This window comes from Bubalus kerabau, chromosome 13 (assembly GCF_029407905.1).
Source record: "Bubalus kerabau isolate K-KA32 ecotype Philippines breed swamp buffalo chromosome 13, PCC_UOA_SB_1v2, whole genome shotgun sequence".
NCBI classification, from domain to species: Eukaryota; Metazoa; Chordata; class Mammalia; order Artiodactyla; family Bovidae; genus Bubalus; species Bubalus kerabau.
In genome coordinates, this window is record NC_073636.1 from 78,207,400 (window position 1) to 78,488,899 (window position 281,500).

The following is a 281,500-nucleotide window of genomic DNA, read 5'->3' on the forward strand; positions in this document are numbered from 1 at the left end:
GCTTTGACTATACAGACCTCTGTATACTCTGTCTAGGTTTGTCATAGCTTTTCTTCCAAGGAGCAAGTGTCTTTTAATTTCATGACTGCAGTCACTGTCCGCAGTGATTTTGGAGCCCAAGAAAATTAAGTCTGTCACTGTTTTCATTGTTTCCCCATCTATTTGCCATGAAGGGATGGGGCCGGATGACATGATCATAGTTTTTTGAATGTTGAGTTTTAAGCCAGCTTTTTCACTATCCTCTTTCACTTTCATCAAGAGGCTCTTTAATTCCATTTTGCTTTCTGCATTAGGGTGGTGTCATCTGTGTATCTGAAGTTATTGATGTTTCTCTCAGCAATCTTGATTCCAGCTTGTACTTTATCCAGCCCGGCATTTCACGTGATATACTCTGCATAGAAGTTAAATAAGCAGGGTGACAGCAGACAGCCTTGATGTAGTCCTTTCCCAATTTGGAACCAGTCCATTGTTCCATGTCCAGTTCTAACTGTTGCTTCTTGACCTGCATACAGGTTTCGTAGGAGGCAGATAAGGTGGTCTGGTACTCCTACACTTTAAGAATTTTCCAGTTTGTTGTGATCCACACAGTCAAAGGTTTTCGTATAGTCAGTGAAACAGAAGTAGAATTTTTTTCTGAAATTCTCTAGCTTTCTCTATGATCCAACAGATGTTGGCAATTTGATCTTTGGTTCCTCTGCCTTTTCTAAATCCAGCTTGTACATCTGAAAGTTCTTGGTTCACATACTATTGAAGCCTAGCTTGAAGGATTTTGAGCATTATCTTACTAGCATATGAAATGAGTGCAATTGTGTGGTAGTTTGAACATTCTTTGGCATTGCCCTTCTTTGGGCTTGGAATGAAAACTGACCTTTTCCAGTTCTGTGGCCCCTGCTGAGTTTTCCAAACTTGCTGGCATATCAAGGGAAGCACTTTAACACCATCATCTTTTAGGATTTGAAATAGCTCAGTTGGAATTCCAACACCTCCATTAGCTTTGTTTGTAGTGATGCTGCCTAAGGCCCACTTGCACTCTGAGATGTCTGGCTCTAGGTGAGTGATCACATCATTGTGGTTACTTGGATCATTAAGATCTTTTTTTGTATAGTTCTGTGTATTCTTGCCATCTCTTCTGTTTTTTTTTCTTTTAAATTAATTTCTTAATTTTAATGGAGGCTAATTACTTTACAATATTGTGGTGGTTTTTGCCATACATCGACATGAATCAGCCACGGGTGTACATGTGTTCCCCCATCCTGAACCCTCCTCCCCATCCCTCTGGGTCACCTCTTCTTAATATCTTTTGCTTCTGTTGCTGCTGCTGCTAAGTCACTTCAGTCATGTCTGACTCTGTGCAACCCCATAGATGGCAGCCCACTAGGCTCCTCTGTCCTTGGGATTCTCCAGGCAAGAATACTGGAGTGGGTTGCCATTTCCTTCTCCAATGCATGAAAGTGAAAAGTGAAAGTGAAATCAGTTAGTCGTGCCTGACTCTTAGTGACCCCATGGACTGCAGCCTACCAGGCTCCTCCGTCCATGGGATTTTCCAGGCAAGAGTACTGGAGTGGTCTGCCATTGCCTTCTCCTTGCTTCTGTTAGGTCCATACAATTTCTGTCTTTAGTGGGCCCATCTTTGTTATTTATTAGATCAATTAATAATAAGATGTTATTATTATTTTCTGTTATATGCAGAACATATCATGCGAAATGCCAGGCTGGATGAAGTGCAAGCTGGAATCAACATTGCCGGGAGAAATATCAAGAACCTCAGGTATGCAGATGACACTACCCTTATGACAGAAAGTGAAAAAGAGAGTGAAAGATGGTGACTGCAGCCATGAAGTTAAAAGACACTTGCTCCTTGGAAGAAAAGCTATGACCAAGCTAGACAGTATATTAAAAAGTGGAGACATTACTTTGCCAACAAAGGTCTGTCTAGTCAAAGTTATGGTTTTTCCAGTAGTCAGGTATGGATGTGAGAGTTGGACTATAAAGAAAGCTGAGCTCCAGAGAATTGATGCTTTTGAACTGTGGTGTTGGAGAAGACTCTTGAGAGTCCCTTGGACTGCAAGGAGATCCAACCTGTTCATCCTAAGGGTAATCAGTCCTGAATGTTCATTGGAATGACTGATACTGAAGCTGAAGCTCCAATACTTTGGCCACCTGGTGTGAAGAACTGACTCATTTGAAAAGACCTTGATTCTGGGAAAGATTGAAGGTGGGAGGAGAAGGGGATGATGGAGGATGAGATGGTTGGATGGCATCACCAACTCAATGGATGTGAGTTTGAGCAAGCTCTGGGAGTTGGTGATGGACAGGGAAGTCTCACTTGCTGCAGTCCATGGGGTTGCAAAGAGTCGGACACAACTGAGTGACTGAACTGAACTGAACTGATAATAAGAAAATTGAAGTTTTATTTTGTCTTTGCTTATTTCTTCTTTGATGATTGTTCCTTATGTAAACAGATATCTTTCTTTTTTTCTTTTTTTGGGCACCCTCGGGTTTGCAGGATCTCAGTTTCCCCAATGGAAACAGGTATCTTTCTTTCTTTTTCTTTTCTTTTTTGTCCACCCTGAGTTTTTCAGGATCTCAGCTCCCCTACCAGGGATTGAACTTGATCCATGGCAATGAAAGCTGCAATCTTACCCACTTGGCCACCAGGGAACTCCCACATCGCTATGAAGTTCTGAGTTTATAACTTCTATCTTTTTCCATCTCTCTAAATAACTTTTAGAAAACATTTCATGCAAGGCAGGGCTACAGGCAACAAATTCCTTCAGTTTTTGTTTGAGAAAAAAATCACAGTTTCTCACCTTCTGAAGAATAATTTTGCATGGTCCAGAATTCTAGGCTGGTAGTGTTTGTTTTTTTTTCAATACTTTAAATTTTGCATTCCATTCTCTTCTTGCTGGTCAGGTGTAATCCTTCTCTTTGTTCCTCCAGAGATGAGGTGATTTTTTCCTTAGGCTTCTTTTAGGATTTTTTTTTTTTTTTTGCATGTTGCTAAATTCAGTTTAACAGGCATTCTTAGGCAGAAAAGGGGTGAAGGAATACATGGAATTTAAGGAATTTGTCTTGGAGTTGGGGGGTAGTGGTGCCAGTTCCTCCAGCCGGGTTCAGAAGTTTTCCTGTTAATGATCATGGGGAGTAAAATGTCCCCAGTGCACGTGGGATACAGTGGAGGCTTGGGGCATTTGGGTTCATCGGGATAATAAGCAGAGCCTAATGCCATGCCTAGCATTTGCATCTAAACCAACATCATCCTGCAAAATAGCCGCCACCTTGGCAGGCACAGGTGAGATCTGAGACCTGAGAAAGGTACTTGCCCAAGGTCCCTTGGGAGGCGGGCCTCACCCTGCTAAGTCAACTCCATTGGCAGAGGTTGATATGCCCCAGGGCAGGGAAACTCCTACCGCACACACTTCCTGGTGAATATAGAGCCTGGCAGGGGTTCAGCCTCTGCAGACTTTACTCCCTACCATGGACACCGGCGTTCATCTGCACCCACCACAGCCCAGGACATCCTTCTGAGGGTCCAGAGGTGAAAGGCCCAGTTCAAGAAGAGAACCATGCCAATCCCACCCCTTCCTCAGTGAGAGAGCAGCTGCTAGAGTCCTGCGTGGGTGTAGGCTTTTGTTTGTTTGCATTTATCCTACTTTGTGATCACTGAGCTTCCTGGATCTGTGGTTTGATGTCTGACATTAATTTTGCAGAAATTTTCAATGTATTTTTTTCTAATATGTCTTTTGTCCCGTTCTCTTTTTCTTCTCTTTCTGGTGCTCCCATTACACACATGTCAAACCTTTTGTAGTCACCCTACCATCCTTGAATTTTGTTGTTCCTTGTCCTGTCCAACTCTTTGTCATCCCATGGACTGCAGCATGCCGGACTTCCCTTTCCCTTCACTATCTCCCGGAGTTTGCTCAAACTCAAGTCCATTGAGTCGGTCCTCGTATATTCTCTTCTTCTTTTCAGTCTTTGCTCTCTTTGCTTTTCTGCTGTTGAGTTTCTGTTCTGCTGGAGGGAAGGAATTTACATTCAACTGGAAGGAGTAAACAGTAAAATAAATAAATAAAATATAGTATGTCAGAAGATGGTAATCGACTATGGAGAATAATAAAGCAGAGAAGGGGATGGACTGGGAGATGCATGCTTGTGAGGGAGGTGGTGTGGGGTATTGCTGCTATAAATAGGAAGTGAGCCACATGACTTGCCTGGAGAAGATGTTCCTGGTGGGGGAGGGGGGCGGGGAGCCAGAGCAAAGGCCCTAGGGTGGAAGTGTGCTTGATGTCTTGGAAAGTTGGCTGGGGCCTAATGTTTGTGAGGGGGTGATGAAGGAGGTAGAAATAAGAAAGGAGATCGGAGGGTGGAAGGATCTGGGAGGGGGGCTAAAAAGAGCTGCATCACTAGGTGAGCCCGTGGTGGGCATGTTTGTGGAACAGCCAGGAGACCAGTGACGATGGAGCAGGACACCATCAGGGAAGAGCAGACAGAGACAAAATGAGAGCGGCAGGCAGGGACTGGGGGATGTATGGCCTTGTAGTCTATGCCAAGGACTTTGGATTCTATTCAAAACTTGATGGGGAGCCTTTGGAAGGTTTTGACAGCGAAGTGATGTGATCGAACTGACAGTTTGACAGGATCCCTCTGGCCACTGTGTTGAGAAGAGCCTGAAAGGGACCAAGGGCAGAACCAGGGAGCCTGATCTGGAGGTTGCTGCAATTGTTAGGCCACAGACAGTGATGAGGTGGCCCGGAGCTATAGCAGCGGAGGGGTGAGAAGTGCAGATTCCTGATCTATTTTGAAGGCAGAGCCCACAGGAACCACTCTGCTGACAGGCCGTTCATTTCAGCACTGTTTGTTACAGCAAAAGTTTGGAAGCAACCTCAGTGCTCAGCTCTGGGAGACTCACAATTTCTGTGCACATAGAACAGGACACAGGCTTGCAAAAGAATGAGGAAGCTCTTTGCATTCTTGTACAGAGTGATTTTCAAGATACTTTAAATGAAAAAAGCAAAGTGCAAATGTTGCTTTTGGGGGGGTGCTTTAAACAAAACAAAACACACACACACCCGTACATACACACACTTGGACATGTGTGTTTGTCAAGAATGTCAGTGGAAAGATACATAAGGACCTGGTAGCAGTAAGTGCCTCTGGGGACAGGGGCCTGGGGTCTAGAGGAGTGAGGGAAATTTCACTTTTCACCGTACCTTTTGGACTTTGAACTTGGTACCTCCTCCAGGGGTGCTCAACTGAAGGGATTTTGTCCCTCAGGAGACATCTGGCCATGTCTAGAGACATTTTTGGCTGTCACAGCTGAGGAGAGGGTGTCCTTGGAATCCAGTGGGTGGAGGCCAGGGACGCTGCTAAGTATCCCGTGGTGTGCAGGGCAGCCCCCACCTCAAAGAATGATCCAGCCCTGGACGTCAGTAGCGCGGAGGCCGGGAAACCCTGACCTATGGAAAAAACAAACATTCTTTTTTTTTAAAGATAGTCTTTTATTCTGAGGTTGTATTTTTGGAGGGAGACATGAAATCTTTCGTTTCACTAGGAAATAGCGATAGTACATGGTCGTTACTTTTCAACATCTTTACTTGACAAAATAGAGTGCTGGCAAGGCCTTTGTACTTTCCCAAACTGAACAGGCAATTCTATTGGCCTATGAAATTCTGCAGTTGAAAACTACTCTTTCCAGTAAATGAAACTTAGTGGCTTTAAAATATGTTCACCAATTCTTCTATATATCTCTGTTTATGAGGTGCAATTCCTCTTTTCTTTTTTTGCAATTCCTCTTGAGTATGAGCTAATGAATAGAACTTGGTAGAAGTGATGCTGTCTGATTTCTGCGACTAGGTCACAAAAGGCCTTGTACTGCCTCCTTGCTTTCTCTTTCTTGGATCACTCACTCTGGGGGAAGCCAGCTGTCCATACTGTCAGAACGTTCAAGAAGTCCTGTGGAGTGGTCCATGTGGTGAGGAAACGAGATCTCCTCCCAACAGCCAGTAGGGACCCGAGGCCTCCTGAACTATGTCGGAATCGGATCTTTCAGCCTCAGTCAAGCCTTCAGATGAATGCAGCTGATGTCTTGTTTGAACCTCATAATATATACTGCCCCCACCTCAGCAAGAACGATCCAGCTAAAGACTCTCTTGAATTCCTAACCCACAAAAATGTTTGGGAGTGAGAATAATAAACATCTGGGTGAGATAATAAATGTTTGGGTGAGATAATAAACTTGGGGGTAATTTGTTACACAGCAGTAGATAACTAATATAGAAATCATCAAGCCCTGTCAGTCAAGGTGGAGATCACAGAAGGGCAACGTATGAGCAGGGGCGGCCTGCCCACGCTTTTCATTTGGCTACTACAGGATCAAAGGAAAAAAATAGGATTTAGTTGTTAACACTAAAAAGGTGATATCTTTCCCATAAAAATCAAGATTTCTCACTTCTCTGAAAAAGTCTGAAGATCTGGCATTGCTGAGCCTGCATCTCTATTTGGTGACAACCAGCTGCAGATGAATAGAGTACACCCTTTTATTTATTTTAAAAAATTATTTATTTATTTATTTTTGCTGCACTGGATAACATGTGGGATCTTAGTTTCCCTGACCAGGGATTGAACTCGAGTCCCCTGCATTAGAAGCACAGAAAGTTTGAACCACTGGACCTCCAGGGAAGTCCCAAGTTCACCCTTTTAGACAGGAAATGTGATCTTAAGTTTGCTACACTCACCACCACTCCCTTATGTCTCTTACCTGGGTTGCTTTCGTCATTTATGTTACCTGCTTGACTCCTAACGGCATTTGAGGTTGTAACTTGTACTAGGAGAATTTTTATGAAGTATCAAGATCAGGAATACCCAGGCATGGTTGACATGAGGGTCAAATGACCAGAACAGGAATTCCATGGACACAGCATGGGTTGGGTTACCACTGCTTGTATATTGGGATGACAAGTCAGCTAGATTCTCATGCTTCTTCTCTTTCGGATGAAGAATAACAGTAAGCTCTGCTCCTCTAGGTCCCTAGGCTCTCCAGTTCAGCCTCCCTTACAGATCTTCACATCCTCACCTCCCTGTGCCCTCCAGAAAATAAACCACCACGCCTGTTTTCTCCATACCTTTTTATTGAATTCTGCAGACTCATTAAGGGACCATTTGCTTAGAAATTCTTAAACATTTGGACGTATTTTACAAGACAGGACAGCAGCTGGAGGTCACAATTTCATCTCATCACATGCATAAAAAGACACTGGGTTTTTTGTTGTTTGGTTTCCTTGTGTGTGTGTGTGTGTGTGTGATGTTTGTTTTTCACCTTTACAGGAAGGACTAGAGACGGCAACTGACCAGAGATGAACAGAACCCATGAACGTGACTCCAAGAAAAGAGTGGCTAAGGACATTGGTCGTTTATGGCTAATGTGATTGGCTTGGCCCCTGTTATGGGTGGGGCGATCAGAATGGCTTTGCTGGCAGAAAAGCCTCAATGTCACCCCCGTGGTTCCTGGGAGAGACAGAGGGTCATAGCTGGCGGGATCAGGGAGCATGCTACTATGGGGGGCACTGGGCTCAGAAAAAAAGGAAGACCCTTGGCTCTGAAAGCTGGAGGACAGGCTGGCCTTGCTTTCCAGCTCAACTGCCATGGCTCAGGGAATGCAGTCCAGTTTTCAGATATCAGCTCCCACATTCCTGCCCCCAGCAAGTCCCAGCCCAGGGGAAACCGTGACCTCGGACCCTTGGCTTAGCCTACTGGAAAACAACCTTGTGCTATGGGCTAGGGTGAGCTAAAGTAGGGTCTGAGGGTGAAAATGCAGGGCAGGAGAGCCAAAAAGAGACTGGGGCTGCCCCCATGGGCCCCTGGAAGTGTAGCTCCGAGAAGACCCTCAGGGCAGAAAATTTGACTGTCATCTTGGCCCCCACTTGAGTCAAAGAACAGATGGCAATGCTGGGGCTTACAGGCTTCAATGGGAGGGCCTCCCGTTTCTTCCTCCTTTCCAGAATGAGCTCCTCTCTCCCCTCACCCATTCACTCATCCATTCATTCACTCGGAAGTCAATCATTTTCACATTTACTCACTCACTGAAAAAAACAAAAACAAAACCAAAACCTACAGGTTGGGTGCCAAAGTCATATGTTAGGGGCTAACCCTGAGTTCCTTGACCTTGGATTGAAGCCAGGACAGGCCTGGAGAGCAAAGGGGCCAAACAGCCTGACCTCTGCTGATCTTCCTCATCCCCACTCCCCAGGCACTCGGAGCTCAGATGTCAAGCTCATCGGAGAGAGACTCCCAAAGTCCTAGTGAAGACGAGAGGGCCTGAGCCACACTGAGAAGTGCAAATCCTGTGGGCGTCTTCTCCCGTGCTTCTTTCCTTGTTTTCCAAGCCTTGATGAGCTTAGGGAGGCAGGAAGTGTGTGGCGATCCATGCAGGACTCCGGAGGACATCCCAATGGGACAGAATTGGGAGTTTTCTTCATTTTCCAAAATGGTCATGTCATGGCAGCCAGCCACTTGTGCTGTTTCTGCAGGACAGGGCCTCAAGGGGGGTCTTGGAAACCAGGCTTTTGTTTAATTTTGGCTTGGGAGGAAGGCAGTTGCTCAGACTATCCAGGCAAACCTCTCCCTCATCCTGTGATGAAGCGACCTGAGACTTCCTGGATGTGGGGTCACCCTGAGGACAAAGTCCCCACTCCTCCAGGCCCACCATCCACAATTAGGAGGAAATTCAAAACCTCTTTTGTCAAATGCTGTCCTTGGATGTGGACGTTCCGCCTGCAGGCCGCCATAGCAGAAGCCTCGTTTTGTAGTAAAACTAGATTGCAGCTGTCTCTCTCTTTTGGCCCTTCTGGACTTCCTTCATTGGGTGGGGACTTTCAAGGGTCTGGAATGGGATTTCTTGTTTTATTTGTTGAAAAGAAAAGCCCTTTGGGGATGATGCTGTTTGCCGTTGCCTGGCCAGTCGGTTCCTTAGGCAGCTGGCGAGTGGGTAAAAGATAACTGTGTCTCTTGTACAGAAAGCCTGAGGCCTGCGAGGGCACAGGATCTGGGCAGAAGGCTGAAGCACCGTGAGCAGGCCAGCCAGAGAAGGGGGGGTTCACTCCGTGGCTGGCCTGTGCGAGGGGAGCAGGAGCCTCATCCCAACACAGTGTGGTCCCTGTCAGGGCACTGGGGACGGACAGGTGACCAGTGGCGTCACTACAATCGTCCAAGATGGGGAGCAGAGAGGATTGGGGTGTCCCGCTGCCCCTTCCCTCCCTGATACCCCCTCAGAAAGCTCCACACTCTAGAATCTGAGCTTCTGCTAACTGCGCCCTCTGCCTTTGCCCCCGTGGCTTAAGCCTGTGCTCAGATGTTCAGACCACACACACACATGCACACACAGGCATACACTGGAAGGGGGTGGGGAGGAGGTGGTAGAGAGAGACGTTCCCTGGATATTCAGTCCAGTATGCAGTTGGTATGCAGTACTAGGTGCCCTCAGCAACATCCATTTCATACATCAAGTAGCCTCTTTTTAAATACCTGTGGTGTCAGAGATCTCATGACCTGACATGGCACCAAGTTCCATGGGGAGGCAGCCCCGTCTAGGTGAAGGACTTTCTTAATCTGAGCTGAAATTGACTGCCAGGTCCCTTTCGTACAGGAGAAACTTGCAGAGACTGGCATGCAGCCATCCTGTGGTTAGGTGGTCCCTTCTTCAGGTGAACGGCCCCACTCCATCCCATCCCCATCCAGCCTTTAGATATTTCCAGGATCCCCTCAAGAAGGAATGGAGAGTTAAGAGTTAGCAGTGAAGAAGAGGGGCTACTCGACGAACAGACTCCCTTCCACATCTATTTCTTCAAGTTGGCATTTGGGGGAGTTCAGGAGAAATTCCAGGTTCAGACAATATCGGGGCAGTGGATGGAAACCCCAGCGACACAACATTTCCTAGATGAACCACCCACAGACACCCACAGGCAAGGGTGTTGCTTTTCTGACCATCGAGCCTAGCAACCTGCTGGGAGACAGTTTTGTTGTTGTTCTTGTGCAAAAGTTTTGTTTTTTAAAAATCTTGTCTATTTTATTTGGCTTTGTTTCAAACCAGATTACTGGGAATTGGGGAGGTGGGAAAACTCTGATTAGAGCCTTAGCCCAGAACGTAGCTCAAATGGTAAAGAATCAGGGTTCGATCCCTGGGTTGGGAAGATCCTCTGGAGGAGGGAATGGCAATCCACTCCAGTAATCTTGCCTGGAGAATCTCATGGACAGAGTAGCCTGGCAGGCTACAGTTCTTTGGGTTGCAAAGAGTTGGACACATCTGAGCGACAAACATACACACCAGAATGGTACGTTCGTTGTTCTGTTGATTTCCCCTTGGGGTTGATGACTTGGTGGGTGATGGTTCACTGCCATCTAGGGGGTCCTGACTTGGCTCAGATCTCTGACCTGGGCAGAGGCCAGAGCCCTGCCCAGCAAGGCAGGTGGGATATGACAATCTACAGATGCCCGCTGGAGATGATCTGGGCTTTCTTCCTCTTCCTGCACGAACTGACGGATGGAGAATCATCTTCTGGTGAAGATGCTGCTTCACGAGATGTTGCCGGCCCACCCAAGGCCTGGAAACCGCCTGGTGGAATGAATTATCGGTACAGTCCAGACACTTTCTGATAGGTGGAAACTGGAAAAACACCACCATCCTTGCCACGAATCTCTGGCTCTGTGGAGCCAGGCAGCTGGAGAGGGAAGGGGAGATGAGATGGCAGATTCTGGGGACAGTCCCTTCTCAGGATTTGGCTGCGAGCTCGTCTGGCCGAGGGTGGTGGTGAGGCTGTTGGACACGGGTTGAAATGCAGAACTGATTAAAAGTGGATGAGATCTGAGGTCCAGGATCTTCTCTGGGTTTTGAGAACCTGAAAGTGCTCTGATCTTCAGATCCAATCGGTCACAGGCAGCAGGGTGCCGGACCCGGCAACAGGCCAGCTAGGAGGGGTTTTGGTGTCCTCTGAATCTCAGAAATGCCAGAGGGAGGCTTTCTTGCATGAGATTTTAGATTCCAAGATCTCTGGGAAGAAGAAAACTCAGTCCCTTTAGAACCGCAGAAGGGTGTGGGGGATGAGCTAAACCTGCCCACATCCCATCCTGATTTTGAGGGCCATCTGTAGCCCTGCTCCCCTTGATCTCACTCTTGTATCTGTGCTCTGGATTCTTGAGAACAATAAACAAGAACAGAGCGAATGAGGAAAGTAACAGGTCAACAGATTCTAGGCCTTGTGTTAGAAAATGCATGCATGAGGCCGTCAGAACCCCAAAGTCTTTCCTCACCTCCAGAAAATCAGAATAAAAAAGAAGAAAAAAACAGTCCAAGGAACAATGGGAGGAAATGAAAGAGACCAGAAGACATCAGCTGCGATAATGACTAACAATAGAAATCCTAAGATGTTACTGTGTATTACAAAAGAAGAAAGTAGACTCAATGGCCCAATTATAAATTTGCTAAAAATACATATATATATTATATATATATTTTATTTGAACAGAAAAATAGACTACTCTGAGATGCGCAGACATCCTATGACATAGTCACGCATCAGATATTTCTAGAGCCAGAAAAATGGCAACAGAAAACGCAGAGGTAACTCTTATTTCTGGATGTAGCCAGCGCTGGTTTGGGTCGCCCGGGGTTGAGTAAAAGTATTTGGATGCTGTCATATAAGCAATGGGAGGTGAGGAAATTTCAGCTCAGGGCTGGAGGTTCTCCACAGTCCTGCTGGGGGAGTCACGGGAGGACTCTTTCATCTCCTGCCAACTTCATGGTGGTAGAAAAAGTCCTTTCTCAAAGGATCATGTGCTAGAGGCTTTTCGCCTCCCTCGCAGAGGATTCAAAGTTACTTGACTGGAGGCTGAGGCTTGGGGTCATGTTACTTGAGACTAGTCAGTTGGCAGAGAAATGAGGAAAGGAGAGAGGGAGAGAGAGAGATCGAGCTTTAGTAACCCTTGTCTGGTAAATTTTAAATTCCCCCCGTGCCCATGGACTACACACTCCAGCCAAGACTTGGAGCAAGACAGAAATATACAATAGTTACAAATATCAACAATACATTACAGTTTTACAGAAGAGAAAACCGTTCTGTTTTTTTTTTTTTTTTTTTTTCTCGTTAGAAACGTGGATCTTATCAGGAGAAAGGGCAAGGATGAGGCTTACAGATACTAAGACACCGCGGAGGAGAGGTTGGGTAATCAGTCTGAAAAAGTCTGTGTCACCAGCAATTCTCAGGGGTGAGCCAGGTGGGTTGAAAGGAAATGGCCTCCTCAGGATTTTGCTGTTTCACCATCATCATCTTCTTCCTTCTCGATCCCCGATGCCTTGAGAGAAAGGGGCTTCGTGGGAATGAATGTTCTTTCCTCTTTTTTCTCTCCCCATTGAGTGTGCTTAAGATAAAACTCCTAAAGAAGGCACTGAGAAATCTACTGCACGGAAGTCCTATTGTTTCCTTTACCCCAAGATAAAAAGGTGAGTAAACGGACTCCTCCAGAGCTTGCCCACCTCTCTCTGCTGGTCGGCGACGGCGCCCCGGGTGATCAGAGTGCATAGCTACCTGGTCCCTTGTTTTCGTTGTCCCGTGAAGCCTGTGTCTTGACACACACGCTCAGCTGTGTCCAGACCTGGTCCCTAGCCCTTTTTGATAATGGTGGAAGTTTGCTGGGGTTCTTGACGAGTTTTACTGAATGTGCCAAAGGGACCAGGCATCCATCCACCTCCAGCCCCTAGATTCATTTCTTTGGGATGAAATAACATTTCTTGTTTTTGTTTTTTTTCCTCCCACTTTCATTGGTTCAGGAATGGGTGGGACCACCAGGTTAAAGCAGTATTTGCCTCCAAACCATTGTTTTTCTCTCCTCTACCAACACCGGTCTATCAAGGTTAGCTTCTCAGTGGAGACTTTTAGGTAGATTTCCCAGTGCACGTACACAGTACATGTACAAGTAGGGTGTACACATCTTAAAAAATCTGGGCATGTTTCTTTTTGGCAGATAGGGGCCTGGGGAAACTTACAATATTCTATTTTGAATCGGCACAGGGTAAAAACTATATTCCTACAATAACATCCACACGTAAAAGGAAAACCCAAAACAAAATGCAATACTTTCTAAGCATAGTATATGCTGAGTTTCAGTTATTCTGTTTCTATAAGAACTCTATAGGACTCTGGCTATTAAGCCTGAACAGGTAGGTTCTTCATGATACTTCTGAATTCATCCTTCAAAAGTGACTCAATAAAATGCTACTTTAAATTCAGACAAAATACATGAGGAAGGAAAGGGATAGGTCCTGCATGACCACGCAAGGCAGATAGGGCCTTTGGTTACAAGGAGAGTTGCACCAATTGGTTATTAGTTTAAAAAAAAAAAGAAAAAAGAAATCATTTCTAATCTGTACACTTCTCGACTGCTTCAACCAGCAAATGAAATGCCTCGATTTGAAGAAGGGGTGATAAGTTCCTTCTCACTATATATGGCTATATTTAAACATGTTCACTTTTCTGATATGTAAAATAGACTATATTATTATTATTAATTTTTACAGATAGCATCAGCTCTAAAAATATCTGAATCGGAAATCACAACTATTTACTTTTATCAAAAAGCATTTGTTTGTTTTCCCTGAATTTTCACGTTTGTGCTGATGGCAGATGTGAATGGTGACAGAAACAAAGAGACACGAGAGATGGCCCTGGGAAGACGGTCTTGCAGCCACTCCTCCACCGACCCCCAGCTTGTACTGTGTGCTCAGCAAAGCACCTGGGGGGCCCTGCACTTCCTCTTTCCGGTGAGCCACCAGCCCAGGATAACCTCGTACTCCCTGCCCCTTAAATCCCTTAGGATTTGACGGAAGAGTACTCTGGTACTTCCGGAGTCCAGACACTGTGTTAACGCAGCAAAAAACAGGACTGCACCCTCTTGGAGGGATCTACAGCCCTTGGAGATGCTGAGAAGCAGTACGAACCAGGTGCATATGCAGCGGAGGACACAACGTTTTTAAGGGCAGTGGAATGACCCCGTGTCATCATACCTGTGACAGTTGGCCCAATCTCATGCCACTGTGCAGAGGGCAGGCAGAACAATTCTGTGATGCTTGTGTACGACAGGTGGATTGTGCCATTGTACTAACAGGCAGACCAACAACAGATTCTATGAAGGACAGGCAAACCACGTTTTGTTCCATCAGGAAGACGAATGCCTGGCACTATATTGAGGATCGGCAGAACTACGCTATTGTACTTGGGACACCATCCGTCAACATTGTGTTAGAACGACATTGCCCCATTGTACTGAAGACAAGTAGATCAATAACGTGTCATTTTCACTAACAGATGGGCCAACAGCATGGCATCATGCTAACCAGTGGCTCCACCCAGTGTTCCTGAACTGGGGAATGGCCAGCACCACCATGCTGTTGAACTAAAATCAGGCAGGTCAACGCCAGGTCATCAAACTAAGACAGGAAGACCAACACCGAGAGAGAGCGACCAGAACTGCTCACAATGCACACAAATACTTATTGCTTTTGTCTGTACTCGCTGCATTGATGGCTGCAGAAAGGAGAGCTGAGCTGTTAGTACAGACAGTGACACTGAAAACACACCCACCCCTGGTGGACAAGAAAGAGAACAGAGTAAAACACCCAATGCCCAAACATCTACATCATTCTTCTGAGATGCTCGTGTTTCCTATACACATGACTTAAGCACAGGACCCCATGCAAGGGCCAAGTACCCTTTCTGATGCAAGAGGGTTAAGGGGAAGCTTGAGGGGGGCAGGGAAGGAGCCCACAGACTTTGACAGCAATACCAGCACAGTATCACCCACCGTGGCCAGACACACGCCTGGAGCAAAAACTCAGCTGTAGTCCCAGTGAAGTGGCCCACGGGAAATCATGCTCGTTTTAAAGTGCGAGATGTTGACACTGTCCCTGGTAAAACCTATTTTTTTTGAAAAACATAAAGTGCTTTTTATTTTAACTTTTTTCTTAAAACTTAAATACCAGAGGAAACAAAAAAGGAATTCTATTATAATAAGTCCTTTCCCTGCCTCAGCAGGAAGGATTCAAAAGTCTGAAGTGGGCATTTCAATTGGGGATTTTTTTTTTCCTTTTGTTTTTTTCAGGTTAAAAAAAACAAACAGATTTTATTCTGTTCTTCAGTAACATACAGTCGCTTTGAATAAGCTATTCTTTTGCATATTTGACACTTGCATATCTTTTGAGTCTACCTTAGCGATGTACAGAAAGCATTTTCCTTCTCCACCCTAAAGCAGTGCTCAGAGTTCATACTGTTGCCTGAGCACCCGCCTTCTGAACCCTTTCCAGATTGCCAGGGGGCAATTAGAATTGAGTACAGGTGGTGCAACTCACCCTGATGATATCTCAAAATAAAATCTCAGGTACTATGGAATACTGAAGTCAATGAAGACATTTGAGGAAGGGTTTTGCGCTGGGATCCTGGCTTATGGTGCAGGTTTCCCCAGGACATGAGCATCCCCGGTAGCCTTCTAACGGTGGGATCCATCCAGCAGGTGATGGACAGAAGTTCCTAGAGGTGGCCAGGCAACACGCAAAACCAAAATGGTCAACCCACTCTTTGAACACCGGCCACCTGTTCCAGCATCCTTCTTCAGCAGAAGCCAGGAGGGATGAAGATGTTGCCCTCGGAGGCTGTGGTGGAGAGCCATGAGAAAAGAATGAGGAGTAGGTGGCCTCGGTGGTGTCTGGAACGTGGTAGTGGTGGCTGCGAGCTCTGTTCTTGTCATCTTCCAAAGAGGGCAGTAGAGTTGTTACAAGGAGGCGCCATACCCCACGGCTTGGCCGGCTTTTCTTCTGATGGACCCGTTAACAGCTCTCAAGGTTTTACGGGAGCTTCTTCTGGAGTCTCTCTTATTTCTGGGGGCTTTGCACAGCCTTTCTGTTTCAGAGTTCATGCAGAAAACCTCCGCGGCAGGTAAGCTGAACAGCACCCCTCTTTGGACCCTGCCAGAAGTCTCTCCTCCATGTCGGGGTGGTTCAGATGCTCTGGTCCCGTGAGCTTCCGTGGGCTCCGCCTCCTGGCAACACGCGGACGTCTGGGGAGATGTGGTTCTCAAGTTTGCACTTTTCTGGACCACTGGGAGCTTTTCCAGTCAATGCTTCTGTAGAGTAAATACAGTTCTGCCTTAAGAACTTAGGGGAGGTGGGTAAGGGGGAGCTTTCAAAGTGGTTCTTCTCGGACCTTGTCCCGACACTGAACTTGGGACTAGTGTTCCCATGGAGGCTCTTAGGAGGGCTGGAGTCCACACTGTAGAGGACTTGCCCTTCGTCATCTGTGTCCGCATCAATGTACTGGTGGATACCTGCTTCGAAGTTGAATGCTATTGCTGTGTGTTTCTCGGGTGACCGGGGGGGTGTCCGAGCACTCGCTGTGGTGTAGATGGAGGACTCTGGACTCAGCACAGGCCTGTCCAAGAGGCTGGCACACTCCAGTCCTGCCACAGCTGCCGCAGCACCCCCCCGGTTCCTAAGAGGGTCATGGTACATCCCCAGAATGGGGACTAATGGACTGGGATCGCCCTCCATGAAGTTGACTTTAAGAGCTCGAAGCTTCAAGGGGTTGGTGGTCTTCATGGAACTCTTGGGGCTCTCGATGAAGAAAGTGGAGTGATGGCTGGCATCAGGGGCGGAGTTGGCCTCCACAAACCTACCACCAGTGGCACCCAGAGCTCCCCGCCAGCCAACCTCTGGGGCCATGCCACCTCCAGTTTTGCTGGGAAGCGATGCCAAAGGGCTGTGGGAGAATCTGGTGGCTTCAGGGAAGTCTGTGGCACAGCTAATGAAGCTATCGATGCTTGACATGCTTCGCATGTCAATGACCCCTTCTGTACGAGTAGGCAGAGGGGCCACGGGGCTGGGGATACTCTCCATTTCAAGTTCTTCCTTTGGTTTGCTCTGGGTGGCTGACTCCTTAGTATTAAGAATGGGTTGAGATTGGGTCTTGGCCATCTTGTTGTACATGTCTTCCAACTGCTGGACGTTCAGGTGCTGAGGACTAGAAGATGATCTGGCTTTCTCAGGGGATCCCTGCTCCTTGGTTTCAAAGGATTTGCTTGAGCTGGTTTCAGACAGTGTCCTCTTGGTCCATTTCCATTTGCTGGGAGACAAGTGATTATCTTGCACTTTTTCTTTCTGACCCACATTCTCTCCATTTTTCTCAACCACAATGTCCATCATCTCAATGCTCCGGGGGAATGCATCCTTCATATTCATGGATACGATGCTGCCGTTCCTCTTGGCTCTCTCCAGAGCCTCTCTCCGCTTGATGGCTTTCTCCTGCCTCTTTTGCTCTTTGTAAAACTCGGAGAAGTTATTGACAATGATGGGGATGGGAAGAGCAATCACCAAGACCCCTGCGATGCAGCAGAGACCCCCCACAATTTTCCCCAGGAGAGTCTTGGGGTAGATGTCTCCATACCCAACAGTCGTCATGGTGATGGTGGCCCACCAGAAAGAGGCCGGGATGCTTTTGAACTTGGTGTCATCCTCATCCTTCTCGGCAAAGAAGACAAGGCTGGAGAAGATCATGATGCCCATGGCGAGGAAGAGGATGAGCAAGCCCAGCTCATTGTAGCTCCTCCGCAGGGTGAAGCCCAAGGACTGGAGGCCAGTGGAGTGACGTGCCAACTTAAGGATGCGGAGAATACGCATGATCCGAAAGATCTGGACCACGCGGCGGACGTTCTGGAACTGCAGCACGCTCTTGTTGGATTCAGTGAGGAAGATGGTGACATAATACGGCAGAATGGCCAGTAAGTCAATGGCGTTGAGCGGGCCCTTGAAGAACTTCCACTTTTTGGGGGAGGAGAGGAACCTCAATAGGTACTCCATGGTGAACCATGCGATGCACACGGCCTCCACATGGGCCAGCTGGGGGTTGTCTGTGGTCTGGCCGAACTCATCAAGGCTCTGCAGCTCAGGCAGGGTGTTGAGAGACAGGGCAATGGTGGAGAGGACGATGAACATGATGGAAATTATGGCAAGGATCTGTGAGGAGAAGAGAGTGGGATTTAGTTAACAACCACCAATGGGATGGTTATCCTAATACTCTGGGTCTGCAGGACATTCCTCAACTCTCAAGAGCATTTTCATATCTCATCAATTAGCTAATGGCTGGATGTTTGAGATAAAAGATTATTTATTCAAATTCATTTATCACATAGACTTGGAAGTAAAGTGAAGTGAATTGAAGTCACTCTGTGTCCGACTCTGCGACCCCATGGACTGTAGCCCACCAGCCTCCTCCGTCCATGGGATTCTCTAGGCAAGAACACTGGAGTGGGTTGCCATTTCCTTCTCCAGGGAATCTTCCTGACCCAGGGATTGAACCCAGGTCTCCCGCATTGCAGGCAGACGCTTTAGCCTCTGAGCCACCAGGGAAGCCCTAGACTTGGAAACTGATAACCAGATAATTGAAATGGTTTAAAGCTAATCATCAAGCCCAAGGGTCTGTCAAATTTGTCTATAAAAGGCGAGATAGTAAATATTTAAGACCTTGAAGCCCATGAATTCTTGGTTGCCACCACTTAACTCTGCAGCTGTAGCATAAAAATGAATGAACATAGCTGTTTCAATAAAACTTTATTTATAAAAACTGGCAGTGGATTGAATTTGACCTGCAAGTCATAGTTTGTTGTCTTGTGATCTAGACCAGTGGTTCATAACTATTATGGACTGGGGTACCGCTTTCCTGACATGATGCTAATGATAATGCTGCTGTTGCTGCTAAGTCGCTTCAGCTGCGTCCGACTCTATGCGACCCCTTAGACGGCAGCCCACCAGGCTCCCCCGTCCCTGGGATTCTCTAGGCAGGAACACTGGAGTGGGTTGCCATTTCTTTCTCCAATGCATGCAAGTGAAAAGTGAAAGTGAAGTCGCTCAGTCGTGTCCAACTCTTAGTGACCCCACGGACTGCAGCCCACCAGGCTCCTCCATCCATGGGATTTTCCAGGCAAGAGTACTGGAGTGGGGTGCCATTGCCTTCTCCGACTAATGATAAGTTACCCTTTATCAAGTGTTCATTGTATGCTAGGCACTGTGCTAGTCACTTTCCATAAAGCTCATTTCATTCTCTTTTTAAAAAAATATTTATTTAGTTGGCTGTTCCAGGCCTTTGTTGGGGCATGTGGGACCTAGTTCCCTGACTAGGGATCAAACCTGGATCCCCTGCTTTGGGACCACCAGGAAAGTCCCCTTATTTCACTCTTACAACAATCCCATTATCGTATTGTACCTCCAGAGAAGAGATGAGGAAACCTAGGCTTCCAAAGCTAGTCAGCTGCAGAGCCAGGATATTTACCTGGGTTTGTCTGCCTCCAGTACATGAGCTCTTAAGGTTATGTTAGAAATGAGATAAAAACTACAGACCTTTTTGCTAAACACTCAAGATTTTGCAGATGATTTTCAGGGAGGCATAGATATCCTGGTCTCATGTTAGTAATTCCAGAGTATGACTATGAATTTTTGAGGCTAAGGATCACAGTTTAACTACTTTTGAGTTCCCTGAATCAAGAAGAGGATCTGGGGGCTTCCCTGGTGGCTCAGTGGTAGAGAGCCTGCCTGCCCGTAGTGAGGACATGGGTTTGATCCTTGGTCCAGGAGGATCCCACATGGCATACAGAAGCTGGGCTGGAGCGCTCTGCAGTCCAGGAACCCCAATTTATGAGCCCACTCGCTGCAACTGTTGAGGCTCGAGAGCTCTGGAGCCCATGCTCAGCAATAAGAGAAGCCTCTGCAATGAGAAGCCTGCATACCACAATGAGAGAGCAGCCTCTGCCCTCCGCAACCAGAGAAAAGTCTGCACAACAACCAAGACCCGGCACAGCCAAAAATAAAATGAATAAATACATTTTTAAAAAAGAGAAAAGGGTCTACTCCAGATATTTGGGCTCACTGGATGTTTATAGAAATTAATAGAACCTAGGCTAGACTACAGCTTAGGCAGAAATGCAAGCAGATGTAATACATTGCTCTGGGGTCTTTTTTTTTCAAAAATACAAATCTAATCACATCACTCTCCTGCTTAATAAATTTCCAGGCCTCTTCAGGAGAAAATCGAAACTCCTAAACTTATCTATCAGCCCTCCTCACTCCTCCCCAAAACTGTCCTCTTCTCATAGGCTTGCCCCTCTTTTTCTTCTGCCTCTGCTGAAGAGCTGGGGGTGGGGGTGAGGGCTCTATGCCTGTATTATTTGATCCTGACTACTGCTGAATGACTCAGGGGTGGACAGAAAATCCAGGCTGGGCCGAACCAGTCCACCATGGGAGATTTGAGTTCAAGGATCCAGAGGAGGGTAGGTTACTGGGATGGTGAGCCTCTGAATTAAATGGTCGAGTACCACCTAGGCCTGAACCAGCTTCATGATAAGCCCAAGCCTCAAGCAACTTTTCCCCAAGTTGTAGGGGATCAGAAAAGACATAAAAAAAAAATCGGAGAAAGCTGAACCTTTGAGAGAAGCCAGGGATTAAAGGGAAGAGGCAGAGAAAAAGGGGCAGAGAGGACACAGAGGATTTGAAAAAGGGTGGAGAGGGCTGCAGTTAAGAGCTTGGGCTCTGCTGTCAGGCTGTTTTGGGTTCAAGTCTCAGAGCTTCCACTTTCTTACCTTGAGCCAGGCATTTAACCTCTCTAAGCCTCAGTTTCTTCATCTGCAAAATGGGATGATAATAACAGTATCTACCTCAGAGAGCTGCTGTGAAATTAAATGGGTTAGCACACACAGAGCACTCAGGACAGCTTCCAGCAGCACCTAGTGAATGTCTAATAAATGCCACCTGTCATTACAGGGGAAATAGCTCAGCACACACCACCCTATCAGCCCAGACCACCCAGCATTCGAGCCGCTGGCTAGTCTTCGTTTCTCACCCTTGACCTGAAACTGCCTGCCGCATCCTGAAAGCAAACACCAGTGCTGTTTGGGTGAGCATGAGTGGGTTCAGGCCCCTGCAATGAATCTGCGATCAGGACGCATGGTTGGCCAGTCCCTCTGGGTTGAACTCTGACTCCTCTCTTTGGTCTCTCCTACCACAGGTACCCAGGCTCCACACTTCCCTTATCACACGCTATTGTTGGTCATTTCTGCAGGTTTGTGCCTCTTCCTCTCTGTCCAGTGAATTCCAATCCGTCTTTTAAAATCCAGCCCACATGGCCTCTCCCTACAGGGGTCATCCCTGGAGGGGCCAACCACTCCATCCACAGGGCTCCCTCATCATTTTGCCAAGCCTTGGGGGCACTTAGCACACACAGCCTATGACAGGTGTGTGTGTGTGTGTGTGCGCACATCACCGCCCAGAAACTGTGAGCTTTGGAGGGGACAGGGATGGGTTCTGAGAGTCATCTCTATACCCCCAGCAACTAGGACAGCTGGTTCCCATGGTATTTCTTGGCTGGGGCTCAAGTGCTTGGAGCACCCATGGAAAGGTCAGGATCAGAGTCAGTTTTCGATTTGGCTACTGCTTGTTAACCATCTTCGACGACTGAGGCATGTTGCAAGGCACTGGGGGTACCACAGGTAGCAGGAGGGCTCTAGTGTCTTTCTAGGCCAGCTCGGAAGATGAAAGGGAGTGTCGCGCCACGCAGAACTTCCACAGCCTGTTATTCCACCACCTTCTTGGTTTTGGTTTTTGTTTTTTTTTGCTCTAGCTGCCTGGAGGAGGCCATGGCAGCCCATTCCAGTGTTCTTGCCTGGAGAATCTCATGGACAGAGGAACCTGGCCGGCTACAGTCCATAGTGTTGCTCAGAGCTGGACACAACTGAAGCGACTTAACATGCATGTATAGCTGTCTGGCATGTTCCATATCGTAAAAAGAAAACTTTTGTGTTTTAATTTCTTGATTAGCACTCACTGAAAAAGTAAAATTATATATGCATAATTGAATCACTTTGCTGTACACTGGAATGACAACATTGTAAATCAGCTATATTTCAAAAAAAATAAATTTAAAAAAAAGTAAAATTCTATAGTAACCTTCTTTTTTTTTTTTTACAGTAACCTTCTAAAGTGACATATCTGACACATACAAAAGTAGACCTAATTTATGTACATTTATGAACGGTATTCAAACCAACACCTGTGAACCCACCACCCAAAAAACAGGGCACGGAGCAATAACACTGCAGTTCCGGTGTGTCCTTCTCCATGCCTGAGACAATCAGAATTTTTATCCTCGTCCCTTTTCTGTAGAGTTTTTAATACAAATGTATGTATCCCTGAACAAATTATTATTTTTTCATTAATTTTTTATGGAGTATAGCTGCCTTACAATGTTGGGTTAGTTTTTACTGTACTTCAAAATGAGTCAGTCACACAAAAACATATATTCCCTCCGTTTTGGACTTCCTTCCCATTCAGGTCACCGCAGAGCATTAAGTAGAGCTCCCTGTGCTATACGCTTGCTCGCTTAGTCGCTCAGTCGTGTCTGACTCGTTGCAGCACTTTGAACCAGGCTCCGGTCCGTGGTATTTTTCAGGCAAGAATACTGGTGTGGGACCCAGGGATCGAACCCGTATCCCTTACATCTCCTGCACTGGCAGGCGGGTTCTTTACCACTAGGGCTACCTGGGAAGCCACCACTGCTTCTGCTACACTTTCCCTAAGAATAAAAAACAATAAACACTACTTACGTGGTTTTATTTTAGCCTTGTCCTAAGACATAATCTTTGCAAAACTGCTGATTTTGCATAGCTAAGGATATATGTATTAAATATTCATTAAATAGGTGATCATTGGAATAAGCATGTGGAACTCTCACATTGAGGTTAACAATGTGGACCTGGGGGAATCCCTTGGCAGTCCCCTGATTAGGTGTCCTCAGGCCTGGGGCCTGGGTTCAATCCCTGGTCGGGGAACTAAGATTCTGCAAGCCAGGCAGTGTGGTCAAAATAACACAAAAAATGTGTGGGCCCTGGAGTTGGAATTCAGCTTTGCCATTTTTTGGTCAAGAGGCCTTGGACACTGCAACTTTTCTTGCTTCAGTTTCCTTTTTTGTAAAATGAGGGTCTTCCAGTGGTTCTTAACTGGGTATGCCCCAGCCCCATCCTGGGAAACATTTGGCAAATTCTGCAGAAATTTTTGGTTGTCACGACTTGGAGGAGGAGTGTTACTGGCAGCTGGTGGGTGGAAACAAGCATGCTGTTAAATATCCTATAATGCACAGAACAGCCCCCGCCACGGAGAACGATCAGGTCCCAGATGTTAATAGTCCCAAGGTTGAGAAACTCTGGGATATACAGCAGTCAGCTTCTCAGAAGCCGGAGAATGAGGGAAAAGACTTGTCAACCCAGAGCTGGGCATGGAGGGTCTGACCTTCCAGGGCGGCCTGCCGGGGACCTTGGGCTGAGTCCTCCTTCCACGTGGAGGCACTGCTGTCTCTGACTCTGGGCCCCAAGGCCGAGGGCGGCTGCAGGGGACGGAGCAGATTCCTGGAGAGTCTGCCACTTTAAGAACTGGGAGGTCTGGTTTCCCCCAGAGGCTGGCAAGGGAAGCCTGCTCCAGTTTCTAACCCCCAGACAACTCCAGGGGGGGCCCACATAATTGATGTTGGCTGACAGTTGCATGAATTATGCACCCACCTATTGTACAGTCCTTGGCGCTGTTATTCTAGGGCGGCTCCCCCTACTTTGTACCTAAGAATGTGCTCGCCCCTCCCCTCCTCTCAGCCTGAGATGCTTAGGGCAGAGGCTCACCCCACCCTGGAGAGGGGCTGAGGCTTGGGTTGGGAGGGTCAGAGCGCGCCCCACCTCCTGCCTTGGTACACGCATGCATCAAATATCCTGAGTGCTAAACAGTGTGACCCACCCTCCTCGCCCTGCCCACGAGACTGCTTTCTCTTCCAGACCCGCTGAAACCCTTCGGGTCAGGGTTAGACTTCCCGACTGGGGAGCTTTTCAATGTAAGTTAAACCCTCTGCGCCTCGGTTTCTTCGTCTGTAAGAATGGGAGGGTGGCCACTGCAAGGTGGCAAAGAGAATTCAATGGATTCATTAGGCCTTTCGCTCAACTTTTATTGCTTTCATAATTTCACAGCATCTTATTTATACGCTGGTTGGACTTGGCTTCGAGCACTAGTGTTATTCCCCACTGGCTGTGTGGCCTTGGACAAGTCACTCCCCTTCTCTGAGACTCCATTTCTTTATCTCTAAAGTGGAGAAGAAAGTAATTAAGCACCTACCACAAGCTCTGGGAGTTGGCGATGGACAGGGAAGCCTGGAGAGTTGCAGTCTATGGGGTCGCAAAGTCAGACATGACTGAGCAACTAAACTGAACTGAACCACAAAACAGTCATTTAATATATATTTTATGTTATTAAATTATTATTTGGGTAATTTATTGTCCCCCCTTCCCCCAGCTTCTGGACTGGGGGCTTCTGGAAGTCCAGGACTAGGTATGTGGACCCCAGTGCCTGGCGAAGGCAGCAAGCATCCTCTAAACAGTCTTAAACCCAGATGAACAGCGTTTTTTGTTGTTGTTGTTGTTATTGTTGTTTGTTTTTATTTTTTTAAGCTGTTTTTTTTTTCCCCTCCGTTCTCAGTCGTTCTTTTTGCTTTTAATTTTTTTTTCAAGCTGTGTGATTCTGTTTTATTTTTTGGATGTACCACATGGCATGTAGGATCTTAGTTCCCTGACCAGGGATCAAACCTGTGCCCCCGTATTGGAAGCGTGGAGTCTAAACCACTGGACCAGCAGGAAAGTTCCCCGATGAACAGTGCTGGTCTGATCTCTGGGATGGGCCCCAGGGACTGGGGAGTGGCCCGTGCCCAGTCCTCCTGACCCAGCTCAAACTCCTGACCAGGCCTCTGCATCTCCAGCCTTGCTTTCTTGGGATCTGAGCCCAATCAGGTTTGGGCAGAACTCCAGGAACCCAGGGAGCAGAGAGGCAGGAACCAGGACCAGAATTTGCAGACTGTCCCCAAATTCCCTCCCTGCGAAGAGATTCTGAATCCTGCAGCCCACCTGTCTGCACCAAATGTGGAAGGGAGCTTTGGTCCTCTGAGAGAAGAGATTAGCAGGTCGGAGCGCCCAGGGAGGGACTCAGAGGTGTTGGACCCAGGTCTTTGGCATCCTAAAAAGAATATCTTTTTGCCTCTGGTGGTTGATCACAGGACGACTACCTTTGGCTCCAGCAATAAACAGACTGCTTATTGTTTGCTTTGAACACTCCCCTGGTCTTCCATGAATATGGACAAAGCACAGAACGTCTGTGCAGAAAGGGGCCCAGGCTCCTCTCTGGGAAGATGAGGGGACTCAAGCAGAGAGGGGAGGGGACTAGCTGACTGTCACACAGCTCACTGGGGTCAAGTCTGTACAGTGACGCTGTACAGACAGGGCTGAGGGCTGTACCGAGCGTTCAGGTCCTGCAGGCTGTTTTCATATACCTCCACCTTCACGGCAGCATTATTTGTAAGAACGAAAAAAGGAAATCAATCCAAATGTCCATCAGCTGATGGATAAACAAACCATGGTCTATCTATACAATGGAGTATTATTCAGCCATAAAAAGGAACGGAATACTGATACATGATAAAATATGGATGAGTCTTGAGAACATTATGCTGAGTAGAAGAAGCCAGACACAAAAGGCCACATAGTGTATGATTCCATGTATATGAAGTGCCCAGAAAAAGTGCCTCTATGGAGATAGAAGGCAGGTGAGCTGTTGCCGGGGTAGGGACAAGGGGTAACAGTCAATGGGCATGAAGGATCTCATTGGGATGATGAAAACATTCTGAAATCGATTGAGGATGGTGGTTGTACAACTTGGCAAATTTACTGAAAAGTCATCGAATTGCTCTCTGGAAATGGGTGAATTCTGTGCTATGTAAAATAAGCCTCAAATAAGTTAAATAAAAGGCTGCTTTCCATAAAGAGTGTCCCATTGCTTCTAATCCTCACAATCACATTGATGGGTTACAGGAGAGAAGCAGAAATCTGAGCTAGCCACAGCCTTGCTGTAAAACCTGCAACGGCTCCCTGTCAAGTTCTGATCTCTTGGCATTTATTAGGCATGTATTTACCGAGCACTTACTAAGTGCTATGCTCTTTGCTGGAGATGTAGCGTGGATAAGAAAGACAATTTCCCTGGCCTTAAAGAACTGGTAGGTAAAGGCAGGCCAAAAAACCCATAAACCAATAAAGGAGCAAAATGACGTCAGATAGTATTATGCGCTGCATGTTACTGAGAAACGCAAACCGAGAAGCAGAGACGCACTAGTGGAGCCCACATGAGGTTGGGTGTCAGGGCAGGCCTTTCATGGGAGATGTCCTGGTTCTGAGACTTGAAGGTGAGGAATGTGTCATTCAAAAATCTGAACATTCCAGGTAGGAGCACAGCATGTGCAAAGGCCCTGGGGTGGGAATGAACCTGGCATATCAGGCAACAGAAAGAAGCTCAGTGTGGGTGGGGCTGCATGAGCTAGGTAGAGGGTGGGAGCAGATGAGGTTGGAGAGTCAGGAGGCGCAACAAGGAGATCTGGATTTTGTCTCAAGACCACCTTCCTTCTCTCTCCAGACCATTCTCTCCATTTCCCATTGCATATCCCATAATGAATCCCGGCAAAACCTTGTACACTTCTCAAGGCTCGAGCCGCTCTGCCATGGTTGCTCACGCCTCCAGATACTTGCCTGTGCCTGGAGTGCCCTTTCTCGCCCACCTCTTTTTAAAAAATATTTAATTAGTTACATTTATTTATTTACTTGGCTGCTTCATGTCTTGGTTATGTCATGTGGGCTTAGTTGCTCCGAGGCATATGGGATCTTAGTTCCCCGACTAGGCATTGAACCTGTATCCACTGCATTGGAAGATGAATTCTTAACCACTGGACCAACAGGGAAGTCCCTCTCCTCTACTTCTCCTGGCTGATTCCTACTGCCCATTGAAACTCCAGTGAACCTTCTCTGACCCCAATGTGTAGGTTGAGAATATCCGCCCTCGGGATTCTCACAGCCCCTGAATTTCTCCTTTCACAGCATTGATCTTGCTGTGCTGGAATTTTCCCCTTTGTGTCCTGCAATAGAATGTCAGCTGCAGGAGGGCCCAGGCTTGTCTGGTACTGTTGTATTTCCAGTTCCTGAAATGGTGCCTGGCACAGAGCAGGTGCTCCCTAAATAGTTAAGGAAATGAACAAGCAAATGAATGAAAAGGAGACTCAGAGAATGCAGTGACTTTTCCAGGGCCACACAACTTGCAAAGATTAGATCTGGGACTCCCAGCTCGGGTCTGTGTTTCTCTCCAAGACATTTTCAAGGACGTAGGAGGTAGCGGTTTCCGGACCATCGAGCCTTGCTCTCCTATTATGGTGTTTCCGCTTCCCCAGCTTTAAAGGGGGATTACAGATGGGGAGTTTTAATCAGAAGGGTCACTGGTGCAGATCCGATTAAGGGGATTGGGAGCAGGCTGATGGTTTTGACTGTCTTCTCTAGAGGTAGGGGCCTCTGGTGGGGGTCTGGTGAGAAAAGGGAGTCAGGAGCCTGCAGGAGGCGCTCATGGGCACAAGAGATAGGAATGTAGGGATGGCAGAGGGTGAGAGCCTGAGGCTGAGCCAGGCAACAGAGGGCTTCACCGTGAGAAGGCAACCAAGTCACAAAGGCGTAAATAGGGTGCAGTGGCATTGCTGGGGGGTGTCCCAGGCATCATAAACCAGAGGCCTTGGGGCTGAGAAATTTGTTTTTACTTATTTGCCCAAGTGTCCAAATTCGGAGGGTTCACATAAATCTCTAGATGTTCAGATTGCCCTTGGAACATCAGATGCTGAGCCTGCACATTCAGCCTGCCTTCCCTATGGCAGCCACTTGCTGGCGCTAAGGAGCAACTGCCCCTTTAGACAGGGCATGTGCTCCCCAGGTCCACAGGCCCCTTCACCCGTTTCGTTATCTTATCAGGTCTCTGTAGGTGTTGGGTTTGCCATCCTGGACTCATTGAAGACAGCGACACTTAACTGACCTGCTACCATATACAAAGAACTTTCCAGACAAGACCTGCATCTAATTGCACAAACCAGGGACTTAGGGGTCACATTTGCCACATCCAACTCTATCCTTTGCCTCCATATCCAAACCATCGTCGAGTGTTCATTCGGGCTCACAAACATCTTAGATCTGTTCCATTCTCTCCACCTGCTAAGCCATGACCTTGTCCCAAGTCACCATCACCTCCCATTGGACCCCTGCAAACAGACCTCTTTCTGGTGTCCCCAAAGCCACTCTGGCCCATTGTGGCAAAGACTACTAGATGTCCCCAGTAGCTATCCTTCCCTTCATTCACTGTAAGAGTTTTAGCGGGACAAACGGCTACCCAGAATGAAGACTACATCTCCCAGCTTCCCCTGTGGTTAGATATGGCCATGTGACTAAGCTTGTCCTGTGGAATGTGAGCAAAAATGATGCTTGCCCTCTCTCCTCCTCCTTCTTGCTGGAGGGGAGGCAGATGCGATGGGCAGAGCAGGAGCAGCTGTCTCGGATCTGAGATGGAAGCTAATTCCAGCCATAGAACGGCCCTTTACTGGAAAAGTTTGCCAACTCCTCCTAACAGCCATCTTATTGAAGCCACTGTGCTTTTGGGTCTCATAGTTACAGTCGCTTAGCCTATACCCTGCCTAACTCTCCAGCCTCGGCTTGTTCCATGTTCCCCTTTGGTTTCTCATCTCAGACACATTACCCTTTCTTTGGTCTCTTGTAGTCTCCATGATCCTTCTTACTATAAGGACTTGGCCCTTGCTGTTCCTTCTGCCTGGAATGTTTTTCCCTCCTCTCTGCCTGGTTAACTCCACATCCTCTTTCTTAGCTCAGGCACCACCTTCTCAGGGAAGCCATCCCAGACCAGGTCAAATCCCTCATCACAGGCTCTAACAGTCCCACGTCCTTCTCCTCACGACGCTGTCCAAGTGGCAATCTTACAATAACGTCTCCTCTGTAGAATGTAAGCAACCGGGGGACAGGGCTTGTGTCTGATTTTTCTCAAACTTGAATCCTCCGAGTATACCGTAGGTGCTTCATGTGTTATGGAATAAAGGATTTCATTTTCATCCCCCAAACAACCTGCAGGGTGTGCTATGTCCCCTCTCTCCATTTCATAGTTGGGAAAACTGAGGCTTGGAAAGACAATACCCAAAGAGACAGGAAAGGGGCAGAGGCAGGTTAAACATCTACTAGACTTTGAAGCGTCCCCCCTTTTCTTTAGAAACCAAGGGCCATTCCTACCATCTTATCCTACCATCCTGGGGTCTGGGTGATGTTTTTAATATATGCCCTCACTTGAACCATCTCCCCTAGAGGACCTCTCTCTTCCCAACAAGCTCCGGGTTGGGTCTTCCTAACAGGTCAGCTCAGTTCCCACGAGCTTTGCCAAAGCAGGAATTCTAGAAGCTGGTGATGTTACAACGTCCTGCCCGTCCGAGGACAATGCCTCAGATGGGGGAGGCAACTTGACTCTGATCTTGGTAGGAGGAGGAGGTGTTGGGTAAAAATGTGGGGCAACGTCCTTCCTGCCTGAGTGATCGCCAAGTCCTGATATCTGCTGAGGGAGGAGGAGCTGAAGAAGTCTTAACAGTGATGAATGGCATCAGTCCATCTCTGCTGCAGAGAGCAGCGTTTGGAATAAAAAACAAGGCACGTACGAGATGTTAAACCAGGACAGTGTCCACAGGCTCTGCTGAGCCCCAAACCTGTCCCCTTGCCTGCTGAGTCTGGCAGGATGGGGGTGGGAAGGATCGTGTCTGAGAGCTTGGCCGAGGTGGCTGGGTTGCTAGAAGAAACTAAACGTGTTAGTCTGGAAGCTGAGATTTTGGGTACTACTCTGGCTAATGTCAGAATGATGGTCCCTAGTGGTCATTCTTGACAATAGCCAGATTTGCTGGTTAATGGCCAATATATTTTTTCTTTTACTGTTTTTTTTTTTTTTTTTTTTGGCTGTGCTGCATGGCTTGTGGCATCTCATCTTCCTGACCAGGAATTGAATCTGGACCCTGAGCAGCGAAAGCACAGAGTCTTAACCACTAGACCACCAGGGAGTTCCTCTAATACACATTTAGAAAGAGGCCTTTGGGCGGCTTGACAATAGTTCTTTTTCATGTAGCATTTAGGTATTTCTAGAGATTCATATTGAAGTAAAATGGATGTGTGGATAGTTGAGAGGCCTGCTTTTTAATTCTGGCTGGGCATTCTTAGGGCTTCTCGGGTGATGGTAGTGCTAAAGAACCCGCCTGCCAATGCAGGATACTTAAGAGACGCAAGTTCAATTCCTGGGTCGGGAAGATCCCCTGGAGAAGGAAATGGCAACCCACTGCAGTATTCTTGCCTGGAGAATCCCATGGACAGAGGAGCCTGGTGGGCTACGGTCCACAGGGTTGCAAAGAGTCGGACACGACTGAAGCAACTTAGCACAGGCATTCTCAAGCCAAGTGTCTTCACATCTCTGATGTTTCTCACACAATATCCACTGAGGATCTGTTGCTGCAGGAACGGAGGTCTCATGTTGAGAGGATGGGGCTACTGGATTCTCAGGTCACCACTCAGAAGAGAGCTGTGCAGGATTGTTACTGGTTCCTTGGTGGAAATGGCATGAGTCAGGAATAAACTTTGACGTAGAGTCATGAGAGTGTGTGTGTGTACGTACTGCAGCATAATCTCAGGTATCCGAATCCGCCTGGTGGAGCTGGAGTCCAGATTCCTTACTCTGTGTTCTCTGTGCTTAGTCACTCAGTCATGCCCGACTCTGGTGACCCTTTGGCCTGCAGCCCGCCAGGCTCCTCTGCCCATGGGATTCTCCAGGCCAGAATACTGGAGTGGGTTGGCCTGCCCTCCTCCAGGGGATCGTCCCCACCCAGGGACTGAATCCTCTTCTCTTACGTCTACCTGCATTGGCAGGTGGGTTCTTTACCATCAGCACCACCTGGGAAGTCCCCTATACTCTGGTGTTAACCACACTATTCCTTGAAGACAAAGAAAAGAGTGAAAATGAAAGTCACTCAGTCATGTCTGCCTCTTTGCCACCCCATGGACTATACAGTCCGTGGAATTCTCCAGGCAAGAATACTGGAGTGGGTAGCCTTTCCCTTCTCCAGGGGATCTTCCCAACCCAGAGATCGAACCCAGAGATCGAACCCAGGTCTCCCGCATTGCAGCTGAGCCACAAGGGAAGACCACAGACAAAGATAAATGGCTTACAAAGATCCTCGCAAAGAAACAACTGCTTGGAGATAGTATTAATAATGCAAGCCCAGGTGAACAGCAAGACAAGAGCTAAACTGATGCTTCTCCTCCAGCTGTCAGTCTTTCAATAGTAATGTGAGGTTAAAAACAATGATGATCTTGCCAGATTGTCATTATGGGGGAGACTCTGTAATATGGATTTTCATCCACTTTCTTTAACAGTGAGCCTGCCTTCATTCATTCGTCACATATAAGCAGAAAGTGGGATAAGTGAATTTAAAAACAATGAATGAGCGAACTAGTACAGTGAGATGGAGGTACTAGAATGCACTGGTTAAGAACTAGACCTGCATTTCAATCCCAGCTTCTTGATTTTTCCAGCTGTGAGATCTTGGACAAGTTATTTAACCTTACCGAGCCTCTCAATTTCTTCATCTCTGCAATGGGGATAAGCAGTTCCTACTTGACTGAAGATTCACCGAGATAATGGCTGGCACACAGTAAGGGCTCAGTGAAAGTTAGTGGCTCATTAAAAAAAAAAAAAGAAACTGAGAGGAAGACTTCAGCTCAAGACTTCTTTTTTCTTTTTTTGCCATGCCATGTATGTGTAGGATCTTAGTTTCCCAACTCAAGGACTGAACTTGGGGTCCCTGCAGTGGAAGCATAGAGTCTTAACCACTGGACCACCAGGGAAATCCCAACATAAGATTATTCTAAGGTGGGACTGTTACAATTAGCTATTGCTGCTATTCATTGGAGGGAGGCCAAAGAGTTTGTATTCCTCACACGGCTGTGAAAATTTACACAAGGAACTTCTCTCTGAGGCTCAGTTTCCCCATCTGTAAAAGGGGAATAATAATATCAACATGGTGAGGTTTTTATTAAGATTGACCTCATTCATTTGTTCAATGATGCCAGGTACCATTTTAACCTCTAGGGATACAGCAGTGGACAAACTGGGCAAAAATCCCAGCTTGTGTAGAGCTGACCACCTTGTAGAGGGAAGGGACATGCAGTGAACAGTAGCAAGCCAAGAGGATTATTTTGGCTGGTGACAGTTGCTAGGGAAAAGTGGAGCAGGTTATTGGGAAAGAAGATGCCCATGAGGTGAGTTTACTGCCGCTGCAGGGGTCAGGGAGGGCTTCTGTGGGGAGGTGACACTGGATAGGAGAGTTGAATGATAAGGAGGAGCTGCCATGTGACCATCAGCAGGAAAAGCATTCCAGGCAGAGGGGACAGCATGTGCAAAGGCCCTGAGGTGGGAACGTGTTGGCCAGTGCGGTTGAAGCAGGGTGAGTAAAAGGGAGAGGGAGAGGAGACGAGGTGCGAGAGGTCATGAGGGCGGATGTGAAAGGATTTCCGGGCCTCACACACTAAGGGCAGGACAGATCGTATTAGTATTTAGTATTTGTAGCAGCAGTTTCACTCTGATTCGCTTCTTCTGGCCCCACCAAGGATCCACTTTGGAAAGGAGTCCCTCAGACCTCAGATATTCAGCCACGGATCCTGTCAGGTCAATTTGGCTAGAATCCCCCCTTTTAAAAAACATCTATTTTTATTTATCTTTTAATTTATTTGGCTGTGCTGTGTCTTAGTTGCAGCTCGAGGGATCTTTTTTTTTTTTTTTTTAGTTGCAGTTTGTGGGACCTAGTTCCCTGACCAGGGATTGAACTCAGTCCCCCTGCACTGGGAGTGTGGGGTCCTAGCCTCTGGACCACGAGGGAAGTCCGCAGAGTCCCCCTTTTCTGCTGGTATTTCCTCTTAGTGATCTTCCGTCCACTGACCCCACCCTGCTCCTTGGCTTTAAATCCCACTCTCTCTGGCCGTGCTCCGAGCTGACGCCCGTCTCTCTCCTACCGTAAAACCCCATCCGTTACAGTGGTCCCCACGCTGGTCTCAGGGGTCCTGAATAAAGTCGGCCTTCCCATCTTAACAAGCCTCATTGATTTTTTTCTTTGACGCCTTCCTTCTCTGGATCCCAGCAGCCTCTCATTTTCCTGTCATAACGGGGTCAGCGGACCCCTCGGCACCTTCTCCTTTGCTGCCCCTGGGCCTGGAGTGCCCTTTCCCTCCTCCCTCTCCCTCACACAGTTTTGCTTCCTGACTTCTTTCAGGACTCAGCAGAAATGTCACCTCCTCAAAAAAGCGTTTTCAACTTTCCCCAGACTGAATTAAATGCCCTTCTGATGTGTGGCTCAACTCTTACTGTCCCCGTCATAGCAGCCTTTTTAAGGTAGAGGCTAGGCCCGTCCTTCCCCTTCTTACAGCTGCCCCCCACAGCACCCCCCAGCGGCTTCCTATTGCGTTCAAAATAAGGTCCCGTCTCTTACGGGGCTTACAAGACCCTGCTGATCTGATCCACGTTGGCCTCTCAGATTTCTTCTCCTCTGCTTTCTCCCACACAGTCCCTCTCTTCTATCATACTGGCATCCAACTGCCCCTTAACATACCAGGATCATTCCTGCCTCAGGACCTTTGCACTTCCTATTTGCTCTCCCTTGAATGCCCTCGCTCCAGATTTCTCTGTGGCTGGCTCCTTCTTATTCCTCACATTTCCTCCTCAGAGAGGGTGTGCTGACAACCTGATCCAGAGTAAGCTCCTCCCTACTCACTCAGTCTCGCCACACACTCTTTCACTTTGTTGGGGATGAGCCACAATCTGCAGTCATCTTGTTTATTCATTTGCCCACCCACCCAGATGAGCACTGTGAGGACAGCAACTGTGTCTGTCTCGCAAGGCTGGATCTCTATTGCCCATCACAGAGCTCGATAAGGAGTTGACGCTCAGAAATATTGGTGCAACAAATGAACGAATGAATGGATAGATGAGTGGATGGTTGTTGGATGGATGAATGAGTGGGTGGGTTCAGAAACTGTGGCCCCAGCTAGACCACCCAAATGCAGCAAGTTTATTGAGTCATCACCCTGCGTGAGGCATTATGGGGAAACACAAGCTGGAATTAGCAGCCGAACATCTAATAACAATGATACAATAATAACAGCTAGTATTTATTGATTACTCATGCTAGGTAGAGTGCCAACTGCTTTCCATCAGCAGTTCCATCTTATTAACTCTTTAAGTCAACACGAAGATGAAGACACTCTCATTCTGATTTTGCAGTTGGGAAAAACCAAGGCACAGAGAGGGAAGCCTTCCTTACCAGGACTCATCTGGACTTAAGGACTTGAGATGGATTCCAGCAGGTAGAGATGGAAGGAGGACGTGATTCAGGGGGAGGTTACCGCAGGTACAAAGGTTTGGAGGTAGGGATTGAGAGTCAGTCCAGTCTGGCTGGGGCAGGTGTGTACAGAGAGGGAAGGCTGGAAGCCACCACCTATTGAATACCTACTGTATACCATTCACTCACTCTAGGCTTTTACTCACAACCATCCCAGGAGGTAAGTTTTATCACTTCCACTTTTCAGAGGACCAATCTGAAGCTTGGAGCAGCTAAAAAACGTGTCCAAAGTCACACAGGAGAATTAGGATTGAACTTGAACCCAGCCTTGCCTAACTCTAGGGTGGCATGCTGAGTCAGGGGGATAGTCAGAGGTTCAGGAGAGAGAAGACAAAGGCAGGTTGTTAACCGAGCAGGTACTAAGAGCCAGGCCCAACATATTATCTCTTCTAATTCTCACAAGTACCTAGGAGGTAGATATTTTTGTCTTTTTTTTTTTTTTTTTTTTTTCTGCACTGCACAGACAGCCTGTGGGATCTTAGTTCCCCACCCAGGGATTGAATCCAGGCCCTTGGCGCTGAGTCCTGACTACTGCACCTTCGGGGAAGTCCCATGTAGTTTTTGATGTTTAAGACTTCAGTGTTTTGGGAGGAAATCAACCCTCCTCCACTCTTATGGTTGAGTGAAGGTGATTGTAGTCCTCAGTCCCAGGGAGGGTGAGAACGAGATCCAAGTTTACCAGCTGTTGTTGTTCAGTTGCTCAGCCACGTCCGACTCTTTGTGACCCTGTGGACTGCAGCACGCCAGGATTCCCTGTCCTTCACCATCTCTCAGAGCTCTCAGGCAAAACTCATGTCCAATTGAGGTGGTGATGCCATCCAACCATCTCATCCTCTATCATCCCCTTCTTCTCCTGCCTCCAATCTTTCCCAGCATCGGGGTCTTTTTCAATGAGTCGGCTCTTCCAATGAGTGGCCAAAGTATTGGAGCTTCAGTTTCAGCATCAGTCCTTCCAATGAATATTCAGGGTTGATTTCCTTTAGGATTGACTGATTTGATCTCTTTGCTTGTCCCAGGGACTCTCAAGAGTCTTCTCCAAGACCACAGTTCATCTATTCCCCTGGACACAATGATTGGTTTAGCAGTGTGGGCCTGACTCAAACTGGCTAATCAAGTTTCGTTCTGGGATTGCTTCTGAAATTATTGGGAAATAATTTCATCAGAGACTGCTGAGTTGACAGGATATCCACCTATAGGGGCCAGAGAGTAATTTTTGGCCCTCTGGAAAGAATCTGCCCAAGAATACAGCCAGTGTAGAGGGACTCCATGCTAAGAGACAAAGGCAGGTTTCTGATGACACTAGCTGAGCAGCTGGATACAGCCATTCCTGAAATCATTCCCTGGACTTTGAAATAATATGAACCCATCAGTGCCCTTTTTTGATTTGGGTTTCTGATTCTTTCAAATAAAAAGTGACCTGGCTAACAAAATTTTCTCTTCATTTAACATGCAAGAAAATTAAGATTCATGGAGGCAAAGTGACTCGCCCAGGAACACACAGCCAGAAAGTGACTGAGTCACACTGAGATACAACACAGAAGCTGCCTGGCATCCGATAAGTCCTCAGTAAATGCCAGTTCCCTTCCCCCACAAACCACAGGGTGGCGGATGGAGGACTGGAAGAGATACACCATGTGGAGCTCCAAGCTGCTGTTCAGGTTCCAGATTCCATCTGGAAACCTCCAAACTGTGTTGGGGTCTGGTAGGAGTGGGAACCAAGACTTAGGAGTTGGCAAATAAAATGAACTAGCTGCCAGGATGTCAGTGTTTAAACAAAACTCCTGAGATTTCCAGTCCCTTCAAAAAATGCCATCTGAGGGTCCTGGCTGCAACCCAAGGTTTCCAGGGAAGAGCCCAGGGTCCTAGCACTTAGAAACTTACACTTACTAGCTGTGTACACAGGTTAACGGTTTCAGCATGGCCAAGGATTCTGTGGCCATTTGAACTTTTCAGAGCTGCTTTTCTTTGGAGCTGGACAGATAATAAAGGGTTTAATCTGCAGGCTCTGACACTGGGCAGAAGTTGGGCTGTAATCCTGGCTCTTGCCAGCCGGGTGACCTCTGGGACACTACTTAACCTCTCTGAGCCTTAGTTTCCTGTTGTATGAAGGGGAGAGGAATGGAAGAAGAAATCAGGCAAATCAGGCAAAACCTTTTAGTTCAGAGTTTAGAATCTCTTTAGCATTGGGGCCACATGAGGCCATGTAGAGGCTGAGCCCTGGCATGGACAATCACACCTCTCTCTGAACCTCAGTTTTCTCATCTGTAATGTGGGGTTCAGGATAGTCTCCACCACATGGGTGTTTGGGAGGCAGGGATGAAACCACGGGGGAAGCATGCACACCCCAGACTGCCACTTGGTACCGGTGAAGGGTGAATGGCCATGCCAAGTACGAACTCAGACCACCCTCCAAATGGAGGACTCTGCCTGCCTACGGACGGGTAATTTGAGCCTACACAGTAATTATCTGCCAACATTTATTTCCCTATGAACCCAGATTTCCAACTTCTCAAAAAAAAAAAAAATGACGCTCTGGCTCCTCTGGGCCTATGTTCTTCTGTGAACCCCAGGCTGGGGCTGAGCGCCAGCTCATCCAAGCCTGAGCTTTTAAAGTCTTACAGGCAGCCCACGCAAGTTGTTTATGAGGCCTGCTTGGCCTCTGCAGGGATCTCGGTCTATGAGCCTAGGAATAAATCATTAGAAGTGTGGCCAGCGATGAGGGAAAGGATCAAACAGTGCCAAAGAAGCAGTCACGGGCCCCTTAAGGACGCTGGGCCTGCAGCTGGGCCCATGGGATACTCTGGATAAGGGGTGTGGGGCTGGAACCCTCGCCCGCTCTAGCCCCCACCACTCTGTGCTACGGTCTGCGCTTCCTGGTCGTGCTGTCTTCCTTTGTTGTTCAATCGCTCAGGCGTGTCCGACTCTTTGCGACCCCATGGACTGCAGCACGCCAGGCTTCCCTGTCCTTCACTATCTCCCGGAGTTTGCTCAAACTCATGTCCATTGAGTCGATGATGCCATCCAACCATCTCATCCTCTGTTGCCCTCTTCTCCCCCTGCCCTTAGACCCATCTTTGCATTTTCTTCCATTTCCAGACCTCCCTGAAGCCCTCCCCCTCCACCATTCTCCACTCCTCATCCTGCCAATAGAACAAAGTAACGGGATTTTAAAAAATAGGGAGGGGAGGAGTGACTACTTTAGTGTGAGAGGCCAGGGAGGGCCTCTCTGAGGGGCTGACGTTTGGGGGCAGATCTGAGGGATGCAAAGGAGCCGGGCATGGGAAGACGTGCGGACAAGGTGTCCCAGGGAGAGAGAACAGGAAGTGCAAAGGCCCTGAGGCAGGGAACAGATTCTAAGAGGAAGAGAAAGGCGAGCTATGCACCCAGAGCTGGGAGGAAGGCAAGGGGTGTCGGAGATGAGGTCCTAGAGAGAAGTGAAGAAAGCCTTGAAGACTTGATAGGATGTTTAGATTCTGAGAACCACATAAGCCACAGAGGGCTTCTCAGCAGGCTAGTGGCACGGCGTCATGCAGGTTTTTAAGACCCTCCAGCTGCATTCGGTAAACGGTCTGTGGGGAGACTGACATGGAAGCAAGAATCTAAGTGACAGGACCCGGCAGGCGTCCGGGCGAGAGACGGCTGTGGCTGTTGAGAATCCAGAAAACAGATTCAAGGCATATTTTGAAGGTGAAACGAACCAAATTGCTGATGGCTCAGACACGTGAGGTGAGGGAAAGAAGAGTCAAGGAGGAATCTGGGTTCTGTCCTGAGCAACCAGCAGGCCGGTGGCAGCCACTTCTGAGAAGGCGAGAACAGGGAGGAACACGCCGGTGAGGCCAGAGGAGGACTGGGGGCTGTGAAGACTGGTTGCGGGGCCTGCAGGGGAGCCTGCAGGCAATGGGGAGCCATGGAGGGTTTTTGAGCAACAGCAGAATGGTCACTCAGTCATTCAGCCAATGCTTATGGGACAATGATTCACATTCGGGCTTCTGTGGCGGCTCAGACGGTAAAGAATCGCCTGCAATGCAGGAGACTTGGGTCCGATCCCTGGGTCGGGAAGATCCCTTGCAGGAAGGAGTGGGCAGCCCACTCCAGGATTCTTGCCTGGAGAATTCCATGGGCAGAGGGGCACATTTAACTCTCTTCTAGACAACGATGCTCCTCCCAACCAACAAAGGATTTTGGGGCACAAATCACCTTCCTGAGACCAGAGCGAGGATAAGGGGGGGGGTCTCACCCGCTGACCCATGGCTTCCCTTCCCCTCCTCCATCCCCTGCTTTAGGAGCTGAAGTGCATTTAAAAACAATCTTCATTTCCTCACTGACTGTCTGTCCTGCCTTCTAAAAGCTCCAAGAATATAGCAACCACCTTTATCACTTCTGTGTCCCCAGTGCCGAGACCTGTGCCAGGCACACAGTAGGTGTTACATGACTATTTATTGAGGAACCACATTTTTTTTTAAAGCCACCTTTTGCTTTTTTAATTCATTTTTTGGCTGCATGGCACGTAGGATCTTAGTTCCCTGACCAGAGATTGAACCCGTGCCCCCTGGAATGGAAGCAAGAATTCTTAACCATGGGATCACCAGGGAAGTTCCCCACCCAGTCTGCAATCTTGAAGGACCAAATGAGAAACTATCAAGTGCTGGGTTCAGAAATGGCAATGAAGATGCTCGGAAAATACAGGCATGCTATCTGCCAGCCCCGGCCCAGTGTCTGCTGGGTCTTGAGGCTTCCCCAGGACAGGATGGGCCTGAAGGGTGGGGACACAGAGGTAGCCTGTGACCCACCCTCCTGGGCCCCTGTCTCGGTCCTGGACAGGACAGGTAGGCGTGGTGTCTGCACTAATCCCTGCTAAGCAGCCGGACATGTAAGGATGTGTAATCCGAGCATCCTAGCCTTCCGGCTTTAGCCTGACCTTGGCTGGGCTGACCCAAGTCAAGGTGGACACCCTGGCCCCACGAGGCCCCCCAGAGCTGCGACCCTGCACACAGCCAGGGACAGAGACTAAAGGGAACACTTCTCTGAAGGCAGAGGGTGACAGGCTCATCCAGGCACCACCCCCCCCACCCCACTACCTCTCCACCCCGGCCATTGTGGGGAGTGCGGCTCCGCACCGCTCCCCCATGCCCGCATCTCTATCCCAGAGTCCTCCCTGATGTGGGAAATACTGTACAAAGACACCGTGTCAGGGCAAAAAAGAGGAATCCATTCATTCATCTGGCAAATGTTTTTTTTAGATTTTTTCTTTCTTTTTTTGATGTGACCCATTTTTAAAGTCTTTATCGAATTTGTTACAATATTGTTTCTGTTTTATGGTTTGATTTTTTTGGCTGAGAGGCATGGGGGGAATCTTAGCTCCCCTACCAGGGATTGAATCCACACACTCTGCATTGGAAGGCGAAGTCTCAACCACTGGACCACCAGGGAATTCCCGTCAGCAAACATTTATGGAGCCAAAGCTATGTGCCCGGCCCTGTTTGAGATTCTCAGGACACAGCAGTGACCAACACAGACTTTGTCTTCAAGTCTCTGACAGTTGGGTGTGGGGAACAGATATTAAATGGGAAAATATAAATTAACAAGGTCACTTCAGATACTACAAAGAAAATGGGTTAATGGAATAGAGAGTGACTGGGTGTGGGGAGGGTATTGTTAGCTGTGGTAGTCAGGGAGGGCTTCCTGAAGGAGGTGACATCTGAACTGAGACCTGAAGGAGAAGGATACAGCTGTAGGAAGATCCAGGGGACGAGTGTCCAGTCAGAGAGAAGAGATTTTAACCCCCATAAGTTATATAAATTGGCAACATTACTTCTATTTATTCAGTACTTACTATGTGCCAGGCCCTGCTCTAAGCAATAAGTTGTTTAACACTCAAAATGATCCATTCTTGTCATCTAATTTTATGGATGAGAAAATTGAGCCACAGAGAAGTTACTTTGCCCAAGGTCACACAGCTAGCATATAGCAGAGCCAGGATGTGAACCCAGCTCTGCTCTGTCATCCAACTTAAGAGTTATTCCCTATCCCCAGAGCACAGGGAGGATAAAAATTAATTGCTGAGCACCTACCAAGCACCAGGCCCTCTGACCTCTGTCACCTGCCTGGCGCTGCCTCTGAAGGCCACCCACTGGTTTCCTGCCATGTACATCTCTTTTCTCCTTCCCTGTTGTCACCTATCCACCTCCAGTTCTAGGAGCGGCCATACGACCTGGGCTGGTCCAGTCAGCATATTCCAACCCTCCTAGACACAGTGATTGGCTGCATGATGGACATGTGATACAAAATGGCCAATGAGAGCAAGCCCTGGGACTTTGGATAGCATCCTGGGACTGGAGAGGAGCAGTTTTCTTTCGAAGGGGAATGTCTAGCTGGGAGATGGGAGGTCAGGAAACCCAGAGAGCTTGCCTGAGAATGAAGCTCACCCATGGGAAGGCAGAGACCAAAGATGGAGAGAGACTAAGTTGCAGTGACAAGTCCTTACAATATGGTTCGAGGGCCTGTTTATCTGGGCTAGAAGCCAGAGCTACTTCTGGACTTTCCAGTTGCTTGAGCCAATAAATCATCCCTCCCCTTCTTTTCGAGCATAAGCCAGTTTGAATTGGATTTCTGTCACTTGCAACTGAACTCAGAATATTTTTTTCCTCCTAGAACGTCCTCCCTTCTCTTTTCCCCAGCTACTGATAGTTTTGTCCTTCCTATCACCAAGAAAATAACCATCACTGCCATCATCAATAAAATCACTACTTTCATTAATACTTCTGTTACCACTGCCAGTAATAACACCATCATCACCACCACCAACATAATCACTTCTGGGGCCATTGTTGCTCCTATGATAGATGCTAATGTTACTACTATTGCCTCTATTAATGTCACGCTTTCCATCTGTAAACCTCTACCTAGTTTACAAAGCATTTTCCTTCTAAAAATATTTATTTATTCATTTATATGGCTGCACCGGATCTCAGTTGCAGTTCAGGATCTTCGACCTTCCTCGCAGCATGTGAACTTTTAGTTGCTGCATGTGGGATCTAGTTCCCCAACCAGGGATTGAACCCAGACCCCCTGCATTGGGGAACTTGGAGTCTTAGCCACTGGCCCACCAGGGAAATCCCAGGCAGGTGCAAGGGCACTGAGGTTTGCAAAGGTGATGGAGTCTGCCTCCTGCCATAGGACAGGCTACTAGGCTTCCATTCATTCATTCCCTCACCTACTCATTCATTTATGGAAGAAACGCCATTGACTGCGTTCTGTGTGAGGATGGGCTTCACTAGATGCTGGGGTGCAGCGGTGAGCACAGACGTGGTTCCTGCCCTCACCAAGCTGCCAGTCAGGGAGACATTTCAGAAAGCTTCCTCGCAGCCCACACAAGAAGCCTGGCCAGGATCTTCTGCTCCTACTCAGGGTTCTGAGACTGCAGTGGAGGAGCCTGGTTTGCAGGCTGACTTGATGGACTGCTGGGGATTGTAGCTATTACCTGAGCTGTCTTAGCCAACAGACCCAGCCTCTGAATATTTCTCCCCAACTGGACAGTGAATTCCTTGTGTTGGGGGGAGGCGGTTCTGGAATACGGAAGCGAGGTGGGGAAGGAGCCTGACCTTACTTCTCTGTCTGCACAGTGCCTAGAATGGGGCTAGGCACACAGTGGGGGCACAATAAATGTTTATTAGTGGATTGTTTTTCAGAGGCAGACCTAAGCCTCCTTTCTTCCACCCTTTCATCTATCCACTCCGTTTTCTATCCATTCATTCACCTACCATCTAATTCATCTCATTACACATCTAATTCCTTCCTTTCACCCATTCTCTATTCTTACGTTCATCCAGCCAGCCAGCCACTTACCAGTTTACATTTATGTGTCCACTCATCCATCCATCCATCCAACTGGATATGGTCCATCTTCCTCCGTCTCACTGCCCTACTGTCTACCTGTTCATTCATCCACCCAGTTTTCCACCTGTCAGTTCCTCTACTTTCCTTTTCTCTCTTCCTTATCTTCCCTCCCTCCCTTCATTCTTTCCTCCTTCCACTCATTCTGCATTTTAAAATTCATCCATCTTCTATCCACTTATGCAGCATCCAATATCCTTTAGTCTTCTACCATCCATCCATCCATCCATCCCTTCCTCTCTCTCATTTCCTATATTCATCTTTGTCTCCATCTTTCTTTTCATCAATTATTCACGCATCCCTCAAGCATGTCAGGCCCTGTGGCAGCTGCCATGGATAAGGTACTCACCACTCCATTCCCTCCTCAGAGAGATCACAGTTGAGCCGGACCAGTGGTTGCTCAGGACCAGGTTCCCTACAGTCTGTCTCCTGAGCCCTCAGCCCTCCAAGGGACCCCAGCTCTCATTTAACCCTTTTTTTCTTTTTTTTTTGTCTTGCCTGTGTTTGGAATCTTCCCTAGAGTTCCAGCCCAAAGCCCAGGCAGCGATTATAAACACAGCTCCTTTCTCCGGCTGTTCCTAGAGCTGTTAAGCCCTGCCTTCAGAGAATACAGCCCTGGATGAGGCAAAATTGCCACACAGCTCCATGCACCTGTGTGGAAAAACAGTACAATGCTGCTTAAGCACCTACTGTGTACTGGGATGACGATGAGTGTAATGAAGAAGATGACCTCAAATTTCAGAGCCTGAAGGCCCCTCCTTGGTTCAATGCTTCCCTTTTACTCATTCTAGGGTAAGAGTCTAGGATCAGCCCAAAGAGAGGAGTGACTGACCAAGGTCTTCAGGCCAGTCTGCGGCAGGGCAGGACTAGATTAGGGGTCTCCTGACCTGGTGCTCCATCCCCTATCTGATTGGTCCCAGCCTCTGCCCACTTTCCTTGGGCAATTTAGGAGGATTCCAGAGTCCAGGTTTTTGTTCTCGCTATGCCTCTTCTCAGCCTCCATCCCTAGAATGTTAACATTTTCCTGGCTCTTAGCAATTTGCGATGAGCTTGCAAGATTGAACAAATAAAACCTGATTCTCTCAGCCACTTTTGAGGCACTCCGAATTCCTCCAGGGCTTCTTATCTTCCCTGACAACCCAGACCCACTCCCTTGCTTCCTTTTGGAACCCGTCCTTCCAGTTTCCTAAGGAGTGCTCCGTCCCTCCCCCTCCCTCACAGCCAGCCAGGGGTTGCAAACAGGGTGGCCTACGAGACCCAGGCAGGAAGTGCAAACAGCTCCAGCCGGCTGGATGCAAAATTCCCGGAGCAGGAAGGGGTGCTCAGGCCCCTCTCACCAGCTCCTGGAGGGAAAAGAGGTGGTCCAAAGGTGGCCTCATTTTCTGACTTCTTAAGAGAAGCAAACAAACAAACAAGTCTAGTTTTTCCCCATGAAATCTTCCAAATTGTTAATGCTGGCAGCTAATTAAAACATGTAAATACAGTTCAATTTAAACAATACACATTAGCAGGCTAGATCTGCTTCTTCCTTCACAACTTCATCTGGTAGCTGGTTCCCTCCTCCCCCACAAACTGCCACAAGAGAGCTTTGCTCCAAGAAGAGCTTACTGCTTTGAATACAAATGACATAATCATAACAGCAGCAACTACCACAAATTGGAGAGTCAAACACTCAAATCACCCCTATGAGATACTGGTGTCATTTTGCCAATGAAGGAGGAAAAAAAAAAAAACAACGAGAGGCTCAGAGAGGGTAAGGAACTTGCCCAAGGTCACACAGCTAAATGACAACATGGATTTGAGCCCAGGTCTGTGTGACTCCAAGACGGTGACCTAGCCTGGTGGTGGTGGCACGGTCCTCTGGGAGGCACTGGGAAAACTGCGGGTGGGCAGGCATTTCTGATCGTCACATGTGGGGTTGGTATTCAGTGGGTGGGAGCTCAGGATGGGAGAAGCCCCATGATGCACAGTCTTGCATCAAAGTCTCATCCCACCCCCAATGCCAATGCCAGTTTCTCTCTTCCCCCACGCTGGCAGCTATTATTGTGTGCCAGCTGTATGCCAGAGATTGAGATCCAGCCACACAATGAGGTAGGTCCTATTAGTAACACCACTTTATAGGTGGGAAAACTGCAGCTTGGAGGCGAGTGGGTGGTAACTTGACAAAGGTTATATGAAGTGGCACCAGGGCCAAGACTAGAGTGAACAAATTTAAGGGTGCAAAACTGAAGTCTCCCAAAACTCAGAAATCAAGATACATAATATTTTAGGGCACTGTTTTAGAAAATCATACTTAATGCAAAAAAAAAATGCATGATGAACAAAATATCTATATCTTATATAAAGACAGGATTTGCCATGTTGAGCCATCTTGGAGTCTGAAAGAAAAGAAAAAATCAATAATATCGATTCTGGACTTTTGTACCTTGCCGGCCTCACCTGAGCCCCACCTCTGAGCTGCCGAGTCAGGGTTCGAACCCAAGGCCATATTAATGGTACCCTGTCTGTCTATCACTAGCCTCAGTAAGATGGGGAGTGGAGAGGCCAGTCTTCTACCAGCAACTCTCTGGGGCTTGATTGCAACTGGTTAAATTATAGGCCCCAGAAAGCCGAGATTTGTAAGCCGAAGACAGACAGGCCTTTAATTAGAGCCAGGCGGGTGGGTGGCTGGCTAATACTAAGTTCCGTAATAAGAGCTGTATTTTTGAATTTGCTGGCTTGATTACACACATTCTGGAGGCCTCACTGGAAACCTGTTCATAGAAAATAGGGTAAACAGCTATTTCTACCCTGGGAGAAGGAAAAGGACTTTGCAGCAGGGCGACCGTAACAAGGGTGGGCTCTGAGAACAGTGGATCCGGGATGAACTCCGGCTTTGCAGCGGACCTTCTGTGTGACCCTGGGCAAGTCACAGCCCTCTCTGAACTTCTGTTTCCTCATCAGCAACACGGGGATGAGAAAGGTCTATCCTGGAGGTGGTGAGGATGAGTAGAAACAACACACAGTAGGTCTGCATGCCTCATGGGTTTGGTTCCAAGGATAATTATATAAGATGAATCATGAATCATCATCCTTTACTCTTAAAAGATCCCTAGCTTTCAATAGGGAGGACTTAAAATCTGGAAATTCTAAAGGCAAGAAGTGAAGTACTTTATTCTGGATAAGATCTCCCTCTTGGAGACCAGGAGTTGCATGTCTAATTGTGGGGGGGTGGGGGGCGGGGGCTTGTTAGGGAAAGGTGAAAGGATGAAGGAGGAAATAAAAGAAATTTTCTTTTTCTGTCTCTTCCTTCTCAAGGAAGAGAAACCCAGTTATGCATTAGCTGCTTGGGTAAGAAAGTCTGTTGGAGTTAAGTCTTTGGCTCATAAGGACTTCCCTGGTGGTCCAGTGGCTATGACCACACTCCCAATTCAGGGGGTCCGGGCTCGATCCCTGATGAGCTAGCTAGATCCCACTTGCCGCAACTAAAGATACTGCGTACTTCAATGAAGACTGAAGATCTCACATACCACAACTAAGACCCAGCACAGCCAAAAAAATAAATCAACAAAATTATTTTTTTTAAAAAAGGCTTTAGCTCATAGAAGCACTCACTATGGTTCTGGTTCTAAAAAACAACGGCAGGGGTTCCAGACCTCATGAGCTGCCATTTCTGGTTGTGAGTGCACAGGGGAGCTGGTTATTGTCCACAGGGCTGGTCTGGAGCAGCTGAGAATTCACAGTGGAGTCAGCCAGGGGCTGCTGACTTCTTGGGAACAAGGCTGGTTCAGATCGGTCAGGAGGAAATTTCTGCTGATGTTGTCTCCTTTACTTACAAGGCTAATTGCCAAGGATGTGCACAAATTGGGGAGAAAAAAAAAAAAAAGCTACTGTCGGAGGCATGCCAGGCCCCTGATAATGTAAATAAAGCGTAAACAAGCCATTAGGTTGAGAATAGAAGGACCAACAGATAACAGAGTGGCCTTCTGTTTGGACACTGGCTATAAGCTGGAGGCTGGCTCCAGTGATTCTGCCCAGAAGGCCTGGAAAAGTGTGGGGCTGTCCTGAGGATAGTTGGGGGGGCACTTGGGCACCCAGGGGGCAGAGGCTGGTACGCTGGGCGACCTGAACCGCACAAAACAGGGCTGCTTACGATTTCTCGAACCTAGGCTCTGACTCCATTTTACATCTAAACACATCAAAATCTCCCGCCAGTGCCAAGATTCAACATATCCCGAATTTTCCAGAAATGCAACCATTGACTGAAACAGCTGTAGAACCGTACTTTCATCTGTTCAGAACTTTACTGAGAGTTACTCACGACATTGGAAAAACCACATGACCGATGGCAGCGCCACTCGTGGTACGTGGGCTGCCAACACACCTGTGGCTCTGTTTCTCCCTCTGTCGCACTTGCAGCGCGTCTATGTATAGGGTACGCACCCGACGCTTCATCGTGTTTTCTGGAGTCTATGTATAGGGTACGCACCCGACGCTTCATCGTGTTTTCTGGAGTCTATGTATAGGGTATGCACCCGACGCTTCATCGTGTTTTCTGGAGTCACTGTCGTGACCAGGCATTTGTATATTGAAATACATACAAGTTTAATATAAATTATTTTCCTTGTAATTCTTTCTGCTAAAGTTAGGGCATTACGTGTATTGATTTGGCTGGGGGATGAGTTATGTACACAGGCAAAGTCTAGTATCTGCTTCTTTTTTTTCTTTTGACTGTGCAGCATGTGGGATCTTAGTTCCCCAACCAAAGATCAAACCCTTGGGAGTGCCCCCTGCAGTGGAAATGCGGAGTCTTAACCACTGGACTGCTAGGGAAAAGGGAAAAGTGAAGTCGCTCAGTCGTGTTCGACTCTTTTTGACCCCAGGGACTGTAGCCTGCCAGGCTCCTCAGTCCAGGGGATTTTCCAGGCAAGAATACTGCAATGGGTTACCATTTCCTTCTCCAGGGGATCTTCCCGACCAAGTCAAGTATATTATCTATGACTTTCATTTAGTGGTGAGGAGTTCACAGAATATTTGTCATATAAAAGGGGCTTGGATTGGTTAGGGAGTGGAGAACCATTACCCTGAGTGATGCGTGTGTTTATACATCTTCCCTTCTCAGGACTGCCTTCCATGACCCTCTCCTGCCTCCCTGATGAGGGCACGTCTCTCTGCTCATGCTTTCAGGGCCAGGCTGAGGAGGGGGCATACACTACCACCTCGAGAGTGAACATCTTAAATTTTACGCCCTGGGCACCTCACTCTCTCCCTGGCCCCGCCAACGTGAGTTTGAATGTTTGCAGGATGAGGTGCAATGCCCATCTCCACCAGTCTGCTAGGAGCTCTGTGCAGTGGAGCCCAGTCTGCCGTGTTCATTGTGTCCATCGCCAAACCTGCAACTCCTAGCGCTGTGGTGCCTGATGCGCGGGGGCCGCCGGTTGAATGAATGAAGGGCTGGTATGCTGCATATGCTGCTGCTAAGTCGCTTCAGTCGTGTCCTACTCCGTGCGACCCCATAGACAGCCGCCCACCAGGCTCTCCCGTCCCTGGGATTCTCCAGGCAAGAACATTGGAGTGGGTTGCCATTTCCTTCTCCAATGCGTGAAAGTGAAAAGTGAAAGTGAAGTCGCTCAGTCATGTCCGACTCTTAGCGACCCCATGGACTGCAGCCCACCAGGCTCCTCCGTCCATGGGATTTTCCAGGCAAGAGTACTGGAGTGGGTTGCCATTGCCTTCTCTGATACTGCATATACACCTAAATAAAAATGCATACATTTTAACTAAAGGTGATCAACTCTGGACCAGACACCAGGTCTGCAAGAGCAAGGAAGACCCAACCCTCCTTCCTGTTTAGTAGCAGAGGACAGACACACAACTTATTGCAAAGCAGAGTGAGAGGGTCCAGGGGAGAGGGGGAGAGCCCACTGCCTGGGAGAATCTGAGTCCACCAGGGAGCCGGAGGAAAGACTTCCTACAGGAGGCACCACTTGAGGCTTGGGAGAGAACATTTGCCAGGCTCCCCATCCCATCCAGTCTAACCCATTTTATGGCTGGGGAAACCGAGTCTGGTTCTGGGTCCAACTCTGCCACATGTGACCTCAGCAAGTCTTTCCCCATCTTTGGGCCTTACCCTCCCCATATGTACAATGAATGACCTTCAGAGTCAGCCTAATTTTGTGACTGGGAATAAAACTGGGAGCATGGCCTGCCTCTCCTGCTCACTCTTTGACTTCTCTGGTTCAAACCTTGAGGCAGAGGTCTTCCCTGGTGGTCCAGTGGCTAAGACTCTGTACTTTCAATTCAGAGGGCGCAGGTTCGATCCCTGGTCAGGGAACTAGATCCCACATGCCGAAATTAAGACAGCGCAGCCAAATAAATATTTCACCTCTCTATGCCTTTCTGGTGGAAACTGAGCCCTAAATTTGCATGTGAAACAGAAACAAAGCTGCCTGTCTCCTGGCTTTGAGTTAGATTGCAGAGGAGCTTTCTGACAGTGGCGTGTTAGGGGAGTATACAGAAGTGGCATGGATGATGGGGTTGAGCGGCAGGCAACATGGGGGCCGAGAAAAGGGGCTTTAGAGAGAGGGCTGAGTTCCAGTGTTTGGGTTTCACCCTGGACCCAGGACAAATTCCTTTCCCTCTCCAAATCTGTTTCTCCATCTGTGAAATGGGTGCAGGGACCCTTCGTCACTCGTTGAGTGGTGGGATCTGACGGGAGTGTGCCTGTGGAGGGCTGGTCCAGGGCTTGTTCAGTGAAGGGAGCTGGGGTGGCTCCCGGGTTTGTGGAGGCAGTGAGATGACTGGAGAATTCCAGAAGGCAACAGCATGTCTTCCTCTCCAAGGGGTAAGAGGAAGGAAAAGGCCCTTTCAGCTGCCTTGTTTTCTCTTTCAGGAATTCTCCCCAACTTTTTTTTTTTTTCTTTTAGTATTTATCTGGCCTCACTGGGTCTCAGTTGCGGCATGAAGGATCCAGTTCCCCGATAGGGGATGGAACGTGGGCCCCCGGCATTGGGAGCGTGGAGTCTTAGCCACTGGACCACCAGGGAGGGCCCTCTCCACCCACTTTCATGCCACAGAGCTCTCATCTGAAACCTTAGCCGGCCGCTCCCTGGGTGCTGAGTACTTCACCAGGACAAGAGCCTAGAAGTTTGGCTCAGCCCTTCTCTGGGGCATGTTTCACATTTTTCGTTCATTTGGTCACCAGGTACTGGATAATATCTGAGTTCTAGGCACTGTGCTGGGCTCTGAGGAGCACAGCCGTGAAGGAAGCAGGAAGTCATTTCTCAGGAGAGAGGTGTGTGTGTACTCAGTCGCTCAGTCGTGTCTGACTCTGCGAACCCACGGACCATAGCCCGCCAGGCTCCTCTGTCCATGGGATTCTTCTGGCAAGAGTACTGGAGTGGGTTGCCATTTTTAATCCTCCAGGGGAACTTCCTGACCCAGGGATCGAACCCGCCTCTCCTGCATTGGCAGTCAGATTCTTCACCACTGAGCCACCTGGGAAGCCCCAGGAGAGAGGAGGAGCCAATAAACAGATAAATAACAGCAGGGATGTGGTTGTGGGGAGAGATGCCTATGAGGGAGAAGGCAGCTGGTCAGGAAAGGTCCCTCGGAGCTGGCTGTTAAGCTGAAGTCTGAGGATGAGCAAGATAGAGAAAGCAGAAAGTACAAAGGCCCTGAGACAGGAACAAGGTATGTTTCAGGACCAGAGAGGAGGCCAGGGTGGAAGAAGCAAGGAAAGGAAGGTCAGAGATGATGACGGAAAGGCAGATCACACGGGGTTTTGGAGGCTGGAGTGAGGAGCTTCCAGTTTCTTCTTAAAATCCCAGAGGAAAGGAAGATCTTCCCGGGTAGGAGAGCTGCCTGTCTCCCCGGAGTTCCAGAGCTCGTGGAGACCAGCCTCAACACTGCCTCCTCGACTCCGCACGGGCAGGCTGCCCTGCCTAGGCCACCCCTTGCTTTCCCCTTACCTGTCCAACTCTTCCTCAGCTCACCCTTCCTTGGGAAGATCCCCACCCTCTGCCAGCTGCAGCCCATGGGGACCTCCTCCTGCCAACCACCCCTCTGATGCTGGAATCCTCTGGGGACTCTTGCTGGCGAAGCATCCTGGGTCCCCCCACAGAGGCTGATTCAGGAGGTCTGCGGTAGGGCTCAGGGATCGCCTTTGTTTTTTTTTTTTTTAAAGGATTTATTGGGCTGTATCATGTCTCAGTTGCAGCAGGTGGGATCAAACCCAGGCCCTCTGCCTTGAGAGTGCAGTCTTGGCCATTGGCTGCTGCTGCTGCTGCTGCTAAATTGCTTCAGTCGTGTCCGACTCTGTGCGACCCCATAGACGGAAGACCACCAGGCTCTCCCGTCCCTGGGATCCTCCAGGCAAGAACACTGGAGTGGGTTGCCATTTCCTTCTCCAATGCATGAAGGTGAGAAGTGAAAGGGAAGTCGCTCAGTCGTGTCCGACTCTTAGCGACCCCATGGACTACAGCCTACCAGCCTCCTGCGTCCATAGGATTTTCCAGGCAAGAGTACTGGAGTGGGGTGCCATTGCCTTCTCCGCATAAAATGGACATAGTCACACCTAATTCCACGTGCTGAGATGAGATTTGCCCACATAATGTTCCTAGCCCAGGGCGCAGCCCACAATTGGTACTTAATAAACCCAGTCTGGCCCCTGCGCCATAGCAGCTTCCCAAGGGCCTCACTGAGTTAACACCATCTGAGGTTTGTTGTGTACCAGGCAACGCTCTGTAGACGAGGCTTCGGCAAACTTTCTCTGTAAAGGGCCAGACATCGTGGGTCACACGGTCTGTCGCAACCGCTGCACTCTGCACTTGGTACAAGTTAAAGTGTTAGTCACTCAGTCGTGTCCGACTCTGTGACCCCATGGGCTGTAGCCCACCAGGCTCCTCTGTCCATGGGATTTCCCAGGCAAGAATGCTGGAGTAGGTTGCCATTTCCTTCTCCAGGAGATCTTTCCAACCCAGGGACCAAACCCAGGTAGGTCTCCTGCATTGCAGGCAGATTCTTTACCATCTGAACCACCAGGGAAGCAGCATCTTTTGCATGAAGGCAGCCAGAAACAAACAGAAACAAATGAGCTGTGTTCCAATAAAATTTTATGGGACAGTAAAATTTGAATTTCACATAATTTTCATATTCTCTGAATTGAGATTTCTTCTTTGATATTTTTCAGTGAGTGAAACATGTAAGAACCACTTGTAGCTTGCAGGCCATACAAAAACAGTTGGTGGGCTAGACTTGGCTAGTAGGCCCTGGCTTGCTGACCCTGCTCTGGACATTTTGTGTGTATCCATTCCTGGGATAGTTATGAAATAGGATGTTATTAACAGCTGAATTTTCAGATCGGAAATACAAGCTCAGAGAGGCTAAGATCCTTGTGCCAGGTCCACCTGACCTCAGTTGTGAGAGGTGGTGGTGAGATTTGGATTCAGGCACAGCTGGGTTCAGAGCCCTCTCTCGACCACTGCACCTGCCCGCTTTGTGGGGGCCCCATACACCTCAGATGTATATATCACATTTCAAGAACCAGTGACCTCTCCTTACTGAGAAAGAGAAGAAACATATTTGATATTGCATAAGCCACATCTATTTGGGTCTCTACCACAGCAGCCAAATCTGTATTGTCCCTAAGTAATTCTTAGAATAGTTGGGGGGCTGCTGAGTAAGGTGGTTGATAATGGCCTTTCTAAGAGGAAATGTTTGAGCTAAGATCTGACTGTGAGAAGGAGCCTGGGGCAGATGGCCCCAAGCAGAGACCAGTAAGTACAAAGGCCATGGGGTCAGAAAACCTTTCAGAGTTGAGATGACGCTTGCATGCTCCATCCTGTTTGACTCTTTGCCACCCCATGGACTGTAGCCCGCAAGGCTCTTCTGTCTATGGGATTTTCCAGGCAAGAATTCTGGAGTGGGTTGCCATTTCCTACTCCAGGGGATCTTTCCAACCCAGATATCGAACCCGTGTCCCCAGCATTGGCAGGCAGATTCTTTACCTCTGTGCCACCTTGAAATTACTGTAGCTTCTGATTCACATCCCACCAGCAGGCTGTGCTATGATGGTCCACAAGGGTCTCACTCCTGTGGTAAGTGGTTTGATTTCTCATCTGAGAAATAAGAATAGTACTCTCTTCATAGGGCTTTGTGAGGATTGATTAATGCACATAAGGTTCTTAGGATGGTGCCTGATCCATAATGGGTGCTGAATAAATGGTGGATCTGTTTCCAGTTTTCTTTGAAAGGAGTTGGCCTCTGAACTGCTTGATCCTTGGGGAGCATCCTTGATCAATGATCCTTGATCATTGGGGAGCATCACCAATGACTTAATGTGCAAGAACAGCTTTCTCATGTGGAAATTGTCTATCTCTCACACCTTTCTTGTCTTTTTCTACTCCATCCACCTCACCCATCCTTCCTTCCTTCCGTCTACCCATCTATGTACTTACCCACCATCCATCCATCCATCCATCATTTAGCCACTTGTTCATCTATAATTCATCTACCCACCCATCCACAAATCCACCCACCCATCTACTAGGTATCCATCCATCTATCTTCCTACGTATCCATCTATCTATCCAGCCAGCCAGCCAGCATGTATGGAGGGCTTGTGCCAGATTCTGGGGATGCAAAAACTAAATACACTCAATCTATGCCCTTGAGGAGCCCAGGGTCCCTTAGGCACAGAAGTACCTAAGCTGCTCTGTAAAACATGACAGAGTATAGTTTGAATTTCTGCCACCCCTGCCGCTTCCCTCACATGACCTCAAGATCGTGACTTTACCTCCTTCAACCCTAACTTGCTCATCAGTAAAACAGAAGCAGTCATCTCTGTCTCCAAAGATTAGATGAGACCAGAAAGATAAATTACTTTTTACAGAGCCTGGCACTTAATAGGCATTTAAAATATGGTACCTATTATTCTAAGTAGAAAGCCAGGAAGGTTTCTTGGCGGCTTCTGGGCTTGACATAAAAGGGTGGAGAGAATATGTGAGAGTTGAGAGGGGAAGTGGGGCGGAGGGACTTCCCCGGAGGCCCAGGAGTTAAGACTCCACCTTCCAATGCACTGGTTCCATCCCTGGCGGGGGAACCAAGGTCCCACATGCTGTGGGGTGTGGCCAAAAATTAAAAAAGAAAAAAAAAAGAATAAAAGGAGGGGAAAAGGGATTTTAGGCAGAGGGAACAACAAGAGCACAGACAGGGGGATCCAGGGCTCACAGGCGGGCCAGTGGAACAGCTATGTTCTGGTTTCCCTCCCTCAGTGTTCTTGGGGCCGCAGGGTCCTGAGAACTGAGAACACCAGAGAGGGGAGGGTGGGTGCGGGACAGGCTCTGAGGGGCAAAGCCCTGCAGTCCAGGTGACCCACATAGCCACCGGCAGACAGAACTGGGTCACGGGAATTAATCTCTGCCGCAAGGCGGGCTCCCCTCCACACGCCATCTGGGCGGGCGGGGCTGGACTGGGTGGGAGGTCATTGGCTTTGACACTTGGATGTCCCACTGGTGTCTCCAACTTCACGAGGCCAAGCCAAGCCCCCACTTGCTCTGTACTGGCTCTTCCCTGTTGCGGCAGAGGGCACTCCCGTCTTCCCAGAGCCTCAGGCCACCAACCTGGGAGCCCTCCCTGATTGCTCTCTCCACCTTCAAAATGGACCTAGAGTCTGACCGCTTGTCCCCATGTCCTCCACCACCACCCTGCTCCAGGTTCCTGAGTCCTGCAAGGACAATGGCAGTGGTCCCCTTATTGGTGTCCCCCCTCATCCCTGCAACCCATTCTCCACTCAGAAGCATCTTTTAAAAACGCGATGATTCTGTGACTGCCCTGCTCAAAAGCCCCTAGGGTGACCTGGCACACTGGGAACAAAAGCCAATCAAAGGCCTCAAGGCCCTGCCTGATCTGGCTTTGACTGCCTCTCCTATCTTACCCACCTCTTCCTCACCCTGGCCTCTTGGCCCTCCAGCCTCAGGGCCTTGGCACTTGTGGTCCACTATCCTGAGGTCTCCCTGGGTCTCTTTCCTCCTCCCTCTTCAGGTTTCAGCTCAGATGTCACCTCCACAGAGAAGCTTCCTGACCATCTTGGTAAAGCAGCCCGCCCCCTACCCTCACTTGTTATCCCTAGACCCTCTTCCAGGGCTTTGAAAGCACTCGGTCATTTCTTTCTTGGCTTGTCTCATGCACTAGAATGAGGGGCAGGGACTGGGTCTGCCTTGGTCCCCTATGTGTCCCCCGCTCCCTGTACACAGGAGGTGCTCAATAAATGTTTGTTGGATGAATAAGTACACGAGGCCTTCCCCACTGGGGAAGTTGAGGAGATTTTTCAGAATCAGAATTGCAGGCTCATAGGAGCGTTTCTAAGACATCTGAGTGGTGAGTTTCCTAAAGGGCCTCTGAGCCACCATGCCCATTATACGGGTGTGGAATCTGAGGGCCAGAGAGGGGAAGGAACTGGCCCTCAGGCGCACAACCCTGCTGGGGGGGAATTAAGCCTGGGACCCAGGTTTTCCGCCTCTCAGCTGAGGGCCTGTTTTCCGTTGTGACCTCATAGTGGTCCCCTCCTCTCAGCCCTCCCCTCCCCTCCCCTCCCCTCTTACCCCCACCCCTGCCTTTCCACAGCCTGCAGACCCTGCCAGACTGGCCGCCCCTCCTCACAGCCCTGCACAAGCCAACGCATCTTCCTTTGCTCCACTTGGGAATTTCCCCTAGACTTGCTGGCTTTTGGAAAGTCTATAAAGCAGCAGAAAAACTACAGCCTTCTCCCCTCTGACCTGGGGGTGGGGTACTAGAGAGGCAAGATCACTGGGTTGGGGGTTTGCACTGCCTCTGGGGTCACAGCCAAGGGTAGCCCCAGCCCCAGAAGCCCCTGCCCAGACAGACCGAGTCCTGCCAGGCGGGAGTTCTCATTAGCAGTCAGAGGATTACCCCTCCACCTCCTGCAGACCTGGGGCTTCCCAGGTGGCGCTGGTGGTAAAGAACCCACCTGCCAATGCAGGAGACTTTAGAGACACAGGTTTGATCCCTGGAGGAGGGTATGGCAATCCACTCCAGTATTCTTGCCTGGAAAATCCCACGGACATAGGAGCCCGGTAGGCTACAGTCCATGGGGTCGCAAAGAGTCGGACATGACTGAAATGACTTAGCACGCATGCATGCCTGCAGACCTAGATGGGGGAGGGTAGGCAGTACTCAGGCCTGGTCAGGCCAGGGTTTGCAGCTCTGCTTGGTTCACTGGCATGGGACAGCCTCTTCTTTCTCTGAGACTCAGTTTTCCTGTGTGTAAGATGGGGTGAAACTGCTGATACTGTAGAGAAGTCAACAGGAAGTCTTTTCTTGCTACCCACAAGAAAACATCAGCCACCACAGTTTGAGAGTCTACTGTATGAACTTTGTCGAGTATTTTAATGGTACTTTCAAGACTTTAAGAAGGGCCGCCTGAGGAAGAGAGACATTTACAAAACAAACCAGAGAGCATTCCCATTCTGAAATAAAGGCTCCTCACACAACATGGATTCTTAGTGAGACATATTCTGGCATTTTTGTTTGTTTGTTTGTTGCTGATGTTCTTGGGTTTTCAATGGTGGTTGTGACCCACTAAATTGATTTTATGACCCTCAGGTTGAAAAGTACTGTGTTAACTCACTTAAACCTCTCAAAACCCTATGAAAGAAGAATTATTAATACCTCATTTTATAGCCCAGGAAGGAGCTTGCCCGAGGAAGTGATGGGGCTTTGAGGCCAAGCCAGACCTCAATCCCTAGCCGCCACGCCCAGCTGCCCCTTTAAGAGCAGGGCCCCTTCCCCAGACTGCGATGGAAACCTTCCCACAATGCCCGGCGGCTTCCCGTCCTGGCCCCAGGCAGCTCCTCTTTTGGTTTCCCTAAGCAAGATGTCAGGCTAGTAAAACAGATCCCAGAGTTTAATTAAAATAATGAGCTCTGCCAAAGGAAGGGCGCCAGGGCCAGCCAGCGTGGGGAAGATGAATTAGAGTTCTGTTCAGGGAAGCGGCGGGAGGGAGGGAGAGATGGAGCCGGCGGGAGAGGGGAAGGTGAGTGAGTACGAGAGAGACACGATGGTAGGAGAGAAGAGGCAAGGAGGAAACAGGGAAGGAAGGAGTGGGAGAGACAGCGAATAAAAAGAGGGGGGAGGGGGACAGAGGAGCGGGACAGACGGACAGACAGACCCGAGTAGGCAGTCATGGTTTGAGTCGGCGCTGCCCACTCTCTTGCCTCCTCTAACCCCTCCTCCCGGAGAACCCCAAGATCAGAATTGTCTTCGGGATCTGAACGCCTCACCCCTCTGCTTTCGAGCTTCCTATGGCTCCCCGGTACCTTGGGAATGAACCCAGACCCCGGAGCTGTGGCTCTCAAGGCCCTGCAGGGTCTGGCTCCTGCCCCCCTCCCCCTCTAGTCCGCATGTCCCTCCTCACTGCCTCACTGCCCCACAGCCCGTGGCCCCCTCCCCTTTCCCCACTGGGCTGCCCCCAGGGTCCACTCACGGCCTCTGCTCTCTCCCCATCCCTCCTGCCCCAGATAACTCTGGACTTCTCCTCCAAGGTCTCTTTAAATATCACTTGGGTTCACAAGGCTGAATCGGACTGGCAACACTCCCTTCCTGAGCTCAAGGTTCAGAACAGGAGCCCGATGACACACGAGCAATGAATGAAAGGAGATGAGATTTAAGGCCCTGGGTGGAAAAGCAATGCCCGATCTGAGCACTCTCCAAGCCAGACCCTGCTCAGAATACTTTATGTGCATTTACTGCATCTCGATCCAGCCCTGAAAGGTGGGGGCCAGTACTGCCTTCACCCCTATGAGCAGTGAAACCAGGCTGCTCACAGCTTGTCTGGGCAGAGTGGGGCTGTGAAACCACCAGGCTTCCAGGTGGCCCCGAACGGTGAGGAGATGGAGCAAGCTGGGCAGGTGGGTGGAGACCGGAAGAGGGAGGAAATGGATCAGTGGTGGCCTGGGAAGGTGAGCTGCTCAGAGAGAGATGGGTTGGCCATGCAAAGATGGACGAGAGTGTTTTAGGGGGGCTGAAGCAGTGGGATATTCTGAGCTCTGCCCACTTCAGCACCCATGAGTTCCCATTTGAAAAATCTGTGAGACTTCCCTGGTGGTTAACTTCCCTGGTCTGGTGGTTAAGACTCTGTACTTCCAATGCAAGGGGCATGGGTTTGATTCCTGGTACAGAACCAAGATCCCACATGCCATGCAACACAGCCAAAAAATAAAAATAAATAAAATAACAATAAAAATAATGAACAAAAGTGCTTGCCCCGTGCCTGTGTGGGCACTGGGAGAGGCCAGAACCCAGCTGATTGAAGACCTGGAGGGTTCCTTCCTCTCTGTGGATGACCTTGGGGAAAGCTCTAGGGGACCCAAGGGGGGCGGCCACCAATCTTCCCAGAGGTCAGGGGAGGGCCATGCCTATCTCTTGGAATATGATGTCTTGAGTTGTCACTGAATGAATGTCAGTGAATGGCTTCATTCATTCATTCATTAGCTCCCTCCTGCCTCACCTCACCATGGCTCGATTACCCGCTGAAGTCCTCTCTAACCTCTCTCCCTCACAGGTTCCACTCCACCCACAATGGCCATCTTGCCATTTCCGAATAAATTGAGCTCATTTCTGCCCTAGGGCCTTTGGATTGCGGTCCCCTCTGCCTGGAATGTTCTCTGTCCGTTTTGTGATGCTGTACTTAATCAAGCTTCACCTTCCAGAAAGGGGTTGAAGGTATGTAAAAAAGGAGCCATTCCTCCCAGACCTCATAATCTAAGGGTCTTCAACAAGTTTTCATGATATAAGCATAAAGTTACTCACTGCATTGTTGTTTATTAGATTAGAAAGATCTGAAACAACCTCAGTGTCCATCAACAATGCAAGTTAAATCAACAATGAGTCAGCCATACAATGGAATACTATGCAGCTGTAAAGGAGGGGCAGGATGGCCCAATATGCATAAATAGAGAATAATCCCTGAGGAATAATGTTAGCAAACAGAGCAAGATGAGAACAATGTGTGTAGCCAGCCCCCATTTCAATAAAGCACAGAAAAAGGATCTATGCACTCATGAATTAGGATGAACTTGTATGTGGTTAAATTGTTTCTGGAAGGAATCAGAAGAAATTAGTAATTGTGGCTGCCTCTGGGGAGGAGGGCTGGGGACAGGGGTGGAAGAAGGACTTTTCACTGTATGCCTTTTTTAACACTAACTTTCACATCAAGAAAATATATCACCTATTTAAAATACTGACATCCCAATATTTTTAGAATTTTGACCTTAACTGTAAATGGGTTACATACCCAAACAGGGACACAAGTGATGATGATGAGATAAGACCGCTTTCGCCAGACCTCACCACTCTTGCATCCCATTACTGGCTCAGGCTACAAGAACAGCATGAATTTAAAATATGAATATATAAGCACATAAAACAAATCCTGTGGTTTTCTTGTGAACCTCACACATACACTGTTGTAATTTTGTGGAGGTAGGTCAAAAGCATGAATTTGTTCAATTTAATATTTTAAATGTTATGCAAATTTTGGGAGGTCTTCATTTTGGGGGTTTAAGAAAATAAATTCATATTCCAGGAATCTCAAAAAATAGAAGTCTTCTAGTCTTCAATACTTTGGCTACCTGGGGCAAAAAGCTGACTCACTGGAAAAGATCCTGATGCTGGGAAGGATTGAAGGCAGGAGGAGAAGGGGACGACAGAGGATGAGATGGTTGGATGGCATCACTGACTCGATGGACATGAGTTTGAGTAAGCTCTAGGAGTTGGTGATGGACGGGGAAGCCTGGTGTGCTGCAGTCCATGGGGTTGCAAAGAGTCAGACACGACTGAGCAACTGAACTGAATTGAGGTTTCTCTTGGCCTGAAGGACCCAGTTCTTAGGGAGAGACCAGGGAAGCTCAGAGAAGAGGAACAGTGAGCCCACGATCCACATTTAGCCATTCCCGGGGGACAGTGACAAAGTCACCAGGATGCAGCGGCGGGGCCTGGCTCCCCTCTGGGAACCTTGGGTGAGAGGGGGCAGGAGGGAATACCAGGCTGGAAGGCTGGTCTGCCTGTGAACTGAGGGGATCATTGGTTTTTTTTTTAAGCTGACTTTCCGGAAACTGAGCTAGAAGCTCCACTCAGTTCTGTCCGACCCCACACGCAGCCCAGGCTGTTCAGCCACAGCATCGAAGTAAGAGATGTATGTTTTCACTTATAAATCTAAGAAAATGAAATAAATGAATCAATATTGGACTAGCGGCTAGCCAGTGGTGAGAGAGGCAAGATAGAGTAGCAGATTAAGAGAGATAAATTACTAGGTATAAAATAAATAAGATACAAAGATTTAATATGCAGCACAGGGTAGCTCAGATGGTAAAGAATCTGCCTGCAATGCAGGAGACCACAGTTCAATTTCTGGGTCAGGAAGATCCCCTGGAGAAGGGAATGGCAATCCACTCTGGTATTCTTGCCTGGAGAATCCCATGGATAGAGGAGCCTGACGGGCTACAGTTCGTGGGGTCGCAAAGAGTCGGAGACGACTGAGCGACTAACCCACACACACCACACATCACAGGGAATAGAGACAATCTTTTCTGGTAACTTTAAATGGAGTATCATCTGCGAGAATATAGAACCACGAGGTTGTACACCTGAAACTAATGTTGCAAATAAACTATGCTTCAATAAGAAAAGTGAGATGTGTTCATTTAGCATAGCTGTAGCCTGACTTGAACCAAGGTCAAAGTTCCCCAGCAGCCCACAGGACAGCAGAAATGACCAAATATCACTACTGATAACATGGTTGAGTTTAACCCCTTTGTAAATGTGGCCCTTTAGTGTCCTCGGAACTCGTGCCCAGCCTGCATCTGACTTCTCACAGCCACCCCAGGAGGAAGTAGGGTTGGTTTCAAAATTCCCACTTCACAGATAGGCAAGCTGAGATTCAGCATGGGGAAGGAGACTTGTCTAAGGTCACATAGTGGGGGGTGTCACCCATGGTAAGGCTCTTTAGTCCAGAACTCTTTCTGAGACACCACCTGGGAGAAGCCAGGATGGCCCTTGGGCCAGTGCCTGGGTCCCCAGGGCATGGGTGGACAAGGCCGCCATCTCCCCAAGTGGGCAGAGCCCAGCTGACCTGGTCTAGACTGTGCTGCTGAGCCTGCTGATGGGAGCAGGTGGAGGCCCCAGTGACAGGGAATCTCAGAAGAGCTAATGCATCGGCCAGACCTGTCACATCTACCTTCAAGAGATTTTGGGGGAATTTCCCTGGAGGTCTAGTGGTTAAGATTCCGGGCTTCCACAGAAGGGGGCGTGGGTTCGATCCCTGGTCGGGGAACTAAGATCCCGTGTCTCACAGTGTGGACCAAAAAAAAAAGAGGTATCTGGAATGTACCCGCTTCTCCCCCTCCCCTCACTGACGCCCCTGGGCCAGGCCACTATCCTCCTCTGCTTCGTCTGTTGCAGTTGCCTCCTCACTATCTTCCTGCTTCTGTCCTTGTGCCTATGACAAATAGATTCATTTTCCACATTCATCTGAGGGTCCCAGAACTTAAGCTGGCTCATTGCTGTCTTCTTGGCTCAAAACCCTACCGTCTCCCAATGCACTCAGAGCAAAGGCCGACGTCCTTACGAGGCCCGCAAGGCCCTGCATGGTGGGCCCTTCTTCCCTCTCTGGCCTGCCTCTCTCCGCTCCTCCCCTTGCTCACTCTGCTCCACCATACTGGCCTTCTTGCTGCTCCTGGAACACACCAGACACTTCCAGCCTCAGGGCCTTTGCACTAGCCATTCCCTCTGCCTAGAACACTCCACCCCCCACACAACACTCATCTCTTTTCTTCACTTATTTCGCATCTCTGCTTAAATGTCACATCCCCAGAAGGGCTTACCCTGACCTCCTTCAAATGCCACCAACTTTCCATCAAAATCTGTGCTCTTCCTTATTACATCTGTGGATTTATTGTTGTTTAGTTGCTAAGTCATGGCCAACTCTTTTGTGGCCCTATGGACTGTAGCCCACTGGGTTCCTCTGTTCATGGGATTTTCCAGGCAAGAACACTGGAGTGGGTTGCCATTTCCTCCTCCAGAGAATCTTCCTGACCCAGAGATCAAACCTGTGTCTTCTGCATTGACGGGTGGATTCTTTACCACTGAGCCACCAGGGAAGTGTGTCTGTGGACAGATATTATATATTCCATGGTGTCCTGTTGTTTTTTTGTTCCTCTGTCCTTTCTAGGCTGTAAGCTTCATGAGCTCTGGGGCCTTGGCTCTTTTCCTTCATCACTGTAGGCTCAGAGCCTAGCAAGGGGCTGGTGTACAGTAGACACTACAGAGAGATTTGTTGGAGAACAAACAAGTGAATCCAGACTCCTTAGTACTCCAACTGGACTAAGAAGCTCTGAAATGCCCCGTGGATTTTTCCTTCCAAGAAATGCAGATCTGACTTCCCACTGGGGTTGGGCAGTTTTTCTGCTGGCCACCTGCCCACGTCACTGCGGTAACAATACCTGTTTTGTGTGTTTGATTGCAGGCAAAGCATGCTCTGTTTAGCCAAGGTAGTCAAGAAACACAATGAGAACTTTTTGGGCTCAAGGTAATATTTGTATAGTGACATACTGCTCCAAATGCATGGTTACCAAGGAACTAGGAAATGTTCCTTTGTAAACAGCAAATGAAATCTTTTTTAATAAAATATTATTTATTTCTTTAGTTGGCTGTGCTGGGTCTTAGTTGTGACACTCGGGATCTTCCATCTTCATTGTGGCACGTGGACTCTAGTTCCCCAACCAGGGAATGAACCCGGGGCCCCCTGCTTTGGAAGGTGGAGTCTTAACCACTAGACCCCCAGCGAGGTCCCAGCAAATGAGATCTTACGCAAAACTGGCTTTCTTTGGAATTGGCTCCCCATTCCAAAAGACCATTATTAGGCAGAAAATGATCATTCATCATAAGGATAGTTACTATTAACTGAGCAGCTATTATGGGGCAAATCACTGTATGGAGTATAATAGGTACACAGTCTACTTCATTCTCGCAATATCCAGGAATGGTATTTCTGCCTACCAGAAAAGGAAACGGAGACTCAGAGAAGTGAAGTCACTTGCCCGATGACCCACAGCCACTGAGAGCGGAAGACAGCATCCAAAACCTGGTCTTGTCCCCTCCTATCCAAAAAGAGATCCTCTAAGCACACTGGTATTAGCAATTTGCTGCGCAGACAGCCATGCAGGTAAGGACAGGCCTGCTGCCCAGGGTCTGAAGAAAAAGGGTTCTAGAAAATCCAGATGACAAGGGTGTCCAGTCATGTGGTACCCTGAGTTCATGGTGTGGGGGGGTTATGCTTCACTGCTGGTGTGTTCCCGGAAGAAGCTGGAGAGCTCTAGCTATTTTCCCTAAAAGCTCTGATGAAAGGTGTGTCTAGAGAGGTTTCTTTGGATTCCATTAAAGCAGGGGCTTAGGGACCTGGCGAGGCACCTGTGTGTTGCCAGACCAACTCATTAGTGGGTCTCCCCATTCTTTTTTTTTTTCTTTTTAAAGATTTTTTTGCTCTGGACCATTTTTAAAGTCTTTACTGAAGTTGTTACAACATCGTTTCTGTTTTATGTTTTGGTTTTTTTGCCAGGAAGCATGTGGGACTTTAGCTCCCTGACCAGGGATGGGACCCATATGCTCTGTGTTGGAAGGCTTAACCACTGGACTGCCAGGAAATTCCCTGGGTTTCCCCACTTGTGAGAGGATGTTGTGGGCCAAGACTGAGCAAGAAGGCCTGGATTTCCAAAGGCAGGACACTGACCTGGGGGCATAGAACTGGACGGGTGGGGTCCTGCTTTACGTTTGGCCCATGGGACAAAATGAAATTTGGCTGAAACCAACTTTGGCCAGGGGCTTTCCAGGTGGCTCAGTGGTAAATAATTCACCTGCTAATGCAGGAGACGCAGGTTTGATCTTTGAGTTGGAAAAATCCCCTGGAGAAGGAAATGGCAACCCACTCCAGTACTCTTGCCTGGAAAATCCCATGGACAGAGGAGCCTGGGGGCTACATTCCAAGGGGTCACAAAGAGGCAGACACGACTGAGCGACTGAGCACGTATGCCAGGTTGGCCAACACGAGGCAGTCCGGGGGGTCTTGTTCTGGGTTTGATTGTCCCATCACGTCTTCCTCCAAAACCTCCTGACCTACTGACGTGCCATGAACTTGCTAGCCACGTGAGTCTTAAAACTTCACTTTCAGGGCCTTCCCTGGTGATCCAGTGGCAGGGGGTGCGGGTTTAATTCCTGGTCTGGGAACTAAGATCCCACACGCTGCACAGCACGGCCAGAAGAGAACACTGCCATCACGATCTTAGCCTCTCATTTGTCATGAGGTGCGGTTGATGTTCCTTCCTCCGGAATTTGGGCTCTGCAATCACTTGTTCAATAGAGTATGGCTGAAATGATGTGCTGGCAGTTTCAGGACCCGAGCCGTGAGAAACGACCATCTATCACTTCCTGTTTCTTGGTGTGATTACGCTTGGAGCCCAGTTACCATGCTGTGAGGAGATGCTCCATGGAGAGGAACTGACAGCCAGGAACGACTCCTAGGCTGGGCTGCGTGAGGGAGCCCCAGCTGAGGTGTCGCAGTGGGCATCACGTGCCCTGTAGAAATGAACTAGCCCCACCCATCCCTGTACCCATTGCAGATTCATGAACAAATCAATGATTTTGTTTCAAGCCACTAAGTCTTGGGGGTGGCTTGTTACGCAAAAAAGATAACCAGAACACCTTCCCAACACACTCCCCAACTTGGAAGGCATTTCCTACATCTTGCAGGAACCCCAAATCCAGATGTAGGATGTGAATAACAACAGAGAAGCCTGGCTATTTGAGGAAAGGAGGAAGTGAAGTAGCTCAGTTGTGTCCGCTTCTTTGTGACCCCAAGGACTGTAGCCCGCCAGGCTCCTCCGTCCATGGGATTCTCCAGACAAGAACACTGGAGTGTGTTGCCATTTCCTTCTCCAGGGGATCTCCCCGACCCAGGGATCGAACCCGAGTCTCCCACATTGCAGGCAGACTCTTTACTGTCTGAGCCACCAGGGAATCCTGATTTCTGGTTATTTGAAGGAAGGTCAATAAATCAGGCCAGAAAACTTCACCTGCTGACGTTTCCCCTGTCTGTCTCTCCAGTTCATCAACTAGAATAGCTAAGAACAGTCGTGGACTCTTCCTTTTTTGAGACAGAATCCTTTATTAACCAAACACACCCCCAGAGCCTTCATAGTCAAGGGTGAAGGTGGCAGAGGTGGAGAATAGATGTTTTCCTTTAATTCCGTATTGCACATATTTTTCATGGAACATGGAATTATCTGGGAGTTCTTGTCCTATTTGAAATGTCTAAGGAGATAAGACCATCATATAGGAAAGCACCAGAAATCTCTCCTGCTCTTCTCTTTGGACGATTGTGTGGGACTGCCGTGGAGATGGAGCTGGGAAGAGGTAGGGGAATTTGGCCTGTAAAATCTTCATGAATGCCTCTTTCTCCAGGGCTTGGACTGGCTCCATGGAAGTGGGTTTGCTTGCTTTTCATGGAAGTAGATGTGCCATGTGATTTTAAAAGTCTCTAAAACTCCATCGGCCAAACTGCTCCTCTCTTATTTTCAGCTCGCCAGGACTCCCCAAAGGGCCAAGATGACAGGATAAGGCCTAAGGAGTGCCAATAGCAGGATCCCAGCTGTGACAGTCAGTGCCCGTGCCGAAAATGACAGCATCCCAAGAGCTCTCATCAGGAACCTAGGGAAGGTTATTGGATACAAAGTGTGGACTAGACAAAGAATGAAATACTACTCAGCTGTAAAAAAGGAATGAAGTGCTGATGCATGCAATGCCGCAAACCTCCAAAATACTATGCTCAATGGAAGGAGCCAGACGCCAAAGGCCACGTACTGTGTGAGTCTGTTTCTATGAAATGTCCAAAAGAGGCAGATCCAGAGAGACAGAAAGCAGATGTGTGGTTTCCTGGGCCTGTGGGTGGAATGGGGAGTGAATGCAAGTAGGCGGGAAGTTTTTTCTTGGGGAAATGTTCTGAAATCGGATCATAGCACAGCTCCGTAAATTTACTAAAAACTATTGCATTGTACTCTTTAAAATGAAGGAATGTTATGGTATATACATTATTTCTCCAAAAAAGCCATTAAAAAAAAAGAACCCAGAGAAGTCAGAGGGAGGAGCCGGGGCGTGGACTAGGGGTTGTTAAAGCTCTGAGGAGCCCAGGAGATAAGTGGGCATGTCCTGGTGAGAAAGGATAGAAGCCGGGATTTTCTTCGTCGCCTAGCTGGGAAACCACAGAGCAGAAGGCCTCTGACTTCCTACTAGTTAAAGAGAGATTATATTATGAAGGGAGTTCCCTGGTGGTTCAGAGGTAAAGAATCCGTCTGCCAATTCAGGAAATGCGGATTTGATCCCTGGGTCAGAAAGATCCGCTGGAGAAGGAAATGGCAACTCCTTGCAGTCCAGGCAAGTATTCTTGCCTGGAAAATCTCATGGACAGAAGAGCCTGCTGGGCTACAGTCCATGGGGTCACAAAAGAGTCAGACATGACCTAGTGACTAAACAACAACAAAAGCTGAGTCATATGATAACCGCTGACGTTATTAAGTGCTTATTCTTCGCCAGGTGGCCGTGTGAAGCAGTTTACGTGTATGAACTCCTTTGCTCTCCCAACAGCCCTACAGACTGATGCAGGAGACAATTCTCCACGGGTCACTCCATGTCTGCCTGTCTTCCGAGCAAGAGACAATGAGAGCCTTGTTCTGGACTCTCTTCTCAAGGATGTCTAGCCAGCAGCCTTGGAAGATAGAAATAGTGCACCGAGAGTTGTTTCCCTATCAGTATAATAAAGATGAGGTCTCCTACCAGGGCAAAGGCTGAGCCGCTTTGCCAGCAGCTTTCTTATAAAATTGGGGTTTTCCTAAGCCCAGGGATCCTCAGCTGTGACAAGTCCAGGTGGAGCAGCAGCCATCTGGGGCACCTTGCAGGGCTCCCACGGAACCTGGGGGCAAAGAGGGCTGATGGGAACATGAAGTTCATGCCGCCTGCTGGGCTGTAATAGTCCTTTGTCTCTGACACAGCCAGCTCATGTCTCCTGCCAGTATCCACTCAACTGTGGCAGGCTCACTTGTTAGCTTGCAAGCCAAGTGAAAGCTCAGACCCTCCACAGTTCTCAACCATCGGCGTTCACATCACCCCCATTTTACAGATAAGGACTTTGAGACCCAGAGAAGGAAAGCTTGTCCAAGGTCACCCGGCTAGCAAATGAACGGAGTTGCCCAGACAGACTGGGAAGGGCAGGATATCTGGGCAGGGGATTGGTGAAGGTACCGCCTGGGAGTGACAGGAGCTGAAGGCTCTGAAGATGCTCAGGAGGTCATGCCTCTCAGTCTCCCAACCCCACACACCCCCAGATGCTGCCTGTCCCCACATCCGGCTGCCGGGGCTGAGCCGCCAATTTGGGACGGCCGTGATATATTTAACGGTGAGTCACGCTCTCCCCCAGCAATCAGCAGTGGCAGGCTCGGGGAGGATGCAGGGAGCATCTCTGGGAATCCATGCCCGAGGGTCGCCATGGCAACCCCACCAGGCTCGCTTGCCAGCAGCTAGGATGCCAGTGCCTGAGTCAAGGCAGAAAATAGTCTCATAGGCCGAGTGCGGCCAAGGACAGGAGTGGGTCTGCCACATGCTATCACCAGTGGGTTCACCAGGGGTGGCTGCAGGAGTCCTGAGGACTTGGTGATCAGAAGTCTCATGGGCACGCTGGGGAGCTCAGAGTCCCCTACTGGAGGCCTGGTGTCCCTGGCATGCTGGGATGAGGGTACTAGTCGGGCACTCTGGTGAGCCCCGTCTCTTTCTGCCTGGTTCCTCTTCATTTGTCTGTCTTTCTCATACATACCCACCCTCATGAAGACCCCTCTCCATCTGAGGCTTCTAATCAAGCACCATTAAAACAGCTCCAGACTGATGGCAACCTGGCACTGTTAACCACAGACCAACGTCTTCCAGCATAATTCTGAAGACTTCAGACCCTAAGACAAAGCAGCCACACCCACACTCCCACAGCAAATATGAATATTCCGGTGAGCAGTTTGGAGCCCATTCATTCATTCATTCATTCATCAATTCGTTGTCTTCATTGTTGATTCTGAATTAAATTCAGGCTCCCACGGGCCCTGTATGGATATGGACCTGGTTATCACTCCTCATCCCCTTCCCCTCTCCTGTCTTATTCCACTCCAGCCCACAGCCTTGCTGCTATGCCTCAGACACACCAGGCTCTTTCCTGTCTCAGGGCCTCTGCGTTTGCAGTTCTGACTTCCTGGAAAGTTCTTCGTCCAGATTAACCACAACCTGATTCCCTCACTCCCTTTAGGTCTTTGCACAAATCTCATCTCCTCAGAGAGATACTGTCAAGACCACCCTAGGAGAGAGCACCCAACCCAGCCTCAAGGATAAGGCCAAATATGTCTGTATCACTTGTAACAGGGGTCCCCAACCTCTGGAATTGAATGCCTGATGATCGGAGGTGGAGCTTATGTAATAATAACAGAAATAAAGTACATAATAAATGTAACGCACTTGAATCATCCCCAAACCATCTCCCCATTCCCCTGGTCTGTGGAAAAATTGTGTCTCACAAAAGCGGCCCCTGGTGCCTAAAAGGTTGGAGACTGTTGACATATAACACTGTGACTTAGCTTCTTTTGTTTGTAACAAGGAAAGGGAAATTGACAATTCGTGGCCTGTAAATTGAATCTGGCCCATAGATACATTTTGTTTGGTCTAAACAGTGTTTACAAAACATTAAATTAGTTGCTAACATTCATAAAATTGAGATTTCATTTTATATCCCCAATTTTCACCTTCTCTTGCAAAACTGGAGGATCAAGCTATATGTTCCTGCATCTCAGCAACTGGGGAGGTCTGAGAAGCATCCACTCCTTTAGACTGAGCTTGAGAATTTCTGTCTGCTGGGCACCCCACTTGGTCACCTTCATTCATTTACCTGACCACATGCAGTCTCTGGGGAATTTTATACTCTCAAGCCAGGTCTCCAGGCTGAGGTCACTAAGCTTGGTTTGGGAGGGAGGGAGTGGGGCATAGACATTTCTTTGCTTTGATTAGATAGAATTGAGTTGATGGACTAATCTAGGGGTTCCAGGTGGGTAAGCAAAGGCATGAAAGTGTAGGGCAAGTTCTAGGACTGCCAAGAAGTAGCCTGGAGTGGGAAGAGGCCAGCTAAGTCACTTGGGACCAGAACCTGGAGGGCCTTGAATGCCTTGTTAAGTCCTTCAGCTTCTCCTGAGGGTAGTGGGGAGCCACAGAAGATTGCAAAGCAAGGGACACGGTCAGAGCCAGCAGGGGTGTGGGGAAGCAGGAGTGAGAATCACCCTTGGTATCAAGTCTGGCTCAGGGTTCTCTTGGGGCCAAACCCCAGTCTGGAGAGCATACAGGGGTGATAAGGTTGGTGTCTTCCATCAGCCCCTCCTGGCTCCTTCCTCTCACTGTCTTATAATAATAGTGTTTTCAGTACAGACGTTCTGGGTCCCCTGCCGTGGCTCACTCAGCCACCCTTCCAGAGAGAAAACAAAAAGCAGTGTTTTTCCACATCTATTTTAGACTGCTGCCTACATCCTTGTTCTTCGTGAGGAACACACATCCCAGAGGGCCCCTTTCTCAGTTGTGGCCAGCAGGCAGGTCTGGACCACCAGGCTGGTTCCAACAGGAAAGAGCCAGCAGATGTAACAGAATCATGCCTGTTAGGCTGGGAGCTGCCTGGGGATGGTGGCGTCACTGAGTCCCAGAGATGTGGAAGACAGGGGGAAGGAAGTTTGTTCTAGTCCACACGCCTTTCCTGGATGGACCATCTTAAACTATTCTGAATGTCTAGGAAGAGCCCCCTGTCCTTGTTTCCTAAAGATGATCCCTGCAGTTTGGGAGTTTGTGTCCATACAGTATGGTTCATTTGTGCCCAGTATGGTTCATTTACTGATGGACTGCACCTGGATGTATCCAGCACACCCATTTAACAGGTAGTAAAACTGAGGCCTGAAAAGGAAGCATGGTTTGCTCAAGATTATAGAGTGGCTGGCCACAATCTGAAAAGACCAGAATGTAAAATCTCAGAGGGCATGCATTTTATTTGCCTTGGTCACAGGTCCATATCCATCACATAACATAGTATCTGGCAAATAACAGGCTCTTGATAAATATCTGCTGAATGAATAAATAACATCTCTACTGGTGTGCTGCAGTCCATGGGGTCACAAAGAGTTGGACACAGCATAGCAGCTGCACAGTAACACACAGCTGTTTTTAGCTTTTACAAATACTTCTTTCACACGTGTCCTCATTTTGACTGTCATAATTATCTTTCAGGCTAGGAATGGCATCTTTCCTTATTTTGCAAGGAAGGAAATGCAGGTTAGAGAGGTTTAGTCACCTGCCCGGGATCACACAACCTTGAAGAAGCAGACCTGAATCCCAAATGTCTTCCTGTGGGATCTCTTTAGAATATTCAAGTAGAGGAAGAGACCTTGGCAACATCCAACCACGAGGTAAAAGCCTTGGCCCGCAAGAGCAGCTCCGGCCTGATTTCTACTCCACAGTCTGGGGGGAGAGAGACCCAGAGAGCAGTTCCTCAAACTGTTCAACAGACGTGCCATACGAGCCAGCAGTTCCACTCCTGGGTGTAGCTCCAAGAGAACAGAAAACCTCTCTCCACACGAAAACATGTACACGCATGTTCATAGCAGCCTTAGTCATAAAAGCCAGAAAGTAGAAAAAACCCAAATGCTGACAAACTGACGAAGGATGCACCACGTGTGGCAAATACACACAATGGGATATCATTCACCATAAAAACGAATGAAGCGCTGCTGCCCGCTACAGCACAGATGAGCCTTGAACACACCACGCTAAGTGAAAGAAGCCAGACGCAAAAGGCCACCTGCTGTATGATCCGTTTACAGGAAATGTCCAGAAGAGGCAAATCTAAATGGACAGAGAGCAGCTTACTGGTTGCCAGGGGCCGAGGGAACCCAGGAATGGAGCGTGACTGCTCATGGGTATGGGGTTTCTTTGGGGGATGATGTAAATGTTCTAGAATTAGACTATGGTGATGGCTGCACAAACTCTGCAAATACACTAAAAACTACTGAGTCATACCTTTTAAAAAATACATAGGTTCAGAGGGTTTTATTTTATTTATGTATTTTTTGGCCGCACTTTGAGGCATGCAGGATCTTAGTTCCCTGACCAGGCATTGAACCAACGCCCCTTGAAGTAGAAGCTCACATTTTAACCACTGGACTGCCAGGGAAACCCCTGAGTTACACCTTTTAAATGGGTGAATTTTATGCCGTGAATTCCATCCCAACCAAACCATTTTTTAAAAAATACCGAGAAGCATTTCCATGACAACAGAGTTTTAGTTAGAAAGGGAAACACACAAATAAGAAAATATCCCCAGTTCAGGCAGCCCCGTGCTGTCTTCCTGGATGTCTCAAGAAGGCTTTCAAGACAGAATTCCAATCCCAAGCCCCAACGATTCACCTGTGGGCTTGTTCCCTGATGCCTTGCTGAAGCCATCCACCTTTCTTAGTTCAAGAGAACCTTGCCACCCCGATTACCCTGGCAAAGAGATGGAGGCTCAGAGAAAGGAAGTGACTTACCCAAGGTCACACAGGGTGTGATGCTTTCAGCTACAGCACAATACAAGCAACCAGCCAGGTGACCTGGGGCCACTTGCTGGGGAACGCCAGTCAAGTTCCTCGTTCTCTGTGGGCCTTGGTTTCCCCATCTGAACCACAAAATCCCAGCTCAATGCCCCCTTCACTATCCAGGCGGGTGATTCAGCCCGAACACTCCTCACTGCCTCTGATAGAATGATTCTCCACATTTCATCAGATTTCACTTGAACAAAGACAAACAGCTTTTCTCAGACCTCCACCCACCCAGGGATTCTAGGCTAAATCTGTGCTGTTTTTCTCGACTCTGTGCTTCCACTACCTGGCAGGCTGCTCTGCACTGTGGCCTCTGTAGCCACTTCTCAAATAACCCTGAAGTCTAGGTTCAAGGAAGACACGGTTGTTGTCAGGTGAAGCATTTGCATAATGTGATTTCACAGGCGCGCTTTCTTCAGAGCTGAATGAGATGCTTTTCAGGGGCCCTCCCTTTACTTTTGAAGTTCTAGGTTCAGCTTTGGGGTTTGCAGACCTAAGAAGACTTCCCCACCAAAGTGTTCAGGCACAGCTTCAAACACACACCTTTTCATATCTCTATCCATATGCCCACCCATTTTCCCATTCATTCATTATTTCAACAAAAATATATCGAGGGTCTCCTACGTGTCAGGCACTGTGTTAGTCACTGCGTATGGTGGGAAGAAAAGATAAAACAGGTTCTTTGTCCTCATGGAGCTCACAGACTAGTAGAGGAAGATGAGTCTTAACAGATGCACAAAATATTAACACAAACTAGGATGAATGCCACCAGAGGAAAGTTCAGAATAATAAGGGCAGCCTAATTTCTATCAGGGAGCAGAGGAGATCTCTGTGAGGAAGTTGACATGTGAGATAAGGTCTGAAGCATGATTAACAGTGAGAAATGCTCTTGGTTCACGAAGTAGAAAATTCTGACTAAGAAAGGGTCAAGCAAACAGGAGATTTATAGCTTCACATAACAAAATGTCCCAAGACAGACTTATCCCATCACTGAGGCTCACAACAATATTATCAGAGATCCAAGTTCTCTACCATCTGCTCTACCAACGTCAGAGGAACAAAATGTCCCAAGACAGACTTACCCCATCACTGAGGCTCACAACAATATTATCAGAGATCCAAGTTCTCTACCATCTGCTCTACCAACCTCAGAGGATTGGCTCTTTTCCCAGGCTCACTCACCTCATGGACCCAAAGTGGCTGCCATCATCTGACCATCATGTGAAGACACGGCCACAACCAAGAACACGAAAAAAGTCCTTCTCATCCGCCTATCATTTTCTGAAATAGATGACAACCCTTCCAGAAGTGTCCCAGCAGATCTGATGGGTGGCATCACATATCCACATCTAAGCCATCACTGGCAAAAGGAATGGGGCCACCATAATGGTCTCAAACCAGCAGTTTTTACCCAAAGGTGATTTTTTTCCCCCTCCACAGGACATTTTTGGTGCAATAATTGTGTGTGTGTGTGTGTGTATGTGTGTGTGTGTGTGTGTGTGCATATCAGGGGTGCTACTGGCATCTAGTAGGTAGAGGTATGTGGTACTATTAAACATACTATAGTATACAGGACAGCCCCCACTCCAGAATTATCCAGATGTCAACAGTGCGGAAGTTGAAAAATCAGAGGCAAATACTGACTCATGGGGGTGGCAGGTGGAAGAAGGGTGGGGAAATTGGTTAGGGAAGGTTTCCTGGAGGCTATAAGAGCTCAGCTGAGTCTAAAAAGGCAGGACACTGTCCAAACCAATGCAGGTAATGAGTCAAGCCTAGCATTTCGCCAGTGTCTGAGCAGAAATGCAGATGACCCTTCCACTTTTCCTGCCTCTACCAGCAGGAGGTGAGCTCATGTGGGCAGGGATCTTGCCTATCCTCCTCAGGGTTTCATCCCCATTCCCCGTTCAGCGACGACGGTCACAGAGGCTGTTCGACAGGTCACTGGTAATGAAGACGTGAATGGACGGAGGCAGCAGTCTCTTGACTGTGAAATCTCTGGAAATTTCTGGGCATCACACAGAGTGGACATCATGTCACACAGAATAAATGAGCATAGGAGGGGCAGTCAGTGAGCAGTAGTCAGACCCTCCGGAATGATCCAGTCCCATCATGGGACAGATGGATGGGCAGACCCTGGGAGGGCGGAGAGTTCAAACGCACTCAGCAAGCTGGGGGCAGCTGCAGGCCACGCGCCCCTCTATGAGCCCAGGATCAACACGAACAGGGACGGACTCGCCTGGTGGAGCAGTGGCTAGGAATCTGCCTTCCAGTGTCTCCTTACAAAGCGGTTTTCCGGATTCGCTGACCTCGCGACCCCAAAAGCGCGCCAAGCAGGGCTGCCGTTTTGGAGGACGCTTCTCCGCTCTGGTCGCGGAACGACTGCTGAACCGGCCAGACAAAAATGGCTGGCCCACGCACGTGTTTTGTTTGGCCCATGCTGTTCTTAAAAATTTTACCATGTGCCGTCTTTGCCAACAATAAAAGTAATTGGGAGAGTGAGCCTATAAACCCAGCTTCTCATTTAGATAATCGGGAGGTTTGGCAGTACTTTGTGCCCATTTTCTGGCACGGTTGCCATTTCCCGGAGCTGGACTGTGGCCTCAGTCCGGATACCAGCGCTCCATCCCAGCCCAGGGGCCTTCTGGCACCTCACTCGCCTGCAGCTCCAGAAAGGCGTTCTGAGATGAGAGTCCAGCCCCAGCAGAGGGGGCCCAAACGGGAGTGGGCGAGGCCCTCCGGAGACCCCCAGGCAGGCCACTCCCCCCCTCCCTCAGAAGGAAGCGCCTTAGTGACCATGGCAACAGGCTGCCAGTCGCAACATATCTTCCATTCGAAAAGGAGAAATGACAAAGGACACCTCTCAGCGCAGGCAACATCAGCTCCCAGTACCCCCAAAACCTAAGAGCCAGAAGGAGTGTGATCTGTCCTCTCCAGTCTGAGCCCCCAAACACCCCCATTTGTCCAACCAATCCAGAGATGGGGTGTTGGGAGGGGTTGATTTAGATTCCACCTTATATAAAAAGACCAGAAAGTGTTCCATTAGAGATAGAGGAAGGCGTGGGTGTCTGAGACAGGGCTCTGTTTCTGGGCAAATGTACACATTCCCTGCTGTCTCCCTCCCTCTCCCCTTCCCCTGGGCAGAAGCACTGCCTCTCCTGGCAGCTCAGCGCAGCCATCTTCCGCTCAGCCGTGACCTAAGCCCTTCGTCAGTATCCTGGAGCCCCCAGTGCATCCGGCGTGTTTCTAGACTGCTTACAGGATCAGAAGGAAATGAGGGAATGGAATGAGAGAATCATCCAGAAATAAGAAAATGCCTCACGCGATAGTTCCCTTTGAAACTAAGAAGCTGAAACCCAGAACACTGGAAAACGGCAGCCGTATTGAGAAAAGAAGCAAAGAGAAGAGTGCCAGATAGCACCCAAGTCCCCTCCTGGGACTGAAAACCATAAATATTAATGGCCATAACCATCTGGTATTAGTCATAATGCCTGATAAATTAAGGTCATTTTACCGGGAGTAAAGAGCCGTGTTGATGGCAGCAAAAGGTAACAGTGTTGCTGGCTGCATGACTGGTGTGGCCCGCCAAGGTGATGGCATAAAGCAGAAGACCCAGGTCCAGTCTGGAAAGCGGGGTAGTGGCTTCTAGAACCGGTGGGGTGGGGGTCCTGGGACAGGGCTGATCTAGATGTAGCTTCAGACAGGTGCAGGCTGGGAAGATAATGCTTCCAGAGATGGGACTTCCCTGGTGGTCTAGTGTTTAAGACCCTGCCCTTGCACTGCGGGGAACGTGGGTTTGATCCCCAGTCAGGGAATGAAGATTCCCACATCTAATGCAGTGTGATAATATAAATAAATAAATTAAAAAAAAAAGAGAGCTTCCAGAGGAGGTGAGTCCAGGTGGTCAGGGAGAGGGGAGTATCAGGGGAGGCGAGTCCCAGGGTGCAAATGCTTGGGCAGAGAGCGAAAATCCTGGCTGCGGCCAATCCTGTTTCCTTGCAGTCTTGATGTTTCTTCTTCCTCTACCTTCTCCCTGCTCCTCTCTTCTCTTTTTTCTCTGCCTTTACACCTGCCAGGGCCAACTTCACTATGAAATGCCTGAGGGACAGAGTGTGGGGCTCACGTGGATTCTAGGGACCTCTCCCCAGTGTTCTCACTTCTTTATAATTAGAAGGAAGACCACAAATTTTTAATTTTTTTGATTGTGCTGCATGGCTTGAGGGATCTTAGGTCACTGACCAGGGATCAGACCTCGGCCCTTGGCAGTGAAAAACGAGGAGTCCTAACTGCCGAACCACCAGGAAAATCCCCGAAACACAACGGACTTTTAGACTGCAGAAGATGTTTTCATATGTAATCTTACTCTGTTCACCTTTGTATCAATGCAGCCATCAAATGTAACATTTAGTAGTTTTTGGGGAGCGAGGCCAAAGTTCTCAGGGCCTGTGAAAAGGGTAACATGGTCCTGCTTTCTGCCACCCTCCGCTGTTCCATCTCCCTCCCCTGCTCCCACGAGCCAGGGGATCTTAAGCAATCAGCATTGCCTTACGGAGTCTCAGCTTCAACCTGTGTAAAACGGACTGATAATAATAATAATGATGCTGCTGCTGCTGCTGCTAAGTCGCTTCAGTCGTGTCTGACTCTGTGCGACCCCATAGACGGCAGCCCACCAGGCTCCCCCATCCCTGGGATTCTCCAGGCAAGAACACTGGAGTGGGTTGCCATTTCCTTCTCCAATGCATAAAAGTGAAAAGTGAAAGTGAAGTCGCTCAGTCATGTCCGACTCCCAGCGACCCCATGGACTGCAGCCCACCAGGCTCCTCCATCCATGGGATTTTCCAGGCAAGAGTACTGGAGTGGGGTGCCGTTGCCTTCTCCAATAATGATGATAGTTTGGTGAAATAGTTTGGTGAAATAACATTAGAGAAAGCTCTGGGCACAAAGTGGTGCTGACCAGTGGTATTTCCCTTCCCTTCCAGGAGGTTCTGGGGTCCTGGGAGTGAGAGGTGTGATTTACAGAAAAATCTCAGGGGACAAAGTCCCTGGTAATCAGCAACCCCGGCCTATCTTTTTTTGTTGCGGTTGTTTAGTTGCTAAGTCATATCCAACTCTTTGCAGTCCCCACCTCCTCCCTGTTAGAGCATGGCGCAGCCCTCTCTCTCCCTGTTTCCTGGGCTCTCTGGTTCTTCTAAAAGACAAACACTTGACCCTCCGAGGAAACTCACAAGGCGCTTGATGAGAGAGATCAAATAATGTCTCCAGATCCCAACAGAAAGCAAGCATCTATTTGGCTGGCTCTGGCAAGGGAAGGGGGGCCTTCTAAGCTCAGCTCCATGTCAGCCAGGGCTGGATGCCTGATATACAGAACCCAGTGCCAAGTGAAAATGCAGGGCCCCTTGTTCAGAAATTATTATGATTTTCCAGACAGTGACAGCAGAGCATAAACAAAGTGTGGGGCCCTTCCGAGCGTGGAGCCCAGCGCTACTGCAGGACTTGGGAGCTCGAGACAGTGCCTGTGGTCGGTTTGGAGCTGCCGGCCTGAGGGTGGGGGTGGCAGTGGGAGGGGGAGGTGTCCGCAGTGATGCTAACTCTGGTTCTCCATCCCCACTCCACTTATGCCTAGCTGCAGGCCTGGCACATCGTAGGTAACCTGCAAGCTTCTTTAAAAAAATTTATTTTTATGTGGACCACATTTAAAAAAAATCTGTATTAAATTTTTTACAGTATTGCTTCTGTTTTATTTTATTTTTTTAGTCATGAGGCAAGTAAAATTTTAGCTCCCCTGACCAAGGATCAAACCTGCAACCCTCACATTGGAAGGGGAGGTCTTAACCACTGGACCACCGGGGAAGTGCCCTTGTAAGTTCTTCCTGACTCACAGCTCACTCACTTATCCTCTTAGCACTGGGCCTACAATGTCAGATGAGACCCCTCCTGGGGGTCTGTGCCCTGGACCCTCCCCTTCCTCCCTCTGCCCCCAGATCCCTAGCTCCAAGTTATGCCAACCAGAAGCACCCCAACCCCTGCCCATCACACACAGTATAGGCCAGGAGTAAAAATAAAATGAAAAAGCAATTGAAATAATAAAAGCCAGATTTGTTAAGCATTTACAAGGTGTCAGTCTAAGCACTGGGTCTATCTCACCCTGTTTTTTTTAAAGCTTCATTTGAATATATTAAAAAAAAATACATGTATGTATTTGGCTGCTTTGGGTCTTAGTTGCAGCACTCAGAATCTTCCTCGCGTCATGTGGGGTCTTTTTGTTGCAGAGCATGGACTCTCTAGCTGTGGTGCTTGGGCTCCAGAGCTCGAGGGCTCAGTAGTTGCGTCGTGGCACGTGATATCTAAGTTCCCCGACCCGGGATCGAACCCGCATCCCCTGCACTGCTAGGTGGATTCTTAACCACTGGACCACCAGGGAAGTCACGATCTCAGCCTATGTTAATTCTCACACAGACTTTCTGAAGTGAGATCTCCAGTTGGCAGAGGAGGAACCTGAGGCCCAGAGAGGTCAGATTCCTTGGCCAAGGCCACGCAGTTGGGAAGTGGAGGACCTGGGCTCCAGTGAAGGCTGATGCTGGGCCCCAACAGGGCTGGGAAAAGAGGGTCACATTGTGTCCTCCCAGCCTCTGGGCAGAAGAGCTACAAACCCCCATGAGATGCCTTCTCCTGGGAGTGGAGAAGAGAGCGAGTGTGACAGAAGAGGAGTGTGTGGCCCCCAAGAGAGCCCTGGGCTACAGGTCCTGAGAGCCAGGCTCAAATCTGGGTTCTTGCTAGAGGTCTCCCTGCGAGGTCACTCACCCTGATCTGCACCTCCCCTCAAGCCTGCTGACCTCACCTCCTGCTCCCTCCCTTTCCTCCCACACCTGCACACTGGCCTCCCTACCAGTCCTAGAAACTACTAAATGCATTTCCACCCCAGGACATTTGCACTTGATGCTTTCACTTCTGGAGCGCCCTCATGCTGCAATTCACATGGCTCCTTAGTTTTCTGATTTAAAGTCAATGTCCATGAAGCGCGTGTGTGTGTGTGTGTGTGTGTGTGTGTGTGTGTGTGTGTGTGTATGTGGCGGGGGTGGGGGAGCAGGATCTGTTTTCTCTGTGACAGAGAGGCTTCTCTGATTGCCTCACTTGGAAATATATATAAACTGCTTTGAACGGCACCTGACCCTTGGTAAACACCACAGAAGTGTCTAGTACTATTGCTATTTAGCCGCTAAGTCTTGTCCAACTCTTTTGGACCCCATGGACTGTAGCCCACCAGGCTCCTCTGTCCATAGGATTTCCCAGGCAAGAATACTGGAGTGGGTTGCCGTTTTCTTCTCCAGGGGATCTTTCCGACTCAGGGATCGAACCTACATCTCCTGCATTGGCAGGCAGATTCTTTACCAATTAGCCATCTGGGAAGTCACATCTAGTACTATTATTATCATCTAAATCAGCAGCCTCTCTACTTGTCACTCAACTTCCCTTTTCTCTACTCTTCCCTTTTCTCTACTCTTCTTCACTGCACTTATCCCTTCCTGAGATCACCTTCCATGTTTGTCCACATGTGCACTATGTAACTCTCCCACTACAGGAAGAGCTCCGTGGGCTGAGTCTTGGCCATGCTGGAACCTCCCCACTGACTGAGTTGGCATAGGGCTCAGATGGTGTCCCAGGGCCCAGAAGTCAGAGCCTCACTTTTTTTTTCAGGAGGTAGCAGCAGCTCCCACAAAGGCTGAGGAGCAAATGGAAGGAGGGGAGACCCAGACATAGTTCTGCAATACTGGGGAGGAGACTGAGTGATGCTTCCTAGAGATTAGCCCTCAAAGCTAGCCACTCCTGCCAGTCAGAGTGGAGGAATGCCCTGGAGAGTGGCCAGCCTCAGACAGATCCTGGCTGGCGATGGTGTGTGTGTGTGTGTGTGTTGCAGGGGTGGGGCACCTCTTAGCATCAGACTTCAGCCCTGTCCTAATCTGGAGAGCAATTGAGTTGGCTGAGCCATGTAGATTTTGTCATTCAATTCACTCTCTCAAGTAATGTTCATGATTAGCCATCAGGGAAAGGCAAATCAAAAACACTGGGAAGGGACTTCCCTGGTGGTCCCATGGCTAAGACTCCATGCTCCCAATGCAGGGGGCCTGGGTTCAGGCCCTGGTCAGGGAACTAGATCTCACATGTTGCAGTTAAGAGTTTGTATGTTGCAACTAAGACCCAGTGCAGTCAAATAAATTTTAAAAAATTAAAAAAAAAACCAATGGGAAATTCCACTTCATACCCATTAGGATGGCTAGAATTAAAAAAAAAAACAAAACAGTAAGAAGTGTAGATCAAGATGTTGTGATCACTGACCTAGAGCCAGACATCCTGGAATGTGAAGTCAAGTGGGTCTTAGAAAGTATCACTACAAACAAAGCTAGTGGAGGTGATGGAATTCCAGTTGAGCTATTTCAAATCCTGAAAGACGATGCTGTAAAAGTGCTGCACTCAATATGCCAGCAAATTTGGAAAACTCAGCAGTGGCCACAGGACTGGAAAAGGTCAGTGTTCATTCCAATCCCAAAGAAAGACAGTGCAAAGAATGCTCAAAGTACCACACAATTGCACTCATCTCACACACTAGTAAAGTAATGCTCAAAATTCTCCAAGCCAGGCTTCAGCAATACGTGAACTGTGAACTTCCAGATGTTCAAGCTGGTTTTAGAAAAGGCAGAGGAACCAGAGATCAAATTGCCAACATCCGCTGAATCATCGAAAAAGGAAGAGAGTTCCAGAAAAACATCTATTTCTGCTTTATTGACTATGCCAAAGCCTTTGACTGTGTGGATCACAATAAACTGTGGAAAATTCTGAAAGAGATGGGAATACCAGAGCACCTGACCTGCCTCTTGAGAAACCTATATGTAGATCAGGAAGCAACAGTTAGAACTGGACATGGAACAACAGACTGGTTCCAAATAGGAAAAGGAGTACGTCAAGGCTGTATATTGTCACCCTGCTTATTTAACTTAAATGCAGAGTACATCATGAGAAACACTGGGCTGGAGGAAGCACAAGCTGGAATCAAGTTTGCCGGGAAAAACATCAATAACCTCAGATATGCAGATGACACCACCCTTATGGCAGAAAGTGAAGAGGAACCAAAAAGCTCTTGATGAAAGTGAAAGAGGAGAGTGAAAAAGTTCGCTTAAAGCTCAACATTCAGAAAACGAAGATCATGGCATCCGGTCTTATCACTTCATGGCAAATAGATGGGGAAACAGTGGACACATTGGTTGACTTTATTTTTCTGGGCTCCAAAATCACAGCAGATGGTGATTGCAGCCATGAAATTAAAAGACATGTGCTCCTTGGAAGGAAAGTTATGACCAACCTAAACAGCATATTCAAAAGCAGAGACATTACTTTGCCCACAAAGGTCCGTCTAGTCAAGGCTATGGTTTTTCCTGTGGTCATGTATGGATGTGAGAGTTGGACTATAAAGAAAGCTGAGCGCCGAAGAATTGATGCTTTTGAACTGTGGTGTTGGAGAAGACTCTTGAGAGTCCCTTGGACTGCAAGGAGATCCAACCAGTCCATTCTAAAGGAGATCAGTCCTGGGTATTCATTGGAGGGACTGATGTTGAAGCTGAAACTCCAATACTTTGGCCACCTGATGTGAAGAGCTGACTCATTTGAAAAGACCCTGATGCTGGGAAAGATTGAGGGCAGGAGAAGAAAGGGACAACAGAGGATGAGACAGTTGGATGGCATCACCAACTCAATGGACATGGGTTTGGGTAACTCTGGGAGTTGGTGATGGACAGGGAGGCCTGGCGTGCTGCGGTTCATGGGGTCGCAAAGAGTTGGACACGACTTAGTGACTGAACTGAACTGAACTGAACAAGTGTAGAGGAAGTGGAACTCTCAAATATTGCTGGTGGGAATGCAGGAAGGCACAGCCACTTTGGGAAGCAGTCTGGCAGCTCCTCAGAAGGTTAAACATAGAGTTACCAAATGATCCGGCAATCCACTCCTGAGCATATAGCCAAGAGAAGTGACAACCTATGTCCACGTAAGAACTTGTTTACTAAAGTTCACAGCAGCATTATTTATCATAGCCAAAGGAAGAAACAACCTGAACATCCATCAGCTGTTGAAGGATAAGCAAAGTGCAGCATCCTCCATACAATGGAATGTTACTCAGCCATAGAAACGAGTGAACTACTGATACATGTTACGTGGAAGAACTTTGAGAACATTATGCACTTGAAAGAAGCCAGACACAGAAGGCTGCATACTGCATGACCCCACTTAGGTGAAATGTGCAGAAGAGGCAAACCACAGAGACAGAAACAGATCAGTGTTTGCCTAGGACTGGAAAGGGGGTGGGGAAATGGAAGAGTGATTGCTAGTGGGTGCGGGTTTTCTTTCTGGGATGACAAAAATGCTTCAGGGACTTCTCTGCTGTTCCAGTGGTTAAGACTCCATGCTCCCACTGCAGGGGGTTTGGGTTCGATCCCGGTCAGGGAACTAAGATCCCACATGCTGTGCGGTGCGGCCAAAAAAATAAAATGATAGAGCATTTGTGTGAGCGAGGTTCTCCTCTTATCAAACAAAACTATTTTTAAAATGCTTTAAAATTGATTATGGTAATGGTTGCACCGCTCTGTATATACTGAAAATGATTGAATTGTACATTTTAAATGGGTAAATGATACATCTCAATATCTCAACAGAACTGTTATATATATGTGGATGTGTATGCAGATAGATAGATATATTTATGAGCTGAGTGAGTAAAACAAAATGCCTGGCCTCTCAGGAAGTAACAAGAAGGAGACAAGGGAACAAATAAAAGTGTCATTTGACTTGTGGAGAGAAGAAAAATAAAGCAGGAAGGGAAGACAGGGATAGGTGGCAGGGACAAGGCACTCAGGAAGGCCACTCTGAGGAGGTGACATTTGAACCTGAGTGAAGAGATGGAGGGAGTCACTGATATCTGGTGGGACAGCACCTGGAGAAACAGCAAGTGCAAAGGCACTGAGGCAGGAGCAATAATCCAGTGGGGCTGGGGACTTCCCTGGTGGTCCAGTGGCTAAGACTCCACACTCCCAATGCAGGAGGTCTGGGTTCAGTTCCTGGTCACAGAACTAGATCCCACATGCCGCAGCTAAAGATCACATGCAGCTCCCCCCTCCCCCCCAAAAAAGTTTTAAAAAAAATCCAGTGGGGCTGGAATGTAAGGAGCCAGGGGGAGGGTAGCAGGAGGCGACACCAGAGAATTGATGGGGGCTGGATCACGGAGGGGTTGGTAGGCTGTGCTGAGAACGGTAGCCTTATTCTGAGTGAGGTGGGAGCCATGAGGCAGTTGAGAACAGAGCGGGGATGGGTTCTGACTCAGGTGTTCGTGGACGCCCTTTGGCTGGGGATGGAGAGTGGACTTGGGGGTGGAAGTCGGCAGGAGGGAAGCTGGGAAACCAGGGAGGAGGCTACCATGATGGGCCAGGTGAGAGATGATGGGGGCCTGGCCTGGAGGCTGAAAGAGGAGGTGTGGGAAGTGCTCAGGGGCTGGCGTGGAGTGCACCATCCCATCCTTGGACTTGCCTGCACCTCCCTACAGCCCTGGCATTTGCAGGGACTTTTAGAGAGGGGGCTTCCTACCTAATGATCAGTCTGAACTCCTTGCACTGTCCAAGGTCAACACCCAATCCACAGACCCTACCCAGAACCCTGAAAACTCCTATGAAAGCGTAGACTGAGGATCCTTGCTGCATCTCTCTCCTGTGACCAGGTGTCCTGGCCCCACCTGGGCCCTGGCTCAGCCTCTACTACCAATTTCCATGAGAAACCCAACTCCATCCGGCACTGTCATTCTGGCAGACTTAACTGCAGACTCAGTTTCTTTTTTCTTTTTTCTTTTTTTTGCCGCACCACATGGCATGCAGGAGCCCAGTTTCCCACCAGGGATGGAACATGCGCCACTTGCATTCAAAACTCAGAGTCTTAATCACTGGACTGCCTGGGGAAGTGCCCAGACTTAGTTTCTTCATCTATAAAATGGTAATAATAATAGACCCCTTGAATGACTATTGTCTGGGTTAAGTGAACAAATGTATGTAAGAGCACTTGGAACAGTGCCTGGCACATGGTTGGCACTTAAGAAAAGCTATGAAAAGCCTAGACAGTGTATTAAAAAGCAGAGACATCACTTTGCCAACAAAGGTCCATATAGTCAAAGTTGTGGTTTTTCCAGTAGTCATGTATGGATGTGAGAGTTGGACCATGAAGAAGGCTGAGCACTGAAGAACTGATGCTTTCAAATTATGATGCTGGAGAAGATTCTTGGACAGAAAGAGATCAAACCAGTCAATCCTAAAGGAAACCTATCCTGAATATACATTGGAAGGACTGATGCTGAAGCTGAAACTCCAATACTTTGGCCACCTGATGCAAAGAACCTACTCATTGGAAAAGACCCTGATGCTGGGAAAGGTTGAGGGCAGGAGGAGAAGGGGGCAACAGAGGATGAGATGGTTGGATGGCATCACCAACTTAATGGACTTGAGTTTGAGCAAACTCTGGGAGATAGTGAAGGACAGGGAAGCCTGGTGTGCTGCAGTCCATGGAGTTGCAAAGAGTTGGACACGACTGAGCGACTGAACAACAATGGCCTATTCCCACCAGCAATTCTTCTGTTTATCTCACGAAGCATAATTTCACTCCCTTCCTGGGAAGCATTGGCTGCACCCCCACTGCCTCCAGAAGCTCACTTATTTAAAGAGGTCTCGGCAACAGCACTGGGCTCCTGGGAGGAATTCTCTGCCAGCCGCTCAAAGAATGTGTTTTTCTGTATCTTGTTCAAGGAAATGGGAGCACAGAAAGATGAAGATACCTGCCCTAGATCGTGAAGATACCTGCCTTAGATGTGGCAGACCTGGCAATCTATTCCACATCTGATGCTAAAACAAGTGCTTAAATAGAAAGTCAGTTTTACTAACAGCCTATTATATTCCAGGCATTTTGTAGACATTGCCTTTTTTCTAAATTACATTTTTACATAAATAATATTTTTTGAGAAGGTAATACATGTATATCATTTGAAAATCAAAACTGTACAAGATGATATACATACAGCTAAAGGGGGGAATCTCCCTCTGTCCCCATTCCTTGTGGTTCAGCTCCCCTCCCTGGAACCAAGCACTGTCCCCAGTTTCTTATGGATCCTTCCAGTGATGAGCTATGAGTGGTGGACCCCTACTCAATATCCATCCTCCAGCTTACTAACAGAATCCCAACAAGGACCAGCCCTCAGTTCTGTGCAGTGAAATGTAGGCAAAAGTCTCTGGGCAAGGCATCCCTTTCTACTTCCCCGCAAAGACAAAGCACCTAGAAAAGAAGACTTGTCTTTTTATTTTCCTTTTGCTCTTTGTCCCTCATTTTCCTTCCTGCCTGGAATGTGGACTCGATGCCTGGAGGCAGCGCAGCCATTTTGAAACCACAAGGATCAAAGCCACACACTCTAAATGGGGAAGAAGGAAGATGCTTGAATCCTTGGGAATTTGGGCTGGCACTGGTCTACCCAACTCTGGACTTCTGTTGTGTTTGTTCACTCATTGTTTGTTGAATGTTCTGTTCCTTGCAGCTGCATGCCTTCCTGACTAATGTACTATTCATACATAGCATTTATATTTTCCCTGGTGGCTCAGACGGTAAAGCGTCTGCCTACAATGCGGGAGACCTGGGTTCAACCCCTGGGTTGGCAAGATCTCCTGGACAAGGAAATGGCAACCCACTTGAGTATTCTTGCCTGGAAAATCCCATGGATGGAGGAACCTGGTAGGCTATAGTCCATGGGGTCACAAAGAGTCAGACACGACTGAGCAACTTCACTTCACTTCATATTTTTCTTTCCCCACAAAAAGGTAGCACCCTTTATACCTACTTTTCAGGATCTTACTTATTCACTTAATGATATGTCTTGGAGGTTGTTACAGATCAGTACACACAAAGTCTCAAAATTAATTAAATTATTGTGTCAAAGACTTTGTGTTCATGTCCCATAAATCCTTCAACCAGTCCCGTCTTAGGCCACATTTCTCAACCTTGCAAAGATTATCCAAGTACATATATTTCCCACATGTGAGGCAATGGCACCCCCCTCCAGTACTCTTGCCTGGAAAATCTCATGGACAGAGGAGCCTGGTAGACTTCAGTCTATGGGGCCGCTAAGCGTTGGATACGACTGAGCAACTTCACTTTCACTTTTCACTTTCATGCATTGGAGAAGGAAATGGCAACCTACTCCAGTGTTCTTGCCTGGAGAATCCCAGGGACAGGGGAGCCTGGTGGGTGGCTGTCTATGGGGTCGCACAGAGTTGGACACGACTGAAGTGACTTAGCAGCAGCAGCAGAGGGCATAGCTGTGTACATGTGTGTGTTCCGCGTGTGTGTTCAATCATTCAGTTATGTCTGACTCTTTGCAACCCCATGGACTATAGCCTGCTGGGCTGCTCTGTTCATGGGATTCTCCAGGCAAGAATATTGGAGCGGGTTGCCATGCCCTCCAGGAGATCCAGGAGTAGAAATGGCAGATGTCATTTATCTTTTAATTTAAATATTTCTTTTTATTTACTTATTTGGCTGAGCTGGGTCTTAGTGGCGGCACTCAGGGTCTTTGTTTTGGCATACAGAATCTAGTTCCCTGGCCGGAGATGGAACCTGGGCCCCATGCATTGGGAGCGTGGAGTCTTAACCACTGGACCACCAGGGAAGTCCCCAGATGCCTTTTAAGTGTTCCCAAATGTCAGATCATCCTGCAAAGAAATTTGGCCAATTTGCGTTCCACCAGCAACGTGCTAGAGCCCCCAGGCATTGTCTTAACCCTTTCAATGACAAAAAATGCTAATGCCCATTTTACTGAGGCTCAGAGAATTGTACGTGGCCTACTCAAGGTCATGGCAGGTAACTGGTAGAACTGGGATTTGAACCAAGGTCTGTCTGAGGTCAAAGCTGTGCCTGTGAACACTTATATGACGTTGCTTTCCAGGCAGGCTGGACTCCAGGGCCTCTCATCAAAGAGGGAAAAATGACTATAACCTGGATATCGGTCTGTGCCTGAGAAGGGCCTTTGGGTGGAGCTCCTCAGATCTGTGGAGAAGGCAATGGCACCCCACTCCAGTACTCTTGCCTGGAAAATCCCATGGATGGAGGAGCCTGGCAGGCTGCAGTCCATGGGGTCGCTACGAGTCGGACATGACTGAGCGACTTCACTTTCACTTTTCACTTTCATGCATTGGAGAAGGAAATGGCAACCCACTCCAGTGTTGCTGCCTGGAGAATTCCAGGGACGGGGTGCCTGGTGGGCTGCTGTCTCTGGGGTCGCACAGAGTGGGACATGACTGAAGCGACTTAGCAGCAGCAGCAGCAGCAGCTCAGATCTGCCACTGCCTTGCTGTATGAGCAAGTCCTACCCACTTCTCTGGGCCTCAGTTTCCCCATCTGTAAAATTAATAGCTTGGGATTGTTGGTCTCTAAGACCTTTCCATGCTCAGCTTCTGGAAAATCCTCGCCATCTGAGGGTCCCCTGGGAGCTGCTTTTTCAGCCCCCAAAATGGAAACGGTCTTCTGAGCATTTTTTTCTCCATTCCTGACCCATCAGAGGTCAGTAGCATCCAGGGGCTTCTATTTCTATCTGTGGACTATGGTCACACTCCCTGAGGGAGGCTGGGCTGCGGAGCAGGGAACGGCCTGGCTGCCCTGTTTTCACTACAGAGCACATCTTCCTCCAGCTCACTCTGACACCTAGATTCTCAGGGCAAGGATTCCAGTTATGGTCTCATATACTGAGAGCTTACCATAGGTAAGCTCTTGCCAAAGTGCTCTACAAACCTAATACATATAAGTTTGGAAGAAAGGGCATCTTCTTTCATTTGCTCCTTTATTTATTTATTATTTGGCCATGCCCTGTCTTAGTCGCGGCCCATGGAATCTTCAGTGTGGGCACGCAGGGTCTTTAGCTGTGGCGTGTGGGAATCTAGTTCCCTGACCAGGGATCAAACCCAGGCCCCTGCATTGGGTGCTCGGACTCTTAGCCACCAGACCATCAGGGAAGTCCCGAGAGTCCCTATTCTTATCCCCATTTTACAGATAAGGAAACAGGCACAGAGAGGTTAAACAGCTTGCCTAAGATCTCTCAGCTGATAAACTTCCTTCGGTTCCAGGAAGTCTGGGCCAGAGTCCACGCCGTTCACACAGGGTTTCTCCACCAAGGCACCATGGGGCTGGATCTTTCTTGTCTAGAGGGTCGTGCACTGGAGGATGTTTAGCACCATCCCTGTCCTCTACCCACTAGATGCCAATAGCACCCATCGTCCTGGGTGGGATAACCAAAAATGTTCCATACATTGCCAAGTGTCCCCTGGGTGGCAAAACACCCCTGGCTGAGAACTGTTGCCTGAACCACAGCTCTGGAGGAATGGATCCCAGGTCCATCTAGCCTCTTACTCTCCTGAGTCCGCGTTAGGTTCTTGGGAAGCATTGCAAAGTCTGGGAGACCCTTGCTGAAGGTCCATACCCTGTGAAGGAGATAAAAGTGTTGCAGGGCAGCTTTCTCTGAGTTGGTGATGGAAAAACTCAGTGGTGGGCCTCAGTGTGGTGGTGGAGTGGGTCTGGAGGTGTGCTGGGTGAGCTAGGGCAAGTGACAACCCCTCTGAGATGTTGTCTTAGTCAGAATCAGAGACAACCACTTGCAGAGTCAGTGTGTGGTTTCACAAAAATGGAAACCAGGACTTCCCTGGTGGTCCAGCGGTTAAGAATCTGCCAGCCAATGCAGGGGTCACAGGTTTGATTCCTGGCCTGGGAAGAGTCCACATGGCCCGGGGCGACTAAGCCTGTGATTCACAACTATTAAAGCTCGATAGCCCTAGAGTCCATGTTCTGCAATAAGAGAGGCTACCTCAATGAGAAGCCTGCACACCGCAACTAGAGAGCAGCCCCTGCTTGTCTTAACTAGAGAAAGCCCTCATGCAGCAATAAAGATTCAGCTCAGTCAAAAATAATTACATTAAATTAAAAGAAATATGAAAAAACAGAAACTACCTCAATGGAGGGTCTACTTAAATAAATTACGGTTCATCCATGGCCTGGATGATTATGTAGCCGTTAAAAACAAATGAGGTAAATGTGTTTTTGCTGATGTGGAAAGAGCTCTAAGGTTTATTAATTTATTAGGAGTTAAAAAACAAGGTACAGAGCAGGATGTATGACATAATTCCATTGGTATTAGAAAAAAATTGAATTTTCAGCATACCCTTATTGAAAACGCGCTCCTTGCCAGGCTCTGTTCTAAGCAGTGGGAATATAGCAGTGGACAAAACAGACAAAAATCCTTATTTCTGCAGTGCTTGTGAAATGTTAGAGTATGAAAATAACAAACACATGAAAAAGATTTTTAAAAGAAGTACAAAAAAATTTTTTTTTTCCTGAACCTGGAGATGTGGGGGTGAGATTGCTATCTTTCCATTTATACCCTTTGGTATCATTTGAATTCGTCTTCACTGGGTAGGTGCATTCATTTTAATGATCAGGTTTTAAAAGATTGGATCAAAAAATCAGAGGCAAAGCACAGCGCCTGGATGCCTTCATTATGATCACATATTCAGTAACTGTTTCTTGAGCACCTACTGTGTGCAGCTGCTACGCTGGGTGCTAAGAGTACAGCATTAAGCAGGAAAGATGAGAAACCAGCCCTCGAGGGGTAGATACTATGGTTGGGAGCACAGATCCACTACCAGCATTATTCGTGATACAACGATGGTGTCCAGGAGATTACAGGGGCATCGGAACTTAACAGAGAGAGGGCTTACGGATCTGGGGAGTTGGCCAGGGGTCAGGAGCCTAGGCTCAAGCCCTCTCTCCCCTGATAGGACTTCCCTCCTAGGCTGTTCACAGGGTGTGGCCCCGTGTGGCTTTGGAACTAATACAATTATAACCCAGAACTTACAACCTACCAGGCACTTTGTGGGCAGGAGGAGAAGGGGGCGACAGAGGATGAGATGGTTGGATGGCATCACAGACTCAATGGACATGAGTCTGAGCAAACTCTGGGAGATAGGGGAGGACAGGGAAGCCGGCATACTGCAGTTCATGGGGTCACAAAGAGTCGGACACAACTTAGTGACTGACAACAACAAGGCACTCTGTTAGCATTTTACACATATTAATTTACTTAGTCCTTACTTCAACCCTATGAAGTAAATGGACTTAAAGTGTGGCTCAGGCAGTAAAGAATCTGCCTGCAATGCAGGAGACCTGGGTTCGATTCCTGGGTTGGGAAGATCCCCTGGAGAAGGGTGTGGCTACCCACTCCAGTATTCTTGCCTGGAGAATCCCATGGACAGAGGAGCCTGGCGGGCTGCAGTCCATGGGATTGCAAAGAGGTGGACACGACTGAGTGACTAACATTTTCACTTTCATGAGGTCAGTAGGATTTTTATCCGCATGTTACAGATAAGAAAGCAAAGGCACAGAGAGGATGAGTAACTGCCCAACGTCACACAGCTGTAAGTGGCAGAACCAGAACTGAAACCTGGGCTGTCTACTCTAGATCCCAGACTTGTAAATGCTTCCTTTCATGACTTTCTTCTCTTTTTCCTCCTCTTCCCTGTTCATCAGGGGCACTCCTCTGCCTCTACACCCTTCTCCAGACCTGAGGATGGCTCTCTGGTCCCACCTCCAGCAGAACACACAAGGGCGAGGGAGCATCCTTCTGTAGCTCACCTGACCCCGAGGCGCACGCGGCACCTTGGCTTTGCCCCCGGAGCCCAGGGGCAGGAGGGAGCAGGAGGGGCAGGAACTGCCAGGAACTCACAGTGCCTCTGCCTGCCTGTCCTTTAGGATGAGGACTTGAGTTGACTCTTAGAGCCCAAGGATCCAGACTGAATCTAGTTCCGGTTCCTACAGGAGCCTTGCCCTGGGTCACAAACTAAGTTCTAATCCTGGTCACACTGAATTCTGATTCTGGCCACAGATTCGTTCATGATCCTGATCCCAGTCTAAGCCCTGACCCTGCTTACAACAGAGCTCTCAATTCGGTCATGGTCTGAGCCCCAGTTCTGGTCACAGACCTACTCTTACGCTGAGAGCTATGATCCAGGTCACACACTGACCTCAGTCTCCAATTTAGCTCTGATCCTTGTCAAGAATTAGCCCTGACCTGCATCACCCTGAGCCCTGGTCCTGGTCACACTCTCAATCCTGATCTTGCTCATTGCTTGAGCCCGGAAACTGGTCACTGACAGATCCTAAATTCTGGCCACAGAGTCAACTCTGACTTGGCCCTAGGGTGAGCCATGACCTTGGTCACAGGCAGAGAGCCCTGCTCCTGGGCATATGCTGAGCTTTACCTTGGCCTCAGGTACAGAGCACCATCACCAGCTGCTGCTGTCTACCATCCAGGGGTCTGGAGATCTTCCAGAATTCCCTCGTCCCACTGTTCCCTGAGCTTGGACCAATCCATCCCTTAACCTGTGTGAACATCGTCCAGACTGCCGCTTCTGGGAGGCAGCGGGGGCAGCCTGGTGGGACCTGGGGAGCCCTGAAGAAGCTAAGGAAGGCATGATTTAGATGGAGCTAGATTCTTGGGAGGCCCCTTTCCATCCAAAGGCTCTAAAACCCCTCCTTTTTCTCCCTGCCCATCTCCTCCCATAGTCATGCACAGTAATTACCCTGAAATAAAACACATTGGCAGGATCCTGTCTTTAAGGAAGGGAGGGCAGACAGCCGCCCCGCAGCTGGGAGAGTTCTGTCGTCAGGAGGAAGCTCCACCAGTGGGAAAGGACAGGGCCCTCCTCTTTCTCGGCTAAGCTTGACCCACTCCCCACAGCCTGGCCCCATTCTGAGGGGCCGTGGAGCTCCCTGTGGGAGGAGGAGGGCTGCTGGCAGAAGGAATCTGTCTCCCCGGGCGGCAGCTGCCTGCCCCTCAGACGGCCAGCCTGGGAATCTGCCCGTGTGAGAACAACACGAGTGTAAAGATTGAAAAGGATCCCCCTCTTCCAAGGGCGGCAGGGCCGGGGCGGTACTCAGCCCACTGGGAGCAAGACCCTGTGATCTCCCTGAAGCATGTTTCCTCTGTACGGCCTCTGGGGGTTCCCCGAAAACAGGGCCGGGGGATGGGGTGAGGGACACACATTCATCACGACTCCCTCCTCCTGCCCAGAGTGCAGACAGTTTGAAATCGTGGAGATGGAGCAGATGCTGAGTTTCCCACCCAGTTCCCTTCCCTCCTTTGGAGGGCAAAGGATGTTAGCTCCTGCGGGTGGCGGGGGCTAAGGGGGCACATGGGGGTGGTACGTGAAGAGATGGCGGGAAGCGTGGTTGCTGAGGCGGGCTGGGGGTGTTCCAGCTGTGCGTCCTTCAAGCCCTGTCACTACCGGGGACAGCCTGTGAGCTGTGTCCTAGTTGGGGAGTCAAGGGTCAAACGTCCAGTAAGCCAGTTAGTGGGACGTGGAGGCGAAAAAACAACCAGTCATCCTGTCAGCCATCTTGTCAGTTGGACACAGAGAGAGGCAGATACGAGTCAGTCATTCAGCCATTTGATCAGGCACACGGTCAGTCAGACAGAGAAACGAATGGCCACTCGGTCAGTCAGTCAGACAGACAGACAGACATTAGTCAGATACAACAGACACCCAGCAGACAGGTCGACAAACAGGCTGTCAACCCTCTTGCCAGTCAGACATGGAGACAGCCAGCCAGGCAGGCAGACCAGGAGATGAAGAAATACACTTGGTCATACATCTAATTACAGCCAAACACCCTGGAAAACTGATAGCCCGACAGACTGTCAGCCAGTCAGAGAGACATGGAGACAGGCAGACCATCAGGCGGTCAGTAAACCACTGGGTCAGACACCTAGGCAGACAGATGGCCAGTCAGTGAGACACTCACAAAGGTGTTTAAACAAGGAGACGGACCGCTTGTTATGCATTCAATTAGTGAGCTACAACACTCGGTCAGTCAGTCATCCTTTCAGTCAGAGCTCTGCCAGTGTTGTCAGACAGGGAGCCATTCAGTTTTGCAACCACTCAGCCAGCCTGGAGACAGAAAAAGAGTCCATCACCCGCTCAGTCAGCACAGGTGAGTCAGGCCGACACCTAGCTGGACAGAAAGACACAGTCAGACAACTGTTTATCCAGTCAGGTAACCGTCCAGTCAACCAGACACCCAGGCAGGAAGACAGACAGACCAACAGTGACTTGGGCGTGTGACCAGTTTGTTAGATGGACAGGTCATCAGGAAGTCAGGCAACCGCCAGGCCAATCACTCAGACATTCCTCCTCTAGTCAGTGGTTTGGTCAACAATCCAGCCAGTCCGGCCCAACCTGCCCCCTGACCCCTGCCAGTGACCCAGTTGGTCATCATAATGATACAGGCTGGGCAGAGTAGTAACTGGACCCTGTGAAGGATGTTGGGAAACAGGTGGTCACGGAATAACCATCTAGGGGTCTGAACACCCCTTGCAGGACCCTGACACAAACACCTGTACAGTCAGGGAAGCCTTCTAAGAAGAGGAGCGGGGAAGACCAGGCTCAACAGGCGGGAGCACAGCATTCTGGGCAGGCTAGCTGCCCCTCCCTCAGCCGGGATTGGAGGCAATTTTCCAGCTTGTGCCTCCTCTTTCCTTAGCCTCAGTCCCCTAACAGTACTGGGCATGGGGTCCACACACATTCCCCGTGTCTTTATTTTCACCATGCCCTGTTCCATCCCTGGAGCCCTTTCTTCCTATGAAGTAGCTGAGGGCCTGGGACCACCCTAAAGCTTTCCTATTTTTTACAGGCTGCCGGGCTGGAGAAGGGCTGTAGTGTGTGTGTGTGTGTGTGTGTGTGTGTGTGTGTGTGTGTTTGGGGGTGGTGCGTGGAGTCCTTGGCTGGGCCCCTTCCTTTCTCACAGCTCTGCCAAGTTCTCCCTTCCTCCCTCCTTCACCGGAGCTGGGGGTGGGGAGGCCCTCCCCACCTCCCAGGCCACTTCCCATTTTGGGAATTGGTCTGAGAACTATGCAAGGAGACAGAAATAATTCCTTTTTCGAGCCTGGCCAGGGCCACAGCAGCCCAAACATTGGCCCCAAACCAGTGTTGGGGAGGGGCCCGGGAGGGGGCAGCTGGGGGCGGGGCTGAGCCCTGGGGCCCAGGGAGACAAAGGCCGGGGAGTCCAGATAAATTTCCTCGGCCAGCCCCAGGGCTGCGTATCAGGAAGCTTAGAGACGCAGAACCTCCCAATGGGGCACTGCCAGGCCAGAAAAGGTTGGGGGCATGGTACGAGGAGCAGGATACAGAAAGAGGAAGAGACAAGTCACAAAGTCCCCGCTAGCAAATACAACTTGAAAAACAGACCATTTCTGGAAGCCAAGAAGGAATTTCTGATATCTCCTGAGAACAAACCCCCTTCCACAGGGGCTACCCTATGGCTTAGCTGGTAAAGAATCCTCCTGCAATGCAGAAGGCACAGGAGACGCGGGTTCAATCCTTGGGTTGGGAAGATCCCCTGGAGGAGGAAACGACAACCCACTCCAGTAGTCTTGCCTGGAAAATTCCATGGATAGAGAAGCCTGGCAGGCTACAGCCCACAGGGTCACAGTCGGAGGCGACTGAATGACTTAGCACACAATAGAACACAGACAGACCGGGTTTTTGGCAAAATGGGGACAGGCCCACTGAGTCCTCAGGCAAGAGATGGTGTCCAGGGAAGCATCTGGCACACAGGTGGTCCACACGAAATGCAAGTGGCCTTTTTTCTAAATTTTTTATTTGGCTGAACTGGGTCTTAGTTGCAGCATGCGGGAGCTTCGATCTTCCTTGCGCCATGGGGGAGCTTTGGTTGCAGCAAGTGGGATCTAGTTCCCTGGGCAGGAATCGAACCCAGGCCCCCTCTATAGGGAGCTGAGTCTTAGCCACTGGACCACCAGGGAAGTCCCATGAAATGCAAGTGTCCTTCTGATGGGAATTCATATACAAGCAGCTTGGTACCCCACTTGCACCATGTCCTAGCATGTGTGACTCTGGGCAGGTCACTTTGAGTTGTTCGATGTTACATTTCACATCTGTAAAATGGGGGCAATGACAGAACCTACAGAATGAGTACAAGGATTAAATGACACGATGAGGGTAGAAAATCTAGCATGGAGTAGGTATACAGTGCATTTTAGTCCTTCTTTTCCTTCTTAAAGCATTATTATTATCTCAATGTGATCTAACAGCAACCCACCAAAGGCAGATCTCAGTTCATATTTTCTAGGTGACACCCACCTGGCACCTCTTTTCCCTGAGCCTCAGTTTCCTCTGTGTAAATGATAGTGAAGGACAAGAAATGTCCCTGAGAACTCTTTCATCCTTGTCATCACTAGAGTCTCTGGTAATCTTCAGCCTCTTATTGCATCATTCCCAGCATGCTTTTTTCCCTTCCCGTCCTCTTCCTGGTCAGCTAGAGATCCATTTGGGCCTCAGGAGGCTGACTCCACTCCTGCCCCAGCGATAAGCCAATCAGCATACTGCATCCTCTAACCACTGAGATTGCTCAGAGTGTGACATGTGACTTAAACTAGTCCAATGAGATTGACTTCTGAGACTTTTGCTGGAATGCTGGGCGATCTCTTTTCTTCTGGATGACATTGTATGCAAACGTGAAGTCTAGAATTACCTTTAGGGCTCTTGTGAGGGGAACCAGCCCAAGAACAAAACTGACTCACAGAGAAGGGCAAAGCAGAATTAATCATAGACACTAAAAAGACATGTGACTCCTCTTTCACCCCTGGATCAAAACTCACTGAGACTTTTCTGTTACACCATCCAATAAATGCCCTTCATTGCGTTTGCCAGTTTGACTTGCTTTTCTGTTTCATGCCCCCAAATGCCTCCTTGCAGACATATTCCCTTTAGAAAGACTTTCTGCCATTTTTAATCCTCATTGTAACCTTTCTAAATAGGTTCTATCTTTCTTACATTTTAGAGATGAGGAAACAGGCTCAGAGAATGAAGTGACTTGCTCAAAATCACAGAGCCAGGAAGAGTGACCTCTGGGATTTGAGTCTGGAAACGTCTTGTGCTCCTTTATTCATGCTATTTGACCTCCCCTTTTCTCATCTATCTCTGAGCAACTGAAAGGGACAAAAACAGTAACAACCACTATATTCCACCTAATAATTGTTCTAGGGAAGACAAATCTCACAATGTCAAAGCCTGGAAGATTCTTAGAGATCATTCAAGTCAACCTCCCTCAACCCTCCATTTTGTTGATGCAGAGAAGGGAAGGGGCACAGGGAGCAAGAAGCAGGTTGGGAACCAAGGCCTGGAAGAGTAAGAGGAGACTGTTCCTATGAAAATGGGGGTGTCAACTGCTGTTTTGTGTCTGCCTGGGGGGCTTCCTCCTGGTAAAAAAAATGCCCTCACTTAAAAAAAAGAAATTAGTTTTTAATTTTTGCCTATGTCAAGCATGTGGGATCTTAGTTCCCCAAACAGGGATCGAACCTGGGTCCTCTGGATTGGGAGGTGAAATCTTAAGCACTGGACTCCCACCCCCCCTCTTTGGAGGAACTATCCCTTGGCTTTGGAGCCAGGAAGCTCATTGAGCTGAGCTCACCAATCAGAACTGTGCATTCCCCTGGCAACAAGGATTGGCTCAGTTGGAGCACATGACCAAGCCAAGCCAATCAGAATGGACCCTGGGACTTTTGAGGAGATGGCAGTAAAGAGGTTCTCCAAGTCCCAAACGCTAGGCTCCCAGCCTGTGGCAGGCCACAGTTTAATAATCTGGCTCATTTACACAGTTTTCTTTTTTAAACTTGCCTTCCATTCAGGGTAAGCAACTCAACCCTGTTTGCTAGGACCATCCCAATTTTAAAACTGAAAATTTCCATGTCCAGAGAACTGCCTCGGTCCCAGGCAAACGGGGACAGGGAAGGTTGGTCACCCTACTTCAGTTTATGGGTATCTGATCCTCATTTTCTATTCATGGTAGAGTCCTTTGAAAATAAACTTACTTAAAAATTTTAAGTGAACCATTTATGGGAAAAATACTAAGAAAACAATATTAGCTTTAGGAAAAGGAAAAGGAAAAAAAAAAAAAAATCTCGAAAGCTGCATGTGAGTGCCTGACGGTAGTGAGAGACACACATGACTGCAAGGCTCTGGGTCCTGGGTCCCTGGCCTGCTAGCTGTTTGACCCTGGACAAGTTGCTAAGCCTCTCTGAGGTTCCATGTCCTCCCTAACTCACAAGGTGGTAGAAAGGACAGAGGCTGGGCTGGCGTGAGCAGACAGGCTCTGTTCATACTTTTAGAAGTGTGGGTTCCTTCCAGGAACAGCCAAGAGTGGCTCACAAGTTGGTGGAGGCCCATCACCCCCCTGCTGTGCTTGGCTGATGGGACGTCTGCAAATTAGCCACCAGTCAGCCAAGACGCCCTTTAGAGATGCTAATTGCCTGGTGCCCATGAGTCCCCACCCCTCCCTGGCACAGGCGGCGGGCTGTCGGTCTCTTGCCACTATTGTCTGAAAGAGCGCTTGATTTGTCTACACAGAGCAGGGCCTGGCATGCCATTAGCATCTGACTATGGTCCAGTGATGCTTCTGCATATAGCACACAGGTGCTGGTAGACATCTATTCCGGTGGATGTCTCTGTGGACACGTGTGCACCCTCGTGCCTGCCCTGCTGAGGCCCTCAAGTTTGGGAATGAATGAGTGTATGTGTGTGCTCGGTGACCCACTCCTACGTCTGCATAGAAAGAGCTGCAGACAAGGTACACACAGGCATGCTGTGTGGGGCTGCTGTGAGGAGGAAACGGTAGACACCAGCACGGCACCCAGAACAGTGCCTGATACGTGGTTAGTTCGCCCTCAGTGAACGAGATCGCATCCTGATCATTTTCCTCCGATATGCTTTTATTTATTGAAATATAATTTACGCATATAAAATGCACAAGTTTTAAGTGTTTCAGCATAATACCTTTTGATAAACGGATATACCTACGTGACTACCATCCTAATTAAGATACACATATTTCCATCACCCAGAAAGTTCCCTCGGGGCCTCCTTCCAGTCAACATTCCCAGAGGCAACCACTGTTCTGATTTCTTTCACCAAATTTCATTTTGCCTGTTCTTGAAGCTCATATAGAGATGATGACTGTTAACATATTCAGACACATTCAAGTAAGCATGCACGGTTGCACATACGTGCATGGATGTACCATGTACAAGCTCAGGGATGCAACCGGGTACACACTCAGGAAGGGGTGTTTCTGAGCTGTAAATCCAACAGCTTCAGTCTGCAGCTCAAATTAGCCTCTCCAAGGTCCCAGTTGGCTAAAGGGAGATGGGGGAGTTCTGGGCACTGGGATCAGACCACGGGAAGGTTCCTTCAGCATCTCCTTTAGCTCTTTTTCACTGGTTGACCTCAGGAAAGTATGTAAAATCTCAGCTTTCTCCTCCATAAATGGAATGACTAGCACCCACCTCCCCTGGATGGACCACTTACTATGTGCCAGGCACTGTTCTGAGGCCTGTACAAGTCCTAACTCACTCCATTCTTCTAGCCAGCTTAGTACGTGGACCCCTTTCTTATGGGTAAGGAACCTGCACAGAGAGGTGCAGAAGCTTGTCCCAGGTCACACAGCTAGGCAGTGGCAGAGTTGGATTTAACCCAATATGGCTGCAGAGCCTTCATTCACCATCCTTAGAGGACCCCTCCTCATGGAGAGACTATGAGGGTTACTATCTCCACAGCTGTTGTTCAGTCGCTCAGTTGTGTCCCACCCTTTGCAACCCCACAGACTGCAGCACACCAGGCTTCCCTGTCCTTCACTATCTCCCTGAGTTTGCTTAAACTCATGTCCATTGAGTTTGTGATGCCATCCAACCGTCTCATCCTCTGTTACCCCCTTCTCATCTTGCCCTCAATCTTTCCCAGCATCAGGGTCTTTTCCAATGAGTTGGTTCTTTGCATTAGGCGGTCAAAGTATTATCTATATCTATGCCCTGAAAAACAGTAGGCACTTAAATGTTAGATGTGGCTACTACCAAGAACATTTGCATTCCCTATCTCAGTAATGTCCCAGCACAACCCTCCTTTACAGATGAAGAGACTGAGGCTTGGAGAAGTCAGTGGAAAAAAAAAAAAAAAAATCCAGGTCTTCTGATTCAAAATCCACATTCTTTCTATTCTCCCAAGCAGGGCTATGCTATCCCACAAGGAAGGGACTTTGTTTCATTTATTGACGGACAGAAGCGCCTAGGGTTATAGTCGATGGGGTTCGCAAAGAGTTGGACACGAGTAATGACCAGCAACTAACACTACCAGCACCACTCCCAGAACCTAGGAGAGTGCCTGGCACATACTCAGCACATCGTAAATGTTTTTCCAATGAATGGGTGCATCAGGGAGCTGGGAGGAATCACCCAGCCCAATGCCCTCCTTTAGAGTTGGGGGATCAGGGACCCAGCAAGGGGGTGTGACTTGTCCAAGGTCAAACAGGGCCTTAGGACCATTGAATCTATCATTTTTTCCCTGCCTGGCTCACCCTCTCTACTTCCTGACCTGAACAGGCCAAAATCTTTCGGGAGCCCCCGAGACACCCTCAAGGGCCATGTTAATGGGACCTGGCACACAGCCTCTCCCGAATTCATTGTGCAGTCCAAGGTCGGCGTGGAGGCTGCCAAGCCAAACCTCAGAAAACACCCAGGCCGAAGGGAAACAAGGCCCAGCTTGCCAGCGCTTTCTACTGGGGAGGGGAGGCGTTCCTGGCAGAGAGGGCAGGGAAGGAGGGCCAGGCCAGCCTTTAAAAGCCTGTTGCACACGAAGGCTTGAGCTGCAGCCCACTCTGGCCATTGTCCCCACTGAGTCAGCAGAAGACGCTAAAGCTTTCAGCCCCGCAGGACAATGGGGAGTGGTCTGGGGTCATCCTGAAGATGGAAGGGAGATAGGAGGAGGGCAGGAATGCTGGGGACGGGGTGGACTGCCCTAGACGGAGGATCGCTTTTAGTTGTCAGTCCCTAGTAATTGTGTGTGTTAGTTGTTCAGTCACGTCCGATTCTTTGTGACCCCGTGAACTATAGCCCACCAGGCTCTGCAAGAATACTGGAGTGGGTTGCCATTCCCTCCGCCAGGGGATCTTCCCAACCCAGGGATCGAACCCAGGTCTCCTGCATTGCAGGCAGATACTTTACCACCATCTGAGCCACAGGGACTTCCCGGATTCCTTTGTGGTAAAGAATCCGCCTGCCAATGCAGGAGACCTGGGTTCGATCCCTAATCCTGGAAGCTCCCACATGCCGAGGAGCAGCTAAGCTCATGCGTCATAACTAATGAGCCTGAGCTCCAGGAACCGCAACGACTGACGCGCATGTGCCCTAGAGCCCGTGCTCTGCAATGAGAGAAGCCACCGCAATGAGAAGCCTGCACACCGCAACTAGAGTAGCCCGTGCCCACCATGACTAGAGAGAAGCCTGGGCTGCAGTGAAGACCCAGCACCGCCCAAACCAAAAATAAATAAATAAATAAAATTATTTTTTTAAATGTCAACACAATCAGTTCCCCTGATGACCATTAGGTGGGTGTCCCCAGAAGCAGACACTGAGAGCCTGATGCACAAGCTTCCCTGAGGAAGAACTTTAGGAGACAGTGAGTGAGGGAGGTCCAGAAAGGGATGTAGATGAGGTTCCTACAGCATCCAGCCTGTGGATTTACTGAGTTAACTCATCAAGCCCTAAACCTCCCCAATCAGGGCCGACCCTTGGAAGAAAATGAGGAAAAGACTGGAGTGAGCTGAGATTCAGTTTCCACCATCCTCCCTGCATGGCAGGCCAAGGAATCTAGTATTTGAAAAAGTAAGAAATTAAAAAAGAAACAGCACTTTGCATATCTGGGTCCACAGAGTACAAGTTAGAATTATCCTGTCTGTAGGATTCTAGAATCTGCGAGGCACTCAGGGTGGCACGTTGAAACCATTGCTTTCAGACGCTCTGAGCTAATTTGCTCACTGGGGAGGCCTCACCCAAGGAGGTCGGTATGGGGGCCAGACTGGAGGAACAGGTGGTGTGGACAAGGTTACAAGGAGAAGAAAGACAAAGTGGCCTGGCTGGGCCTCGGGGAAGGCCCTGAACAGGCCGTGGGAGGATGGTGGGATCTGATCCTGCGAGAAGGGGGCATGGTGCAGCAGGAGAGGTGAGGCAGAGGGTCCTGGGGAGGTGAGGGCCTGGCCTGCAGCCCCGCCCCGGCTGCTCAAGGCACCAGACCCTTTGGCCCGGAGCCGGCCCACACCTCCCCTTCACTCATGCCAAGCTCAAACCCCCTTCCCTGGGAACAGCAATCTACAGTGAGCAAAACACCCATTCAGAACTTTGAAGTGGGTAAGTCAAACTTCTGAGTGCATGCATGCATGCTAGGTTGCTTCAGTCGTGTCCAACCCTCTGTGACCTCATGGACTATATGTAGCCTGCCAGGAATTCTGTCCATGGAATTCTCCAGGCAAGAATACTGGAGTGTGTTCATGCCCTCCTCCAAGGGATCTTCCTGACTCAGGGATTGAACCCGTGTCTCTTATGTCTTCTGCATTGGCTGACGGGTTCTTTACCACTAGCACCACCTGGGAAGCTGGAGTCAAAGTCTATCCATGGGGAAACTGAGGCTTAGAGAGGTATGGTGACTTCATTCATTAACAGTTCAGTTCAGTCACTCAGTCGTGTCTGACTCTTTGCGACCCCATGAACCACAGCATGCCAGGCCTCCCTGTCCATCACTAACTAACTCCCAGAGTCCACCTAAACCCATGTCCATTGAGTCGGTGATGCCATCCAACCATCTTATCCTCTGTCGTCCCCTTCTCCTGCCCTCAATCTTTCCCAGCATCATGGTCTTTTCAAATGAGTCAGCTCTTCGCATCAGGTGGCCAAAGTATTGGAGTTTCAGCTTCAACATCAGTCCTCCCAGGACTGATCTCCTTTAGGGTGGAGTGGTTGGATCTCCTTGCAGTCCGTTACACGTGTTGATTAAATACCTGCTGGGTGTCTGGCCCTAGTTCAGGTGTTAGGGACACTTTAATAAACAAAACAGAAAGCCCTGCTCACATGGAGCATATATGCAAGTTGGCCGGGAGTTAGGTGGGCCAGAAGGGAACAGTTGCTATGGAAGAAAATGACAACAAAGCAGGGAAGGCAGAAAGAGTGCAGGGTCAGAAGGTGCCATTTAGAAATGGATGGTGAGGCCTTCCCTGGTGGCCCAGCAGTTAGGAACTCTGTGCTCCCACTGCAGGAGGCATGAGTTTGATCCCTGATTAGGGAACTAAGATCCTGCATGCCAGTGTGTGGGGAAAAAAATTAAAAATGGATGCAGAGAGAACTCCAGCTTTGGAGTTAGGCAGATTCAGTGTTCGAATCCCAGCTATGTCATGTACTCAGGGCAGAGCCCTGGGCAAAGGACTTGGCCTCTCTGAGCCTCAGTTTCCCCACCTATAAAAAGGAAGCTACTGGGAGAAGGGCATGGCTCATGTGGGCTGAAGAAGAGGTTTTTATGGTGAGCCCCAAGGCAGAGACGCTATATTTTTAAAGTGTACTTTGAGGACCACCAGCATCAGAATCAACTGAGATCCTTGTTTAGAATGCAGATCCCAGGCTGCCTCTAGAGACATTGATTCTGTAGTCTGGAGGCTGGACCTGGGAATCTGTATTCTGCTGGAGTTTGACAATCCCTGACCTAGGGCTTGGGTGGGTGGTTGAGGAGCCTGTGGCTGCCTCCCTGATGAAGATCCATGGGTCCCCAGGGTAGAAATGCCCTTAAAGATCACACAGCCCAGCAACGTGTTCCCAGGCTGCAGACGAGGAACCTGAAGACTGGAGGGGCTGAGTGACTTGCCTGGGGCAGCACAGCTAGCCTGCCGCAGAGCTGGGTCTGGGATGGCTGACAGATGGAGAGGTAGTAGCTGGTTCAGATAGCAAGCAGTCAGATATCAGCAGATATAAGCAGTCAGGTGAGACTTGAATTTCATTTCAGGAATCTTATGCTGCTGAACTGGGAGATAGATGAGTGTTTCCTTCCATTTTGAGGGTGTTAAATGATCCTCCCTGGACTCCTGCTCACTTAATTTCTTAGGGAAAAAGGAACCTGCCTTTGGACCACTCTGACCAGCCCAGGGCACCCTAGCTTCTCAGTGAGCCCCTGGCTGCAGCCCAGTGGGGCTGCTGAACCTCTGTGCGTGCCAGTGTGGAACACACACCGCCAGTACCAGACACAATGAAATCTGATTTCTCAATCGTGATGCACACTGAAATCACCTAGGAACTTGGCAAAATACCAGTCCCTGGGTCCCACCCCCAGAGATTCTGATTTAATTGGTCTGGAGGGGAGGGGGTTGCTGGCATTGGGATTTTTCGAAGATCCTCAGGTGATTCTCATAGGCAGCCAAGATGGGGTTAGCTGTTCAGGGAAAGACATCAAATCCTATTGATTCAAAGTGAGATGGTGCTGGCTTTTCCAATTCTCCTTTGAACCCTCAGACTCCCTCAAGGGGAAAGTCCGTGTTGGAAGCTACTAAGGCTGTCACAACTCTCTAATACACAAAAGTCGCCCCTTTGAACCCAAAGAAAGCAAGGGTCAGGCTCCAGCATCTGGCTAGAATATCACAACATGATTTATGGCGAATTGTGCCAATTCTTCATGATAATTCTCTTAAAATAATTTGATTGAAGTAAAATAAATTAATGAATTTAAAGAAGAATATTAAGTAAATATTTTAAAATAAGAGTATTAAGCAAATATTAAGTAAATACGTTTCGGGCATTTGCCCTGCACTCAGTGGTGGTTTCTGACCTAAGCGGGTCCCCTCCATGATGTCCTCCTCTGGCCACAGGGATTGGTTCAGAGATGAGCACGTGATCCAAGTGTGGCCAATCAGAGCCAACCTTGGGACTTGGCGGAAACAGCCAGGGAAGAGGAAGGGAGTCTCTCTCCTGGCACTGGTCTCTGAAGATGAGGTTCAGAGAAAATGTCAGCTCAGAGAGAGAGGAAGTGACCTGTTGGAGGCTCCAGGCACTTGTGGTGGAGTTGGGATTTGAACCAAGTCCATCTGCCCCCAAAGGTAGCGTTAACTTCCAACTGCACCATATTTCTGGTGAATTTTCTGGGATCTTTCATTTAGAAACCTCCCTCAGAACTTCTGTTTCCTGGGTTTAGAGTCTTCCTATGTGGCATTTGCTTTAGACAAGCTCAATAGCACCCTATAAAAGATAACGCAAGTAAGCACCTTTTAGAAAAGCTGATAGAAGACTCTAAATATCAATCAGTACATTCTGGGCACCAGAGAAGATAGCTGGCTCTTCAGAAAGAATTTGGTACCTTTGTTTCTTTCAGTTTGGGATGATAAGAGCCTTCTGGTTGGAGTTCCAGCCAGACATTTCAAATGATTTCACCCATTCCTCACTCTAAAGAGTTGGATATTTACTTCCTGCCGATTGTGACTAACCTCCGAATTCTTTCATCCATCAGTTCATTCAACACAATCCTACAGAGTGCTTACATGAGGTAGGCACAGTGTTAGGTGCAGGAGAGACAGGTGAACACAGCAGAGAAGTCCTGCCATTGGGCGGTTCACAATCTGCATGGGGAAAGGAAGGCAGAGTAATCAGCTAAATCCCCAAGATCAATGTGAAATTACAGTGGGAACAAGGGCCATCCAAAAGAGGTACATAGAACTTTGAAAACCATTACTGGGAGGTTTGCCCCATTTGGAAGGCTTCCTAGAGGAAGTGACATGTGATCTGGGAGCTTCAGGATGAACAGGCAATAACTGGGTGAGGAAGAATGGGGAAAGAATTCCAGGCAGAGGGCAAGCATGTGCAAAGGCCTGAGGCAGGAAGGAATTTAGTATGAGATTAGTGTAGCTGGACACAGGGAGCCAGGAGACTGTGGTGGAGATAAAGTCAGAAAGGTGGGAGGCCTTGCTCAACACTAGAAGGGCATTTAGCCTCCCCTTCCACCGTCTTCTCCAGCAGATCAATTGGAAATCACCACCTTTCCCCTCCACCCCCTTTACATCACAAAGATGTGAAAACACCCACTGCTCGATGATTTCTGGAATTTGAAAAATACAGCAAAACATCCACATAATTGGGGTTCTTTTTAAAACTTGAAGGGTGTTTGAGCTACTTAAGGAGAAAAGGGAGACGAGTCACAAGAGAAAGGCAAGAATTCCAAGAAGAAAAGGAAGAAGCACGTGAGGGAGAGCTGTGGAGAGAAAGAGAACAGAGCGGGTGCTGGCCTGGGCTCTGCAGGTGACAGCCGGAGTCGGACGCTGCCCTGCCCCATCTTAGCTGCATCCTTGTGTGTATTACTCCGTCTCTCTAGGGCTCAGTTTTCACATCTGTAAAATGGGGATAACTGTTGTACCTTCAGGGCTTCCCCAGTGGTCCGGTGGCTGAGACTCCATGCTCCCAATGCAGGGAGCCCAGGTTCAATCCTTGGTCAGGGGATGAGACCCCACAAGACATAACTGAAAGATCCCAAGTGCTTCAGCTAAGGCCCAGTGCAGATAAAGAAATAAATATTAAAAAATGATAAAACACAGTATCTTCCACAGAGGGGGTCGTGAGGGCTGCCTGAGTTAACATCTGTATGAGTGGTACAGGAGTGCAGCTATGTGGATGTGGCCAGAAAAATAGGCGGGGTGGTGCCTCTGAGGTCCTCAGAGTCCCCAGGGAGGCCTGGACAGCTGGAGGGTGAGATGTACTGAGCGGACACAGGGTCCACAGTGTCGGGTTAGTATGAGACAGACTCAGGAGGGCAGCTAAGAAGTCTTCCTGGGAGATGAAAACTCCTCCTCCCTGGAGTGAGAATGCCTCATATCTGGGAGGAGGAACCAGGTTCTGCATTTTTCTGAGTGAAAGGGAAGGGACTCTGGGCACCTCCTCCAAGGAACTGCCAGTTCAGGGAAGATTATCTCCGAGTCGTGAACTTGGGAATCCACAAGCAGTGACCGAGGAGGGTCTAATGACAAATCCTTGAAAGAAATATCAGGGCCCATTGTACGGCTTAGAATGACATCAAGTTTGGGAAGTCAGGGGACTCCCCTGGCAGTCCAGTGGTTAGGACGCTGCACTTTCACTACACACAGTTCCGGGTTCAATCCCTGGTTGGGGAGCTAAGATTCCTAAAAGCCATGCGGCATGGCTAAAAAATAGATAAATAAATAAAAAGTGTGGGGGAAAATTAAAAAAAAAAAAAGGGTGGTGGGGGTAAAGAAGAATCAAAAGTTTGGGAAGTCAAGGGAAGGGTGTTCAAGTAGAGTTTTAAAGGATGAGTTAAGGAGGCCAAGAGGCCAGGGTAGGAGCAACTGGATTGTTCTAATCAGCACAGCATGTGCAAAGGCCCTGAGATGAGACCCAGAATGGTGTCTGGAAGATTTGAGAAAGGAGATAAGGAGCCATATGACGTGTGTGTAACGTGAAGGTGGGGAGGCAGCTCTTACAAGCCCTTAGCAGCCAGATAAGGACTTGGAAATTATCCTGAGGACAACGATGAGCCATGGCGGGGTGGATGCCTCTTCCCGTCGCTGCTCCCCCTTATCCCCATCTAAGACTGTCCAGGTGGAGTGGATGCTGCTGCAGGTGGGCTCTGCATGAGAGAGAGCTCATGATCTGAGAGCTTAGAAAACTCTCTAAGACTACACTAGGGACTTCCATGTGGTCCAGTGGCAAAGACTCCACGCTCCCAGTGCAAGGGGCCCAGGCTCAATCCCTGGTCAGGGAACTAGATCCCACGTGCTGCGGTGAAGACTGAAGATCCCACGTGCCAAAGCTCAGACCTGGTGCAGCCAAAAAAATAAATATTTAAAAAAAGACTATATTAGAAGGGGCCATTCATCAGAAGCCATTCATTCACTTATTCAATAAACATTTATTTATGAACTACTATATGCTAGGCACAGTTTTAGCACTGGGAAGATAGAAGTAAAACCTGACCAAGTTCCTGTCTAATGGGGCTTATAATGCAGTAGAATGAGACAGGCAAGAGCCGGATAAACATATAGCATTCTAGGTGGTGGAAAGGGCTATGAGAAAACACAAAAGAAGGTAAAGGAATGCAATGTGTGAAGGTCGGGAGGGGGGTGCTGTAACCATTTACTAGTGGATGCGACCCAGCAAACTCCCTGCAAGACCCCTTTCCACTCAGTGCCCCTTGAGTGTCCATTATTTGCACCATTGTAAGCAGAGTTTTGGGGCTTTCTCGGTGGCTCAGCGGTAAAGAATCTGCCTTTCAATGCAGGAGACGTGGGTTTGATCCCTGGGTCAGGAAGATCCCCAAAGAAGGAAACAGCACCCACTCCATTCTTGCCTGGGAAATCTCATGGACAGAAGGAGCCTGGAGGGCTACGCTCCATGGAGTTGCAAAAGAGTCAGACATCACTTAGTGACTAAAACAACAAGAAGCAGAGTTTAAAGATGATTTTTTGGTACCTCTCCACCCCACAATCAATGAAGCTCCCCTTCCTGTTGGCACCAAGAATGCATTTGTGGTGACCACAGTGACCAGCAAACTCGTCCACGTCCCCCCGTGTTGCTGCCAGCCACACGTGGGGAAGCCACGAGCCCTTGGCACTCTGTTCTCACCTTTGCCTGACACCGTTTGTCTTTCTCTGGGTAACAGGGTGGTATGATCATCCAGGTACCCCCCAAGGGGTTGGCAGGACTGCGCCTCTGGCACTGCTCCAGGCCCACCAGCAAGAAGTGGAGCTGACGACTGGCTGAAGGGTCTTTGGCAAGGGTGGGGCAGGGGAGTCACTCTTGGGCTGCCTTCCTGAGGATCACGTCACCTCTGATGGCACCACCTGAGTGGCTGGGCGTCAGAAACGAAAAGAGCTATAATAGAACCCCTCTGGCTAAATCAACGTTTGGGGACCTTCTGTGGCTTGCATTTCTTCAGGAATTCTGCCAGGAAGGTGAATGATGAGTGGTAATGACACATACAAGGGATGAGACCCACAAATAACGAATTGGAAACAAGAGTTCTGACTCTAAACACCAGCGTTCCAAATGTGCCCGCCAGAATTCCAATCACGAAGGCCACTGAGGTGCCCTGATCTTGAACTTCAGAATTCCAACTCCACCCATGAATTCCAACCAGAAACATCAGCAATTCAACCTCGCTGATCACTCTGGCGGTGTACTTCTTTGGGTACAGTGACAAATCTGAGGATTCTGACCTTGAACCACAGAGCAGTGACCTTGAATGGCGATGCTCCAAGAATGAACAATCAATCACAGCAGTGATCTTGAGTGACAGAATTCCAACCCTGAACACCAGAATTCCAATCCCAGGTACCCTAGTCTCCACCAAGAATTTCCGAAATCCCAAAATTTCCCACCTGAATTTGGAGAGCCAACATGACTCCACAAGGATTTAAAGTTAAACTCTACACAATAAACTCTCCCACAGGCCCATGGCCCCCAGAACAAGTCAGCAGCTTGGATGATATGAAGAGGATGAAAACAACAATGTGAATAATCAGTTCAGTTCAGTCGCTCAGTCGTGTCCGACTCTTTGTGACCCCATGAATCGCAGCACGCCAGGCCTCCCTGTCCATCACCAACTCCCAGAGTTACCCAAACCCATGTCCATTGAGTTGGTGATGCCATCCAACCATCTTATCCTCTGTCGTTCCCTTCTCCTCCTGCCCTTAATCTTTCCCAGCATCAGGGTCTTTTCCAACGAGTCAGCTCTTCACATCAGGTGGCCAAAGTATTGGAGTTTCAGCTTCAACATCAGTCCTTCCAATGAACACCCAGGACTGATCTCCTTTAGGATGGACTGGTTGGACCTCCTTGCAGTCCAAGGGATTCTCAAGAGTCTTCTCCAACACCACAGTTCAAAAACATCAATTCTTCGGCGCTCAGCCTTCTTCACAGTCCAACTCTCAAATCCATACGTGACCACTGGAAAAAGCATAGCCTTGACTAGATGGACCTTTGTGGGCAAAGTAATGTCTCTGCTTTTTAATATGCTGTCTAGGTTGGTCATAACTTTCCTTCCAAGGAGTAAGTGTCTTTTAATTTCATGGCTGCAATCACCATCTGCAGTGATTTTGGAGCCCAGAAAAATAAAGTCAGCCACTGTTTCCACTGTTTCCCCATCTATTTGCCATGAAGTGATGGGACCATATGCCATGATCTTCGTTTTCTGAATGTTGAGCTTTAAGCCAACTTTTTCACTTTCCTCTTTCGCTTTCATCAAGAGGCTCTTTAGTTCTTCACTTTCTGCCATTAAGGGTGGTGTCATCTGCATATCTGAGGTTATTGATATTTCTCCTGGCAATCTTGATTCCAGCTTGTTCCTCCAGCCCAGCGTTTCTCATGATGGACTCTGGCTAACAATTATTTGTTGTATTTTGCTGAGCGCTTCACATGCTATATCTCATTCTATCCTCTGGACCAACCCAGGAATTTACTATTCCCATTTTACAGATGAGGAACCTGAGGCTCAGAGTCAAGCTGGCTTGCTGACTCAATATTCAGCCCTTAACTAATCACTTCAGCAGATTTTTCATCCTGCTATCTTTGGAGATTGGGGAGGGGGACCTAGGATCCTATTAGCTAGTTAATTTAGGAAAACGCATGAATTTCCCTGACATATGTTGGCATTCACCAGGAATGGGCTGCCTCGAGTTTTGGAGCCAAGTTCCATGTGTGCGGGACAGTCATTCATTCAACAGACACTTGCCACCCTGTGTTGTCCTTGATGCCAGGAGTAAGGAGAGGGGATCTGTTGCTTCTGTCACCCAAGCTCTATCCCCCTTACCCCACTCCCTTCCAGATGGGAGGGTCTCAGAGACAAGAAGCGATCCCCCCTGCCATTTCTAGCCATCAAAGGTTCTATGCTGCAGGGGTTAAAAAGTGGAACCCCAAAGGCTGAATATGGCCCTCAGAGGCGTTCTGTTTGGCTCACTCAAATGTTTTTAATTTTTAAAAAATTCTTCAGCAGCATTGAAAAATTGGGATATCTCAGTGAAAGCTCACATTCCTGGTTGGGCCCAGAACCCAGGCTGGATTCTGAATCCAGCCTAGACCTGAATCCAGCTGCCTCATTAGATGGGCACGTCTGCTCCAGGTCACCGCGGTATGCACCACTCCCTCCTGCTTCCCTGACACTAAGGCTGAGAGTTGAAAATTACCTCTTTGGATTGGCCTATCCTCCCAGTCATGAGGCCAGCAAGAATCTACAATTTTTACGCAGGGCATACTGGCAGATAGAAACCTGGAGGGAGGCAGAGGGACTAGGGGACTTAGCTTGGGTTGCATTTGCTTGGGGCTTTGTGTAAGATGGGGAAAGCTCCATGCATCCACATCAAAGGATGCAGGGGTGATGGAGACTGGGTTACTCCTTGGCACAGTCATTGCATGAAGGGTTTGAGCACGCAAAGGCCTGATTAAGGCAAGGTTTAGGGTAGCCTCTTTCCCCCCTCTTCCTCTTGAGAAAAGGAAGAGAAAAGGAAAATAAGCAACATGAATGGAGCATCCATTCCTGGCCAGCACAGTGCTGGCCACTCCAGCACAGGAGAGTGCAGCTGTCTTTCCAGTAGTCCTGCTTGACAAGTTACCAAGCCTATTTTTCAGGTAAAGAAACTGGGAACCAGAGACGAGCTGGATTTGTTTGCCCAGGGTCTCATAGCTCCTATGTGGTGATGCTGGAGTTATGAACGCAGGCCTCCAGAGTTCCAAGTCAAAGCTCTTTCCACTCATCCCACCAGGGTGATGGCATAGGAGACAAGGAAAAACACTGGTGAAGAGGAGGGGAAGGACGCCTGCCTCAAGTGGGCCTAATCTCAAAATAAACCAGAGAGATTTTTATCATGGAAAGAGCGGATATGCCACCAAGTCCAAACTGGTAGTTCAAGGTCAGGGAGATTCTTTCTGAAGAGGTGCCATATGAGCCAAGATCTGAAGGAGGAGAAGGGACAGCTGGCATCGCAAGATACAGAGCCAGAGGCCCAGAGAGGTTAAGTGATTTGTTCAAGGTCACACAGATAGCTTGTGCCTTCGCTCCGTCTCTCCAGTCCTTCAACAGACTCCCTCTGAAAAAGTCATCCACTCGCCTGCATCAGGCTCTGGGATGACTTTAGAACACAGGTCAGAAAGCTTTCCCTCTAAATGCTGTCGTTACCAAAAGCGGCCCTCGTTAATAAATAAATGAACATGATGATGTTCCAATAAAACTTTATTTACAAAACTGACCACCCATCCTGCTTTAGAACACAGCAATGAGTAAGATAAAGTCCTAGAATATCCTGCTTTAGCTGGAGCTATAAGACAGGATGAGAAGAAAATAGAACAGAAGAGGGAGCATGCTAAATGGTGCAGGAGAGGTTGAAACAGAATTTGTAGAAGACAATCACTATTGTGGCTCAGAAAAGAGAGAAATCAAGTTCAGGGTCTCAGAAAGGGCCGCCTGTGCTCCTCTTTGACCTTGGCCTGTTACTGTCTATCAAAACACCTTCTTTCCTTCCCAGCACACATGCTACACTTTGTGATTATTCTTTCATTTAACCTTCTATTTGTTTAATGCTTATCTCCCTCCAGCAGGCTATAAGTTTCCTAATGGCTATGGGTTATTTTTGCCAGCTTACATTTATTCTCTCCTTTCTTAGCAACAGTATTTCAATTCTCCTTTGAAGAACTACCTATTTCCCGTTCTCAGTCTCACCTCAGAGCCAGCCATTGTCATGTGATCCAGACCTGGCTAAGTAATTGGCTTAGGGATGGGCCAGTGAGAATCAGCCCCAGGATTTTGCTGGAATCATTGGGAAGTAAACTCTGTTTTTCCCCAGAATGGAAACATACAGTTGCTGGATGCTATCTTTCCAGCCATGTTTGCACAGCCTGCTGAGAAGCCAACATGGTTATGAAGAAACTTAGATGGATTGGAGACCAGTACTTGATGACATAGTTAAGCCCCTGGATCCAGCCCTACCTGAAGCCTTACCTAACGCAGGTCTTTTCAATTATCTTTTTTTTTTTTGCTTAAGTCCATTTGAACTTTAAGTCTATTTCAACAACCTCAGATAGGCAGATGATATCACTCTAATGGCAGAAAGTGAAGAGGAACTAAAGAGCCTCTTGATGAGGGTGAAAAAAGAGAGTGACAGTGGCTGGATCTGAGATGAGACTGAGAATGGGAAATAGGAAAAAGCTGGCTTGAAACTCAACATCAAAAAAACAAAGATCATGCCTGGAGTAGGAAATGGAAGCCCACTCCAGTATTCTTCCCTGAAAAATTCCATAGACAGAGGAGCCTGGCAGGCTACAGTCCATGGGATCTCAAAGAGTGGGACATGACTGACTGGCTGAGCACACAAAAAATGGTTAAAGTGTTCAAAAGTGGATAATATAGATTTATTTAAAGAGAGTGTTTAGGAAAAAAAAAAGCCCAAATAATGATAATATTCTGCAAAACTATAAAATAACTATTAGAAATTCAAATTTAAAGATAAATAATAATGAAATGAAAATAAATAATTAAATCATTTAAGTGCAAAGAAAAAAAAGCCAGAAAATGGGTGTGAGAATTGGAAAAAAAAAAAAAAAAACCACAACTAAGATCATGGCATCTGGTCCAATCTCTTCGTGACAAACAGAACGGGGAAAAAGTGGAAGCAGTGACAGAATTTATTTTCTTACAGATGGTGACTGCAGCCATGAAATTAAAAGATGCTTGCTCCTTGGAAGGAAAGCTATGACAAACCTAAATGGTGTATTAAAAAGCAGAGACATCAGTTTGCTGACAAAAGTCCATATAGTCAGAGCTATGATTTTTCCAGTAGTCATGTATGGACTTGAGAGTTGGACCATAAAGAAGGCTGAGCACCAAAGAATTGATGCTTTTGAACTGTGGTGCTAGAGAGGACTCTTGAGAGTCCCTTGGACAGCAAGGAAATCAAAGCAGTCAATCCTAAAGGAAATCAATCCTGAATATTCACTGGAAGGACTGATGCTGAAGCTGAGGCTCCAATACTTTGGCCACCTGATGTGAAGAGCTGACTCATTGGTAAAGACCCTGATGCTGGGAAAGACTGAAGGTAAAAGGAGAAGGGGTTGGCAGAGGATGAGATACTTCGATAGCATCACAGACTCAACGGACATGAATTTGAGCAAACTCTGGGAGATGGTGGAGGACAGAGGAGACTGGCGTGCCGCAGTCCATGGGGTCTCGTAGAGTCAGACAGGACTTAGGCTGAACAAGCACCACCGCCGCCTGTCTCTCCTCTTCTCACATGCCGCAGCAGGGCAATCAGAGGTTGCCTCTTTGTTAAGTACAATTGGGTCTACAAAGACTCTAAGAATCAATGCTGACCAAGGTCGAGGGCCCTAAGCATCACACAGGCCTTGGAAAGTCTCAGGGATGGCCCTAGGTAGCAATTAGAGAAATATAAGGGTCTATTTTTAGAAGCTGTTTGATTCCAGGCCCATTACCTGGCGGATGTGAATGATGTGTGGAACTGGCCAGTGGAACATTATTCTCTCAAAGACAGTGTCTGCGTGCCAGGCCATGGTCGGCAATTACAGTGGAGACCAGCCCGGCTACAGAGCAAAAATGGAGCAGTCAAGATGCGAAAGAACATCTCAAGTATCTAATTTAACCATGCCTCCCTGCTATGAATGGAAGCTCAGAAGTCCTTTCCTGGGGGAGGGTACGCCTGGGAGACCCTTGCCTGATAAGAGAGACCATAGGATCATGCCAATTTGCTCATTCATTCACTCCACAAACATTTATGAACCCTTAACTGCAATACAAAAATAACAACAGCGGCAGCAGTTAACTCGTATTGAACACTTGCTGAGGCCAGGGGCGGACTTCGTATAGGATTGTCACAATGACTCCGGTTGTTGTCAGGCATCCGAATCACGGCTCAGGAAATCGAAGCCTGGAGAAACTGTCATTCCCCCAAGGGCCCACACAGCTTGAATCGCCACTGAGCTGAGATGTGAGTGTAGGCAGTCGGGCTGCAGAGCCTGCTGTCTTACGCGTCCCTTTCTCTCTGTGGGCCTGGCATCCACAGAACAACTCACAAGCTAGTCTTCAGAGCGTTTTGTGCCAGGAAGGTATGAACATCAGGTTTCCGGAGCCTAGACGGGGGTGGAGGAGCAGGCGGCGTTGCCTGAAGCGGGTGTGGGTGGAGGGGGAGGGAGAAGCTGGCCCTTGGAGGCCGAGGAGAGAGGGAGGCTGCAGGCAGACAGGAGGAAGAATGGGGTGCAGGGCAGAGAAGTCGGCTGGATGGAAGCGTGGAGCAGGACCCAGGCAGGCTGGAGTATTCAGGCAGCGTGAAAAGGTGGGTGTGATGTGGGCAGAGGGTACCACGGGGAACAGACAGGAGACCACGGTGGAGCGGTGAGTTGAGGTCTTGAAGGTCAGGCCGAGGAGTCTGGACTTGACTCTGGGGGCAGTGAGAGCCACGGAAGGGTGAGCATGAGCAAATTATCATCTTTGAGAAAGACGGCTTGGCTTCCCTGCAGGGGATGGCCTGGAAGGGGGCAGCTGGAGGCAGGGAGGCCAGTGTAGAAGCTCAGACTCTGAAGAAAGGCCAGAGTCCCACAGCAACACTGTGGTCCCTCTGATCTCCCCTCCCCGCCCACGCCTGCCCCACTCCTCCCACTTGACTCTCCCAGATGTGCTCCTGCCCCAAGGCCTTAGACGCGCTGTTTTCTCCATCAGAAACACTCTTCCCCTCAAGTCCACCTGCCTCGCTCTCTCCCTTCCTTCAGGTTTCTGCTTCATTGGCACTTTCTTTTCTTTAATTATTTACGTATTCATTCAGCTGAGCCGGGTCTTAGTTGCGGCATGTGGGATCTTCCGTTGTGACCCACAGACTCTCTGGTTGTGGTGGGTGGGCTCAGTTGCTCTGCGGCATGCGCGACCTTAGTCCCCTACAAGGCAGATTCTTAACCACTGGACCACCAGGGAAGTACCTGTATTTGTTTTTTCGAATGGTCTCAGCCTCTGTGCTATCCTGGGCTTGCTCGCTTAGTCGTGTCCGACTCTTTGCGACCCCACTGACTGTAGCCCTCCAGGCTCCTCTGTCCATGGGGATTCTCCAGGCAAGAATACTGGAGTGGATTGCCCTGCCCTCCTCCAGGGGATCTTCTCAACCCAGGAATTGAACCAGGGTCTCCTGCATTGCAGGCAGATTCTTTACCATCTGAGCCACCAGGAAAGCCCAAGAACACTGGAGTGGGTAGCCTATCCCTTTTCCAGGGGAACTCCCCGACCCAGAAAAGATTCCACATGCCTTGGGATAACTAAGTCCATGCACTCCAGAGCCCAGGTGCCCCAATGACTGAGTCCGAGGGCGCTGCAATAAAAGATCCTCCATGATGCAACAAAGATTCTACATGCCGAAAGTAAGATCTGAGGCAGCCTAATTAATTAATTAAAATAAATCACCCAGAGACTGTTTCAGTCATGGGGCCTGGGCACAGGTGTTTGTCGAAGTTCAGGTGACCCAAATGTTCAGATGGGGGTGAACATCCCTGCTCAGTGAAGAGCACCCTACCTATTATTCCCACCCCCAGACTTGCAGAAGTGAGGTGCCTTGTGGGTTCATACAGCCAGGAAGCAGTGGGGGTGGAATTGAACCCAGGCCATTCCCGTACCGGCAGGAATATGTCTCATGTGGTTACATATGTCTTATTTGTTATTGATGTCATCAGGGAAAATTTTAAAGGAGAATTGGTGCTCCTGATACAAACATGTGAATTTCGGCTCCTCCTCCAATTTGGGAGTGGGGGGTCCATCTGTCCCTGACCCCATCTGGTTGGGCCCAGCTCTACCATACACCAAAATCAAGAACATCCTCCCTCAAGAAGGTAGAGCCTGATCTATTTAAATTATCCATGAAAATAAAGCTTATTTCTAAGACACTGTCTCCAATAGTCCTGGCCCATAGCCCTTTGGGGCCAAGCTCATAAAGGAGCAGAAGCCAGAAACCCTTCGAAGTCAGGTGGGAGACCCTGGAGGCCTCTCACATCCAGAGCATCTCCATTCTCCAAGGTGAAGAGGCCGTGTGAAACTTGCTTCTCACTTCCTGAAGGTCAGTCGCATGGTACGGAGGCCAGATCTCAGGTTCACAATCCTTCCATTCACTGTGTGACCCTGGGCCAGTGGCTGCACCTCTCTGGGCCCCAGTTTCCACAGCTGTGAGATGAGGATAATTGCCCCTCCCTAGGAGAAGGCGATGGCACCCCACTCCAGTACTCTTGCCTGGAAAATCCCATGGACGGAGGAGCCTGGTAGGCTGCAGTCCATGGGGTCGCTAAGAGTCTGGCACGACTGAGTGACTTCACTCTCACTTTTCACTTTCATGCACTGGAGAAAGAAATGGCGACCCACTCCAGTGTTCTCACCTGGAGAATCCCAGGGACGGGGGAGCCTGGTGGGCTGCAGTCCATGGGGTCTCGAAGAGTCGGACACGACTGAGCGACTTCACTTTCACTTTTCACTTTCATAGCGACTTCACTTTCACTTTTCACTTTCATGGCTTGGAGAAGGAAATGGCAACCCACTCCGTTGTTCTCGCCTGGAGAATCCCAGGGACGGGGGAGCCTGGTGGGCTGTTGTCTATGGGGTCGCACAGAGTCGGACATGACTGAATCGACTTAGCAGCAGCAGCAGCAGTGGGGTGACTGGGGATCAGACACCACTGTGCATCCAACGCTCTTTGCGCTGCGCCCAGGACACAGTAAGCAGAGGGGTGGCTGCTGCTGCGGTTGCTACTGTTTTTATTTTCTGCAGGAGATGGAGGTGAGGCTGACTGAGCCCAGCCAGCCCTGGAATGTCTTCTTTGAAGCTGATCCCAGCCACTTCCCTGGTGGTCCAGTGGTTAAGAATCCGCCTTCCAACGGAGGGGACGCGGTTCGATCCCTGGGAGAGGAACAAAGATCCCATACGCCGCAGAGTAACTAAGCCCACGTGCTGCAAACTACTGAGTCGGTGTGTCACGACTAGAGACTTGGTGCACGGCAATGACGGCCCCACGTGCTGCACCCCGTGCAGCCAAATAAATACTAAAAAAAAAAAAAAAAAAAAAAGATGATCCCAGATAGGAGTCTGAGGTTTCCCAAAAGTCTTTGGTTGCAGCCCCAGAACCAGATCCTAAGACAAGAATCTGAGTAAAGTGGTTTAGGTGGGAGGTGATCCCAGGACACACCGCTGCCCCTACCAGAGGAGATCTGAGACAGGGAAGAGAAAGAGGCCAGAGTGTACTATCAAGCAAGGAACCACTACGGGCACCTGGGGCTGGATTCTGCTGAGGACCTCTGGGGGCCACTGTGGACCATGCACCTCGGAGTTATACACCTATCCAGGGGGAGGGAGCTTCCCAGGTGTAAAGAACCCGCCTGCCAATGCAGGAGACGTAAGAGACGTGAGTTCGAGCCCCATCCCTGGGTGAGGAAGATCCCCTGGAGGAGGGCATTTCAACCCACTCCTGTATTCTTGCCTGGGAGAATCCCATGGACAGAGGAGCCTGGTGGGCTACAATCCATGGGGTCACAGAGTCAGACACGACTGAAGCAACTTAGCATGCATGTGAGCATGCACCAAGGGGAGGGAGCTGAAGTATTTATACACCTTCTCCATCAGTTATCAGTTGAGGACTGCTTCCTCCAGGTAGGGCCAGAACTCCCTGTCTTTACTGCACTCCAATGGCCAGAGGAAGCTTCTAGGCAAAGAACTGCAGGTGTTGTAGCTTGAACTGGGCTAGTGACCCTGCAAAAGTTAAGAGCTAAAAGGATGTGGTTGAGATGTTGACCATATCTTCTCCATCACGATCGGGTCCCCGTTCTGCTCCAACTGCCTATGTGATGTTGAACCAAGTTATGTAAATTCACCTTCAGTTAGTTCAGTCATTCAGTCGCATCCAACTCTTTGCAACCCCATGGACCACAGCACGCCAGGCCTCCCTGTCCATCACCAACTCCCGGAGTTTACTCAAACTCATTTCCATTGAGTCGGTGATGCCATCCAACTATCTCATCCTTATGATGTATCATTTTGTAAGAGTAATGAATTTTTGAAAAGGATCTGATTTATCTGGCAGGACAGTTTGGAGGGTTAAATGAAACGACAATTAAAAACAAAACATAAACATAAAAAAACATAAAACATTAAAAAAATAAAACATTAAAAAAAATTCCAGACTAGGGAATAAGTAATAAAAATTAAGACAAACACAATTGGCATATAATAAAGTCATTAAGATGAAGGACATAGAACCCTAATTTGACATGGAAGATGTTAAACACATATTATACAATAAAACATGTTATAAAACAAAAAAACAAAAAAAAGGAAGGGATATGGGAGAAGGCAATGGCACCCCACTCCAGTACTGTTGCCCGGAAAATCCCATGGATGGAGGAGCCTGGTAGGCTGCAGTCCATGGGGTCGCTAAGAGTCAGACATGACTGAGCGACTTCACTTTCACTTTTCACTTTCATGCATTGGAGAAGGACATGGCAACCCACTCCAGTGTTCTTGCCTGGAGAATCCCAGGGGCAGAGAAGCCTGGTAGGCTGCAGTCCATGGGGTCGCTAAGAGTCAGACATGACTGAGCGACTTCACTTTCACTTTCCACTTTCATGCATTGGAGAAGGAAATGGCAACCCACTCCAGTGTTTTTTTTTTTTTTTATCCAGTGTTCTTGCCTGGAGAATCCCATGGACAGAGAAGCCTGGTAGGCTGCAGTCCATGGGGTCGCACAGAGTTGGACATGACTGAAGCGACGCAGCAATAGTTGATTCACTTTGTTGCACAGCAGAAAGTAACACGACATTGGAAAGCAATTATACTCTAATAAAAAAATAAAATATTGATTGAAAAAAAACTCAGAAAACAAAATGAAACCCCCTAAGAGTTACTGAGGGCTTTTCATGTGCCAAACCCTGTTTGAAAGGCTTTGTGTGCATTACTTCGTTTAATTCTGATGGCAATGCGATGAGACAGTCCTGCTGATGCCCCCATTTTATGTGAAAGAACCGGGGTGCAAGGAGGCAAGCAGTTTACCACACATCACGTGGTGAGTAAGTAGAGGAGTCAGACCTTGGACCTGGGCAATCCAGTTCTAAAATCAGGGCTCCTGTCCGTGGTGCTATCAGGTATGAGAGGGACGTACAGTGCTGGGGATGGAGTCAGCGCTTCGTGTGCGGCTTGTTCTCTTTCAGTTAATTAAACTTGGGCCAAACTGCTCATTTGTCCAGGACTCTTCCTTCCAAAGCATTTTGACAATCAGTGCTCTTGTCTGGAAAATCCCATGGACGGAGGAGCCTGGTAGGCTGCAGTCCATGGAGTCGCTAAGAGTTGGACACGACTGAGTGACTTCACTTTCACTTTTCACTTTCATGCATTGGAGAAGGAAATGGCAACCCACTCCAGTGTTCTTGCCTGGAGAATCCCAGGGGCAGGAGAGCCTGGTGGGCTGACGTCTATGGGGTCACACAGAGTCGGACACGACTGAAGTGACTTAGCAGCAGCAGCAGCTTTTCAGAGCCTTTCAAAACCCCTGAGAGACCAGCTGCCAAGGTATGACCTGATCAGGGGATGGAAAGGAAAGGCCTGGGAACCTCAGTAAGGGTAACAGGGGAGCCGGGGCAGAAAGGCCTGAAAACAGCCCCTGATCTTGCCCAACTTGTTGTGTGACCCTGGCAAATCCTTGAAGCATCCTTCGTGTTTCCCTTTATCAAATCAGGATGCTGGATTTATCAAGCTTCAGCCTTTTCCATGCACTGGCATACTAAATCCTCTGGGCACCCCTGGGAGGTGGCTTTACTTCCATTCTCATTTATAGAGGGGGAAACAGAAGCTATGAGAGGTGAAGAGATTGGTCCAAAATCTAGAGCTAGGCAGTGTCAGGGCTGGGATTCAAATCCAGGTCTCTGTGACCCCACAGCGGGGATTCTGAATCTCTGGTATATTGTTTCCCAGGAATAAATGCAAACATCCAGGATGACTGACCCAGGGCCAGCAGGTGCCTCGGCCAGATGACTCATGGCACTGGACTGGCCCCATGGATTCTGAGTTGGTTTCCCTCAGTTTTCTTCTTTTTCAACTGTATGTATTTATGTATTTGACTGTTCTAGGTCTTAGCTGTGGCATGCAGGATCTTCAGTCTTTGCTGCAGCACGTGGGATCTGGTTCCCTGACCAGGGATGGAACCTGAGCCGCACGGAGTCTTAGCCACTGGACCACCAGAGAAATCCCTCCCTCATTTTTCTTGATGATAAAACGTGAATGCCCCCTGGATCAGATCAAGGAAGCAGAAACATCATTACACTAAAGGTATGAAATCCCAAGCGGGCAGGCAGTGAGCCTACAATCAACAACACTGTAATAGGGGATGTGGCCAACCGGGGGAGTAGTCAAAATAGAGGAATCCAGTGATAATACAAATAATCACTATTGGCGTTTATAGAATGTTTACCATATACCAGCCACTGGGTTAAGCTCTCTCTGCAGATCATCTTGTGAAGGCCCTAAGAGGTGGGCTCCATTATAATTCCCATTTTCTAGAGGAGGAAATTGAGACTCAGAGGAGGAAAGGAACTTGCCTGAGGTGTCATATTCCTGGTAATCGATGTAGAAATGAACCATATCTGTAGGACTCCAGAGCTGATTCTTTTTTTTTAAGTTTTTATTTATTTATTTATTTTTGGCTATGCTGGGTCTTATTTGCTGTGAGGGCTTTTATCGAGTTGTGGCGGGCAGAGGCTAGTCTCTAGTCGTGTGTGGGATTCTCACTGGGGTGACTTTTCTTGTTGCAGAGCGTGGACCCTAGGGCACAGGCTCAGTGGTTGCAGTTCCTGGGCTCTAGAGCACAGGCTCAGTAGACGGGGCTCACGGGCTCAGTTGCTCCGTGGTATGTGGGATCCTCCTGGATCATGGGTCTAACCCATCCTGCACTGGCAGGCGGACTCCCCACCAATGAGCCACCAGGGAAGCCCCAGAGCTGATTCCTAATCAAATCTGTGGTGGGCAAACCACTGACCAGCGTCTCTAAATGAAGGATACTTCCACTTTGGAATATAATAACAATGATTCGTATTCATAAAGTACTTTCATTTGCAAATTACATTCGCCATCTGAAATCCCAAGGGGTGGGCACTTATGCCATCACCCTTTGGCAGAGGAGTTCACTGAAGCTCAGAGAGCTTGAATGATCTGCCCAAGATTCTGGGATGAAGAAGCACAGGCTCGGGAACCAGGCCAACCCAGGTTCAAACCCTCGCTCTGCCATTTTCTTTCCTTCAACAAATATTGACTGAGCACCCTTAATTGCGTGAGCTCCGGCAAGTGACTGCCCCTCTCAGAGCTTCCATTTCTTCTTTGTAAAATAATATTAACACCACTCATCGAATCCATTCCCCCCCTTCATCTGAAAAGCCCAGACACTTGCTTTCCCAGGCTTCCCTGAGGATAAAGGATGAGCATGCGACCTGACCAATGGGATTTAAAAAGAAGTCTGCCAGGGGGCTGCTGGAAAAGGTTAAGCTGGGGGGTGGGGGTGGGGGGGGAAACTGGCATAGAAGAGGGCATGCTCTTCTTCACTGGTTGGACATCATGTGTCTCTATTTGGAGGCTGGAACTGGGTAGCCATCTCATGATACCAGGCATCCAGCCTGAGGACCAAGCTACCTACAGGAGCTGGAGGAGCAGAAGGACAGAAAGAATCTAGAATCCTTGGACTTCCTTGGTGGTCTAGTGGTGAAGAATCTGCTTTGCAGTGCGAGGGACTCGGGTTCCATCCCTGGTCCGGCAACTAAGATCCCACGTGCCGTAGAACAGCTTAGACTGCGTGTTGCGTGAAGCCCCGAGCGCTCTGGAACCCGCTTGACACAATTAGGGAGTCCAGTGTATCCCAGTGAGAGATCCCATGTGACTGAATGAATATCACTCGTGCCGCAACTAAGACTCGACACAGCCTAATTAATTCATTTAAAGAATCTAGAATCCTAATGGTATCAGGGAACCACTAGCCCAAAGCCAGCTACCTTGAAACTCCCTGTTAGGTGAGAAGATGCATCTTCCTCCTTATAGAAGTCACTTCTGGTTTCCTATTCTGTGACTTGTAGCCCAAGTGGGAAGACTACCTTGATTGAACTGTGGAAAGGATTTCAATGATAGTGCATAGAAAGCATCACTAATCGGTGCCTGGCACAACAAATGGCAGCTCCTCTGGAAATTATCTCAGGCTTTAACCCTGGCACCAGGCACTTTCAGGCACCAAAGACCCTCCTGGCCTGGCAAATTAGCTCTCTGTCTCTCCTACTGAGAAAAGCTTGTAGTTTTCCCAGAAAGCACAAACCCAGCGGTGGCCCAGAACCACAACCCCATCACTCTGATGAGACTGACCCCAGCTTCCAAACTAGAATCAATCACATTGCCTTTTGTCTAATGGATTTTGATTTTCACTCCCCTGATGGGGAAGGCAAGGGCTTGTGCTTTGGTCTGTCTCCGTGTTGCCAGAACATCCATCAATTATTAACAGCAGCAGCTCAGCCACTCAGTGCTGCTATCAGAAGGAAAAGACTTGCCGCAACCCGGCCCAGCCAGCCATAGAGAAAGGACTCTGCTGCTTATTATTTATGAAAACAAGCCCCATGTACTGTTGGGTGGGCACTGTGCTCAGTTCTGGCAAACGCGATGACCCTTCAAGGTGGGCCTTTTATCTACTTTACAGGCTGGAGGCTACAGCTTGGAGAGGGGAAGAACTCACCAAAGGCCAGAAACTGGCGAGACGGTGAACCTGGCCTTAAAACCCAGGTCTGTCTTTGGTCCTACGTATGTAAGATATGGCATTTCTGTATCTCATAATCACCCAGCCGTGGTCCTCCATTTGACTTCTAATCCTGCGAACTCTGAGAAATTTCTACAGGCCTTGATGTTCTAACAACTGAAGCTTCCGAGTTGGGGAGCTGGGGGCGGGTGGGAAGGGCAAAGAACAAATCCCCTAAGGAGACCAGAGGCACAGAGAGCTGGGCTGCAGGTGGGTTGACAGGAAGGAGTGACAGGTCCTTGAGACACACTCACTGACTGGTCGCTGCATTCATTCCTTCCACCTGGATTTATCTGGAGATGCTCTGTGCCAGGCACCATGATGGGTACTGGGAATGGGGCAGTGAATACAACTCATGACACTCATATTCTTATAGAGGAGGAACTGAGAAATACAAGGAAGCCGGTACAATTTCAGATAGTGCTCAAGCCCTGTGCAAGAAGGACACTGCAAGATGTCAGTGTAAGAAGAGAGAGGCTGTCTTAGATAGAGGTCAGGAAAGGTCTTTTAGAGGAGGGGACATCTGCATGGGGACCAGCTCCTAAAAGGAATGAGAGAGTGACCAGCCATGGGACAATATGGGGAAGAGAATCCCAGGTGGCAAGAACAAGTGCAAAGGCCCTGAGTCAGGACAGAGACAGGTCTGTGTAGGGAAGAGCAAGGAGGCCAGTGGGGCTGAAACTGAGTGAACCAGAGGAGACAAGAGATGAGTCTGGAGAGGTCATGGGGCCGGATTTGTGGTGAAGGGTTTGGACTTCATTCTGTAATGGGAAAACTCTCTGGAGCATTTTGAGCGGATGAATAATGTGATCCAATTATACCTAGAAAAGCTCACTTTGGCTGCTGAATGGGGAATGGATTGCAGGAGGCAAAGGTGGAAGCAGGGAGACTGGGAAGGAGACTATGGTACTTAATCACTGTGGAAAGAAGAGTAATTCAAAATCACACTTGAGTCTAAATTTCTGGCTACTCCCATTTGTCTGCTGTGTGACCTTAGGCAAGTTACTTAACCTCTCTGATCTTCCCTCTTTTTGAAATGTAGGATATAATAATAGGTATAAGCCTAAATGTGTTTTCCATATACAGTGGACATGTGATCAATGGCAGGATTTCTATGCTGAGGGCCAATGAGCCTGCCTGCCACACTATTTCAGCCTTGGCTGCAAATATCCTAGACCAACCATCTGCCAGGACTAGCCAGCAGCCCCAGCCCATGATCACAGAGAGGTCATGAAACTCGTCCCTATGATCGGATTAACCCAAGGGAGTGATGAAGCTGTTTATTCCCAACCAGCACCTTTTACAAGCCTGAGCCACCTGCCTAGCTGCCAGGCACCAACCCAAACAGAGCCCTTTGCCTACTTCTTCTGGGAAATGGACCCTCCCCTGCTCTGCCCCTCACTCTCTTGTCTTAGGGACAGAACAGAGAGGAGGGAGTCATATCTGGGTCTAAACCAGGTGTAGAAGGGAGAAACCTGGTCAGGCCTGGAAATAGCAAAATAAGTCTGCTGATCCTAAGCTGGTTAAAGGCGAGTGACTATGTCTTAAGACAGAGGCTTTTTGGACACGAAACCTGGGGCAGGATTATGGCCAGAGGCAGCCCGCAAAGAGGAGACGGGCCTAGGAATCTCTGCGTCCTCTTTAGGGTGGACAGGGAAAAGAGAAAACCTCTCTCCGTGCTCCAACAAGCCACTCAGTCCTACATTCACACTCTTAAAGGCCTCTCCCAGGGCAGCCAGTCCTGGAGAGAGGGCCCCCTCAAAACCCCCTCTAGACCTGGCCCTCCACGTGGGCCTTTAGTGAGGGGCCAGTTGAGCCAGGGGGCACCCACAATGAGAGGGCAGGACAGGCCTCTGGACAGTAGGCTGTCGAGGAGGCAGCCCGAGCTCACACATCATGGCTGGTATGCAGATTTCCTTCTCTCTTTTTCTTTTTGCCATGAATACATTTACCTGTTCTTCCCCTGTCTTATTGGCCCTGCTCTCAGGGAACGAGTTATGTTCAACGTATCTTTCCCAGCGTGGTCTCCCTGGATTCTGACCAGAACGCCTCTCTTTTCTGGCTCCCTTGGCCCCGCGTGGCCTCTTTTGTCGCGCTGCACACAGTGTGTTGTCATTTCCTCGTGACTCCCAGCACCTTGGCCACGTGAAGATAGGCCCCATCTCTCTGAGGCATCCCCGAGTCCCAGCCTAACACAGACAAGTTGCTCATCAGCAGATGACCTCCTGCCCTGGTCTGGTTCACACCCCAAGCCTTCCTTCATCCCTTACAGCCCCCCCCTTTTTTTAACCTGGCAGCACATAGTTCTATCCATTGTGATGAGACCCATTCCTGCCTCTTTCTTCTGCTTTCTTTTTCACATTGCCTCATTTTTTCTCCCCTATTTCAAAATTTACATCCTCTTCCGACAGCCAAAGCATCTTTAGAAGCTGCATCAAGCATTCTGGAAATCAATTCACCAAATAAATGAAGAAAGAACAAACCAGGGGTGACCCTTCGCCCACAGGCATCCACACCCAGCCACAGGCATCATGCACTCAGTCCCTTTGCCTCATTTTTCTCACTTATGTTAAAACTGCCTCTCAGTATCTCAATGTCCTCCAAGCAGGTCTGTAAGCTGCTTCATTCTCTCCTTGGAGCAAAGTGGGGTTATAAATATAGGGATAAGTATTAAAATTGCAGAGTGACTCTCCTCCAGCCTGGGTCTAGGCATCCACAAGGGAGCATTAGGTAGAACAGACCTAACCCAACTCTACTCCATCTCGAGGCTTTATTGTCCCTCTGTGCCCTGTTATTTGCAGTGTCCATTCTCTTGATGTGGGTTTTCCTAAGTCTCCATAAAGCCTTTTCTCCAGCAAAGCTGGGGTATAAAGTATTGAATAATAAAAGGATGAGGTGGCCAGAGCCATACAGGAACGAACAGTCTGAAGAGGCTGTTGGTTCTCACCTGTGAGGTCTCAGCCACAGCCCTTTCTCTTTCCTGGTCTTCATAGTTGTGGGAATTAAGCCACAGTCCCCAAGCCATGGTCCTCGATCTGGGCACACAGGCAGAACTCCCCCCCTGCCCCGCCCCAGCCCAGCACCGCCCGGATTTCACACTCACCTTGGCGGCCACAGAGGAATTGGGCTTCTCCAGTAAGTCCCAGAGTTTCTTCCTCTTCTCCGCGCAGCACGTGTTATCGAACTCCTCGCCCTCCCGCTCGCGGAGAGTTTCCGCCTCGCGCTTGAGCTCCTCGTTCATCTGCTCCTTCTTCTGGTGGTAGCGGGCCTGGCAGCAGGACTCCAGGTAGATTTCGTCGATGCCCCAGTAGTCCAGCTCTTGGCTGAAGCTGAGTGCGCACATCTCCTCCATCATGTGCAGCCTCCCGGTGCGGTAAAAGTTGAGGATGGAGGTGAAGGCGCCCGGATGGCGGTCGAAGAAGTACTCGTTGTCGTCGAGGCTGTAGTCGTCGCACACCTCCAGCAGCGAGTCGTGCGTGTTGCAGTCGCGGAGCTTGCCCAGCCGCGTGCGGGGCAGGCGGTCCAGGGTGCGCCAGAGCACCTCGTGTGCCAGCCCGCCGACGTTGAGGCGGACGCGCCTCGAGCACGCCTTGCTGCGCACGATCTCCATGGGCTCGGGTGGCAGCGAGCTAGTGGAGCGGGAGCCATGCTTCGTCATGCCCGCCGGCATCGCTGGTCCGGCCGCCCCCGCCCCCCCTGCCCCCCCAGGCCGCTGTCACTGGACGGCGAGGCCAGCCGCCGCGGGGGAGGGGGGCAGGGAGCGCTTTGGGCTGCTGGGGGTTCAGGGGGCCGCGCGGGCGCGCGTCACGGCCGTCTTCTCACCTCCATCCCGACGGCTGTGAGGCAGAAAGCGGACGCAGGTCAGCGGACGAGGAGCTGTGCGCGGCCCCTCCCCACCTCTCCACCCCGGCCCCTGCCGGCCTTGACCTTCCCGGCGCTTAAGCGGCTCAGGGCCGCAGCCGGGCTGGGCGCTGTCCCTCCCGCCGGTGCTGAAGTCCGCCCCACCCCGTGGCTGGAGGGAGGGGCCGCCCTCCGGAGCGGGGAGAGGGCCCTCAAGAGGCGCAGGGGGGACCCGGGAGGCCCCACCCCGGCCTTCCGCCGCCCTGGCTCTGTTCTGCCGCCTGGGGCGCTGTCCGCCCCGTCGAGTGCTGAAACTCGCTTTTCTCTGGGTCTCCCCGTCGAGGGCCGCACCTGGCCCCGCCATGCGGAGAGGAGGGCAGCTGAATGAAAAAACTTTTTATTTTTATTTTTTTTCAATACTTATCTTTTCCTTCCCCTGCTCCGAGATAATTAGGATTTGAAGGCTGGGTGGAGGCGGCGGGGCGGTGGCAGGGGGATTGCTTTTTCTAAACCTTTAAAGATTTGGGGGAATTCTGGAGCGTTTCAGGTGCCCACCTGTCGGTCAGAACAGACCGGATAGTCACGACAGCCCCACTGTCCTGGAGCGACCCCTCTCCCCAGGCCACACGGGAGCACCTCTTGAGGTCTCTCCGGAGACGAGGTGAACACTAAAGACGCAAAGCCAAGCTCTGCGCGGGGTCCCGCCCCTCCCTCCGCGCCCCCTGCCCCACGGCGGGGGTTGGCGCACAAAGTCCGGGGGACCCACCTGGCCCGTCCTCCCCTAGTTCCTTCCCCGCCCCCTTCTCCTTCTCCTTCTCCTCCTCCTCCTCCTCCTCGCTCCTCTCCTGCGATGGCTTTTTATAACTCCGGGTTCTGCGCCTTTCCCGGGGCTTGGAAGGGAAGGGGTGGGGGAGGTGGGAGGCGGAGAAAGGAGCTGAATTTTCTGGCCTTTTCAAAACGAGCCCTCCTCCCTCCGCGCACTGGTGATCTCAGGGCTCCTTTGAGCCCCTAGGCATGTGAAGCTCACGCCCTACCCCCTCACCCAAGAATGAGGATCGCGCGTCTCCCCTGAGCCCCGCTACCCACCCCCCCACCCCCCAGCCTGAAACCGCGGAGCCTGGGTAGACCAACAGGCCGAACCACGACAAGCGAGCCCCTCTCCTGGCACCCCTGCGTCCCCGCCGCGCGCCCCAACACTCACCCCCAGGGTGGCCGCCTCCCAGGGCCAGGGACCGCGCATTGCCGCGGTCGCCCGGGCGCCCCCGCCCACGGGCAGCGGCGGACCCGGGGCCGGGCTGGGCCCGGCCTACGCCGGCCGGGCAGGCGACGCGCCGAAGCTGCAGGCGCTGAGGGGCCGGACCGCGCTCTCCGAGGCTGGGGGCGCGGGCGGGCGCTGGGGGCGCGGGCGGCAGGACTGAGGTCGGGCGGCGCCTCGCGATCCACCTCCTCCTCTTCTGCTCCCGCGGCAGCGGTGGCGGCTGCTTGGGCGAGATCAACAAGTCGGGGCTGAGCTTGGCTCCGCGCTCGCTGCGATTCTGTCCCGCACTTCTGAGTGCCCGGAGTGGGGCACCGAGGCGGGACGGCGCCACCTGCGGGTTGGAAGCGTGCGCGCCTCTTAACTCCTGCCTGCCCGGCCCGGCCGGTTGGTGAGGCTGGGGGCGGGTTAGGGATTTGGGCAAAGGATGTGCCCCTAACGACTGCCTGCCTCTCAATTCCACCTTCCTTCATCCGGTCATCAGTGTGGCTTGAGCGCCTACTGTATGCAAGGTCCTGAGATGAGCGTCTGAGATACAGCTGTAAACCAAACGCAAACATCCAGCCCTTGTGGAGCTGGTTGGAAGCAGATCAAAACCAAGAAAGTCAAAGAATATGTCAGACCGTGATAAGCGCAGAGGAAAGGGAATGGGGGATGGGGGTGGTGGTGAGGAGGGAGGGGAGATGGAGTGAGGGGGGAGAATTGCAATTTTAAATAGCCCTTGGTTTCATAAGCTTCCATTCTAGACTCTAAACTCTAATTCTAGAAATGAATTCTAGATTCTAGTGGGGGAAGGTGAGCAATGAGTATATCAACAAATAAATATCCAGTGTGGCAGCTGGTGATAACTGCTAAGAAGAAAAATAAAGCAAGGTGATGGGAAGAGAGAGTGAGGGGTAAGCTAGCTTATAAACCTTGATGATTCATTCATTCATGTTACTTTGGACAATTGGTTTTGAGAGCTTCTTGTGTGCCGGGTCCTATGCCAGGCTCAGCAAGGAACATGTCCTTCCCTGGAGCTCCCTGTCCAGTGGGGGAGAATGGATGGATTGAATAATCTCCAGAAATGAATAAAAATGTTGAATAACTTACCTGGAGAAGTGAGCAAGGCCTCCCTAAGGATGCCACAGTTGGGCCCCCATGTTTACTCTTCTTTTTTTGTTTAAAGATTTTTAAAATGTGGGCCATTTAAAAAGTCTTTATTGAATTTGTTGCAGTATTGCTTCTGCTTTATGATTTTTGGCCGTGAGGGATATGGAATCTTAGCTCCCAGGCCGCACTCCCTGTACTGGAAGGCGAAGTCGTAACTAGTTGACTGCCAGGGAAATCCCCACTTGTCTACTCTTTCAAATACATATCTCCTGCCTGGTAAGTAAATGGATGCTGCGGACACAGCAGTGAGCCCCTTGTGCTGGAGCAAAAACTGAGCAAGTCACAGTGCCCTAAGGTACAGGTCCCCCCCGCCCCACCCCAACCCTTTCCTTCATTTCTAAAATTGAGATTCATTTCCACATAGTTGCTATAATATTATTATATATTTTAATCAGTTCATTTCTCGCCATCTCCATTATCATGATCCATGTCCCAGAGGCCATCCTCTTGTAGGTAGAGGCCACAGATGCGGGTAGACATCCTCCAGTGCCCAAGTCAGAGCCCCACAATAAAGAATTCTCCAGCCCTGAATGTCAATAGTGTCGAGGTCAATAAACCTTAGATCAATTTAATAGAAGGCAAAGGTATTTCCCAGTCTGAAAATTTTATTCTCTCAGCCAGTAACTAGTGAGCACCTACTATGTTATGTGTCAGGTTAACAGGCTTCCCTGGTGGCTCGGTGGTAAGGAATCTGCCTGCCAATGCAGGAGGCGTGGGTTCGATCCCTGGGTAGGGAAGATCCCCTGGAGAAAGAAATGGCAACCCGCTCCAGTATTCTTGCCTGGAAAATCCCATGGATGAAGGAGCCTGGCAGACTACAGTTCAAGGGGTCACAAAGAGTCAAACGCAACTTAATGACTAAACAGCAACTACTCTGAACACTGGAGATACAGTGAGACTAAATCAGGCAGCCTCTATACCCATGGGTTTTTATTCTGGTGGGGGATACAGTTAATGAACAAGTAAATGAATAAACCAGATTATTTGAATAGTGAGAAATGCTGTGAAGAAAAATAAGTGAGAGGAAGTGAGAGACAGCATGATTGGAAGAGGCATCAGCAACTTTAGATAGGGTGATAAGGCAGGGAGGGCTTCCTGGAGGAGGTGTATATCTAAGATGAGAACCTGAGGGCAGGGAGAAGAAAATCATGTGAAGTTCTATATACCTTGCCCCCATCCTCAGGGGGCAGGGGAAACAGGCAGGGGAAACAGAAAGAGCAAAAGTCCTAAAGTAGAAATGAGCTTGGGAAAAGAGGTTAGAGAGGTGGACGGGGTCAGGCCAGGCAGATCCCTGTTGGAATTTTATTCTCAAGGTTAAAGAATGAGTTTGGCTTTTTTCTTAATCCTAATGGGAAGCCATGATAGAGTTTTAAGCAGAGAAGATCCATGTGCTGCTATATATTTTGTGGTGATTCTTCTAGCTGCTGTGTGCTTTACAGAATTTGAGGGACAAAAGGTAGCAGCAGGAAGACCCATCATGAGGCTTCCACAATTGTCCAGGTCAAAGATAATGTGGTTTGGACTGGGATGGTGGCAGTGGAATGGCCGGGCAACTTCACAGTCACAGGGCTCTGACAAGGGAGAGTCCTCTGCAAGCCCAAGGCTAGATATTCCATGTCATTCAGGTTCATCACTCCAGGTGGCCTGATTCCTGCAAAGTTCTTACTCTGGCTCCAGATTCAGAGAAAGATCTGTGTACAGTGGATCTTAGAAGCCCAGATAGTACAAACAGCTCTGTAACTTTTTTTTTGCAAAAGTCATATTGCTACTACTTGTTTATTCATTTACTCAGTGCAAAGGATTAAGTGCAAACTTACTCAAGAAGGAAGTGTGGCTAGTGTCTCAGAGAGTGAGTTCTGGAGTCAGAACGACTGGTGCCATTTCTTGCAGCAAGAAGTTTTTTTGGGCAAGTAGTTTAACTTCTCTGAGTCTTGATTTTTTTCTGTGTAAAATAAGGATGGAAATTATTATGAGGAATGCATAGAAAGCATGTACTCATTGCTAGCTTTCATCATCTGATAGATTATAGGTTACCCAAGGGCAGGAAGTGGTCTGTCTTGCACATCTCAACTATCAGAATACTTAACAGGATTTTAGAGAATAAGGATATTTAGTTATCTCACATAAAAATTCAGGAAGAGGGTGGTATAAACATTGATTAAACAGCTCATTATGCTATTAAGGACCTTGGCTTCTTCCATTTTTTGCTCGGCCTTATTCAACATATTGGCTTTTTGTCCCAGGCTTGTTGCCTCATAGTCACAAAATGGCTGCCACCACTCCAGGCACTGGCCTCCATAAAGCCATATTCAAAGGCAGAAAGGAGATGGCCAATGTGGCAAAAAATATTTCTCCTTTTATGCTTTTATCCCCCGGCAGTCTCTACCAGGTTCCATTTCATGGGTCACTTCCATACCAATCACTGTCAAAGGAAATAAGATTCATACCAGAAGCCTAGGCCAATTACTGCCTTTACAAAATTGAAGTTTATTTAACAAGGAAGAAGTGGAGATTAAAGTTGGGTGGCCAGTCAACAGTGTCTGCCACACTATTCCCACAGTGCCCAGCACAATGCTAAGGACAGAGTAAATGCTCAATAAATATTTATTCAATGAACAAATAAATCCTCTTATAGGAAGGTATATAAACACCTATGAATAATATACATCTCTGACTCCAAGCATATTCAGTCCTATTAGTGAGGATGGGGGCAAGGTATATAGGCAATAAAACTGGCAAAGAATTCTCTTATGGCCCTTTTCTCTGACTCCAGGCCTTTCATGAGGAGTCCCCCCGAGATGATTCACAGTCTCAAATCACCTGAACTGATATTTGTACATATCCTTTTAAAAGAAATGGCCAATATGTAAGCAGTGTGCAAGTCCTCTGGGCAATCCCCTATGCTAAATAGCAGAGGTTATGAGCTGGTTATCTGCAGTCTTTGGTTGTATAGCTATCACAGGGTTTTTGGTTTGTTTTTAAGTCAACATCAGAGGAGTTTACATGAAAATTTGGATTTCTGGATTCTCTTGAAAAATTAGAGGAACTGATTAACACTGGCCCACATTCCTGTGTAACACGGCAATTACAGCCGTCACAGAGGCATGGCTGGCCTTGAATCACAGCTGTACCCTTCAGGCAGAACGTGCTCTCTACTTGGCTACAGTCCCTACCACTCCTTAATGTTCCTCACTCAAGTCACTTTTCTCATTTATGTTGCTTTCCTCATCTTGGTATAAAGTTAAGCTCATGCTTGTTGGGCACAAAGGCATGGAAGTCCAAAGAAGCTGTCTTGCTGCTTTCTGTTTCCCCAGGCTCTGCAGAGTGCCCAGTTTAGAAATTTTATTTTCTGAATGAAAAGACTATAAATTATTTGAAAGCATTTGGTCTTCATTTCTTAGAATTTTCCATCAACACGAGAAGAGAGACTATCTAGAAGTAAAGCCAATGGAAGGGACTGTAAAGCCCAGAGACTGAGATACTGAGTCCTGTCAATGTTATAGAGCTCCTGGATCCAGCCATACCTGAAGGCAGTGCCTCTGGATTTCCCACTTTTGGGAACTAGTAAATATCTCTTCTTACCTAAGCCAGACTGAGTTGTGATTTATGCCATTTAAGTCCCAAAGAGCCCATCTGATTCGATTCTCTCCACTAATCAGAAGTTTACCATCTTATAATGCACTTATAGGAAACAGTGCAAAAAGAGTAATAAAACTTAGAATGCCCCACAGAGGAGCCTTGCATTGAGAGTTCAAGTATAACCATCTCATTTTACAGGTCAACCAGTAAGCGGGCAGCCGATTACAAGCACTAAGTCACAAACTATCTCCTGCTCAGGCCCTCTTGGCAGACTGCCCACTGAGAGGTGTTGAGAGCTTCCCTGAGGCTGTGTGAGGTCAAGTCAACCTAATTCATCCACATAAATACAAATGAATCCCTCTCTAAGCTGGACTGGCAGAGACATGTCCGTCTGAAGTCAGATTTTTTTCTTGGACTCCAAACTACCAGGCATCACTTATTTATAGCCCCACTAAGTGTCTTACTCAGGTTTCTGGGCACTTCTGGGTACCGAGAACTAATTAATCCCCTCCCGCCTCTGCCCATGGACCCTTGGGAAGGAATCATTGTTTTCCAAGGGTGGTTATGGGGGTACCCAAAGGCTCAAGGGAAATAATGGACATCTCTGAGTGGCTGTCACTCGGGACAACTGCTCTATGCTATGGCCTTGCCCAGATACAGTTCCAGTAGCCCCAGGGATTTTTTTAGCAGCTTGGATTCTGGTCTTTTTGCCTGTTTTTCTTTTGACCAGATAATAATAATCATAATCATGAGTAAAATGGGGTTAATGATAGAATCTACCTCCCAGGGTTGCTGGGAGAGACTAATGAGATAAGGCACGTGACGTGCTCAGCACCATGCACAGCACTAACAAGTTCATATTAAGACAACATGAGTAACAATACTAACAACCACAGTAACAGCAGCTAACATTAAGCAGTTAGCTGTTGGCTGATCCTTGAGTGACCAGATGTTTGATTCTAGCGCCTGTTCTATGCTAGCCTGGTTACCTTTATCAAGCCCTGAGTTTCTGGCCTAGGTTTCTGGAAAGTGGGTGTGCTTGGTTTTCTGATCAACCTAAACATTTTCCCATTCTTCTTTTCATCTTTTGCTCACCACTTACCTATCAACCCAACCACCCATGTGTCCACCCATATACTCAGCCACCAAACTACCCAGATATACACCCACCCATTTACTTACTTACTTACCCATCAATCCGTGCACTCACTTGCTCACTCATCCATCTTTCTTTCCATTCATCCATGTATTCTACCCAGTATCCATCTTTCCACCCATTCATTCACTCACCTACCATTTATCCATGCATCTACCCACCCATATAGCGTCTTTCTATCCATCTGTCATTCTACCCATTCATCCATCCAGCCATTCACCCATCCATCCGTATACCCAATGCACTTAGCCCCCTATTCACTCATTCACCTACCATCCACTCACCCATGCCTCTACCTACTCATTCATCCCTACCCAATCACTCATCCAGCCCAGATATTCACGCATCTACCCACCTAGTCACCCACGAATCTATGCACTTTCTCAGACATCCCCACCATCTACCACCTACCGTTCTGAAGTGTTTACTACAGGTAATGCTCTGTGCTAAGCCATGGCCTGATCTCTTGAACTCCCTCCCTGGGGGAAAATGTGGACACCACCAGAGGGTCCTCACAGAGGGAGATTGGTAAACCTGCATGTAGTCCATGAGCCCCTTGATGGCCTGGACAATGATGAAATACAGGATGGACTGAGGCATGGCCTTCCAGCAGAGCAATTACAGGTAAACTGATACCTCTTCCCCACAGAAGAGCCTGGGAACTCCAAGATGCAATAGAAAAGGCACGAGTCAGCAAAAGGAGGAAATCAAAGCCACAGAGATCAAGAGCTAATTAACTGATTCTCCGAAGATAATATTTCATTAAATCCAGCCCTCCTGGTCTTTGGGGACTGATCTCTCTTCTACTTCTTTCCCATCGCCCTTGTCCACGCTGACCTGATCTTCTCTGCCTCCTCTCTCATCTGCCTTCCCTAGTTTTATACTTCCTTGACTCCAACCTCCCCGCTGTGACGAGGGTTGACCTTTAAAGGCATAAGTGTGACCAACTCATTCCTCATAAAGTCATAATCCTTTATGACTCCTCACTGTCTAGATAAAGGAAAAACTCTCCCAAGTTGAGAAAAAGGCCGTTCACTTACATATTAGCACATATTCCCCAAGCACCGACTAGGTGTTGAGCTTAGGCTGCATGCTGGGAATGAAGCAGTGGTGAAACCAACCCACTCTCCTGGAGCTCACATTTAAACAGGAGACATAAACAGAGACATTTAAAAATGATCTAATATCGATACTCACTGTGAAGGAAGGAAGTAGAAGTGTGAGAGTACGAATAATTGGAACCCCTGGAGTAGGAAATGGCAACTCACTCCAGTATTCTTGCCTGGAAAATTCCATGGAGCCTGGTGGGATACAGTCCATGGAGTCTCAAAGAGTCGGACATGACTGAGGGACTGAGCGTGCATGGAGCCTTATATCGTATTGTATACTATTTAATTTTTAAAAGTGGGCTGTGAAATATTTCCCTCTTGATTATCTTAGCATGTATCCAAGAATCATGCATGTCATGACAGTCTATCCTTCATGTTCTGATTTTAATCACATCATGTCATGCTATCTAGTTGCTCAGTCATGTCCAACTTTTTGCGACCCCATGGTTGCATGGCTCTTGGTCCACCAGGCTCCTCTGTCCATGGGATTCTCCAGGCAAAAATACTGGAGTGGGTTGCCAGTTCTTGCCCCAGGGAATCTTCCCGACCTAGGAATCAAACCTGGGTCCCTCACACTGCAGGCAGATACTTTACCATCTAAACCATCAGGGAAGCCCCAAAATCAATACAATCTTCTGCCAGAACATAATGGGCGATTGTCAGGATGGTGGTATCATTTCTGCTGAAAGGTTCGTTGTTGCTTTAAAACCCTCCTTCCTTTAGAAAACATCTGCTGCTGTGCTGTGTAGAAAATGGTGATGCTCCCTGTCCTCCTTCTTGGGCTGAGCCCCAGGAAGTTTGTGCTCAGAAGTAGAGTCCTGTCCACCTCCCACCATGCAGACAGTCCAAGCAACAATTATTTATTTACAACAGCTAACACAATTGGTGGTAACGACTTCATAGGCAGCCTCTAAGTGCAGGGAAGATGAAAAATTAACTAAATTGGAGAATAAAAATGCATAGGGAATAAAAAAAAAATAATGGGAAGGAAAGGCAGTGACTTCAGCTCAAGAAATCCCTGAGAGAGTGATGATGCTGATGAGTCTTAAGTCAGTGATCATCAAGCCATAAAGGTAGAAAGGAGAGCAGGTGCAAAGGCCCTGGGGCAGGCTGGAGGGTTGAAGGAGATAGAAGAGGGCAGCTGTGACTAGGGCCGAGTATGGGAAGGCAAGATGGACTGAGAAGGAGTGGCAGAGAAAAACAGAGGAGGAGGGAAAGACCATGTAGGTGAGGGTTGTCTGGAGGTGTCTGGATTTTATTGCAATGGAGTTGATGGGTTTTAAACAAGGGAGTAACTGATCTGATATTTACCATCAGGGTGTAAAAAAACCTCTCATTCTCCCCATAACTTTCACTCCTTAACCCCTGGAAACTACTAACCTACTTTCTGCCATTATTGACTTACCGATTCTGGACATTTCATATAAATGGAGTCATACGATGTGTAGCTTTTTGTGACTGGCTTCTCTTGCTAGGTATATGTTTTTAAGATTCATCTACATTGTACCATGGAACAGCACAGCATTTCTTTTCGTTGACAATTAGTGTTCCGTTGTATGAACATACCACATTGTGTTTATCCACTCCTCAGCTGGAGGACATTGGGGTTGTTTCCACTTTGGAGTTATTTAATATCGACTCTTGAGTGACTGTTTAATTCTGATATGGAAGCTACTTTTCTGTGTTAGGGGTATTCAAATGTCCATTCATAGATTGATAATGGAAGTAAATGACAGATGCATTCCTTAATGTTCTTACTTGGCAAAATAAAACTCTGGAGTCTTTCTGTTAACTTTTATGGAACAGAATCTGAAAGGTCAAAACCCTGGAGCTGCAGACTGCTGATAAAGTCAATGGCTCAGAGAAGCCAAGTGTTGTCCCTCTGGCCCTGCATGTGGCTCAGACCAGGACTGGTAAAAGAGAGAGCATAATGCAGCACTTCTCAAGCTGGGGGACAATTCCCCTCCTCAGGCACATGTTGGTCTCCTGGAGAGAAAGACTACATTTCCCAGTCTCCTGTGCAGTAAAGAGTGTCATGCAACTAAATTGTGACCAATGAGATAGAAGTAGATTTTTCTCTTCTTTGCTCCTCTCTCCTTCCTGCTAGCTGGAATGTGGACAAAATGGCAGGAGCTCAAGCAGCCATCCTGGACCCTGAGGTAGAAAGCACTGGTTACAGATGCTGGAGGGACCAAAAGGAAGAGCCTGGTGACTGTGGAGATGCCACACCACTTCTTGATCTCCTGTATCTATATGAGAGAGAAAGCAATGACTGCTCTGTTGAATATAAACATCTTAATGTGTAAAGTACTGCTTGTAACTTTCAGACGTCTGTCACAGCCCCATCCAATCCCACCAAACGTGCCTCCGCGGCCCCTCACAGATGAGGAGACTGATATGACATTTGCCTCAGGACAGCATTTTTTCTCAAAGATTTGAGAGAAAAAAGAGCAATTTTCCCTTTTCAAGTTTTCCCAAAGCTAATTTAATTAATTTCTTCCCGGGAATTCCTTGGTGGTTCAGTGGTTAGGACCCTGCATTTCACTGCAAGGGGCATAGGTTCGATGCCTGGTCAGGGAACTAAGATCCCACAAGCCTCGAGGTGTGGCCCCCCCCCCCAGAACACAAACCTTCTCTCCCCTTCTTTTAAATATTAAAACAAATGCATGTATTTACATGAAGCATAGGGAACATGTGGCAAATTTTTAAGAGACTTTCTCTGCTTGCTTTACTTTGGGTGGTGAGCCTTTTCCCCAAGGTCCTCTATGGACACCTGGTCTCTCCTCTGCCCTCAGGGGGATTGTTGATAGATTCTGAGCCTGGTCTCAGGAGGCAGGGAGCCTGTGATTGAATCCCGGGTCTACTACTTATTAACCACGTGATCCTGGCCAGCCACTTCACTCTCTGACCCTCAGTTTCCTCCTCTAAAATGGAGACGTCATGTCACTTGGTGGGAGGCTGGGGGATGTGACTTGATTCTGTCCATGAAAGGCCGTTTCCCAGAGCCAGGCACTCTGGTGCTCCATTCCCTTCCCAGGCGCTAAGCTCGCCTCTCTGGACATAGTCCACTCTCAACCTGATTCACAGTCAGAGGCAGTCCACAAACAAGGATGATTTGATGTATTTCAGCACATTTCTGCTCGACAATATCATATAAAAATAGAATTCTTTATTAAAACAGCAAGGCGGAACAATCACTGCTACTCACAAAACACCATCTTTAAAAACAACAACAAAAAACATCCAGATTAATGTCATTGCGCCAGAAGATTCAACTCTCAGGGCCGGTTTCTCCATCTGGAGAATGGGCAGGTGGGGTGTCCCCCGCTCACTGTGGGCGGGAAGCACCTGTGGGAGATGACTCAGGGTGGCCCTCCTTGCACTGGGCGTGATGCGCCCCTGTGGGGTGGGCATCATACTCCTCTTCCTGTCCCCTTCACCCTGTAACTGTAGAGGACCAAGTCTCAGGGTGCTGCTGGCGTGGCCCTAACGCCACTCAAACACCTGTCTGTTCCCTTTGTAACTCAGAAGAGACAGAGCTCGGGCTCTGAGCCTTGGTGACACCAGCACAGGGACCCTCCCCAGCAGATTTATCCTTCACAGTCCCTTTCTATTCTTGGCAGCAAGTGATACATGTTGTCCGTTACCGGCAGTGGGAAAGAAGCTCCCTTTTTAAACAAATTTAAGTTTTAAAAAATGAGACCATTTAAAGGAAATAAACTGGTAAACAACAATACAAAATACAGCAAAAAATAAAAATCATGATGTGGTACAGAAATACTCCATTAGGTCAACGTCTGGGTATTTCCGACCTTGGTACTTTTAGAAGAAGAAAGGAAAAAAAGAAAAAAGATGAAAACAAAGGTGGGTTCAAAGCACTTTCTCCCAAGCTGTACTTGATCTCCAATACCAGCTGGGGCTGCCTGGTGGGAGAATTGTCTCTTCCTAATCATTGTGGCTCCAAGGAGGTGTCCCCTTTAAAGAGAACAGGATCTTCTTTGAACATGGGTGAGAATCTAGTCTCAGTGACAAAGCAGCCCTAATGTGGAAGGGGATAATCAGAGGGCTTTTCCCGAGCGCATCAGGGTAGAAGCCACGCGCCAGAGATCTTCCCGGAGCTATTTCTGCCGGCCTTCTTCCTTCCCTTCCAAGTCAGGATAAGGCAGCTGAGGGTTGCCATGGAAACCGGCTCCTCCTCCCACAGGAGGCTGCCAGCTCCGATTTCCTGCCGAGCTAAGAAGCAGGCGGCAGCGGGGGTCACCCAGGCGTGAAGATGGGTTTCCCTAGGGATATCCTGCCTCCTGCCAATCACAAAGACTGTCTGGGAATCCTGGGGCTGCCTGGAGGCTGGGGGCCAGGGAAGCCCCCAAGCCCTGGTGCCTCTCTGAGAAAAGACTAGACCCCAGAACATTCAGAGATGTCAGGTCTTCTCTTATTCCTCCAGCTAAAGCTACAGAAACCTAGTTGTGTGTGTGTGTGTGTGTGTGTCTGCATCTCATGAGGTGCATCCGCCCATGGGTGCCTCTGGCTGTCTGATGCCAAACAGAACTGCCCCTCCACCACCCCTCTGAGCTCAAGGAGCACAGAGCTGCCCATCTAGCATTCACTGCTGGGAGAGTTAAATCTGTTTGTGAAATTCTATCATCTTGTAAGCTGTGCAGGTCACTTCATCTCTCTGAAGCCCATTTCCTCATCTATAAAAAGCGTGTAACCATCCTCTCTTCGCAGAGATGCCGTCAAAATAGAAGCTGGTCCTGTCACAGGCATTTAGAGGGACTTCAATAAGCAGGACCTAGCCTAGATAGCATATTCAAAAGCAGAGGCATTACTTTGCCAACAAAGGGCCATCTAGTCAAGGCTATGGTTTTTCCAGTAGTCATGTATGGATGTGAGAGTTGGACTGTGAAGAAAGCTGAGCGCCGAAGAATTGATGCTTTTGAACTGTGGTGTTGGAGAAGACTCTTGAGAGTCCCTTGGACTGCAAGGAGATGCAACCAGTCCATTCTGAAGGAGATCAGCCCTGGGATTTCTTTGGAAGGAATGATGCTAAAGCTGAAACTCCAGTACTTAGGCCACCTCATGCGAAGAGTTGACTCATTGGAAAAGACTCTGATGCTGGGAGGGATTGGGGGCAAGAGGAGAAGGGGACGACAGAAGATGAGATGGCTGGATGGCAATCACTGACTCGATGGACTTGAGTTTGAGTGAACTCCAGGAGTTGGTGATGGACAGGGAGGCCTGGCGTGCTGTGATTCATGGGGTCGCAAAGAGTCGGACACCACTGAGTGACTGAACTGAACTGACTATTAACAAGAATACTTATCATCTTAATAACGGCTTCCAGGTAATTTTTCTCTTCGATCTTTTTTTTCCCCCTAAATGCAAAGGCAAGTTGTCGTCACTGATCTGTTTGATCAAAGGGTGGCGCACCCAGGATAGGAAGGACCGTTGGTCTGAGAAACAATCCATTGGCAGGACCCTACCACCTCCTACAATACCACCTCCAAGAGTAGGGACAGGGTTCTCAAACCGGTGCCTTTGGGGGATAGGAGGTACTGTGGACGGAAAAGCAGAGAGTAGAAATGCTGGTGAACCAGAGCACATGGGCTCCGGATAAGGGAGGCAGCTGCTACTCGGCTCTGGCTAACGGTGGCCCTCGGGCCCACGGGCCCAGTGTGGACAGATCTTTCAAGCCTTCAAGAGAAGTTGGACATTTTCAATCAACTCTTCCAAAGATGACAAGGTAACACTACCGTATTTTCTATAAATGTGGGCCAAACGAAACAGGCCTGCAATCTGGATGGGGCCCAGAGCTGGAGCTCCTGAGCTAGAATGGAGGAAACCAAGGTCTCCTCTTGTTTGGCTCCACCAGCCCCAGGAGTCCTGGCTGCTTGTTTTCACAGGGGCCACCCGGTCTGGGCTGTGTCCTGCTAATTCCCTGCCTGAGTCCCAGCGCTGGGAAAGCCCATCCCATGTGTGCTGAGAAGCCTGCTCCTCAGAGCCCTGCATCCAGAGGCCGCGCCCAGCCAGTGGAAGCCCCAGCCTCGGGAAACCCTCCTGCGTTTTCTCAAGGATCGGTGTAAACGGAGAGATGGGGGAGGTGTCTAGTGAAGGGGGCATCCAGGAAAGCGGATATGCTAAGAGACTCTTTGGCTTTAGGTAGTTTAATAACAGTTCAGGGACAGAGTTTACATCAACAGATGGACTGCTAGGCCCTGAATGGCCTTTTTATGGCCAGCGTCTGCTTTGACTCATTATGACCTGGACCACACCCAGGGCATTGGATGGCAGTCCCTTGGGGGTTGGGGACAGAGCAGTGAGGAGGTCTCTTAGTTTGCCCTGTCTGTTGCAGCTTTAGGTGGTGCAGTATAAAGAATCCACCTGCCAATGCTAGCGATCCAAGAGATGCATGTTCGATCCCTGGGTTGGGAAGATCCCCTGGAGCAGGAAATGGCAACCCACTTCAGTATTCTTGCCTGGAACATTTCCGTGGACAGAGAAGCCTGGCAAACTACAGGCCGTGGGGCCACAAAGAGTCAGACATGACTGAGCAACTGAGCACGTGCACCCATAGCTTTAGCGGATTTCATAACGGTGGGAGGAGCTGGGAGCAGAGTCTCATGTTGGAACTTTGCCGCAGATAATCTGTGCAGCTTTTGGTGTCTTTTCTTCACTCTCCTCCCCCGCCCCCCTCCACCACCCCCAGGCACAGTCTTCTGAAGAACAGCAGGGAAGGGGTAATGCTGGAACCGTTGGATGTTCAAAGCCCAGCACCCGGGCTGAACGCAGGCATAGGAAGTTGGGTGATGGGGTAGGCTGGGCGTGTGGAGCTCATGGCCGGATGCGGTAACGGACAGGCACGTCGTGTTCCGGCTGCATCAGCCCGAAGCCGTACCTGCTGAGGTCAAACTCGGGGATGTCCACGTCCGGGGTGATCAGCTCCAGGTCAAACTGCGTCAGCACAAGGAACACGAATCTGGAGAGAGGCAGTGTCAGAGGCATGAGGGGGGAAAGGGGGGCATCCTCCTGGTCTGACCCCAGCTCTCACTCTGGGAAAACTGGGAAAGGAGGGTGAGCAAGCAGAGCACAAAGGCCACACACTTCCGAGTCCTGGCCGACAGGCTATGGGCAGGCATGATGTGTGTCAATTCCAACCAAAGCATTTCAGAGCCAGTGCCCGCTCTCCAGCTCTCCCAGCTGCCTGGGCTTCATGTTGAGATGATGGGGCTGGAAGACGGGAAGAACCTGGCCCCTGAGTCCCTGCACGGAGGGGAAGAGCACCCCCCCAAACCCACAGCTGACATTGTATGAGTGGGAACCAAACCTGTACAAGCTTGGGGGTCGACTTGGGGGTCATTTGCCACAGCCTCAAAACTGAGCTTCTCCTGGTTAATACGGACACTGACCCTTCCTGATTTTTCCCACCATCCTCAGCCCAGGCCCCAGCAAACTCCTGGAACCCCGACTGTCTGCCCTAGTCTGGGCTGCTGCTAAACCACAGCCGCCTTCGTGAGATCAGAAGCGGGCACCCCTCCTCCAGACAGCCGTGGGGACGCTGGGAGAGCAGGACGCACAGCAGGCACGGCCATTGCCTGGAACGCTGTCCTGACACGTACACGAACCGTGTGATGATGCCATTGCTGGGCCTGTAAAAGGGGTGGCAGCCCAACCCCCCGCAGTGTGAACTGGTTCCACCAGCTGGATCTTACCACTGCCTGTGTTAGTTAAGGGCAGCTTGATCCTCTACTCCTCTGGGCCCTACCATCACCCGTCCCCCACTGCCACCCAGGTGCCCAATGCTGGCCCAACACACAGCAGGGAAGACCCTTTCATCTGACTAGATGAGTGCAAAAGAGGTAAGATGAGGACAGAGCGACGTCAGCACTCCGGGCAGGGAGCTGGGCGCAGACTCAGGCTCTGCCTCTGAAGGACGTGTGACTCCTGTCGGGTTTCTTCCCCAATCTGGGCCTCAGTTTCCCCGCCTGGTCAAAGAGGGTCAAAGGGGTGGGCTGTGTTCCTTCCAGCTCTGAAGCTGCAGAGTGGTAGAGGGTGAGTTTATACCAGTGTGTTGGGGGGTCTGTACCCACACCCGGACTTGGAGCCTGGCACCTTCATTCACCAGATGCCTGACCGTGAGGAATGCTTTGACCTGTAGAGTCAGTTATCATGACGATGAACTGAGACAAAAATAACAGATTAGCTAACTTACTGAACTCTATGTGCCAGACACTTTGCTAAGCATTGCATATCCATTATCTCTTTCATCTGTCCAAAAACTTTCTGGAGTAGGAACTACAGTCAGTTCTGCTGTAACACTTGTTTTGAACACGAGAATTCGTGCCAGTGGGATTTATCCATCAGGGTGCAAATGAAGTGTAACGCAATTTCACGTCTGCCTGTGGTCACTTCATCCGCAAGAAACACTAAGAGAATGAAAAACTGCACCCAGCTGAATGCAGCTGAGCAGGCATTCACAAAATGCACACTCCTAAACTCTGCCCCCAGCTACCTCAGTACACCAGGTGGGTGGTGCGTCACACCATTCCCATCAGGCATCCAACCTCAGATAACCCCCCTCCCAGGCTTCAGTGTGACTCACAGCTCCATCCAATGTCCACTTCCATGGCAAACGTCAGGTCATCACCAAAGTAAAGCATCGTATTTATTCTACCACTTAGGTGTTTCTATTTATTCCATTTAACATATGTAAACCTGTGATAGGGCCCTAAAGTAAATCCTAAAGAAAATCAACCCTGAATATTCATTGGAAGACTGATGCTGAAGCTGAAACTCTAATACTTTGGCCACCTGATGTGAAGAACTGACTCACTGGAAAAGACCCTGATGCTGGGAAAGATTGAAGGCAGGAGGAGAAGGGGACGGCAGAGGATGAGATGGTTGGATGGCATCCCCGACACGATGGACATGAGTTTGAGTAAGCTCCCGGAGTTGGTGATGGACAGGGAGGTCTGGCGTGCTGCAGTCCATGGGGTCGCAAAGAGTCACACGACTGAGCGACTGAACAACAACAATAAACCTGTGCTACCGTACTTTCCGGGGTGCGTTCTCTTTTTGCGTCGTTGATGAGGTTTCTGAGTGCTGGGCCCCGGCCCTATCTCCACCACAGCCCTGTGGTTTTTATTGTGTGGTTTCCCACAGCGCAGGGATTTTCAAGAATGCACTGGAAGTTTCAGAGTGGAACCAACTATAAATGATCTCCATTCTACTGCTGTGAAAACTGAGGCCAAAGGTTAATGGAATGTGCCCATTCACTAGCATAATGTCTGCACATTAAAGTCGTAATAGTAGTAATTACAATCATAACTTGTATTAAAAGCCTACAATGAGCCAGGCAGTGGCTGAAGCACCTAGAAGGGTCCCATTTACTCGTCCTGACACCCTTGGGCTGTAAGATGATCAGTACCCCTATTTTACAGTTGCGGAAACAGAGGCAGAGGTTACCCAGCTGAACAGAAGGACAGGCGGATGTCATAGCCCTGGTTTGTTATCTGAGGGCCAAAGCGCACGGGGCCCATGGCTCCGCGTGCCCGGAACTCACTGTTTGATGCTGTTGACGGCATAACCCCTCCCCAGGCACTGGTTATGCCCTGCTCCCCACGGCAAGCTGTAGTTCTTCAGTCGCTTCCCATCTTTGTAAAAGTCTTTCTTCTCTGATCCATCAGGGTTCAGGAATCGGTTGTATTTAAATACCTGAAACAGGAAGAAGGTCCCTTTCTGACTCCATCCCCAAAACAGGGATGTATGGAGAAAAATGTCTGAAGATGTTTATCACAGTCTTGTTTATAAGAAAGAAACAGTGGAAACAATGTAAAGCTCAGCCGATGGGGACTGGCTAAAAATGGTGGCAGCTAATGATACGGCTGAGCTTGGTCTGTGTGTGCTGACATTGGAAAGAACTTTCAAGACTGGTTGTTGGGTGAAAAAAGAAAGTGTCAGAATATTGTGTGATTCTGTGACTACGTAAACACATACTTATTCACATGAGTGTGAGCATGTTGTGTGTCTGTAAAAAGACATAAATATCTAAAGGACACGCTCCCAACCACAGTTAGGGAACCCTGAGGAAGTGGAGAGGAAGGGGAATGAAGACAGGTTTTTATTTGTAAATGTATATATATTCCTGTCTTAAATATAAAACAATTTAAAATAAATGAAATTAAAATTATTTTTACAAAAGAGAATGCCAGTTTCCTCTGGTAACATTGTAGAGTGGTAACGTGAAGAGTGTATTTGAGCACGGGGCTTTTTGTACAGAGTAGGTGGAAGGATAGGTGACTGGACCAGTGGGCAGACAGATGGGAGAGTGAGTTGATGATTGCTGCATGGAAGGATGGATGCAGGGATGGATGGCGGATGGATGTAACATGGAAGGATGGATGCAGGGATGGATGGTGGATGGACGCACGCATGTACGTACAGAACATGGCACACAGTAAACATCTGAAACTGTTAGAAATTGTGAAAGTTTGCCACATTTCGAAATCTAGGGAGAAGGAAAGCGTTGAGAAACTAACATTATAAGATGCTAAAAATAGGAAAAATTGCTCAGCTGGCCCTTGCAAGGTGCTTAGTGTGTACCAGGTGCTGTGAAGATCTTTCTTAACATAATCACGTGTAATCTTCCTCACAACCCCAGGCAGTACATGCTATTATGAGGTCCATTTCACAGGTGAGGAAACAGACACACAGAGGTGACAGTAATCTGGGCCAGGATTCATGGCAAATAAAGAGCCCAACGGGCTGCTGCTGAGACTGGGCAGAACGTGAATCCACTCATCTCCTCCCATGACCCCTGGTATGCCTTTTACCTCCGGGTCTGTGTAGATCTCAGGGTCCTTCTGGGGACTCAGGAAGGGAAAGAGGAGGAGGCGGTCCCCACGTCGCAGGCTGAATTCCCGCCCATCCGCCATGGGCAAGGCCAGGTCGGCCACGACCTCGCGGGTGATGAAGGGCGCGGCGGTGAGCCTGAGGCTCTCACTCAGCACGCTGTCTGCACGGGGCAGGTTCAAGGCGGGAGCGGTCAGCGGCGTCCCCTCCACCACTGAAATGCCACCCCCTGGCCCTCATCTGACAGAGGCAGGTGCAGAGACTGAGAGAGGGTGCATGGCTCTCCTGCCATTGCAAAGCCAGGCCCAAACCGGCCGCCTGATGAGAGGCATTTGCTGAAGAGACCTCAGACATGAAGTTCTGGGTCTGATCCTAAAAGAAGCTGCGTGGGAAGGTGGGAGCCAGGCACATATCAGAAAGGGCTGGAGAGACAGCAGGGTTTGGCTATGTCTGCCTGCCCAACAGACGTCCTCCTTCTGGAAACAGTTCCCTGTTTTCTTCCAGGGACCACCCTGCTACCACCCTCAGGGGTTGGGCTGCGCATTCCACACCCAACACCTGGGATTGCGCTGCGACTGGCTAATCAGAGCAGCCCAACCCTCCAGACCTCATGATTGGCTCCGGATGGGCACATGGCCTGAAGAGAGCCAAGGAGAGCCATTCCTAGGACTTTGGATAGGAACGTGGCAGGGACGCACACGCTCCCTGGGCAGGCAACCCGGCGTCACTGGCAGCCATCTTGCCAGCTCGAGACTGGAGCGGAAAGTGGAGCTGAGGATGGAGACAGACTGAGACCTGAGGCTGTCGTTAAACCACCTGGATCTACCTGGGCCTGGAGCTAGTCCCTCTAGACTTTTTAGTTACCTGCCCCCAATGAAATCCCTTTACTGCTTCAGCCCTTTTAAGTTAGGTTTTCTGCCACCTGCAACCAAAAGCCTCCCACTAGACCATGAGACTCAGGTAGTGAAGACCAGGGCGTGGAGACACCAGGTCTGTGAAGATAGGAGGCCCAGGGCGGGGGCCTTAGGTCAGAGGAACTGATGGGAACCCATGATGGGGAGGAAGGGCTTGGGGGGGGTGCCCATGACGCCCAGGTCTTTAGAGCTCTCTTGGAGTGTGTCTCACCCAGCACAGGCATGCTGTCCAAAACTTTCTGTGGGAGGGTGGTCATCTGTGAAATGGGCTGCTCTGCTCCCAAGAGGACAGTCTCTAGCTCTCCACGGACAGCGGCCAGGGCCTCCGGGTTCTTGAGGAGAAAGAGCAGGAGCCAGAAGGCGGCAGGACCCATGTTCCCCTGCAATGAGAACAAGCCCCAGAGGGCAAAGCTGGGGTGAGAGTTGATTGGTCTGTGCCATGGACACAGCCCTGGCCCAGGTACAGGGGTTGGGAAGCCTGGGTTTCCACCCCACCCCCCGCAGTACCCCCGTATACCTTCAGCTCAGGACATGGCTCAAACATGCTCTGTGGTTTTGGCATAGCCCCGTGCCTACTTCAAGGCCGTTCTTGGCGTCCCTGACCTTGAGCAAAATGACTGTGCTGAGGTCACACAGGTAATCTCTGCAGCTAATCAGTGAACTATTCACAGTGATTTCAGTGACTCTCCATAGCTAACCAGACCACCTTACCTGCCTCCTGAGAAATCTGTATGCAAGTCAAGAAGCAACAGTTAGAACCGGACATGGAACAACAGACTGGTTCCAAATTGGGAAAGGAGTACATCAAGGCTGTATATTGTCACCCTGCTTATTTAACTTCTATGCAGAGTATAGCATAAGAAATTTTGCAGTGGATAAAGCACAAGGGGGAATCCAGATTGCCAGGAGAACTCTCAATAACGTTAGATAGGCAGATTACACCACCCTCATGGCAGAAAGGGAAGAACTAAAGCGCCTCTTGATGAAAGTGAAGAGAGTGAAAAAGTCGCTTAAAACTCAACTTTCAAAAAACTAAGATCATGGCATCCAGTCCTATAACTTCATGGCAAATAAGGAAACAATGGAAACAGTGACAGACCTTATTTTGGGGGGCTCCAAAATCACTGCAGATGGTGACTGCAGCCATGAAATTAAAAGATGCTTGCTCCCTGGAAGAAAAGCTATAACCAACATAAACAGCATATTAAAAAGCAGAAACGTTACTTTGCTGACAAAGGTCCATCTAGTCCAAGCTATGGTTTTTCCAGTAGTCATGTATGGATGTGAGAGTTGGACTATAAAGAAAGCTAAGCACCAAAGAACTGATGCTTTTGAACTATGGTGTTGGAGAAGACTCGAGAGTCCCTTGGACTGCAAGGAGATCCAACCAGTCCATCCTAAAGGAAATCAGTCCTGAATAGTCATTGGAAGGACTCATGCTGAAGCTGAAACTCCAACACTTTGGCCACCTGATGTGAAGAACGGACTCACTGGAAAAGACCCTGATGCTGGGAAAGACTGAAGGCAGGAGAAGGGGACAACAAAAGATGAGATGGTTGGATGGCATCACTGACTCGATGGACATGAGTTTGAGCAAGGTCCAGGAGTTGGTGATGGACAGGGCAACCTGGCTTGCTGCAGTCCATGGGGTCGCAAAGAGTCGGGCATGACTGAGCAACTGAACTGAAAGGAACTGAATCAGTGAAAATGTTGGTAATAAGAACACAATGTATCAATTAAGATTTCTGTTGGGACTTCCCTGGCAAGCCAGTGGTTAATATTTCACCTTCCAATGCAGGGGGTATGGGTTTGATCCCTGGTCAGGAAGCTAAGATTGCACATGCCTTGCTAGCAAAAAACCAAAACATAAAACAGAAGCAATATTGTAATAAATTCAAGAAAAGATTTTAAAAGCAAAGATTATTGTTAAATCTGAGGATGGATGCATCCTTAGCCCCAATTCCCCATGCTTCCTTACATCCATGCCTCTTACCATGTGACTCTGTACTTCCTCCCATTAAAAGGATAGGATGTATTTCCTGGTCCCATGGATTCAGTCCCATCAGCCATGTGATGTGTTTTGGCCAATAGAACGAGGTAGAACTGACTGAACACAGGCATTAAGAGACCTTGTGCATTTCCACTTGCCTGACGAGCTATCTGATCCCAAGAGGAGGCCAAGAAACACAGGGCAGAGCTGAGCTATCCAGTTGAGCCCAGTCTAGACTGGCTGACTCCTAGCAGCCCCACAGACCGGTGAGTTAAATAAACACTCATCAGGGTATGCCACTGAGTTTTTGTGGTCAGTTGTCATGCAGCAATAGGGAACTGGTACAATATCTGAATGTTTGCTTTCAAATATTTGAGTATCGTATGTGGATATAGCAAAGCAGTAATAACCAATGGTGATCGTGAAAGCTATTTGTTTCCTGAACAAAAATTATGTAAAACTTCTCAGGAGTTAGGTAATTAGGAAAATGGATTAAAACTTCTTGCTCCAAGACTTCATCCTTGGCTGAGCAACACTCAGGTATTCAGCATGTGGCTAAATATGTATGGGGTACCCTTAAATGAACTCCAGACATGGCTGGAATACAAATTAACCTTGATTCGGAGGAAGATTTTCATCTACCATAAATGACTCTCATATCCAATCTTCATAATGGAATATTAAGTAGTCATCAAACGTCATGTTTACCCAGAAATTCTATTACAGACACAACTGCACGTGGACAAAAGGACATTTGCACAAGGATATTTATCACAGTGCTGATGTAACAGCAGAAGTGCACTGGGAGCAACCGCAAATCTAGCAACAGGAGATCAGTGAGATCAACGATGATCCATCCATAGGATGATGATACCGGCAGTGGTTAAAAAGGAACTGACTGTGCATTCAAATGTGTGACTAGAGCCAAGACGCACCGAAGCAAGCTGCAGGACGGGGGCTCAGCGTGCTACCACTTGTGTGTATTTAAAGAGGGATATATATATATGAAGAGCACAGACCAGCTCTGGAAAGAGACTCTAGAACCTGGCAGCTGAGGCTGCCTCTGGGACAGAAGCTGAGAGGCGCATCAGTGACGGCGGGATGGATTTTCTTTCTCTTGAATTTCTCATGAATTCAGAGGTGCCAGTTCCCTCGTGCAGCAGGCACCGGTATCACCCCACCTTTAACTGAAAAGGAAATCTAAGCACGTCCAAGTCCTGCCCGCTGCCCAGCGTATAGCGGGGGCTCAGTGATATTTGTTGAATAAATTATTTGTGTCCCTTTGGGCTGGGGACCTCCAAGGAAGCTTGGAAGGGGGCTGGCAGAGCCCTGGACCAGGACCAAGACCAGGCAGAATTGTGCAAATCCCAGCTGCCCACTTCCTGTGACTCTGTACAAGCCCCTCCCCTCTCTGGGTTTCAGAACCTCCCTCTTGGTAAAATGGGAGTAAAAACACACTCACTCCTGGGGTGGCCACAAGGAGTATAAGGGATTCCCTCCTCAAGCTGAGCTCAGAAACGGTCTCTCCCTCTCACCGGCCCCTCTCTCAGGCTGAGAACCCATGGGGGCCCTGGACTCTTTCTGAGGTTTCCTCCAGCACCTCAGGTCCAGCTGAGACAAGCAAGGTCACTTGCTGCCCATCACTTGAACAGCCGGTGGAATATTGGCGATAAATAATTCAGCTCTGGGTTAACTCAGTGCCAAGGCCCTTTTAGATAGTCCAGATGGTCAGACTGGGGCCACCGCTCATTAATTACAAAGCAGGACTGGGAAAGGAGGCTGCTCAGTCAATTCTGCTTTCAGGAGGAAGCTGTGGAGAGTTAAGGAGGTGACAAAGACTGCCTTCCACCCAGGTGCACAGAGGTGTGAGTGTGCATGTGTCTGTGTGTGTGTCTGATCACACAACCTTGAGATCTTTAGACCACTACCCTGGAAGTTGAGTGTTCTCCCCTGGGGCCTTGCCTCAGCTCACCCAGGAGGACACTTCTGGTCTCATCTCATACCCGCCCACAGCAAAGTCCACCTCCCAGCAGCATCCAGAACAGCATCCGAGCTCTGTTCTACCTTTTCTGTGAACGTCACCCGGGAGCTGACCTCCAGGGGGCGCTCCCTAGGGGCCAGACCCTGTGCGCGGTGACTCACGTGCGCCACCTTGTGGCCTCCCCACCGCACTGTCCGTCAACAGGAGCGGGGTTGGCCTGCAGCCTTGCCTGCGCGCATCGCTCCTCAGCCCATTTTCCTTCGGAGAACTTCCTCCACTTCACTCGCAGTCTGTGTGGACTGTCTGGGGCTGAACAAACCCCCTCCAGACCTAAGTGTGGTCATAGGAGCCGGCCTGGTCCAGTCAGTCAGTCAGTCAGTGATGGACTCAGAGGGGACGGGTGACCTGGGCTGGACCAGTGGGTACCAGGCTTAGGATCTGCGCTAGAATTCAAGAGAGAAGCCCTCCGCCGCCGGGAGGAGTGGCTGCCAGGAGCTGCTGGTGGCCTTTCCTGCCGCCCCCGGGGCAAGTCCATCTGAGGCTCAAGAGAGCCCAGAACTGAGGGGTGGGGGAGATCACAGATAACATTTCATTTTCGGGGGGATTAAAATTTTTTTCTAAGGGAATGAAAGAATACGTGCAAAGCTGGTCCTGGATTGGACCCTGGAAGAGAAAAGGGACATGAGTGGAAAAACGGGAGATCTGAACAAGTACGGACTTTCAATGACTAGTCAGCAGTGCTGACGGCTTAGTTTCCCCGCATGCGCTGTGGTTCTGTGAGAGGTTAACACTGGGGGCAGCTGGGTGAAGGATATTTGGGAACTCTCTATGCTATCTTTGTGACTCTCCTATAACCTAAAATTATCTCAAAATCAAACTACCGAAGGGGGAAAACCCAGTTCTGTGCACAGCTATTATTCTTATTACCCTGACCTCTTTTCAGATGGTGATACTGAAGCGACCTGTTCAGGGTCGCACAGCCAGTCAGTGAGCAGAGCTGGGGTTCCACCCGAGTCTGTCTGACCCGAAACACCGCTTTTGCTTTTCATGCTCACGGTGCAGCACCTCCACGAGGTGATTTCCCGTTGGCCGAGCATCTGTAGACCTCCTCTCTGGTCTCCCGGCTGCCACTTCCCACCTACTACAGTCTGTTCTCAGCAACGTAGCCAGAATAACCCCCCTAAAGCAGAAGGCAGGCCATGTCCCTCCTCTGCTCAGAGCCTTTAAAGGGTTCCCATTTCAGAGGAAAAGCCAGAAGTCCTACCCGTGGCCTTCAGGGCCCTCCCTGGTCTGGCATCTGCCACCTCCCTGCCGTGTCACCCTTGTCCCCACCTCAGGGCCTTTCACTCACCGTATTCTCTCCCCATCCTACACATCTACATGGCTCATGTCTCCGCTGCCTTTGAGTTTCTGTTCAGATGCCGCCTTCCTGGTGAGGCTTTCCTTGAGCACTCAAAAAAGCAGCCCCTCTTCACTCCCTTTCTCTGCCTTATCCGTAGAACTCATTATCTGTAATACATCTTACAAAGTTATCAGTTGTCTTCTCTCACCAGAATGTCAGCTTCTTAAGGGCAGGGATCTTTGTTCTGCTCACTGCTCTATTCCCACGTCTAGAATGGTGTCTGGCACATGGGTGGCACACTAAATACTTCTTGAATTGTTTAAATGACTTTTAAAAAATTGTATTTATCTATCTATCTGTGTATTTATTTGGCTGCACCAGGTATTCACTCCGGCATGCAGGATATTTAGTTCTGGCACGTGGGATCTTTGAGTTGCACTAAGGAACTCCTAGGTGCAGCACATGGGATCTAGTTTCCTGACCAGGGATTGAACTTGGGCCCCCAGCACTGAGAATGCAGAGTTCTAGCCACTGGACCACCAGGGAAGTCCCTTGAATATGGTTATTAAGCTCTGGTTATCAGCTAAGCACAGTTACAGGACTTTACCTGGATCACTTCCTTTCACCCTCCCCACAATGCCTTAAGGAAGGTCTTGCTGTCTCTGTTTTACAGAGGAGTAAAACGAGCTCCCCTGGTGGCTCAGACAGTAAAGTGTCTGCCTGCAGTGCGGGAGACCTGGGTTCAATCCCTGGGTCAGGAAGATCCTCTGGAGAAGGAAGTGGCAATCTACTCCAGTACTCTTGCCTGGAAAATGTCATGGACGGAGGAGCCTGGTGGGCTACAGTCCATGGGGTCGCAAAGAGTTGGACATGGCTGAGCGACTTCACTTGCACTCTAAACTGAGGCACCAAGAAGTTAAGGATCTGACTTTCCAGGAAGTGGCAGAGATTCAGGATCCAAGGTCAGGGAGGTTGCTCACAGAGCCTGTGCCCCAAACTGCTGAGCTACTCAACCTCTTGGCCCTGCTCTCAAGACTCAAGACCTCAAAGGGTCTTCTACTGGCCTGAATTGTGGACGCTGCCAACAACTCAACCTGAGAGGACATCCGGACCCCAACTCCCTCCCGGTTCTCCTGGCACCGCCAAAGGCTGTTCCCCAGACTCGCTGCCACTCAAGCCCCCAGGCCAGCATCCAGTTCCGCTGACAGAGGCCATTTCCATAAGGGATTCTGGGGACAGTTTGGAGCTCCAAGTCACTGCCCATAAATATGTTATTAGACACTGATGGGGCACCAGCTGCTGATGAAACCCACCCCATCCCTTGCCAGCTTCTGCCTGCAAGGACATTTTACCGTTCTGAGAGAAAACTAAAAATAAGTCATAAGTCGATGGGAGAGGAATTACCCAGAAACGTCAGCCTGTGCAACCGCCTGTCACTGCCGAGGTGGGGCCGAGAGAAGGAGGGGCTCTGGGCTGGGGCGAGGGCTGGGGCCAGGCCTGGAGATGCAGTGCCCTCACTCAGCTGGCTCTCGCTGCCTGCAGTGTGCGGGCCGTCACCATCTCCACTGACGCGGCCTCCCCTTTGTTCCCAGAGTCTATCTAGCGCCTCCTTGTCTCCACGGCCACCACTGTCTGCTCACCATGTCCCCGCTTCTCAGAGCCTGTCCTTCCTCTGCTCAGAACCCCGCCAGGGCTTCCACTTCACCCAGAAAAAAGTCTCGAGTCTTTACTGAGTAGGACCCAAGGGCCCTCCATGATCTCTGCCCTCAGTCCCACAGCCCACCCCCCAGCCCCCACTCTGCTTTGGCCGCACTCAACTCTTCACTGCTGCTCAAACACTTGGCATGAGCCAACCCCAGGGCCTTTGCACATGCTGTTTCCCCTTCCTGGAATATTATATCCCCATACCCTCCCCAAGTCCCCAAATCTAGCTCCTTCTTATCATCCAGGGTTCAGCTCAGTCATCTCTTCCCCAGCGAGGCCATCCTGGCCAGAGTAGAGTAGAACCCCAGGACCTATCTAGTCATGACCTTGTTTTATATCCTTCATGTCAGCAGCTAAAATCACCCTGCATGTTTTCTTGATGTCTCCCCCACCCCAACTCCTGGATAAAATATGAGCAGCACAGAGTGGTGTCTTTGAGGTCCATGGTTAAGTTCTCGGTGGAACTTTTATTTTTCTTGAGCAAGTAATTTATTTTCAGAATCCCCAATGCAAACATAATACATTGAATAATGAAGCAAAATTATCTAAGGTCATTGTAAATAGGATTCAACCAAGTTTGGCTTCAATCAAAATGGATTTTAGGTCTGTTTTTTTCCATTTTTTTTAATTAAAAATTTTTTATTGGAGTATAGTTGCTTTAAAATGTTGTGTTAGTTTCTGGATGATAAGCAAAGTGAATTAGCTATATGTACATATATATATATATATATATATATATATTAGCTATCCTTCCCATTTAGATCAATTCAGAGCACAGAATAGAGCTCCTGGAACTTCTACACAAGTCTTCAAGATAACTGGTTTGCACACTTCAGTAATCTCAAGGTCATGAAAAACAATGAAAGGCACCAAAACTGTTCCATACTAAAGAAAACTAAGAAGGCATAATGACTAAATGCAGTTTGTGATCCTGGGTTCGGTGCTGGACCAAGATGAGATTATTAAAACAACTGGCAAAACTGGAATGCAGACTGTGTATTAGATAATGGTCCTGTATCTGGGTTAATTGCCCTGAATCTGCTCACTGGGTGGTGGAGATGGAAGAGAATATTCTTGCTCCTAGGAGACGCACAATGAAGAAATTAGGGGCAAAGAATCATGATGCCTGCAACTAATTTGCAAATGATTCAAGAAGACAATCAGAGTAGGACAGAGAGAAAGAAAGTGTGGTCTAGTGGGGAATCTAACATTGTGAATCAACTATACTCCAATAAAAATAAAGAAAATTGAAGAATTAAGGTGAAGTATGTATGAGTTCATGAAACTATTCATATACCTTCTCTAAGTTTGATGTTCTTCCAAATTAAAAATTACACATTGAATGAAAGGTCCTGTTCATGAGCACTTTGACAGTTGAGAGAGTGAGGGAACGGGGGCAGACAGCTGGGTGTGTGTGCACAGCCCCACACCCACACTCACAGTGGCCCACACTCGCACGTGTACAGGCACACACACAGGCCCACGCCAGCGCATGCACACGGACTCGCAGGCTTGTTGCCTTAGTGTGCCTCACAGTACACACGTGTGAGTGCACACACACACACAAGCGCTCACATGCACAGCCTCACATCTGCAGCCGCTGGCACCCACCTGTGTGGCCCAGAGCTGCAGCACCAGGGCGCGGGCCTGCATCTCCTCCGACACGCCCATCTCCTCCAGGTGCAGCAGGTAACTCTCCAGCCATCTGCTCCGGTGGGCCCGGCTGGCCAGCCTGGCTGGGGACAACAGCTTCCACAGGCGACCTTTGACCTTGCCCACCCGGTCCTTATCCCCTGCAGAGATGGAGCACAGAGGATGGGGGGGTTACAGCTCCACCTCCAGCCCAGGGCCACCCTGCCCCACCCTCCCCCCGAGGCCAAGGGTCTTCGGGTGTCACCCCAGGGGGGTGGGTGGGGACTTCCTGCAGGAGAAAGCTCCAGGGACCCCAGTCCTGAAATGCGGGCTGGGTCGAGAGGAGGCGCTCCGCCAGCATCTGTTAAATGAATGGGTTTCTTCGCAGAGCAGGGGAGGGAATAGGAAACAGGGAGCCGTGTGCTTCCTTCCCGGGGCCTGATCCCAGAGGAAGGCCAGCCCATGTGTGTGTGGAGACCCCGAGGGCACAGCGTCGGCCAGGAGAAATGACTGAGCAGACCATCAAGAGGGGACAGAAGGGTCTGGGCTTCAAACTCAACACCTGCAGGAAAGGGCAGGTGGAGTGCACGAGAGCGGAGGGCCAGGCAGGGCCTGATGGGAGGGTCCCAGGGCTGCACTCAGCTCCACCCTCCAGCCCCTTGGGCCTGACAGAGAAGGCACAGCCAGGGAGCCTGTGATTCCAGGAGAAGCTGAAACCCAAATGTTCACGTGGAATCCTCTCGTGTTTTAAAGTTAGCATCTCAGTAAGTCATTTTTAATCACCGTGCGGGTCACAAAAACTTCTCTGAGGGTCTGCTTTGGCACCCGGATCACCAATTCACAAACACCATTAAGTAAACGACTGCGTGTTTACACTCTGGAAAACTGTGCGGCGGCCCACACAGGCAGACCCTCGAAGGCATAAAGTCAGTGCTTGCTATTCATATATTTTGTTAATGCTACAAGACGATGCTGCATTGACACACGTGCAAATATGAAATTTGTTCTTTTCTTTCCCCAAAATCACCCTTTGGAAAAGAAGGAGTCACTCGGATTGCTACAAAATTCCAAAGTACTAGCAACTCTCTCACTGACTTTTCTGAGCCATAAAGCAGTGTTTCAGGAAGACCCAGCTACCCAGTGGCTCTAAATCAGGCTTCATGTGATGGAATGTAAAATGGAGGCAAAGCTTATTTAAGCACATTAATTAGGTTTTCACATAATACGTTCCATATGCTTTTCTTCCACCTCTAGACACTTTTTCAGGTGAAATACTCCTCAATTTAAAGCAATGTGGCCAACTATTCGTCTGAAATACATGATTTTTCTGTTATGTATATTTGCTACGTGTTATGTGTATTTTCGGGGCTTCCCTGGTGGCTTAGTGGTAAAGATGCCAAGGCAGGAGGCACGGGTTTTATCCCGGGTCCAGGAAGATCCCACAGGCCACAGAGCAACTAAGCCCGTGCAAGCTGCAACTACCGAGCCCATGCACCTACAGCCTGTGCTCTGAAGCAGGAAAAGCCTCCACAATGAGAAGCCCTTGTACCACAGCTAGACAGTACCTCCCCTTGCCGCAACTAGAGAAAAACCCCTGTAGCAACAAAGACCTACAGCAGCTCTTAAAAAAAAAAAGAATCATAATAAAATAAATAAATAAAACAAAGGATCCAGGAAAAAGTCTTAAAAAAAAATAAGCAAAAAAAAACCCAAAAAACCCAACAACTATATTGGCAATTTGGTAAAATCAGCTTAACATTTTTAGAGCCCTTAGACTAGTGGAGGACACACAAGATCTTACACAAGATTTCATCATAGCTACTCTATTAGGAAAAAGCAGTGTCCACACCAGTGTGTTTGCCATGCATCTGTGGGCAAAAGAGAAAAGAAAGAACAACATCATGTCCGCTTGTATTTGCATGAAGGAACTCTGGAAGGATCCAGGAGAAACTGGTAACACCAGCCGACCGTGGGTGGGTGGGGTGGGGGGACAGGGTGGGAGGACGGATGGGAGACGCCTCATGGGCGGGCGGGGTGGGGGGACAGGGTGGGGGGACAGATGGGAGACGCCTCATGGGCGGGCGGGGTGGGGGGACAGGGTGGGGGGACAGATGGGAGACGCCTCATGGGCGGGCGGGGTGGGGGGACAGGGTGGGGGGACGGATGGGAGACGCCTCATGGGCGGGCGGGGTGGGGGGACGGATGGGAGACGCCTCATGGGCGGGTGGGGTGGGGGGACAGGGTGGGAGGACGGATGGGAGACGCCTCACTGTCACCATTCTATATTTCCAACGTTTAATCACGTGAACCAAAATCTGGCACCAAGCCCAGCCCCGTAAAGAATTTCCAGCAAAAGAGAATAGATTCATGGATGGATAGATTCTAAAAAGTTCATTCTATATTTCAATCAGATGATACAGGAGTGAAGAAAGAGGTTCTGGAAAACCGAGTTTGGTGACTCCACCTGCCAGCCCGCTGACGGAGATGACACAGGTGCCCGAGATGGAGTCTGAATAAGCCACTTCCTGAAAGGTGAGGTGAGAAGAGAGCGACGTCTCTAAATGGTTGGTTTATACAACATGTGAGCTTAACCACGGTTGCTCGACAACATCAATAAGGAGATGTTGTTTCATTTCCAGCCCTAATTATTTCCACGTTTAGGTTGACTAAAAAGACAAACCACACCAAACAAAAAACAAAAAGCCCTTCCTGCTGGGAAAACCAGGGCTTGCTGTATTTGGAGCTGAGTATAACTGGGGTGTACTGTATTTTACACGTGTACTTGGAGAAGGGTCAAGACCAACTCTGTCCAGAAAGAAAGCCACAAGTCACATATGCTGACTGAGCACATAAAATGTGGCCACTCAGAATGGGGATGTCCTGTGAGTCAAAAGTACCTACCAGATTTCAAGTCTTGGCGACAGACACAAAATGTAAAATATGACAGTAATTTTATATTAATTACATGCTAAAATGCTAATAGTTTAGATATATTGGGTTAAAGAAAAATATTATTAAAGTTGATTTCACCTCTTTCTTTTTTAAATTTAATTTTGTGTATTTATTTTTATGGGATTTTTTCCCCCTGGCTGCACCCTGTGGCATGTGGAATCTTGGTTTCCCAACCAGGGATCGAACCCGTGTCCCCTGCAGTGGAAGCTTGGCGTCTTAACCACTGGAATGATGTGGAATTCCTCTTTATTTATCTTTTTTACAGCTTCCCTTGTAGCTCAGTCGGTAAAGAATCTGCCTGCAGTGCAGGAGACCCGAGTTTGATCCCTAGGTTGGGAAGATCCCCTGGAGAAGGAAATGGCAACCCACTCCAGTATCCTTGCCTGGAAAATCTCATGGACAAAGGAGCCTGGTGGGCTGCAGTCCATGGGGTCGCAAAGAGTTGGGCACGACTGAGCAACTAACACTTACTATTCTTTTTTAAATGTGTCTACTAGAAAATGTAAAGTTACGTATGTGGCCGGCATCCTATTTCTACAGGATGGCACTGTTTTAGCCATTGTTGTTCAGTCGCTCAGTCCTGTCCAACTGTTCGTGACCCTAAGAACCGCAGCAGTACAACACTCAATTGATAACAACAGTTACCTTGGAGATAGATGTAGAGGGAGTGAGGTCAAAACAGTATATGCCTTCTCTGCAATATTTTATTTTTTCACAAGAGGCGGGGGAGCCCATTTAAGAGCCCAAGCTCTGGAGCAGAGTGCCTGACCTTGAATAAGGCACCTCACCTCGGTCTCCTCACCTATAAATTAGGGTAAGAGTACTCACCACATAGGGTTGTACAGGGATTGAATGCATTCACATATAAAGCCTGAAGAGTGATGCCTGGCCCAGGCATAATAAACATTAGCTATATTATTAAACAAAGCTGAATGAATGTTAGTAAATTATTAGTCCTAGAGGAATGCATTCATGTATTATTTCCATAATTAAGACATAATAAATGGTGAAATAAAGATCACCTAGTTTGCAGCCACAGCGACCCAGGTTGAGATCCCAGCTCTGCCCCTTCCTAGGAGGATAATCTTGGGTAAATCATTCTCTGAGACTCAGTTCCCCATCTGAAAAACGGGGGCAACCTGGCTCAGAGGACCATTATGAGGACTGAAAAAGATCACACATGGAACATACTCCATACTGGAAGGGGTTTGGCAAATTGCACTGGCTATATCCTGCCATTCTTATAAGGTATTATTTATCAGCCCCCATGTAATGACTTGAGGCTGTGAATCAGAACCGCCAGGCTCATATGATCGGTAACTTGGTCGGAAGCAGGAGAAACAGGTTCAATCCCAGACTTCCCATGCTGTGTGGGCTTGGCTTGAGGCCCTGTCCATCTCTGAGCCTCAGTCGCATTTTTTTTCTCAAACATTTCTTTTTTTATTTGGCTGCACCAGGTCAGCTGCAGCACTCGGGATCCTCACTCTTCACTGAGGCACGCCAGATCCTTGGTTGAGGCATGTGAGCTCCTAGCTGCGTCCTGTGGGATCTACTTCCCTGACCAGGGCCCCCTCCATTGGGAGTTCAGAGTAGCCACTGGACCACCAGGGAAGTCCCTCAGTCTCCCCATGTAAAGCAAGAGGTCTAGGTTTGGAAACACCTCTGTCCCCTGGAGACCCAAGAGTACAGTTCAGCAAGGCCCCCAGTGGAGACATATTTTTAAAGTCTTGTGTTTCACCTTTAAAATGCATTTGATTTTTGCATTAGACCCTGTGATTCTTTAATATAGGAATACTCCACCCCCAAACAATATTCAAATAAAACAGTCAATAATCCAGTGAAATTATTATTCCAAAAAGAAGTGGTTTGCTTAGCTCAGGGCTCCATTTAACTCCCTACTGCCCCCCAACTCTCTCCTGTATGAGAAGCACCAAATTCAATTGTCTAAGTATCCCCAAAAGCTCAATCTTCTTTTAAAATGTTTATATTTCTAAAACCAGAGGAGGAATAATGCATGAAAATAGTAAACAACAACAACAACAATAATAATAAAAGAAAAAGAAATTCTAAGACAGTGGTCCCCAAACTTTTTGGCACCAGGAATCAGTTCAATTTTCCAGGGAAAACAGTTTTCCACAGATAACATGGCAATGAGTATCTGTGGATCTGTCGACACATGGGAGCATCTCTGTGGGGTAACTCCAAGAAGCAGAAGTACAGGATCAAAGGTGTGTGTGTTTTATGCTGATAGGTTCTACCAAACTGCTTTTCCAAAGTAGCTGCAGAGCTTCACATGCCCCACAGCAAGCTCTGGGGGCCCTTCGGCACCCCAGCCTCCCAGTCTAAGTTGAGAAAGAGTCTCCCACATTGCCACCTGCTGCCCATACTGAGAAATGCAGCCTTCCCATACCCAGCCCACAGCTGCTCCGCGGATAAAAGGGAGGGTCCCTCTCTGCATCTACCCAGACTCCTCCAGGGCATCTGTACGGAAGAAACAGCAACAGAGAAACCGCTCTTCCCGCGAGAAGCAATCAGTGCCGGCCGTGCTCCGTGCACAAGGTTTCACAATCAAACAGATCAAGCTTCTACCTTGCTGCTCTGCCACCTACCAGCCATGTGTCTATGAAAAATGACTTCACTTCTCTGAGCCTCAGTTTCTTTACCTGAAAAAAGAGTTTAATAACACCAACTTTCATCGGAAGGACTGATGCCGAAGCGCCAATACTTTGGCCACCTGATGCGAAGAGCCGACTCATTGGAAAAGACCCTGATGCTGGGAAAGATTGAGGGCGGGAGGAGAAGGGGACGACAGAGGGTGAGATGGTTGGATGGCATCACCAACTCGATGGACGTGAGTTTGAGTAAACTCCAGGAGATGGTGAAGGACAGGGAAGCTTGGCATTCTACAGTGTGTGGGGTCGCAAAGAATTGGACACAACTTAGCGACTGCACAACAACAATACCAACTTTTCAGCACTGATGTCAGGATTCAATAAGATAAGGAGCTGTCTCAAAAAAGACATTAAGAATCATGAACAAGCAACTCACAAAGAGGAAAAGCAAATGGCTGGTAGCACTAAAAGATGTTTTTTCATCATAGGATGAAATGCCCATAAAGCCAGATGCTCTTTTTTGCCCATCAGATTAATAAGGATTTAAAGACACAATGGCAACCCACTCTAGTACTCTTGCCTGGAAAATCCCATGGATGGAGGAGCCTGGTGGGCTGCCGTCTATGGGGTTGCACAGAGTCCGACACGACTGAAGCAACTTAGCAGCAGCAGCAGCAAAGTCTCATAACTGCACGCTCACAAGGTTGTGGGAAAATGCAAATTAAAATGACCAATTACTCACTTCTGCCCATTAGACTGGCAAACCATTGGAAAGACTGATAAAATCTGGTGAGGAATGAGCAGACACCTTCCCTTTGGGTAGGCGTATGAATTGCTCCATGGCTTTGTAAAAGATACAGCAACAGCTAATAAAAATTTTAATGTGTATGCCCTTTAACCTGGCAAACCCACTTGCAGGAAACTGTTAGAGAAAAATAAAATCACCAGGTTGTAGAAGAGATAACAAGCACAATGAAATGCTAGAACACTCATACACACACAAAGGAAACAATTATAAATACCCACTGGAGTGGGGTGGCCATCTAAATAGTGACCTGAAAGAGCCAGAAGGATGTCTGGATTTTATATGCTGATTTTCACATCCTTCTGCTTTGCTATGCAGTGTGTGTATATATATAGTATGCTTGAGTTAGTTTTATAGATTTTCTGGGGTTTTCTGGGTATAGCATCAGATCACTTGCAAATAGGGATAGTTTTATTTCTTCTTTACTCATTATTATATCGGTAATTGATTTCCCTTATCTAATTGCATTGGCTAATGCCTCTAGAAGATGTTTGAATTAACAAGGGAGATTATGCAGCTATATTGTTAGGTTAGAAAATTAAGTTGTAGATAATAAATATAATCCATTTTTGTAAATACACACAGTGAAACTTTAGATATATATATTTGTCTCCATTTTTAAAATAGAGTATCCCTACAAAACACTGTAGGGATATATCAGCATGTTAACACTGGTTTCCATAGGAAGATGGGTTTGGAAGAGTATTATTACTTTTTCCTGTTTACCTCTATCACAAGACTGTGTTTCTTTTTAAAAACATACTTATTTATGTGGCTGTATCAGGTCTTCACTGCGGCATACGGGATGTTCGATTTTTGTTGTGGCAGGAGGGCCATTTACTTGCAGCATGTGAACTCTTAGCTGAGGCATGTGGGACCTAGTTCCCTGACCAGGGATCAGACCCGGTCCCCTTGCATTGGGAGCACAGAGTCTCAGCCACTAGACCCACCAGGGAAGTTCCTGTTTCTTTCTTTTTTATATATATATAATTGAAAATTTTTACTTATTTTATTTTTGTTATATTGTTATTTTTGCCTTCACTGAAGCTTCGTTGCTTTGCACGGGCATTCTCTAGCTGCGACGAGTGCTGTTTTTTGTTGTGATGCTCGGGCTTCTCACTGCGGAGGCTTCTCTTGCTGTGGAGCACAGGCTCTAGTGAGCGGGCTTCAGCAGCTGCAGCTCAGGGGCTCAGTGGGTCATGCACTGTTGTAAGCATTGAATGGCACAATATTTAAGCTGGTATCTGGCACAAAGAAACTGCTCAACAAAGAATGTTTTTTTCTTATTACCTCAGCCAATCCTAACAGCCACCTTCTGGGAAGATCCTACTGTTTTCTCCATTTTACAGATGGGATCCGAGGCACGGAGAAAATACATAAGAGCCAGTAAACCACCTCAAGCCACCTGAGCCCAGAGTCTGTCTTAACCACTGCCTTCAACTGCCCCTCCAGAGAGAAGACTCAGAGCAAAAAGAAGTTAAGTAACTTGCCCTAAATCACCAGCAAGGAAGAAGCAAAGTATTGATTCAAATCCAGGTGTTGCTGCAAGTTTCTGAGACCAGGACACAGTGTTTCTCCGCCTTCCCATGGCTGAGTTGTCAGAAACTTGTCAAAAATGCATGTCCCAGTCTTCCTGAAGAAAGTGAAAGTGTTAGTTGTCCAGTCCTGTCTGACTCTTTGCGACCCCACGGACTGTAGCCCGTCAGGCTCCTCTGTCCATGGAATTCTCAAGGCAAGATTACTGGAGTGGGTTGCCATGCCCTTCTCCAAGGGGTCTTCCCGACCCAGGGATCGAACCTGGGTCTCCTGCATTGCTTTGCCTACAAAGGTCCATCTAGTCAAAGCTATGGTTTTTCCAGTGGTCATGTATGGATGTGAGAGCTGGACCATAAGGAAGGCTGAGCGCCGAAGAACGGATGCTTTTGAACTGTGTGGTATTGGAGAAGACTCTTGAGAGTCCCTTGGACTGCAAGGAGATCCAACCAGCCAATCCTACAGGAAATCAGTCCTGAATATTCGCTGGAAGGACTGATGCTGAAACTGAAGCTCCAATACTCTGGCCACCTGATGCTGACACATTGGAAAAGACCCTGATGCTGGGAAAGACTGAAGGCAGGAGGAGAGGGGACGACAGAGGATGTGATGGGTGGCATCACCGACTTGATAGACAGAAGGCAGGAGGAGAAGGGGACGATAGAGGATGTGATGGATGGCATCACCGACTTGATAGACATGAGTTCGAGCAAGCTCCAGGAGATGGTGAAGGAAAGGGAAGCCTGGCATGCTGCAGGCCATGGGGTTGCAAAGAGTCAGACACGACTGAGTGACTAAACAACTCCTACATTGCTGGCAAATTCTTTACCCTCTGAGCCACCAGGGAAGCTCATTCAAATCAAAAGGACTGGGATGGCGCTTGGAGACTTATTAACAAGGGCCCGAGAGGACTCTTCTCCCTGGGGAAGTCTGAGACACAGTGGCTGGGGGAGACTGAACCCCAGGGGTTCCTATGGGCCTGGTGCCCTGAATCCAGCAGGAACCTTTCTACCGATCTTGATTCCCCTCTGTAGCCATGAAAATGAAGGCAGTGGGTTTTTATAAACCCATGTGGGAAGCTCTAGATGTGGAGCTCAGTGAAAACTCTGTAGCAGAACAATTGCTCCAGAGCGCTACACTGATGTTACAAAAGCACAGGGCTAAACAGGGCTAAACATGAAGGCATCTGCGCTCGGGAAGGCACGCACAAGAACGCACACAGCCGCCTGCGCCATAGCCACAACTGGAGGTGCCCAGGTGCCCCGCAACTGGCAACGTTTAACCAAGTGTGATTGTCACTCCAATGAAATGCTGCAGAGCAACGAAAAAGAAACCATAGACACATACAACAATCTCCATGAATCTTACAGATGTAAAGTTGAGTGCAAAAAGACATCCAAGTGCACATATTCTATGATTCTTTTTATAGGAAGTTCAAGAACAGGTAAAACTAGCCGAGGTGGAAGAAATCCATACAGTGGCTAACTCTAGGGGGTGGATACTGACCGGGAAAGGGCATGGCAAGTTCAGATTTATCTCTCAGCTGTGCATTTAGGACTGTGTGCTTTCTTGTATATACAATAAACCTCAATAAAAAAAAAAAAAGAATTCTGTGTGTGTGTTTAGAGAAAACTCTCCATGCTAGTAATAAAGCTCACCTCTGTGGAGGGGAAGGGAAGTGGTAGACCGGGATGAGGAGAAGGTGGAGAACTCTTTCATTAGTCTAAGTTATTCTATTTGGCTTGAATTTCTTATAACCAGCATAAACTACTTGTAAGAATTTCTAAAGAAAAAAAGAAAAGAATTTTTAAAGCAAATTAAATCTTAAACCTGGAAAGGAAGGACACAGACACAAAAGGTCCCCAAGCCCCACTCCAGATGTGCTGTATCAGAATTTCCAACAGGAGCCCCAGCTCTGGTCCAGGCCCTGCCTCCCACCAGTGTGCTCTTATATACCCCCCGCCCCCCCAGGACAGGGACCTCACTACCTCAAAGGCATTAGAATGTTTTCCTTTTCGTGTCATCTATGATCCTTCAGCTTGAGGGTGGACTTCCTCTCTGGGCCCCTCTGCCAGCCCCACAGCTCACGGAAGACCCCACGGTGCTTACCCGCTGACAGGGAGCCACGTGCCAGCTTGGGGAGCAGCAGGTCAAGCTGGCGGAAGGTGTGGAAGACGTCGGCTGAGTGGACGCGGTCCTGGGCCTGGCTCTCCTGGGTGTGCGGTGGTGCCTCAACGCCGTACTGGGTCAGGTAGCCGGCTCTGGGGGTGGCAAGCAGAGGGTCAGCAGGCCGTCTCTGAATGGTCCCAGCTGAGCTCTCAGGGCGGCCTACGAGCTCTTCTTCATTCGTACCCCTGGGGAGCACCAGATTTTCCTACCCTGTGTCAGGGACGGTTCTGGGCCACAGAGTCAGCAGAGAAGCAAACACACAAAACCCGCAAGACAGAGGAGGGGAGGAGTCGTGGGCCAGCCAGGGCTCAGAGGGAAGGGCAAGCGGGAGAGGGAGGGGAGGAGCGCTCCTTCCGTCAAGCTGCAGGATAGGCAGAGGGAGGGGTCCAGGGCGCAGGGAAGAGCCAACCTCTGCCGCAGGAAGGAGCACAGATGCGCTGTTGGAAGCGGGTAAGCAGAGCAGGTGGAAGGGCGAGATGGGGGCCCTGGGTCAGGAAAAGAGGTTCCTGCCCCTGGAGAGGAAGTCAAGGCAGGCTCCTTGGAGGAGGCAGGATCTGAGCTGGAACCTGCAGCATAAGCAGGGGACAGGGGTTCTGGCAGAGGGCACAGCCCAGGCAAAGGCCTGGGGCCAAGTGAGCAGCCACGGCTGGGTCCGAGGACTGCCAGGTGCTGGGCTGGAGTGGCCTGGGAGTCGCCAGGGTCCATCACACAGGGCTGGCTGTCAACGTGGGAAGGCTGGCCCTGACCTCAAGGGCAACCGAGGGGCGTCTGAGCGGGAGAGGGCCAGGGCCTGGTGGGGGAGTAGAGAGAGAGGATGAGAGACAAGAGCAAGTGTAAGCTCTTGTGTGTGTGGCGTGTGCACACACACACCATACACACAACACACACACATTCATACTGCCCGCAGGAATGCTCCCAGAGGAAATGTCTCCACCACCCAGGTTTTCCCTTTCAAAGCTCCAGGAGCCCAGCCCCACTGGCCTCAGTCCTGGGAGGGAAACCACAGGTTTTCACCTTTTCCACGTGGCGAGAGGGAACAGGACTTCTGAGAGAGACACTGAGAGGCCCTGACCAGCTTCCCGCAGGTCCTCCTAAGTCCCTGGATCGCCCAGGACAGGGATTCCCCCGAGGAGAGAATGGAAGCAGGGATGGGGCGGGGGGCTGAGAGACGCCTGTCTAGTCCCCACTTAACCCCTCATTTACACAGTGCAAATGTGCAATAAGTCTTCAATGAACGTTCTATCAATGGATGGGTGGATGGATGGGACGAAGAGGGGAAGGACGGGTGGATGGGTGGGTGGGTGGGTGGATGGGTGGATGGATGGATGGGTGGGTGGATGGATGGGAAGGAGGGAGGGAGAGTGGGTGGAGGATGGATGGAAGGGTGGGTGGATGGATGGGAAGGAGGGAGGGAGAGTGGGTGGAGGATGGATGGAAGAATCGCTGGACAGATGAACGGATGGTAAAGAGGGAGGGAGACTGGGTGGATGGGAGGATGGGTAGAGGATGGATGGGAGGATGGATGGATGGATGGATAGCTAGAACACAATCCCCAAAACACCAATCTTAGAAGACAATACAGGGCCACCATGATTCTGAGCTCAGTTATCCAAGCTGTTCTCCTACCTTTTCCCTGCATCCCACTCCCCTCCCCTCCTCCCGTCTTGGCCTCCACACCCCCTAGAGATGGCAAGTTCAAGACCTGCCCATCCCACTGGACTAAGAGGAAGCAACCCTTCCTTCAGAACGGCTGGAACGAGCTCCCTCCAGAGTCTACCTCCGGCCCCCACTGATGCTGCTGCATCAGCCCGGAAGGAATTCCCTCCTCCTCCTCCAAACGTGTAAGCCCTGGATCCTCATCTTCAGACACAGACAAACGCCCTCAGTACCCCCTTATGGCAGAAGTTGTAAAGGTGCAGCCCACAGCCTGGATTCAGTCCAGAAACGTATTTGGTTTGGTTAATTGTGTTTTCCTAAAAACAAACTGAATGCATGTTTAAACATTTGGGGAAATTCACACAAAATCTTGGATGGCATCACCGATTCAATGGACATGAGTTTGAGTCATCCCGGGGAGTTGGTGATGGACAGGGAGGCCTGGCGTGCTGCAGTCCATGGGGTCACAAAGAGTCAGACACGACTGAGCAACTGAACTGAACACAAAACCCGGATTTGCCCCTCTGTCTCGTCTCGAGAGAGGGGAGAGTCCGGCCACTGGCAGCCTGCAGTCCTGCCTGGCAGCCCCGGGCAGGAGTGGAGTCCCTGCCGCCGCTCTCAGGCGGGAAGAGCAGGCAGAGTCACACGGCCCTCCCCGGCCCTGAGGCCTCTGTGACACGCAGTTAAACACCTGTCACCATTTGTCACCCTACTTGTTCTGCTGGTTTTTTTTTTTTTTCTTAAAGCAGAAAACTAGTTCCTTAGATAAAATTTCTACCAAAAATAGGCAATGAAAAAAAAAAACCCTCCCAAAAGAAAAGAAAACCAGGAAGAACCACGAGATTTCACACTGTGGACGTGACACCCTTTCTAAGTCTCCTTCACTTTGAAATAAAACCTAACAGCTGAAGACAGGCAGGAAGTGATTACATGACCTGTAAATGCATGTTTGACCCATAGGTGGCGCTAGGGGCCAGGCAGAAAAAGCTGGAATAAGGCTGGGAATAAGAGGTGCTCACTTCTTCACTCATATCCGACTATTTGCCACCTCCTGGACTGTAGCCCCCCAGGCTCCTCGGGCCATGGGAGTTTTCAGGCAGGAATACTGGAGAGGGTTACCAATTCCTTCTCCAGGGAATCTTCCCGACCCAGGGATCAAATCTGCGTCTCCTGCATTGGCAGGTGGACTCTTTATCACTGAGCCACCTGGGAAGCCCCGGGGACATCATAGTAAATGAGGGGTCAGGAAAGGCCTCCCTGAGGAGATGACCCTTGAGACGAGACTTGAATGAAGGGAGGCGGGGGCCATGCAGACGTGTAGAGAACAGCATTCTTGGGCAAGGGAACGGAAACTGCAAAGGCCTTGAGGCGGGAGCGTGCCTGGCCTGTTCAGCAAGGAGGCTGGTGAGGTGATCCCAGAGGAATCAAAGTCAGAACTCTGGATGGGACTGAGGGGGGCTGAGGCGCACACAAGGCGGGCGGGATCCCGTGAGCTGGGCTCCATGAAGATGTGCCTCCCCATCAGCGCACCTGTCATCCAGCTCACCCACTGCCTCTCTATTTCAGGGGCTGCAGATGGCGACAAAAAGGCCGGAGGCTGCCGCCAAGCTGGGAGGCAGGAGCTGCAGCCAGGGCTCAGGCCTCAAAGACACGGGAATCCACTTACACCTGCCCCCGGCGCTGAGCCTGCTCTTACCACGGACCTAAACAAAAGACTCTTGAGAGTCCCTTGGACTGCAAGGAGATCCAACCAGTCCATCGTAAAGGAGATCAGTCCTGGGTGTTCATTGGAAGGACTGATGTTGAAGCTGAAACTCCAATACTTTGGCCACCTGATGCGAAGAGCTGACTCATTGGAAAAGACCCTGATGCTGGGAAAGATTGAGGGCATGAGGAGAAGGGGACGACAGAGGATGAGATGGTTGGATGGCATCACTGACTCAATGGACATGGGTTTGGGTAGACTCCAGCAGTTGGTGATGGACAGGGAGGCCTGGCGTGCTGCGATTCATGGGGTCACAAAGAGTCAGACATGACTGAGCGACTGAACTGAACTGAACTGAAATAGACCCAGCTGCCACCATGTGTCCCCTACCTCCCCCAGAGCCTCAGCTTCTCCTCTGACTTCTCTGCCCTCACAAGCATACAGGATGGCAGGAACTAGGAGATCTGGGGGCTCCCCACTGTGATCTTGCCTTGGGCCTCTCTGGACCTCAGTCTCCCCACCATACGATGACAGGGTGGACCAGACCAGCATCACCCAGACCAGTCATAGCCCTTGAAGGTATCTGCGCCAGTCCAGGGTGAAATGAGAAAAAATGAACCCAGCAAGGGTCATGCTTGAGGGTGTAGGCTCTGCAGGCAGCCCCCTCAGGGTCCCAACTGTGAGACTCTGGGCAAATGACCTAGGCTCTCCAGGCCTTAGTTTTCTCATCCATCAAATGGGGTTTCTGAGGCACCTGCTTCATAGAGCTATTGTGCAGATTAAATGATTAGCACCCACTGATCCTACATGTACACATGTGTCATAAACGTCCCAGGGTACTCATATGTGTCAGCAAATGCCTGTCCTTTATTCTGAAACTGTGTTGCTGTAATTTTTTCGAGTGGTTGAAATGTCTTGCTTTTATGAGGTGCTGGTCATTAATGGTGCCACCAAAAATCAATGCACTGTCCTTACTGAATCTCTTTTCCTCACTACCTGTGGCCATGTTCCTCTATCCACCGGGCCATCAAGTCCTTCAGCAGGTCCCATCAACATGGACTATACAGTCCATGGAATTCTCCAGTCCAGGATACCGGAGTGGGTAGCCTTTCTCTTCTCCAGGGGATCTTCCCAACCCAGGGATTGAATCCAGGTCTCCCACATTGCAGGTGGATTCTTTACCAGCTGAGTCACAGGGGAAGCCTAAGAATACTGGAGTGGGTAGCCTATCCCTTCTCCAGCGGATCTTCTCAACCCAGGAATTGAACCAGGGTCTCCTGCATTGCAGGCAGGTCCTTTACCAACTGAGCTACCAGGGAATCCCAAAGCTGCCCCAGTTCTCCCCACAGCCTGGTCCAGAGCACCATCCTCTCTACCTGGGCAGCTACAGCAGCCTTCTAACAGGTCCCCCGGTCTCTCTTTTGTTGTGACCCACCCGAGCTATGATCCAGTCTCCATCCAGCAGACAAAGAGAGCTTTTAAAACTCTAAGTCCAGGACTTCACTGGTGGTCCAGTGGTTAAGAACACGCCTTCCAATGCAGGGGGACAGAAGTTTGCTCCCTGGTTGGGGAACTAAGATCTGACATGCCATGGGGCTACTGAGCCTGCACATCACAATGACGATCCCACGTGCACAGCCAAGACCCAACACAGCCAGAGAAATAAATAAATATTCAAATAAACAGTTCTAAGTCCAATAGTGTCACGTCCCCTGCTTACACCCCCAATGTCACTCATCTTACTTAGAATAAATTCCATAGCTTTGAGGTTCTGTGAGACCTGGTTTCTGCCAACTTCATCCTCATTGCCCTGCCCCATCTCCTCAGCTCATTAGGCTCCAGTCACACTGGCCGTCTTTGCCAAGCATCTGGGTGCCCAGCAAGGCCCCTTTCCTGGCCTGTGTCTCCTTTACAGCCCATAGGCTGAGGACCAGGCGACCACTCGGAGTCCCAGGTACAGAATGACATCTTGCAGCCTTGGCTTTGGAGCATCCCAAACTGCTTCTGCACCCATAAAGTCCTCTTGGTCCCCTTGGCCACTCTTCACGGCGGTCCAGAGTGCGGGGCTCACCTGAGCAGGAAGCCGTAGGAGAACTCAAGGAGCCCCATCTCATGCCAGCCACTGCCCGCTTCCACGGTGTCACCCAGCAGGACAGTGCAGAGGTTGGTATACATGGCATCCGTGAGCACCTGCAGTTCTTTGTGGAGGAGAGTCCTGGGGCAAGGAACAAAGGAGTGAGAGTGTAGCTTCCAAAAATATATATATATGCACCAAGCACCTCCTTCCCCAGACCTCAGAGTCCCGGGGCTCCCGTTCCTCTTTGGATGACCAGCTTAAACAGAATGGTATTATTATTTCTATCACTGTCAACAATGGCAACAGTTACTATTTATTGTGCCAAGCACAATGATCTCACTTCATCTTTTGACCACACTAGGGACAACAGTTCCTATTATGATACCCATTTTACAGATGGAGAGACTGAGGGACAGAGAAGACAGTAACTTGCCCAAGGTCACCCAGACAGTAAGTGATAGAGCTGAGACTGAAACCCTGATCTGCCCAACTCCAGAGTCTGAATGCTTAACCATGATAGTCATCCCTGCTTAGATAAGGAACCCAACAGACTTACAGAAGAGATATAACTAAGAAACCAACCATTTCTCCTTGAGATTCAAAGTTAGGGAGATCTGTTTGGATAAAGTGTCTCCGACCAAGGACTGCTGATAAGACATGACTCCGAGTGGAGGCTACATGCAGAGTAAGGGAATATGGCTGGTGATCTGGTCTCATTATTTATGTACCTAGGATTCTGCAGAGAGGACCAGTTCTGGGAGAACGTGTGGCTGAAGCTAGAAGCCTCTCTGTACTGAGCCTCCACAACATTCAACATTGAGCCATGACTGAGCATATGATTAGAAGCTGGTAAAGATGAGATCTTCTATCTAAGTTTAAGGCCCCTCTACAGTTTGCAAGAACCTAAACCACAAAGGGTACCACTGCGTCTAGTGAAGAGTCCACGGGGTGGTGCAGAGCCAATGGTCAACAGCGCCACCTAGTGGCAACAACAAGAACAGCACTAGTGGCACAATCAGGCGCCCCAGCTCTCTGTCGCCCCCTGCTGTTTGGAAATAGGATAGCTCCCTTTAGATAGAGCAAGCCCCTGGTTTTTTTTGAGAATTCAAGATGGGAAAACTTCCGGGGGGGGTTTGTGAACTTCCAGATAATAAAAGCTTTTGGATGTTTCATTACTGGAAAAACAATAGACATGACCCACGTGAGACAATACGTTAAAGGGCTTAACACAGTGCTCGGTACCTGGGAGCTGCTGGCTCAGTGATCAACACTGATCTCTCGACTCCAAGCGTGAGTCCTCAGTGGGGACTGTGGTCATCAACAGAGGCAGCAGCCATGCCCAGAGGACCTCATGCCAGCTTGTGAGAAAAGCCCAGAAGCTCCTGGGAGCAGACGCTGGAGGAAACTGGGATCTTCCCTGGGTCAGGGGATAGCATGCAGTGAACTAACTGTGGACTCTTGTTGCTAATGGGACCATTGGAATAGCGGGCTCCAGGACACTCAGGCTCAGGAATACTCCTAAAATCTGCTCCACAAAGCCAAGGTCAGACAGAGTACTGCCTCTCACCAATATTCACCTTATGATGCTGGCCTCTCCTCAGCATTAGCAGTCCTGCAAAACCCAGACCCCTAGATGCTTTTCCTGACTCCAGGAGGTGGCTCTTTCTAAAGATGACCGCCAGGCTGCATGCACTGTTTAGGCACAGATGCAGTCTTTTCTCCTCAGTATCTCGTGGGGAGGAGAATGGGCTGTGGACACAGCAGACCCGGGTTCAAATCCCAGCTCTGCCACTTGCTAGTAGCTGACCTTGGGAATGTCCTGTCACTTCTCTGACCCTCAGTTTCCTCATCTGTAAAATATAGATAAAAAAATACCTACCTCTAAGGCTGCTGCACAGATATGAACACATGCCTATCAAAACACCTGGCATTTGGCAGATGTCTTCAAAGGGAAGCCACCAGACTTCCCTGGTGGCTCAGAGGGCAAAGCATCTGCCTATAATGTGGGAGACCTGGGTTCGATCCCTGGGTTGGGAAGATCCCCTGGAGAAGGAAATGGCAACCCACTCCAGTACTCTTGCCTGGAAAATCCCATGGACGGAGGAACCTGGTAGGCTACAGTCCATGGGGTCGCAAAGAGTCGGACACGACTGAGTGACTTCACTTTCACTTTCAAAGGGAAGTTGGTGTCATTCTGTGCTTGTGAATCTAAGACAATGACCAACATGTGAGTGAAGACAGTAGATGTGCTCACAGGTCCTTTTGTTGATGTGAACATCCTTTATGTTTCAGGACCTGCTGTGTGACCTCAGGCAAGTTGCTTCTCTTCTCTGAGCCCCGGTGTCCTCATCTATAAAATGGGGCCATAAGTTACCCTTCAGAATTGCTAGGAAGACTCAAGAGATCATATGATGCCCAGCACAGAGTATGGACTCAAAAACATTAATCACCCTACTACCACCATTTGACAGATGCAGAAACAGAGGCTCAGAGAGGGTGGGTGACTTGCCCAAAGTCACAAAGATAAGCAGTGGGAAAGCTGGGATTTAAATCCATGTCTGGCTGACGCCAACCCCAGTCTTCTACTAAAAATCAGCCCTGCCTCTTGAAAAGGAAAGAATTCTTCTTCAATTCCCTGCATTTTGTTTTTTGCTTTGTTTTTGTTTTCTCAAAACAAAACATCTTTTTTTTTTTTTGGTCACACCACAAGGCATGTGGGATCTTCCCCAACCAGGGATTGAACCCATGTCCCCTGCATTCCGGCAAGGAGTCTTAACCACTGGACCGCCAGGGAAGTCCAAAATGAAATGTCTTTACTGGACACCTGTTGTGGAGACCGGTTCAGCCCATGCAGGACTTGAACCACACAGGTAGAAGCCGACTGCTGACCCGGGCCCACCCATCGGGTGCCATCTGCAGCCACTCACGGTTTCATCTTGGACTTTTCATCACCAGGGTTATAATGCGGAAGCTGCACGTCGAAAATCCTCTCCATGAGGAAGACGGCGTAAGCGTGGAAGTCCAGCCTGCTGCGGGGCTCCCACACCACTGCGTCATAGGAGTGGGGATCCAGGAGGACCGTGACGTGCCTGCCACCCACCAGCACCTGGGGAGCAGGCGGGGATGGAGTGAGGAGCACAGCCATGCGCAACATCAGTTCTCAGGGGCCGAGGGTTTCCCTGTGCCAGGCACTGGCCCCACCAAGTACGTTACAGACAAGGTCCCCTCATCTACCCCTCACGACCACCCTGGGAGGCAGGGACTATCATTTACCCACTTAAAGCTGACATGTGAGGCTTAGAGAGGGCACAAATTGTGCCCAAGATGACACAGCTGAGAAGTGGCAGAGCTGGGACTGGGATTCAGCACTTTTTTGCACTAGAGTTTATGCTCTTAACTACCTCACTTGTAAGCATCTGCCTTGGTTGTCTTGGTTGTTGTATTTCCAGCAGCCAGGAGACAGTCTGTCCACAGAAGGCAGCAGATGGACCTGTGTGCATCACAGGTGGATGGACTGGATGGATGGATGGAAGGATGGATGGATGGATGTTGGTAGATAAATGCTGGTGGATACATTATAGGTTCATGTGGGTTAATGTATGGATGGATGAATGGGCTAATGAATGGAAGGACAGAAGGAGTGATGGACGGATGGATGAACTGGGTGGATGAATACATGGATGGATGGAGGGATTAAAGAATGTTGGTGGATAAATGGTAGTGGGTCCATTACAGGTGTGTGTGTGTGTGTGTGTGTGTATGTGTGTGTGCATGGATGGAAGGAAGGAAGGATATTGTTGGGTAAATGCTAGTGGATGTGAAAGCGCTATCTACTTCTTCGGGAGGCTGAACTCTGTATATAACACCTACTCAAGATGGGAAGGAAACTGGAGAACTGTGATCCTGTAGTCAACAAGCGTAAGGGTGTTTCCCCTCAGATGTCGGGCACAACTGTAACTACCCATTGTCTTGGCCCTGTTTTCAAAATGTGGTCAATGTGTCATGTTAATCAAACTCTTATAAAAGGCAGGCCCAATACCCAAGAAAAAAATGCTTCTGGATGGATAGTTAGATGGGTGGATAAGTGGAAGGACAGAGCACTGAATATACACTGGATGGAAAGATGAATGGATGGGTGGCTACAAGTTGGTTGCAAATGAAACGTATAAATGAATGTTGGGTACACGGATGGCAGGGTGCTAAGTGGACATTGGGCCAACAGATTGAAAGGAGAATGTTGGATAGATGAAAGTTAGAAGGATACATGGAAGTGGATGGATCAGCTGACTGTCAGGATACTGAAGTGGTGGATGGAGACAGACATAAATAGATGTGTATGAAGTGGACAGACACTGGATGTTGAGAGGATGGATAACCGAATGCTGGGTGGCGGTGGCAGATGAATGGCCACATGGGCAGGTAAGCAGGAGAATGGAAGCTGCTCGAAACTGAATCTGTGGATGAAGGGTGGAGGGATGCTGGGTCCATGAGTGGAAGAACACCAGATAAATCTGAGTAGACAGATGGAAGATTGGATGACAAATAAATGAACAGACAGATAATGGATAGATATTTAGGAAGGTGGGTAGAGGTTTGATGGAAATGGAATATACAAATGAATACTAGATAGATACTAAGATGGAAGAAGGCTGCTTAGATACTGGGCAGAGACACAAAGGATAAGATGCTGGATGGGTGGATATGTGATAGATAGAAGTTGAATGAATGGATAGAGGTCAGTTAGATGAATGTACACGCATTTGATAGATCTTGAATGCACAGCCGGGTGTTGGGAAGATGCTGGAGGGATAATGAAGGGATGTGTGTTAGGTGAGTGTTGGAGTACAGTTGGATAGGCATACAGAAAGTTGGCTGGCCCACTGGACAGTTAGCGTATGGATGGATACTGAAGAAACCAGTAAACAGCAGGTCCAGTTGCTCATCCCCTTCCTTCCCAAGAGGCACTTACAGTAAAGATGTCCCCATGCTTCTCCTTCATCCTAGTGAGGAAGCCGGCAGCATCTTTTCCAAACTCCAAGGCGTGGCCCAGCCAGGGGATACTGCCCAGGTCCAAGGGAGGCTCTCCAGGTCGCCTGCAGAAGTCACAGCACTTGTCACCATTGGATAAAGCCGAGAAGAAGAAAAAGAGTGCAAGGCAGAGACCTTGGGAAGCCTGGCGTGCCGCAGTCCATGGGGTCACGAAGAGTGGGACATGACCTAGCAGCTGGACAGCAACAAGGCCTCCCTGAGGAGACACTTGATCAAAGACTTGAAGGCAGAGAGGGAGGGAGCCACATGGAGGGCTAAAAGGAGAGCTCCCAGGCAGACAGAGCAAGTGCAAAGGCCCTGAGGTTGGACCATGCCTGGTGTGTTCGAAGAACAGTGAGGGAGCCAGTGTGGCTGGATTGGCAGGAGCAAGAAATAGCGGAAGTTGAGCCAGGGTGGTAACAGAGGCCAGACCAAATGGGGTCTTGGAGGCAACGCTTGGGTCTTTAGCTTTTTCTCTGAGGTGGGAGCAGAGGAGGGACAGGATTTGGCTCAGGTTTTTACAAGATGTCTTTTACTGCTGAGTAGGGAACTGACCACAGGGGGCTGAGAGTAGAAGCTGGGGAACCAGTTGATGTTGCAACATATCAGGGGGTCCAATCAAGGTGGTCATCTCCCTGCAGGTGTATAAGGATACAGAGCTCTCTGTTTGAGCCAGCAAGGACCAGGGTCCTGGTCAACTCATACTTCCTGTCATGTCCACCAAGAGAGGATGAGGTTGGAGAGCATGGCAATGAACAAAACAAATAACCCGATTTAAAAATACACAGAGGAATCTGCATAGACAGTTCTCCAAGGAAGATACACAAATGGTCAGTAAGCACATGAAAAAAATGCCCTACATCATGAATCACTGGGGAAAGGCAAATCAAAACAACATGTAGTACCACTTCAAGTCCACTAAGAGGCCATCGTTATAAAAACAGAAAAAGGAAAATAAGGGCTGGCAAGAATGTGGAGAAATGGAATCCTCGTGTATTCTGGTGGGAATGTACAATGGTGCAGCTACTCCAGAAACTGAACTGGCCGTTTCTTGAAAGGAAGAGTGACTATACGATCCAGCAATAGATCCCAAAGAATTGAAAACACATGTTCATACATCAGTTCAGCTCAGTTCAGTCGCTCAGTCGTGTCTGACTCTTTGCGACCCCATGAATCGCAGCACGCCAGGCCTCCCTGACCATCACCAACTCCCAGAGTTCACCCAGACTCATGTCCATCGAGTCAGTGATGCCATCCAGCCATCTCATCCTGTCATCCCCTTCTCCTCCTGCCCTCAATCCCTCCCAGCATCAGAGTCTTTTCCAATGAGTCAACTCTTCACATGAGGTGGCCAAAGTACTGGAGTTTCAGCTTTAGCATCATTCCTTTCAAAGAAATCCCAGGGCTGATCTCCTTCAGAATGGACTGGTTGCATCTCCTTGCAGTCCAAGGGACTCTCAAGAGTCTTCTCCAACACCACAGTTCAAAAGCATCAATTCTTCAGCGCTCAGCTTTCTTCACAGTCCAACTCTCACATCCATACATGACCACTGGAAAAACCATAGCCTTGACTAGATGGACCTTTGTTGGCAAAGTAATGTCTCTGCCTTTCAATATGCTATCTAGGTTGGTCATAACTTTTCTTCCAAGGAGCAAGCGTCTTTTAATTTCATGGCTACAGTCACCATCTGCAGTGATTTTGGAGACCAAAAAAATAAAGTCAGCCACTGTTTCCACTGTTTCCCCATCTATTTCCCATGAAATGGTGGGACCAGATGCCATGATCTTCATTTTCTGAATGTTGAGCTTTAAGCCAACTTTTTCACTCTCCTCTTTCACTTTCATCAAGAGGCTTTTTAGTTCCTCTTCACTTTCTGCCATAAGGGTGGTGTCATCTGCATATCTGAGGTTATTGATATTTCTCCTGGCAATCTTGATTCCAGCTTATGCTTCTTTCAGCCCAGCGTTTCTCATGATGTACTCTGCATAGAAGTTAAATAAGCAGGGTGACAATATACAGCCTTGATGTACTCCTTTTCCTATTTGGAACCAGTCTGTTGTTCCATGCCCAGTTCTAACTGTTGCTTCCTGACCTGCATATAGGTTTCTCAAGAGGCAGGTCAGGTGGTCTGGGATTCCCATCTCTTTCAGAATTTTCCAGTTTATTGTGATCCACACAGTCAAAGGCTTTGGCATAGTCAATAAAGCAGAAATAGATGTTTTTCTGGAACTCTCTTGCTTTTTCGATGATCCAGCAGATGGATGTTGGCAATTTGATCTCTGGTTCCTCTGCCTTTTCTAAAACCAGCTTGAACATCTGGAAGTTCATGGTTCACATATTGCTGAAGCCTGGCTTGGAGAATTTTGAGCATTACTTTACTAGCGTGTGAGATGAGTGCAATTGTGCGGTAGTTTGAGCATTCTTTGGCATTGCCTTTCTTTGGGATTGGAATGAACACTGACCTTTTCCAGTCCTGTGGCCACTGCTGAGTTTTCCACATTTGCTGGCATATTGAGTGCAGCACTTTCACAGCATCATCTTTCAGGATTTGAAAGAGCTCAACTGGAATTCCATTACCTCCACTAGCTTTGTTCGTAGTGATGCTTTTTAAGGCCCACTTGACTTCACATTCCAGGATGTCTGGCTCTAGGTCAGTGATCATACCATCGTGATTATCTTGGTCATGAAGATCTTTTTTGTACAGTTCTTCTGTGTATTCTTGCCACCTCTTCTTAATATCTTCTGCTTGTGTTAGGTCCATACCATTTCTGTCCTTTATCGAGCCCATCTTTGCATGAAATGTTCCCTTGGTATCTCTAATTTTCTTGAAGAGATCTCTAGTCTTTCCCATTCTGTTGTTTTCCTCTATTTCTTTGCACTGATCGCTGAGGAAGGCTTTCTTATCTCTTCTTGCTATTCTTTGGAACTCTGCATTCAGATGTTTATATCTTTCCTTTTCTCCTTTGCTTTTCACTTCTCTTCTTTTCACAGCTATTTGTAAGGCCTCCCCAGATAGCCATTTTGCTTTTTTGCATTTCTTTTCCATGGGGATGGTCTTGATCCCTGTCTCCTGTACAATGTTACGAACCTCAGCCCATAGTTCATCAGGCACTCTATCTATCAGATCTAGTCCCTTAAATCTATTTCTCACTTCTACTGTATAATCATAAGGAATTTGATTTAGGTCATACCTGAATGGTCTAGTGGTTTTCCCTACTTTCTTCAATTTAAGTCTGAATTTGGCAATAAGGAGTTCCTGATTTGAGCCACAGTCAGCTCCCGGTCTTGTTTTTGCTGACTGTATAGAGCTTTTCCATATATAGAGCTGCAAAGAATATTATCAATCTGATTTCGGTGTTGACCATCTGGTGATGTCCATGTATAGAGTCTTCTCTTGTGTTGTTGGAAGAGGGTGTTTGCTATGACCAGTGCTTTCTCTTGGCAAAACTCTATTAGCTTTTGCCCTGCTTCATTCCGTATTCCAAGGCCAAATTTGCCTGTTACTCCAGGTGTTTCTTGACTTCCGACTTTTGCATTCCAGTCCCCTATAATGAAAAGGACATCATTTTTGGGTGTTCGTTCTAAAAGGTCTTGTAGGTCTTCATAGAACCGTCCCACTTCAGCTTCTTCAGTGTTACTGGTTGGGACATAGACTTGGATTACTGTGATATTGAATGGTTTGCCTTGGAAACGAACAGAGATCATTCTGTTGTTTTTGAGATTGCATCCAAGTACTGCATTTCAGACTCTTTTGTTGACCATGATGGCTACTCCATTTCTTCTGAGGGATTCCTGTCCGCAGTAGTAGATGTAATGGTCATCTGAGTTAAATTCACCCATTCCAGTCCATTTTAGTTTGCTGATTCCTAGAATGTCGACGTTCACTCTTGCCATCTCCTGTTTGACCACTTCCAATTTGCCTTGATTCATGGACCTGACATTCCAGGTTCCTATGCAATATTGCTTTTTACAGCATCAGACCTTGCTTCTATCACCAGTCACATCCATAGCTGGGTATTGTTTTTGCTTTGGCTCCATCCCTTCATTTTTTCTGGACTTATTTCTCCACTGATCTCCAGTAGCATACTGGGCACCTACTGACCTGGGGAGTTCCTCTTTCAGTATCCTATCATTTTGCCTTTTCATACTGTTCATGGGGTTCTCAAGGCAAGAATACTGAAGTGGTTTGCCATTCCCTTCTCCAGTGGACCACATTCATACATCAAGACACACACTATTGTTCATAGTAACGTTAATCATAATAGCCCCAAAGTGGACCCAACCCAAATGCCCACTGACTGATGAATAGACAAACACAGCCCGGTGTATTCATCCCATGGAATATTATGCAGTCATGAAAAGGAGTGGAGTCTGGATTCCTGCCACAATGTGGAATCACCTCGCAACCACCATGCTGAGCAAAAGAAGCCAGACACAAAAGGCCATACAATGTGTGAGTCTATTTCTATAGAATGTCCAGAAAAGGCAAACCAATGGAGAGGGAAAGTAGATTTGTGGTCTCCAGGGTCTGAGGGGAGAAGGGAATGGAGAGGGACAGCTCATCGGGACCAGGTTTCTTTTTGGAGAAATGAAAATACTCTGGAGTTAGATAGTGGTGATGCCCACACCACCGGTGACGATACTAAAAACCTCTACTAAAAACAATGCTAAAAACACATAATTCATTATATGTTTTGAAAGACTGAATCTTATAATAGATGAACTGTATCTCATTAAAGAAAAAAGGAAGGTGATATGATACAGTGAGAGGGTGGTCAGGGAGGGTCTCTCCAAGGAGGTGCCATGTGACCAGAGACCTGAAGAAAGAGAGGGGTGAACTTTACAGGCAGAGGGGACAGAAAGTGCAAAGGCCCTGGGGTAGGAGCACACAGGGCGAGGCTCTCAAGGCAGCAGGAGCCCATGTGGCTGGAATGGAGAAGACTGTGGGGTTGAAAGACTGGAGATGACCTGTGGACCAGAAGGGCCAGTGGCCAAGGAGAGAGTCTGGCTTTTATTTCAAGTGTGATGGAGACCCTCTGGAGGGTTTGAAATAGGATTTAGGAAGTAATGTGGTTGTGCTTTTAAAAGGTTGCAAGAGGGAATTCCCTGCCTGTCCAGTGATTAGGACTCTGCACTTTCACTGCACAGGACACAGGTTCGATCCCTGGTCGGGGAACTAAGATACTAAGATGGTGCATGCCACACAACACACCCCCATCCCCCCAAAAAAGGTTGCAAGAGTGAGAGGCAGGAGGAAGATGTGTCAGGAGACTAAATCAACATAGGTGGGACTGGAGGCTGCAGTCCCTCATGAGCCAGGCCTAGCATCCGACTTCCCTGCTTCCAGGACAGGGGGCTTTGGTGCCTTGCCCAGCAGACCAGGGGGGACCACCTTCCCTTCATCCTTTTCCCCATCCCAGTCTATCTTCCTCCACCATGGCCTCTTGCCTCCTCGATCTGACTGTTCCCCAACATAACCCAAACAGGGAGACAGGTGGTGGATGGTGAGACTGGCTAGACTGGAGGGTTGGAGTCCGGGCAGTTTGGAAGTCCCAGTAGGTGTGAGGGCACAGGGCAGCAGGAAGCACCTCCCCAGCCACCACCTCCTCTCCCCACCCCCACCCTGCCCCTGAGCCCCTCACTGAGCAGACTCACAAAGGTGCAGGCGGCTCTGGGACTCGAAGCGGGTGCGGCGGAGGACCCTTCTGTTCGCCCGTCATCTATCTGGGAGCCAGCATCTCCCGAAGGCTCCGTTTCCAGGATGGCAGAGCACGGGTGGGAGGAAACCAGTGTGCACCAGCCCCTGCCCAGCTCAGGTCGGAGCCCAAGGACACAGGAGTGGAGACTTTTGCACCAGAGCGGGGATTCGGAGGGGACAGGACAGGTCAGGGGCCCGACTTGAGCACCTCCTGGCTTCCAACCAGCCCTGCTTCTTGCTGGCCACGAGACTTTGCTTCTCCTGCCCGTTTCCTCGTCTGTAAAACTGGAGTGTTGACACTACTGAGCACATCGGGCTGTGACAAAGATGAAGCGGTTACAGAACAGTGCCTGGTGCCTGGCAGCTGGGGGCAGCTGGAGCGGGTCCGAGAAGCAGGACCAACATGACTCTTGGGTGCGTCGGCTATATGGCAGGTCCTATGCATTCTCCAAGGGGGCTTCCCTGGTGCCTCAGTGGTACAGAACCCACCTGCCAGTGCAGGAGACGCAGGTTCCATCCCTGGGCTGGGAAGATTCCCCTGAAGAAGGAAATGGCAGCCCGCTCCAGTGTTCTTGCCTGGAAAATCCCACGAACAGAGGATCCTGGCGGGCTCCAGCCCATGAGGTCGCAAAACAGTCGGATGCGACTGAGAGATTAAACAACAGCATGAATTTTCCAAAGGTTTCCTTGCTTGGTGATAACGCTGATGCCTGATGCGGCCTGAGGCTCACTCAGGTATTGAGAGAGCCAGTTCCTAGGCAGGTTGATAAGAAGCTCTGAAGCAGTGGTACTACAATATGTAGATGATATTCTGCTCTGTGCTGAGACAGAGGAAGCCTGTTCACAAGCCTCAGAAGATTTCTTAAACTTTCTGGCAGGCTGCAGTTACTAGGCATCAAGAGAAAGGGCTCAGCTCTGTCAACAATCTGTTAGATATCTGGGCCTAATCGTATCAGAAGGGACTAGGGCCATAGGCCCCGAGAGGATTAAACCTATACTAAATCATCCCCTACCTATGACTTTAAGACAATTGAGAGGATTTTGGGGAATCACAGGCTACTGTCGCATTTGGATTCCAGGTTATGGGGAACTTTCCCGGCCTTTATATAAACTTACAGCTGAGACTCAGCAGGCCCAAACCGACAAGCTGGTTTGGTCTCCAGATACTCAAAAGGCTTTTAAGGCTCTTCAGACTGCTCTCCTACAAGCTCCCACTTTGAGCTTGCCCACAGGGTCAGAATTTAATTTGTTTGTCACTGAAAGAAAAGGTATGGCCTCGGGAATTTTGACACAACCCCGAGGGCCTCACCTGCAACCTATTGTTTATCTAAGTTGAGAAGCAGATGTAATTTCACGTGGGTGGCCCCACTGCTTAAGAGTAATTGGGGCAGCGGCTTTATTAGCACCTGAAGCTTTAAAAATAATTAATGGACGAAACCTTACTGAACTGACTTCTCCTGATGTGAGTGGAATCTTAAATTCTAAGGTTAATACTTGGATGAGAGACAGTAGGCTTCTTAAATATCAGTCATTGTTGTTAGAAGGACCAGTAACTAAGCTTAAAGTTTGCGTAAATTTAAATCCTGCCACTTTCCTTCCTGAGAAGGAAAATGAAACACCTGATCACGATTTTCCCAATTCCTAACTTTATGCAGCTCGGGAAGATCTAATGGATACCCTGTTAGACAATCCTGACATGGAAATATTTACAGATGCCAGTTCTTCTGTTTGGGAGGGGAAGCGTAAAGCAGGTTATGCCATGGTGATGGCTGAACAGGTTTTAGAAGCAAAATCTCTCCCCCAGGGAACCAGCGCTCAGCTAGCGGAGCTTGTGGCTCTGACCTGAGCTCTAGAGTTAAGCAAAGGGCAGCGGGTAAATATACTGATTCTAAGTATGCTTATTTGATTTTACATGCTCATGCTGCTACATGGAAAGAAAGAGTTCAAAATGGCAACAGGAGAACCTATTAAGCATTTCAGAGAGCTGAGAGACTTTTAACTGCTAAATATTGTCCTAAAGAAGTAGCTATTATGCATTGCAAAGGGCACAGCAGGGATGCGAGTAAAGAAGCCAAAGGTAATCAGCTGGCTGGCTGTCAAGCCAGAACGAAACCCCTTGCTGCAGATGCCTTTGATCTGGACAGGTACTGTAAACAGGAAAAACCACAGTACACTGAGGAAGAATTAGAAAGATATGAGATAAGAGGAGCAAAGATGACTGATAAAGGATGGTTACAGTCCGAGGATGGACGATTAGTAATTCCTGAAATTGCTCAATGGAAAAGTTTTCCTAAAGCTTTAGAATTAGCTAATCATGTAACTCAGCTCTCAGCTTTCCAACAGGCACTAACTGAACTCCGGGAGATGACTCCTGACCCAGTCTGAGTCGAGCAAGCCTCTATCTGAGCCAGGAACCGAGGTCCTGATAAAAACATTGGGATCTAGGGGCCAATCGCTTGGGCCCCTCTGGGAAGGCCCTTACCAGGTTATTCTTTCTTCTCCCACTGCTGTCAAAGTGCCAGGAATTGATTCATGGGTGCATCACACTCGAGTTAAGAGGTGGCACCCTGACCAGAAATAAGTGGCGTCATTTTATGTCTTTGCTCTGACTTTGTACTTTTCAGATGGGCCTGATAATCTATGTGAGCCTACTTCTGCTGACTCCAAAAGTCCTGAGTCTGCCATTTGACCCTCCAGGCAATGCCTTCCCGTCCTGGGCTCATTGCTACTTTGCATTCCACAATCGGTCTAATTGCTGGGTACTTTAATAAAACTTTATTACACAAAAGCTCTGAGCGATCAAGCCTCGTCTCTGGCCCCGGATTGAATTCTCCTCCAGAGGGCAAGGATATCAGCATCTTTTCGTGGTTCAGCAACAACCTTTCAGTATTCTTTGCAGAAGGAAGTATTCCTATCAAGCCCATTTTACAGCAGATGAAACTGAGGCCCAGAAGGGGCTAAGCCACTTGCCCGAGGGCCCACCGTGGAGGGTCTAGGTCTCTAATCCAGGCAGGCCTGGTTACGGAGCCCACAGTCTTTATCCAACCCTGGCCCCAATTCACCCCAAGTGGCCACGTGGACCCCCACTTTTCCGGTGAAGAGACTGAGACACAGAGAGGTTTCAGCGACCTGCCCAGATGCAGGAGGTTTTCGCCCAAGACATATTTTGGGGAGTGGGTGGGGCTTCCTTTCCATCCTTTCGCTCAGACTGCCACCGGAGCTCCCCAGAGAGCCCGTTGTTATTGCTGGCGTCAGTCATCTTTCCCCAGTAAAGTCCCGAGGAGGTGCAGACAAAGGCAGGAAGCTGGGGGCCCGGGCGTCTGACCCTTGAGGTGCCAGCGGTTCCTTCAGCCCACGGGCCTGGAATCCAACTCAGGCCCCAGTCACATTCCAGGGTGACTCAGCCAGAGGCCAGCAGGGCGGAGGAGGCTCTATTTTGGGGTCTGTGGTCTCTAGCCTCGCCCACTGACACTCTCACTGATTTGAGGCACCGCCAGACCGTGGGGGACAGGGATGCCGGGCTTGACCCTCTCATCCGCAGCTCCGGCCCATTCGGCGGACCACTGCCCGCCCTTCCTGGTTCAGATACGGAGGCAGCTCTTCTGATCCTCCTGGGAGCCTTGATTCTCACCACAGGAGTTCCTCAAAACCTGCTCATTCTTTGCTCACAGACCCCACCACCAATCCCACGTCCTGTCCCGTCTCTCTCTCCCTTGAAACTTTGAGAGAATCAGGGAGGAAGTCATGCCTGGATATCACCCACCTTTGGGCCCCTTGACGTATCCCATCCTTTCTGTACAGAATGTGGACACTTCTTGTAGACCTAGTACTGAGAACAGTGGGAATACTGGAGTGGGTTGCCATTTCCTTCTCTGTCTGGGACATAGTAGGCGCTTAATGCATATGTCTCAGTTGAATGAGTCAAGCACATAGTTGGTGCTCAATGAGCAGCACCTGCCTCCCGGGCTTAAAAGAGGGTTCAGGGAGCTAGTGCAGGTCAGGTGCCTGACACACAGCCCATGTTCTGGATGGCCCAGAACAGAAGCTGCTCTTTTAGCTGAGCAGTGTGGGTAGGTGGATTGCCGGGCTTCTCTGCTCAGGAGTCTCAACTCCTTCAGGGCCTCAGGGTGGATTCCATGGGGGACCAGAGACGCTGTTTGCTGCCCAGTTGAGCTGGAAACTCCTGAGCTTCTATTTAAACTGTTTAACCCGTTCCTTCCCCAGGATTCATTTGCAAGCTGCTGGCTGCTCACCAAGGGTTCCCCCTAACCCTCTTCCACTTTTCCCTCTCATTGCCTCCAGGGTGTAGAAAAACCACATGGCTGTCTTGCTCTAGCTTGTTGTTTTCCCATTTTTGCAATGGACACAGATTCATAGAATTGTTTCTCAGCATAATAAAGAAAGATACAGTAGAGCAAGCACAGCGATAAGTAGAAAAGTTGAAGAGGCAATAGGGAGTGGTGGGGACTGTGGCAAGGTTTAGAGAGAGTTCTGCTGCTGAGTGCCAGGCAATTGCCGTGAGATCTTCCAGGAGAAGCAGGAAATCTGGAACCGTGTGTGTGGGCTCCCCCAGTTTTCTCCCCTTGTACTGTGTGGTGCACACCAGACCCACCTGGATCTGAATCCAGCCATGGACTACCATTTGGGGACCTCCAGTTACTGCACGTTGAAATGAGACAGTTATTTGTGCCCAGTAATTCTATATCCTGGAAGGGCCCAGAGCAGCCCTTGTGCCTCTAAGAACCCTCATCTGATGCCACCATGACCTCTGATTCCCCGCCCCCGCCACCGAAAAGGGTCTCCCACCCAGGAGACCTCTTCCAATGCTCCCTGCAGCAGCCACAGAAGCACAAAGAGGAAGACCAATGCATTCAGCCTGCTGCAGTGGGATGGGGCATGGGAGACCAGCTGCGTGAGCCATCTCAGAGCACAGATGGGGAGACTAAGGCCCAGAAAGTAGGAAGGATGTTTCTGATACTCACAAGGGAGAGCATTAGCCCCAGAGGGCCCAGGAGTTAGACTTCCAAGTCCCAACCCAAGACCTCCTAACTCCACACTCACACCAGGGGAAACATTCATGGTAACTGAGCCAGGTTTGAAAAATCTTTACCTTGATGGCAGAAATTTGAATTTGGACTGGGAACTAGATATTAAGAATTATCTTTGGAGAAGGAAATGGCAACCCACTCCAGTATTCTTGCCTGGAGAATTCCATGGACAGAGGAGCCTGGTGGGCTACAGCCCATGGGGTCGCAGAGAGTAGGACACGACGGAGCGAGTAATACTAGCTGTCTCTGTTACATGTTTGTTTGTCCTGCTCAATTTAAATTATTTTTCTTACTTTTCCTAATTATATAAGTCACATGGAATATAGGTAGTGAAAAGGACAGCAAGGTACACTTAATAGTGTTACTGGATCAGTTGATAATATTTTTATTAGATGTGTTGTATGTACAGTAAGGAAACTGGCATCCAGTTTTCCTTTCTTCTGTTAGCCTTGTTGGAGTCTGATGTACAGATTATGTTCGTTGAGGTAGGTTTCCTCCTATTCTTTTCTATGGGAGAATTTGTGGAATATTAGATTGGTAAAAAGAAAGCTTTGTGATCCTGGAATTTTAAGGGAAATTTTTTTTTACTATTGATTAAATATCTTTAATGGTTAAAAAAAAAAAAAAGAATTATCTTTTGGGTTGGGGGCGGGGGGTGGGGGGTGGGGGCGGTTCCCCTCGTGGCTCAAAGGTAAAGAACCCACCTGCCAATGTAAGAGACACGGGTTTGATCTCTGGGTCAGGAAAATCCCACATCCAACAACTACTTAGCTTGCTCTCTAGAGCCTGGGAGCTACAACTGGCCCATGGCCGCTAGAGCCCCTGCTCCTCAACAAGAGAAACCACCGACATGAGAAGCCTGTGTACCACAGCGAGAGAGTGGCCCCTGCTCACCAAAACTAGAGAAAAGCCCACACAGGAGTGAAGACCCAGCACAGCCAAAAAAATAATAAACTAAAAAAAAAAAAGAATGATCTTTTAGGGAACTCCCTGGCAGTCCAGTGGATAGGACTCTGTTCTCACTGTCAAGGGCCCAAGTTTGATCCCTGGTGAGGGAACTAAAACCCCACAAGATGTGTGGTGCATCTTAAAAAAATAAAAGACAGTAGAAATCTATTTTTTTTTTAAAGAAATTTTAACATGTATGCTGACATACTTAGTGTTGAGATATCATAATATCTGTAATTAAAAATATTATCAACTGTGAAATCAAGTGCCCGGTGCAAGGGTTTCCTATACAATTCTTTTTATTTTTTCTATATAGTTGAAATTTTTCATAATTAAAAATGTTTTGATTTTTTTTTTTAAAGGCCAAAAGTAAAGACAAGAGTAACTGACTGGACTGAAGGTGAAGGTGAGGTGAAGTTGCCCAATCGTGTCCGACTCTTTGCAATCCCACAGACTATAGCCTACCAGGCTCTTCCGTCCATGGGATTTTCCAGACTGACTGAAGTAGTGCTTTTTTTTTTCTTTGAGTGAGAAAAGCAACAATTTTGGAACCAGCTAGATGTACAGTATAACTTTCGTGCAGACATAAGGAGGTCACTTAGCCTTCCTAAGCCCCAGCTGTCAGGTAGGGTAATGGACCTCACCTGGGATGCTGATTAGGCGCGAGCAATGAGCCGTGGGAGAAGCATGGCTTTGAGTGTTTTGACTCAAACTTTGAATCACTGTCTACACAGCATCAGTCTCATGTCTCTGTTTTCCAACACTTGATTATTTGTCCTTCCTTCCATCTAGTCAAGGCTACGGTTTTTCCAGTGGTCATGTATGGATGTGAGAGTTGGACTGTGAAGAAAGCTGAGCGCGGAAGAATTGATGCTTTTGAACTGTGGTGTTGGAGAAGACTCTTGAGAGTCCGTTGGACTGCAAGGAGATGCAACCAGTCCATTCTGAAGGAGATCAGCCCTGGGATTTCTTTGGAAGGACTGATGCTGAAGCTGAAACTCCAATACTTTGGCCACTTCATGCGAAGAGTTGACTCATTGGAAAAGACTCTGATGTTGGGAGGGATTGGGGGCAGGAGGAGAAGGGGACAACAGAGGATGAGATGGCTGGGTGGCATCACCAACTCGATGGACATGAATTTGGGTGAACTCTGGGAGTTGGTGATGGACAGTGAGGCCTGGCGTGCTCCAATTCATGGGGTCGCGAAGAGTCGGACAGACTGAGCAACTGAACTGAAGAATCTTCTGATTGTAGCTGCTTCTCTTACTATCTTAACATCATGTGGTTTAAGACTTTTGGGCTTTCAGATCATGAATAAAATGTGTGGGAAGAGTGAAAATTCATTTCTTCTGAAAACTAAAAATTCTTACAGCCTAGATTTTTAATCCAGGTAACCCAGTCTCAGTTTCCTCCTCTGTAAAACAGGGGTAACAAGAGTACCCCCTTGCTGAGCTGGAAGAATAAAATGAGACTGGGGGTCTCAATTGGGGTCCCTGTGGGGTCTTCCAAGGGTCCAAGCAACTGCCCCCATGGTCTACAAAACGCTCCCCACCAGCTGTCAGTGACCCTCATACCCACCATAGAGCTATATGTGAAAGTCACTCAGTCGTGTCCAACTCTTTGCGACCCCATGGACTGTACAGTCCATGGAATTCTCCAGGCCAGAATACTGGAGTGCGTAGCCTTTCCCTTCTCCAGGGGATCTGTACAACCCAGGGATCAAACCCAGGTCTCCTGCATTGCAAGCGGATTTACCAGCTAAGCCACCAGGCAAGTCCATAGAGCTACATGGACAGATGTCAAAACGAAACTCTAGAGGGAAACAGCAGAGGTGCAGTCCAAAAACAACTCTTTACAGCATTTCCAAAAAGCCTGACAACTTAGGAAAAATAATTCATAATCCATGGGGAAACTTATCTGTGGTTTTTTTTCTTTTTCATTTTTCCAGGCAAATGATTGAATGTATGGTTTTAAGTTTCACCTGGAAAGATGTCTAGAGGTTGAAGAAAACTAGGGTGAAATCATTGTTTGGAAATTCAACCAACACTGTTTAAAACTAAAAGGTTTCCAGAAAATTTCTGCAAGCTTCAGACACACTGATTCAAACACACTTTCACTGCCCTGAGTTTTCTACGGGCAAATGTCTGTGTGGATGAGAAAAGCTGGGAGGCTGAGAAGATATGACAACCAAAGGCACTGAGGCACCCTGGATGAGATCCTGGCACAGAAAGAAGACGTTAATGGAAAAACAGACGAAATTCAAATAAAGCTTGGAGTCTGGCTAATTTTAACAGGCCAGTGTTGGTTTTTTTAGCTTTAATGATTGTACCACGATAACGTAAGCCATTAACAATAGCTGGAATTTGGTGAAGGGTATCTGGGAACTCTTTGTACAACTTTCCTGTAATATAAAACCAATGTAAAATAAAAGGCGTACTTTTAAAAAGATCTGGAAGGTTCCTCCCAAATTAATCAACAGGAGAGGTACCAAATTGTTGGGAGGGTAGTTAGAAGGGCTTCAGTCTTATCTATAATGGGATAAATGCTTAAGTCAAATGTAATTCCTTGTTCAGTTCAAATTAATCTTTTAAACATTTTTTAAAAAGAGACTTAACTGCCATCTCCTTGATTTAAATTTTTCTTTTCTCCTAAATGGCAGATTGTCAAAGGAGCAGGAGAATCATAGGAAGATGAGACAGTTGGCTCTCCTTCTCTGCCAGGCTATCGGACCTCAGCAGAAGGGAGCCCCCTTTCCAGGAGTGCGTTTCTCAGGCAGAAGGAAACACCCAGACTACTCAGCCCCTTCCCCTGGGTCGGGGAATCCTGTGGAAGGTGGTTCCAGGCCCGGTAAGAGGGCATCCTTCAGAGCCTCTGCCTTCCTGGCCTCAACCCTGCCATCAGTGTAATGGGGAGAGGAACAAGGCTGCCCACACGCTGCTGAGAGCGGGGCTGGGGGCTGATGCGGAGCTGGTGCAGGACGCAGTCAGAAGCTGAAGGGCAGGAGAGGGCTTCTTCCACCCGGGAGTCACACGGAGCGTGTCCACGCACCCACTGCACCCCTCAGGGTTCTCACTGAAACCCCTTCTTAGGTACTGGTGTGGAGCTCTGGGCCAGGCCTGAGCTTCTTGCGGTCCAGCCCTGTTAGTGTGTGCGGTGGGTCATCAGCCCTCTGGGAGCCCTGTCCCGGCACCTTCCCGCGCGCGTCTCCCCAACTTTGGGCCCGGCCCTCTCCCCAGGGCGGGAGATGAGCGCAGAAGCCCCCCTGACCAGAACCTGGACCCCCACCTCCAGCCTCGCCTGGGGGATGGTGGGGACAGCGGGAAGGTGACCCCCTCCTGCCCGGGGAACTAGAGCGGGGGTAAGGGGCTCCGACACGGGCCTGAGCGGGCTCGGCGACCCCCTGGCTGCAGCCGGGGGGCGCGCGCCCGAGCGGAGACGCCCCTTTGTCTAGCCCGGGGCCGCGCGGGCCGGCCGGGTTGTGGGGGGAGCCGGGACCCGGCCGGCTTGGGGGGCACTCACCGCGTGCGCCGGCGGGTCAGCAGCAGCAGCAGCAGCAGCGCGGCCAGGAGGCCGAAGACCACGGCCCAGGACATGGCAGGGCTGGAGTCCAGGCTGAGGCGGCGGAGCGCGGGAGGCTGGCTCGGGGGCTTCGGGGCAAAGGGGACCCGGTCCCGGGGCCGACTCCGCCCCCAGCCCACGCCCCGTCCACCCGCCGGGGGCGGGGCCCGCGAGCGCTCCTGTGTCCCCAGGGCGGGTGGGATCGCTCCCGGGCTCAGCTCCCGGGAGCAGGCTCCCACCCGCTGGCCCTGGAGACCGGGCTTGCGAAAAGTGCGGCTGCCGGGAAGGGGAGATGCTAGCTGGAAGGGAAAGCGGACGACGGGAGGGGTGATGTAGAAGGGGGGGGGGGGAGGGACTACAGGGAGGGAGGGGTCCTGCGGGGCGGGGGCAGCTGTTGAGCAGGGATGGGGGACCCGAAGAAGAGGAAGGAAAGGAGTATGGGGGGACGGAGGGGTGGCGGGGATAGAGAGGCAAGTGCTAAGATGAGGGGTCCCATGGTGGGAGAGGAGAGATAGAAGTGGGAGGGGCAGGAAGGGGCCTTTCCTCCACCCTCCGCCTAAGTATCGGCCACCACGGAAGACTCTCCCCTTGCCCTCCCCTCGCCCCCTCCCCCCACCATCCCATCCCCACCCTAGAAGGGCTGCTGCTGCTGCTGCTGCTAAGTCGCTTCAGTCGTGTTCGACTCTGTGCGACCCCACAGACGGCAGCCCACCAGGCTTCCCCTCCCTGGGATTCTCCAGGCAAGAACACTGGAGTGTTGCCATTGCCTTCTCCAATGCATGAAAGTGAGAAGGGCTAGAGACCATTAATTAGTTTTCTATTCTGTTGGTCCAAGTGCAGTGGGGTTGGGCTGGATTATATCGCCCCTATATTGCCTTCAATAATACTTTGGCCACCTGATTGCAAAGAACTGACTCACTGGAAAAGACCCTGATGCCGGGAAAGATTGAAGGCGGGAGGAGAAGGGGACCACAGAGGATGAGATGGTTGGATGGCATCACTGACTCAATGGACATGAGTTTGAGTAAGCTCCAGGAGTTGGTGAAGGACAAGGAGGGCTGGCATGCTACAGTCCATGGGGTTGCAAAGAGTCCGACTCGAATGAGTGACTGAACTGAATTGAACTGAACTACGGTGGAGGGGACGCAAGAGCTCAGGGCATCTGGCTCTGAGTCTCCCATTCACAATTGTAATGGACAAACCAGTGAGCCTGAGTCCACCACCTGTTCCGGAGCACAGCACACACTCAGAACACGGTGGCCATTGTCACCAGTACCTGGTGCTTAGAGTGCTGGCTGGGCTTCCCAGGTGTCTCGGTGGTAAAGAATCCACCTGCCAGTGCAGGAGACATGGGTTCGATCCCTGGGTCAGGAAGATTCCCTGGAGAAGGAAATGGTAACCCCCTCCAGCATTCTTGCCTAGGAAATCCCATGGACAGAAGAGCCTGGTGGGCTACAGTCCATGAGGTCGCAAGAGTCAGACACAGAGTGCTGGTCTCTGGTGCCAGTGGCTCTGCAGGAGACCACCCCTGGGGGCTGGCGAGAACCGGGCTCCCAGCTGGAAGGCCTGGACCTACACACCTCCCACCCCCATTTACATCTGGGAAACCTTGGCTTCCCTGGTGGCTCAGACGGTAAAGAATCTGCCTGCAGTGCAGGAGACACGGGTTTAATCCCTGGGTTGGGAAGATCCCCTGGAGAAGGGAATGGCAACCCACTCCAGTGTTCTTGCCTGGAAAATTCCATGAACAGAGGAGACTGGCGGGCTACAGTCCATGGAGTCACAAAGAGTTGGACACAACTGAAGTACTAGCACTAACCTTGGCCAGGGAACTTCACCTCTTTTAAGCCACTTCCTTATCTGGGAACAGAGGGGTCAGAGTTGTACTTTATCTTGGCAGGTTGCTGTGAAGAATCCATGAGAGCTTGTCAGTAAAGGGAATTGCAAACTAGGAGTGCTGCGCACATGTGAGTTTTCCGAGGCCGTGGGGCAGAGCCTGGAGGTAGGACCCAGGAGGTCTGATTCTAATCCTGTGTCTGCCACTCACTGCTTAGTGAATTAAGGCAGGTTTTGTTTCATCTTACTGATAGCCCTTGGAGGAGTTGTTACTCTCCCCTGGCCTCCTGGGTTCTGCCCTCATCTCTCTGCAATGCATTCTTCTTACAGTAGTCAGAAGGACTTTTCTAGAACCTCAGTCAGATCCTCTAGTGAAGCCTGCTCAGACCCTCCACGGCTCCACGTCACTCAGCCCACAGGGTCCTGTAAGGACTTTGACCTGCCCCCAACCACTGTTACCTCCCTGATGTCCTCTCTCCTAGCTCTGCTCCAGCCACACCCACCTCCTGTGCCCTCATGAGTGTGCCAGACTCACTCCCACCTCAGGGCCTTTGCACTCGCTCCTCCCTCTGGCTGGCCACTCCTCTCAGATCTGTGCACAGCTGGCTCTTTCCACTGCACCCCTCACCCCTCCGTCCCTGCTCAGTTGTCATCTCCTCAGAGAAGCCCTCCCTATCTGCCTGTCTGTTCTCGAGCAGCCCCACCAACCTTGTCTGTTGCCTTGAACCGGTTTGTTTTTCTTGACAGTACTTAACATTTCCTGCTATCATATTAAAGATTCATTTATTTGCCTGTTTAATGTTGGCTGTCAAGGCAGTTGGATGACCCTCGTGCGGCCTCCAGCAGATTTAGAACATCAAAAGTCAAAAGGAGTTTCTTGAACCACTTGTTTATTTATCCAGCTTACTTGCCGGTGAAGCCAATAATCCCAAAAAGGCCATGGAACGGGCCCTGGAGGGTTTTCTCCAAATTTGGGGAGCCCCACAGGGCAGCCTTCTGGCAACGGGGTTCACAGCTTATCTGGGCGAGTGCTAAACAGGGTGACCCCAGGTGGTCTGCACCTCATCCTCTAGCCGAGATGCCTCATGGGTGAAATGGGGATGAAGTGAGGAGGAGGTGACCTGATCCAGGTGGCACACCTGTCAGGGTGCCGGACCCTCAGTGAGCGGCAGTGGGAGTCGGTTGCCATTAGCACTTATTCCAGCCCAGCCTCTCACCATACGAGATCAAGGCTTGGTCTCAGTTTTCTCGTCTGAAAAATGGGAAGGACAGTTCCTTCCTCATAAGACGATTATAAGGGCTGAATTAAATGATGAGGGAATGAAATCCCTTAGCACAGGGCCTGGTACACAGTAGGTGCTCAGTGAATGTTATCTCTGCCATCCCACACCCTTGAGTGCAAACCACCATAGCCTCAGCCCAAATGCCCCCCGCCCATAAGATGTCCTTCTTCCCCTCTCTGGTACCCCCCCACCCAGAAGGAGGTCAACGGCTCACATACCAAGGAGAGAAGAACATCTGGGGGCTTCTCCCTCGCGAGTGGAATCTAGTGGAATCTGCTTTTGTTCAGGCATCAAACAGGTGTTTAGGGAGATGGCCCCACCCCTGTTCCCATGCAGTGAACCAGCAACGGCCTGAGCCAGCCAGGAATATCCCTCTTAGATGGGCACCGTCTGGACATTTGTTGGGGGCTTCTGGGAATTTTTTCCTCCTTATTTGCCTCCTTATCTTTGGGGGGGGGCATTGTGTAAGGCATTTGTGATGGGGGCATTTCTTGAGGGAAGGCCAGGAAAATGACAGAACCCCAAACCAGAGCTCCTGAAGAACTGTCCCTGGAACCACTCACCTCCAAACTTATTGTTTAATGAGATAACCAAACGCCTGTGTTGCTGAGGACACCATGAGTCAGATTTTCTCTTCCTTGCAGCCAAAACCTTCCCCAACTAAGATGACTTCATTTATGGCTGTGCTGAGGACCACATGAGGTCATCAGGCGTCCAAAGCACCTTGGCCCCAGGGAGCATTCAAAAATGTCGCTTCTCCTCGTTAGTTTTGCTTTTTTTTTTTAACAGTTCAGTCTTTCTATGCTTATCAGGCTAATAGAGGATTCAGCTCTCCAGTTATGGCATATTGCAGGAACAGGCAGGCTCTGAAAAGTAGTAGAAAAATCCCAAACTCTCCTGACCCGTGAGGACTGACAGGGCCCTGCAGAGGGCAGGGCTGGTGTGGCCTCAGGAATAAAGAGGAGGGACAACAGCCCTAAGGGTGACCCCTCAGCCCGTGAAGAACGGCTTGAGAACCAGGTTCAAACCCCAACATTGCCCACTCGCTTGCTGTATGAAACCTAAGCAAGGCCTTCCCTGGTAAAGAATCCACCCGCCAACGCAGGGGACACAGGTTTGATCCCTGGTCCAGGAAGTTCCCACATGCAGCGGGGTAACCAAGCCCGTGAGCCACAACTGCTGAAGCCTGCGTGCCCTAGTGCTCCAGAACAGAAGCCACCACAATGAGAAGCCTGCGCCCCGCAACTAGAGAGTAGACCCCACTTGCCACGATGTCATTGCTGTGTGTGGCAATGAAAACTCCTCACAGCCATAAATAAATAAGGACACGACTGAGCGACTGAACTGAACTGGAAAAAAAAAAAAAACTAAGCAAGTCACTTCATCTCTCTGAGCCTCAACTACCTCATCTGTGCAATGGGCATGTTGCTGGTAGTGATGTTCACAGGCAGACATCCAGTGGAAAGTGAAGCATCTCAGCCTTCATCTGAAAAGTGAAGCCCACATGTCAGGTGAACCTCAGGAAATGATTCCTTCCCTCCAGCTCCATCAGAGGCTGCCACCCAGTGACAAGCATCCTGGACTTTCCCCTGTAGGCGTCTCGGTATGTCCAGATGTCCACTGTCCACTAGAGCAGAGACATCTGGACAAATCCCTAGGCCCGCCCGACCTCCACTCTCTTATCTGAATGCTGTCGGGTCATAAGGATAATGTCAAGCACCGACTCCTTCAGAAAACGAGGGGGCGTCGCCTGGGAAAGGGCAGCCCTTCCTACCCCATGCCCCTGCTTCCTCTCTTCCAGGTTCATGTCTGCATCCTAAAGGTCACAAACCAAACAGTCGGCTACACACACAGGATGACCAACTCAGCCTGGCTTGCCCAGACTTCCCTGGTTTTAGTTCTGAAAGTCCCACATCCCAGGAAGTCCCTTGGTCACACTATCAGCCCACATCTGTAGTGTGTGAGTGGGTGAGGCTGGCCGGAGATTGGTTCAGCGACTGACTGCGGTCTTAGACCCTGAGGAGAGTCATCGTCAAGTCACACAGCTAATTAACTACCCCAGAACCGTCCTGTGGTAGATTAGAACTCGGTCTCTAATTCTGACACTTTCCCTGGATTGGAATTAAACACACACACTCTCTGCCACACGTCTGCAGTGCCTCCCATTATGGACAGAGAATATCCCCCTCACCTAGCCATGATGGGGTGCCAGTTCTGAGTAAAGATACAAGAGGAGGGGGACTTCCTTGGTGTTCAATGGTTAAAACTCCATGTTTGACTGCAGGGGCTGTATGTTTGATTCCTAGTCAGGGAATTAAGATCTCACATGCCACCGATGTGACCGATAAATAAATAAAATCAAGTTACTTCATATTAAAAAAAAACAAACAAACAAACTTAAATGCGTGTACCTTAAAAAAACCCAAAACCTACAAAGGAACCATGTATCTCCATGTGACCTTCTTGGTTTCTGCCATTGGCCACGATCCATGGAACAAGACTGAACTTAGCCTGCAGCCTAAAGCAAGACTCCACAGCTGACCTGTAGAGCTGGGAGTGAGTAAAATGAGAATTTGCTATTAAAAGTCATGGAGGTTTTGAGGATTTTGTTAGGCCGCAAAAACTGACTGTTCTAGGCTTTATCTCTTAACATCTTGGAGTCCCTTTGGTTAGATGTTCTTTGTACCAGTTTGACACAGAATAGGCTACTTTTCATACTTTTCATATTTGGTTTTCTCATCTGTACAACGCGATAATGGCAGGGCCTCCCTCCCATGGTGGTTGAAAGGACTCAAGAAGGTCATGGGTCTAGTTCACATAGTAGGCCCTTAATAAAAGGAGTTTATTAGAGAAGTATAATTCTTTCAGCACTCGCTTGCTGACCATATATTTACCAGCACTCTGTTAGCCTCTCTGTCAAGAATTTTAGAGGAGGAAATAGAGAAGGCCAACCTCCCCCATTTTTTCCATTTTCCAACAGGAGTAGAAAAGGATTAGAGGCAGAGGGATGGAGGAAACGACCTCTTTTCTCACATCCAGGCCTTGGGGCTGAATTGTCTGTATGGTGGGGGCATGTCTGTGGATTAGGACACCTGAGGGTCTCTAATGAACAGGGATTTCAGCTATAATAAGGCCAGCCTCCAGCGTCCTTCCCTGAGGAGAGCCAGGATTATGTAGGGAATGGAGTTGGCAGAAAGCCCAGAGGCAGGTGGTGGGGGAGGGCGCAGCTACCCAGATGGAAGCAGGACTGAGCTGGGTGGGCTTCTGTTCCACTTTCCCAGGTGAATTCCACTTGTGCCTCATCTGGGGCTGAGAGATGATGCTCGCCGGTTGTCCTGCCCTTGTTCCAGGCTATTTGCCGGGGAGGGAGCTGGGGGATGGGGGGTGGGGGCGGGGGGCGGCGGTGGAGGGGGGGTGGCAGCGATGGGCGGGAGGGGAGGGATGGGACTGGGGGCTAGGGGAGATGGGGCTGCAGTGAGTGTGCGTTCCTTTGATGCCCCAGGAAAAGGGGCTGAGGCGGCCCCATGGCTCCCAACCAGCTGCCTTGGCACTTTGGAATGGAAAAAATGAGGCCGCCAGACTTCAGTCTCCTCAACTCCCTGCTGCCCTGCCTGAGCGCCAGCCTGACCCAGAAGATAAGGAAAAAAAAGACCTGTGTTGGTCAGATCCACAGACGAACCTCAAGTGCTGGCCCTCCTGCCACCTGCAGCACCCTGAGAGCCTTCAGACCTCTGCTTTCTCATGTTAAAAAGGGGACAACAGTCAAAACTACTCTGTTTATGTCTCAGAGGAACTGAAAGGACCCAATAAGAGGATGGGAATAGGAAAATGGTTGCAGAAGGTAACATATTCCCCTCCTCCTTCTAGAAATTATACCAAAATATCAAAGAGAATGAAAAGGAAAAAAACCCACAAACTCCATTTTTAGGAAAACCACGTTCCCTGGTAGCTCAAATGGTAAAGAATATGCCTGCATTGTGGGAGACCCACGTTCAATCCCTGGGTTGGGTAGATCCCCTAGAGAAAGGAATGCAGCCCACTCCAGTATTCTTGCCTGGAGAATCCCATGGACAGAGGAGCCTGGAGGGCTACAGTTTATGGCTCGCAAAGGATTAGACACATCTGAGTGGCTAATACACACAGGAGAGGGTTATAATTCATAGGCTTTATACTATGTGTGAAATTTCCAAAAGTGGCTTTGAAATAGGGCAGAAGTCATACAGGAGGTGGCGAGTGGGTTCAGAGATGGCAAATCTTAGAAAGTATCAGCAAAGGTGTACTTTCTGGGGAGGAGTGTTTATCTTGAGATGAAAAACTGGATTCTTTATTTATAAAACTGAAGGTAGAGCCAGGGTGAGTAGCCAAAGCCCTGTTGGACCTGATTTGATTCTGAGAAACAGAGATGATGTAACAAGGAATTGGAGAAAGGAGACATATTTTTAGGGAACAGTGTGTCTCTTTGACAGAGAGGAGATAATGTTTTAGTTATGAAATCCAAGAAAGTACCCTCCTTCTTCCCATAGAGACAGTCAGTAAATACCTGACCCAGGAAGACCAAGCCCTTTCAATGACATGCTAAAAAAAAGACAAGTGTAAAAGCCTTGATACCTTGGTATTATAAAAAACTATGAAGAAAAGAGCATAAAAATCTATCACAAATGAAAAATGTTATATCCAAATAATTTTGGCTTGAATTAAAAAATTGAATGAGCAATTACCTCTATGAAGGAAAATAATAAAACAGATATAGTTGAACGATTCAGGAAGAAGCTGGCAGGCAAAAGGAGGTAATGAATGTGAGCTGGCAGAGCTCAGAGAACAACAGAAGGGAGAAAACTACGGAAATGAAGACAGACTTGGAAAGAGCATAAAGGACAGACCTTGCAGAAAATACAGCGAGGGACATGGATGACAGAGGAGAGAAAAGGGAAAAATGAAAAAGGAGGGGGAAAAGCTGAAGAAAGACTAGAAAGGAAATAATAGGTAAGGGAGAGCCAATGTATGCATAATCAGAGACTACAGCAGAGAAACACAAAATAAGTGAACAGGACAAATATGTAGATCCAATTCAAGAAAACTTGATAGAAGCCTCATACCTGCTCAGTGAAAGGCGACACTATGTCCCAGGGAAAACGACCCCGAATAGCCGTCACTGAACCACAGGCTAGTAAAGTTATTTTACATTAAAGGTAAAGAAAGAATCCTTTAGACAACCAGGAAAAAAAACCAGACGGTCTCATTTGCAATATCAGGGAGCCAGAGTGTAGAATTCAATGCTGATACATCAAGTGATTATACTACAAGGGTATTTAACAGCACAAAAGTAAGCAGTAAAAAAGATCGACTGAACTTAGAAAATGGAGGGAAAGAGAAGAGAGGATGAGAAAATGTAATTTTATGAGAGGGAACTAATAGACACTGTTTTAAAAAATAAAGGACTAAAGATATATGCATAAAGTTAAACAATAGACAAAAACAAAAACAGACAAAAACTTTCCTAAATATTGGAAGAACTATCTACAAGAAACAAAGCAAATTTTTAAAAAGCAGACATCATAGTGGAATACTTTTAATTACTTTCCCTCCCCCACCCCCCCCCAAAAAAACCCCAAAATGGAAGATTTCTGACTAACTGTATCACTAGAGCAATTAATGGACTTCTCTGGTAGTCCAGTGGTTAAAATTCTGTACTTTCAATGCAGGGGGCAAGGGTTCAAACCCTGGTTGGGGAACTAAGATCCTACACAGACCCTAATGCTGGGAGGGCAGGAGGGCAGGAGGAGAAGTGGGCAACAGATGGTTGGATGGCATCACCAACTCAATGGACGTGAGTTTGAGCAAACTCCGGGAGATAGTGAAGGACAGGGAAGCCTGGCATGCTGCAGACTAGCGGGTCACAATGAGCCAGACATGACTTAGCCACCAAACAATAACGGCATAGCAATAAATATAAATGTGCTTAGTTGTGGAAAGAAAGAACATTTTCAGATTGAATCACAAAACAGAACCTGATTTTATGTTGTATAGAAGACAGTCACAAAAATAAGTGACTGAGAAGGATTAAACATGAAGCAGGAGAGGTAGAATATATCAGACAAATGCAAACAAAATGGAGGGAGAGATTGCAGTCTTCTATGAGATGATATTAGAGGAGGAAAGCAGTAAACGAGATGAAGAAGAGCTCTGTCTCATGCTAAGGGTTCAATTGTCATTAAAGACAGGAAGATGTGAGCAACTATGTACAAAATAACCCCAAAGTTAGTCATTTAAGAACTTAAGGCATTTCTCTCCACCTTTGACAGATCAAGAAGACAGAAAATAAAGACATAGAAGCAAAAATAATGAACATATATCAGACTACAAAGAGCTTCAACGATTTTTTAATATTTTAAATAGTACAAATGATACCCTCAGGTCACAATGCAATAAGATTAGGAAAAAATAATACACTGATTTAAGAGGGTATATTCACCTTGAAAGCTGAGCTTTCAAGCTGAGCGCTGAAGGAAAGCTGAGCCTTGAAAGAAAACTGAGCACCGAAGAATTGATGCTTTTGAACTGTGGTGTTGGAGAAGACCCTTGAGAGCCCCTTGGACTGCAAGGAGATCCAACCAGTCCATCCTAAAGGAAATCAGTCCTGAATATCCATTGGAAGGAGTGATCCTGAAGCTGAAGCTCTAATACTTTGGCCACCTGATGCAAAAAACTGACTCACTGGGAAAGACCCTGATGCTGGGAAAGATTGAAGGTGGGAGGAGAAGGGGACAACAGAGATGAGATGGTTGGATGGCATCACCGACTCGATGGACATGGGTTTGAGAAAACTCCTGGAGTTGGTGATGGACAGGGAGGCCTGGCGTGCTGCAGTCCATGGGATCGCAAAGAGTCAGACACAACTAATTGAACTGATTCACCTTGAAATGTTTTAACCTATCTCTTATCTATTTAATGAAAGAGGAAATAAACCCAATATTGAAGAATTATCAAAACAATGATAATAGAAGTTCTATACATCAAAACCTGGGAGAGTCATCTAAAGCAATATTCAGCCATAAATATCCTTATTAGCCTTGGCTCAGAGGGTAAAGAATCTGCCTGCAGTGCAGGAGAGCCGGGCTCAATCCCTGGGTCGGGAAGATCCCCTGGAGAAGGATATGGCAACCCATCCCAGTATTCTGGCCTGGAGAATTCCATGAACAGAGGAGCCTGGCAGGCTACCATCCATGGCGTCGCAAAGAGTTGGACAGGACTGAATGACTAACACTTTCATTTTATCACTAAAAAAAGAAAAAGAAGAAACTGAATTAAGCATTTGACTCAAAAAGTTTTATGAAAAGGAATGATTGAACCAAACAAATGGAAGGAAAGCAAAAGTAACGAATATGAATAAAAGCAGAAATCGTGGAGATGCAAAATAGAAAAAAAAAAAAAGGAAAATAAATAAATCCCCAAGGCTGCTCTTTTGATGATGGCAGGGAATGGAGGCAACAACAATAAAACAGATAAACAGTTCACACAATCCGGGAAAAATGGACAAAGTGTAAGTATGATGTGGAATAAGACATGATAAGGAGAGAATTAACCACAGGGGGGAAAAAAAGAGAAAATTAAAAGGATCACAAGAGTCTATTGTGTTTACCTCTATATAATTAAATTTGAAAATATGGATGAAAAGGATAATTTGTCAGGAAAATATAAGTTACTACTTGGCTTCAGAACAAACAGAAAACAGATGGAGTTCCATAGATGTGCTTCACCAACTTTAATGGGCACACAAAGCACCTGAAGTTGTTGTTTTTTTTTTTAATTCTCAGGGCTGCTGTTTAACTTTTTGGCATGCAGGATTTTAGTTCCCTGACTAAAATCCTGACAGGGATTGAACCCGCGCCCCCTGAAGTGAAAATGCGAAGTCTCAACTACTGGGCCAACAGGGAAGTTCCTCACCCAAAGTTCTTATTCAAGTTCAGACTCTGGTTCTGGGATTTTGCCCAGGATCCTGAATTCTATACGGTCCCAAGATGCTCTTGCTGTATTTGGTAAGTGTCAAGGTCGTATAAGAAATAGAGAAGGCTGACAAAAATCTGCCCACAAAAAAGCCTATCTTATGAATTGTGCAGTCAAATTCTATGAAACTTTTAAAGACTAGATCATTCTGATACGGAGCAGGACCCTACGGCCCTTGCCCCCTTCACCACGTCCTCTGCCTATCTCTTGCCTGTGGAAAACTTGAGTCAAAGAGCAAGTTTAATCACGGAAATGAGAACATACAAAAACAAAGGAAAACAGTGAAAGGAAACCAAATAATAATAATAATATAGTCATTAAGCATAATCAGGAAATGGCAACCCACTCCAGTATTCTTGCCTGGAGAATCCCATGGACGGAGGAGCCTGGGGGGCTACAGTTCACGGGGTCGCAAAGAGTCGGACACGACTGAGTGACTTCACTCACTCACTCACTCAAGCACAATCAAGGACCTTTAGTTCCTTCTCAAGGACTATAGATAATATTCTGAGCCATATCCTGTGAGCTGTCTTATAGATACTGAAACTCCAGGCGAAGGAACTTAACCACATGATGACCAGACTGGACCCAGGACACGAGCTGCCACAATTCCAAGCACTCGCTACAAAGAGGAACAAATGGACCCTGGAACTGAAGGTTAACTGGACCTAAAACAAACAAGATAATGCTGGTCAGACCACTGATGATCAATTTGAAGATGACGGTCAGAGATCTCTGTGCTGTTTCTGCATGTAGCCCCCCATCCCTCCACCATTTCTGTCTATAAAAGTTCTTGTTCCTCTGGTTGCCAGTAGGGGAGAGTTGGGATTTGGACAGACGTCCACCACTCCCCTCCACTCCCAGTTGCCGGCATCTGATATAAAGCAAATTTTCCTTTCCACCAACCTGGCTTGTTTACGGGCTTTTGAGTGTTGAGCAGTCGGACCCACCACACTCTTTCGATAACAATTCTAAGGTAGTTAAATTTTTTGAGAGCGAGGCAAGGAAAGAAAACTTTACAATTATTTTTATGAAGCAGATATCATGTTGATACTTAAGCCTGACAAGAACTACACAGAGTAACAAATTTCACTTGTGAGTAATAATGCAAAAATTCTATTTTTTCAAGTTTTCCAGTGAAGTATAGTTGATTTACAGTGTTGTGCCAATCTCTGCTCTACAGCAAAGGGCCTCAGCTATACACACGTAGGCATTCTGTTTTTATATTCTTTTTATTAAGGTTTATCACAGGTTATTGAATATAGCTCCCTGTAATGTAAAAATTCTAAATAAAATTTTAGTAAACAGAACCATAAGAAAAATACAAAAATAAAGAAAAATACATCACGACCAACTGGGTTTTATTCTAGGAATGCAAAGCTAGTTCAATACTGCTGCTGCTGCTGCTAAGTCACTTCAGTCGTGCCCGACTCTGTGCGACCCCATAGACGGCAGCCCACCAGGCTCCCCCGTCCCTGGGATTCTCCAGGCAAGAACACTGGAGTGGGTTGCCATTTCCTTCTCCAACGCATGAAAGTGAAAAGTGAATGTGAAGTCACTCAGTCCTGTCCGACTCTTAGCGACCCCATGGACTGCAGCCTACCAGGCTCTTCCGTCCATGGGATTTGCCAGGCAAGAGTACTTGAGTGGGGTGCCATTGCCTTCTATTAGAAAACCTATTAATGTAATTCATGAGGAGAAAGATCATATAGTTCTTCTTAGGGCTAAAAGGGCATTTTGGAAAGTTCGACATCCATTCTTTATAAAAACTCACACACGTATTCAATAAGAATTCATGGATACTCAGTAAAATAGAAATAGATATTTATCTCTTAACATGGTAAAATAGATTGGAGTACATCATACTTAATTGGAAAAACCCTTGGGGCATTTCCACTAGAGGACCAAGGCAAAAATGTCCATTTTCACTGCTGTAGTTTAACCCAGAACTGCATATTTAAGGTAGTATTGGATGTACTAATCAGTACGAATGGATGACATAAAATTGTCAGGTTACACGTAATGACTCTGTGTGTAGGAAACACAAGATAATTCAGGAAGGTTCTGAGATACAAAACTAACATGTATAAATCAGTAGCTTTCGTATATTCCAGCAATCACCAGTTGGAAGATATACTGAAAGGAAAGTTCCCACCTACAATAACAAAATTAAGGTTGGATGTTGTTGTTGTTCACTTGTGTCTGACTGTTTGTGACCCCATGGACAGCAGCTGCTCAAACTCATGTCCATTGAGTCAACGATGCCATCCAACCATCTCATCCCTCTGCTGGCCCCTTCTCTCTTTTGCCTTCAATCTTTTCCAGCATCAGGGTCTTTTCCAAAGAGGTGGCCAAAGTATTGGAGCTTCAGCTTCAGCACCAGACCTTCCAGTGAATATTCAGGGTTGATTTCCTTTAACTGACTGGTTTGATCTCCTTGCTGTCCAAGGGACTCTCAAGAGTCTTCTCCAACACCACACTTTGAAAGCATCAGTTCTTCAGTGCTCAGCCTTCTTTATGGTCCAACTCTCACAACTGTTCACGACTACTGGAGAAACCAAACCTAGGAATAAAATTAAACAAAAGATGAGTAAGACCTACCCAAGGAAAACCTGAATTCACTATGGAATGACCCAAAACATACTTAACAAGTTGAAAGGTACACCGTGATTTCAGATGGCACGTTTCATCATGCAATCAATGTCTGTTATCCCCAAATCGATTTATAAATCCTTGTTATTATAATAAAAGTACCGTCAGCCTTTTAACCAGAGAAGCTAATTTTAAAATTAATCCTATGAAAAATTAAGCAAGCGAAAATATCCAAGAAATCTCTGGAAGAGAGGGGAACAGCATTATCAGACGTTAAACCATGTCATAAAATCTCAGTAATTCAGACACCGTGGTACTGGGCTGTCTTGATAGATTAATGGAACAAAACTGAAAGCCCAGAAATATATCGAATCCTTTCAGGAGTTTAGGATGTGATGAAGTTAATGTGGCACGTTGTATTATCTTGGTTTTCTTTTTGTTGCTGTTGTTTTGTTTATTACCACGCTAAGCAGCATGTGAGATCTTAGTTGTATTTTCTAAAAATACTTGGAAATGATAGTAACAGATCCACTCTAGGGAACTGAGAAGGGGGGGCAGGGGCTTGGGGAGCAGGAATCACAGGGTGTAGGATGCCAATATTTTTTTCTGCTGAGCACTGGCTCCCCTTAAGTTTCTGATTCTCCCAAGAGAGAGTCTGATTGGCTAGTTTGGGTCATGTGCCCACCCACTGATCTGGATGGACAGTCAAACAAGGTGAGAAATGTTGAGTCCCCACAGGAGGACCAGAACGTGGGGTGGGAAGGTTGGAAGTTGGTCAGGATGGCCACATGCCCATTTCATAGATGAGGAAAGGGAAGCCCAGAGACAGACAAGGATTGGCAAGGCCACGGAGCCCAGGGACAGTGGATTCTGGGATCTGACCGGAGGCCCCAGCTGCCTTTCCCCTCCTGGGGCTCCAGGGTGGCAGGGGAACAAGAGGGCCTTGTGACCCTGGCAGGGATGAATGGCTGGCTCCTGGGGACACACCCTGACCCAGATGAGGCCTCTGCAGCTCAGGAAACCACCTCACACTGAGCTGCATTCAGGAGCTGAGATCTCCTCTTTCGGCTCCTCTTACCGTGGATAGACCAGACCCCCCTTCACCTGTGGCCCTGCCCTTCAACTCCAGCCCTGAGGTTTTTAGAAGAAGCCTGGGGGGAAAAGCCTATTTTTCCAATATATAAAGCACTGCATGGACCAAATAAAACATGTCTGGGGTGCAGCCCAAGGATGGCTAATTTGTAAGTCCTGGAATGCTCCTTTCTGCACACAAACGTTAAAGCCTTATTTTCATGGATACTACTAGGCTTGTGCTAGGCTTGCAGACTTCCTCACTTTGAATTCAGACATGCCAAGAAAAATCAAGTGCAGCAATTATGTATGAGGGATATTCTGGAGCCAGAGAATCTGGGTTTAAATCCCCAGCTATGCCACATACTGTGTGGCCTCAGGCAAGTCATTTAACCTCTCTGGGCCCCAGCTTCCCTTGGTGGGGGGTGGGGACATATGTAAACAGCATCTTTGTTGTTGCTGTTGTCCAGTCACTAAGTTGTATCCAACTCTTTGCGACACCATGCAGCATGCCAGGCTTCCCTGTCCTCCCGTATCTCCTGGAGTTTGCTCAAATTCATGTCCATTGAGTCAGTGATGCCATCCAACCATCTCATCCTCTGTTGCCCCCTTCCCCTTTTGCCTTCAATCTTTCCCAGCATCACACACAAAAGGCTCTGCTATTGTCCTTGGTCCTTGGTCCTTGGTCCTATCTTGTTATGAGCTTCGTGTGGTTAAAAAAAAAAAAAAGCAAAACCTTAAGCCAAGCTAATCATTTAAACTCTTTAGGGGAGACCACTTCACTTGGGTGTTTCAGGGACAAGCATGGCTGTTCAGTTCCCTGTCGTCCCCTGTTCCTCTCCCACTTGGCTCCTCATCCAAGGAGAAATATCAGGTTCCCAAGTGCCGTTTAGTGAGTGTGCCCCCTGCAGCAGCAGCAGCAGGTGCGTGAGCTCAAGGAGTGCTCATAACCACCCCTGGGCGGGAGGAATTGCGACTCCTTGCACCAGTGTTGGGGAGCTTGCAGGCAATGCACGTGTATGAGACTCCAGCACGTCAGACTCCAAAGCCTGGCTTTCCTCTGCTCCTATCAACTCTGTACCCACTCCCAATGTTGGGACAAGATTCAGTAGCTTCTCAGTTTTAAGTGGCCCATGTCACTTGCTCCCTAAAGGAAAAGCTTTTTCTACCCTATCCACAAGACGTGTTCAGTATGAGAGCCATTTGTCTACGTTTTTCATTGCAAATGATAGGAACTCAACTCAAATTGGCTTGAGACAAAAAAAAAAAAAAAAAAAAAAAAACCCAACAGTAACTTATTGGCTCAAACAGGGAAAGTCCAGGATTGCAACCCTGGCTTTGGGGAAATGGGAGTGGGAGAAGGGTGGGATGAGGGGGACAGCTTCAGGTACTGCAGGAACCCCAAGGATGTCAGGATTCATTTCACTCCATCTTTCAGATATCTTTCCTCTGTGTTGGCTTCACCGATAAACAGTCTGTTCCTGTGTTGCATTGTGATGGCTTTTAGCAGCCTCGTATGCTGTGGGCTCAGCAACCGCAATGGGAGAAGCGTCTCTTTGTCAATAATCTTAGTGAAAGTCTGAGGCTGATCAGGTTGGCCTTATTTAAGTCAGATGCAAATCCCTTTACTAATCCCTGCAGCCATATGGGATGCTCACATGGGCCAGGCTGGATCTCCTGCCAGCTTCTGGAGGTGAAGTTGGAGACTGGAGTAGTTTCACTACAATGATGAGTAACTAGTGGCCTGCTTGGACTCAAGTCCTTTGCACTGTGAGTTTATTCCACATGTTCTGGCCTTGAGACTTGTTCTGACTGATGGAATGCTGGGAAGTGATGCTGTACCTGTTCCCAGCATTGGCCTCAAGAATCTTTGCAGTTTCTGCTCTTTCTTGGAACCCTGGATAACCACTGTGAGAACCAGCCTGGAGGATGAGAAACCACAGGGAAGAGAGTCCAGTCCCCGAGGAGGCTGGCCTAGACCAACAGACAGCCACCTGACCTCCCCAAATGTATGCCCAGCCAAACTCAGCAGACCTGCTTAGCCAACCTGAAGCTGACCCCAGATGCATGAGACAAGCTGAGACCAGAACTGCGCCATGCTTCCATTCACTCATGGGAAACGATAAATACTTTTTGTTTATACATTTATTTTTGGCTGCCTCGAGTCTTGGTTGTGGCACGCCATATCTTTGTGTCATGCAGAGTCTTTCTGTTGTAGCACTTGAACTCTCTAGTTGTGGCCCATGGGCTCAATAGTCATGGTGCATGGGTTTAGTGGCTCTGTGGCATGTGGGATCTTAGCTACCCAACCAGGGATCGAACCCGCATCCCCTGCACTGCAAGGCAGATTCTTAACCACTGGACCACCAGGGAAGTCCCAATACTTATTATTTTAAGCCACTGAGATTCAGGACAATTTATGTACCAAAACCTGACAGATACAGGGGTCAGTCCACTGGAACGATGTGGACTGAGTGGAGGAGGGGCGCTTGCTAAGAGGAGACGTGTGTTCTGTTACCAGAAGGGCAAGAAGAATCTTGGGCAATCTATTACTTCTTGCTCTACAATTATCATCCCCATTTTGCAAGTAAGGAAACTGAAGCTCGGAGAATTTCTTCAACTGGTGAGTGAGAGAGAAATCAATTTGCCTCTCAGCCTGGTCCAAGTTTCCCAAAACAAGTACAAAAATTGAGTGATGAACCTGGATTCAGTGGAACATGGACACAGATGTGATCATGCATCTGAGATGAATCAATCATGGCAGCTGAATACTGATTTTAGTTGAGTAGTTACGTTTCCTGGCAGCCAAGGTAAAAAGGGAAATGTATTGAATTGCTTCAGTCTCTTTACTTAATATTTAATGAAGAAAGAAGTGGGGGAGAAGGAGGAAAGAAAAAAAGGAAAAAGAACTATATCCAAGGTTGAAAAGAACTATATCCAAGGAAAGAAAAAACAAAAACAAAACTATATCCAAGACTGTCTGAAGACAAATGTTTTTCTAGCCTTGACTCCAAGATGGCAGTAAGGTCTTCTTACACAAGGAATCTAACAGGAAAGAAAAGGTTTTTATGGTAGATGCTACTCATTTTATCCCCCATGAAAGTTAAAAGCAGCCTGTGAACTCACAGGCATTTCTGAGAGGAACTCAGATAATGAGGTCCTTTCTCTTTCTTTTTCTTTCTTTCCTCTCTCCTCCCTCATGTCTTCCTTTCTTTCTTTGTAACAATATAGAAATTTATTTCTGTCTCTAGTGTAACAATTTAGAGATCACTGATCCAGGGATGACTCAGCCATTCCTCCCATGTAGCTTCCCCCTCTGGGTGCAGGGTGGCTGCTCTAGCACCTGCCATCACACGTGTCCTCCAACCACCAGAAAATGGGAAGAAGCAAGAGTTTGCTTTTGAATAATTTTATTTACCTTCCTGGTAGGAGTGGAACTGACAGAAGGCAAGGGAACAGAGGTAAAGTGCATTTGTAAAGTTGAAAATTGAAAGGTTGCTAAGGTTCAAACCCTAACTCAGCCACTTACTAGCTGTGTTAGTTCACTGTGACTGCCACAAATTACCACAGACTTGGTGATCTGCAACAACAGAAACTCATTCTCTCATAGTTCTGGAGGCCAGATGGTCAACATCAGTTTCATGGGATCAGAACACCGTGGCAAGATGTTGGCAGGGCAGAACCCCTGCTGGGGGATCTAGGGGAGAATCATCCTTCCTCCAGCTCCTGGTGGCCACCGGCATTCTTGTCCTGCCGTCACATCACTATAACCTCTGCCTCTGTCTTCAAGTTGTCTCCTCGTCTGCATGTCCATCTACGCCTCCTCTGCCTTCCTCTTATAATGACACATGTGCTGGCACTTACAGCCCTCCTGAATAGTCCAGAATATTATTGATGAATATCATCTCAAAAGCCTTAATTTGGGCTTCCCTGGTGGCTCAGTAGTAGAGAATCTGCCTGACAGTACAGGAGATGTGGGTTCGATCCCTGGCCTGGCAAGATCCCACATGCCGTGGAGCAACTAAGCCCCTGCACCACAACTATCGAGCCCCTGTGCCACAACTACTGAAGCCCACGCACCTGAAGCATGTGCTCTGCAGCAAAAAAGCTACCGCAATAGGGCCACGCACCGGAACTGGAGAGGCGCCCCTGCTCACCACAACTAGAGAAAAGCCCACGCAACAACAAAGACCCAGCACAGCCCAAAATAAGTAAAGAAATATTTTCTAAAAGCCTTAATTTAATCACACCTGCAAAGACTTTGCTATATTATGGTAACAGTCACAGGAATTTATGACCTGATATCTTACGAGTTCTAGCCCACTGCACTAGTTGAGGGAGCCCAGGCAAGTGTCTTAACTTTCCTGTATGTCATTTTTCTTACTGCAAAATGACAGGAGCCACCTCCGTAGGCTATTATGAGGATCAAATAAGTTAATTACCTAAGTTAATCACATAAAGATTACTTCAAAGGGTGACCAGCACATGGTAGGTTTTAATATGATCGAGACGTTTCTGCTATGATGCAACTCCTCAGAAGGACAGTCGTCATCTTGGTCCTGTTCACCGCTGTCTTCCTAGCACCCACCACATAGTAGGACTTGCACACAGGAGGTGCTCAGTAAATATTCAATGCACGCATGCCTCAGGCTGACTGTGTGGCTTTAGGGAAGTTGTTTCCCCTCTCTGGGGCTTGGTTTCCTCCTGCCTCCATGAAGAACAGTTGTTGGGGAAAGTACATTCTCTATCTAGAAGGGCGTGTCCCTGTCAGGGGTAGAGGTTTGGGGGTGGAGGCAGGGGACAGCTGCAGATGCTTTCTGAGTCACTAGATTTCTCAACTTAAGGTCAAGTGTTTAAATATTATGAGCAAGCCAATTGGAGATAAGGTGGGGAAACACTGATTTGGCCAAAGCAGCAGCCAAAGCGCTGGGTCTGGACTTTTCTGGAACTTTTCAGCAGCATGACTTGGAACTTAGCACCTGCCAGGAAAATGGGCTGCTGACTCACAACCGGGAGGGGCGTCCCAGATGCCTGATTTTCAAACCTGCTTTAACTGTCCCTGTTCACAGAGCTGATATCTACTCAAATCCTCATGGTCCGAGTGGAGAAACCGAGACCCAAAAAAGAATGAAGACCTTGTCCAGAGTTATGCTGCCCGACGCGGCTACAATCCTCAGCCCAGCACCTGTAGCAGCCAACCAGGCAAAAAGAGAGGAAACCCTGCAGGCAGGGGTGTGGTGTGTGCAAATGTCCGGGGGTGACAGGCGGGACACAGACTCAGAAACTCAGGCGGAGGAAAGAAAGGGGGCTACATCACATACCGAGGACTTTGGACTCAATTCTGAGGAGAAAGGGAAACCACTGATGCTTTTAGGAAGAGGATCAGTTGACCTGAGAGTCTCTTTCCAAGTGTGGTCCCCAGACCATCAGCATGAGAACAACAGTAGGGATGAGGAGAAGGCAGTCAAAGCAGATTCCTGGGGAGGGATAAACTGGGAGGTTGGGGTTGAGGTATACACACTATTATGTGTAAAATAGATAACTAATAAGGACCTACTGCATAGCACAAGGAACTCAATACTCTGTAATGATCTGTATGTGAAAGAATCAAAGAAAGAGTGCGTATATGTATATGGATAACTCATTCATTTTACTGTACACCTGAAACTAACACAACACTGTAAATCAACTATCAGCTCAGTTCAGTTCAGTCGCTCAGTCGTGTCTGACTCTTTGCGAACCCATGAATCGCAGCACGCCAGGCCTCCCTGTCCATCACCAACTCCCGGAGTTCACTCAGACTCACGTCCATCGAGTCAGTGATGCCATCCACCCATCTCATCCTCTGTCGTCCCCTTCTCCTCCTGTCCCCAATCCCTCCCAGCATCAGAGTCTTTTCCAATGAGTCAACTCTTCACATGAGGTGGCCAAAGTACTGGAGTTTCAGCTTTAGCATCATTCCTTCCAAAGAAATCCCAGGGCTGATCTCCTTCAGAATGGACTGGTTGCATCTCCTTGCAGTCCAAGGGACTCTCAAGAGTCTTCTCCAACACCACAGTTCAAAAGCATCAGTTCTTTGGCACTCAGTTTTCTTCACAGTCCAACTCTCACATCCATACATGACCACTGGAAAAACCATAGACTTGACTAAACAGACCTTTATTGGCAAAGTAATGTCTCTGCCTTTCAATATGCTATCTAGGTTGGTCATAACTTTTCTTCCAAGGAACAAGCATCTTTTAATTTCATGGCTGCAGTCACCATCTGCAGTGATTTTGGAGCCCAAAAAAATAAAGTCTGACACTGTTTCCACTGTTTCCCCATCTATTTCCCATGAAGTGATGGGACCAGATGCCATGATCTTCGTTTTCTGAATGTTGAGCTTTAAGCCAACTTTTTCACTCCCCTCTTTCACCTTCATCAAGAGGCTTTTTAGTTCCCTTCACTTTCTGCCATAAGGGTGGTGTCATCTGCATATCTGAAGTTATTGCTATTTCTCCCGGCAATCTTGATTCCAGCTTGTGCTTCTTCCAGTCCAGCGTTTCTCATGATGTACTCTGCATATAAGTTAAATAAGCAGGGTGACAATATACAGCCTTGACGTACTCCTTTTCCTATTTGGAACCAGTCTGTTGTTCCATGTCCAGTTCTAACTGTTGCTTCCTGACCTGCATATAGGTTTCTCAAGAGGCAGGTCAGGTGGTCTGGGATTCCCATCTCTTTCAGAATTTTCCAGTTTATTGTGATGCACACAGTCAAAGGCTTTGGCATAGTCAATAAAGCAGAAATAGATGTTTTTCTGGAACTCTCTTGCTTTTTCAATGATCCAGCAGATGGATGTTGGCAATTTGATCTCTGGTTCCTCTGCCTTTTCTAAAACCAGCTTGAACATCTGGAAGTTCATGGTTCACATATTGCTGAAGCCTGGCTTGGAGAATTTTGAGCATTACTTTACTAGCATGTGAGATGAGTGCAATTGTGTGGTAGTTTGAGCATTCTTTGGCATTGCCTTTCTTTGGGATTGGAATGAACACTGACCTTTTCCAGTCCTGTGGCCACTGCTGAGTTTTCCACATTTGCTGGCATATTGAGTGCAGCACTTTCACAGCATCATTTTTCAGGATTTGAAAGAGCTCAACTGGAATTCCATTACCTCCACTAGCTTTGTTCGTAGTGATGCTTTCTAAGGCCCACTTGACTTCATATTCCAGGATGTCTGGCTCTAGGTGAGTGATCATACCATCGTGATTATCTAGGTCATGAAGATCTTTTTTGTACAGTTCTTCTGTGTATTCTTGCCATCTCTCCTTAATATCTTCTGCTTGTGTTAGGTCCATACCATTTCTGTCCTTTATCGAGCCCATCTTTGCACGAAATGTTCCCTTGGTATCTCTAATTTTCTTGAAGAGATCTCTAGTCTTTCCCATCCTGTTTTTTTCCTCTATTTCTTTGCATTGATCGCTGAGGAAGGCTTTCTTATCTCTTCTTGCTATTCTTTGGAACTCTACATTCAGATGCTTGTATCTTTCCTTTTCTCCTTTGCTTTTCGCTTCTCTTCTTTTCACAGCTATTTGTAAGGTCTCCCCAGACAGCCATTTTGCTTTTTTGCATTTCTTTTCCATGGGGATGGTCTTGATCCCTGTCTCCTGTACAATGTCATGAACCTCAGTCCATAGTTCATCAGGCACTCTATCTATCAGATCTAGTCCCTTAAATCTATTTCTCACTTCCACTGTATAATCATAAGGGATTTGATTTAGGTCATACCTGAATGGTCTAGTGGTTTTCCCTACTTTCTTCAATTTAAGTCTGAATTTGGCAATAAGAAGTTCATGATCTGAGCCACAGTCAGCTCCTGGTCTTGTTTTTGCTGACTGTATAGAGCTTCTCCATCTTTGGCTGCAAAGAATATAATCAATCTGATTTCGGTGTTGACCATCTGGTGATGTCCATGTGTAGAGTCTTCTCTTGTGTTGTTGGAAGAGAGTGCTTGCTATGACCAGTGCATTTTTCTTGGCAAAACTCGATTAGTCTTTGCCCTGCTTCATTCCGTATTCCAAGAAACTAAGGTTGAACAATTCTATGAAGACCTACAAGACCTTTTAGAACTAACACCCAAAAAAGATGTCCTTTTCATTATAGGGGACTGGAATGCAAAAGTAGGAAGTCAAGAAACACCTGGAGTAACAGGCAAATTTGGCCTTGGAAATCAACTATACTCCAATAAAAATTATTTTTTAAAAAACTGCAAAGAAATGTTGACCACTCATGGATGCTTCAGGATATAACAGGCAGTACAGTTTTAAATATACATGTTGGGGAAAGTACAGGAATTATGAATCAATGAAACTCCATTTTGTGTAAAATAGCACTTCAGTGCAACCATAATTAATAAATGCTCCTATGAGCCCCCCCCCAAAATAAAACGTCCCACAGACTCCTGGGGTCTAACATAGATGGCCTTTTCATTTTAACAGACCCTCCTCCTAGGTGATTCTGAGGCATACCCACTGTTCTAGTGAGTCCAGAGATGCTGGGTAACGTTCTAGTTTAAAGGTCTGGGCTCAGCCAAACCTGGTTGCAAATCCCAGCTCTGCCACTCACTTGCTGTGTGACTTTAGGACACTTACTGAACCTCTCTGAGCCTCGGTTTCCCCTTCTCTAAAATGAAGACAATCTTAGTCTTTGTCTCTCATGGTTCTTCTAAAGACCAAGTAAGATAATGAATGTATATAAAGGGCTCAACACAGGTTGAAAACCTAGAACCTTCATAGTGCTCAAAATCACTGGTGGTTAGGGACTCGCCATGGTCATGATGTGAAGGAAGGGTTGGAAGGGAGCAGGCGTGCTGGTCCATCTAGTCAAAGCTACAGTTTTCCAGTAGTCATGTATGAATGTGAGAGCTGGACTATAAAGAAAGCTGAGCACCGAAGAATTGATGCTTCTGAACTGTGGTGCTGGAGAAGACTCTTGAGAGTCCCTTGGACAGCAAGGAGATCCAACCAGTCTATCCTAAAGGAAATCAGTCCTGAGTGTTCATTGGAAGGATTGGGGCTGAAGCTCCAATACTTTGGCCACCTGATGTGAAGAACCGACCCATTGGAAAAGACCCCGAATCTGGGAAAGACTGAAGGCAGGAGAAGGGGATGGCAGAGGATGAGATGGTTGGATGGCATCACTGGCTCAATGGACATGAGTTTGGGTAAACTCCAGGAGTTGGTAATGGACAGGGAGGCCTGGCGTGTTGCTGTCCATGGGGTTGCAAAGAGTCAGACATGACTGAGCGATTGAGCTGAACAGAGCTGAATCATGGAGGCAGGGAGACCAGTGAGGAGGCGGCCCTAGGATGCACTTGAGGTTGGAATGTGGAAATAGCATAGGCAGGGTTCTCCCTGCAGAGACCTTGCGGTGCCCCGACATCCTGCTAGGAGATGGGCTGGGCCGGGAGAGAGGTGTGGGAAGTGAACAGGAAGGAACAGCAGCTGCATCTGCAGTCCTGACACCTGTGTGAGCTACTTCAGGAACTTCATCCTCGCAATAACCCTACGATGTGGGGATCACTTTATCCTGAGGGTTTCTCAGTCTCGGTACTATTGACATTATGTGTGTGTTAGTCTCTCAGTCGTATCCGACTCTTTGTGTCCCCATGGACTGTAGCCCACCAGGCTTCTCTGTCCATGGGATTTCCCAGGAGAGAATACTGGAGCGGGTTGCTATTCTCTTCTCCAGGGATCTTCTCAACCCAGGGACCAAACACAGGTCTCCTGCACTGTGGGTAGACTCTTTACCATCTGAGCCACGAGAAGCTCATGCCAGGTGATTCTTTGTTGTGTGGGACCAGGCTGCACCGTGGGATATTCTAGCAGCATCCCTGGCTAGATGGCCGTAGTGCCCTTTGCTAGTGGTGACAACTGGAAATGTCTCCAGAATTTGCCAAATGTTCCCAGGGGACAGAGTCACCCCAGTTAAGTCCCAGTGTGTTATCCTCATTGTACAGGTAAAAGAGCCCCAGAGCCAAGCCGTCTTGCCCACAGTCACGCAGCTAAGAAGCAGCAGGATTCAAATTCAGGTCTGGCTCAGAGCTCCAATGTTAACCTCTGCTGTGAAGGTCAACTCTTGGCAGTGGCAGACCCAGGCTGTCTCCATGGGAGGGGCTTGGGGGTGAAAGGTTGTTGCTGAGCCACGAAAGACACCTCATTAAGGCTATGGGGAAAGCCTTAATCCAATTGTCCTATGTCTCTTGAGTTAATTTGCGCAGATGTCTTTTGATAATGTCATTAGCTTTTTCAACCTTTCCGGAGGATTGGGGTCTCCGGGAACAGTGTAAGTGATATTCTATTCCTAGAGCCTTAGACACCCCCTGAGTTACAGCAGCTTTAAAGGCGGAGCCATTGACACTCTGAAGGCTCCGTGGCAGCCCACACCTGGGGATAATTTCATGGATTAAAATCTTTATAACCTCCTTAGCCTGTTCACTACAACAGGGAAAAGCCTCAATCCATCCAGTAAAAGTATCTACCCAAAGCTGTAAGCAAGAATACCCATTAGCTTTTGGCATATGAGTAAAATCACTTTCCCAGTCCTCTCCAGGATGCTTTCCACTTCGTTGTAATCCAGATTTTGCTAGCTTCTCAGCTTTGGGTTATTTTCCTGACAAACCTCACATCTTTTGATGATGTTCTTTAAAGTTTTTGTTGCATTTTTACCTTCAAACGAATGAGAAGCCATCTGGTAAGTACTCTCTACACCTAAATGAAAACTCTGGTGTAAACCCTTAAGAATTTTCCATTGAGCATTCTCAGGAATTATTAACTGTCCATCCTCGGACCGTAACCATCCATTATCAGTAATCTTTGCTCCTCTTTTCTCATATTGTTGTAGCCACGCGTTCCGGGAAACAAACTCACTCAGAAGGACAATGCAGATAGTGGAGTGCAGTTTATTACCCCGGCGGGCCCAAGGCAGAGTCTCCTCTTAGCCAAGGACCCCGACCAAACTTACCCCAAGGTAAGTTTTTGTGAAAACCTTATATACCCTAAGTGTACGTGCCCAAACCCACCTCCCCAAATTCCCTGAAACTAGTGTGAAGAAAGGAAGAGAAAGATACAATTAAAGTTAACCCATGATTCATATGCCTTAAGCCTAGGTAGTTAACAGAGGACAATTATCAATAGGCCTGTGGTCATACCCCAATAAGCATAATAGAATTTATTATTCTATTTGGTTACACAGATAATTAGGGTATTCTTTTAGGCAGTGGAGAATCTAGGTATGAGCCCTGGGGCTCTTCCATCCGGGGGGCCTGGTTTTCCTGTTGGTATGTCGTTTCCATAGATACTGGGCATAGAGCTCAAGGTCCACAGTCTGGCCCAAGGTGGAGTCCTGCTTTTGAGATGGAGCCTGTTCTGTCCGTTTCCTCCTTCATTCCCCCCTCTTGATGCTCTTAACTCATAGTATGAGCATCACTCATAGGGATATAGCGCACCCTGGCTCTCTGACTGCCAATTTGGGAGAACAACACCAACCTCTGGGTTACAGAGTTCATAATACATTGTAAAATGCAGGATCCACAAAGCAGAACTAGCAAGACAACTATAACAATGGTAAATATAGTTTTCCACCAATCACCCTTCACCCAAGATAGGACCAAAGTCCAAAAAGAAAGATCATCATCAGACATAGCTTTTACCTGACCTTTCATGTCACCTAGGGTGGCTGATATATTGCCAGATAAATCAGAAATATATACACAGCATTCAACATTAATTATAGTACAGGTCCCTCCTTGTGCTGAAACTATGGTTATTCTCAAGATGATACCAGCAAGTCCTTGTAGCAGCAGTTGATTGTAGAGTTTCATCTCTTTTTCTTCTTTAAGATGACCTTGGTTTCATGGGGGTCAGTGGGGTCCTTTTGTATAGTCCCCTCAGTGTCCTCTGGGTCTGCGTGCTTTGCTCTCTTCACCCTTGTGTGTTGGATCCAGGGAGTGAAACCTGCAACCTTAACTGCCGCAGGAGTGGTTAGAACAACAGTATATGGACCCTTCCAATGTGGGGCCAAGGAGTCGTGTTTCCAGTCCTTGACCCACACCTGATCCCCGGGCACAAATTCGTGAATATCTTCCCCAAGGGGGAACGGCACCCTTTCTTGTACAAACTTAGTTACCCGATTTACTACCTTACCCAGTTCCATCTGCTATGAAATCCCATCTCCCCTTACCTGAGGCAAGTTTGTTGGCACCTGTTTTATTATGGGAGGGGCCTCCCATACACAGTTTCATATGGGGAATCGCCTTGGGACTGTGGGGTCATCCTGAGTCTGAGCAGAGCCATTGGAAGCAAGTCCACCCAGGAGCAGTCAGTCTCTAAGTGTCCGGTTGGTTCATTCCACCATCTCAGAAGAACTCTGGGCCTACATGCAGTGTGCAGTTTCTATTTGATATTTAAAGTTTTGCTTACTTGTTGTACTAAATCAGCTAGGAAAGCCAGGCCATTGTCTGGTCCAATGCTGGTAGGAAATCCAAATCTGGGAACTATTTCCCTAAGCAGGCACCGGGCTACTCTGGATGCTTTTTCAGTCCAGGTAGGAAAAGCTTCTACCCATCCCAAGAACGTACATACTGTGACCAGCAGGTAACGGTAGTGTTGGTGAGGTTTCATTTCAGTGAAGTCCACTCCCAGGTGTTCAAAGGGCAGCGTGCCTTTCAGCTGAATACCCGGAGGTTTTTGCCTGAAAACCCGAGAGGCAGCATTAACCTGTGAGCAGGCAGCATGGCCTAGGTGGGTCGCTTGGTGTGTTTGGCTTACCAGTGTGCCAGCTCCTCTGGTACCAATAATTTGCCACTTGGCAATTCCCACCATCCCTTTTCAGTCTTGATGGCCCCTTCCGCTTTGGCTAACCTGACAGCCGTTGTCCTTGTTTTATCAGGCTAGTGCCATCAGTATACAGGACCCAACTAGGGTCTGGACCCTTGTGTCCTTCTTTAAAACAAACCCCAGATACCTTACCTCCTCCTTGCAGATCTGTGCCTTCTTCTTCGACACCCGGTAACCTGCTTCCATCAGCAGCTGGGGCAGTGCTTTTGTCCCTTCCCAGCATTTTTTCTTGGTCTCAGCAGCCAGCAGCTGGTCATCCACATATTGTAGGAGCCGACATCTATACTTTTCCGGGTGGAATGAGTCCAGGTCAGAAGCCAAGGCTTCCCCAAAGATGGTTGGGGAATTCTTAAACCCTTGTGGGGGAGTCCAGGTGAGCTGTTGTTTGGTGCCCCCGACTGGATCTTCCCATTCAAAGGCAAAGATGGTCTGTGACACTGGGCGGAGGCGTACGCAGAAGACATCCTTGAGATCTAGGCAAGTGCAAACTTTAGTCCTCAGCTGGAGGATGCTAAGTAAGGTATAGGGGTTTGGAACAGTGGGGTGTAAAGTCACAGTAGCCTGGTTGACTAGCCTGAGATCCTGTACAGGCCTATAGTCCTGACCTCCTTCCTTTTTGACTGGCAGGATTGGCGTATTTCAAGCCTACTTGGCACTCTACCAGACTGCCCGCTTGTTTCAATCTATTGATGTGGGGTAGTATGCCGGCCCGGACCTCTATTTAGCCAGCCTGGTTGAGGGGCGGGGGTGGCGCGGGGCGGGCGGCGGGGGGGTGGGGGGTGTCTTCCGCCCAGACTTCAGGGGATAATTGAGTTAGCTCTCTCTCATGCTCTTCCAGCCCACCTGGTTCTTTCTTCGGAGGATCATGCAACCTCCACTCACCTTGCAGGGGTATTGAAAGAGAGCAAATAAGTCATAGTGTCCATTCAGAAGGTGGGCCTCTCCTCTGGGGAGAAAGTCACTTGTGCTCCTAGGATGGAGAGCAAGTCTATTCTCAACAGGGGTACTGGGCACTCAAGAATGTTTGGTCCCCACTTTTAAGGTTACCATGGGTTCTCAGGGACCTAATATCTCTGAGCCCTGGCAGCCCTATTTAATTTCCAAGTCAGCAAGCCCCACAATTGCGGGAGCTTCCTTCTCCTTCCTTGCCTTAGGGCATTCATTCTTCCAGTGGCCAAAAGCTCAGGCACTGGGCACACTGGTTTGGCTGTAATGGGGCCCGGGGCCTCCGCTGGGACTGGTTGAAGGACTGTCCTGTCCCTGGGGCAGATGAGGTTTTCTCGAGGGCCCGAGATAGACTTTCCCAAGCAGCAGCTAGCATTACAAATCTCTTGTCTGTTCTCTTTCACTCCCTCCAGCTCTCTGGCAGAGTGCAGGCTCTGCTTAATTCCAACGTCTCCCTCCCCTTCCTGTCAGTACTCACCGGGAGAGGCAGGTATAGCTTGGGTGGTTCAGCTGGAGCCGGATCCTGGAAGTGTTTCCCGGTTTCTGTCACCGGGATTGGAGCCTGCCGAGGCGGCAGCTGTACGACCTCGGGGAGAGCTGGTGGAGGAGCAGCGGCTGCTGCAGGACTTCACCGGGCCCTGGATCGGGCATTAAGGCGGCCTCTGGTCCTGGTGGAGCACTGGGCAGCGGGCATGTCATTATCCAGTATGCAGGAGGGGTCAGGCTGTCCCTGACCAAATCCTGTAGAGTTTCCTTTTTTATCATCAGTCAATTTTTGTGCCATTAATATTTTTCCCTTTCCCTTCTGGATACAGAACCTTATCCAAGTAGGAGGGTCTTGAGCTAACCCTAGCCATGAGTCAATATACGGATATTGATCCGGGTGTCCTGGCTCTCCTGTGACTACTGTATAGACTGCTTCCACTATTTGTAAGTTCATGGTGTTCTCTGGTGGCCATCCTACTCCCATAGGGGGCCATTCGACCTCACAGAGTATGTGGAGGAGATTAGGCTTCATCTTCACCCCATAGTCTCCTCCAAATCCCTTCTTTAAATTTTTAATCATGCCCTCCAATACAGTTGCCTTAGATTCACTTCCCTCCATCTTGTCTACCTTCTCGGACCTTCTTCTACTTTTCCTTTTCGTTCTGTCTACGAAGTTCTCGGTACCCTATGTACTTCTGATATTTCCATTAAATGAAACACTTAAATTGCCATTCTGCCTCCTTCCTAACTTGGGTGAGAAGAGCTTTACCTGCCAGATCCCAGAGGGAGAAGGGGGATCGGCGTGTCTTCACCTGCCGGTCAGCACGGCCGAACCAGAACACCACATAGTCCAAGACTATTTCTCCCTTAACTTTCAAAGTCCGTTCTGCTTTGGTGGACTTGATCAGGTGCGGATGAAAACACAGATGGGTTAAATATCCCACGTCCTAGGCCATCTCTGAAAAAGCCAATTTGTACTCACTTATGTATTTCCTTCCTTCTAGGGATCAAGAATTTCCAATTCAGTCACAGCAGATGGGACACCTCCTGGGGGAGGGTAGAATATGAGCACACAAGGACCAAGTTTCTTCTCCTAAAAATCCCCTGGCGATTGCTTGGTAATAATCTTCCCCAAGACAGCGTGGACACCACTTCCTAAACGACCTTCACAAATTTCCTTCCTAAGCCCTAATGCGCTCGTCGACCTGTGTACCAAGCAATTGCCGCCTGTCTATTCCAGGCTCCTAGGGTCCCTGCTCCTTCTAGTCCATCCCAGGGGGGTGATCAGGCCCCCTCTTCCACCCTGCCGGCTGGGATCCTCCCCACTTGAGTGCTCAGTTCCCTTGCTGCCGTTAACTACCTGCCGAAGTGAAGAAACCGGGCGTTGAAAGGCCGAATTCTTCAAGAGGGGCAAGGTGCCTTCCCCGCTCTAGGAGATTCAAGCCACAAAGCCTAGAGGTGGCCTCAGATGAGACCTGTCTCCTCAAAGTGAGGAGTTTCCCGGCCAATGCACCAAATGTTGTAGCCACGTGTTCCGGGAAACAAATTCACTCAAAACAACAATGCAGATAGTGGAGTGTAGTTTATTACACCAGTGGGCCCAAGGCAGGGTCTCCTCTTAGTCAAGGACCCCGACCAGCATTTGTGAAAATCTTTTACACCCCATGTGTACGTGTCCGAACCCACCACCCCAAATTCCTTGAGACTTACATAAACAAAGGAAGGGAAAATACAATCACAATAACCCATCATTCATGTCTTATGTGTTCAGACAGTTAATAATCAATAAGCTCACGGTTACATTCTAACCAGTTAATAATCAATAAGCCTGTGGTTACATTGCGATAGATACAGAAAAGATTTATGACGTGTCCAGAGGCAGGGGTGATTAGAGTATGTTTTCTCTTAGGCGATGAGTAACCTGGATGTGATCTTCAAGATTCCCCTGTCCAGAGGGGGTCTTATCCTTCTGTTGTAGTTTCCATAGGCACTAAGCACAGAGTCCAGAGTCCACTGGGGAGGTGGCTGAGCACGATCAGCACGAACAGGCCTGAGATGGGGTCCAGGCCCTGTGAAGTCCTTCTTCATTCCCCGCTCTTGATACTCTTAGTTTCCGTAACGAGCATCATTCATTGAGAGGTAGATTGTATGTTAGTCCTATGGTCAACCACATGAGACAACGCTACCAACCTCTGGGTTACAAAATTCACAAGGCATTGTAACAAGCACGGCCCACAAACCAGTATGATTAAGAATACGATAACAACATTTATAATAGTTTTCCACCAGTCTCCCTTTACCCAGGACAGGATCGAAGTCCAAAAGGGAATATTTTCACCAGACATGGCTTTCACTTGTTTTTGCATATCCTCCATGGCAGCAGATACATTTCCAGACAGGTCAGGGATGTATACACAACATTCGACTTTAATTATGGCACAAGTCCCCCCCTGGACTGCTGTGAGTATGTCTAATGCCATCCTATTTTGCATACTGCCTTCCTCATCTGAGATTGTTCTTCGTTCAAAGCTTCAATGGCTTTTTTACTGTCTAAGAGGGCCTGTTTAGTGAAATTATTTAAGGCCTCTACCCTAACCATGATATCCGCTGTCCCTATAGAGGGTACAAAGAAGCCAGCAAGATAGTCATACCATTGGAACGTGGATCGTGTCCATCTTGCATGCAGATAGGGCAGGTTTGCTGGAGGATGGTGTAGGCGAGGCTTAATTCTGCCAGGGGCGAAAACAAATCCTAGTGTGCAACGCCCTACCCAGCCAACTGGTAACCATGGCCATAAGTTAGGCCCACAGAGCCACTTGGTCCCGTTGGGGGCTACCCAGTAGATATTGGGATTATGTTTCCAGTCGGAACCGGGCCACTGAGCAGACCGACTGGGGTGATAGGTTACTGCCAAGATTTCTTGACATTGTTCAGCAGACAAATACCCCATGTGTTTTAGTTCTTTTGGGTCTAGGGGGTGGTCTCCAAACCCAACTTTGTGTTCTTTTTGTTCCCACCAAATTGTAGCGGGAGCAATCAAACTGTCCTTTCTCAGGAGTCATCCAGAAATGTTCATCCCAGACCTGGTAGTAGTGCTCAAGGTACCGGGAACCCTGTCCCCCTTTTGTAAGGGTGCCATTCACCTTTTTAATTTTCATATATGAGGTATAAGCCCTTGTTACCCACGTTAAGACTAGTGTTCATATGAAATGTAACGCTATGTCACAGGTGATTTGATGCCTCTTTGTTACACCAGGAGAGCAAAGAATTATGATTGCTGAGAGAAACGAAAGTTCCTTTCTGTTGTTCCAAGAAGGAGCACAGTGGTAGAAAGTCTCCATCATGAAGTGGCGATACCCACCAGGGGAGTCCGTCCATTACTGACAGGGGCATAGCCCCACATACCCAACAATTGGAGGAGTTATGGAAGTTCGTGTAAGAATGTGCCCATGAGATGAAGATGTTGCCCTGTACCGGGACAGTGGTCAGGTTCAGCATTGCGTTGGTGAAGCCGAGTAGCAGGAGTCGCTTACCCAGCTCCATTCTATAGAGGGCTCGTCCGGGACCTCCTTTTCTTCTTCCTCTTCAGAATATCCTGGTTTCCCGTGGGTCGGTAGGGTCCTTCTGGGTGGTCCACTCGGCGTCTTCCAGGTCAGCGTGGTATGCCTTCTTCGCTCTGGTGTGATGGATCCAAGAGGCAATGCCTGCAACTTTAATTGTGGCAGGGGTGGTTAAAACAAGAGTATAAGGACCTTTCCATTGGGGGCTAGTGGGTCATGTTGCCATTCTTTCACCCATACCTGGTCCCCTGGTATAAACTCATGCATTTGCTCCCCCAGGGGCAACGGTATTCTTTCTTGCACAAACTTAGTTACTTGATTAATTACCTTACTTAGTTGTTCCATCTGCTGTGATATCCCGTCTCCTCTTACCTGAAGTATATCAGTTGTTACCTGTCTTATTATGGGAGGAGGCCTCCCATATACAACTTCGTAGGGAGAGTAGCCATGGGAACGTGCGGTCATCCTGAGTTTGAGCAAGGCCGTGGGAAGTACATCTGCACAGGAACAGTCAGTTTCTATAATCCATTTAGAAAGTGTCTCCTTTAGTGTCCGGTTAGTTCGTTCTACCATTCCGGAATTCTGAGGCCGCTAGGCGGTGTGTAACTTCCATTTATCTTCATGGCTTTACTTACTTGTTGTATCAGAGCTGATATGAAGGCTGGGCCGTTATCTGATCCTGTGCTGGTGGGGAATCCAAATCGAGGAACTATTTCCCTAAGCAGGCTCCAAGCCACTTCTGACGCTCTTTCAGTTCAGGTGGGAAGGCCTCCACCCATCCCGAGAATGTACATACCAAGACCAACAGGTTTCATCTCAGTGAAGTCCACTTCCAGGTGTTCAAAAGGAAGGGTACCTTTTAATTGGATGCCTGGGGGGTTTGGCCTGCACCCTGGAGCAGTGTTAATCTGACAGCAGGTGTTGCAATTTGGGGATTCCGTTCTACACAGAGAGGCAAGGCGAGGAACCAGAAAATACCTTCGGATCAATTCCTCCAATTTGTCATGTCCTAGGTAAGTTGTACGATGACCTTGGCTCACCAGAGAGGGGGCCATCTCTTTGGGCACTAGTAGCTTACCACCTGGTAGCTCCCGCCATCCTTTGTCTGTTTTGGTGGCTCCCTCCGCTTCAGCTAGTTGGGTTTGAGCCTCAGTGTATGTTGGGGAGTCTAGGGCCAGCTCGGGTAGCTCAGCTAGGACAAATGTTCTCATGGGGATTTCCCCGCTTTCCTTTCTGTCCTCTGCTGCCCATATGGGGGTCTTGCCAGCCAGCCTATTTCCTCGAGCCTGTGGGGTGTCTTCCTTCTGGTGCCCACAGCAGTGCATGACTGCTACCTCCGCGGGGCTCCAGACAGCGTCTAGCAGAGTCAGAATCTCCTCCTTACTCTTAATGTCCTTTCCATTGGCTGTTAGAAGGCCTCCCTCCCGGTGTAGCGCCCCACGTCCGTGGACCACAGCGAAAGCATACCGGGAGTCGGTGTAGACGTTCACTCTCTTACCCTTTGACAATTGCAGTGCCCGGACTAAGGCCCATAATCTGCTCACTGGGCTGACCAGTGCTGTGGTAAGGAGCTGGCCTCGATACCAGTCTCTCTGTGACTACAGCATAGCCTGACCGTCGCTGTCCTAGCTCTACCAGGCTGGTGCCATCAGTGTACAGAGTCCAGTCAGGATTTGAAATTGGCCTGTCTCGGAGGTCTGGACGCCTAGCATAGACCTCCTCTAAGACTTCCTTGCAATCGTGGGTAGGTCCACCTTCTCCCGTTGGGAGAAGCGTTGCTAGGTTTAAACCCTGGCAAGGCTCGATACGGAGATTGGGGTTTTCGTATAGCAGTCCCTGGTATTGAATAATTTGGGAATTTGACAGCCATTTGTGGGGGTCTCCTCAAAGGAGGGTGTTGACTTCATGTGGGACCTTTACGATCAGGTCCTGGCCTAAAGTCAGCTTTGCGGCTTCACGTACCAGTAAGGCGACCGTGGCCACTGCCCGCAGACAGCTAGGCCACCCAGTGGCAACGTTATCAAGTCGCTTTGAAAGGTAAGCTATTGGCCTGTCCCATGTTCCCAAAGTCTGAGTCAAAACCCCCATGGCTGTTTATCTTTCCTGGTCACATACAAGGTGAATGGTTTGGGGAGGTCTGGCAATCCGAAGGCGCGGGCGGAGGTGATCACTAGTCTCAGCTCCTCAAAGGCTTTCTGCTGTTTCTCAGTCCAGTTTACTGGATTTTCTTCAGGCCCTGTCAGGAGCTCAAATAGGGGCTGTGCTATTTGAGAATACCTTGGAATCCAAATCCTGCAGAATCCAGTGGCCCCTAGGACCTCCCTGACTTGCTGGCGAGTCTTAGGTGTGGGGGGCCACAGAATTACTTCTTTTCTAGATTGGTCTAGCAACCTTGTGCTTCCCCTTAAGACAAACCCCAAATACCTTACCTCCTCCTTGCAGATTTGTGCCTTTTTCCTCAACACTTGGGATCCCGCTTCTGCCAGCCAGTGGAGGAGTGCTGGGGTCCCTTCACAGCATTCCACCCAGGTCTCAGCAGCTAGCAACAGGTCGTCCACATATTGCAGGAGCCAACATCCACACCTTTCAGGCTGGAAAGGCTCCAGGTCTGAGGCCAAGGCTTCTCCAAAGATGGTTGGTATGTTTTTGAATCCCTGCAAGAGGTGTGTCCAAGTGAGCTGGTGCTTATTGCCTCCGATTGGGTTCTCCCATTCAAAGGCGAAAATGGGTTGTGATGCAGGTGCTAGGCGTATAGGGAAAAAGGATCTTTGAGGTCCAAGCAAGTATAGATCCTTGTCTTAGGTGGGAGGAGGCTAAGTAAGGTATAGGGGTTTGGGGACAGACAGGTGCAGAGTTACAGTGGCCTGATTGACCAATCTGAGTTCCTGTACGGGCCTATAGTCTTGTCCTCCTTCCTTCTTTACTGGTAATTTTGGTGTGTTCCAGGCTGTTTGACATTCCACCAGGATGCCTGCCTGTTTTAGCCTGCTGATGTGAGGCAGAATCCCAATTCGGGCTCCTATGGGTATTGGGTAATGACGCTTTCTCACCGGGGTGGTGCCAGCTCTGAGTTCTATTATTACAGGGGCTTGGTGTCTAGCTAGCCCAGGGGGGTTATCTTCACCCCAGACCTCAGGGAACAGCTGAGTTAGCCTTCTCTCCAACTCTGTTGCCTGGCCTTGTTTATCTCCAGGGGGCTCACGTAGCCTGCATTTGTCTTGAGGGGGGCACGGAGAGGGAGAGTAAGTAGGTTGTTGTGCCCACCTGAAAAGTGGGCCTCTCTTCAGGAGAGAAAGTCACTTGTGCTCCCAGTTTGGAGAGTAAGTCTCTCCCCAGCAGGGGTATTGGGCACTCAGGGATATAGAGGAACTCATGAGTAATTTGGTGACCCCCACCATCTGACATTTCCTGGGCTGGCAAAACGACTTAACTATTTCTTCTCCCGAAACCCACTTACGGCGGCGGTCCTTTTCGACAGTGGCGCCATGGGTTTATTTACCACAGATAATTCTGCCCCGGTGTCCACCATAAAATCAATGTCTTGATCCCCAATTTTTAAAGTTACCATGGGCTCTCGGGGACCTGAAGTTTTCGAGCCCTGGCATCCCTATTCGGTCTCTATGTTAGTGAGTTCTGCAACCGGGAGGGATTTATTCTCCCTTCTTCCTTCTGGGCACTCATTCTTCCAATGACCGAACCCACGGCATTGGGCGCATTGATTTGGCTGTAATGCAGCCCGTAGCCTCCGTTGGGACCAGTTGGAGGGCTGTCCTGACCTCGAAGCTAGCGGGGGTTTCTTTGCTTGGGCGCTGGAAAAGTCTTCAGAAGATTTTCCAAGCGCAGCAGCCAACATTGCAAACCTCTCGTCTGTTCTCCTCTGCTCGTCTTTATACCTTTTCTCGTATTTCTTTTCTATTTCCTTGTCCGTATTCTGGAACACCTTATCTGCTATTTCAATCAGCCGAGGACTAGACATGGATAGAACTCCCTCGGTCTTTTGAAGCGTTTGTTGTATGTCAGGACATGCTTGAGAGATAAATGCTGAATTGATAACAATCTGGGAGCCCGTAGCTTCTGGATCTATGGGTGTATAGAGTCTGTAGGCCTCACAAAGTCTCTCGTAAAATTCGGAAGGTGACTCGTTTCCCTTGTGAACTATTCCAGCCAGTTTAGACATGTCCATCAGCCTCTGGTCTCCCCTTTTAAGTCCTTGTGTAATCACCATCTGGTATCTGTCTAATTGGATTTTTTCTTCCTCTGTATTGACGTCCCAATTAGGTCTGTCAGTGGGGAAGACTTGCTCTATCCACCTCTCTGGGTTAGCAGTGCCCTCAGGAACCATCTCCTGTAACCATGTCCTTGCCTCAGTGTTGATCCTATATCTCTCTTCTGTACTGAAGAGAGATGCTAGTAATTGCATTATATCGCCCCAGGTTGGTCAGTGAGTGGGCAAAATAGTCTCCATTAGTCTAGTCACGCCCTGGGGTTCCACCGAGTAAGAGGGGCTGTGATTTTGCCAGTTCAGTGTATCGGTTGATGAAGAGGGCTGATAGCAATAGGTTACAGGAGCTTGGTGACAGGTACGTCCTCCCCTATCACTGGGGGTTGCTGAGCTTCTCTGAGGGGCATCTGCAAGGGTATTTTTTCCTCTGGCTCTCTGGCAGAGCGGAGCCTTTGTTTAATGCCAGTGGTTCCTCCCCCTTGTCCGGGAGTACTTACCGGGAGTGGAGGGTAGAGTTTAGGGAACGTAGGGGCAGTATCCGGGCTGGTAGAATCTGGTGGGCTCATTGTCCCTCCAGCTGAGGCTGGAGCCTTCCAGGTGGGGTTGGGGGTGCTGCGGCCCTACAACCTGTGGAGCTGTCGGGACTGTTGAGGAGTCTGGGAGGCTTACCGGTCTAGGGCTGGTTCCTCCAGATGGGCCTCTGGTGGCCGCGGTGCTACTAGCTGGCGGAACCATCATCCAATACGAGGTGGGGGAAGCTCATCTCCTGCAGGGTCCTGTAAAATTTCCTCCTCATCCTTGGTTACCTTTTGGGCCATCAAGACTTTTCCTTCCCTGCCATGAGCGTAAAAACGGGCCCATTTGGAGGGGGTCTTGGGCTATTCCCAGCCAAGAGTCTATGTACGGGAACTGGTCGGGGTGTCCGTGCTTTCCCATGACTATAGCATAGACTGCCTTTATGACATTTAAGTCCATAGTTCCCTCTGGTGGCCTGCCAACGCCCACTGAAGGCCATTCGACTTCACAAAGGGTACAGAGCTGACCGGGCGTCATTTCCCTCCCATCGTCTCCATCGAATCCTTTCTTAAAATTCTGCATCCTATTCTCCAATACAGTGGCCTTAGATCTGCTTCCTCCCATTTTCTTACCTCTAGATTCGCACGTCCCAGGGCTTTCCCAGAAGCCAATTTACCTTTTCCCTGGCAGGGGAGATGATGGGTCACACAGCAGATGGGTACCTCCTGGGGAGGGCAGAATATGAGAGGCGGAAATCAAGCCTCTTTCTATAAGCCTGTGGCCACAGCTCAGCGCATTCCCTAAGACGGCGTGGACACACCTCCTACCGGCTTCCTTAAGCCTCAAGTTCCCTTTCTTTATCCCTGGCACAGCTGTCGACCTGAGTGCCAAGCAGCCGGGGGGTGATCAGGCCCCCTCTTCCACCCTGCCGGCTGGGCTCCTCCCCACCTGAGTGCTCAGTTCCTTTGCTGCCGTTCACTATCTGCCAAAGCGAAGAAACCGGGTGTTGAAAGGCCGAATTCTTCAAGAGGGGCAAGGTGCCTTCCCCCCCTAGGAGATTCAAGTCACAAGGCCTCGGGGTGGCCTCAGATGAGATCTGTCTCCTCAAAGTGAGGAGTTTCCCGGCCAATGCACCAAATGTTACAGCCACGCGTTCCGGGAAACTAACTCACTCACAACGACAATGCAGATACTGGAGTGCAGTTTATTACACCGGCGGTCCCAAGGCAGAGTCTCCTCTTAGTCAAGGACCCCGACCAGCATTTGTGAAAATCTTTTACACCCCATGTGTACATGTCCGAACCCACCACCCCAAATTCCTTGAGACTTACATAAACAAAGGAAGGGAAAATACAATCACAATAACCCATCATTCATGTCTTATGTGTTCAGAAAGTTAATAATCAATAAGCTCACGGTTACATTCCAACCAGTTAATAATCGATAAGCCTGTGGTTACATTGCGATAGATACAGAAAAGATTTATGACGTGTCCGGAGGCAGGGGTGATTAGAGTATGTTTTCTCTTAGGCGATGAGTAACGTGGATGTGATCTTCAAGATTCCCCTGTCCAGAGGGGGTCTTATCCTTCTGTTGTAGTTTCCACAGGCACTAAGCACAGAGTCCAGAGTCCACTGGGGAGGTGGCTGAGCACGATCAGCACGAACAGGCCTGAGATGGGGTCCAGGCCCTGTGAATTCCTTCTTCATTCCCCGCTCTTGATGCTCTTAGTTTCCGTAACGAGCATCATTCATTGAGAGGTAGATTGTACGTTAGTCCTATGGTCAACCACATGAGACAACGCTACCAACCTCTGGGTTACAAAATTCACAAGGCATTGTAACAAGCACGGCCCACAAACCAGTATGATTAAGAATACGATAACAACATTTATAATAGTTTTCCACCAGTCTCCCTTTACCCAGGACAGGATCGAAGTCCAAAAGGGAATATTTTCACCAGACATGGCTTTCACTTGTTTTTGCATATCCTCCATGGCAGCAGATACATTTCCAGACAGGTCAGGGATGTATACACAACATTCGACTTTAATTATGGCACAAGTTCCCCCCTGGGCTGCTGTGAGTATGTCTAATGCCATCCTATTTTGCATTACTGCCTTCCTCATCTGAGATTGTTCTTCATTCAAAGCTTCAATGGCTTTTTTACTGTCTAAGAGGGCCTGTTTAGTGAAATTATTTAAGGCCTCTACCCTAACCATGATATCCGCTGTCCCTATAGAGGGTACAAAGAAGCCAGCAAGATAGTCATACCATTGGAACGTGGATCGTGTCCATCTTGCATGCAGATAGGGCAGGTTTGCTGGAGGATGGTGTAGGCGAGGCTTAATTCTGCCAGGGGCGAAAACAAATCCTAGTGTGCAACGCCCTACCCAGCCAACTGGTAACCATGGCCATAAGTTAGGCCCACAAAGCCACTTGGTCCCATTGGGGGCTACCCAGCGGATTCCAGGACTGTATTTCCAGTCGGAACCGGGCCACTGAGCAGACCGACTGGGGTGATAGGTTACGTCCAAGATTTGTTTACATTGTTCAGTGGACAAATAACCCATATATTTTAAATCTTTTGGGTCTAGGGGGAGGTCTCCAAATCCAATTTTGTGTTCTTTTTGTTCCCAGCAAATTGTAGCGGGAGTAATCACCTGTCCTCTCTCAGAAGTCATCCAGAAATGTTCATCCCAGACCTGGTAGTATACCTCATGGTACCGGGAGGTCTGTTCCTCTTTGGTAGGGGTGCTTTTCTTCTGTCCATTGCTCGTATATGAGTTATAAGCACTTGTTAGTGCCTTAAGACTAGCGTTCATGCTAAATGTAACCCCATGTCCCAGGCCCATTGATGGCTCTTTCTTACACCAGGAGAGCAAAGAAAGATCATGATTGCTGAGAGAAATGAAAGCTCCTTTCTGTTGTTCCAAGAAAGAACACAGTGGTAGAAAATCTCCATCATGAAGTGGCGATACCCACCAGGGGAGTCCGTCCGTTACTGACAGGGGCATAGCCCCACATACCCAACAATTGGAGGAGTTGTGGAAGTTTGCGTAAGAATGTGCCCATGAGATGAAGATGTTGCCCTGTACCGGGACAGTGGTCAGGTTCAGCATTGCGTTGGTGAAGCCGAGTAGCAGGAGTCGCTTACCCAGCTCCATTCTATAGAGGGCTCGTCCGGGACCTCCTTTTCTTCTTCCTCTTCAGAATATCCTGGTTTCCCGTGGGTCGGTAGGGTCCTTCTGGGTGGTCCACTCGGCGTCTTCCAGGTCAGCGTGGTATGCCTTCTTCGCTCTGGTGTGATGGATCCAAGAGGCGATGCCTGCAACTTTAATTGCGGCAGGGGTGGTTAAGACAACAGTATAAGGACCTTTCCATTGGGGGCTAGTGGGTCATGTTGCCATTCTTTCACCCATACCTGGTCCCCTGGTATAAACTCATGCATTTGCTCCCCCAGGGGCAACGGTATTCTTTCTTGCACAAACTTAGTTACTTGATTAATTACCTTACTTAGTTGTTCCATCTGCTGTGATATCCCGTCTCCTCTTACCTGAAGTATATCAGTTGTTACCTGTCTTATTATGGGAGGAGGCCTCCCATATAAAACTTCGTAGGGAGAGTAGCCATGGGAACATGCGGTCATCCTGAGTTTGAGCAAGGCCGTGGGAAGTACATCTACACAGGAACAGTCAGTTTCTATAATCCATTTAGAAAGTGTCTCCTATAGTGTCCGGTTAGTTCGTTCTACCATTCCGGAATTCTGAGGCCGCTAGGCGGTGTGTAACTTCCATTTATCTTCATGGCTTTACTTACTTGTTGTATCAGAGCTGATATGAAGGCTGGGCCGTTATCTGATCCTGTGCTGGTGGGGAATCCAAATCGAGGAACTATTTCCCTAAGCAGGCTCCAAGCCACTTCTGACGCTCTTTCAGTTCAGGTGGGAAGGCCTCCACCCATCCCGAGAATGTACATACCAAGACCAACAGGTTTCATCTCAGTGAAGTCCACTTCCAGGTGTTCAAAAGGAAGGGTACCTTTTAATTGGATGCCTGGGGGGTTTGGCCTGCACCCTGGAGCAGTGTTAATCTGACAGCAGGTGTTGCAATTTGGGGATTCCGTTCTACACAGAGAGGCAAGGCGAGGAACCAGAAAATACCTTCGGATCAATTCCTCCAATTTGTCATGTCCTAGGTAAGTTGTACGATGACCTTGGCTCACCAGAGAGGGGGCCATCTCTTTGGGCACTAGTAGCTTACCACCTGGTAGCTCCCGCCATCCTTTGTCTGTTTTGGTGGCTCCCTCCGCTTCAGCTAGTTGGGTTTGAGCCTCAGTGTATGTTGGGGAGTCTAGGGCCAGCTCGGGTAGCTCAGCTAGGACAAATGTTCTCATGGGGATTTCCCTGCTTTCCTTTCTGTCCTCTGCTGCCCATATGGGGGTCTTGCCAGCCAGCCTATTTCCTCGAGCCTGTGGGGTGTCTTCCTTCTGGTGCCCACAGCAGTGCATGACTGCTACCTCCGCGGGGCTCCAGACAGCGTCTAGCAGAGTCAGAATCTCCTCCTTACTCTTAATGTCCTTTCCATTGGCTGTTAGAAGGCCTCCCTCCCGGTGTAGCGCCCCACGTCCGTGGACCACAGCGAAAGCATACCGGGAGTCGGTGTAGACGTTCACTCTCTTACCCTTTGACAATTGCAGTGCCCGGACTAAGGCCCATAATCTGCTCACTGGGCTGACCAGTGCTGTGGTAAGGAGCTGGCCTCGATACCAGTCTCTCTGTGACTACAGCATAGCCTGACCGTCGCTGTCCTAGCTCTACCAGGCTGGTGCCATCAGTGTACAGAGTCCAGTCAGGATTTGAAATTGGCCTGTCTCGGAGGTCTGGACGCCTAGCATAGACCTCCTCTAAGACTTCCTTGCAATCGTGGGTAGGTCCACCTTCTCCCGTTGGGAGAAGCGTTGCTAGGTTTAAACCCTGGCAAGGCTCGATACGGAGATTGGGGTTTTCGTATAGCAGTCCCTGGTATTGAATAATTTGGGAATTTGACAGCCATTTGTGGGGGTCTCCTCAAAGGAGGGTGTTGACTTCATGTGGGACCTTTACGATCAGGTCCTGGCCTAAAGTCAGCTTTGCGGCTTCACGTACCAGTAAGGCGACCGTGGCCACTGCCCGCAGACAGCTAGGCCACCCAGTGGCAACGTTATCAAGTCGCTTTGAAAGGTAAGCTATTGGCCTGTCCCATGTTCCCAAGGTCTGAGTCAAAACCCCCATGGCTGTTTATCTTTCCCGGTCACATACAAGGTGAATGGTTTGGGGAGGTCTGGCAATCCCAAGGTGCGGGAGGAGGTGAATGCTAGTCTTAGCTCCTCAAAGGCTTTCTGCTGTTTCTCAGTCCAGTTTACTGGATTTTCTTCAGGCCCTGTCAGGAGCTCAAATAGGGGCTGTGCTATTTGAGAATACCTTGGAATCCAAATCCTGCAGAATCCAGTGGCCCCTAGGACCTCCCTGACTTGCCGGTGAGTCTTAGGCGTGGGGGGCCTCAGAATTACTTCTTTTCTAGATTGGTCTAGCAACCTTGTGCTTCCCCTTAAGACAAACCCCAAATACCTTACCTCCTCCTTGCAGATTTGTGCCTTTTTCCTCGACACTCGGGATTCCGCTTCTGCCAGCCAGTGGAGGAGCGCTGGGGTCCCTTCACAGCATTCCTCCCAGGTCTCAGTGGCTAGCAACAGGTCGTCCACATATTGCAAGAGCCAACATCCACACCTTTCAGGCTGGAAAGGCTCCAGGTCTGAGGCCAAGGCTTCTCCAAAGATGGTTGGTGTGTTTTTGAATCCTTGCGAGAGGTGTGTCCAAGTGAGCTGGTGCTTATTGCCTCCGATTGGGTTCTCCCATTCAAAGGCGAAAATGGGTTGTGATGCAGGTGCTAGGCGTATACAGAAAAAGGATCTTCGAGGTCCAAGCAAGTATAGATCCTTGTCTTAGGTGGGAGGAGGCTAAGTAAGTATAGGGGTTTGGGGACAGACAGGTGCAGAGTTACAGTGGCCTGATTGACCAATCTGAGTTCCTGTACGGGCCTATAGTCTTGTCCTCCTTCCTTCTTTACTGGTAATTTTGGTGTGTTCCAGGCTGTTTGACATTCCACCAGGATGCCTGCCTGTTTTAGCCTGCTGATGTGAGGCAGAATCCCAATTCGGGCTCCTATGGGTATTGGGTATTGACGCTTTCTCACCGGGGTGGTGCCAGCTCTGAGTTCTATTATTACAGGGGCTTGGTGTCTAGCTAGCCCAGGGGGGTTATCTTCACCCCAGACCTCAGGGAACAGCTGAGTTAGCCTTCTCTCCAACTCTGTTGCCTGGCCTTGTTTATCTCCAGGGGGCTCACGTAGCCTGCATTCGTCTTGAGGGGGCACAGAGAGGGAGAGTAAGTAGGTTGTTGTGCCCATCCAAAAAGTGGGCCTCTCTTTAGGAGAGAAAGTCACTTGTCCTCCCAGTTTGGAGAGTAAGTCTCTCCCCAGCAGGGGTATTGGGCACTCAGGGATATAGAGGAACTCATGAGTCACTTGGTGACCCCCCATCTGGCATTTCCTGGGCTGGCAAAATGATTTAACCATTTCTTCTCCTGAAACCCACTTACGGCGGCGGTCCTTTTAGACAGTGGCGCCACGGGTTTAGTCACCGCGGACAATTCTACCCCAGTGTCCACCATAAAGTCAATGTCTTGGTCCCCAATTTTTAAAGTTACCATGGGCTCTCGGGGACCTGAAGTCTTCGAGCCCCGGCATCCCTATTCAGTCTCTATGTTAGTGAGTTCTGCAACCGGGAGGGATTTATTCTCCCTTCTTCCTTCTGGGCACTCATTCTTCCAATGACCGAACCCACGGCATTGGGCGCATTGATTTGGCTGTAATGCAGCCCGTAGCCTCCGTTGGGACCAGTTGGAGGGCTGTCCTGACCTCGAAGCTAGCGGGGGTTTCTTTGCTTGGGCGCTGGAAAAGTCTTCAGAAGATTTTCCAAGCGCAGCAGCCAACATTGCAAACCTCTCGTCTGTTCTCCTCTGCTCGTCTTTATACCTTTTCTCGTATTTCTTTTCTATTTCCTTGTCCCTATTCCGGAACACCTTATCTGCTATTTCAATCAGCCGAGGACTAGACATGGATAGAACTCCCTCGGTCTTTTGAAGCGTTTGTTGTATGTCAGGACATGCTTGAGAGATAAATGCTGAATTGATAACAATCTGGGAGCCCGTAGCTTCTGGATCTATGGGTGTATAGAGTCTGTAGGCCTCACAAAGTCTCTTGCAAAATTCGGAGGGTGACTCGTTTCCCTTGTGAACTATTCCAGCCAGTTTAGACATGTCCATCAGCCTCTGGTCTCCCCTTTTAAGTCCTTGTGTAATCACCATCTGGTATCTGTCTAATTGGATTTTTTCTTCCTCTGTATTGACGTCCCAATTAGGTCTGTCAGTGGGGAAGACTTGCTCTATCCACCTCTCTGGGTTAGCAGTGCCCTCAGGAACCATCTCCTGTAACCATGTCCTTGCCTCAGTGTTGATCCTATATCTCTCTTCTGTACTGAAGAGAGATGCTAGTAATTGCATTATATCGCCCCAGGTTGGTCAGTGAGTGGGCAAAATAGTCTCCATTAGTCTAGTCACGCCCTGGGGTTCCACCGAGTAAGAGGGGCTGTGATTTTGCCAGTTCAGTGTATCGGTTGATGAAGAGGGCTGATAGCAATAGGTTACAGGAGCTTGGTGACAGGTACGTCCTCCCCTATCACTGGGGGTTGCTGAGCTTCTCTGAGGGGCATCTGCAAGGGTATTTTTTCCTCTGGCTCTCTGGCAGAGCGGAGCCTTTGTTTAATGCCAGTGGTTCCTCCCCCTTGTCCAGGAGTACTTACCGGGAGTGGAGGGTAGAGTTTAGGGAACATAGGGGCAGCATCCAGGCTGGTAGAGTCCGGTGGGCTCATTGTCCCTCCAGCTGAATCTGGAGCCTGCCGGGTGTGGTTCGGGGGGGCGGGGGGCGGTTTGGCTCTACAACGTGTGGAGCTGTCGGGACTGTTGAGGAGTCTGGGAGGCTTACCGGTCTAGGGCTGGTTCCTCCGGATGGGCCTCTGGTGGCCACGGTGCTATTAGCTGGCGGAACCATCATCCAATATGAGGTGGGGGAAGCTCATCTCCTTCAGGATCCTGCAGAGTACATCATGAAAAATGATGGGCTGGAAGAAGCATAAGCTGGAATCAAGATGCCGGGAGAAATATCAAAAACCTCAGAGATGCAGATGATACCACCCTTATGGCAGAAAGTGAAGAGGAACTCAAAAGCCTCTTGATGAAGGTGAAAGAGGAGAGTGAAAATGTTGGCTTAAAACTCAACATTCAGAAAACGAAGATCATGGCATCTGGTCCCATCACTTCATGGGAAATAGATGGGGAGACAGCGGAAACAGTGTCAGACTTTATTTTTTTTGAGCTCCAAAATCACTGCAGATGGTGACTGCAGCCATGAAATTAAAAGATGCTTACTCCTTGGAAGAAAAGTTATGACCAACCTAGATAGCATATTGAAAAGCAGAGACATTACTTTGCCAACAAAGGTCCGTCTAGTCAAGGCTATGGTTTTTCCAGTGGTCATGTATGGATGTGAGAGTTGGACTGTGAAGAAACCTGAACGCTGAAGAACTGATGCTTTTGAACTATGGTGTTGGAGAAGACTCTTGAGAGTCCCTTGGCTGCAAGGAGATGCAACCAGTCCATTCTGAAGGAGATCAGCCCTGGGATTTCTTTGGAAGGAATGATGCTAAAGCTGAAACTCCAATACTTTGGCCACCTCATGAGAAGAGTTGACTCATTGGAAAAGACTCTGATGCTGGGAGGGATTGGGGGCAGGAGGAGAAGGGGATGACAGAGGATGAGATGGCTGGATGACATCACTGACTCAATGGACATGAGTCTGAGTGAACTCCGGGAGTTGGTGATGGACAGGGAGGCCTGGCTTGCTGCGATTCATGGGGTCACAAAGTCAGACATGACTGAGCGACCGAACTGACTGAAAATTTCCTCTTCATCCTTGGTTACCTTTGGGGCCATCAAGATTTTTCCTTCCCCTCCATAAGCATAAAAACGGGACTATTTGGGGTGGGGCAGTGGGGGGGGGGTGGTTCTTGGGCTATTCCCAGCCAAGAGTCTATGTACAGGAACTGGTCGGGGTGTCCGCGCTTTCCCGTAACTATACCATAGACTGCCTTTATGACATTTAAGTCCATAGTTCCCTCTGATGGCCTGCCAACGCCCACTGAAGGCCATTCAACTTCACAAAGCATACGGAGCCGGCCAGGCGTCATTTTCTTCCTATCGTCTCCATCGAATCCTTTCTTAAAATTCTGCATCCTATTCTCCAGTACAGTGGCCTTAGATCCGCTTCCTTCCATTTTCTTACCTCTGGATTCCCACATCCCAGGGCTTTCCCCAGAAGCCAATCTACCTTTTCACTGGCAGGGGAGATGATGAGTCACACAGCAGATGGGTACCTCCTGGGGAGGGCAGAATATGAGTGGCGGAAATCGATGGCCTCTTTCTAAAACCCTGTGTTGACAGCTCGGCATGTTCCCTAAGACAGCGTGGACACACCTCCTAACTGGCTTTCTTAAACCTTAAGTTCCCTTTCTTTATCCCTGGCATGTCCATCGACCTGAGTGCCAAGCCGCTATTGTTGCCCTAAACCAGTTTCCTATGTGTCTCCCTTCTGGTCCCTCCCAGGGGGGTGATCAGGCCCCCTCTTCCACCCTGCCAGCTGGGCTCCTCCCTACCTGAGTGTTCAGTTCCCTTGCTGCCGTTCATTGCCTGTCAAAGCTAAGAAACCGGGCGTTGAAAGGCCGAATTCTTACACAGGGCAAGGTGCCTTCCCCCCTCTAGGAGATTCAAGCCTCAAAGCCTTGGGGTGGCCTCAAATGAGACCTGTCCCTCAAAGCGAGGAGTTTCCCAGCCAATGCACCAAATGTTACAGCCATGCGTTCCGGGAAACTAACTCACTTAGAAGGACAATGCAGATAGTGGAATGCAGTTTAGTATACCGGTGGGTCCAAGGCATTGGACCTCTTAGTCTCCTCTTAGTCAAGGACCCCGACCGGCATTTGTGAAAATCTTTTATACCCCATGTGCACGTGTCTGAACCCACCACCCCAAATTCCTTGAGACTTACATAAACAAAGGAAGGGAAAATACAATCACAATAACCCATCATTCATGTCTTATGTGTTCAGACAGTTAATAATCAATAAGCTCGCGGTTACATTCCAACCAGTTAATAATCGATAAGCCTGTGGTTACATTCCGATAGATACAGAAAAGATTTATGAAGGCAGTCCCAAGATGGCATTGGAATAGGATGTGGAGACCACTTTCTCCCCCACAAATTCATCAAAAGAACATTGAAACGCTGAGTAAATTCCACAAAACAACTTCTGAATGCCGGCAGAGGACATCAGGCACACGGAAAAGCAGCCCATTGTCTTCAAAGGGAGGTAGGAAAAAACATAAAAGACAAAAAAAGAGACAAAAGAGGGAGGGACGGAGCTCCGTCCCAGGAAGGGAGTCTTAAAAAGAGAGAAGTTTCCAAACACGAGGAAACACTCTCACTGCCGAGTCTGTGGCGAGCCTTGGAAGCACAGAGGGCAACATAACAGGGAGGAAAAATAAATAAATAATTAAAACCCACAGATTACAAGCCCAAAGGTAACTCCCCCAGTGGAGAAGCAGCGCAGATGCCTGCACCCACCACTAGCAAGTGGGGGCTTTGCAGGCAGGTGCGGGGTTCATCGCTTAGAGTAAGGACCAGGCCTGAATGCCCTGAGGGCAATCTGAGCTAACTAACTTGGGCTAGCAAACCGGACTGCAGGATAGCTACTATGCACAAAGCCCTAATCTAAGACACCGCTAGGCCCGCGCACAGAACAAAGGACTGAACTGAGCTAGCCAGCTGCAGACCATCCCCCTCTGGTGACAGGCATCCAGAGCCGAAAGGGAGCAATTGCAGCCCCAGAGAGACATTATCTACCAAACTGCAAGCAGGCTTCTTTGCTAACTAAGACTTATTGGGGTTCTGGACATCTGCCTGCGAAGGTGTGCTGGTTGTACACCCAGAAAACCGAGCGGCAGGGACAGGGGAAGCGATAAGTCACAGCAACCATGCTCGCCAAACACCTCATCACCTGAGCTACCCAGACACAAAACGCAGGCCCAACCGAGTCTCTGCCTCTGAGGACTCCCCAAGTGCCTGAATCTGAGCGGCTTAGACCTAGGAGGTGCATGCAGCCCAGGGTCGGCCTTGGAGGGTTCCTAGTGGAGCAACCTAAAGCCTGAGCAGTGTGGGCAGGGAGGGCACACGCGCCGTGAGTGGAGGCAGGCCCAATGCGGCTGAGACACTGCGAGCACACGCCAGTGTTATTTGTTTGCAGCGTCCCTCCCTCCCCACAGCGCAACTGAACAAGTGAGCCTAAAAAAGTGTCCACCACCGCCCCCTGTGTCAGGGCGGAAATCAGACACTGAAGAGACCAGCAAACAGAAGAAGCTAAAACAGAGGGAACTGCCTTGGAAGTGACAGATGCAATAGATTAAAACCCTGTAGTTAGTACCGACTGCATAGGAAGGGGCCTATAGATCTTGAGAAATATAAGCCGGACCAAGCCATGAAATTAAAAGACACTTACTCCTTGAAAGAAAAGTTATGACCAACCTAGATAGCATATTGAAAAGCAGAGACATTACTCTGCCAACAAAGGTCCATCTAGTCAAGGCTGTGGTTTTTCCAGTAGTCATGTATGGATGCGAGAGTTGGACTGTGAAGAAATCTGAGCACCGAAGAACTGATGCTTTTGAACTGCGGTGTTGGAGAAGACTCTCGAGAGTCCCTTGGACTGCAAGGAGATCCAACCAGTCCATTCTAGAGGAGATCAGTCCTAGGTGTTCTTTGGAAGGACTGATGCTGAACCTGAAACTCCAGTACTTTGGCCACCTCATGCGAAGAGTTGACTCATTGGAAAGGACCCTGATGCTGGGAGGGATTGGGGGCAGGAGGAGAAGGGGACGACAGAGGCTGAGATGGCTGGATGGCATCACTGACTTGATGGACGTGAGTTTGAGTGAACTCCGGGAGATGGTGATGGACAGGGAGGCCTGGCGTGCTGTGATTCATGGGGTCGCAAAGAGTCGGACATGACTGAGTGACTGGACTGAACTGAAGGAACTATCCAAAAATGAACTGACCCCACACTGCCCACAACAACACCAGAGAAAGTCCTAGATATATTTTTACTATTTTTACGATCATTCTTTGTTAAATTTTTTTTTAATTTTTAAGTCCTCTATTACTCCTTTAATTTTCATTTTTATAACCTACTATTACTTTGCAAAAAAAAAGACCTTATTTTTTAAAGCAAACTTCATATATATATATATATATTTATAATTTTTGTGACTTTTTTTTCTTCTTTTCTTTAATATTGTGTTTTTGAAAATCCAACCTCTACTCTAGATTTTTAATCTTTGCTTTTTGGTATTTGTTATCAATTTTGTACCTTTAAGAACCCAATCTTCAGTACCCATTTTTACTTGGAAGCAAGATTACTGGCTTGACTGCTCTCTCCCCCTTTGGACTCTCCTTTTTCTCCACCAGGTCGCCTCTGTCTCCTACCTGCCCCTTCTCTTCTCTATCCAACTCTGTGAATCTCTGTGTGTTCCAGACAGTGGAGAACACTTAGGGAACTAATTACTGGCTGGATCTGTCTCTCTCCTTTTGATTCCCCCCTTTTATCCTCCTGGCCACCTCTGTCTCCTTCCTCCCTCTTCTCTTCTCTGTATAACTCCGTGAACATCTCTGAGCGGTCCAGATTGTGGAGTGCACATAAGGAAGTGATTACTGGCTAGCTTGCTCTCTCCTCTTTTGATTCCGCCTCATCTCATTTGGGTCACCTCTAACTCCCTCCTCCCTCTTCTCTTCTCCATGTAACTCTGTGAACCTCTCTGGGTGTCTCTCACTGTGGATAAACTTTTCATCTTTAACCTAGATGTTTTATCAACGGTGTTGTATAGAAGGAGAAGCCTTGAGACTATGTAAAAATAAGACTGAAAACCAGAAGCAGGAGGCTTAAGTCCCAATCCTGAGAACACCAGAGAACTGACTCCAGGGAACATTAATCAACAGGAGCTCATCAAACGCCTCCATACCTACACTGAAACCAAGCACCACCCAAGGGCCAACAAGTTCCAGAGCAAGACATACCACGCATATTCTCCAGCAACACAGGAACATAGCCCTGAGCTTCAATATACAGGCTACCCAAAGTTACTCCAAACCCATTGACATCTCATAACACATTACTGGACAGTTCATTGCACTCCAGAGAGAAGATATCCAGCTCCACCCACCAGAACACCAGCACAAGCTTTCCTAACCAAGAAACCTTGACAAGCCACCTGTACAACCCCACCCACAGCGAGGAAACTCCACAATAAAGAGAACTCCACAAACTGCCAGAATACAGAAAGGCCACCCCAAACTCAGCAATATAAACAAGATGAAGAGACAGAGGAATACCCAGGAGGTAAAGGAACAGGATAAATGCCCACCAAACCAAACAAAAGAGGAAGAGATAGGAAATCTACCTGATAAAGGATTCCAAATAATGATAGTGAAAATGATCCAAAACCTTGAAATCAAAATGGAATCACAGATAAACAGCCTGGAGACAAGGATTGAGAAGATGCAAGAAAGGTTTAACAAGGACCTAGAAGAAATAAAAAAGAGTCAAAATATAATGAATAATGCAATAAATGAGATCAAAAACACTCTGGAGGCAACAAATAGTAGAATAATGGAGGCAGAAGGTAGGATTAGTGAAGTGGAAGATAGAATGGTAGAAATAAATAAATCAGAGAGGAAAAAAGAAAAACGAATTAAAAGAAATGAGGACAATCTCAGAGACCTCCAGGACAATATTAAATGCCCCAACATTCGAATCATAGGAGTCCCAGAAGAAGAAGACAAAAAGAAAGACCATGAGAAAATACTTGAGGAGATAATAGTTGAAAACTTCCCTAAAATGGGGAAGGAAATAATCACCCAAGTCCAAGAAACCCAGAGAGTCCCAAACAGGATAAACCCTAGGCAAAACACCCCAAGACACATACTAATCAAATTAACAAAGATCAAACACAAAGAACAAATATTAAAAGCAGCAAGGGAAAAACAACAAATAACACACAAGGGGATTCCCATAAGAATAACAGCTGATCTTTCAGTAGAAACTCATCAGACCAGGAGGGAATGGCAAGACATATTTAAAGTGATGAAAGAATATAACCTACAGCCCAGATTACTGTACCCAGCAAGGATCTCATTCAAATATGAAGGAGCAATCAAAAGCTTTACAGACAAGCAAAAGCTAAGAGAATTCAGTACCACCAAATCAGCTCTCCAACAAATGCTAAAGGATACTCTCTAGACAAGAAACACAAAAAGGGTGTATAAACTGGAACCCAAAACAATAAAGTAAATGGCAACAGGATCATACTTATCAATAATTACCTTAAATATAAATGGGTTGAATGCCCCAACCAAAAGACAAAGACTGGCTGAATGGATACAAAAACAAGACCCCTATATATGTTGTCTACAAGAGACCCTCCTCAAAACAGGGGACACATACAGACTGAAAGTGAAGGGCTGGAAAAAGATATTCCATGCAAATAGAGACCAGAAGAAAGCAGGAGTAGCAATACTCATATCAGATAAAATAGACTTTAAAACAAAGGCTGTGAAAAGAGACAAAGAAGGACACTACATAATGATCAAAGGATCAATCCAAGAAGTAGATATAACAATTATAAATATATATGCACCCAACATAGGGGCACTACAATATGTAAGACAAATGCTAACAAGTATGAAAGGGGAAATTAACAATAACACAATAATAGTGGAGACTTTAATACCCCACTCACACCTATGGATAGATCAACTAAACAGAAAATTAATAAGGAAACACAAACTTTAAATGAGACAATAGACCAGTTAGACCTAATTGATAGCTATAGGACATTTTACCCCCAAACAATGAATTTCACCTTTTTCTCAAGTGCACATGGAATCTTCTCCAGGATAGATCACATCCTGGGCCATAAATCTAGCCTTGGTAAATTCAAAAAAATTGAAATCATTCCAAGCATTCTTTCCGACCACAATGCAGTAAGATTAGATTTCAATTACAGGAGAAAGAGAGCTTCCCTGGGGGCTCAGATGGTAAAGTGTCTGCCTGCAATGCAGGAGACCCCAGTTCGATCCCTGGGTTGGGAAGATCTCCTGGAGAAGGAAATGGCAACCCACTCCAGTATTCTTGCCTGGAGAATCCCACAGATGGAGGAGCATGGTAAGCTACAGTCCATGGGGTCGCAAAGAGTCGGATACGACTGAGTGACTTCATTTATAGGAGAAAAACTATTAAAAATTCCAACATATGGAGGCTGAACAACACGCTGCTGAATAACCAACAAATCACAGAAGAAATCAAGAAAAAAATCAAAATATGCATAGAAATGAATGAAAATGAAAACACAACAACCCAAAACCTGTGGGACACTGTAAAAGCGGTGCTAAGGGGAAAGTTCATAGCAATACAGGCATATCTCAAGAAACAAGGAAAAAGTCAAATAAATAACCTAACTCTACACCTAAAGCAACTATAAAAGGAAGAAATGAAGAACCCCAGGGTTAGTAGAAGGAAAGAAATCTTTAAAATTAAGGCAGAAATAAATGCAAAAGAAACAAAAGAGACCATAGCAAAAATCAACAAAGCCCAAAGCTGGTTCTTTGAAAGGATAAATAAAATTGACAAACCATTAGCCAGACTCATCAAGAAACAAAGGGAGAAAAATCAAATCAATAAAAGTAGAAATGAAAATGGAGAGATCACAACAGACAACACAGAAACACAAAGGATCATAAGAGACTACTATCAGCAATTATATGAATAAAAATGGACAATGTGGAAGAAATGGACAAATTATTAGAAAAGTACAACTTTCCAAAACTACATCAGGAAGAAATAGAAAATCTTAACAGATCCATCACAAGCACAGAAATTGAAACTGTAACCAGAAATCTTCCAGCAAACAAAAGCCCAGGTCCAGATGGCTTCACAGCTGAATTCTACCAAAAATTTAGAGAAGAGCTAACACCTATCCTACTCAAACTCTTCCAGAAAACTGCAGAGGAAGGTAAACTTCCAAACTCATTCTATGAGGCCACCATCACCCTAATACCAAAACCTGACAAAGATGCCACAAAAAAAGAAAACTACAGGCCAATATCACTGATGAACATAGATGCAAAAATCCTTCACAAAATTCTAGCAATCAGAATCCAGCAACACATTAAAAAGATCATACACCATGACCAAGTGGGCTTTATCCCAGGGATGCAAGGATTCTTCAATATCTGCAAATCAATCAATGTAATACACCACATTAACATTGAAAAATAAAAGCCATATGATTATCTCAAAAGATGCAGAGAAAGCCTTTGACAAAATTCAACATCCATTTATGATAAAAACTCTCCAGAAAGCAGGAATAGAAGGAACATACCTCAACATAATAAAAGCTATATATGACAAACCCACAGCAAACATTATCCTCAATGGTGAAAAATTGAAAGCATTTCCCCTAAAGTCAGGAACAAGACAAGGGTGCCCACTTTCACCACTACTATTCAACATAGTTTTGGAAGTTTTGGCCACAGCAATCAGAGCAGAAAAAGAAATAGAAGGAATCCAAATTGGAAAAGAAGAAGTAAAACTCTCAGTGTTTGCAGATGACATGATCCTCTACATAGAAAACCCTAAAGACTCCACCAGAAAATTACTAGAGCTAATCAATGAATATAGTAAAGTTGCAGGATATAAAATCAACACACAGAAATCCCTTGCATTCCTATACACTAATAATGAGAAAATAGAAAGAGAAATTAAGGAAACAATTCCATTCACCACTGCAACAAAAAGAATAAAATACTTAGGAATATATCTACCTAAAGAAACTAAATAGTTTCTATATATATAAAACTACAAAACACTGGTGAAAGAAATCAAAGAAGACACTAATAGATGGAGAAATATACCATGTTAATGGATCGGAAGAATCAATATAGTGAAAAAGAGTATACTTCCCAAAGCAATCTATAGATTCAATGCAATCCCTATCAAGTTACCAATGGTATTTTTCACAGAGCTAGAACAAATAATTTCACAATTTGTATGGAAATACAAAAAACCTCGACTAGCCAAAGCAATCTTGAGAAAGAAGAATGGAACTGGAGGAATCAACCTGACTGACTTCAGGCTCTACTACAAAGCCACAATCATCAAGACAGTATGGTACTGGCACAAAGACAGAAATATAGATCAATGGAACAAAATAGAAAGCCCAGAGATAAATCCATGCACCTATGGACACCTTATCTTTGACAAAGGAGGCAAGAATATACAATGGAGAAAAGACAATCTCTTTAACAAGTGGTTCTGGGAAAACTGGTCAACCACTTGTAAAAGAATGAAACTAGAACACTTTCTAACACCATACACAAAAATAAACGCAAAATGGATTAAAGATCTAAACGTAAGACCAGAAACTATAAAACTCCTAGAGGAGAACATAGGCAAAACACTCTCTGACATACATCACAGCAGGATCCTCTATGACCCACCTCCCAGAATATTGGAAATAAAAACAAAAATAAACAAATGGGACCTAATTAAAATTAAAAGCTTCTGCACAACAAAGGAAACTCTAAGCAAGGTGAAAAGAGCCTTCAGAATGGGAGAAAATAATAGCAAATGAAGCAACTGACAAAGAACTAATCTCAAAAATATACAAGCAACTCCTACAGCTCAACTCCAGAAAAATAAATGACCCAATCAAAAAATGGGCCAAAGAACTAAATAGACATTTCTCCAAAGAAGACATACAGATGGCTAACAAACACATGAAAAGATGCTCAACATCACTCATTATCAGAGAAATGCAAATCAAAACCACAATGAGGTACCATTTCATGCCAGTCAGAATGGCTGTGATCCACAAGTCTACAAGCAATAAATGCTGGAGAGGGTGTGGAGAAAAGGGAACCCTCTTACACTGTTGGTGGGAATGAAAACTAGTACAGCCACTATGGAGAACAGTGTGGAGATTCCTTAAAAAACTGGAAATAGAACTGCCTTATGACCCAGCAATCCCACTGCTGGGCATACACACTGAGGAAACCAGAATTGAAAGAGACACATGTACCCCAATGTTCATCGCAGCACTGTTTATAATAGCCAGGACATGGAAGCAACCTAGATGTCCATCAGCAGATGAGTGGATAAGAAAGCTGTGGTACATATACACAATAGAGTATTACTCAGCCATTAAAAAGAATACATTTGAATCACTTCTAATGAGGTGGATGAAACTGGAGCCGATTATACAGAGTGAAGTAAGCCAGAAAGAAAACCAATGAGTCTGAGTGAACTCCAGGAGTTGGTGATGGACAGGGAGGCCTGGTGTGCTGCGATTCATGGGGTCGCAAAGAGTTGGACACGACTGAGCGACTGAACTAACTAACTAACGCATGTATAAGGAAGTTAGAAAGATGGTAATGATAACGCTGTATGCGAGACAGCAAAAGAGACACAGATGTATAGAATAGTCTTTTGGACTCTGTGGGAGAGGGAGAAGGTGGGATGATTTGGGAGAATGGCATTGAAACATGTATAATATCATATAAGAAATGAATCACCAGTCCAGATTCAATGCAGAATACAGGATGCTTGGGGCTGGTGCACTGGGATGACCCAGAGGGATGGTACAGGGAGGGAGGTGGGGGGGGGGGTTCAGGATGGGGAGCACGTGTACACCCGTGGTGGATTCATGTTGATGTATGGCAAAACCAATACAATATTGTAAAGTAATTAGCCTCTAATTAAAATAAATAAATTTAAATTAAAAAAAAAAAAAGAATATTATCTATAGCCTCTGACAAGGAACTTAGGGTCCCTGACTTTTGTTTAATGACTAAACTATTAAATATTATTATTTGGTCTCAAAAAAAAAAAAAAAAAGTAAAGAAAACATTTATGACCTGTCCAGAGGCAGGGGTGATTAGAGTATGTTTTCTCTTAGGCAATGAGTAACCTGGATGTGATCTTCAAGATTCCCCTGTCCAGAGGGGGGTCTTATCCTTCTGTTGTAGTTTCCATAGGCACTAAGCACAGAGTCCAGAGTCCATTGGAGAGGTGGCTGAGCATGATCAGCATGAACAGGCCTGAGATTGGGTCCAGGCCCTGTTAATTCCTTTTTCAAGTGGACAATTATCATAGGCCTGTAGTCATACCCCAATAAGTATAATAGAATTTATGATTCTATTTGGTTACACAGATAATCAGGGTATTCTTTTAGGCAATGGAGAGTCTAGGTATGAGCCCTGGGATTCTTCCATCCGAGGGGCCTGGTTCTCCAGTTGGTATGTCGTTTCCATAGATACTGGGCATAGAGCTCAAAGTCCAAGATGGAGTCCGGCCCAAGATGGAGTCGTGCTTTCAAGATGAAGCCTGTTCTGTCCATTTCCTCCTACAGTATCTTTCTAATTCTTCCTCAGTATATTGTGGTTTTTCCTGTTCCACAGGACCTGTCCAGTTCAAAGGCATCTGGAGTGAAGGGGTTTAGTAAAATGCAGCTTTTCTGGCTTGACAGTCAGCCAGCTGATTACCTTTGGCTTCTTTACTCGCATCCCTGCTATGCCCTTTGCAATGCATAATAGCTACTTCTTTAGGACAATATTTAGCAGTTAAAAGTCTCTCAGCTCTCTGAAATGCTTAATAGGTTCTCCTGTTGCCATTTTGAACTCTTTCTTTCCATGTAGCAGCATGAGCATGTAAAATCAAATAAGCATACTTAGAATCAGTATATTTACCCGCTGCCCTTTGCTTAACTCTAGAGCTCAGGTCAGAGCCACAAGCTCCGCTAGCTGAGCACTGGTTCCCTGGGGGAGAGATTTTGCTTCTAAAACCTGTTCAGCCATCACCATGGCATAACCTGCTTTACGCTTCCCCTCCCAAACAGAAGAACTGGCATCTGTAAATATTTCCATGTCAGGATTATCTAACAGGGTATCCATTAGATCTTCCTGAGCTGCATAAAGTTAGGAATTGGGAACAATCATGATCAGGTGTTTCATTTTCCTTCTCAGGAAGAAAAGTGGCAGGATTTAAATTTACGCAAACTTTAAGCTTAGTTACTGGTCCTTCTAACAACAATGACTGATATTTAAGAAGCCTACTGTCTCTCATCCAAGTATTAACCTTAGAATTTAAGATTCCACTCACATGATGAGAAGTCAATACAGTGAGATTTCATCCATGGATTAGTTTTAAAGCTTCAGGTGCTAATAAAGCCGTTGCCCCAATTACTCTTGGACAGTGTGGGCCACCCACGTGAAATTACTTCTAATTCTCTGCTTAGGTAAGAAATAGGTTGCAGGTGAGGCCCTCGGGGTTGTGTAAAAACTCCCAAGGCCATACCTTTTCTTTCAGTGACTAACAAATTAAATTCTGACCCTGTGGCCAAGCTCAAAGTGGGAGCTTGTAGGACAGCAGTCTGAAGAACTTTAAAAGCCTTTTGAGTATCTGGAGACCAAACCAGTCTGTTGGTTTGGGCCTGTCTCAGCTATAAGTTTATACAAAGGCCGGGCAAGTTCCCCGTAACCCAGAATCCAATGCAACAGTAGCCTGTGATTCCCCAAAATCCTCTCAATTGTCTTAAAGTCATAGGTAGGGGATGATTTAGTATAGGTTTAATTCTCTCGGGGCCTATGGCCCTAGTCCCTTCTGATACAATTAGGCCCAGATATCTAACAGATTGTTGACAAAGCTGAGCCTTTTCTCTTGATGCCTGGTAACTGCAGCCTGCCAGAAAGTTTAAGAAATCTTCTGAGGCTTGTGAACAAGCTTCCTCTGTCTCAGCACAGAGCAGAATATCATCTACATATTGTAGTACCACGGCTTCGGAGCTATTAAAGTTTTGTAGATCCTGTAACAAACTTTGTCCAAATAAGTGAGGGCTGTCACGAAATCCCTGGGGCAAAACTGTCCAGGTTAACTGAGAAGCTGGCTTTGCAGGGTCTTCAAAGGCAAATAGAAATTGACTTACCTCCACCAAAGGCACTGAATAGAAGGCATCTTTTAAATCAATTACTGAGAAGCATTTGGCTCATTCAGGAATTTCAGACAATAGAGTATAATAGGCACCACGGGGTGTAAAGGAACTACAGCCTCATTTGTTATTTGTAAATCTTGAACTAGTCTCTATTTACCATTTGATTTCTTTATACCCAAAATAGGAGTGTTGCATGGACTGTTACAGGGAGTTAATAGTCCCTGCTCCTTTAAATTCTTGACGATGGGTTTTAAACCTTCCTTTACCTCAGGTTTCAGTGGATGCTGCTTCTTATGTGGAAATAAGTGGGGTCTTTGAGCTTGACAACTACAGGAATAGCATTTTGTGCTCGGCCCACAGATTTTCCATCAGCCCGTACTCTAGGATTTACATTTTGTTCAATTAAAGGGAGAGAAAGGGAGGGCTCCATATTCATGAAATCCATGAGGCATGGACCTTGCTCAGTATATCCCTCCCCAAAAGGGGTGAGGGAGACTCTGGCACGATCAGAAACTCAGAAAATCAGAAGATCAGAAAATAGCACAGAGTCCCAGTTATAGCTTAAAGAACAACTGAAATTTATACCCTTAAGACATAAGTCTGGCATATTTTGAGGTGAGAAAAAGGACAACAAATATGCTACTTCTACCCATTTCCCTTGTTTTCTACAGAACCGGTCTAATTGTAAAACAGTCTTATAATTAAGAGACCCTCCAACTAGCCACCGTTCGCCATCCTCCAGTGGGTACCACGGCCATGCAGTATCACATAGGAAGACCAGGCGTGTCTTCTTTAAGCTCTGGGGATCAAATCTATCCCAGTTTTTCAGGACACAGTTCAAATGAGTGAGGCTGGAATTGTTAGCTCCCATTTGTAAGAGAGAAAAAAAGTGACCAGCGCCATCATTCTACTGGAGGCGTCTCTCCCTGCTCTAGATGGGGGTGTAGACAGACTTTACACCAAAGCTTTCCTTCCCTGGTAGCACTTTGTCCCTTACCGACACAGGTGCTGTACTTGTTCCTCCCGGTTCTACCACCAAGACGGGGTGGAGATGCATCAGGGGTAGACCTGATGGCATCCCAGACTGATGCCTAGCTCCTCACCATTAAAACCTTGCTTGCCTCTGATGCCACCCAGGGTGCAATCAGAGTAACCTTCCAGAATGCCTCCCCAGCTAAGACCGCTGGGGGAAACATTCGTCACCTGAGTGTGTGTGCACCACCCTGAGTATATTCCTGACCACAGTAAGACCGGTACGAACATAAAACTGAGATGTTCCTTCCAAGGATTACCATACCAGTATAAACGATAGCAAAAGAGAACAGCTGGCCAGTGAGGAAAAAGTGATTTTTGTCCTCGAGTTTTTTTAGGGCCAGTCCTTCCATTTCATTCCCACAGATTCCACAAAAAGAATATCTAAGGAGTTTGGGACAAAATCCACTGGAAAGCCTCCTCTGGTCCACTAAGAGCTAGAGTTACCAAAGGAAGAAACCCATTGCACGTCCAATCTGAGTAACCTTTAACCTCCGAGATGCTCTTAGAGCTAGAGCTCCATCTAGCTTTTGATAATGAGAGAGTCAGTTCCTAGGCAGGTTGATAGGGAGTCTAGGGGTCCCCAAGGAGAGAGGGGTCTGGAATTCTCAAGGAGGAAGAAAGGACAAACTTTTTTCCCTTCTCTACATTCCTTAGGATTATATAACAATAATGTATCCTGCCTAAGGACAGTCTTTGGATTCAACCTTCTGTTATCTTAAAATGTTAATTATGGGAGTAGACCTGGTCTTTACAAGGATGTATCTTGCCTAAGGACAGTGTTATCTTAAAATGTAAATTATGGGAGTAGGTCTGATGAGGTTTTTACAACCTCCAGACATTCTTTGGATTATATAATCTCATTGTTAACACTAGCAAGCGGGTACTCTTTCTGCCCCTTTCTGATGCCTATGTCAGAAGCTTTCTCTATCTCCTTTATACTTTAATAAAACTTTATTACACAAAAGCTCTGAGTGATCAAGCCTCGTCTCTGGCCCCGGATTGAATTCTTCTCCTCCAGGGGCCAAGAATCCCGGTGTATTCGTGTGATTCAACAACAACCTTTCAATTCCTAGCGAGGCTAGGCGCTTCCTGAATACCAATCTAAGTTTGGGACCAAGGTAACAGTACACAATAACAGCATATATCACAAGTCCCTTGAAAGTCTGTGATCCAACAGATTAGATTAGTAGTTCTAATACCCAAGGAGTTACGAAATGGTCAAATAAACCAGATAGTTTGACCGAGAAAGGAGAGTTCGGTCCACACGCTTTGCCCATTTCTGGTCAGTCCCCGAAGGAGACATTGGGTGTCTCTTGGTATTGGTAGGTCAGTATAAACCCCCGACGGGTTTCTGCCATAAGCCGTATGAGGTCACAGTGGAACAGCAGAGCAGGGCTCCTCACTTGCTTCGCGCAGGGTGTGTCATTCAATCACACAAGCACACTGTAGAGTTAGTAAGTGTAAGTGAAAGTGAAGTCTCTCAGTCGTGTCTGACTCTTAGCGACTCCATGGACTGTAGCCTACCAGGCTACTCTGTCTGTGGGATTCTCCAGGCAAGAGTACTGGAGTGGGTTGCCTTTTCCTTCTCCAGGAGATCTTCCCAGCCCAGGGATCGAACCCAGGTCTCCCGCATTGCAGGCAGACGCTTTAACCTCTGATCCGCCAGGGAAGTTAGTAAAGTACAGCAGAAAACGTGTTTGCTAGGAGAACAAAGATCTAGAGCTTCAAGCATCCTTACCTTGTCCTGAAGAATCCTGGATGAGCCCCCAGGATGAAAGGTTGTTGCTGAACCACGAAAGATACTGGGATTCCTGGCCTCCGGAGGAGAAGAATTCAATCCGGGGCCAGAGATGAGGCTTGATCACTCAGAGCTTTTGTGTAATAGAATTTTATTAAAGTATAAAGGAGATAGAGAAAGCTTCTGACATTGACATCAAAAGGGGGCAGAAAGAGTACCCCCTCACTAGTGTTAGCAATGGAGTTATATACTTTTTAATTACTTATTACAGTGAGTCAAAAGAATGCCTGGAGGTTGTAAAGACCTCATTAGACCCACTCCCATAATTTACATTTTAAGATAACAGGATTAGCCAGTTTTTTCCAGAGACTGTCCTCAAGCAGAATACATTATTGTTATATAATCCTAAGGAATGTAGAGAGAAAAAAAACGATGGTCCTTTCTTCCTCCTTGAGAATTCCAGACCTCTCTCTCCTTGGGGACCCCTAGACTTCTTATCAACCTGCCTAGGAATTGACTGTCTTGGGGGCAGTGGTCTGGGAGGTGATCTAGGGTTAGCCTGCTGGGGAGGTGAGTCACATTAACTTAGATTGTATACTTATGGGGCTGGCTTTGGGAGCAGTGATAGAGATTATAGGGGAGCCAGATTCACCCATCATCACCAAGCATCCTTTAGGTTGCCCTGGATGATGGGGCTGAGGGAGATGAGGACAGGGGGAGGACCAAGATGAGGCTGTTGGGAGAAGCAGTGAGGGCGTCCTAGCCTGGAACCTTGCTGCTAGGACCCTCCCCCAAACTCTGTCCGAGACCTTCAGGCTAAATATTTGCAGTGTAAACTCTCTTTCCCTTCGTGGGTGGACAGATGGAGACTTAGAGGTGGTCCAGGAGATTTGGGGAGACAGAATCCGGGGAAAGGAAAAGGAGCTGAGGCCAGAGGCCAGGAGACTGGAGACTGGAAAAAAAACGTTTGTTTCTCCGTTTGACATCCAAAGCCTTCCAGGGCAGAACTGGGTGCCAGCAGTCACCTCCCTCAGGGAGCCATGGAATTCAAATTGTTTTTGTTTTCTTAAGAGATGTGGAAGAAAATGATATGTTTCTTTAAGCCCAGTCTTGCAAGCAGTTAGAAGTGAGGGGACAATTATGCTAAAAAATGGTGCACAGTGAAGAACCACTTTTCTTGACCCCAAAATACTTTGTTTATACAAATGGTTGCCATACAAGATGTGACTCCGAGCTGTTGAAGAAGGTGGATTTTTGACGGAGGGGCCTTCGGGTGAGTTGAGTAATTAGAGTCAAGTTCCTGACAATGAAAGCCACAGTGGGCTCTGCCCTCCATCAGAGATGACAGACCCAGCCACTGGGTTCTCCTTCCAGGCGATGAAAAGACTGAAAAGGGCCTTCATGCTATCGGTTTTACCACGACTGTCCTTTAAGTGTCTGAAGCATCACCTCTGACCTCTCGCCTGGGATGACTCCCAGAGCTTGACGATCTTGGTGGGAGAATGCATGGAGCGTTGCACTTACTTTGGTAGGAAACGGTGTTCATTAAAGAAATAGGCGCCTGTTAGCCATCACGTGAGCGGTGGTGACGTTGCCTGTGTTGTGTGCATGCGTGCATGTCCACAGGCACACAGGTGACTGTGTCTGCATCTTCTTTTCCTTCTCTGTTCTTTCACCAAAGTGGAAAGCGTTGAAAGGTGTTTGAGAGGTGTGAAAACAGAGAGACACTGCAGTTCGGTCCACTCTTCTCTCTTGTAGGATAAAAGCATGTTTCTGGAGGTTTCTGAACCGAAACTGGTCCTTCTCCATCTTTTAAGTGCATCGGAGACAGCTGGAGGACTCAGTTTTGTTTTGTTTTTAATTTTGGCTGCTCTGGGTCTTCATTGCGTTATGGCACACACCCGCTGCATGCGGGATTCTTGTTCCCTTACCAGGGATTGAACCTGTTTCCTCCATATGGGAAGGCAGATGCTGGACCACCAGGGAAGTTCTTAGGGGTTTTGTTAAAAGCAGAGCTGACTCAGTAGATCTGCAGCAGAGCAGGAGATTCTGCCTTTCCAATAGGCTCTTGGGCAGGGCTGATGCTGCATCTGGAGGGGTGGGTGGGTGCCTTAGCACCTGGCTTGAAGCTTGAGGTCATTGCCAGGGCGAGTTTTATCATCGGTTACCATTGTGTCCCTGCCGCCTGGCATGCTCTCTCTTTCTCTGCTAAACCTCTCCGTGAGCTCCCTACCTTCTTATACAGGGCACTTCCTCCAGCTGGTATGCACTCCACTTAAGGCTTCAGGAAATGTCTACACTTGAAGGATCTTTGAAATAATCTCCTCAACCCTCCCTAGAGTTCCAGGTGCTTTAGTGGTAAGAGCAAAAATCTCAGCTCAACCCAGCCAAAGCAGAAAAAAATTTTTAGTGACTTATTGCCTCATAGAAATGAGAAATCCAAAAATATTTATTGAAGCAATGTTTGTAATAATCCCAAACTGGAACCAATCTTCATGTGTCCTGCAGTTAAAAAAAAAAAAGGTTGGGAAGGTTTGCATATGCTGACCCAAAAAATCTCCAAAATGTATTTTTAAGCAAGAAAAGCAAGCTCAGAATGATAGATACAGTATTATGCCACTTATTTTAAAACACCCACCCCAAAAAATATTTGTATCTTCTACATGTCTGTATATATTTATGTGGCTGCACAGAATAAGAATTAGGCAAAGTTTCTCAACTGGGACACAATCTGGGGCAGATAATTTTCCATTGGGGATTGTCCTGGGCTTTCAGAACGTTTAGAAACATCCGTGGCTTCTACCCACTAGATGCTGGTAGCACCAGTCCCCCAGGTGTGACACCAAAATGTCACCAGGCACTGCCAAATGTGCCCTGCTGGCAAAATCCTCCGTGGTTTAGAACCACGGGAATAAGATCTGGAAGAAATAAGATCAGCTACCTCTGGGGGATGGGAAGGACTGGGATGGAGGTTTTTCATTCATTACAGATTCATTCATTCATCAATTTGATACATTCTGTGTCTTTGGTGGGCCCTGACTGACTCAGGAAGGATAAATAATACTTAGAAAGTCTGGCACAAAACAAATGCTCAAGAAATACCAACACCATTGTGGTTGCTTATATGGCTCCCCTTCCCTCACCTAAAAGAGCAGACCTCGTGTTGAAGTCATTCTGAGACCAGCAGACACAGCTGAAAGAGCTCATCCCTAGACTCCCTGGAGAAGGGAATGGCTACCCACTCCAGTGTTATTGCCTGGAGAATCCCATGAACAGAGAAGCCTCGTGGGCTTCAGTCTATGGGGTCTCAAACAGTCAGACACAACTGAGTGACTTTTCATTCTTTAAAAAAATTTATTTATTTTTAAAATCCCTTCCTAGTGAGATCGCTGAGGCTCAACTTGCTCCATCTGCAGAATGTCAGTAATCTTACCTCTCAGGGGCTGGCTGTGATTAGATGCCCCCGTGACTGACACCTGGGACACCAGAGCTACCTGATTAAGCTTGGTGGGCTCCACGTGTGTTCATTTATTCAGCATGTCACAGGCACAAATGCACTGCGCTGAGCATCAAGGGGAGTTAAAACCCACACAGGACCCGGGGCAGCACATGGCTCAGTCTCCAAAGGGAGCTGCACGGAGAGATGCTTGGGCTTGAGGGAGCCGGGAGGGAGGGGAGTTGCCCTTGGTCTCGACGAGTCTGTGGTCAGGATCGTGATGACCCAGTAACTTTCCTCCAAGATCAGTGATCTCAGGATTAAGTCCTAACCATCCATCCATTGCTGGAACATTGTTGAAGACCTACTATGTGTCTGCACTGTGAAAGAGGTGGGGACTACACAGGCCTTTCTTAGCCCCACCCCACCCCCCATCTCTGCTTCCATCCTCTCCTTGGGAGAATCCCTGTCCCAGGAGATCCGGGGACTAGGAGGAGCTGCAAGAGGCTATGTCAGAGCTTCACGGTGTCTCTCTGCAGAGGTCCTGGCCCCTCTCAGCATGTGGAAAAGGTGAAAACCTGCATTTGCTTCCCAAGCCTGAGGCCAGTGGGGCTGGGCTCCTGGGACACTGAAGGTAAAAACATGGGTAGTGAAAACATTTCCTCCGGCACCTTCCTGGTGGGAGTGAACAGCAGAGGGTCCCACCCAGACCCCAGCCTCCTGTCTGCCCAAGGGGCTGCCCAGGCCCCTCCTCTGGGTGGAAAATTCCCGCAGGTAGAGTCAGTGGTGGGTTCCAATCCCACTGTTGTGCATGGGGTTCCCCGGGAATGTGTCCTGCAACCCCGTCTTCCTCCCACTACCCCATCCTCCAGGGAGCGGATACTCTGTAGTCTACTTAGCCTCCGGACTCTCCCCAGTGGAAGGACTTTCTGATCACAGTTCCCGATGACTGAGCCCCAGCTACATCCTAGGCGACTGTAATTCGTCATTTTGTATCACCACCAATGTCCTTCGGTGGTAGATACCCATGCTGTCTCCATTTTACAGACTTGGAAACTGAGGCACAGAGAGGCTAAGCCTCTTGTTCAAGTTCACACAGCACGTAAGCAGCGAGTGTGGGACTCCAGAGCCACATGTCACCAGAATCTTAGTAGAAAGTCGGTGCCTGGAGAGGGATGGGTCTCAGCGAAGTGTCCACGATGGTCACAGGAGGAGGAAGGGGGACCTCAGGGCTCGAGCCTCAAGCCCTCACTCTATGGGAAGCAGCTCCAGCATCACCTCTTCCCTCCTGGGCCTGCCACCACCCTGCTCATCTACCTTTCTCCTGGAATTCCAGGTTTTCCTGGTTGATCGCTGTGACTCCAGGAACTACATCAGCCCATGAAAGCAGGACCTGGTCTGTCCAGTTCAGGGCCATGGCCCCGGCCCGTGTCAGTACTTAATACATTTTGGCGAAAGATCTTTGGGATCAGTTGTCAATCATTTGTGGCTCAGATGCAACCTCAATGCCAACTCTGTGAGCCTAGTAAACCACAGTCCCCCCTTCCCTGATCTTCACTTCCCTCGTCTGTGAAACAGGCTTGTCAGGCTTCTCTCGTAGGTCCTACACATACTAATGCTCAAGGAATAGCTGTTGAGTGAACGAAATTGGAGCTGGAAGGGTCGCAGCATCCAGGGCTGTAAACTCAGACGTCCCAGCATCTCAACACACGAGTCAGAAATGACGGAGTGGGTGGGGCGCTGACGGTGATAGCCCCGAGTCAGCTCCAGGCACCACCTGCCAGACCTTCTCATTTCTTAAAAGAAGCCAGGAATCTGGAGTTTACGAGAAGTTTCTCAACTCTGAAGTGCTGACCATTAATCTAGAACACGTAAACACGTCTTTGGGCAGGATGTGGTTACAGGCTGTCAGCTCGAGACCCCTGATTAATACAACCTCTTTTGCCTTTGGATGTGGAGACTGGGGCCCAGAGAGGGCAAGCCACCAGCACCAGGTCAGGGAGCACAGACAGTGGAGGGGAGGTGGCTGCTGACTCTCATCCTCTGGCCGCCAGCCCAGCTGCTCAAGCCCAGGGCACAGGTGGTCCCGCTTGGCCTTGATCCCAAGGGAGGCAATGCAGCCGTCTCCTCCCAGGCCTGGCAGTTCTAGGGCGAGATGGAGGTCACGGTGTCTCTGCCCACCCTGCCTAGACCAGGCTGTATCAGGCATTGAGATTCAGAGAAGGATTCCAAGCAACAGGCTGACCTAGGAAGCAAGACCTGGGATGGGATGATGGCATAGGGGGTGGGCACGTTCCTTCTTCACTTTAGTGAGCAGGAAATCATGGCAGCAGTCTGGGCAGACCTGGGAAAGGGGCTGATCTTTTCTTTTTAATTAATTAATTCATTATTTTTGGCTGTGCTGGGTCTTTGTTGCTGCTCACAGACTTCCTCTAGTTGCCATGAGCTGGGGCTGCTCTTGGTTGTGGGGCACAGGCTCTAGGGCATGCAGGCTTCAGTAGTAGCAGCTCCTGGGCCAGAGCACAGGCTCAATAGTTGTGGTCAACAGGCTTAGTTACTCTGTGTCATGTGGGATCTTTTCAAACCAGGGAGGGCAGCTCCTACATGCCAAGCCCCCTCACCAGAGCTCACTTGACTGCCCACAATCCCCCTGACCTCCCCTACCTCCATTCCCCAGCTCACTCTGCCACCGTCACGGTGGCTGCCCTGCTGTGCCTTGAACATACCAAGCTCACTCCCACCTCAGGACCTTTGCACCTGCCTGTCCCTCCAGCTGGTACCATGTTCCCCCATTAACTGCCTGGCTCACATCCTTACCTCCTTCAGGCCTCTGTGAAGTGTGACCTTTTCAGGGAGGCCCCGCCTGCCTGTTCCCTCTGCTCAAAACTGCAAACCATGCCAACATCCCCTGTCCTCCACCTGGCTTTATTTTTTCCCACAGCACTTACCACCATCTCATGTATCAGATGCCTCACGTGTTTGTTAGGTATGAGTTTCCTTTTGCAGCTGTAACGCATTACAATTTGGTTGCTTAAAACAATACAAATTTATCTTACAGTTCTGGAGGTCAGAAGTTCAAATGAGATCTTCTTTGGCCACCATTAAGGGGCAGGGTTGAGCTCCTTGGGGAGATTCAGAGAGAAACATCTGCTTCTGTGTCTTTTCCGGCTTCTCCAGGCTGCCTGCATTCCTGGGCTCGTGGCCCCACCTCCGTCCTCAGAGCTGCAGAGGCAGGTCCGGTCTGTCTCGTGCTGCGTCCCTCTGGCTCTGACTCTCCTCCTTCCTTCTTGGATTACAAGGACTCTTGCAATTAAATTGGGCCCAGTAGGGACTTCCCTTGGTCCCGTGGCTAGGACTCCACGCTCCCAACGCAGGGGATCAGGGTTTGATGCCTGGTCAGGGAACTAGACGCCACATGCTGCAACTAAAGATCCCGCACGCCGCAGCAAAGATCGAAGATCTCATGTGCAGCAACTGAAACCTGGCACAGCCAAATCAAGAAATATTTAAAGTAAATAAATAAAAACAGGGCCCAGTAGATAATCCAGGACCATCTCCCAGCTCAAGGTGAGCTGCACAACAACCTTACTTCTACCTGCCGCCTTAACTCCCCCTGTGACCTCACGTGTTTGCTGGTTCCAGGGATTAGGACATGAATGGGGGTGAGATGACTATTAGTCTACCTACTACACACACACACATGCACACACACACACACACACACACACACACACACACATGCAGCAGAGCTCCAGGAGGACACAGATCATTGTCCATCTGGTTTACTACTTTATGCCCAGTGCCTGGTGCTTAATCAGAGCTCAATAACATTTGGTGAGTGGATGGCTGAATGGAGCAGACTGTGGGGAAATGAAGGAAAGGGAGGCGGGGGAGGTGACTCGGACACCCAGGGGTCCTCCCTGTCTTACTCAGGAGACCTTGGTCCAGAGGAAGCCCACGCACTTAGGGCTGGGCACCGTGACTTAGCCCCTGGCCTCGTGATACCCGCCAGAGCGCGTCCCACGAAGTCATCCCAACCCCACAAAGAGGGGATGGGTGTGCGTGGTCTCCCTCCCTCACCACTTGGCTCTGCCCATTCCTGGACCGGCTGCTCGTGGCTCTGCCAGGCCCAGAGAGAAGGCCGGAGGTCTGGGCAGCTCCAAGGGCGGATTGTCCCGGCCCTGACCCCATCTCTGCTTGACCCCATAATCCTCCCTAAGCCCCCTCCCATGGCCTCCAGCGGGTGCAGACAGCTGCCCCGGCCCAGCAGGACCCCATTAGTCACGTAGCAGCTGGAAATTTCTCCTCTCCCAGCGGTGTGCGCCCTCCTGGCTTCAAAGGAGGCAGGCTCAGGGCCCAGGTTTTCTCATGACAAAAAAATGTTCTGCGCCAAAGGACATGAGCAAATGGTCTGCTAGGAAGCAAGCAGAAATAAATGACTTTTCAGCATAGCAGCACGCAGAGATCTTGGAGACAGAATGTTGAATGAAAGAGGAGAGAAAACAGAAGAACTTGTCTCTAAATTAAAAACACCCATGCATAAAATAATGCTACTTGTTTTACAAAAGACACATACACAACCGGAGACAGCTGTCGTGGTCTGGGCATTAAGGATGAGGGGAGAAAACACAACAAAACAAAACAAAGTAAAGCCATGGAGATCCCTGATACAAACCAATAATAGCATGTTTAACTCAACAAATAAAAGGTGTCTGCCTCACTCTCAATTTAAAAACAGAAAAGTGAAAGTCGCTCAGGCATGTCTGACTCTTTGTGACCCCATGGACTAGACAGTCCATGGAATCCTCCAGGCCAGAATACTGGAGTGGGTAGCTGTTCCCTTCTCCAGGGGATCTTCCCAACCCAGGGATCGAACCCAGGTCTCCTGCATTGTAGGCAGATTCTTTACCAGCTGAGCCTCCAGGGAAGCCCAAGAATACTGGAGTGGGTAACCTATCCCTTCTTCAGTGGATCTTCCTGACCCAGGCATCAAACCGGGGTCTCCTGCATTACAGGCAGATTCTTTACCAGCTAAGTTATCATGGAACCCCTGGTTAAAACAGAAGTTTACCGTAATAGCCAAGAAGTGGAAGCAACCTTAATGTCCATCAACGGATGAATGGATAAAGAAGGTGCAGCACATATATACAATGGAATATTACTCAGCCATAAAAAAGAATGAGGTGTAGCCACTTGCAGTTACATGGATGGGCCTAAAGATTGTCATACTGGGTGAAGTAAGTTTACATGGGATTTAAGACAAAGACGAACATATGATACCGCTTATGCATGGAACCTAAAAAGATGCACGTTGACACAAGAGCAAAAAGTGGCAGCCTGACCAAGATTCCAGTAAAGGAGGACCTTCTCATGTCTCTTGACCCCTATTTGGGCTCTGGAAATTAAGTGGGAAAATGGAATCATAGGAAAATATATGGATGTACCTCCCCACCTTGCACACACACACAAATCACTACCGTTAATGACTTTTCAGATTTAATATATGATCTTAAATTGTGGTGTTGGAGAAGACCCTTGAAAATCCCCTGGACTGCAAGGATATCAAACCAGTTGATCCTAGAGGAAATCAGTCCTGAATATTCATTGGAGGGACTGATGCTGAGACTGAATCTCCAATACTTTGGCCACCTGATGCGAAGAGCTGACTCATTAGAAAAGACCCTGATGCCGGGAAAGATTGAAGGTAGGAGGAGAAGGGGACAACAGAGGATGAGATATTGGATGGCATCATGGACTCGATGGACATGAATTTGAGCAAACTCTGGGAGATGGTGAAGGACAGGGAAGCCTGGCGAGCTGCAGTCCATGGGGTCCCAAAGAGTTGGACACGACATGGCAAATGAATGACAATTTCAACGTTGACATGCTTCTGTATTGTTCGAACTTGTATGAGAGGCACCATGACTTGAAGTTAAACATACAACCACTTTCTTTTTAACTCAAGATAATGAGCAAGGAAGTGTTTGTAGTAATGAAGGTGAGGAAAGATGTTGACCTGGACAGGCCGTGGAGACAGTGAAGTGGCCGGTGGCGGAAGACAAGTATCAGGGACAAGTGTGCAGGCGGGTAGGGACAGAAGGGAAGACGTGCCGTGATCCCACGTCCAGTGGACACCAACGCGCCGGTCTCCGTCAGGACAGGGGAGACTGGAGTCAGGGTCAGAAACTTAGTGATGGGGGTCACAGGGCTCGAGGAGTCCTGGATTTTAGGGGCTGGGACCTTCGGGGTCAGAGCAAGTTTCATGGATGAGAAACTCAGTTTCAAGAGTTAAACTCCAGGTTTACACGGAGTTCTGGAGGCTGGATTCACAGCTGGGAAGTTTGGAGGGAGATGATAAGATTCTAATAATGAGTAACAGCAGCTGACACTTCCTAGCACTTACTAGAAGCCACGTGCTTTAGATGTGTTAATAATCGCCTCTAGAGAGGTGCCATCATCCCCATTTCACAGATGAGAAAACTAAGTCACAGAAGAAGTAACTTGCCCAACTCACAGCTTATGGGAGATGCAGGGGGCAGGCAGGATGCACCCCTGAGCCCAAAGGAGGTCCCTTCCCCCAGGGTCCCAAATCTAACCTTCCTCAGTCCCTGCACCTCTCCTGCCACCACTGCATGGACAACTGCCATAAGCCTCCTCCTCAGCCTCCCTGCTTCCACCCTCAGCACCCTCACCAGCCATCAGCTGATCAAACTGAACATCACTAGTAAATGTTAACGATGATCAATAATTATTTCAATAACTGGCCTGTACTCCTAAAAAACTATCAAGATTAAGGACAGAATCTCTCAGATGAAAAGAACAAGGTCTGTGTAGCACAGGGAATTATACCCTGTAGAAGAAAATGACTACCCACTCCAGTATTCTTGCCTAGGAAATCCCATGGACAGAGGAGCCTGACGGGCTACAGTCCATGGGGTCTCAAGAGTCAGGTTCGACTTAGCTACTAGACCACTCCCAGCCAGTAGCCCCTGAAGAGGTATTTCCCTTCAATTCTGCCAGCCTAGTCATCCCCTTACAAGGCTCTGTACAATGTTTTATCCAGAATCTCTGGGTGTCCTGGTGGGAGAGACTCCTGATCGGCCCCACTGTTCCGCCTCCCAGTGCTGGGAGGTGGGAGCGCATCTCTCTCACCCCCAGGCCCCAGCACAGACCCTTGGATTACAGGCTGGGTTCCGATCTCAGGTCTCTACTCACCCCTGGGAAAGCCACTCCACTCCGCCAAGCCTCCCTTCCTTGATCTGCATGGGGACATTTCCATTAAAAAAAAAATTTTTTTTTTTTTTTTTTCAGTTCAGTCGCTCAGTCGTGTCTTACTCTTTGCGACCCCATGGACTGCAGCACGCCAGGCCTCCCTGTCCATCATCAACTCCCGGAGTCCAGCCAAACCCATGTCCACTGAGTCGGTGATGCCATCCAACCACCTCATTCTCTGTTGTCCCCTTCTCCTCCTGCCTTCAGTCTTTCCCTTCAATCTTTTTTTTTTTTTTAAATAAAACACAGATACATAAAGGCACACGGTGCAAACACATACCTGCGTGATTCTGATAAGGCAGCTGGACGTCCCTGTGACCATCTCCAGGCGAAGAGCAGAACTTGGGCAGTTACCCCAAAAGCCCCCACAGGAGCCCTGTCCCACTCAGGGACAGCCCCTCCCTCCTTCCAGAAGGACCCTGACTTCTAGAGTCAACGTTTGTGTTTCTTTATAGTTTTATCACTTCCGCATGTATCCCTAGACTATATTTTGTCTTGCCCATTAAAAAAATTTTTTGATGAGGAATTCCCTGGTGGTCCAGTGGTTAGGAGTCTGTACTTTCACAGCTGAGGGCCCTGGTTCGATCCCTGCGGGGGGGAACTACAATGCCACAAGCCAGCGAGGCCAAAACAACAAAACTGATATCTGTTCAGTCTTTCAATGTCTGCTTCCCCTGCCATTCGTTCCTTTTCCCTGTGGTTTATCTGTGGCAGAGCCTGGGCCGTCTGACTCGTCAGTTTCCCTGGGGCTGAAGGCAACACCCTCTAGCCTTGGCATCTGCTGTAAAATGGCAGTCAAGTGCAGATGTTTGGGGATGTTCGTGAGGAATAAGGATGGGTGAGGAGCCTGGCGTGGGTGGAAGGTTCCCCAGGGTGCCCCTGTGACCAGACCGCAGCTCACCCAGGCTCAGCCATCCACCCTCCCTTCTCTCCGCAGCTCAGACCCGGCCGCCCCACCTCCGGAAACTTCCAGGGCCAAGGCTGGCTCGTCCCGGTGGGAGCTGGCAGCAAACTGGCCCGTAATTTTAGCCGTTCCTCTCCCCTAAAATTATTCCCCATCTGGAGATGGTTTCCAAACCCTGCCCAGGAAAGAGTTGGTGGTGCAGGGAACATTTTTCTATTAAAAACAACAAAACGAGACCAAACACTGGATGCTGAGCTCCTGCCAGCCAGGCTCTGGAGGTCTGGCTGAGTGCCAGCTGTATATCCTCCTTGGGGGATTCTGCTCGGAAGGCGCAGACGGTGAGGACAGCTGGGCCCTGTCCCCTGCATCACCCATCCCACCCTGGATGCGTGGACTCTGGCTGCAGGGCCCGGGGAGGGGCAGGTTGGATGAACAATGGAGAAGGCTTTGGGGCTGGAGCTGAGCCTCCTGGAGACTTGACACCTGTGGTCTGTTCTAGGTCACGTGGGGCGTCGAGTCCCAGAGAGGCAGGAGTTTTCTCCACAAGGATCCTCTTCAATCAGCTGCTCTGAGCACTTTAGGGAAAAGCTCCCTTGTTGCTCCCGGCTCCTCATCACCTCAGCTTCCCATCTGTCAAAGGGGGCCACTGGCAGTCCCTTGAGGTTCCTGCAGGAAGTGGGAGGTGCCTTCAGGGACCCCACGGCACCCTGCATGTCCTGGGTCCATCCCTGCCTCTAGGCCTCAGTGAATTGCACCCCAACATCTCTCCACCTGTTCCTGACTCCCCACACCCCACCTTCTTGATGCTCTTTCAGCCAAACTTGGCTGTTGAGGTTCCTTGAGCCACTCTGGGGCTTTTGTGTACACGGTTCCTTCAGTCTGAAATATCCTGCTGCTTCCAGGTGTGTACCTTTGCTCCTCCTGGGAAAATCGGGTAGGCTTCCTGCCCTCCCTGGAGCATCCCCTGAGGCCGGGCCAAGCTTCCTCTCTCAGGGCCATCCCAGCTCCTCCATTTTCTCATATGGAGGACCCATGAACGCTGCAAACAAATAATTCTCTCTTGGGCATAATATCGGCCTCCCTTTCCTCAGCAGAAGCCCTCACCCCTTCCCCAAAGGAGACCATGCGAATATCTGATACACACAGTCACGTCTTATGATCCAAAGGCGAGCGATCTGCCTCCATGCACCAAATACACATTGTGCGGCAGCACTGCCTCTGGCCAATGGCCTCAGCTCTCTGGCCTCAGTTACCGCTTCTGAAGAATGGGGCGATAACCGCAGCCCCCTCTTTCTGACTGCCGCGAGGGTTAATGTGTGTGGGAAGCTCTGAGCACACTGCTCAATGCAGGGCAGGAGAAAGGTATCTCTCAGTAGAAGGGACCTCTCAGATCAGGGCTGGGACTAGGGTGAGGCTAGTGAGGTGCTTAGGGTATGAAATGAAGGGAGGGCTCCATCTCAGGACGGTGCAGACCCAGAGATGCTGGGAGTTGCAAAGGAACCCGGATGTCTGCTGCCCCCTGCTGGTCATGCCTCAGAATGACACTTCTTTCCTCTGCCCCCAAAGGTCCCTGACTTCACCCAGGTGGCGCAGTAGTAAAGAATCTGCCTGCAATGCGGGGCACCCAGGTTCAATCCCTGGGTCGGGAAGATCCCTTGGAGAAGGGAATGGCTACCCACTTCAGGATTCCTGCCTGGAGAATCCCACGGACAGAGGAGCCTGGCGGGCTACACTCCATGGGGTTGCAGAGTCGGACACGACTGAGCAACTAACACTGCACCCTCAGAGCTGGATGGAAGGAAGTCACCTCGCCAGCTTTGAGGGACAGGTCCCGCTTCTGCCGCTGTGGAAGCCTCAGTTTCTTCACCCATAAACCAGGGCAGGAGAGCTTGTCTCATAGCACATGGCAAACAGGAGGCCCTCCTCAATCGTCAGCGTCCTTCTCTCAATGCAGGATTTAAGGAGCACCTACTGCACAGAGGACTAAAGAAGGAGACTGAGACTCGGAGCCTTTCCCTTTGGGGTGGACAGGGGAGGGGGATGCAGGCCAGGAATGGGGTCTGAGGTACAGGACTGCCCCCTTATTAAGCACCCACTGGGCGCCACACTGTTGTAAACCCTTGGAGGTAGGCACCTCATGTTTTCAGAATGCAGTGAGGAGGGTACTGTTTTTATTCTTAGGAACCTGAGGCCCAGAGAGGTTAATGAGCCTGATCAAGGTGACACAGCCTTGGTGATGGAGGTGAGATTAAAACCCACAAAGTTCCAAGTGCCAGGCGGGAAAGGTTGGGCAGATCCATCCCCGTCCATTCATTCAACAAATGTTTATTGCACACCTACTGTGTACCAGGCGTGGGGCTGAGTGCCAGAGAGAGACCAGTGAGCAAACAGACGGCTCCTGCCCCCAGGGAGCTGTTCACCTAGAGGAGATGGGCAAGATAAATAAGCCAAATATATGCCACTTGGTGATTCTCGTTGTATATAAAAAAGTAAGAGTGAGAAAGCAGGCTGCAGTGTGTTTTGACTTTCAGTAGGAGGGCAGGGGCCTTTGGAGCCATCTAGGGACTTTGGTTTTTTCTGTGAATGAGAAGTGGGAGCCATGTTCTGTGCAGGAGAGGGACATAGGGGTGACAGACAGAGAGGGGCTGGGTATGACCGACTCCCTGAGCTTCTGGGGCAGGCTCAGGGAGTGGGGATGTGGCGTCTGAGCTCATCAGAATAAAATATCCTGCATTGACCTGGCACACTGCGAGTCACTGGCAAGCACCGCACGGATGTTTCTGGTGTCGCTGTGGCCGGGAGACTCAGCGCCTCCGGAAGCTGGTGCAGTGTGTCATGAGACCACCAGGTGGCACCAGCACACAGCAGGCAGACCCGAGGCTGCCCTGGGGGACACAGTCGGCTCCGCCCTCCCGGCTCAGGCCAGCCTCTCTCAGCTAGCCACGTCTGGACAAGGCCTCTGTGGTCAGAGGTGGCCGGTGCATTGAGGCATCTCTGGCCTCCACTCACTCAATGTCAGCCGCATACCCTCACTCCCTAGTGAAAGTGAAAGTTGTGTCCAACTCTTTGCGACCCCATGGCCTATACAGTCCATGGAATTCTCCAGGCCAGAATACTGGAGTGGGTAGCCTTACCCTTCTCCAGGGGATCTTCCCCACCCAGGGATTGAATCCAGGTCTCCTGCATTGCAGGTGGATTCTTTGCCAGCTGAGCCACAAGGGAATATTAACTCTCTTGTGTGACCACCAAAATTGTCTTCAGACATTGCCAGGTCATGCCCTAGAGGGAAAAATCTAGCCCTGCTCTTCTCTTAGCCACTCTGTGCTGGACACACTGGCCTCCTTGAAGCTCCTCCCACTCATCTGCATATCCCTGCCACAGAACCTTTGCACTTGCTGTTTCCCCCAGATATCGGCAGGGCTGCTCCTTTCCTTCCAGTCTCTGCTCAGCTATCACCACCTCAGAGACTCCATGTTCCAGACACTCTCTACCCAATTGCCTGAATATTTTTACCCCATGTATCACTAGCAGAAAAGATCTTATCAAAATGTTAATTTCTTTGCATAGCAAATCCCTGCCCTCTTAGAGCACATGTTCTGGTGAGCCAGATGGTCGGGAAGGGCCTCTCTTTGAAATGGTGGCTTTGAGTTGTGACTTGAAGGACGAGAAGGGGCTTGTTCCTGACAGAGGCAATAGCATTTGCAAAGACCCCTGGGGCGCTGCTCAGGCCCTAGTGCCTGACTTCAAGCAGTCCTGTCTGCTCGTTTAGGGGGTGGGCTCCCGGGCCAGGCACAGCTGCTGGCTAGGAGCCCTTGAGTCATCAGGAAGCTGTGTTGTGTAGACAGGGGCTGGGCTGGACCTGCCACACAAAGGCTCATTCACGGCCAGATGGGAAGGACCCGGGGCAGCCCAAGAGGGCAGCTCCCTCTTGTCAGCTCCCAGGAAGCACTGGCCGGCAACATTTGAAAGTCGGGAGCTTCCCAGGAGACTCAAGTTTCCCCGGATGGGGGAGAGAAATGCATGCGGCCTGGTCACCTGGACACACGGGGCTGTCATGTGAAGGCTTTGAGGTCCCATGGCCCCATTGTAAGTCCAGCCCCCGCCCCCCGTCCCCAGCTGAGTGACCTTGGCCACATCATCCCACTCTCCGAGCTTCAGTTCCCTCACCTCTAACATGGGGTGAACCACCAGGACTTCCCTGCTGGTCCAGTGGCTAAGACTCCGAGCTCTTAATGCAGGGGCCTTGGGTTCCATCCCTGGTCAGGGAACTAGATTTCGCATGCTGCAACTAAAAGTTTGAATGCCGCCACTATGAACCAGTGCAAACAAACAAATAAATGAATAAAATAGGGTGAAATACAGGACCGACCTTACAGTGAGGCACTGGGGAACCCGGGTGTTGATAGCAGGAGGCCGGCCATCGTAGGACTAAGTATAAAGACCAGTAGGGGAGCATGGTTTTCTGGATCAGACAGCCTGAGTTTGACCCAGATCTCCGGCTTTCCAGCCTGGGACAGGTGTGATCGCCCTGCTCCTTGCCTCAGTTTCCCCACCTGCAGCACCGGGATAATGAGAGCAGCACACAGGACGATTGACTGTGAAGTTCCCAGGATGGGGGCCTCTGGTTACAGAAGTGGGTTCAGAGGGCAGCCTCTGGAGGGCAGGTGGGAAGGGTAAAGGATGTCCCCCGATAACGGGAAGGGTTTCTGGAAAGGACCGGCTGAATGGCTGATATGGCAGAAGAAAGCATATGGGTCAGTCTGCTGGGTTCAAGTCCTCTGCATTAGCTGTGTATCCTTCAACAAGTTACCAAACCCCTCTGTGCTTCAGTGTCTTCTGTGAAATAGGGATAAAATCACCCCCACTAGGCCATGGGGTAGATGCAGCCACAGTTTCCCCCCCTCCCAGGACCTCTTGCGTTAAAAAGCATAAAGTCTTCCCTCGACCCCAGCATCTGCCCGTGAGCGCCCCCTCCCTCATCCCCATCCCCACACCTGAGAAGCATCCGCACTCCCTGCCCACGTCCACACCCTCTCCTTGCTGTCCCCCAGCCAGGCTTCCAGCCTCTGTGCCCCCAAAATGGTCCTTGACATCACGACCCTTGCTGCCAAGTCTGAGCATGGCATCCATGCTCCCGGATCCCCTGCCAGCAATGCTCCGCCCCCTGCCTGGGCACCCATTCCACAGCCTTCGGTAAACACGCGTGATGAATCTCACATTTCCATAGGCACCCTGATGCCTCCCAGGCTCTGGACTTGCATATCTAATTGCCAGCCTGAAATATCCTAAAAAGACATCGTGCATCTCTCCAAACACTGTTCTTCTGCCATCCCCACCCCCAATCTGCAGTCTCTGCTCCTCAGACACCCCCCAGATGGCTGAGGCTCCAAAGTTAGACATTGCTCTGGATCCCTCCCCACCCCTCACCACCACCACCTCCAAAAGGGGTCCTGAATCGTCCTCTTCTGTCCACCTCCACTGCCACCGCCTTGCTCCAAGCCACGACCACCCTCATATGCAGCCTCCTTGCTGGTCTCTCTGCTGGCCGCTCTGTTCCCCATAGTAAGCCAGAGGAACTTGTATTTTAAAAAAACAAACAAACATTTTTGGCCATGCTGCACAGCTTGTGGGATGTTAGTTCCCTAACCAGGGATTGAACCTGGGCCCTCAGCAGTGAAACTGCAGAGTCCTAACCACTGGGCCGCCAGGGAATCCCCGAGACGGAACCTTCAGAAATGTAAATCCAGACGTGTCACCCGCCTGCCGAAACCTTGCAATGGCTCCTGGCTGGCCTTTGGCATCGTCCCAGCTCTCGCTGCGGCTCGCAAGGCCCCGCCTTCGCCTCCTCCCCTCCCCTTCAGCTGCTCTGGCTTCCTTCTACCTTTTCCAACAAGCCAAATTCTCTGCTGCTTCAGAGCCTTTGCACTTCCTCTTTCCTCTTCCTGAGACTCTCTTTCCCTGGGTCTTGTCATTAACTGCCTTTCTTTTAAACCCCAGGGGAATCACCACTTTCCCAGGGGCCTCTTTCCTGACCAACCAATCGAAACAGCCCCACCGGGCTTCCTGCTCATTCTCAACCCCACCTCCCTGTCATTTCCTTCCCAGCTCTTAGCGGATCCAGAACGCAATCATTTATTTGCTCACTTGTTAATTGTCCACTCATCCTTCCTCCCCAGAAAGTTGGTTCCGTGAAGGCAGGGATTCATCTGCCTTGTTTGCTGCTGTAGATGGAAGCCGGGTACCCAGAGCCATTTGTAGCACAGAGTAGATGCTTAGCAAACATCTGTTGCATGGGTGGAGGGATGGATGAATTCATATGTAGCGAGACAAATCAACCTAGAAAGTGAAAGTGAGAGAAAGTGAAGTCGCTCAGTCGTGTCCGACTCTGTGACCACATGGTCTGTAGCTCACCAGGCTCCTCCGTCCATGGGATTTTCTAGGCAAGAGTACTGGAGTGGGTTACCATTTCCTTCTCCAGGGGATCTTCCTGAACCAGGGATCAAACCCATTGCAGGGTCTCCTGCATTGTAAGCAGCCGCTTTTACTGTCTGAGCCACCAGGGAAGTCATAATCCTGCCACTCCCCCGCTCAAGAATCTTCCTTGGCTTCCCACCATCTATAGAAAAGACAGCAAACTCTTCTTTGTGACTTTCAAGGGTTTCTGAACTGGTCCCAGACTGGGTGCTCACTGCACACCCAGAAATCATTCATATTGGCCCATTAGGAAGTGGACTGGCTGGCTGTCTGCCTGCCTCCCCCACCTGGCCACAAGCCAACTGGGGTCTCGGGAGTCTTCATCTTGGTCTATTGGCATTTAGCCCCTGGTCAGCCGCATCAGAGATGTTTGATGAAGAAATGCAAGAAGTAGAGACTGAGTGAGTGTGACTCGAGAAGCCAGCAAGTGAGAGGGCTCAGGACCTAGAGGCTTCAGACTGAGAACTGCACTTTTCCAAATTTAGAATACAGGAGGAGTTTCACTGTTTCAGGTCCTGGTCGGGGTTTCAGAAGTGTTTGTCAAGGTAGGGCTCTGTGATAACAGGGCAAATTTGAAACCTACCAGCAATCAGCCAGCAATGTCTCTCAGGAAGGGCTGATTTGAATGATAATGATCAGATCCTTCAATTCTAAGAGCTGTGCAGCATCAGATTAGTAAAACCACACTCTCACGTGATTTTGACCCAAACCACGAAGACCCATAGCCCTGTATGTATGTATGCAGGTCAGGAAGCAACAGTTAAAACTGGACACGGAACAACAGACTGGTTCCAAATAGGAAAAGGAGTGCGTCCAGGCTGTAACTGTCACCCTGCTTATTTAACTTCTATGCAGAGCACGTCATGAGGAACGCTGGGCTGGAAGAAGCACAAGCTGGAATCAAGATTGCCGGGAGAAATATCAATAACCGCAGATACGCAGATGACACCACCCTCATGACAGAAAGCAAAGAACTAAAGAGCCTCTTGATGAAAGTGAAAAAGAGTGAAAAAGTAGGTGTAAAGCTCAACATTCAGAAAACGAAGATCATGGCATCCGGTCCCATCACTTCATGGCAAATAGATGGGGAAACAGTGGAAACAGTGGCTGACTTTATTTTGGGGGGCTCCAAAATCACAGCAGATGGTGACTGCAGCCATGAAATTAAAAGACACTTCCTCTGGCAGGAAAGTTATGACCAACCTAGACAGCATATTAAAAAGCAGAGACGTTACTTTGCCAACCAAGGTCCGTCTAGTCAAGGCTATGGTTTTTCCTGTGGTCATGTATGGATGTGAGAGTTGGACTGTGAAGAAAGCTGAGCACCGAAGAATTGATGCTTTTGAACTGTGGTGTTGGAGAAGACTCTTGAGAGTCCCTTGGACTGCAAGGAGATCCAACTCGTCCATCCTAAAGGAGATCGGAATTGGAAAGCATTTGAAGCTGACACTGGAATGTTAGTTTTGAAGGGTTGCTCCTCCCTCTGCCGGGAGCACGCTCTCAATCTCAGCTATCATCCCTGAACACCCTGCTCGGAGCAGCCGACTGTCCGAGTTCTGTGTTATTTTTCTTTACATCACATCACTAGATGAATCCATATGTTCACTGGTTTACTGTCTTTCTTCCCTCTCTACACTGTAAACTTCTGGAGGGCAAGACTCTCAGGTCTCCTTGCCCTCCAGGTAAGGGTGTGACAGTAGATTGTTTTAAAATATTTATTGACTGAGAGAGAGAGAGGCCTATCCAGCTATCCAGACTTCTTGACTTTTCAATTTGTCCTTCTTATAAAAATATGGGCACTTTCCTGGGGCTCCAGTAGCCAAGACTCCCTGCTCCCCATGCAGGGGGCCTGAGTTTGATCCCTGGTTAGGGAACTAGATCCCACATGCTGCAACTAAGACCATGTGTGTGCACACACATGCACTAAATCACTTCAGTTGTATCTCCTTTGTGATTCCATGGGTCATAGCCTGCCAGGCTCCTCTGTCCATGGGATTCCCCAGGCAAGAGCATGGGAGTGGGTTGCTGTTTCCTCCTCCAAGGGATCTTCCAGACCCAGGGATCAAACCCACGTCTCTTGTGTCCCCTGCATTGGCATCCCCTGCATTGGCAGGCAGGTTCTTTACCACTAGCGCCACCTGGGAAGCCCTACATCTATCTATCTATGAACCTACTAAGGAAATGGAGTCTCACAGGAGTTCCCAGGCTGCGGAGTTCTGTAGAAGCAGGATCCAGGTATAGAGCCTCTCTTCTCACCCTTCTTTCTAGAATGAAGAGCAGCAGATTTAAGTCTCTTTCTCCCCTCTTCCTCCCCCACCCACCCCTCCCAACCTCCCCACAAAGCAGGGGCTGCGATGGCGAAGAAGGAGAGAAGAACACAGACCTGTGCTGTCTGGAGCTGCACAGCTCATAACCTCTCAGGGAAGTGTTCTGCCAGAACGAGGAGCAGAATTCATTTCACAAGAGGCATAGATTACCTGGAACAGTCTTTCCTCGAGAGACTAATTCACAGGTGATAGTGAATATGAATCATTACTCAGCCATCATGGTCACTAAAGAAACAGCTTGTCCCTACTATAGTGTGGGGTCCTGGGGCCAGGTTAGGAGGAAGCATTGGCATCTGTCGCTTCAGGCCTGGGGTGTTATCATGGTTGGTGAGAGCGTCAGGGCTGTGAGAAGTGCCTTGTCTCTTCCCTGTAACTTCAACACCCTCAAAGCCACTCCAGATAAACACTCAACATAACATAGCAAGTTTGCTGAGCCAAGGCAGCTTCACAGAGCTGCTTCTCATCCATCACAGCTCTGCTCTCATCTCGCCCGCACACTAAGAGATTTGAAAGGGCCCGAGAGATCTGCAAAGACCAGAAGGCCAGCAAGACTGTCAGTCCCAACAAGCTTCGCTGCCAGGGCTATGGGTCTTCGTTCAGTTCAGTTCAGTTCAGTTCAGTTCAGTTGCTCAGTCATGTCTGACTCTTTGCAACCCCATGAACCGCAGCATGCCAAGCCTCCCTGTCCATCACCAACTCCCAGAGTCCACCCAAACTCATGTCCATTGAATCGGTGATGCCATCCAGCCATCTCATCCTCTGTTGTCCCCTTCTCCTCCTGCCTTCAATCTTTCCCAGCATCAAGATCTTTTCAAATGAGTCAGCTCTTCGAATCAGGTGGCTCAAGTATTGGAGTTTCAGCTTCAACATCAGTCCTTCCAATGGATACTCAGGACTGATTTCCTTTAGGATGGACTGGTTGGATCTCTTTGCAGTCCAAGGGACTCTCAAGAGTCTTCTCCAACACCACAGTTCAAAAGCATCAATTCTTCGGCGCTCAGCTTTCTTCACAGTCCAACTCTCACATCCATACATGACTACTGGAAAAACCATAGCCTTGACTAGATGGACCTTTGTTGGCAAAGTAACGTCTCTGCTTTTTAATATGCTGTCTAGGTTGGTCATAACTTTCCTGCCAAGAAGGAAGTGTCTTTTAATTTCATGGCTGCAGTCACCATCTGCTGTGATTTTGGAGCCCCCAAAAGTAAAGTCAGCCACTGTTTCCACTGTTTCCCCATCTATTTGCCATGAAGTGATGGGACCGGATGCCATGATCTTTGTTTTCTGAATGTTGAGCTTTACATCTATTTTTTCACTCTCCTCTTTCACATTCATCAAGAGGCTCTTTAGTTCTTCTTTGCTTTCTGCCATAAGGGTGGTGTCATCTGCATATCTGAGGTTATTGATACCTAAGACATGCCAGACTCACCTACTAAATGTAATTTTTTTTAACTGAATTAATTAGGTGTGAGACTGGCAAAATGTTTCCTGTAAAGGGTTAGATAGTAAATATTTTAGACTTTGCCATACGTAGTCCCTGTTGCAATTCAACCACTCAGTTCTGTCTTTGTAACCAATGGGCATGACTATGTGCCAATCAAACTTTATTTATTAAAAACCGGAGGCTTGCCAGAGTTTGCCAACCCTTGAAGTAGGGTAAATATGAATGATGAAGGAGGATCACAGAATACAAAAGGAGTCCAGGAAAAATAAAGTCAACAACGTGTGCTGGCCGGTTTTTCACCAGGTAACAATAGCAATCCCGTGGAAGGAAGTCAGCAAGAGCAGCCAGACACACTAGGCTCTGTCTCCACAAAGGAAGAGGAAGTGACAGTGAAGAGTGACAGATAACACAGAAACACGGAAAAGCAAGCCTGACAGCAGAGAAAGGGCACACCGCAGGAAGGCCTGCTGATCACAGTGAGACCGCCCTTTCTTCCGTCCTGGCCGGCGGCTGGGGAGGGCTAAGCAGAGCTTCAGACCATGGGGGCCATGGCATTTTTGTGTCTGTCATTCGATGTCTGACAAATGTTTATGTTTCTCATCTGAACAGATGATCAAAAACAGAACAGAGCCCAAGCAGTCTTTCTTTTTTAACTTACAAGTTGACTCAATAAATATTTAACAAGGACCTACTATGTTAAGGGCTACCATGACTTGGAGTAGGGATAGTAGCAGTTCCCATGGGATGAGGTTAAAGAGAAGCAGAATTTGATAATTATTAAAAAAAATTTTTTTAATTGTGGTAAAATATACATAATGTAAAAATTACCATGCTAACCATTTTCCCATGAACAGTTTAGGACTGTTGAGTATATCCAGAGTATTGGGCCACCATGTCCAGAACTTTTCATCTTGTGAAAATGAAAAGTCTGTTATCATTGAACAACAAAATTTCATTTTCCCATCCCCTCAGTCTCTGGGAACTACCCCTGGTCTCTGATTTTGTCTACTCCAGGAAGCTCATATAAATGGAGTATTTGTCTTTTTGTGACTGGCTTCTTTTTTTTAAAACTTTTTATTTTGTATTGGGGTGTAGCCAGTTAACAAACAATGTTGTGATGGTTTCAGGTGGTGAAGGGACTCAGCCATACATACACATGAATCCATTCTCCCCCAAACTCCCCTTCCAATCCAGGGGGCCACATAACAATGAACAGAGTTCCATATGCTATACAGCAGGTCCTTGTTGGTCATCCATGTTCAATACAGCAGTGTGTACATGGCCATCCCAAACCCCTTAACCATCCCTTCCCACTCCTCTCCCCCCCCCACCCCCCCAGCAACCATAAGCTCATTCTCAAAGTCTGTGACATGACTGGCTTATTTCACTTAGCATAACATCCTCAAGATTCATCCATTTTGTAGCATGTGTCAGAATTTCCTTTCTTTTTAAGGCTGAATAATATTCCATTATACGTACCACATTTTACTAATCCAGTCCTCTGTGGATGGACATGGGTTGCTTCCACCTTTTGGCTACTGTGACCAAAACTGCTATGAGCATGGGCGTACAAGTGGGCTTTATCCCAGGGATGCAAGGATTCTTCAATATCCGCAAATCAATCAATGTAATACACCACATTAACAAATTGAAAAATAAAAACCATATGATTATCTCAATAGATGCAGAGAAAGCCTTTGACAAAATTCAACATCCATTTATGATAAAAACTCTCCAGAAAGCAGGAATAGAAGGAACATACCTCAACATAATAAAAGCTATATATGACAAACCCACAGCAAACATTATCCTCAATGGTGAAAAATTGAAAGCATTTCCTCTAAAGTCAGGAACAAGACAAGGGTGCCCACTTTCACCATTACTATTCAACATAGTTTTGGAAGTTTTGGCCACAGCAATCAGAGCAGAAAAAGAAATAAAAGGAATCCAAATTGGAAAAGAAGAAGTAAAGCTCTCACTGTTTGCAGATGACATGATCCTCTACATAGAAAACCCTAAAGACTCCACCAGAAAATTACTAGAGCTAATCAATGAATATAGTAAAGTTGCAGGATATAAAATCAACACACAGAAATCCCTTGCATTCCTATACACTACTAATGAGAAAACAGAAAGAGAAATTAAGGAAACAATTCCTTTCACCATTGCAACGGAAAGAATAAAATACTTAGGAATATATCTACCTAAAGAAACTAAAGACCTATATATAGAAAACTATAAAACACTGGTGAAAGAAATCAAAGAGGACACTAACAGATGGAGAAATATACCATGTTCATGGATTGGAAGAATCAATATAGTGAAAATGAGTATACTACCCAAAGCAATCTATAGATTCAATGCAATCCCTATCAAGCTACCAACAGCATTCTTCACAGAGCTAGAACAAATAATTTCACAATTTGTATGGAAAAACAAAAAACCTCGAATAGCCAAAGCAATCTTAAGAAAGAAGAATGGAACTGGAGGAATCAACCTACCTGACTTCAGGCTCTACTACAAAGCCACAGTTATCAAGACAGTATGGTACTGGCACAAAGACAGAAATATAGATCAATGGAACAAAATAGAAAGCCCAGAGATGAATCCACGCACCTATGGACACCTTATCTTTGACAAAGGAGGCAAGAATATACAATGGAGAAAAGACAATCTCTTTAACAAGTGGTTCTGGGAAAACTGGTCAACCACTTGTAAAAGAATGAAACTAGAACACTTTCTAACACCATACACAAAAATAAACGCAAAATGGATTAAAGATCTAAACGTAAGACCAGAAACTATAAAACTCCTAGAGGAGAACATAGGCAAAACACTCTCTGACATACATCACAGCAGGATCCTCTATGACCCACCTCCCAGAATATTGGAAATAAAAGCAAAAATAAACAAATGGGACCTAATTAACCTTAAAAGCTTCTGCACATCAAAGGAAACTATTAGCAAGGTAAAAAGACAGCCTTCAGAATGGGAGAAGATAATAGCAAATGAAGCAACTGACAAACAACTAATCTCGAGAATATATAAGCAACTCCTACAGCTCAACTCCAGAAACATAAATGACCCAATCAAAAAATGGGCCAAAGAACTAAATAGACATTTCTCCAAAGAAGACATACAGATGGCTAACAAACACATGAAAAGATGCTCAACATCACTCATTATCAGAGAAATGCAAATCAAAACCACTATGAGGTACCATTTCACGCCAGTCAGAATGGCTGTGATCCAAAAGTCTACAAGTAATAAATCCTGGAGAGGGTGTGGAGAAAAGGGAACCCTCTTACATTGTTGGTGGGAATGAAAACTAGTACGGCCACTATGGAGAACAGTGTGGAGATTCCTTAAAAAACTGGAAATAGAACTGCCTTATGACCCAGCAATCCCACTGCTGGGCATACACACTGAGGAAACCAGAAGGGAAAGAGACACGTGTACCCCAATGTTCATCGCAGCACTGTTTATAATAGCCAGGACATGGAAGCAACCTAGATGTCCATCAGCAGATGAATGGATAAGAAAGCTGTGGTACATATACACAATAGAGTATTACTCAGCCATTAAAAAGAATACATTTGAATCAGTTCTAATGAGGTGGATGAAACTGGAGCCTATTATACAGAGTGAAGTAAGCCAGAAAGAAAAACACCAATACAGTATATTAACGCATATATATGGAATTTAGAAAGATGGTAACAATAACCCTCTGTACGAGACAGCAAAAGAGACACTGATGTATAGAACAGTCTTATGGACTCTGTGAGAGAGGGAGAGGGTGGGAAGATTTGGGAGAATGGCATTGAAACATGTAAAATATCATGTATGAAATGAGTCGCCAGTCCAGGTTTGATGCACGATACTGGATGCTTGGGGCTGGTGCACTGGGACGACCCAGAGGGATGGAATGGGGAGGGAGAAGGGAGGAGGGTTCAGGATGGGGAACACATGTATACCTGTGGCGGATTCATTTTGATATTTGGCAAAACTAATACAATTATGTAAAGTTTAAAAATAAAAAAAATAAAAAAAAACTCTTTCTCTGAGACTGTCAATTCTTTCGGATGTGTATACTCAGAAGTGGAATTGCTGGATTATGTGGGAATCTATTTTTAATTTTTCAAAGAAAGACTGTTGTCCATACCATTTGCTCCATTTTACATTCCCACCAATGCCCAAGGGTTGCAGGTTTCTCCACATCCCTGTTAACACTTACTGGAGGCAAAACAGCTTAGAACTGAAACCTCAGCTGCACCCTGGCACTCCCTGACATGATATATTGATATATATATATATACAGCATGGGGTCGCAAAGAGTCAGACACGACTGAACAATTAAACTGAACTATGAAGTAAGTTCTGTTTGTGTTTGTCTTTCTTCCCAACTGTACTGGAGAATAAGGATTCTGTTTTTCACACTGTTCAATCCCCAGTACTCAGTCCAGGACGTGTATACGGCAGGACCTAAGGTATTGTGTAGGTGCTCAAATATTTGCTGAGTGAACAAAAAAATGAACCATCTCAATTTGACAGAGAAAGAACTAGGTGAGATAGGCTGGATGTAGAAAGAGCCTGACACACTTAGCACTGAATCCCACTCAGTAGGGCCCTAAGTGAAGTCACATATCTATGATTGTTTTCTCTTTTGCAAAAGGAGAGGACAGTACTTTCTATACGAGGTCATTTTGAAGAGTAAGTGCAAAGACATAGGTGAGTTACTTAGCACAGTGCTTGTCACATAGTCTGTGGTCAGCCCACAGAGCCTCCTTCATCACGGCAGGTTCACTATAAAGCAGATATATAAATCTAAGGCACTCTTACGATTAGTAAAGCCTGCTTCTTATGACCAACTCACCTACAAGAGAAGTGACTTGGAGCCGGGATTTCTAGTTGGTGATAAGATCGTGGACATTTTTGTCAAAAGAGTAATTATAATGGAATGAAATAGAAAATAATACAACAAAATAGAAAGATGCCATCAGATTTGCTTTCCTATCATTTAGGAATTTTTCTTTTTTAAAAAATATATTTATTTATTTACTTGGCCACGCCGGGTCTTAGGTGTGGCACGTGGGCTCTAGTTTCCCAACCAGGGACCAAACCTGGGCCCCCTGCATTGGAAACGCAAAGTCTCAGCAAGTGGACCACCAGGGAAGTCCTAGGGACTTTTCTTTCTTTCACGGTATTTTGGTTGTGAATCCACCGGCTAATAAAAACGCAGTTGTGGGATCATGACTTGGTCACAGCTAGAGGGAATAGTTCATGTTTCCTCTGAGAAAAAGGATTTAGTAATTCTGGAGATTAGATTTAATATTGTAAAGATACTAAGTCTTCCCAAATTAATACTTCAATGTCATGTCAGGTCAGTTGTAATCCTACAATAATTTTTTACTAGAATTTGACAAAATGAATCTAAATTTCACTGAATTAAGAAAATGCAAGTATGGAGGCTCCTTAAAAAACTAAAAACAGACCTAGCATATGTAATCCCACTCCTGGGCATATATCTAGAGAAAAACATTATCTGAAAGGATTCATGCACCCCAATATTCATTGCAGCAGTGTTTACAGCAGCCAAGAAGGAAGCAACCTAAATGTCCATCAACAGAAGAATGGATAAAGATGTGGTACATACACACAGTGGAATATTATTCAGCCATTAAAAAGAATGAAATAATGCCATTTGCAGCAACATGAATGGACCTAGAGAGTGTCATACTGAGTGAAGTAAGTCAGACAGAGAAAGAGAAGTATCACATGACATCCCTTATATATGGAATCTAAAAAGACAGGATACAATGAACTTACTTACAATACACAGACTAACAGACTTAGAAAACAAACTTGTGATTTTGCTGGGAAGAAGGATAGGAGGAAAGGATAGTTAGGGAGTTTGGGATGGACATGTACACACTGTTATATTTAAGATGGATGACCAACAAAGACCTATTATATAGCACAGGGGATTCCGCTCAGTGTTACATGGCAGCCTGGATGGGAGGAGGACTTGGGGAGGATGGATTCATTATATGTATGGCTGAGTCCCTTTGCTGTTAGCCTGAAACTATGACAACATTGTTTGTTAGTTGGCTATACCCCAATTCAAAATAAAAATATACATAAAAATATCCAAGACATTTTTAGTAATTAACAATGAGGAGGTTATATGGATATGGTCACTCTAACAATTCAAGGAGTTATTCACATATATTTATGGACTTCTCTGTATGTATATTCCACTTCTAGGAAAGCTTACATCTAAAAGTTTGGAGGAGCGTATGGAAAATGAGAGGCACTTGTCTCATTAAAATATATTGTAGGGATAAATATAAACCATGTAAAGCAGAATGAGACAAAGAGCTTGGTGGAATGCAAGAATCTTGCTAATGAATTTAATGTCTGAGACATATTTCAAAAAATGAGGAAATTACATATTATAACAAATGTTATGGGGACAATTAACAGTCCATTCAGGAAAAAAAAAAAAAATCTGCCCTTCCCCCTATCTCATCTCACACACAAAATCAGTTTCACGGGATTATGGTCTTCCCAGGTGGTGCTAGTGGTAAAGCAAACACCTGCCAACGCAGGAGAGGTAAGAGACACAGGTTGGATCCCTCGGTTGGGGAGATACCAGAGGAGGGCATGGCAACCCACTCCAGTGTCCTGGTCTGAAGAACCCCATGGACAGAGGAGCCTGGTGGGTAACAACCTGTGGGTTGCAAAGAGTCAGACACGACTGAAGCGACTTAGCATGCACACACCAAGATACAAAGGGCATGGCCATGCATAGATGGTAGAAGGATTAACCCAAAATGCTTTTAAGAATATATTTATTTATTTGGCTGCATCAGGTCCTAGTTACGACACGTGGGATCTTCAATCTCATCGTGGCACGCAGGATCTCTAGTTGTGGCATGCAGGGTCTAGTTCCCTGTCCAGGGATTGAACCTGGGCCCCCTGCATTGAGAGCTTGGAGTCTTGGCCACTTGGACCACCAGGGGAGTCCCCAAGCTGCCTTTTTGTAGGACAATTTGGTGTGTTCCATCAACATCTAAAATATGCAAACCCTTCACCTAGCAATTTCACTTTTTGGACTCTCAAGTTGACCTGCTTACATCAGCTCAGTTCAGTCGCTCAGTAGTGTCCAACTCTTTGCAACCCCATGAATCGCAGAACGCCAGGCCTCCCTGTCCATCACCAACTCCCAGAGTTCACCCAGACTCACGTCCATCGAGTCAGTGATGCCATCTAGCCATCTCATCCTCTGTCGTCCCCTTTTCCTCCTGCCCCCAATCCCTCCCAGCATCAGAGTCTTTTCCAATGAGTCAACTCTTCGCATGAGGTGGCCAAAGTACTGGAGTTTCAGCTTTAGCATCATTCCTTCCAAAGAAAACCCAGGGCTGATCTCCTTCAGAATGGACTGGTTGCATCTCCTTGCAGTCCAAGGGACTCTCAAAAGTCTTCTCCAACACCACAGTTCAAAAGCATCAATTCTTTGGCGCTCAGCCTTCTTCACAGTCTAACTCTCATATCCATACATGACCACTGGAAAAACTATAGCCTTGACTAGACAGACCTTTGTTGGCAAAGTAATGTCTCTGCTTTTCAATATGCTATCTAGCTTGGTCATAACTTTTCTTCCAAGGAGCAAGTGTCTTTTAATTTCATGGCTACAGTCACCATCTGCAGTGATTTTGGAGCCCAGAAAAATAAAGTCTGACACTGTTTCCCCATCTATTTCCCATGAAGTGATGGGACCGGATGCCATGATCTTCGTTTTCTGAATGTTGAGCTTTAAGCCAACTTTTTCACTCTCCACTTTCACTTTCATCAAGAGGCTTTTGAGTTCCTCTTCACTTTCTGCCATAAGGGTGGTGTCATCTGCATATCTGAGGTTATTGATATTTCTCCTGGCAATCTTGATTCCAGCTTGTGTTTCTTCCAGTCCAGCGTTTCTCATGATGTACTCTGCATATAAGTGAAATAAGCAGGGTGACAATATACAGCCTTGGCGTACTCCTTTTCCTATTTGGAACCAGTCTGTT

General features: G+C 48.3%; 3 protein-coding genes, 2 long non-coding RNA genes, 1 other non-coding gene and 1 pseudogene across 7 annotated transcripts; 3 read left to right on the forward strand and 4 right to left on the reverse strand.

Moving 5' to 3' along the window:
• Positions 1-6,655: 6,655 nt before the first annotated feature.
• Positions 6,656-127,245, reverse strand: KCNB1 (potassium voltage-gated channel subfamily B member 1). The gene is made up of 3 exons (XM_055545256.1): positions 126,921-127,245; positions 124,983-125,715; positions 6,656-18,046 (listed from the first exon to the last, which is right to left on the reverse strand). The coding sequence occupies exons 2-3, from the start codon at positions 125,547-125,549 to the stop codon at positions 16,037-16,039; spliced, it is 2,577 nt and encodes an 858-aa protein (XP_055401231.1). The 5' UTR covers positions 125,550-125,715; positions 126,921-127,245; the 3' UTR covers positions 6,656-16,036.
• TRNAE-UUC (transfer RNA glutamic acid (anticodon UUC)) lies at positions 48,573-48,645 on the forward strand. Its single transcript has one exon. It is a non-coding gene; the product is annotated as a tRNA-Glu (tRNA).
• On the forward strand, positions 56,166-66,578 carry LOC129626069 (uncharacterized). The gene is made up of 8 exons (XR_008701737.1): positions 56,166-56,364; positions 57,957-58,052; positions 58,632-58,811; positions 58,915-59,087; positions 61,558-61,818; positions 62,366-62,550; positions 64,959-65,243; positions 66,021-66,578. It is a non-coding gene; the product is annotated as an uncharacterized LOC129626069 (long non-coding RNA).
• Positions 127,246-140,118: 12,873 nt separating the features above from the next.
• PTGIS (prostaglandin I2 synthase) lies at positions 140,119-190,459 on the reverse strand. Its single transcript, XM_055545257.1, has 10 exons — positions 190,133-190,459; positions 174,860-174,983; positions 172,818-172,996; positions 169,885-170,028; positions 164,393-164,544; positions 154,361-154,542; positions 145,944-146,112; positions 144,800-144,981; positions 143,530-143,681; positions 140,119-140,946 (listed from the first exon to the last, which is right to left on the reverse strand). Exons 1-10 carry the CDS (start codon positions 190,204-190,206, stop codon positions 140,802-140,804), a joined length of 1,503 nt encoding a protein of 500 aa, XP_055401232.1. The 5' UTR covers positions 190,207-190,459; the 3' UTR covers positions 140,119-140,801.
• Positions 190,460-220,839: 30,380 nt separating this feature from the next.
• Positions 220,840-222,878, reverse strand: LOC129625136 (endogenous retrovirus group PABLB member 1 Env polyprotein-like; annotated as a pseudogene).
• Positions 222,879-228,753: 5,875 nt separating this feature from the next.
• LOC129626071 (endogenous retrovirus group PABLB member 1 Env polyprotein-like) lies at positions 228,754-251,697 on the reverse strand. 2 transcript variants are annotated; one of them, XM_055545258.1, is made up of 3 exons: positions 251,578-251,697; positions 235,642-235,748; positions 228,754-230,894 (listed from the first exon to the last, which is right to left on the reverse strand). In XM_055545258.1, exon 3 carries the CDS (start codon positions 230,725-230,727, stop codon positions 229,312-229,314), a length of 1,416 nt encoding a protein of 471 aa, XP_055401233.1. In that variant the 5' UTR covers positions 230,728-230,894; positions 235,642-235,748; positions 251,578-251,697; the 3' UTR covers positions 228,754-229,311. The 2 variants fall into 2 exon arrangements, with proteins under 2 accessions (XP_055401233.1, XP_055401234.1); XM_055545259.1 differs by lacking the exon at positions 251,578-251,697 and adding an exon at positions 248,799-250,377.
• A 3,367-nt stretch (positions 251,698-255,064) lies between these two features.
• On the forward strand, positions 255,065-257,020 carry LOC129626072 (uncharacterized). The gene is made up of 3 exons (XR_008701738.1): positions 255,065-255,647; positions 255,886-256,115; positions 256,350-257,020. It is a non-coding gene; the product is annotated as an uncharacterized LOC129626072 (long non-coding RNA).
• Positions 257,021-281,500: the final 24,480 nt, after the last annotated feature.

What these genes read in the sequence shown, in the direction of transcription:
- KCNB1 (XM_055545256.1), bottom strand. Translation starts at nt 125,549, where the DNA reads ATGCCGGCGGGCATGACGAAGCATGGCTCCCGCTCCACTAGCTCGCTG. An exon ending in ATTCCTCTGTGGCCGCCAAG is followed by an intron (nt 18,047 to 124,982) that starts GTGAGTGTGAAA and finishes TTCTCCTCACAG; the next exon opens with ATCCTTGCCATAATTTCCAT.
- PTGIS (XM_055545257.1), bottom strand. Translation starts at nt 190,206, where the DNA reads ATGTCCTGGGCCGTGGTCTTCGGCCTCCTGGCCGCGCTGCTGCTGCTG. An exon ending in TGCAGCTCTGGGCCACACAG is followed by an intron (nt 146,113 to 154,360) that starts GTGGGTGCCAGC and finishes TTCTCATTGCAG; the next exon opens with GGGAACATGGGTCCTGCCGC. An exon ending in GCCGTCAACAGCATCAAACA is followed by an intron (nt 140,947 to 143,529) that starts GTGAGTTCCGGG and finishes GCCTCTCTCCAG; the next exon opens with ATTCGTGTTCCTTGTGCTGA.
- LOC129626071 (XM_055545258.1), bottom strand. Translation starts at nt 230,727, where the DNA reads ATGGAGCTGGGTAAGCGACTCCTGCTACTCGGCTTCACCAACGCAATG.